Genomic DNA, 217037 nt, shown 5'->3' with positions numbered 1-217037 from the left:
TTGCCGACCAATCCATTATGCCTTGTGCAATGAGGTTTACCTCCATCCCTAGAGGTGTTTAAGTCTCAGCTTGACAAAGCCATGGCTGGGTGGATTTAGTTGGGATTGGTCCTGCCTTCGGCAGGGGGCTGGACTTGATGACCTCTTGAGGTCTCTTCCAGCTCTAAGATTCTATGACCACATAAGAAAAATAGCATAGAACACACAACATAACATACTCAGGATAAAGCAGCCAGCCATGAAGGTGATGTACCTTTGCTGTGATGCGCTAAATGGAATGGATCCTGGGATCTGTACTCACAAGATTCTCAGGTGGTCCTCCAGAGGTGGGAAGTGCTGCTTTGTCCAGTTCTCTAGTATGCACACATTGTTCTTAGCATGATGAGTCTTCTCCTTTATTCCATCTTTTATTCTTTATTCTTCTCCTTTATTGCATCACGGTCAAATTCTGCCCTCAGCCTTGAAGTCTTCAGATGCCAATGGCTTTACTGGAGTTACACAGGTACTGCTGAGGGAAGCATTGCCCTCCAAATGTCCGCTTAATATTTCAGCTGTGGGCATGTCTGTGAATCACTCCACACAGACAAACCCCACGAATGGAAACGTGAGTCAGAACAATTGTGAATAGACATGGTGACCTGCAAAACCAACAATATTATTATTTATACAGCAACAATGGGGGGAGAGCTAGGCTTACCTATTGTCCACATTTTTCAAAACTTCTATCATGCTTATGTAGCTTTGATAGGCAAGGACCAGTGATCATAAAAATTGTTAAGCATGAACATTTGGCAACAATATGCATAAGTTGACTATGGTCACTGTAGATCACTTGCACACTAACCCTATGTTGTTGTACCTCATCTGGAGTTCATGCACTACATTGACAATGATTAAAAAAATAAGTGCTGGAACAGATTATACTGCCTCTAATTTGGGAAAGTACTTTGGAATTCCAGCAGCCCCCATAAAAATGCTATGAAAAGAGGCTTGTCTGGCACTGGTGCTATCTTATGTTTTACTGCTCAGCAAAATGATTCTGGGGAGAGAAATATCAGTGCACATAATGGGAATTGAATTGCCTTCTTGCTACCCACCTTACAACTGCATGTTCAACACTCTCTCCACCCCGAAAACTTATTTGAGTTACAGACTTGAGCAATGCTGGGTAAATCGTCTAGTTTAAAATATGCTTCCCATCCCATGGGAGCATTTCATCTCCATACATATTCACAGAGAATGGGACTGAGTCGCTGTGAGGTTCCAATGGTTTCTTCCCTTCATCTGCATGTAGCATGGAAGACTCAGGGACCTGGCCATTAGGAAGCAGAGTAGCAGCAGCTCGCAGAGGACTGTGGGAGTCTTGATATCAGCGCTGCCAACTCTCCTCGTTTCCATTTGGGCTTTTAGTCAGAAAAATGTAAAGCCGCAACCCATACTTACCTATAATAAGAGAAAAATTACACTCCAGTCAATGAATCTTTTGAGAGACCTATTTCACTCCCCACTGCACACTGCCTTAAGTGCCACCATCTCACCCTCACTTTCAGTTCTGCTTCCGTCTACAGCACGGACCTTCTGTAACACTTTCAGAAGTGCTGAAATCCCACTGTCCAAAGTAACGCGGGCATTCTGATGAGCGTTAGGCATGGCGTTTGCTTTTCTCTATTGGTACAACTGTTGAGAGATACAGTAATGCCAGTACAGCCTGTAGTGTGGGTGCAGTGAGGCCAGTATAAAAGTGCCTCATAAGGGTATAGAACTACAGCTGATTCTCCTCCCTTACAGAAGTAAGCTATACTGGTATAATCTCATTGACAGCAGTAAAAACATGTTTACATTCAGGAGCAGGGAGGACACAGCACAGTTAGGCTATGCTAGATTGCGGGATTTTTTGGGATACCAGAGGTATCCCAGAAAAGCAATGCCATGTCCAAGGAAGGCATCCGCTTTTTAAAAAAAAATTAGAAAAAGCGATGTGCTCTTTCACCATCCCTGTAAACGTCGTTCTACAAAGAATAAGGGAGGTGTCAAAAGAGCACTTTTTTTTTGGCGTCGTGTAGATGCCCCACATTTCGAAAGAGCCTCTTTTGAAAGTAAATCAGGAAAGGATATGCAATTTGTGTACGGCAAATTGTGTTTCTTTTTCCAATGTAACATTGCAGTGTAGACCTAGCCTTATGGTTCAAGTATAGTTCACATGCTACAACTTCTGTGGGTAGATAAGTCTTAAACCTCACAGGCTTTCAGTGCAACTTAGACCCTTAAGACCTTACATTACTTTGGAAAATGTACTTGAGTTCCTAAAGCACTTTCAAAATTGCATGACTTGTCTATTATCACCCTTCTCCCCACTGCACATATGAACCCTCTCTGCAACACCAACATCTCACTCCCACCCTACACACATGTGCATCCCTCCTGCACTCACAGCCAAGGTACTCCATTTCTCTCTCTCTCTATGCTTCCATGTGCCAGCATTTTTCCCATGACATGTCCCATGCATAGAACACCTTCCAAATCTCTATGTATTAAACCACCACATTCATCTTATTTGAAATACATAGAGTAGCTGTCCTGAAGCCACCGGATCTAGGGTATGTCCCTACCTGCAGCCAGTTCCTTGGGAGTGGCACCTTTACTGTGCTGCACCCCAGCGCTGTGTCTAGACTACATCCCTCTGTTGGCAGAGGGATGTAAATGAGTCACTTTGAAAGTGCAAATGAAGCCGGGATTTAAATATCCCGGGCTTCATTTGTCTAGACTGCGGTTTTACTTTCAAAATGGTGCTTGTTCAAAAGAGCGTCATAACGTGATTATGCAAATGAAGTGCGGGATATTTAAATCCCCACTTCATTTGCACTTTTGAAGTGCCTCATTTATATCCCTCTGCCGACAGCGCAGAGCGCAAGACACAGCACAAGAGCTCACATTGTTCCCCAAGGGCAGGCCTGTGACTTCCAAGACTTGGAGACTGGGCTTTTGGGCAACAGCAATCCCAGGCTCTCACTGTGGCTCCCTGCAGTGAATCCAGCCAAATCAAACTCCTGCAGGAGGCTTCTGCTGTCACCCTTCAGGGTGCAATGTTCTCAGAGAGTATTTGTTGTGATGGAAGGCAACATTTTCAACCCACAATAACAATTAGTCAGTCACCCAGCATGCAGAATTCACAATTCACAGGATTAGTGAGGAGAGACAAAGTTACATCATAGTCTGTCCTCGCTAAACCAGTGCAATAAGCCAGCCAAGCTGTTATACTCTCCATTACATGTTCCATCTCCCTTCCCTTGTCCTCAGTCCCAGGAGAGAGCTGTTCAATGCCTCAAAACGTCAACCCTTATTCCAGCTGCCTGAGCTTTTCCCCACTCTATGTTCCTGCTGGGGTTTTCCACTCTTCAGTATGATTGTTCATTCACTCTCATTGGCTTTCTATGATCTCTCGTGAGAGAGGCTGATTTCATCCAAGTGTTGAACAATCCATTCATTCCACCCAGGTAGCACATTTTATGTCTACTGCACTATTCCATGAGCCATGTTAACTATCTTGCACCCACTAAGTAGCAATGCTTACCTACGTCTCTGACGGAAACTGAGGTATATAAAGCCTTCATAAAAATATTGCAGAAAAATTTCACTTTGTCACAAGAGCTTACTTCTTGGATGCTCAAAAGCAAGTAGCTTAGATTTTGGGGTTTTTTAAGTGACTCAGCAAACTATTTCCTAGAAGTGTCCCAGTGTGTCCTGGATTTATTGCATCATAGGCTCCAATATTGAAATGTTGTCCACCTAACTTAGCTAGACCTCTGCACCATGTGAAGCCTTGGAGAAGCCAACTGAGTGCTCACCAAGCAGAATCATTTCCAGGGTCAGGCCTCTTTAAGGCAGAGATTGACCTGAGAGCATTATAGTCAAAAAACAAAAAATAGCAATTTTGCATTTATTTCCATCTGCTAATAGTTTAGCCTTGTCTCTTTCAAAAACCCTCTTTTGTTACTTGGTGTTCAAGCATTTCAACATTTCTGCTGTCTGTTTCAGAAAACCCGATGAGTCATGTTGTTTGAATGCCTCTGTGTAAACAATGCGTTTCAATTGATTAACAATTTAAAGCTTTCATTTTTTAGTGCAGTTGCTAAAATTAGCAAAGAAGGGCTTAGAATCCTTAAAGAGTGTGATTATGGCTTTGAAAATACCATTACATTGTTCACTCTGAGTTAAAGCTTATGTAAACTCTTCTCTTTTTATTTGGTGGAAACTCGAATACATCAGATTACCATTAATTAGTCATTAATTTACAAGTACATGGTTCAGCAAGATATAAGATGAAAAGCATGTTTAAGAGGTCATTGTTATTGTTATTACATTTACTCAAAATTAGTAAATCCTGCATCCTATACTTAAAGACTGAATAATTTCATTAGCCATAATCCTGATTTAAAGCGTTGTGAATAAAAGCATCAATTTCGGTGTTCCTAGAGTTCCTCTCATAGAACTGGTTGAAAAATTTTGGCGATTTTATAATGAACTTTTGGGGGTATTCGGTTCAAATAGAATATTTTTTCATTCTGATTCTTTTTTAGAAAATGATTCAAAATTTTAGATTTGTGTTTATTCCCTGTCGTCACTTTTTTCTCCTTTTTGTCACCAATGCAGTAGAATGAAAGATGTCCTGGGAAGGGAGGATGTCCTCAGCTTCTGAAAAGTTCAAGGCAGTTACAATGTTTCTTATTTCTTTTTTACTCTGTTTCAAAAACTGGAGAGGCTTTTTAAAAACTTAGAATGCCAAATGAGTGTGGGGCGGGTAGAGAGAAAATTGGCACGCACAAAAATAACACCTCTTATGGATAGAATTCATTTTATTATATTCTGTTCCCTCAAAAAGCTGCCGTGGGAAAACTGAAATTAGATTTTTAATGATCAAAAGCAATACAAAACAAAAATTTCACTTAGAATATTTTGAAATTTTTGGGTCCATTTAGATAGTTCAAGAAATAAAGGCCTACTGGTAAAATAATATCTAGCATTCATAATAACACTTTCAGCAGCAATGGTAAATTAAATGAAGAATTCCTTGTGCATATTCCTACAAAGACTAACTTGCAAACCACTAACGTTATTAAGATTACACAGGTGAGAGAATCTATAGGAATGAGCCTGAAGGAATGCACAGCAAATTATCTTTGATCATAATCTTTGAAAACAGGCATATTTCTGACTCCACTAAAGCTTCCTTGATTTACAATAGTGGAGAACCTGGCCAATGTATTGTGCATGTTCATAATCAGTAATGAACCATCTTCAAATCTAGATGTTCTGGAGTCCCAATTTTAAAGTTGTTTTTTAAATTACTAAAATTTGTCTTCCTCTTGGAAAAGTCATTTTAAAATTCCTAAACATTTTATCTTTCTGAGTCTTCCAAGGTTCTAATACTTTTTTGGGGGGGAAGAGGGAGGAGTAACACTTATTCAGGTAGCTTTCAAAGTAGAGATTGAGATTAGGAGCAAATACTTTACTTCTACGCTGCTCTTAATTGTATAGCGTATTTTCTGAGATGCTTGATTAGATATTAATGTGTGTTCCCACTTCCTATAGCATTAAAATGTCTGGAGCACTGAATACCATAAATATTTCATTTATAAATACACGGCGCAATGCTATCCTATACATATTTATAGAGTATCTCAGGCACAGAAGTCTTCTCAAACAACTTTAAAGAACAAATTATGCCACAAATGTTGTGACAATAAACCTTAATACTGCTCATAAAACCAGGAGTCCTTATTGCCAGATCAAAGCCTCTGTCAAACATTTACCTCTTTCATTTCAATTATGGGAAACAAAGAGGATATTCTTTCCCTCTACTTCAAAGGCATACTGTATTTTCCGGCGTATAAGGCGACTGGGCGTATAAGACGACCCCCTAATTTTCTAGTTAAAACATAGGTTTTCATCTTATACTCGCAGTATAAGACTACCCCCCCTTAAGAGGCCAACCGGCAGCGCCCCAGCGCCCCTCCGCCTCCCCAGCTTTGCTCCCAGTGTCCCTGGTCTGCTGGAGATGGTCCCCAGCAGACCAGGGGCACCGGGAGCAAAGCCGAAGCTGCCCCACTGCCAGAGCCCCTCCACGGCTTTGCTCTGCGTCTTCCTGGTCTGCAGACCAGGGAGACGCGGAGCAGCTTTTCTTGCCCCGGAGTACACGGGCAGCGGGACCACGAGGTCCCGCAGTCCGTGTCCTCCGGGGCGAGAAAAGCCCCGTTCGTACCTGCAAGTCGGGGACTGCCTCTATGTTTATACCCGGCGTATAAGACGACCCCCGATTTTTGGTATAAAAAGTCGTCTTATACGCCGGAAAATACGGTAGTGCCATTGCTTATAAACAGGTCTGTTCCATTCCTGGGGTTGAAACCATCAAAGAGAAAAAACTTGCCTGTATATTTGTGGGTGGATGGGTGTAATCTATACATAGATAGTAATCTTACAGTCTTTTCTATTTTTTATATATATGGCATGGTCATTAAAACTGAGGGGGCCCGAATTCATTAGATTTTTTTATACGTTGCAATTCTTTTGGGAGGCATGTTCTTACTTAAAATGAACCAGTTCTTAGTAGAAATATAAACCCTTTTGCCTTTCTAGAAAATTCTATCTAACAATACCTAGGGCAGTGGTCACCAGCCAGTAGATTGGGATCTACTGGTTGATCTTGGAGCCTCTAATAGCCTCTTGGCCAAACCAGTCAGGGTCACCTATCAAGTGCCGGCACTTCAGCTGTCCTTTCCCCCCACTGCTGCACATCTCCTGCCTTGGAGCTGTCCATCCCAGGGAGCCTCCTGCTTGCTGGGCAGGGAAGGGAAAGGAGGGGGACACTGATGCCCCCTCCCACTCGTAATTCTATCTCCAAAGAACAGATGAGGGGCACAGGGCTTGGGATGGACGAAGTTTGCTGGCTGCTTTTGGCAGTGGTGCAGGGCCAGGGCAGGGGTAAGCCTGCCTTAGCACCACTGCACCACCTCCCAGGAAACACCTGAGATGAGCAGTGCCCAGTCGTAGCCCACATCCTGAAACCCTACCTCAGTTATGAACCTTCTCCCAAGTCCCTGTCCTAGCCCTGAGCCCCTCAGACCCAAATTTCTTACAGAGCCCCGGACCCTGAACCCCACTCCTACAACCCAACTCCCTGCCCCAGGTTCAGCTCAGAGCCCCTCTCGTACTCCAAATCCCTTACCCCAAGACCAGAGCCTGTGCCCCAACTCTCTGTCCCTGCCTGGTGAAAGAGAAGGAGAATGGGGGAGGGAGGGAGGGAGGAAGGATGGAGTGAGCAGGGCAGGACCTCAGAAAAGGGGCACGAAGGAAGTGGGGCAAGGGTATTTGGGTCTGAGGTAGATCCTGGATTGCACTTAAATTCAAAAAGTGACCCTGTGCTTAAAAAGGTTGGAGACCCCTGGCCTAGGGCTTGCTTTTTACTAGACTTCCAAACACTTTACAAAGAAGGATCAGTATCATTTCCCCCATTTGTAAAATGAGGGGGGCAGAGAAAATGAAGCTAGATAATTTCATGGAGGTTAGGTCCATAAAAGGCTATTAGCCAGGGGATAAAATGGTGTCCCTGGCCTCTGTTTGACAGAGGCTGGAGAGGGATGGCAGGAGACAAATCACCTGATCATTGTCTTTGGTCCACCCTCTCCGGGGCACCTGGTGCTGGCCACTGTCGGCAGACAGACTACTGGGCTAGATGGACCTTTGGTCTGACCCAGTACGGCCGTTCTTATGTTCTTATGTGACAATGCCCAAGGTATGTTCTCAACTTTTTCTATACTTGGACTTCTTTCCACACATGGGATCCCCTTTCCAATGTAGCCAAGGTGTCTCTCCCACTTAGCTATGAGATGTTTTGAATTTCTGTGCCCCCCACCCCACCTCTCTTACAGTATGTCTACACTTCAGTTAGACACCCACTGCTGGCCTGTGTCAACTGACTTCGGCTTTTAATTGTAGCATGGACTCCAGCCTGAGCCCAGAAGTCTACATGGCAATTATACAGCTCTGCAACCTGAGTCCCGCAAAACCAAGTCAGCTAAAATGGGCCAGAGGATGGTGTCTACTTACAGTACAGGCATAACCTCTGTGTCTCAGGTTGAGAATCCCTGGTTTAAAAGAATGTTACATTACAAATAGCCCTGTTACATTGTGGCATTTTCAGGGTTAATTCTTTCCTCACATAATATGTTTGTCAGAATGGTACACACTTCTGTTGTAGCAAGTCAATTACGTAAGATAATCAGGAACATCTAGACTGTGTTGAACCTTCTGAAATGATCAGATAATCTCCTTTGTAACACATTGAATAGCGATAGCTAATATTGTTCCAAGACGCCCAAAATGAAGACTGTCTCTAAATTGCTAGTGCTTGTTTTATTCATTTATTCTGTTTTAAATACTTGCTATTCATGGGAGTTCCAAGGTATTCATGAGTAGTCTGAGTTTCTTGGCACCCAAGAAAGATTGGATGGTATCTTGGTATTTAAATAATTGCCTACAATGACTGCCGTCTGTTGGACTATCCTTAGAGATGTAGAAAATGCACCCAATAAAATGAAAAACAATGGAAATATCTGCTCACAACTTGAACTTTTTTATGTTGAAAAAGTTTAGATAAGTATTTAGAGCCCTCTTCCCCTCCTTCCCCCTGCATTTTGCACCCTATTACCTTTCATGGTAATAGCTGGAAATTAGAATCAGGAAGCCAAAATAATATGAGCAAGCCTTTCTGTAACATTTTTGGCCTCACCAGCACCAGGAAGTTCTAGATATCTAGAGAACATGTTCCAGAGAAGTTTTCTGCTGGTTAGACCACTTTGAACTTCCTCAGAGCATCTAGTGTGTGAGGCACCAAGGAGTCTTATGTGTGGCTACTGTGGGTCAGCTCCCTGAAACCACCAGTCTCTGGCAACACAAAGCCTGGCTTTCCACGCCTCCCCAGACCTGACTCCTTGTGCAGGATACTGAGAAGGCAGACACCAACCACTGATTCCTCTTTGTATTCCCTGCAGTGTCCAGCCCCTTCTCCAGGAAATACACATGGAGTTACCAGGCCTGCTCTTCCCAAAGGACCAGTACACACCAACTTGTAAGATTCAACTCAGGATCACCATGTTGCAGAACACCAAAGTACTTGGACATATTTAGGGTGAAAAAAATAAGTTTATTATTACAGAATAGAGATTCAAATGGTAGTAAGGATATTGGAAACAAGTGATTAAATATAAAACAAAATAATAAAATACCTCGCTAGATACTAAATGTAACTAGCAGGTTAACCCTCTGTGTGCAGAAAATAATCTCACCCAAAGTTCTCATCAGCGTTTTCAATTTACCCTCATTGAGACCTCTCTATCACAAAGTAAAACTAACTTCATTTGTTTCTTAGGTGATGGATAACAAGGTGTTTTCTTTGCCCTCCCCCAGTATACTGGAGCAAACCTTTTATGTGCACCTCCAAAAAAGGTTCATCCACCACATCACTGCCTCCTGTTACTTTTCTGAATTTTTCCCAGTTTTTTATTCAGACTTGAGACAAAACCCATTGTGAAACATACAGTAGTTTATTTAAATCCAAACAGCCACATAAATATACATTTCTTGTCTGAGATTACCAGCAAAGTAGGTTATCTAGACAGACTTTAATAACACAGGTTTCAGGGAGGTCACCATGTTAGACCATTTCAGCAAAAGCAACAAGGAATCCAGTGGCACTTCTTAGTCTTTTAAGTGCCATTGTAATCCTTGTTTGATTTTTAGAACACCGTTATCAGTTTATACATGTAACTCTTTACACAACATCAATACATGAATTTTGTGATCATACTAGTCACCATTGTGACACTGGCTTTCATTTGAGACCTCACATGGCACTCTTTGGTGAATTGAAATATACATCATAGACCCAGAAGATCTTTGTAACCCTTCTTCACTCTCTTGCCAGTTAGCATTCAGAAGTTCTTGGTCATAACCACTAACCCATTTTTGTGAGACAGGCAATTCTGGGCTGGGTATTTTATACCAGGATAGAATTTTCTCTAAGGGTATGTCTCCACTGCATGGCTATTTCGGGATACTGGAGAAATAGCTACCCTGTGTCTGCACAAGCCGCCCATAATTTCAAAATATTTTTTTAAATAACTGGTGCGCTATTTTACTATCCCAGTAAACCTCATTGCATGAGGGATAAGGGATGGCTCGAAATAGTGTGTTATTTTGAAATCTGGCACTGTGTAAATTTGCCAAATTTCAAAATAAGCTGTTTTAAAATGGATTTGAAGTAAGATATATGCAATCTGCATAGCGCAAATTGTATATCTTATTTCGAGTTTCGGGTGCTGTGTAGACACACCCTAAAAGGCTGAAGTAGGCCGCCAAATGGAATTTGCATGAATTTTTCTCTATTACACAGTTGTCAGACAAATTCTCCTCTTTGTTATACTCCCCAAATCAGTATCAGGAAAGCTACTTCAAAGTAGCCCATAGTACAAACTGGTAGTCCATGTAATAATACATGGGTATACTGTTCTTCCAGCTTTCGTTTGTCATCGAGTCCCTCAGAAGTTAGGCATCTCAAATTCATTGTGTCAAGCTCTGGGGCTGGAAAGAGATGGTATAAATCTACTTTGTGTTTGTCCTTCTACCTTGTGCTTCCTCCTCTGAAATGTGTAGTACTCAGAGGAATAGATGTGGAGCAAGGGAATATGTCCAGGTTCATGCTTCAGAAACAGAATTGCTCAATCTTGGCAGAACTCTTTATCACACTGCAGCAGCAGCATGCAGACTGGCCTCCAAGTGTGGCTGTAACAATGCTTCGCACTAATCCTGCAGTTTTCCTTAAAAAGGTCTCTCAACCCCTTTACAGACTGAGTGCTTTTATCTCCATTTGCCAAATGGCAAAACTGAGACCCATGCTGATTTTACCCAACGTTGCTCAGTGAGCTGTAACAGAGCTGGGAATGGAGCCCAGGACTCATGAATGCAGGAATGGGAGCCTAGATTTTAAGGACAGGAGAGACCATTGTGATCATCTAGTCTGGCCTGTTTCATAACATAGGCCACACTCCATCAGGGATTGTATGCTGTATCCTAAACCCAGGGATTATATGCTGTATCCTAATCACTACACTATAGTGTGACAGGTTGGATCACAGAGTTTCCTTGGGATAGTCACCCAGTGATCTTACCACTGAGCCCACCTACCTGTCCTCTTGGGCATGCCATCACCCTGTCTTGCTGGGCCAGACACTCTGGTTTCCCCTTCGCCCAGCAAAGGCACATAGTTGAAGTAACAGCCTCCCAGCAGAGTAACACAGACACTAATAACAGCTCTGGGAGGGCTCATCTATGGGGACTTGACAGCCCTCACAAGGGACCAAAACCCCAGATAAATCCTCCTTACTCTGTATAAAAGTGTTACACAGAGAAAGCTCATAAGTTTGATCTGTTTATCAATGAAGAAGAGAGATACACAGTGGTTGATCCCCTCCAAGTAACAATTATTTATGCTGGGCTTGAAAATAAACAAAAGTGTTCTTATTAAGTATAAGAATTAGGGGCGGGAATCCTTTATTTAATTCTTTCCATCCCCAAGATGGCATGCTCTTACAGGAAAATCAAAACCACTGTTTGGGCTTATAGGAAAATCAAAACCGTTTACAGATCATTGCCTTGAACACTAGGCCATTAAGTTCCTTAAGTACTACTAATGGCTTTCACTAGAACTTCTAGTTTAATAAGTAGGTTTATACTTCATATTTCTAACATCACATACAAGAATGATACATGCACATAAAGAATATACACATTCAAGGATCACAGGATCTTGAATGACAGGTTATGCGACCTATTTTGCATAAAGCATATTTGAGTTATGCAAATTAATCTTCAAAATATATTTTCATTAAAATATGAGAGTATAGCATCTCATGGCCTCTTTCATAACACAGGCCAGACTATTTCATCCAGTAATTATATGCTGTATGCTAATCACTACGCTATGAAGCCTATGTAGTGTATACTGCAAGATGGGCACCTTACACAGGGAAAAACAATTTTTAGTGCTTACAATCAATTTGATAATCTTCTTCTCTGTCACTTGTAACTTTCCTCATTAAAATATTATTCTAGTATAAAGTTCAATTTCTTTTGCCTGAATGGTACTTTAGTTGTTTTAGCCTCCATCCCAAATCATTATGAAAAAGTCCCAAATTCATATGCTCAGTTGTGATACAACATGGTGCATAACAGACACACGTATCTTTGATGAGGGTGCAGGTTGTTGCGATGTCAGTGGTTCAGTTAAGTTCAAGGGATAGTTCAGAAATCTGTGCACTTTCCATTTCATAAGGCATGGAGGGTTAGTCATATGGTGGAGATAGCCAAGTCTATTGCCACCAGTACATTGTGTCTGAGCTTATCCATTAATCTGTTTTTCATGAGCTGAAATGAGGTCATCAGTTCAGCTGTGATAGTATAAACCAGGCAATGCAGTCAAAGTTGGGTTGTGAGTCTGCTCGTCATAGATTAATGCTAGCCAATCTCCCAACAGCAAACACAATATGCTCCTCATAGAATCACTGATGGGTCTATCAGAGCCAGCTCACAACCTCCCCCTCTTCTGATCCTTGTCAGCTCTTTCCCTTGCTTGCCAAGAAGTGAGGAGAGGACGTGAAACATTCTCCTGATCCCTCCCCCCCTACACACTCACCTATCTGTCCCCTTAAGTGGGGGAAAATCCTCACCCATATCCATCTCCATCCACAGCAAGAAGATTCCCAAGCCCATGAGCCCAAATGTTTCCTGGAGGAAGGAAAAGTATAATTTCCAGAGAGAAGAATTGACTCCACAAACACAAGTGCCTTAATCCAGCCCCACAGGACTCATAGGTGTGATCCATAGGACAGTGTGATGAATTTCATTTGCTAATATTGTTGGTGGATTAATGCTTCCGTGTAAGTTGTGCCAAAAGAGCAGCACTTGGAGCTGCTACCACTGTTCTGTATCTTAGGAAGCTACCAGCAGGACTACAGAAATCCCTCCCATGGGGCTCAGTTCTCTTCCCATTATTCTACAATGTGTCCTCAGAGGCCATAACCAAGCCTCAACTGCTAGAGAGGAGTTGGCACATGGCTAATATTTGCATTCTTTCTCTACTTCTCATATCAGAAAAAGAGAGGCTTTAGGAATTGTACGAATACAAAAATGTGAGTGGGAGGTGACTTTTTTTCCAATTCAGTTTCATTTGTTTTTGTTGTGAACAAGGTAGGTTGGCTTCCTTCTTGTCTCTGTACAAAACCACAAACTTATGCTGTGCAGAGGACAGGACCTTAAAGGCAAAGGGATACATTCCACATGTTTCTAAGCATTTCCATAGAGTGACTCGTTTCAATGTAATCAGCATCTCTCTGACTCATTGGGGAAGGGGTAGGATGGAAGGCAAAGGAGGCAGCTGCACATGCATCTAAATAAAGGGTTTTTTTTAAATATATGACAAAAATCTCCCAGCAGCAAAATAATAGCTATTTTTGCCGGGTGCTTTCTTCACTTCTTTGATATTATTTTTTGTTTTATTTTTTGTTTTGGGGGTTTGGTGTTTTTGACTGTATCAAATTTCAAACATATTTTTTCTCCCTGTTTGCTTGTGGGGGGAGCAGAGAGATTTTTTTTTCCTTAGGGTGATAGCCAGAGAAAAATTCCTCAAACTGGCAACTGGGTGGCCACCACTTCTGGTTTTTATTCATGGCTGGAACAAGTTAGTGGGTTAGAAATGGGGCCCAAAGTTCGGAGCTGGAATTAGATCTAAATCTGAAGTTTAGGCGCTCCTGCTGGAAAGTCGACAGCAGTATTCAACTGCTATTATTACATAGCATTGAGGGACATAAACACAAAGATTTAGACTGTGGCTTTTAGGCAAAGCTATGCTGTCCCACAGAGAGCGTAATGAATTATTGTGCCATAGCAGACTGTAAAATAGTCTCCCAAGGGAAAATAATTGGGAATACATCTTGAATGTGATATTTTAAAAGTATTGAACAGAACAATAGAGGATGTATTGTATTGGAGGGGAGATTCCCACATTGAGAAGATTGGGTGGGTCTAATAGATCTTTCCCGCTCTGGAGCCTATATCATTAGGTTGCATATTCAAATCTCAAATTTCTGCTCAGAATCACACAGATTTCTACTCCAAGATTCTACATGCCATGCATTATTTGAATATATGTCAGCATATATTTATGTTACAGCAATCACGGTGGTGCCTCATAGTATCAAAGAATGGGACTTGGTTCATGCCCCAAGGAATTTAACACATACTTTCACACTGGATGCAGGACGGGCATGGCAGAGGCAGAGATAATAAAAACACGGTAACAATAATGTGTGAGTTGTTTAGATGTGCTTTGCGTATACCTTGCCAATAAATTGAAATAGTCTTGGTTGGCTCATCTTTTATTGGCTTCGTGGAAGAAGTGGGACTAACCAGAGCTCAAAAGTATACTAAGCATTACTGGATGGTAGTCTTTCAATCCCTTCTGAGATATAAAGTGCTTGACTTGCCAAATTAACTTAGTGTGCCTCAAAATTGGCACCTTATCTGAAATTATTCTAATCAGTCTTAGTCAACAACAATGACAAAGAAATGTTATTAAAAATTAAGGTTATTCTCCACCAGATTGCAGTTTGGAGCATCTGAAAAGGAAAGTGTTCATCAAGCTGTTCCAATTACCGCCTTTAAGCTGTTAGCTGTAAGATTTATACCAAACAGGTTGTGTTCTCCACCATCTGGTGCTGCAAGGGTGTTCTCCATCTTCCTTCAGAACAGATGAAGTGGTCATCAAACACCCCAGGAAACTGTTACATCAAAGAACACAAATTGGCATTTCTAGAATGAATTTTTGCCTACCAGAGGGAAAGAAGAAAAAGCATCCAGCAGCAAAATACATCTTAATCAAACTTATATGGCTTTTCTGAAGACAACTCACCTGAAAGCCCATAGATAGAATTCTTCTGGTGGAGTACCGTGCAAGAGCATATCATGCACTTCAGAGCAGATAGACAAAAGACAAGTCTGAAATAAACTCTATAGCAGACCTCAAATCTCTGACTATACACAACAGTGACTGTCACAACTGATATCCATCAACTAGAGTTTCTGGTAGCTGCCAACATCTTGAAGATGACAGTAGGGTGCCCAAGATTGGATCAAGATGGAGCATAGTAAGCAGGGAGCTGTAGTCCATGTTTGCATCAGTATTAAAGAGAAAGGTTTATATCATGTTGTAGAAAAGCCTGTAGGAGTACAGTGAGGCTGGTGCCATGTTGTCTGTGTATGTATTGTGGGGTCTGTTGGTTAGCTTATTATTGGATAGACTTTGAATAAAAAGTGTGAAGGAAAAAAATGATGAAACTTGTAACTTCTGAGTTGCCGGTTGTCATTTTCATTATTTTGATTTTGCTAAAATCAAGAGCCTAAATTAGATGTCATGCAAAATCAGCACCATCTATTGAAGCTGAAAATGAGCAGCAGAGAAAGGGGAAAAAGCTTTGGAACATAGAAACAAATGCCACGCTATATCAGATGAAGCATGACTAGGCAAAATGAGATTAGTTTAGCAAATGTTGGAAGGAGGAAAAAAAGATCAAGAGGGAAACCCAAATGAATTCAAGGCTTTTGAAATAATAATGTTTAGAAGCAATATGTTTTTATGAAAAGCTAAAGTAAACAACTCACTTTCCAATGCATGACTTTTTGCCACTGTAGCATTGTTTCATATCCCATAAATGTTATTAAAATTGATCTGCATAAAGGCATTCAGCATCAGTAGCCAATTGAATAGCAATGAATTGCTGTCTGGCTTTGGGAGACCTGTGCCTTAGTTTCCCCACCTATCTCAGGTATACTGGGAGGTTTCATTTGTACATGGCTTTGAAATTAGTTTGCAAAATGCTACAAGCTGTCCCTTGCTTAACTGGGACTCTCAGGTCCAACAACATCCATGGTCTAGTTGGACCACAGATGCTCCTGGACCACAGAGCCCAGGTATAGGGAGATCTAGCCACAGAAGTGTGGCAGAGGGGTCTGGTGACTTAGGTGGGAACCCATATTGTTGGGGAGAGGGGTGGGCAGTGCAGTGGGGAGTTCTGGCCCCAGCAGCTGGGCAGTAATGCGGGGCCAGCAGCAGCTGTGGAACTCTGGCTCTGGCCATGTAGCTCTGGCCTCGATGGCAGCCAGGAAGCTCCAAATCTGTCCATGCAACATAGCTCCAGTCCTGGAGGTGGACAAGGGCGGAGCTCTGGCCCCAGCAGTAGCCAGGGAGCCCTAGCCCCGGCAGCAGTGGGGCCAGCAGCAGCTAGATAGCTTGAGAGCCACAGCTGGCCAGGCAGCAGTGGGAGTGTACTGGAGATCTAGCTAGGGGGCAGCTTTCAGCACTGGCCATGAGTGGGGGAACCTCCTCTGGTCTAGCAAATCCCCTCATTAGGAACCAGTCAGGTCCTGAGGGTACTGGACCAGGGAGATCCAACCTATAATAATTGCAGCAGTCACTTTTTCAGAAGTTCTCAGCGTTGACCCAACTCTACTGGCATTGTAACCATGTGACTTTAAAGGGAGCAGAATTAGTCCAACTCTGTGGACAATCTCCTGCTATAGATTGAAATGACCCAACTCTTAAGGGCAACCAATCAGAGCTTTTTAGGGTTGGACTCGGTTATTGTCTTGCCCCTGAGCTGTTGGATTGTGAATTCCAGTCTGGACCAGACTGATGCCAACTGCATACACTGCTAAGGAGTGCATGCAAGGAGTGCTAAGGAAAGAGTTAAATTTTCTGTCTTTCAGATGGGTGGCCAGATGGAAGTTAAAGTTCCCATGGAAACAGCTGGAAAATAGCTGTTTTATAGCCCTTTCTTCCCATGCTATGCTCTCTCCTCACATACAAGAAGTAGTATGGGAAAGCAATCTTAGTGCTAATCATTCTGGTCTCTCTTGGTCCCTTACACCTGGTGTTTCCTCACTCAACGGGTTCTTAGAGTGCTCAGGATAGGGAAAGCACAAGTGCCTCGCATGCATTTACATCATGGCCATTTCACACAGTACTACTCATTGCTCAGCTTGTAGTGCATTCCAACAGGATCTACACCAATAGTAACGGGGAGACGCGCCATTGCATTTTGCAGTTTACAGTTGGCGCGCACCTATACACCATGTAGACAAGCCCTTATTTTCCAGTGCCCTCCCTACCTCTTGTGTTCTCATTTACATCAGTATAAAATGAGTGTGGAATTATCATCAGTTTAGAATGATACTGCTTTCCACCCAGTTTTTACAGGAGTGAATGATTGCACATGGGGCAGGCAAGCAAGAGGCATTGCTCGTTGTGTCTTTTTGGGCATAGCACAGAAAATCTATCACATGTCCAATTCTTAATTTTTTCCATCTGGTACAGTTTATTCAAAAGTTCCTGTGAACTTTCACTTGTGAGCCCCATGCTGACTAATGATGACAACACGGTGTAAAATATGACCAAAGTATTTTAATATTTGATACATCATCAATAATCTATTGTTTGCTTTCTTTAAAGTCACTGCCTTTCTCTCTTCAAACATAATCTGAAATAATAATTTTTCAAGATCTGTGAAATACTACCCACACTCTCTTCAATAGCATGGATATAGTATGAGTCACTGCTTCATTTAACGCAGTCAGTGACAGCTTTGTTCACACAGTCTAAAAACACAGAGATAGAAATATTACGCAGTCACTTTTTGCTGAATTTGAGAGTACCATGGTACGCAATAGAACACCTTTTCAGAAATGACGCAGCAGCTTTCTGTCAGAGCTTTGAAAGGAAGGGAAAAGAGAAGCTGAGATGAAAGGGGAATAAGTACTCAGCTTTGACGCTAAAGAGTGTTGATTCAGTTGAGTAACTGGAGAGCCTGGAGTCTTGGGAGGAAATGCATATTGAAAGCTGTTACAGTCTTGTTGCTTCATTGTTTAAACACACTTTGATCTGAATTTTTTGCCGCTCGAATCATCTTACTTTTCTTTCTAGTCGTTGCTACCAGGCTTAAGGAGTGCTACCCTGGGGGCAGCTTTCCTGCTAAAAGTTTTGGTCATGACTCTGCTGCCCTGCTTCTGCTGAGGTCATTTACACTTGTTCACTGTGTATGTAAAATGCTAACACTCTGGACCAGTAGTGTTTTCCACTGACTTTGCACTCCCTTGCACAGGGATAATAACTCCGTAAAGTGCAGGGCAACAGAGAATCAGATCCAAAGAATTCAGAAGAGGCAGTGGAGAATCAGGCCTTAATCTATACTAACTAGATCCACCCCTTCTTTGACTAGACTTTCCTGTATAAAGACCTGCTCGGGACACGACAAAAATTCTGCATTTTTCAAGTGCACCCTCACCCACTCTGCCCCTTCATGCACTAGGTTAGGACTAAAGTCCCTTCTTGTTAATCTCTTGTTGCAAGGGAACAGTGGTTTGACCAGTCTCCTGAGAATTCCCTTAGGCCTGGTCTATACTAAAGGGGAAAGTCAACTTAAGATATGCAACTCCAACTACATTAATTACATAGCTGGGGTTGACTTATCTTAAACCATGTTTTTGAGCCGTTTGCAAAGTGGGAGGCCAATGGGAGCAAACGTTCCCATTGACTTCCCTTGCTCCTCATGAGGAGCAGGATTACCAGTGCCGATGGGGGTGCCCCATGATTTTCAATTGGCGGGTCTTCATTAGACCGCAAAAATCGAACCCTGGAAGATTGACTATGGCCGCATTGATCTTCTAAGTAGCATAGACAAGCCCTTATAGGGTAGCATAGATGGATGTAGCACCTTCATGCCACTTCCCTTCTGACACCCGGGGTAAGGGATGTGGGCAGTGGAGAGAAAACATAGTTGAAATGACATTTAACTCTAGTGATTTCTGGCTATCAGAATAGCAGCCAGCCTTAACTCAGAGCCACTCTAAAACTGGGATAGGTAGCTGTGTGTGTTGCAAAATGGATGAGGAGGGTCATAAGTACAAGCAAAAGGTGTGGTAGAGAGTAGGTAAGACATGTTTGTGTGCATGATGTATGTGTGTAGTGTGTGAGGAGAATTGGATTGAATGGGGGCAGTTTGCTGGTTTGTGCATTGGGGTGGCTCACTAAAAGAAGGTATTTCAGTTATGTGTTCCATCCTATTAACCAAAGAAGTGGTCCTTTCCCCTCCCACCTGACATGTCCCCCTTACTTGGAAAATAGGTTGAACTGACCCTGTGCCTAGGGTTTAGATCCTTTTTGTAGGCCAGCCACCAGAAGGTGTCAGCGACAAAACTCTTGAAAATAACTAATTCTATCCAGTTGTACAGAGCAAAAAAAGATGAATATGCACTCCAGATAGTACATTGCAAAGGGTGTAGTAAGGGCTAAAGATGGGTAACTACACTCTTGACCATGTCTGCAATCTTCCGCAATGTGTGCAGGTCAGTGTTTGTTAGCAGGCCTTTTTAAAACACTTGGATTTGGTGACACTCTTGTGATTTTTGTCGGCAATGCTCTCCTCAGAACTCACCATTGCTCAAAAATGAAAATTTGCCTCATTGACTTCTTGAATGAGAAGACATGTCCAAACCATAGATCTGTTGGGAAGGCTTTGTGATCACTCAGAACAGATTTACAGCTCCTCCTGCAGTCCTGCATTGCTCAGTTACAAAAGAGCGAATTGCTCAGTTACAGAAGAGTGTCGTATCCTCAGATCGGAGGACCCACTTGTGACTAGTTAGCAGCTCTTCTATTTTGTGGCAGATTTACAGTTAGTGGGACCCTGTGTGCAGCTTCATTTTCACTCCCACCCCCAGGACCTAGCCAAGGAAACATTCTCTCTTATCCACTCCTCCCCCTCTGCAATTTGTCGTTCTTTATTCTTCCTCCTCCTCCTATATTATAAGTAATAGGAAGAAAATGAAAATAAAGTGAGGTACCTTGACTGGGGAAATGGGTTGGGACGTAGGAGGAAGATTGGGGATCGGGTTTGGGGGCAGGAGTTTGGGTACTGGATGTGGGCTCTGGGATGGGGTGGGGAGTTGAGTTGAGGGAATGTGTGAGAGGAGTGGGCTCTGGGAGGAAGTTTAGGTGAAGAGTGGAGGCTCTGTGCTGAGGCTGTGGGTTGGGGTGTGGGAAGGGGACAGAAGGGTCAGCACTTACCAGGGGCAGTGACTCCGAGGTGGGACAAAACGTGGAAACAACTCCTCCTCCCGGGCTTTAGGGACATGCTGGCCACTTCTGGGGGTGGTGCGGTGCAGAGGGAGGGAGGGAAGCAGATCAAGCATGGAACTGTTTTAGCCCTGCGCTGCTGCTAGCATGTCCCTCGGGAGGAGGAGGGTAGCCAGTCTCTAGGTGCTGCCCAAAATGGGGCCAGTGCACCTGGAGCCACCTCCCCCCCGCTAGAGGTATGCAGAGATGTGTCAGCAACCAGCCACTTCCAGGAACAGTGTCACATTTTGAGGAGCCCCACTGTCATTGGGGGCCTGTGCCATTGCACAGTATGTTTAATGGTAAATCCTCTATTGTGTGATAGGCTTGTATGTATTTGGTTACATACATAAGCGGTTGGGAGTTTTTGTGCACATATTCATAGTTGTGGTACTAACACTGATTTAGACTCCTTGTGTTCGTAACATTTTAAAGGATTCTCTCAAATAAATATGTGTTCATGGGGCCAAATCCCAATGTTCATGCTCATGACCAGATTCACAACTTATAGTCACTTCCCAGCAGTGCTTCTAAAATGTGTGCCTCTTATCTACTGAGCAGCACTCACTTTACATAGGTATAAATTCAACTCTTTTTACTCAAGGTATAAGGTAGTGAAGACTCAAGTTTTTACCCAAAACTTCCATTGTCTTCGGTGACAGTGAGTAAGGGCTTCAGTATTTGGTTACTGGTTTCTAAAGGCTTTGTCTTCACCAGGAGTTTGTACCACTTCAACTACACTAATATAGTTAAAACTGTACAATCTCCCTAGTGTGGGTAGATATATAAGTATAGAGGCACTTTATGTAGGTATATATAGCAGTAAAAGGCACCTTCATACCAGTATGTGCCCATACAAGGGGTTATCATGGTACAACTATATTAATAGAATAGCCAGTCCCCTAACCAACATAGTATACCAATACCTAATCCATGTGTAGATCGGTCTGTTTTATGGTTATTGATCAATCTTGTTTGCAGTACCCTCTGAAAACCTTGGAAATATCTTTTTTCCCCCTACAAACAATTTTGAACTTTTCCACTTTGCAAATATTGTGTGTGTGTTGGATGCAGTTGAAATGATCATTGCTATTTTTATATGAAAACTTGAATCTGCGGTATGTTGCGACTTCTGCCAAAACATCTTTCTTTGTGCACCAGCATCATCAATGATGTCAGCATTGCTCTGGAAATAGTGCCTGCTTGTTAAAGTATCTACTTATTTTTAAAATCTCTTTCCCCCCACCCTCCTTGTGCTATTTATATTAAGTCCTCTGAAGTTTGTAATTCAACTGAAATGCTAGAGTTTTGGATAGATCTTGAAAGCAGGGATGACATAAAAAACATGTAACAAGTCCTTTACTTTAGCTCATGTTTGGGGTTTCAGAAATACTGCACTATATTCACTTTGTTTCCCCTGAATAGGGTGCCAGGAATTTTGGCTCACTCGGGGTACGTCTACACTACACTGCTATTTCAAAATAAGCTATTCCAAAATAGTTATTCCGCAATAGTTATTCTGAAATAGCTTATTTTGAAATAGCACATCTACACTGCAGGGAAGCCTCAAAATTAGTCCAAGGCAGGCTTCCCTAATGTGGATGCACTATCTCAGTTTAGAGCCCTATGAGGCACCAAGGAGGAATAACTTAAGGGCAGTCTAAACTATGGTTTTTTTCCGAAAGAATCTAAAAAATTAAAAAAACACGTTAACCTCCTTTTTTAAGGAAGAGTGTTTTTTTTCGAAAAAGGGTTTTTTTCCTGAAAAAACACATCCAGACTACTTTCACTTTCAAAAGATCCTCTTTCGAAAGTGAGATTGGAAAAAGATATGCAAATTCGCGTGGAATTTGCATATCCTCTTTTGAAAATAGAACGTAGTCTAGACATAGCCTTAGAATGGCTCTGTTGAGGGGCTATTTCAAAATAGCAGCAGTGGAACATCTATACACACCTTATTTCGAAATAGCTATTTTGGAATAGGTGTTATTCCTCATAGAATGACATTTACAGATTTCAGAATAAGCTGCCCCTTATGTCAAAATTATTTCAGAATAAATGGCTGTGTAGATGCTCACATTGTTATTTCTAAATAACACTAGTTATGTCAAAATAACGGTGCAGTGTAGATGCACCCTTAGTGTGGGTTGGGTTGGAGTTTTCCCTGCCATCGTTATAGAGTAGGTTTGGAGGCCAGCAGATCCCTCTAGCACCTTTTCTTTCCACCTTTGACATCACATTCCCATTGGATAACTACGCTCTAGTAGCAGCCATGGCAGGAAGCTCATGAGTGGTGGAGCTGCTTCATAATTGGTTTATGAGAGGGATAAGGCATTAGACAGTCAGCTCCAGCTCCCTGATTCTCAGGTCCAGCACTGACTCTAGTAAGAGTCAGAGCTGCTTCTAAGCATTGATGCATAGTCCTTTGTAGACCCTATACCAGTGACAGGTAAGTGCAACTCCACTTTCTCCTCTTCCTAACTCTGATGTGCCACTTTCTGGGGAGGAGCAAGCAGCAGACACAGGGCTTGGAGTTGGCACATTTGCACCAGCAGGGAGTTCTCCGTCAAGTTGTAGCCAATTTCTGTCACCTTTCCATCAGTTGAATACAGTACAAAGGGTCCAGATCTGATCACTGGATCTGTCTTTTTGGCTCTACTTCTAAATGCTTGCAAAGGCCAACAACTCTGAAAGATGAGCTTTCTTGAGAACAGTGAACAAAATTCCACCTACATTTGTGTCTGTGCAATACTTTCTGTAGACAAAGTCTCCGTAACTGTAATAGATCATTTTTGCTAATGGTTCATCATTCTGAAGCTTCCAGTATACTTTATAGCCAATGGGTCAATTCATAATGAGAGAGAGAAAGAGAGAAATGTTAAAAATCCAATATGGCCAGTTTAGCAAGGAAACATCCAAGGCAAAAAAGGTGAAGGAGGGAGAGGGGGAGAACATTGAATATAGAGCATAGAGATGTTTCAGTGATCCACTCCCCCATGCATAGTTACAACACACAGCCCTAATGAAAGTACCATGCTATTATAGTCATCTTCTGAAAAAGAAACTTGTCTACCCTCCGAGAAACTCTATGTTTTTATCTCATTAAGGAATCTTGCCACTTTATAATTAATCAGGTGTAAAAGCTGTGTGTTAATTGCAGAGGGAAAGTAACTTCAGAGGTACAGACTCAACTGGGTCACATATCCTAGGGCCACCTATATGCAGAGAAATGTCAGTGCTTAAGTGGCACATCACAGGAGGTGAATGTAGGAAAGTCACACAACTAGAGGGTTTTTTTAAATAACTCTTTAGTGTGCTAAAATGATATCGGTTACTATTGAAGCAAATGGTTTTGCCCTACCTGTAGATTTATTTCAGTGGTGTTGTGTGATCTCTCATGGATGGTACTTTGTGTATCATTTTCATTTGCTTTGATATCCTTTCGCATGAAAGGCATTTCTATAAATCCAACGTATTGCTAATTAAAAGTAGATGTGTACGCCATGCTTGCTTAATAGCTGGAGCAAGGGGATGAAGCTTCTAGAATTATACTATTGTTTCAAAAATCAGCTTGGGTCCCTTACTTACTTTTGTGGTCTTCTGTTTTTTCCTCTGTGAAAAGAGATAAATATTACCCCAATTCACAGCATGGTTATGAACTGTCCTACTTGTTTCTATAGCACTGCACCCTGAACCCCCAAACAAACTTGCACTCCATAAACCAGAACTCTCTGGTCCGGCAACATCTGGGTCCAGAAGGACCATGGATGTTCCAGGATCAGAGAGTCCCAGTATGCTGTGCGGGCTAGAGGCCCGGAAGCCTAGCACTATGCAGGTGGGCGGGAGGGAGCCACACAGCCCAGCTGGGAAGGGGGGGAATAGGAGCCAGGAACCTTGGCACATGACTCAACTGGGGTTGGAGGTGGGGACAGCGGAAGCTGGCATATGGCCAACTATGGCTGGACAGGGGCCAACATGTGGCTCAACTGGGCTGGGGGGGGAGGGAGTGAAGAAGCCCATGGGGAGGCAGCACAGAGGGGGGCGGCAGCAGGGGGGCCAGAAATGACATCCCCTGGTCTGGAAAAATCCCTCATCTGGGACTAGTGAGGTCCAGAGGGTGCCAGACTAGAGAGGTCCAACCTGTACTGTACAGTTTACAAACATACTGCCGGCTCTGCCTCAAAGAGCTAATTGATGCAATAGGGGAGCAAGGTAGGTGGGAGTGAGGACACAGGTAACAGTAAAATGACCATGTGATCCCACAGGCCTGCTATCAGCTTGGTCCAAAGCCCATTGATGCCGATGGATGCCCTGCCACCGAGTCTAGCAGGTTATAAATTAGGTCCTTGATGTTCAAATAGTTGATTTTGAACCATTTGAAATAACTTTCAATGAATAGTGATATTAATGTTGTTAGAGGATCTTTGGACTTTTTTCAGTGAAAGGAAAATGCCACTGCTCCCATTAAATTGGCTTTGGGCCCGTAACGCTGTGTTTGCAAATTATTGGTGGCCACTATGGTTTGAATGAACAAACGCATAAGGCAAGAAAGCAGTATAATGTGATGCCTCTGGCAAATGGAGAGATATTTGATTCTCTGAACCCACATGTTGAAATTTAACCAGGTGTTCAAATGTTTGTCAATGTCCCTTTGTCAGAGACAAGGTAGTATTGGGGCATGTGGTGGATTCTTCCCGACTCACAGGCAAGACTCAAAACAACAAATGGTCTGGTAGAACTTTATAAACTAACAAATCATGTAGATGGTATCATGAGCTTTTGTGGACACAGCCCACTTCTTCAGATGACCGGAGTTATGAGCAGGGGATATGAAAACTGGAAATAAATCAGAAAGGGGAAGAAGAGGGGGGAGAAAAAGAAAAAAAGGAAAAAGGAAGAGGGGAGGGGGGCGTGAGACAGGGCATCATTAAGTATCTGGAGAATGGGTACTTGAACCTAAGCAGATCAAAATAAATAGATAGATGCTATGACAGGAAGGATACCACTCACAGAGTGGTTAGCACCATCAGTGGTTGTGAAATAGATAGTGTCCTAGCCAGCCCATATCTCGATTGAGTCCATTAGCATGTGAATTGAATTTGTGGATGAAGTGAGATTCCAATGCTTCCCTATGTATTTGGCTTGTGGAGCTGGCCTCTGACAAGACTCAGTCTACTGTAGAGTTTCCTACCCACCACAGAAGGTATGCCATTCCATCCTAGTTCCAGTTGGCCAGGATTGTCAGTGTCCAGGGTTTTTTCAATACTATAAAATGCTGAAATATGACTAAACCTTAGAGGAGTTTTCTCTGTACAGTCTTCAGGGTGCAAATGGGCACTTCAGACCATGCAGTTCCTAATTTCAAGGACCTAATTTATAACCTGTTAGACTCAATGACAGGGCACCCATCAGCTTCAAAGGGCTCTGGACCCAGCTGATAGCAGGCCTGTGGAATCACGTGGTCATTTTACTGTTACCTGTGTCCTCACTCCCACCTTCCTTGCTCCTCTATTGTATTAATTAGCTCTTTGAGGCAGAGCTGCCAGTATGAATACTATGGGAGGAGGATGTTTCTGGAGTCAAGAAGTGAAACATTTTCAGACCCTTGTGCCCGTCAGTGATCTAACTTGCTTGCATATATTCCAGCTTGTTTCATAGGATTTTTTTCCACTGAATAAAACAAAACAACAACAACAAAACACAAACTCGCTCTGGCTTTTAATTGTGTATGTGCCCTTGTATAAATCTGAGCATGTCAGCAGGACTCAACTGGCACTGGGGATAAAACGCTTTTCTAGAAAGAGGTTAAAATACCCCCTGTTGCAGATGTAGAAGGCTTGGATGACATTAATTAGAATAATGAATGGCATGCCAACTCCTTGACACATGAAGTGCTTATTTCTACTACTATTCATTCATTGCCGATTCAAACCACATCCTTCCCTTTGCCGATTTCACTTCACTCTGGCACCTGACGTACACAAACAATCAGGTCTGTGCAATGTATTTTAGGCCCTCAGGTTACAGGTCAGGGGGATCATTATTCAATTTCTCCAAAAGCTGCATCACTGTCTTTAAACAGGGATTTGTTTTATGTTTAAATAGGGGGCAGTGGGCAGCAGCAGCCAATAGGCAGCATCAAGCTCACTTTGTTTGCCACCATACCTCTAATTAACGAATTGTAGGCTGTGCCTTAGAAACTGGAGCAGCATGATTGATTCCAAGTGCCTGAGTGGCAAGATTAAGAGCAGTCCTTGACACCAGTGTGTATAGGTAGGCAGCACTTCTCCCAGAGACTCAGGCTGTCGCACCCTAATGTCAGAGACATATTCTAAGGGAAGGTTTTTTTATTTTTGTTAATGAACTTCTTTGGGCTGAGATTTTCTGAAGATGGGGAATGGAGTGTGTGTGTGTGTGTCTCTCTCTCTCTCTCTCAGACACACACACACACTCTCCAGATCCCTCTGTCCTCTTGTATTTCCCCTACTCCCTTCTTGCAGTGTGTCTGTTTTTTCCTGTATGTCATCACTGTCCCCTGCTGTCTTCATGGGAGCAGTCTTGATGTAGCTGTAGTGACAGCATCAGGAATGAACAAGCCTAAGAAATTGCAAGCAGCTATTTAAAAAACTGCGCCCTTAATGCTTAGGAATAATATCGTCAAGTGACAGAGGCTATGACCTGTGCTGCTCCCAAACTCGTGCCCATATGCATACCTTTAAAAAAGTTATTAGTGGAATTGAATTCTTTCCCCCATACTCATGTACTCCACAATAGTAAAGGACATTCATACTAGGATCTTGCAAATACAGACACCTTAGTTAATGTTTCTGTTGCTGATTACTGAATATATGTATGTTCAAAGAGGATTTTACTTCTCAGCTTTGCCTGGTGCTTGATCATGTAGTATGATGTCATCATATTAAGACTATGATGTAATTATGAGGACCACTCTTTAGGCAGAACAGTCCTTAGTTTTTATCAAAAGGATTTATTATTTTTCTATTCCATTCCTCAAAAAATCTTTCCTAGAACAATATATTTCAACTGAATTAAAAGATGTGTGTTTAGTTTTCTTTCTAAGATAGCCCTGTTTATAAATTGTGATATTGGCAGGTACATGTAAACTATTTTCAGGACCATAGACAATGTCACAAAAACTAAGTGATGAGCAGTATCCAAGAGACAGAGAAGTTGTACTCAAGGAAAAAGTTCCAATGCAATCCAAAATAACTGAACTAATATTGTATCAATTCCATGGCCACATAGTACTTAGCTGTCTTTAATTTTCCATACACCAAGCTTCCCCAGAACTTCAAGGTGGCAGTGGGAAGAGTGCACAGAACCTCAGCTCCCAAAAACCACAGAACAGCTTAAAAAAGGAAACTGCTTTTTGCAGAGTGGAACCAGATTTTCACACCTAGAGCCATATTTTTAAGAGCTCAGCTCCCAGTTAGGCACTTAAATATTGATCAGAATGCTCAGCTCTGCTGAAAATCTGGCTGCTTATTTTGACATCTAAATAGGAGCTAAGCTCCTTAGAAAACCTGACCCTAATTGTGGATATAGAACTAATTTGCAAATGTGGCCCACTGGGTCTAAAGTACAATACACAACTGAGTAGTTCTCTATGCTTACATAAATCTCTCTCTCTCTCTCTCTCTCTAACCAGCTCATTTCAGACTCAAAGAAAATTCAGAAAATATTTAGCCAAGAAAGTCGCTTTGCATATGAATATTTTCCTGGAGACAATTCTTCTGGAGGCATCAGTAGGTGTGTACAAAAATGTGTTCTATAAAACTTAGCTTTATTGTATACAGAAACCCAAAATGATGCATTGCTTCTGTTGTTGGCCAAAATAAGATAGTGTCTCATGATGCTATAAGCTAAAACAGATGCACCACTGAGCAATTGTAGTTCCAGCACATTTAGGGCAAAAAAAAGACATTTTAATGGGCACAAAAATACATACAAAGTAAGTTTTCTCTCAGGTTCACAGGCCAGATCTAATATCCACATCTATGCTACTGTTGGATTACTGCTGGTACTACAGTGTTAGCTGAAAAAGTCCATCTGAAGCCCTCTGACTCTGCCAGTTTCTGTGTTACAGAGGAATATGTCTCAACAGGAAGTTGCCATGCTGGATACAGGTGCAATTTGCACTGCTCTAGGAGCAAATACATCCTTAGTATAAATAACTCCACTGATGATGATGGAATTACGCTGGGCATAAATTTGGCACTTGAGCTCTAGCAGTTTTCTATACAGCTGAGTAGTTGTGAAAAGATGAAGAAAGTCTCAAGTCCACAAAGTGAACATGCATATGTACCCTATAGAAGAGCTTTTTGAATGAAAATATGATACGCCTGATTAAAATTCAAGTTCATCCATTTAAAAATAAAATTCACATATATTTTTTAGATTTGCTTTGTTTCCTTGAGTGAATCTGATGTCTGTTACCATGGTTATTCCTGGTGAATCTAATTATAGACATTACTTTTTATGTCCTGCAACAGAAGTTGGGTATTTTTCAATGTGTTGGCTTTTTTAAGGACAGTTTCTCAGTTGCACAACCTTTCAGCAAAATTAAAAGAGTATCCGGGAAACTAGATCATTGCCAGATCATCTTCAAAGTGAGATTTATATCTCTGCAGACTTATATGAACTTTAATGCTAAGTAAATGTAAAAGAATAGTCCAAAATTATTCCATGTTCCACATTTCTATTGAATCATTAATGAGCTCGTATATATAGATATTAGAAGTTGCTGCCTGCTCTTTTTCACATTGGTCCAGCACTCAACATGGGTGTAGAGCACAGAAATAAAATGTTATAGTACTTCACCTAGATGACCAACACACCCCAGAACATAGTTACTTGCCACATGAAGCATTACATACAATCCTGCTAGCTATAGGGTATGTCTACACTACAAAGTTAATTCGAACTAACGGATTTAGTTCGAATTAACTTTGATAGGTGCTACACTAGCGCTCCGCTAGTTCGAACTTAATTCGAACTAGCGGAGTGCTTAGTTCGAACTAGATAAACCTCATTCCACGAGGACTAAGCCTAGTTCGAACTTACTAGTTCGAATTAAGGGGTGTGTAGCCCCTTAATTCAAACTAGTGGGAGGCTAGCCCTCCCCAGCTTTCCCCCCTCCCGGCCCCGGACCCCTTAAAGGGGCACGGGCTGGCTACGATGCCCGTGCCAGGTGCAAGCCTGCCAGCACCCAGCTAGCAGACCCTGCACCTGGCACGGCTCGAGCCAGCCACCTGATGCTCCCCCAGCCCTCCTCCTCTTCCCGGGACCAGGCTGGCGGCTCCCGGGACCTTGCCCAGGACCGCAAGAGGCAGGCACCCGCCTGGGCTAGTGCGGACATCGTGGACCTCATCCACGACCTCAGCACTAGGCACAGGAAAGTGGCCATCTAGGGCAGGAGAGCTGCCAGCCTAGCCACCCAGGAGCAGGTGTGCATGAAAATCAAGGTGGTCCACTGAGACCCCCGACCCTGAGCCCTGAGCTTACAATGGCCGTACTGGGTCAGACCAAAGGTCCATCTAGCCCAATAGCCTGTCTTCCGACAGCGGCCAACCCTAGGGACCCTGGAGGGGATGGACCGAAGACAGTGACCAAGCCATTTGTCTCGTGCCATCCCTCTCCAGCCTTCCACAAACTTTGGGCAGGGACACCACTCCTACCCCCTGGCTAATACCACTCCATGGACCCAACCTCCATGACTTGATCTCACTTCCCTTTAAACTCTGTTCTAGTTCTAGCCTTCACAGCCTCCTGCAGCAAGGAGTTTCACAGGTTGACTCTTTGCTTTGTGAAGAACAACTTTCTGTTACTAGTTTGAAGCCTGCTACCCATTCCTTTCCTTTGGTGTCCTCTAGTCCTTCTATTATGGGAACTAATGAAGAACTTTTCTTGATGCACCTTCTCCACTCCACTCATGCTTTTATAGACCTCTATCCTATCCCCCCTCAGTCTCCTCATTTCTAAACTGAAAAGTCCCAGTCTCTTTAGCCTCTCTTCATATGGGACCCATTCCAAACCTCTGATCATTTTAGTTGCCCTCCCCTCTCCCACCGTCTCTCTTCCCCTCTCCCACCTCCTTTTCCCAGTCTCCCCGAGTTTTTTTCAATAAAGAGAGATTCTATTTTTGACCACACGTTTTCTTTATTTTGTACATCAGGAAGGGGGGCTAGGGAAGGGTAAGTGGAAGGAGGTGAGGGAGGAAAGGGGCACGAGCCCCCGATGGGGAGGACTGGGCTGGGTCTGTGGGCTTCTGGGGGTGGAAGCTCTCCTGCAGCCCCCCAATTGCCCCCTCTTCCCAGATGGCAGCCTGCGGCAAGTGCAGCCGGTCTGATGTCCGAGTGCTGTGATGTGCCCAGTGTGGGCACTCAGGGCACTCCAAGCCAGGACTGCTTTGCAAGCGGGGCACCCCTGAGAACTGTCTGTCTGGGGTGGGAGTCGGGTCCCTTTAAGCACAGCCCTCGGCTAGCCTGAGGCAGCAGCTCCACACTTTAAGTCCTCATCTGATGCCCTGCCGGCACTGCTTCCGGCCATCCTTAACCCCGGTTCAGGGTCCACTTAATGTGGACATGCTAGTTCGAATTAGCAAAATGCTAATTCAAACTAGTTTTTTAGTCTGGATCCGTTAGTTCGAATTAGCTTAGTTCGAATTAACTAATTCGAACTAAGTTAGTTCGAATTAGCGCTGTAGTGTAGACATACCCTATGAGACTTCCCCAAACTTGTCCGCTATATTCATGTGGTAGACAGCTGGCACCATTAAATTTGCATTTATGGTCAGTATAGTTAATTCTGAACTGTTATTTTTTGACAGGAAATGATTTTCTGTTCCTCCCAGGGTGTTGGATTACATCTATAGTCTGTGTGTGGCGGGATTGTATTGCAGCATAGTAATTTATAGTTGTTGTTCAGACACTGGATACTCAGTAGGAGTGAATGTTTGTTTTCTTTCTTGTTTGGATTTTTAGTTTACTTTTAGATGATTCAATTGATGTTTATTGTTTTATGAGCCAGATTCTCTGCTGTAACCATGATCTGCCCATTGCAGTGGATGTGAGGGCCAGCAGGGAACTGATTGCCTCTCCTAAGGATGCCTCTTTCACACAAGCCTGGAATGAAACTTCATTTGATCATTTAACAAAAATCCAGTTAATTTTACATGTCTCTAATTTTGCTTGCGCCTGCCATGGCGGAAATGTTAAGTGTCAACATGCCACTAATAAATTATCCCATTAAACATGGGCCAAACAGAAAAAAACCCTACAGAATTTCACCACAGTGCCTCTCATTTCCCAGACAAGTTGTTCAGACACAGTTGTTATAGACAGCTTGGTTTAAACAGTCAATGCTTTTAGTTGATTTTGCAAAATGACCACAACCTCTTGAGACATTTGGCAAATAACTGATGCACACAAGTCAGTTGAGTTAATGCCATGTGTTAGGGACCAGGATATTCACAGGCAGGCCATGCAGTTGGAGCAGGCCTATGGGTCAGATGTACAGTCAGAGGACAAATGTCAGGGCTCAGAGTCAGAGCTGAAATCAGAGTCAAGCCAAGGATCAGAGTTGAATGCAAAGAACAAAGGGCAAGAAGAGCTAGGATAAGGCTAGCTCAAGAATCAGACAAGAAGGTTAGGTACAATGTAGCAGCTGGAGCTAGGGTTCCACTCACCCGTTAACCATTCACTCTGTCAGCAACTAAATAACTGGGATATGCAGGTTAGCTGAAGACCCACAGACCCAAGTCCAAAACCTAACGATCTTCACCCCCCTGAATGAAGAATAAGATGAAATAACTAAAAGTTTCATTTTTTTGTAATTCCCTTTTCCCTTTTTATATGGCTATTTCCCTTACTATAAGTAATTTGTTTTGCAGCAAGCAGGACGTAGTAAAAATGCCAGTGCACAGCACTTAGCTGTGTCAATGAGAGATTAGCAGAGCATCTTACAGAACGGGCTATCATGGGTGCAGACCTCCAATAATGCAGATGCCACTGAAGAAAAATAACAGCTGCATGGGCTGATATTTTCACGTCAGCTGGGAAGATGATCACTTAACTTCAGTAGGTTCAAGCTTTCATTGACTAACATTGATAAAGGCTAAGATTTCTAAAAACGCTGAGCAGTTTTGGTGTCTAAGTTGAGACACCTAAAAGGGGCCTCATTTTTAGAGAGTGGATCCTCCTGATGGATGATTGGGTCCCTTTCAAGTATCTCAGGTCAGGCACCCAAAATCTCTAACCACTTCCAAAAACCTTTGCCAACATAATTGGAGGTCATTTAAATAGGCGCTAGTAAAGCAGAATTGCAAAATCATATTTCTTAATTCCTCACACTGGCTTTGTTTGAACTCTTTTGTATTATTTCTTTACTAACATCTGATTTATATTATCATTAATAGAAGGACATGAGGTCTAAACATATAGAAATGGAAAGTTGTCATTAGATTTAATAAATGTATTTCAAAACCCTTATATAGCAAAATTACATGCACAGAGCTGCATGCAGGGAAACTATTGTTCAAAAGAATTATCGGTGAATAACACTGACTGTGAGATCGGGTGAAGGAAGTATCATATCATGAACCAAAACTCCATGAACATAGTATTTTACTTAGTTAATTCCAGCTTTGGGCGCCTATACTCTTAATGCCTTCTCTTAATTAGATTCTGCTTTTAGTAATTATTTCTCCTAAATGCAGTACTGTTCTCCCTGTGTGAGGTTTTTCTTTGATGCCCAGGGACATCTTCTGTCCTAACTAAATGTGTGCTTTAAATCTTTGAAGATTTTTTTGTTTTGTTTTTTTGAGTGGAACAAATTTCAGAATCTCCATCCCATGGAAAATTCTGATATGTCAACATTTGATTCCGTTCCACCTTAAATTGCAAGACTTTTTGTGAATCAGAAATTCTGAATATTTTGGATTTGGAAATATTTATGTGTTTCATTTCACCTTTTTCAACTGACTTAAAAATTGGGAGAGTCTCAAGTCAAACACTTCATTTCAAGTCCATTCAACTTAAAACATATTCTGAGTGTGACCCATTGTTTGGGGGGTTGTGTTTCAAAACCCAGATGTTTCCATTTTCCCTGTCTGGACTCCAGTTCTCATAATAAAGTTAGGGACACATGACTCCCATGATGCACCATACATCAAGCTTGGTCAAAGTGGATTGTCCACGTTGTATTATAGAAGATTATTTCTCTAGGGAGTCCAGGTCATAAGAGACAATGATGCCTAAGTGGTACTACAGGTTTCAGAAGGCAGTGTGATTATACAGAAATACAATTTAAACTTTTCTTGAACTGAGTCAAAAGAGCCATTTTGGTAAAAACAAATATTCCAATTTAGGTCAAACCAACCTGAAACTAAATATGTCATTTAGTTTTTACCAAAATAAAATCATTTTTAAATCAATATGATTTTGCAGAAACTGATTTTGCAGAAAATGATTTTGCAGAAAATCATTCTAACGGAAAATTCTTGACTAGCTCGAATACTTACACTTAGCATATTTAATACACTGCATGCACTGAAAACTTTGCTACTTTTAGAGGTGTTAACAGTTCCAGAGAGATTCCCTGTGCTTAAAATGGAGAACAGTGCTAGAACTTTTAATACCACCAAAGCGAGAATGAACTTTAAGTGCACCTGCTGTAAACATTACTACTTATCTTCAAAGGCAAAGAACTAAACACATGGTTTGTTTCACATTAAGGTAAACAACAAAACAAAATGAAAATAGAAAGTGCACATGAGGGAGGAAGAGCGAGAGAGAGAACACAGTGATACACTCTAATGTTTTATCAGAAACACAAAATGGCAGCTGCCCCTGCACCAGGCAGGCTGAGTCCTGTATCGTTAAAGGTGCAAAATAAAGAAAATATCAAGATAACTTCTCTTTTCAGTTACACAGCTCACTACTCAACAGTGTCACTCACCTTTATTTAGATATCATGGCAAAATACCTATCAGACTATCTCTCTTACTGCAAAGCCAGCACTAGGTGTAAGCAGACTAGACAATTGCTTAAGGTCAAGCACAGCTTAAGGAACCCCCATTTGCTTTTTTTAGTATGTGATGTGTGGGGATCCCCAAAATATTCTTGTTTAGGGACACCAAAGGAACATCACCACATCTGTCTTATTGCATATATTAGAGAGAGGAAGGATGTCAGGCTATTAGCCTAAGACTTGGATGACTTGGGGACCATTTAAGTAGATAGTATTCATTCATCTGGTTTTAGGCCATGTACAGTCCTGTTTTTAAATGGTTTGTCTCTTGCCTAGTACTGATATAAAACTGGACATGGTTTTGTCTGGTATCATACAAAGAGGACGCCATTTTGAAGAGCATGATACTCTGCCCCTGCCAGCATGACCTCATGCGCACAGTATGTGCGAGTTCTTCAAAATGGCTTCCTCCATGCAATGTGATCTCACACAGACCATATGGACTCACTCTGACAGGAGCAGTCACTATTCTGGAAGTGCTGGAACGTCTGGTATTCTGGGTGATGCATCAGTGGCTGCTCTAGATAGAAGTAGGGAAGAGAGAGCTACTATATTGAGTGGATTATTATACATGTGGATTATTTTCTATACAACATGTAGGAATTGCTAGTTTGTTTCTTTTTTTACTCTGGAGGTTTTTTTAAATTAATTTATTTATTTACTGGGTTCCAAAACAATGAGCATTGGAATGAAATAGTTAATCCGGGAAGAACAGAGGAGGGTAAACTTAAACTGCCGACAGCAATATAATTTCCTGGTAGATGGACAAGCTTGTCCTAGGTATGCTCTGACATTTTCCAGGGTTAAATTACTTCTCTGAAATGAAAGCATAGCAGTTGTGTGCTTTGTACAGAAGTTCCACCTGGAAGTAGCCGGGACCCACAATGAGTCTAATTTATTTATCAACAGTCAGTTGTTGGAGGGATGATTGCTATTCAGGATCACAAAGAAACCCCTTTCCTGTCCCAAGAATAAACTTCACTCCCAATGACATCTGGAGAGAGCATTTGTGCCTCCTTCAGATAGCACCATCATATGGTTGGTTAGCAGCTGTTAAGGGACAGGGAGGGAGAATGGAAGGTTCAAGCAGCACCTCTCGAATATCCTCCACCGCCCTTTCATCCCTGGGACTACTTCATAAACTGCCAGATCTTGGGTAGCTTCAAATGCTTTGATGTTATACTCCCTTCTGAGAAGCGAAATCTACAGAGAGTCAGAGGTCAGGTTTGGTTTGAAGAAGCATCCACAAATTCTGATACATAGCTGAACTATCCAAACATTTGAGTCTACGAAGTTGGGCTGGAAATACCACCAGATCTCTCTTGGTATTTTTAGATCTACATGGAAAATAAGTAGAAATAATAATTAAAAAGCCCTGAAAAATAAAAGGGCTGGGAGGGCTCACTCAAGCAGGAGATATTTCGGGATACTTCCACTACCCCAAAATAGCTATTCTGTGTCTTGACAGTGTGCCCATCATTTTGAAATATCTTTTGAAATCACAGGCATGCTATTCCAACGTCCCGGTAAACCTCGTTCCACAAGGATTAAGGGACATTTTGGAATAGTGCTTTATTTCAAAACGTGGCACTGTGTAGACAACACCCAATTACGAATTAAGCTATTTCAAAATACACTTACCTTACACGTAGCTTATTTCAAGCTAAAGTGCTTTGTAGATGCACCCTTAGGGTTGCTTTGATTCAAGCATCCTGATCCTGCAAAAAAACACTGCATGACTTCCAAGATATGCACTGTAAGGGGTCCCAAAAAAACACTGCATGACTTCCAAGATATGCACTGTAAGGGGTCCCAAAATTAATCAGGAGGCTGTAAGTGGAAGGGAGCTCTTTATTTGAGCCAAACTTATTCAGTTATACTATTGATAAAACATACTGTAAATATAAACAAACAGCACACAGTTATTTTATATATGTTTATTTACAGCTTTGTGCTCTTCAGGACAACAAGAGTTTAAGGCAAAATATGGAAGAAGATGCTGTATACAATTTACATATATGTATGTATGTATGTGAGATTTATGTAACACACAGTTTAATGATCTGCATATCAATCAGCATCAGACCAGGTGATTTTTACAAGAATTCATCAACATTCAAATAATAATTGATATCCCGGCAGAGCCTTTAGATTTATGAGTGTTCTTATTTGTTACACTGACATCAATGACAAAATGTGGAAAGGGGCTATTTAAAGAGATCGATATTTCAAATTGTAGTTTTTGCTTGCTGGAAAATCAAGTCTTTTCATATTCTCAGTCTGACATGTCTGGGTGCTTTAGTTCCATCAAGTTACATTACACAGCATTTAGAGGAAGCACTTTCATTACAGTTGATAGCCAAATCTCTATACAGAAAAAAAAATCAGCACTTAACTGTGTCTCTATTATTCTGGGTTTAGAGTTTCTCTCTTTAATTGTTCTCCATCTCGGTAGACAAAACCACAGAATCTTCTTTTCTCTGTTTGTACAGACCTAATGTCTACTCTTTTTCCCGAGCTGACACTCATTTGACAGATATTGCCATTTACTAAAGAGAGGATTAAGAATGAGTTACTGGAAGCTGACAAAACTGCTGCTTCTGTATAATTTATACTAGCCTCCCCCTTGGCCAAGCCACCAGGACTGAATCAGGGTCCTCCGGAGCTAAAAGCATGAGAGGCTATCAGTTGAATTGAAGTGTTCCCTAGCTGGGCCTGTAACAGACTGTCATACTCTGAGGATTGGGCATGGAGCGGGACTTCGATTCACCCGCAGATTACACTAGTTCTAGTCAGTGACTAGGGAGATGAACTTCTGGAAGATTGGGGTTCTTTTTTAATTATTCTGTCCATGTTTCAGTATCTCCCATTTTTTTCAGACTTGATCAGCAGCTCACCCAATTTAAAGCAGCTTTTCTGTAATGATCCACTTTCGTTCTGCTTACTTCAATTTCCCCAAACAAATTTTCACTGTTTACGCTGAGATCTTCCTTTTCTTCCCTCTCCCATTACTAAAGCAGGGTCAGTGCCTAACCTATGCCTCTCACTGGTGCATGTTCAGTGTCTTTTCAATTTCTCATAACTAATACTGAAGAGAGTTGCCTTTTTTTAATATAGTAATTTGAAACTGGAATGTTGTGCTACCATCCATGAATGTTGGTAAATGAAGGCCCAGTCCTGCTCACCTGTGGGTCTACTTACATGGTTAAAGCAGTTTCCCTTTCCATGTTGTCAGAACTCATAGGGTATACAAAGACCATCAGAAATAGGCTAATGAATTGTACTTGAACTCGATTGTTCTAGATCAGGGTTTCCCAACCTATGGGTCGGGACCCAAATATGGGTTGCCATTACATTTCAAAAGGGTCACCAGGTGTCTCTCCAGGTGCCTCTTAAGGAGCCATTCACCCATTTTTTGAATTGTCCTGGGTCACCAAGTCTTCCTGAACTGTCAAAATGGGTCCCCATCTGAAAAAGGTTGGGTACCACTGCTCTAGATTTCGAATTTGTATTCCAGTTGTAGCTGCCGTTTTTATACACCAGATGTTTAATGGAGATTTTCTGAATCCTTGGTCTTCTGTACCACACATGATGACCTTGGATGCCTTGGAAAATATGTTTTATCTCTAATGCCAAGTTTTGTACCTGCAGTCCTCTTTTGTGAGGTCTTACCCGATTAACAATTAGTTTACAGTGGCATACGTGAATGTATGAATGTGTAATATGCGAAGAGCAAACCAACATTACATTGTTATCCTCAGTGTACCTCAATGGTTAGATTGCAAGCATTCTCTGTGTTGACCCTGCTCCCTCTCATAACCATGGAAACATAGCTATTTTTCAGCTTTTTTGTATAATGTCTTAAGTGGCAAAGGTTAACTTTCTCTTTAAATATCTGAGCTGCAGTTTTCTCATGTAGATCTCTGTACAGAATACTGTGAGAACGCTTACTCTCATTTTGGTTCCTGTAGGTACAATTCCAGCTCTATTTGTATAAAAATAGCTTTTGTATTAAATTATGCATTCAATTCTTCCATAAATAACTCACCCATTTTTTAAAAAGATCCCTGCAGTCCATGCAGCATGTGCATCTCTGTAAATGTAGGTTATCTGTTGTGACCCATGTATAATACCTAATACATGATTTTTATGTATAATTTTTGCCATAAACATTTATTTTTCATTACTTTGGTTGACTTTTTAAATTGAATTGAATTGAATTTTAATTCAATTTTTAACAAATTATTGCTCCATTTCCTGGTGGTTTATTTTTCTGTCTTTCTCTGTAATTCGCGTGTCTTATCTTTCTGATTCTTCTCTGAGTGTGGTATCGCTCTGTATGAACATAACATCTAGGAAAATTCACATCAATCAAATGAATAGTTAATAAAAAGAAGGAAAATCTGGTCTGAGACCAATTAGTTGTAGACTCATTCATACTTGCTTAATAGTATTCTGGATTAAAAGCTATTGTGGTCATATCTCTGTTTACATATATACTCTACACTGAGACAGGTTAATGGAAATGCTGCATTATCTCTGCAATGAAACTGAAAGGCAACAAAATTTAAAACTCATAAAATGGAATTATTTTTATGCAGTGCAAAATGAATATATGAAAATAATTGCCAAAAAACATTAATCACATACTCGCTGGATAATCACAGAATCAAAGAAATGTGGGATTTAGAAGGGACCTTGAAAAGCCGTCAAGTCCAGCCCTCAATGCTGTGGCAGGACCAAGTAAACCTGTTCCATCCCTGACAGGTGTTTCTTCCAACTTGTTTTTGAAAGCTTTCAATGATGGAGATTCTACAACTCCTCTTGGAAGCCTATTCTAAAGCTTAACAACACTTTAAGGTAGAGTGTTTTCCCCTTAATAACTAAACTAAATCTCCCTTGCTCCAGATTCAGCCCATTATGTCTTGGCCTGCCTTCAGTGGACAAGGAGAATAATTGATCACAGTCTGCTTTATAGCAGCCCTTAACATACTGGAAGTCTATTACCATATCCCCTCTCTTTCTCATAGCTATTCCATGTCCATTTTCTAGACCTTTCCTCATAGGCCTGGTTTTCTAAACCGTTTCTCATTTTTGTTGCTTTCCTCTGGACGCTTTCCAATTTGTTGACATCTTTCCTAAAGTGTGGTGTCCTGAGCCGGACACTGACCTCCATTGGGGCCTCACCAGTGCCAAATAGACTGTGACAATTACCTACTCTACCTTATGTATAACACTCCTGTTAATGCACCCCTGAGTCATTTTATCTTTTTTGCAGCAGTATCATATGGACAACCCATTCAGTTTGCAACAGCACCCGGAAGCAATTGCTGACCTACTACCCTGCTTGATCTGGTTCTGGATGGCCTTAAATGTGAGCTAGCGTCCAATGAATGTGGACACTATCTTTCAAAATAGCACATCGCTTTTTCGTTGTGCTTTTGCTGTGTGGAGCTCTCTTTCAAAATAAGCTTTTCCGGAAGATCTCATCCAGAAAAGCTTATTCCGAAAGAAGCCTGCAGTCTAGAGGTAGGCAAACTGAAGTGTAATTTGGCTGATTCATGAAGCGGAACGCAGAACAGACATTAGATTGAGGAGTTTGTGACAATAAGACTACCCCTTAATTCGGCTGGCCATAAAACTGCGTTCGTTTCTTGTCAACATGAACATCTATCTTTTCACTAGCAATTCAGCAGCATGTACTGACTGAACTTCTATTTCTCTGTGAACAGTTTAAAAAAACCTGATGGAATTAAATCTGTTTCTAGATGTTTTTATTTACTTCAGCTCAGTGGACATATAATTTTTGTATCAATCTAAAAAATATGTTTTGTTATGAGAGTCACATGAAGACCATTCTATCAGTTGCTGGTTTTTCCAATTGTTTCAAATCCCTTTGCAAAGGATAGTCTTGATTCCAATTCCCAAAATCTCCAAAACAGCCCCATCCCAGTATCCTCGCATATCTCACCAAATACACACACTGGCTGTGTCTAGACTGGCAAGTTTTTCCGCAAAAGCTTTTGCGGAAAAACTTGCCAGCTGTCTACACTGGCTGCTTGACTTTCCGCAAGAACACTAACTTCCTACTGTCTGAAATCAGTGCTTCTTGCAGAAATACAATGCTGCTCCCGTTCGGGCAAAAGTCCTTTTGCGCAAAGCTTTTGTGCAAAAGGGCCAGTGTAGAGAGCTCAGATTTGTTTTGCACAAAAAAGCCACGATCGCGAAAATGGCAATCGGGGCTTTTTTGCGGAAAAGCGCATCTAGATTGGCACGGACGCTTTTCCACAAAAAGTGCTTTTGTGGAAAAGCGTCCGTGCCAATCTAGATGCTCTTTTCTGCAAATGCTTTTAACAGAAAACTTTTCCATTAAAAGCATTTGCGGAAAATCATGCCAGTCTAGACGTAGCCACTGATAACTTTTTTAATTCTGCTATTAAATAATCGTTCTGTCTCTTTAAATTCTGTTTGCTTCTTTCGCTCCCCTTTTTTCAAAAAAGCTTCATTTCTCTACTATGCATGGGGATTCTATTGACATTAGAGGTCTTGGCCCAAATGCCTATGCAGAGGTATAGTGCTAGACATGTAGAGTGTGTGGAATAATGGTTGAAATTAACAAGAGAGCTATTGAAATGAGGCAGCACCACTTTTAAGTCACAGGCCTGTGCCCTGCTCCTTCTGCATGGCAGATGTGCAATCTTCTCTCCGTTTAGTTGGCTACTCCCTGCTGGCCCCCTCTAGAGGCTACTGGGAAGGGAGGGGAGAAGGACATGGCTTTGCCCCATCAGAGCCTCAGCCGCTTTTGAACAAAAGATGGGCTAAGCTCAGGAGATCACAGAGATTGCAGTGATCACCCAGAACTCCTGGCCGAACTGTGCAATGCAAGGGAGGCTCCCCAGGGCCTCTGGGGTTAAAGGAGATTGCATAAGAGACCACTATCTCTTTGGGTATGTCTACACTACAAAGTTAATTCCAACTAACAGACGTTAGTTTGAATTAACTTTAATAGGCGCTACACAGGCAAACCGCTAGTTCGAACTTAATTCGAACTAGCGGGGCGCTTAATTCGAACTAGGTAAACCTCATTCTACGAGGACTAACGCCTAGTTCGAATTAAGTAGTTCGAATTAAGGGCTGTGTAGTCACTTAATTCAAACTAGTGGGAGGTTAGCCCTTCCCAGCTTTCCCTGGTGGCCACTCTGGGCACCACCAGGGAAACTCTTCTGCCCCCTTCCCGGCCCCGGAGCCCTTAAAGGGGCACGGGCTGGCTACAGTACCCGTGCCAGGTGCAAGCCTGCCAGCACCCAGCCAGCAGACCCTGCACCTGGCACGGCTCGAGCCAGCCACCCGCTGCCACCCAGCCCTCCGCCTCTTCCCGGGACCAGGCTGGCGGCTCCCGGGAGCCTGACCGGGGCCGCAAGAGGCGGGTGCCCGCCTGGTCTAGTGCGGAGATCATGGACCTCATCCACGACATCCACACTAGGCACAGAAAAGTGGCCGTCTAGGGCAGGATAGCTGCCAGCCTGGCCACCCAGGAGCAGGTTTGCATGAAAATCAGGGTGGTCCAGTGAGACCCCTCCAACCCTGAGCCCTGAGCTTAGAACATAAGAATGGCCATACTGGGTCAGACCAAAGGTCCATCTAGCCCAGTAGCCTGTCTGCCGAGAGCGGCCAACACTAGGTACCCTGGAGGGGATGGACCGAAGACAACGACCAAGCCATTTGTCTTGTGCCATCCATCTCCAGCCTTCCGCAAACAGAGGCCAGGGACACCATTTCTATCCCCTGGCTAATAGCACTCCATGGACCCAACCTCCATGACTTTATCTAACTTTTCTTTAAACTCTGTTATAGTTCTAGCCTTCACAGCCTCCTGCGGCAAGGAGTTCCACAGGTTGACTATTTGCTTTGTGAAGAAGAACTTTCTGTTATTAGTTTGAAGCCTGCTACCCATTCATTTCATTTGGTGTCCTCTAGTCCTTCTATTATGGGAACTAATGAAGAACTTTTCTTTATGCACCCTCTCCGCACCACTCGTGCTTTTATAGACCTCTATCATATCCTCCCTCAGTCTCCTCTTTTCTAAGCTGAAAAGTCCCAGTCTCTTTAGCCTCTTTTCATATGGGATCTGTTCCAAACCCCTGATCATCTTAGTTGCCCTTTTCCAAACCTTTTCCAAGGCCAAAATATCTTTTCTGGGGTGAGGAGATCACATCTGTATACAGTACTGAAGATATGGCGTACCATAGTTTGATACTTCCCCTCCTCCTTCTTCCCATGGCTTCCCCCTTCCAGCTCCCTCCTCCCAGGCTTCCTCCTCCCCTCTCCCACCCTCTCTCTTCCCCTCTCCCACCTCCTTTTCCCAGTCTCCCCGAGTTTTGTTCAATAAAGAGAGTTTCCATTTTTGAACACACCTGTCCTTTATTTTGTACATCAGGAAGGGGGGCTACGGAGGGGTAAGTGGAAGGAGGTGAGGGAGGAATGGGGTATGAGCCCCTGATGGGGAGCACTCTGCGGGCTCCTCGGGGTGGAAGCTCTCCTGCAGCCCCCCGATTGACACTCCCCACCCTGGATGGCAGCCTGTGGCAAGTGCAGCCGGGCTGATGGCCGAGTGCTGTGATGTGCCAAGTGTGGGCATTCAGGGCACTCCAAGCCAGAACTGCTTTGCTGTCCCTCATCGAGTTAGACAAGCGAGCGGAGAATCCTGAGAACTGTCTGTTCGGGGTTGGGGTCGGGTCCCTTTAAGCACAGCCCTCGGCTAGCCTGAGACAGCAGCTCCACGCTCTAAGTCCTAATCTGATCCCCTGCCGGCACTGCTTCCGGCCATCCTTAGCCTCGGTTCAGGGTCCACTCAATGTGGACCTGCTAGTTCGAATTAGCAAAATGCTAATTTGAACTAGTTTTTAAGTCTAGATGCACTAGTTCGAATTAGCTTAGTTTGAATTAACTAATTTGAATTAAGTTAGTTCGAATTAGTGCTGTAGTGTAGACATACCCTTTGTGAGGAACCTACGGTACGTCTCAACTACATGGCTCCGTCGATGGAGCCATGTAGATTTGTTTGCTTGGCAAAAGGAAATGAAGCCGCGATTTAAATAATCGCGGCTTCATTTAAATTTACATGGCTGCTGCGCTGAGCCGACAAACGGCTGATCATGTGTTTGTCGGCTCACGCGCTAGTCTGGACGCTCCCCTGCCAACATGAAAGCCCTTTATCGACCTCCCCGGTAAACCTCATCCTACGAGGCATAACGGGGAGGTCGATAAAGGGCTTTCAGGTCGGCGCGGGAGACGCAGACGCATCCAGACTAGCGCACTGAGTGGACAAACAGCTGATCAGCTGTTTGTCGGCTCAGCGCCGCAGCCATGTAAATTTAAATGAAGCTGTGATTATTTAAATCGTGGCTTCATTTCCCTTTGCCTACAACTCTCATCTACATGGCTCCATCGATGGATCCATGTAGTTTAGAGACAGCCCTAGAGACCAGGTAAGAGGTTTGACATGCTGCAACATTTGAATACATGCTTTATATATCCGCTCACCCATCTTGAAGGGAGAGTGGGGGAAGAGAGAGACTCATACCATTTAACTACATGTTTACGCACATTCTTGCCACCTGATGGATGAAAGCAATAGTCTGTTTTTAATTGTGCAGCTGGGGTGGGGGGAGCCTGTCTTATTTATATCGAGAGTCTTACCTTTCATCACACTTAACACTAAACATATGCAGCTAGACTATAACATTTAAGAATAATTATGCGTGTTCCGATGATGCTGTAAATAGATGACATTAATAGTAATTTTTAAGATTCCCACTCCAAGTCTTGGAATAGAACTTGAAATGCCTCTCGTTCAGTAGTAAATATTATGTGCTAGTTGGTCTCTGTTGATATTACTATGGCACATTTTTTACTAGCAATGTGAATAAACAACGCGTGGCAGAAGTCTTTTGAATGCACAATTAGTTAATCTAGTATACGCTCATTGCGGCAGTTTGTCTGGATTCATGCACATGCCATAAAGCTATGGCCTCATAAATTCTAATAAGCTAAGTCAGACTGGGCCTCGTCACTATTTAGATGGGAAACCCAATGGGATACAGGCAGTAGTGATTCAGCAGGTTGCCTTTCACTCAGAGCTGCTACTGACCCATTGACCCAGCATGTTGTTAGGGAGGCCTTTTGCTGCTGGAAGGGCTATCTATTGGATATGATTTAAAACCAAGGCCCTGATGATTTGTGATCATCAATTCATTTGCCACTTTTAAACTCCAGTTTCAAGCAATATTATGCCTATCTAAAGTTCCCCCTGCAGTCTGATTGGCTGCAGTGGGGAAGAGCTTCACCTAGGGTAGATTGGAATAGGCCCATTAACGCCCAAGGAGCCATGCTGGTTTATCACAGCTTAGGATCTGGCAAAGTGTTGTTAATAGAAATGTCCTGAGCAGTTGTGTAGTGTGGATTTGTCTCTCTAAGGTCCGGTCTAGTTGCATTAGGTCGATGTTTCTAAACAATGAATACGCTCCACCATGCTTGTTCCCTTGACTTTAAGAGCTGTTCAAGTCGAGTTTGGTACTCCTGCTTTCCTGAGGAGTAACAAGAAATTCAACCTTGCATGGTAGGCTTTGGGGTAGTGCAGATGCAGAGCTGTGAAAGTCCCATAGTCCCCCCCCTGTGACTGCTCTGGCCAAGACTTTCAATTCTGCTGCTCTCCAGATGAATAGGCAAAGCCCTGGGAAAATCTAAATTTTATTTCCTGTGTGGCCAAGGTGGCAAGCAGACCTCAGGGAAGGCAGGACACCTGGCCATGAATACGCAGGGTCACAAACAAGCACCAGCATGGAGTGTGCGGGAGATCCTGGACCTCATTGCTATGTGGGGAGGGGAATCAGTTCAGGCAGAACTACGAACCAGCAAAAAAAAACAACACTGATATGCATGCCAAGACCATGCAAAGTATGGTGGGAAAAGGATACACCAGGAATGCTCAGCAATGCCATGTGAAAAATAAGGAGCTTGGGCAAGTCTACCAGAAGACAAAGGCGGAAAATTAATGGTCTGGAAATGGAAGAAAATTAACAAACTTCCATTTCTTGAGCAGCAGCATGGGATTCTAGGGTAGGACCTGACCAGTTTCCCAAGCCAGTCCACTCCTCTGGCAGCCGTGGGCAGCAGTGTGGAGGGCAGTGTGGATGAGGAAGAGGAGAATGGTCATCAGGCAAGCGGAGCATCATTTGCTCTCACCAACAGCCAGGACCTTTTTATAACATTGTAAACAATCCTTTCCTCCTAAGTCATCTTGCAGCTGGCCCCTGATGGTAGAAAGGGCACTTCTGCTGAGTTCATGGGTTTTTTATCATGCTACAAATGAGTTAAGGGTGTCCACTCTGTCTACACAGCGGGGATTCCCAGAACAGCTTGTTAATGTGTCTGGAGATGGAGCAGGAATCTTCCCTAGACATCTCCGTGAAGCTCTCATAGAGGAACTCTTTCATCTTTCTCACAAGGTTTCTGGGGATGCCTGCCTCATTCCGTCCTCCACGGTAGGACCCCTTTCCACTCCAAACTAGTAGTAAGTGGTCTGGTGTCATTGTAGCACAAAGCATTGCAGCACATGGTCCAGACTTCTGACCACATTCACTCAGCATCTCCTCCCTATCACTCTGTGTGATTTGGTTGAAGACTGATATTGTGACAGGCAACCTCAATGAAGCAGGGGAAGCTATTAACTGATTTCTCTGCAGTAAACCTCTGTTTGCTCATCCCCAACAAAGCATTGTTTGAACTCCTGCCCTGCTGCCACGCCTGGACTCCTTCCCCCTCCTGCTCGCTGGCTCCTGTGGGAAGGGAAAGTTGCTTTCCTCTGGCAAATGGGGGGTGCTGAACACACGATCATCATGTGAGCCCCAGTCCTGCCACCTTGCCCCCACAGCCTCCACTTTGCAAACACAGCCCCCACTTTGCAAGCACTTTGCCTAGCTGCTGGAGCTACTATTTGCAAGCACTGTGTCACACACACAGTGCTCTCAAAGCAGAAGCAAAAGAGCGAGCCCGGACCTGTCGCTTACCCTGTCTGCTACCAAACCAAGTCCAGCTGCTCCCGTAGTCTCACAGATGTTATGAAGCACAGACCAGGCTGCCACAACAATGGGAATGTTAGTTGTGCTGAGGTCTAACCTAGTAAATAAACCCTCCCTTTAAATATCCAAAAGCACATTCTACCGCCATTCTTCACTTGCTCAGCCGGTAACTGAACTGCTTCTTACTGTGGTCCAGGCTGCCTGTGTATGATTTCATAAGCCATGGAAGTAAGGGATAGGCTGGGTGTCCTAGAATCACTATTGGCATTTCAATGCTTCCAGTGTATTGGGGAGGGAGTGTTCAAAGAAGGGTGTGTACATTAAGATGGGGTGTCCTTTAACATCATCTGGCAGGATTGTACGGGGCACAACAGGCTTCATTTTTCTCGAAGGGAGCTCAGTTTTCCAAAACTCTTTTAAATTATGGATTCTCAGGGCTATCTCCTATTCCTCATTCCTTGTAGGAACGAATATAGGCTGGTGGTTAGAAAATGAAATTTTCTTTTCTTTTCATTAAATTAAAGAAACATTACTTCTGGATCTCACTTTCTCTCTGCCTATGACAGATTGTTGCAGTGGCTCAAAGTGAGAAATTTTAACTTTAACTCTCCTAATTAGTCAACAGCACCATCTCTTTATTAAAACCATCTCTTCAGGTTAGCTGTAGATAGATATAAACCTAGTAATTGGCTGTCAGGCCTTCATTTTAATTAAAGGCAGAAAGGGGTCTGTGCTACCTTCATCGTCTTTACTTCCTACAATCTTGTTATACCTACAATGGAGATCTAGAAATGTCAGTCCACTTACTAGATATCCACTTGAACATGTGTATATAGTACTGCTGAGTTACATAGAGAACCAGATTTGAGTGAAACAAATATTTTTGAATTTTTTAATTTTTGTCTCATTTTAAATTATTTAAAAGAAAATCAAGCAGCTCTGTTTACTTTTAGCCAAATTTGTAACTAGCTACTGGCATGGTTGGCTCTAAGCATCGTTTGTATCTATGGGCATGTCTACACTGTAAGCTTCTTTCAGAATAAGCTATTCCGGACGATATCTTTCAGAAAAAGCTTATTTTGACACAGCTCATCCACACTCCAGGGAAGACTCAAAATTAGTCTGAGGCGGGCTCCTCTAATGTGGACGCGCTATCTCAATTTAGCACCCAGATGACACTGAGAAGGAATAACTTTAGAATGTTCCTGGTGAGGATCCATTTCAACGTAGCAGCAGCGCAGTGTCCACACACACCCTCTTCAAAAAAAGCTTTTTCAGAAGAGGTGTTATTCCTCATGGAATAAGGTTTACCAACACTGGAAAAAGCCCTCCATTGTTTCAATTTTCTTTCAAAATAACACAATTGCTGTGTGGACATTAGTATTGTTTTTCTGGAATAATGGCCATTATTCCAGAAAAACCGTACAGTGTAGAGGCACCTTATGTGCCACAAGGCAATTTGTACTCTGAAGCAAGATGGCCTTCAGCTTTTACCAGGGCCCATAGAAGAGAATGGGGACATAAATCATCCAAATTGCAGCTCCCATGAGATACAGCAATATTTTAGCTGAAAAACAGTAACACTTAAGTTTTATGTGTTAAGTTTCTTGATTTATGTCCGTTTAGGTGTAAAGTCAAATTTCTGCATGAAGAAGACACATAATGAAAAAAAATGTTGAAAACTCAGGGTGCTTTTGTGAACCAATTTTCAACTAGGCTTAGCTAGCTGCTAGATAACCTGGGATTGTGCGATGTGCACATTGTGGCTATGTCAAGACTACATCTCTCTTTCGAAAGAGGGATGTAAATGAGCCCAATCAAAAGTGCAAGTGTAGCATGGATTTAAATATCCAGCACTTCATTTGCATATTCGCATCCAATTGCTGTTTCAAAAAAGGGTATTTCTAAAGTGAAACCGCAGTCTAGATGCGGTTCTTTTGAAAAAAAAAAACCTTTCTCGAAAGAACCCGGTCACGATCTGAGTCTCCCCTCAGATCTACAGCCGTGTCATCATTGGGGCTAAAGGCATAAATCTCCCTACCCATGAGTGTTCTCCCCTTTCCGCATCCCAGTTTCTCGATTTTTAACCAGTCTCAACACTCCCAGTTGTTGGCTGTACCGGGTAACTTCTCCAGTAGGGCTTCTGCCTAAGGTACCGCCTGATGGAAGGGAGGGGGACCTGGGCCCTCCCTCACTCCAGGTCCTGATCCATGACCCTAAGGACAGGGATTCACCTCCCTGCCTGGTTGGTGGGGCAGCCGCTGTAACTCACCAACCCTCATGGCTCCAACGCTCAGTCCTGGGTCACTTCCTTCCTTCCGTCACATCTCTCCTCCAGGCCAGGCTCCAGGTGACGCTCTGGCCTTTCCTGCGGTCCATTCCTGCTCAGATCACCTGCCGCCCCTCTTCCTGCTGCTGCCCATCTCACTCTCCCTTCGCTCTCCTCTCTTCCAAGCCCCTCTGGGCTTCCCTTATACAGGCAGTCCACGGGTTACATGGATCCGACTTACATCGGATCCCTACTTACAAATGGGGTGAGGCAACACTGCACTAGCTGCTTCCCCCCAGCAGACCAGGGAGACACGAAGCTAGCATCCCCCCCCCCCCCCAGCAGACCAGGGAGACGCGGAGCGGCTTTTCTCAGCAGACACCTCAGCTTGAGAATAAAGGACTGAGGGAAGTGAGGTGTGGGAGAATAAAACTGAGCTCTGGAGAAATGTTTGGCTAGAGTTTCCCCTACAATATGTACCAGTTCCGACTTACATACAAATTCAACTTAAGAACAAACCTACAGTCCCTATCTTGTACGTAACCCGGGGACTGCCTGTACTCCGCGCCCCTCTCTGACGTGGAGCCCGCCCAGCTTCCAGCACCTCCCTTGACATCAGCGTGTGTCTCTGAGCCAACCCCGGGGGCAGTGCCGGAGCAGGCAGTGCACGGCCGCCGCGAGACCGCGCCTTCCCCACAAAAAGTCTCTTTGGGGCTCTCGAGACTCTCCGCTTGCTCTTGCTCTTCTTTTTGCCCAATCTTGCTTGAGCCCTGTTCCAGTCTTATTTTTGCTCTGCTCTAAGCTTGCTTCAGCCCTGTTACTGACCTCAGGCCTTGCCTCTGCTCCCTGGCCTTCCCTAGACCCTTAGACTCTGACTCTCTAGCTTCAACCCCTGGATTACACCCAGACTCCAGCTACAGTGCTGATTCTGGCTTATCTGCAGACTCTGATCTAAGGTCTGATACCAGCCTGTTCCTGGATCTTGATTCCAAGTGCCACCTTTGGCCCAAAACCAACCGTGCTTTTTTATTTTGATTTCAGAGTACCAGCTGAGAGGGATAAGGCAATTCATGCTCTCAGAGCTATTGTTTCATGTAGTGTCTGTGCTCTATCTGCAATATCTTCAGTCAATCTTGGTTAAGAGATGTAGTATGTTCAGAGACTTGGGCTAAAAGCTCGTTATGAGGCAAGCCAAACTGTGTGCACAAGTAAGTGTGTGTGTGTGTGTGTGTGTGTGTGTGTGTGTGAACACACACACACACACACACACACACTGCAGCTTAGAAACATATGGGATTCACTAGCTGGATACAATCACACAATATATATTTGAGCATTAAGTAGTGCTGCAGAAACTGACATCAGAATGATCAATGTTGTCTCATTCCAGATGTGCTTTGGGATCCTCTTCATGCAACCCTTCTTTGTTAGTTGTCCCATTCACTTCAAGGGGGCTGTGACAATTTGGAGGGTGTGAAATTATTAATTCTATTTCATTCTATGAAAGCCAACTTCTATTGTGGATTAGAGTGTCCATTCTGTAGCAGAGGCTTGACACCTAGTGGACAGTCTATGCCCAAGAAGCTGTGACAAAGCAATCGAAGGCCTGCAGCCTTGAACAATTCTTCCCTACTGAAACAAATGGGTTTTTATTTGCAGAACCTTTGAATTTGTAATACCTCTCTGCAGCAGTCAAAAGGGAGATGGATGAGGACAGGAGGATGGATGCTGGAATTTCCTCAGCAGAAGCACCCGGGCAAAAAAAGGGGGTGGGGACAGAAGACCATTTTAAAATCTGTGTTTCTATTAGCAAGAAAGGTTATTACATCCCCACATACAGACGTCAAGGCCAAGCAGACTAGAAAAGCATAGAGCCTACAAGCTTGGATCATACCCTAGGCTAACAGGGGTATAAAGATCGGACCAAGGGGAGTGTCTTTAGGAGTTTGGTTTTTCCCATAGATCTGAAAATGTCTAATGCTTTTTTTAAGAGGAAGTTGCTTGTGAATGAAAAATTCCTGTGCTAAGCCTATGGATCTTGCTTTACTGCCATGTTGTCCCTGCAGGATGTAACATGGAAACCAGAGCTCCTACCGTCAGGTGGGATCTTGGGGAATCTGTGTACTCAGGAGCACTGAGTCCCTTGTTCTGAGCTCTAGGTAACCTAATCATGGAATCTCAGGAGCACTTCTGATACAGTGGCACTGGAACAATTCCTGGAGTGAGAGTGCAGGACTGCACCCATCTTAGCTCAGTCTGAGCCCCTCATCTCCCTGTAGAACTCGCGTCGGTGGCTGGCAATGGAACCCCTAGTGCCAGGAGCTCAACAGGACCCTGGGTTGGCAGTGAGCCCCGGGAACAAAGTCAAACCGAGTCCCTGGAACCCCGGGTGCAGGCCTGCAGTGAAGTGAAATGCCAGACGGGCTGCGGAGTCCCAGGGCTGGTAGCCAGAAGCCCCGCATGTGGGGTGGGTGGGACCATGGGGCCAGTAGTGAAGTTCCTGGGCAGCAGTGGGCCCAGCAGCTGGGACACCAGATGCAAAACCTGAGTGTGTTGCAGCACACCTACCATGCATCTATGATCTGATATGGGGTTAGCACTGGGGGTGTGCTTGAGAGACCCAGAAATAGGAAGAATGATCAGTCACTACCCAAACTCAGGGGGCTTGGAAACAAATGGGATTCGGTGGCTGGATATAGACCCAACAGACTGTTTTCCATCCAGAGAATGGGTCAGGGACAGGTTGTGACAAGGGGATTACTTATGAGATTAAAGATCATGTAGGATCAAAGCCTAAGTGTGAAGTAGGGGCAGCGTGTTTGTTAATCGGATCCTCAATTCCACATGTGATGAGCCCAGAACTGAGGTCCTTGCTCAAGAAATGTAACTAGCTTGACCCTGTGGGTGAAGTATTTTTTGTTTTCTTTTCCTATTTGTGTTGTTAAACCTAGAAAGAAGCCTGATCTGTTGAATTAAGATGTGGACTTCACACACTCCCAAGTTTGAAATGCTCAGATTTGATGAGGGTCAGTCAACCCGTTATGAAGTTCTGAGATGAAATTCTCCACTGGCATAACTCCTATGAGGTTGATGAAGCTAGGTCAGCAAAGAATTTTGCTGCGTTTGAATCAATCTGCGTTTGAATTTTAAAATTCAAAAGTTGGGGATTTTGAATCAAGATGTTGAATTGGGCCCATCACTATTCAGAAAGTTTGGTACCCTTTGAACCTTATCTTGCAACCTTTACTTATATTGAAATCAATGGACTACTCCAGTCATAGCTTTGTCACTCTGAATTTGTTCATACTCCATGCTGGGTGTACTTTGTGTGGTTTTGAGTTTCATTACACAACATCTCATAATGAAGAAGATGCACAAAAAATACTGACTGGGATCACATGCTGATGATAGCACTAGTGGGAGGGGATGGAAGTTCACATTGTTTCATGTACCTTCATGTAAATAAAAAAGGAGTACATGGCGTAGTTTTCATGTTCCACCAACGGATGTGTAATGTTGCTTACTGATGTGGAACAAAATGAAAGTAAGTTTAGAATTAGAACAGCTGCAAGAAGCATGCCACTTTCTACTGAATGCGTAAGATGTAGAGTAGCTCCTATACCAATTAAGGCAAAACTCAATTCTGATTCATCTGCTACTACAGAGATTGATTTTCCAGAAATAGGTCATACTTTTCTTCCTCCTGAATTTATCCTAATCATATTCTCAGAAGTTGCTATGGACTCAACTGTCAGTTATTTCATAGATAGATGAAGGTTTACCAATTTAGCAGCATGAGGAACATCAGATCATTGCTCTGGGGGGAAAACCCCATTATCAGTTTGGCAAAGAGAAGACTGCAGATAGCAGCAGTGACTGGATTGGAACTTCACTACCAGTGATCTTAAGCAGAATAAAAAATACATTCCTAGCCTATATAAATATTTAATTTTCCTTTTCTAAAAAAAACCCTGGTTTATGTTGCAAGATGCTCAGCAGTTACTTTAATTTTAGCATTATTTCATTTATAAAACTAAAAAACAAGTGGACTTTTGGGTTTTGCAACAAAATAATGGGGAGCTTGCAATTTCTTCTGGCTTAACACAACAGTATCCCGAAACAGTAGATAATGGACCAGATCCTCAATGGCTATACGTTGGAGTAGTTCCCCTAATTTCAGTAGGGCCACACATCAGCGAATGATTTGGCTCAATATCACTTATGGAATAGCATTCCTTTTTTATCATTTAAAGATATAAGCATGCTGTAATTTACTGATTTTATGGGGCAAAAATCTGCCTTCAGTTCCAAGAGTGTCATCACCTAGAACTCAGTGGGGTTATATAACTGCAACTGAGGGAAGAATTTGACTTCTAAAAATGTTTCCATTTCCTTTTTTAAAACATGAGTATTGGTATGCACAGCTGTGATCCTAGAAGTTACTGTACTTAGACTGGAAAGCTCATTTAAATGCATTGCACCTAAAGCTTTCCCTCATCTTACAGAAAGACCATTGCTCATGGGGAATGAGCTAGAAAAAGGGTTATTTTAGGCCTACAATAGATACAAAAGTGAAGTATTTATTCAGTCGCGCTCTGCTTCAGGTTTTCCTTTCATTAGCTCATGTGGATTGATTGGACATTAATGATTTGTGAGACTCAGAGGCTTTTGCCACATTATAAATGATAAATGTGGAAGGGATTTGTCTGAAGATTTCAGAGAAATTGCACACAATGGCTGCAGTGAATCTTCACGAGTGTGGGGAGGGGCTGTGTGGTCTGAGCCCTTCCCAATGATCTGAAAACAGAAGTTAATTAACGAGGGAGTCTTTTCAAATGATCTAATGTACAGACGAATATTATCAGACACTGCCTGTTTGCCTGTGTGGGGTAGCTCTACATCAGAAAGAAAAAGCTGGATTTGGAAAATGGTTAGCAGTTATTGGTGGCAAATTTCAGATGTGTTGCCCTGCTCTGCCTGTTGAACAGCTATAGGCTCTGCACATAGGTCCCATGGATTCCAGGGGATCTGCCGGAATCTAGGGAAATGTATATGGGAGCTCCATCCTTATTTCCTTGCCTTACTGGAGCCATCCCTCCCCATGTCCTCCTTCATGGGTGGTGTTCTCCACCATGGAAGAGGTAGCAGGCAAGGCAATACAGCCTTTGGGTCTTCATCTCCTCAGGGCTGGTGGAGGATGACGCACTCTTTGCTGCCTCCCTATCACAAAAGTTCCCAGACTCATGGAGATAGGGCCTGAGGGAAAGGTTGGAGACATTGTATGACTCTGCCCTTTCTCCTTCCAAATGGGAAGAGAGTGATTTTCAAAGAGCTCATCTGCAGGCACCTTAACAGGACGCAGATGGGGCCATTAAATGGCAGGAGAGCTGCTCCATTACTGATGTTTCAACCCTTGCTGTTGATGCATCTTTGCTGGTCCTCAACAAGAGCTTGGAATCTGGAAAGGGCACCACAGAAGAAAGAAAGACTTCAACCTCTGCACCTATGGTGGGGAAAATCTGCATGACGGGTATGATCACAATAGTTCTGGTTATTAATTGTTAATCCTGTAGCACCAAGGAGCCCCAGTACAGGTTCAGGCCCCCGTTGTGCTAGGGGCTGTACATCATAGAACAAAGACAGTGTCTGCCCCAAAGAGCTTACAATCTAAGCTTCAGACAAGAGGCAACTGAATACAGCCAGATGGGGGAATAACTGGAAACCATGAGACAATATTGTCTAAATAGGTAAGGTAGACAAAGCATGGGGGTAGGAGTAGAATACAGAAGCAGAATGAGCAATATGATGGCAACTAACAGCACATTAGTTCCATCATATGTATTTTTTGAAGGGCAGGGTTTTACTGAGGAAGGGATCTGCTAAATTGAAAGAAAAGAGATGCGTGGGTTAGGGCATGGGTTAGAGACGAGAAGAGGAAAGGATTCCTGAGAAACTGTGCGCACACATCCTTTTTTTCACTGGCCCAGTATGAGGTTCTTCAAGATAGGGGAAGCCTGCCCAGTGACTTTTTAAACAACTTTTGGAAACTGGGCCCAAGGCTCCTTTATATGCTCTGCGTTGTGTCCGTGTGTATTCACCTCAGATCAGATGCAATCAGACAAACCAAGAGGAACAAGCCTTTGTTCTACAAAGAACATAGAACAGGATTACAGTCCGTCCAGCAGCTGCCTCCCTGCCTGCATGCTACATGCTCCCTGCTCAGTCAGTGCTGAGACCTTGCTGAGGGGCAGAGGGTACATCCTGCAAGGAACCAGGAAGTTCTCCTAACATGCTGCAGTTTGTAACCCACAACGTGTATTTCCCAGGGATGCTGTTAAAGCACACAGGACTCTGGGCTACCTCAGGCCAACCTCAAAATGCTAAAGCTAGCTCTAGAGGAGGCTTACTTGTAGGAACAAAGAAGCAATAGTGCAACATTGAGTTGTAACTAATACATTTTAAAATAGTAAGGTTTATTTCCTACACTGACATAGACTGCAGCACTGGAAGGATCTTAAGTGGAATAGTGGGAATTGAAATAGGGAAATGCCTTTAGACTGCACTGAAATGATTTGGAATGATGAGACAACTTTTTGGAGACAGAAAGTGGTGAAAGCAGGAATTGTTCCTAAGAACAAGACTGTTGACTAAGAATGGTTGGCAGCTATGTGGAATAGGCTCCGCATTGTCATTTAACATAGTAACTGATATTTTGTCAAGTTGTTCCCTAGAGCATAGCCTTTTAACAGAATAGGAGCAACAGCCCCATTACTTTGTGCTGTTTTCACTGTGTCTCTTTCATGGTCTCAAACGCAAACAGTTAACACAATTCTTATAATACAAAGTTAAGTGCTGTCAGTATAGCGCTCCTTACAAAAAAAACAACACCACCCTCATCCATAGTGCACTGCTTCCCAACTAGCAATAGCAGGGCTGCACGCTGAAACAAGAACACTTCCATCCTAATCTGAAAAAAGATGCAAGAGCTATGAAAAGAAATATCCATAACCTTCTTCATATGTAATTTAGGTTACCAGCTTACCTGGCTTCATATGGGCTAGCTTCTTAGCTGGGTGTAAATAGGCATTCTCCACTGCGATCAATTGAGCGTTGCCAATTTATACCAGCTGAGAAATCTCTGTCTTCAAATAATAACTGGAATTTTCAGGAAAACAAATTTCTCTCTCATTTTTCAGTCCTTTTCTTCCTCTGCCCCATTTTTAAGCCATACTGTTAAGTGTTTAGGAACAATTTTTCAGAACAGCTTTTAAGTTCCTGCCTTCAGAACATAGACAGGCATACAGATGAAGGATGGGATGTGACTAAAAACTATTTGACTGAACAAGGCAGTTTTGCACAAATTATTTTAGTTCCATTATTGTATCTCTTTTGGGTGAAAAGGTGATTGGGGGTTCACCCATCAATTTACATAGAACTCCTGTGAGGGGAAGGATGAAATAATAGATTTTGAAAGAATGGAAGTTTCTCAAGGCCATGGGTCAAATCCTGAGCCACTGATGTCAATAGGAAATTTACAATTGGCTTCCATGGGAAGAGAATTTCATTGTGTGATTTGAGTCATGGAGGACTCAGTCAAGGAGAGATGATTGAGATGGAGGGGATGCATGACGGAAAACCTGGAAATGAAGGCTGGAAAAAAGACATAAAGGGCATCTGAAAAGGGCAACTGGTTTAACTTTCAAACGTGATGAGCATCTTTAACTTCAGTGATATTTGTGGGTTTGTAACACTTCTGAAAACCAGGCCATAACTGATTGTCCAACAGACAAATGAGACAGCAATATTAGTCACATACAAACCATTTTTACTATTAACTATATTCATCTAATATTGGAGATGAAATTATCAAAGAAAAGTTAAAACTCTTAAATGATCATGGTTGAAAAAACAGAAATGCATCCACATTTTCCTTAAGTTCTCACTTATGTCAGTGTTCCTTTTCCAAGCAGCCTTAGAGATCAGCAATTTTGTCCATATGTCAAAAAGGCAGAACCTTTTTTAAACTAATAATTTATTTTTAGTGGCACAGACACAGGAAAAATACAACGTGGGGTATGTCACTTTACAAATGCAAGCTGCTTTGTCGACATCACAGTGTGGACACAAAGGACAGTGTAGATGCAATAATGCCTCGTAGAATGAGGTTTACATACATCGACAAAACTGCTGAGTTTTGTTGACGTTATTTCGACATAACTCAAAGGCTGTGTGGACGCAGGTATAGTTTTGTCGACAAAAGTCCACTTTTGTCAACAAAACCCTGTAGTCTAGACACACCCTATCATTCTACTTTCTAGTGAGTACACTTAAAAAAGGTCCTGCTGAAAGATTATAAAATGTGGTGGCTAATTTGGATACTATCAAATCCTCAGCAGACACTGCAAGGCAGATTAAGCAGAAGCAACCCATTTCCAAGCTTGTGAAAACTTTGGCAGTTGTATTTTTACTTGTCTGTGACCATTTTAGCGCATGATTGGCACTTAAACAGATAATACAGAGCAATAGATGCTGGATAATAAAATGGGCTTAAATCTATTGATATGTATTTTACTTTTTTGTTCTTTTAGTTATTGTCCAATTAAGTTCAGTTCCAGGAAGCAAAGGGTTAGGAGTTTTAAAATGAGCTCTGCAGGAGTTCAACTATCTTAAACCTTAGGACACTTATTTACATCCATATATTTTTAGGCAGCTAATTAGAAGACTTGGGCCTTGACCTGCTCAAATGAGATTAGGAGAGGGATTTTCAACAGTGCTCAGCATTAGTTTAACTCTTGTTTTTGAGGTCAATGGGAGTTTTGTCATTGATTTCAATGGAAACAGATTACGACTAACATTAACCCTAGACATAGGATTAGCAGTGTATATTTCAGCTGTTGGAGAAGCTATTTAAAAACTTAATCCTAAATCCTTTGATTGTAAGGAGATTAAATAACTAAAATAACTAGAGCTGAATAAGGAACGGAAACATGGATTTACAAAGGATTTTGAGATTTTAAAATTTCCCTTTATTTAGAATTAGAAGAAACCTGAACTCTTCAAAATTTTCTGCCAAGGACAATCCTGGAAATTTGATCCAAAACAGAAAATCTAAATGTTTCATTTGATGAAATCAAAACCAGATGTTTATTTTATAATACATAATATATTTTTAAAAACCACTTCCAAGAAAAAGCCATTTCAAAAATGAAAAATCAAAACATGTCACTCCAATGTTGAAATGGGATGGTTCCATTTTTCTGAGAAACAAAATTTTGGAAAACTTGACATGACTGTGTGAAGTTTTTTTCAATTTTGATAGATGACACTTTCCAACGGAAACCAGTTTAGTCTGGGGGGGATGGGTTTCAACCAGTTCTAAAAATAACCTTGCATGAACTGCTTGCAGTACAGCCTTTATTGATCATAATTCTCCATATCCTTTATTGAAGTTAAAAATAGATTTTCTACGCAAAACTCTCATTAGGTAGTCATATATATATATATAGTCTAAATTATATTATTCATCATCTAAATTGGATCATTCTCTGCAGTATCTCTTTTGAGCTAGTGGGTTTTCTGTGTGGGGTTCTTTTCAGCATAGTGCCATCTATTATTGTCTAGCAATCATTCCAGTTACAATGTATTAAGCTGTTAACAGTGCAGATTGAGGAAGAGTAAAAACACTTTTTTATACAACATGAGCATATTTCTATAGAAATCTACTATTCCACTCCTAATCCTCCACTTCGAAGTCTTTGTTCAAGTCTCCATTTTTAACAATACCATTAGCTCCATGAGTTTATAGAAATAAGGTCTTTCTACTTCTTCCTAAGGTTTCTAATTAACAAGTTAACTTTCCTGTTTATCATAAAATAAAGAGGGGGAACCAAGGGAAAAGATTTAAATGTTTATAATAGGGGGAGGGGGACCCTTTCTGAGCATGACTGTTTTGCCTGTGTGACTGTTTGCAGTAGGTGCTGGTGAGATTGGAGAAAGAGAGAGGGGCACCATTATATTTAAAATCAAACTGCACCTAAATTTGGGAGTGTTCTGCAGGCATGGTGCAGCCCCTTAGGGCAATATCTGCAGCTATTGTTCCCAGAGGTAGCCCCATTAACCTCAGTTGAGGACAGCTGGTTTACAACCACTGAGACTCTGACTCAGTAATATTCATGTATGTGAATATATAATGCTGGTGCATTCCTAGCTGTCATGGAGTGCAATAGATGTGGATCATTTTATTATATTTCTTTCTTCTCATGACTAGCAAGCCGCATCATCCAGCCACACTCACTATTGGGTGTGTACATCAGCATCTTCCTCCACTTATCCAACCCACATGTCCCACAAACACAAGTTTTTTCTCTGATCATCTTGATGATATTCAGTATCGCACCAATTATTCAGTAAATGTGGGCAATTACCTCCTCTTTAGTCATGCATGTGGTAGAGCTAGTATGCAGCCATTCGCCAGCAGAAAGCCTCTTACTGTTCCGGTTTCTTCACGGTCCTGCATATGCCAAGATGTTGAAAGCAAGAGACTGAAGCAAAACCATTTTATACTTCACAGGAATATTTTTCTTCTCCCAATGTGTCACTAGGGAAGCAATTGCAAGTCCAATTCCATGTCTGCCCTCTAAATGATAGCTAGCATCCCTTTGTAGACCTGCTACCCAGTCTTCACAATAGGAACACAACCATTGCCTAGTGTTATAATGAACCCATGTGTAAAGATACAAAAATAATTCAACTTTTTGGTGATCTACTGAAACACAAATCTAACAATTCTTTTTTCTAAACAATAACTTCTATAGTTGTTCAAAATATCCAGATAATCTATGCTCTTTTTGTTCTTTTTTACAATAAAATGCTTTTTTGTCCAAGCCCATTCCTAATCTTGTTTTACAAATAATGACACTGCATTTATTACTGTAGGATCTCAATTCTATGATATTTGAAGGGCACAGTTAATTTGGACATAAGAACATAAAAATGGCCTTATGATTCGTCTATCCCAGTATCCTGTCTTCCAACATAGGCCAGTGCTAGATGCTTCAGAGGGAATGAGCAGAACCAGGAATTTATTGAATGATCTATCTCTTGTCAGCTTGTGTCAGCTTCTAGTGATCAGAGGTTTAGGGATGCCAAAAGCATGAGACGGTGTTCCTGGCCACCTTGGCTAATAGCCATTAACAGACCTATCCTCTATGAATTTAATTCTTTTTGAATCCATTATACTTTTGTCCTTCATACTATCCCCTAGCACTGAGTTCCACAGGTTTTTTGTATATTGTGTGAAAAAGTACTTCCTTATGTTTGTTTTAACCTGCCACCTATTAATTTCATTGGGTGACCTCTGCTTCTTGTATTGTGAAGGAGTAAATCATAGCTTCTTACTCACATTCTCCACACCATCCATGATTTTATATACCTGTATCATATCCCCCCTTAGTTGTCTCTTTTTTAAACAGAATAATCCCATTCTTAGTAATCTCTCCCTTATGGAAGATTTTTGCCAATTCTGATATTTAGATGGGACGGTGAAAACTGCATATTGTTTTCATGGTGCAGGCGTCCCATGAATCTACACAGTGGCATTATATTTTCTGTCTTATTTTCTATCCCTTTTCTAATACAGTAAAACCTGTATTATCCGGCATGCTTGTGGATTAGGGTGTTCTGGTTATTTAAAAATTCCAGTTATCTGAGGGTCCCAGCTACATGGCCCAGCTCCCAGGGTGTCTGGCCAGAAGGGAGGGTTGAGGAGGGGTCTTGGAGCAGGGTGTCAGGCCAGGAGGGAGGGTACAAGAGAGGATGCTTACCTGGCTTGGCACCCTGCTGCAGCAGGGAAAGCCTCCAGGCATCACACTCTTGTTCCTTGGGTAGGTGTGGGAGAGAGGGAGCTCAGTCCCGCCCCTTCCCCCCCCCCCCCATGCAGCGGGGAACCCAGCACAGCTGCAGCACCCAGGTCAGGCTTCCTGCTGGCAGGGCATGAGGTGGGTGTAGAAACCCTGACCAAGCTCTGCCCACCAGACCAAGCTCTGCCACTTCCCCAGTAGGCTGGGGAGGGATGTGGGGAGAGAGAGCGGCAGCACACAGGGGGCAGCATAGCCCAAGCGCGCCCCGGGTGGGGGGGCCAGCAGAGCCCAAGCGAGCCCTGATGAGGGGGGCAGCAGAACCTGAGCTGAGTTCCATGCTGCAGCAGTTTAAAAATGCCGAGGTCTGAGAGCTGCTACTTGGTGCCTCCGACCCAGCCACCTCGCCCCCTCCCAGCAGCAGCGGCCACTGTAAAAGCTGTTGCCTGAACACATGGAGGAGGAGACTGCGCAGCACCAGAGGCCCCGTGGAACAGGGGTGGTGAGGGGGCTGCACCATGCGTGGTGGTGGGGCAACCATAGTAGGTGGTGGAGTGGCCAGAGCCGCACACCACCAGAAGCCTGCCCCCACTGGCAAAGCTCCAATGGGAGCTGCCTACGGGCTCTGCAGGGGGTGGGGGAGTAGAATTTTTTCACGGAACCCCAGGGTTTCCATTTGGGAAACACTGCCCTAGGAAATTTGCCAATTTCTAAAGTTTTCCGGATAATTAAGTGCCGAATAGCTCAGGTTTTAGTGTAGTTCCTAACATTCTGCTAGCTTTTTTGACTGATGCTGCATCTTGAGCACATGTTTTCAGAGGACTATCACTCCATAATCTTTCTTCAAGGATAGTCACTAATTTATGATCCAATTGAGTTGCTTATTACTGAAACAAGGCGTGTGCTTTTTCTTTCTTTACCTATAATCCAAACGCTTCCAACTATTTTAACACAAGCTCCAAGTTTCTCTGCCCCCTCTGTTCGTATCAGCCCCTCATACTGCTCCTCAAAACCTCTGAATCATACTATCTCCTTTCCCACTTCCCACGATCCACCTCTTGCCAACACAACCTTCCCTCAGCTCTTTGGTTCAAATCAGATTTTTTCATCCTCCCGCTCACTGCCTGCATGTGAGCACTGAGAACACAGGAAAGACATATCCCTGCTCTCATTTCCTGTGTCTGATGCCACAGCAGCCTGAGAAGGAACAGCAAGGCCCCATAGCCCTGGGTTTGAACACACTCTGTTTCTTTGTGGGATACAGTTCAATTGGCACATAGGAGCTGTCGAGGCAATGGTGCATGGTCAGTGCAGATGGAATCCTCAAACTATTTGACTGCCAGACTCTAACAAATCATGTCTGAGCATGTTTGAACTGAGATTTCTCATAATTTGGGTGAATTTTTACAGGGCTGGCAATGACACCATTCTGACATCCCTGCTGAAAATCAGATCTATGTTCCACAATATGGAGGTGCTAGAGCTTCTCAACGCAGCAGTTATAAGAATTTTTAACATAGTTAAAACAGCCTACTTCTTCTTAACATTATTCTTAGAAGCAGCCAAACTATTTTAGCTGAAACTTTCCCAAAACATTCACCCTGAGACAAACATCCAGGACAGAAAATTTCAACTCAAATGGTTGTCAAGCAATTGTAACCCAGAGGCACTGAGACTGCGGAGGAAGAGATTAGCGAGTCTACTCTTCAGCTGCAGCTAAGGAGCAGTTAGTGTTCAGCTCATGCAGTAACAGCTCATGCCTTTAGCTCCAAGTAGTCCAGGTTCAAGCTTACCTGCTGACAGCCTGGGTCCATTGGCCTTAAACCAGTTTTACAATTGAAAGTATTGGACAGCCTTAACTGTAGGTGGCACTGTGTGTGTGTTATAATATCTTCCCGATAAGGGATGTTATACAAGATAATGTACAGAGGTGTATAAAACTCCACTTTCAGGAAGTGCTCAGTTGAAGAGGACGGTATGTGTGCAGGAATGTTGTACAGCTTTGGTTCTGTCACTTTATACTTAGCATAGAACGAACCACTCTGCCAATATTATTGATGCTAAAGTGTTAATGCTGAGTCAGCTGTTCCATGACACCAATGTAAACTCAGACTCTTCTGAAAATGTTACCATGTGCAGGACCACTTTTGCTATCTTTGGAAATTCTTTAATGCTGTTTCCAATCTCTTTTCATTTATAGGCAAGCACAAACAGGGAGAAGTTTGATTAGAAACAAGCTCTTTGCTTCAAAACAAATGTCTTTTCCTCACCACTATATTGTCTACACAGCAGAGCTAAACTTGAAATAAGCAACACAACTTGAGCTATGTTAATTATGTAGCTTAAGTTGACATAGCTTATTTCAACTTTTGGTGCCGTCTACACAGCAGTTATTTTGAGACAGAGCATTCTTCCTCTGACTTCCCTTACTCCTTGTACATGGAGGCTGCGTCTAGACTGGCAAGTTTTTGCTTTTGCGGAAAAACTTGCCAGCTGTCTACACTGGCCGCTTGAATTTCCGCAAGAACACTGATGATCTCATGTAAGATTGTCAGCATTCTTGCGGAAATGCTATGTTGTTCCCGTTCGGGCAAAAGCCCTCTTGCGCAAATGCTTTTGCGCAAGAGGGCCAGTGTAGACAACGCGGTATTGTTTTGCACAAAAAAGCCCCGATGGCAAAAATGGCTATCGGGGCTTTCTTGCACAAAACCGTGTCTAGATTGGCACGGACGCTTTTCCACAAAAAGTGCTTTTGCGGAAAAGCGTCTGTGCCAATCTAGACGCTCTTTTCCGCAAATGCTTTTAACGGAAAAACTTTTCCGTTAAAAGCATTTGCGGAAAATCATGCCAGTCTAGACGTAGCCGGAGGGTTACAGGAGTTGGAATAAGCAGTCCTCTAGCTCAATATTATTTCAACATTATGTCGAAATAACTGCTTGTGTGCAGGCATGGACTATGTTATTTTGGAATAACATCAAATATTCTGAAATAATACTGCTGTGTAGATGTAGCCCAAGAGACTCTTCAGTGCCTTATCCAGGGCACAGACTCAGTCTCTCACCCATGAAATTAGTCATTTAGCCTTAAATATTCTCACTTAAAAACTTCACAGAGGTGAAAGCCATATAGTGACAAGAAATTGATATGTCTTAGATGCCTTTTAGTGTTTCTAAAATTGCACTTTAGTCCTCAGAAATACAACGCATTTCCTGCTCTGGTATTGCTGGAATTTGTATAAAAATGTGGCATATGTGAGACTAAATGTTATTGCTTAATCTTTCCAATTTTGCATTTTATTAAAAATGTTAGCAACAAAGCTGTGCTTTGAAGATTCACCCCAGGAGCTGTGAAGTGCTCATCTTCCCTTTGATTCAGATCTATGGTCTAAAGAACCCTCGTACCCAATTTGTGGGCATTTCTTTTCTGTACTCTCTAGAACTAGACCTTTGTATTAATTTACATAATGCAGGGTAATCATACTCAGACACATTCACATTGTTCTTGATACATGCACTAATGCAACGCTGATCATGTTAATGGTAATTTCTTACATTTCTATGACGCCTTTCATCCTAAAACATGACATGGCATTGTATAGATTTCGCTGTGTATAAAGTTTGTGAGGGAGGGGTAGCTGTGTTAGTCTGTTTCAGCAAAACCAATTAGAAGGCCTGTGGCACCTTAAAGACTAACACATTTATTTGGGCCTAAGCTTTGTGGGCTGGAACCCACTTCATTAGATGAATTGGAGTGGAAACTGTAGTTTGGCAGGTGTGTGTGTATATATATATACATGCAAAGATGATTGTGTTACATTACTATGGAGAGGACCAGTGCTCAAAAGGTCAATTCTGTCAGGGTGGATGTGGCCTGCTCTTAACAGTTGATGAGAAGGTGCAAAACTATGAGAGGCAAAATTACTTTTTCAGACTCTGAAACCAGGTGAGCTTGAACTCCAGCTCCAACGAGTACATCTATGTGGCTATTTTTAGTTCATAGCACAAGCCACATCAGTTGACCGTGGCTCTGAAAGTCATTGCCATAGGAATTTTTTTTGTAGTGTAGACACACCCCGTGCAACCATTTCTCTGCCCTGTTCTTGGAAAGGCTGGGAGCTGAAACAGCCCACGTGTAGTTTAGAACAATCCAAGAGCTACTCCAAACCGTGCCAGCTGTAGCAGTCCTTCTGCAAGCATTTTACCAGTCAGGCTTCAGTGAATCACAGTGCACTGGCCCTATTGCTCCCCCTAATTCTCCCTCTATATGGAGGAAGGAGCAGATGGCATGGAGCCATCCGTGCTGTCTTTTCATCACCTGAGGATCCCCTTGTCAGAGGAATTCCTGGCTGTGACTTTACAGCTGCTTCATGCAGCTAAGCAGCCACAGTTGGGGCTGAGAATCTGGCTTCTCATGTTTATTCATTAACATTTCTTTCTCTGCTCTAAAATCTATTCTCATATTTGCATGAGAGAATCTGCTTCATTTCCTTTCATTTAATGCCATACTGTAGCAACTCACATTTCAGACAAGAGACTGATCAGCATCTATCACACCACCAACTTCTTCAAGAATAACTGGGGGAGGAGAAGATTTGAAGATTGATTTAATGTGATCATGCTGATTTATTACACTTTGATATTTGATTTTTGATAAATCATTATGGATGAGGGAAAGGGGGGGCATTTTTGAGATTTGAGCTTTGAATCATCTTTCCTGGGCTAATTGTCAAGTAACTGATGGATCAGTCTTGGCTGGCAAGTGAGTAATTGGGAGAAGGAAGGGAGTGCAGCAGGTGTCAGTACTAATTTGGTAAAACAAAAGGAATTGAGTACCAAATGGTGCGAGAGTCACTCTCGCATTCATGACGTGACATGCTTTTAATACAAAATGTGTGCATGATTTTACAATACTTGGAGCATTAAGTATTACTCAGCCTCTTTAAAGAAGCTCATGTTTATTTTAGAAAGGAGCGGCAAATCTTTTTATATATGTTTGAGCTCCTAAAACACAGGTGCAGGCTTCAAACTGATACATATGGGTTGAAAATACTCCTGGGATGAGTTCTGTGAGGAGGAGGAAGAGGATGTCCTTTTGGAATTCTCCTGCATTGCTGTGTTGGCTAGGGAATGCACCCTCTGTGGAATGACCCAATGTGGTGCCTTCAGACTGCCTGGTGTCTAGTGGAGACTAGGGCCATCCACAGAAGGGCCCCATGTGTTTCCTCCAACATTTCCTGGCAAGATCTCTCATGCCCACAGCTGACCTGGGTCCCCTGAACAAAGAAGACCTGCATGTTGCTCTGAAGTTGTGGCAGTGACTGTCTGGTGATATCAGCAAGACAAGGTGGGTGAGGTAACATCTTTCACTGGACCAGCTTCAGTTGGAAAAAGAGTCAAGCCTTTGAACTTACACAGAGCTCTTCTTCAGGTCTGGAGCTAGGTTACTTTTATTTTTAGAGACAATGCTCCATCCCCAAATCTGACCAGTTCTTGCCTATTGGGCCCTGCTACTGGCCCACTCCAGTACTTTCCCATTCCTATCTTAGGTTTGTCTCTGAAGGGATGGTGCCAAGGAACACCTGACCCTCGTATTCTATGCAGGAAGGATGAGATCCACCCATAGATGGAGGACCCCAAGGCTCAGAAAGGCACTATATAGGCCTCTGCCTGAATCTATTAAAATACAGAATTTGAAATTTGCTTTCCTGCCAAATCCACTGTTGTGAGCTCATGTCTCCCCTCAAGCTTCGCTTCATTTCAGCCCTTACAGGAGCAACCCGTGTGCTATTTTTGTTGGCTGTAATGGCATTAACGACGATGGGGCAAAGAATTCTTGTTCGCAGGTACAAGTCTGCTCTGAAGAGGCTGTACAAAAAGCATCCAGAGCTTCAATGTCAATTGGCAATTATTTTGGTATCCAATATGCTCCATTTAGAAGTAAAAGCTCTCCCCCACCCCCTTGAGAGCCCTGAAAACTTACCTGAGGATTCAAAATAAAGCTTAAGGGTTTTTTCCTGCCCTTTACATCATCATTACAAGGAAAAAGACTCCTGCAGGTCTAGTTCTGCCCTTTCTTACACTTGTACATCCCCATTGTTTTCAAATTCCACCTTCATGTACACCTGTGGTAACCCCTGCTCCCCATGTATTCCTGGGACAGCAGGTGGCTCTGCAAAAGAACCTCAGCTAACAATCCTGTGACTGAGGCATAGTCCATCACAGAATCCAGTTCAGTTTGCCATAGTGACAGGGAGTGAAAAGGAGTCAAAATGTATCTGCATCTAAGTTCAGTAGCACCACCTCTGTATATAGCAGGGTAGCAAATCTGCCAGGAAAGAAATTGCATTCTTACTACTTTTACCGGGTACCGCTTTCCAGAGTAGAAAGACAGATTAAAAGAGACACTACCTTTGAAATAGCACTTTTCAAAGCAAGTTATTAATATTTAAGGGTCATATGCTTCCCTCCAATTGAGGAGCCTTCTCCTACGATATGGTAAGCCTATCTGTGAGGAACCGAACACACTTATGCCCTATTGATTGTAAGCCACTTGGCGCTTAAATCAGAGTGGAAAGGAGGTGAGATGCATCCCACAATAATGCCGGATGAATGAAAGCAAAAATGCCCCATAGAATCCCCTTAAAGGACATGTTATAAGCACCGCCTCATGCAGAAGGGCACAGAGGATGAAACAGCAAGTAAGTAGCTTTGTAAATGTACTGAGCCAAATCCCCGGGAGGTGTACATCGGAAAGGCAATGGACTGACACCAATGTACACACGTTGAGGATCTGATCCGCTTCCTGTGAAAATCCCCAGCACTGGCTCATCCCCCAATGGGTCCAGGGTGTGACAATACCATTCTCAGCTGTGTGGTGGGTTGTTTCCCACTGGCTCTCTGGACACCACCTTTTAGTCACTCATCTAGCATTATCACCGTGGCAACCTCCACGTGGAGGAACTGTGCCACTCAGGGATGCTTCATTTGACCTTTCAGCAGCCTCGGCCATGCTCGATTCCATGTGCCTCGCTGAAAGCAATGCTATTTTGTCTGCGCTTTCTATTCACGCAGGGAGCATGCGATACCAGGGAAGGTTTGCTCTGTGCCTGTCATGTCCCCTTGTAGCAAGTTTCCTGGTCTAAAAGCACCAGCCTGCTTTGGTTTATAATGTCCCTGTTTGATGGGCACAGGGGTGCAAGGAGGGGGCATGCAGGTTAGACTGCACATGCGGGCCCACAGCCACCGGTGGGCCCAAATCCAGAGAAGCTGGCGGGCTGGAGTGCTTGGTTGCAGCTGCTCCCAGTCAGGCTCCCAGGCCTGTCCTGCAGGCTGCCTTGCTAAGCAGCACGCAGCCAGGCAGGTGAAAGGGGCTGGCTGGGTATGTGTGTGCGCCTCATTCGGGGCTGCCCCAGTCCCTACACCCCTCCTGCACCCTTGGGGGGAGGCGGGAGAGCTGCATGTGGCCAGAACTCTGCTGCTCTTCTTCCCCTGATCATCAGGGACTGAGGGGACCATGAGTAGCATGTGCACCTTCCTCTTGCTCCCAGCTGCCCAGGGGAAGGGCAGAGAGACTTCACACAAGCGGCACTTCCCCTCTCTCCCTGGTCGTCAGAGAAAGAGGAAGGGCAGCAGCAACCCAGGATGTGTGGCTCTAGCCCCCCACCTTCCTGAAATGGATCCCTTGCCTTCCCCACGCTCATCTCTATGCCCCTAACCCCTTGCCCTGATTTCGGCCCCATCCCTTATTCCTGAACCCCTCACATCCTCCCTGCCATGACCCCCATCCCCTGTCCTTATTCCTGACCCCTCAGACCTCTGCCCAGACCCTCCCACCCCCAAACCCTGCCCTGATTTCCACACTTCCCACATCCCTCCTACCTTGGATCCCCTGCCTTTAATCCTGAACCTCTCTGACCCCCTATCTCCAGCCCCCTGCCCTGATTTCTACACCCCCCACATTCCCCCTTCTTTGAGTCTCCCACACTCCAACTCTCTGCCCTGGGCCCCCCACACTCTACTTCAGACTTACATTTCTTGTAGGTACTGTTATATTGCGTGCACCCCCCCCCCCCACACACACACACACCTCCTGCCATGAGCACCCCCGAGGGGGGTGCAATACAACAGAATTTGTAACAAACAATAAATTTGTTGTGTTTCTCCCCCTCCTCCAAGAGAAGCTAGAAGCTTTCTTCTTTTTTCTGGACCCCCCCCCCCCCCAATAGAAATAACATAAGATTTGAGCAGCTGCACTTCTTCAAACGGTGCCATGCTCCTGAATCTTCAGGCTTCCTACAAGGTAAAGCAGCTTCTCCAAACCTCGTGTGTAGTTGCGTGCGTGTGTGAGTGCATTACTTTCTTCCACTACTATGACAGCACATGCTCCAGCAAAGCCGTTCAAGGCATTAGAAATACAACTCCTCCCTCCAGTGCCCCATGTGTGTGAGCAGCTCAGGCTTTCTGCTTCAGCTCACTCCCATTTGATCACTGGGCTGACAGTCACGACTTTCTATTCTACACCTCCAGGCTTCACTCTGAGGAAAGAAGGACCAAGAAAAACACAGAAGCAGCCACACAGCTGACCTACAGAGCCATCAATAACTTACTGCCCTTGCAGCAGAATTACAGAGGGGACCGGAGGGGAAGAGAAAGAGGAAAAGGGGAGGGGGAGGAAGAGGAGAAGAAAAAGAAAATCCAGAGAATTCCAGCCTTCAAATATAGCCAAACTGAGAATGAGAGGAGTGTGTTTGCTCTGCAGGAACGGAGAAGAAAGAACAAATTAAATAAACAAAAGCAGGCAAGGACGGGAGCTCGCTTCCCAATAGCAACAATATTATTTTAGAGGCAAAATGATTCCCCCAAGCAACACTGCTGAAGTCAGTGTGGATAATGTGGAGAAAGATAATGAACTGGAGAACACAGATCAGCCCCCTTCTCCAGCATCTACCACCAGCCAAGAATCAAAGGTATTTAATCCATTTGGTGTACATTTAGCAGATTTTACTCTATGCTGGAGCATATTTTTTTAAGTTGAAATACTGAACCAGAATTTAAAGGGTGATTTATTACTGTATTATATGTTTATAATGACCAGACTTCAGAACTCTTGCTATTCATCCGGATGTATCTAGAGTTTGATTGTGGAAGGGGGAGGTTTTGAGATGTCTTTTTCTTAAGAGAGGAAAATCAATCCATTTCAATATTCCTTTATAGACATTTTAATATTTGACATGAGAATAAGTCCAAGGTTTTCACCTGTTCATGGCAGGAATGACTGAATATGTTATAGGATCAGGAAAGAGTTGGTTATTTTCTAACAGATGCTTCAGTGAACTTGGGCATTTCCTTTTAAATACATCGGTATTTTAAATAGGGCCTGGGTGGGGTCATTTTGGGGCAAGACTTCCTACCCACTCTCAATAAGAAAGGCTTTTTCTGCTTCCACCTCTTTTTAATTATCTGACTCAAGATACCTTGCTAAAAAAAAACCCAGTCACTTATCTCTAATTTCTGTGTTCTTAAATGATTTGTGGATTTATTTGCAAAAAGTTTCTGTGTTGACCTGCCCATAATTAGGAAGAGAAAAGTACATAAAACAAAACATATTTCCAAAACAATGGTGCTCTTCTGTTCCCTGGACAATCTCACTATTTATTTATTTGTTTTGTGTATGAAGGGATGCTCCACGGCCTCATTGCGCTAGGTACTGTACAAACACAAAACAAAAAGATGATCTCTGCCCCTAACTGTTTATGTCCAAATAGATATTTGGAAACCACAGGACCTAATGGAAATTGGTTTAGTTGATAAGGGACACATTGGGTCTGGATTTAAATAGCTGGTTTAGTTCACAGTATACATGTATTCTAGTATATCACAATATTCTACAGTAATGATCTGAAGTGATGTAGCAACAGGGCGGGGGCACCCATGGAGTCAGTGCCTATGGTTTGGGCCATGCTAAAAATATTCTTTGGTACCACAAAGAAAAGAATTAGAGAATTCTCTAAGTAAAGAAGCACAGTTATATCTGAAAGGAAGAAACTGTGCACCATAACTATTCTGCAGTAATAGTTACCCAATGCTATTGTAAACTGTAGTGACATCACTTGAGAACACAGAAGCATTTGTGGAAGAGGTGAAAAAGAGAGAGTTATCTACTGAGGGCACAGCTACACCAGGATCTACCTGGTGGTAAGTGTTGCACAATACTGTCACCCAGAGAATCCGTGGGTTGAAAATGCCTCACAAGGGGCATGTAGCACACCATCCCATGTACGGATGAGGCCTTCTGTGAGGTGCATGAAGGTGTGTGCTGGGCCACGGCTCTTTGGTGCTGTATGGTACTGTCTTCTGGTTAGACCAACCAAATAGTTATAATGCTTTAGGCTTATTCATCTAAACCAGACATGGTTTCTGCTGTGTGCATGAGGTGCTTCTTGGGTAAGTTATGCTGCATGCACAACAAAAATGGACCATTCCAAAAATTTAATTCCAAAAATTAAAACCATACCACTCCCAGATGGTAATGTTAGGCTCACCAGACAAGAGGACATGGTGCTGTGCAGATTTTATCAGTCAATGCAATTATTACATATAAAGACTTAGGTACGTGTAATGTGTACATTTTTGTTTTGAGTATTTTATTTTACATACGATCAGGGAGGACACCTAATTTTCCATTGCATAGAAGAAGTCACTTTAAAAATAGACAGGGAGCTCTTTAGTATTACAAAAATTTGTGGGGAATAAAGCCCCATGGGGCCATATTTCAAAAAGCAGGCTTGAAATGTGCATAAATACAAACTTTTGTATTGAAAAAGGTGACAGCCAAGCAATATTGCAGTACCCGGCTAGTATGTTTTGAGAGGCACAATTTCAGCCTACCAGAAAAGCAGCTGAAATTTGGAGGGACCTAGCAGGCAGGAAGTGAATGATTAGTGAAAATCTAACTTTGTAGCCATGCAAATTTGTGCAAGTGTGTTCAGACATTTCTAATTGGATAGCCTCTCAAAATTGAATCCCATTCCTTATAAGGAAGCATATCTTAATCAAGAGTAAACTGCAATGTCACATACAAATATTCCTCACAAATCCTTCATTGGCTGGTGAAGTACTGTGAACACCATTTTACAGATGAGGAAACTGATGCACAGAAAGGTTAAGTACCAGATTCTGATCCACTTACTCAGGGGTGGGGAATCGTTTCAGACTTGGGGGCAGTGTTCCCTCTAAGATTTTCCATCCATGAGCAGAGTTTTGTCTTGTACTCCAATAATGAGGTCATGTGCTCTTCTTTGGCTGTGTGCCACTGTAGCACCCACCAGAGGCACTGCTCCCCAAGAGACTCTCCCAGGTAGCCCCCTCACACTCCTCATAGGGAGAAAGTGAGATGTGCCCCCCACCCTGGAGAGCGCTGCTCCCTGGGCAGCCTGTGTGCAGGGGAGGGACTGCCCCAGGCTGCTCCTCATGGGGCTGGCTGTGAGGGTATGTCTACACTATAGAGTTTTGTCAGAAAAGCAGCCATTTTTCCGACAAAACTTGAGGAATGTCCACACTGCAATCGCGTTCTTCCACAAGAAAATCAAAAGAACAGAGGGGTTTTTCTGGTGTTGGTAATCCGCATTCTAAGAGGAAGAAGTCTTTTTGTGAAAGAGCTCTTTTGCAAAAAGGCATGTGTGGATGGGGAAGAGGAAGTTCTTTCAGAAGATGAGGAAAAAGCACAGGTGCCCTGGTGGCCATTCCGCCCATAGTAATCACAGCTTACATGCGAGATAGTGTCCATTCAGTCCGGACACTATCTGCTTTTTCAATGCACTTTGGCAGTGTGGACGCACTTTTGGAAGAAGTTTTTTCAGACAATCTCTTCTGAAAAAAGCTTCTTCTGAAAGAAGCCTGCAGTCTAGACGTAGCCTGAGTCCCCACTTTTGGCAGAGGGAAGCTGCTGCCAGCACCCAGGAGTTCTAGGGAGTGAGGTGCTGGTTGTGGGGCAGTGACATGAGGGGAGCAGAGGGGACAGAGGGCTGCGGAATGAGGGTTGAGAGGTGTGGGAGGGGGGACGAGAGATGCAGGGGCCCCAGCCCCAAGAGCAGCTCCACCACAACCTAGATCCAGCTTTGGGCAGCTGTCACATGGAGTAGTCTGGCAGCCACTGTGTGGCCCTGGAGCTGGCCCCTGGAGCAGCCCCGACCACCGGAGCAGCCCCTTCACCATGTAGCCCCAGCTGCTGGGAGCAGCCCCGGCTGCCCGCCACATGGCCCCACCTGGCCACTGGAGCAGCCGCCTACCGCCCACCACGCATCTCCTCTGGCCCCAGCCCCGGCTGCTGGAGCAACCACTTGCCACCTTCCAAATCCACCACGTCACTCACCTTCCAGCAGGCAAGCGAGTTCTGCTGTGTGGCTCTGCAAAGGAGGCAGGTGGGCAGAGAATTTTTTGTGTGCAACCGCACAGAGGCACAGCTTAGAGGGAACTATGGTTGGGGGCCACTGACCCACAGTAAAATCAGTTGGGGGCCACAAACAAGTGAGAAGCAAAAAAGCAAACCCCTCACTCAAGTGGGCCCCCAGCTGAGAAGGAGAAAGACACTCTCCTTATTCCCCTTGCACACCAAAGCCAAGAGGAGTGAGGGACAACCTAGTAGCTGTGGGCTCCAGCTCTGTAGGGAGATGGTGGGGGGGGAGGACTGAGTCTCAGGGTCATGATCTAGGCAAGCCGGAGGCCACATCCAGCCACTGGGACTTAGGTTCCCCACCCCTGCTTTTACTCCTACTGACTAGTTTCAATAGAACAGAGAAGGGCTATCCTGTTTATGTATGATCACCTGCCCTGTGGCAGATGGCATCTGTGTGCACCCATTGCAAGGAGCTCCTGAACCTCAGAGACCGAGTTCGGGCTTTGGAGGCCAGGGTGGCTAAACTGGAGGAGCTAAGGGAGGCAGAGAACTATGTTGATGAGACTTTCCGGGACACTGTAGTATTGTCCCACCTCCAGTCTGAGAGCCCCAGTGCTCTTAAGGAGGATGAAAGTCTCAGGGGAGCAGAGTATTCAATGGGAACAGAGGAAACCATCCCATAGTTGGGACCCTCCTTCTAGAGGATGTTGCAGTATCCTCTCGCACTAAGGATACCTCTGAGGGGGAGGGAACACCAGTTGTTAGGAAGAGGCAGGTGTTAGTAGTGGGTGATTTGATCGTTAGAAACATAGATATAGTGCCACTCCGCCACCCACACAGCCCGTTCTATCCTTTTGTGATGACCGGGAGAACCGTATGGTCACTTGCCTGACTGGTGCGAAAATTGCAGCTCTCTTGAGGCATCTAGATAGGCTTATGTGTAGTGCTGGGGAGGAGCCGGTGGTCATGGTACATGTACATGTACCAATGACATAGGAAAGGGTAGAAGAAACATCCTGGACTCCAAATTTAGGTTGCTAGGAAAGAAACTGAAATCCAGGACCTCTATGGTGGCATTCTCAGAAATGCTTCCAGTTCTACGCGCAGGTCCAGGTAGGCAGGCAAAGCTTCAGAGTCTCAATGTGTGGATGAGACGATGGTGTAGGGAAGAGGGTTTTAGATTTATTAGGAACTGGGGACACTTTTGGGAGAGGGGGAGCTTATACAGGAAGGGATGGGCTCTACCTAAACCAGGGTGGAACAAGACTGCTGGCACTGAACATTAAAAAGGCCATAGAGCAGTTTTTAAACTAGGAGATGGAGGAAAGCCGATTGGTGCGGAGAAGCACGTAAATTGGACGGAGACTCCTCTTAGAGGAGAATCCATTGATAGAGATTCTCTAGGCTGTAGTGAGAAAGAGAAGAGGGGAGAGGACAAACAAGGGGCCAGAGCAGACAAACAACCACATAAAAGGAATCTAATACATCAAGAAAGGGCAGACAAATAAATAGTGGCACATTTTTAAAGTGCTTCTACACAAATGCTAAAAGTTTGACTAATAACATGGGTGAACTATAGTACCTTGTATTAAAGGAGGAGATTGACATAATAGGCATCACAGAAACCTTGTGGAATGAGGAAAGTCTCTGGGACACAATCAGACCGGGATATAAAATATATCGGAAGGATAGAACGGGCTGTGTGGGTGGCAGAGTGGCACTATATGTGAAAGATAACGTAGAATGAAATGAAATAAAAATCTTAAATGAATCAACATGTTCAATAGAATCACTATGGATAGTAATTCCATGCTCCAATAATACGAATATAGCAGTAGGGATATATTATCGACCACCTGACCAGGACAGTGATACTGACATTGAAATGCTGAGGGAGATTAGAGAGGCTACCAAAATAAAGAACTCAATAATAGTGGGGGATTTCAATTATCCCGATATTGACTGGGTACATGTCACCTCAGGAAGAGATGCAGAAATAAAATTTCTCAATAGCTTAAATGACTGCTTCTTGGAGCAGCTGGTACAGGAACCCACAAGGGGAAAGGCAATTCTCGATTTAGTCCTGAGCGGAGCGCAGGATCAGGTCCAGAAGGTATCTATTACAGGACCGCTTGGGAATAGTGACCATAATATAATAACATTTAACATTCCAGTGGTGGGAAGAACACCTCAGCAATCCAGCACTCTGGCATTTAATTTCAAAAAGGGAAATTACACAAAAATGAGGAAGGTTAGTTAAACAGAAAATAAAAGGCACAGTGGCAAGAGCCAAATCCCTGCAAGCTGCAAGGAAACTTTTTAAAGACACTATAATAGAAGCCCAACTTAAATGTATACCCCAAATTAAAAAACATAGTAAGAGACTTAAAAAAGTGTCACCGTGGCTTAACCACCATGAAGAAGAAGCAGTGAGGGACAAAAAGGCATCTTTCAAGAAATGGAAGTCCAATCCCAGTGAGATAAATAGAAAGGAACATAAACACTGACAAATTAAGTGTAAAACTGTAATAAGAAAAGCGAAAAAAGATTTTGAGGAACAGCTAGCCAAAAACTCAAAGAATAATAGGAAAATGTTTTTTAAGTACATTAGAAGCAGGAATCTTGCTAAAAAACCAGTGGGTCCCCTAGACAATTGAGATACAAAAGGAGCAATCAAGGACGATAAAGCCATTGCAGAGAAGGTAAATGATTTCTTTGCAGCAATCTTCACGGCTGAGGATGTTGGGGAGATTCCCAAACCTGCACCGTCCTTTGTGGGAGATGAATCTGAGGAACTGTCCTGGCTTGAAGTGTCATTAGAGGAGGTTTTGGAACAAATAGAAAAACTTAGCATGAACAAATCACCGGGACCGGATGGCATTCACCCAAGGGTTCTAAAAGAACTCAAATGGGAAATTGCAGAACTGTTAACTATGGTTTGTAATCTATCCCTTAAATCAGCTTCCGTACCTACTCACTGGAAGATAGCTAATGTGACACCAATATTTAAAAAGGGCTCTAGAGGTGATGTCAGGAATTACAGACCAGTAAGTCTAACGTCGGTACCAGGCAAATTAGTCAAAACAATAGTTAAGAATAAAATTGTTAGGCGTGTAGAAGAACATAATTTGTTGGGCAAAAGTCAACATGGTTTCTGTAAAGGGAAATCATGTCTTACTAATCTATTAGAGTTCTTTAAAGGGGTTAACAAACATGTGGAAAAGGGGGATCCAGTAGATATAGCATACTTAGATTTTCAGAGTCCCTCACCAAAGGCTCTTATGTAAATTACGTTGTCATGGGATAAGAGGAAAGGTCCTTTCATGGATTGAGAACCGGTTAAAAGACAGGAAACAAAGGGTAGGAATAAATGGTAAATTTTCAGAATGGAGAGGGGTAACTAGTGGTCAGTCCTAGGACCAATCCTATTCAACTTATTCATAAATGATCTAGAGAAAGGAGCAAGCAGTGAGGTAGTAAAGTTTGTGGATGATACTAAAGTAAGATAATCAAGGCAGAAGCAGACAGTGAAGAACTTAAAAAAGATCTCACAAAACTGAGTGATTGGGCAACAAAATGGCAAATGAAGTTTAATGTGGATAAGTGTAAAGTAATGCACGTTGGAAAAAATAACCCCAACAATACATACAATATGATAGGGGTTAATTTGGCTACAACAAATCAGGAAAGAGATCTTGGAGTTATCGTGGATAGTTCTCTGAAAACGTCCACACAGTGTGCTGCGGCGGTCAAAAAGGCAAACAGAATGTTAGGAATTATTAAGAAAGGGATAGAAAATAAGACCCAGAATATCTTACTGCCCCTGTAAAAACTATGGTACGCCCACATCTTGAGTACTGTGTACAGATGTGGTCTCCTCACTTCAAAAAAGATATTGTGGCCTTGAAAGGGTTCAGAAAAGGGCAACTAAAATGATCAGGGGTTTGGAACAGGTCCCATATAAGGAAAGGCTAAAGTGACTGGGACTTTTCAGTTTGGAAAAGAGGAAAATGAGGCTTACAGGATCGGTTGGCAAAGGCTTCCCTAGCTAACTGATCCGCATCTAGACGACCGCGCTGTGCCGGATCAGCTGATCGTCGGCACAGAGCGGCGGCCATGTTAATTTTAATGAAGCGGGGATTATTTAAATCCCCACTTCTTTGCCTATGCCGGGTAGCCTAATCTACATGCCTCTGTCGCCAGAGGCATGTAGTCTAGACATACCCTAAGGCTATGTCTAGACTGCAGGCTTCTTTCGAAAGAGGCTCTTTCGAAAGCATCTTTCGAAAGAGCCTCTTTCAAAAGATCGCGTCTAGACTGCAGGCGGATCTTTCGAAAGAGAAATCCGCTTTTTCGAAAGAGAGCACCCAGCGAGTCTGGATGCTCTCTTTCGAAGACGGCCTCTTTACATTGAAGAACGCCTTCTTTCGAAAGAGGGACTTTCGAAAGAAGGTGTTCTTCCTCGTAAATTGAGGTTTACCGCCATCGAAAGAAAAGCTGCGTTCTTTCGAAATAATTTCGAAAGAACGCGGCTTGAGTCTGGACGCAGGGGAAGTTTTTTCGGGAAAAGGCTACTTTTCCCGAAAAAACCCCTGAGTCTGGACACGGCCTAAGTGATTTGCTCAAGGGGACATAGCTGGAGAGGAACTCACATGAGGTCTGGATGTGGCCTGAAAATTCAGGAGAATCTAATTCCAAGCACCACTCTCAGGCCACATTTATACTCTACAGGGACTCTACAGGCATAGCTATAGCATCGTAGATATGCCAGCATAGCCTCACAGTGCAGAAGTAGTCTACACTGATGTACAGAGCTCTTCTGTTGACATAGGACACTTATATTATCGTGAGCAGTGGTAGCTAGGTCAATGGAACTATTCTTCCATTGATTTAGCTGCCTCTGTATTGATTTAGCTGGTCATTGTATTGGAATACATAACACATACAAAGCAACAAACATGTGCATAGAGCATATGACTTTATGATAAGGAATTCCCTACTATGTTTGTTTTACTCTGTATAAACAAGTTTTCAGATTATCTGATGTTAATTTATTATATGAGCTGCCTGAGGGAACAGTTTACTATAGACATTGTTATTTCAGATGTGCATGCAAAGGACAAGAAATATAACTTGGCCTGATTGTAACAAAACATAAATTCCTTCTGTGTTCAAAAGTCTGCAGCTTGAATGGTCAGGAATACTGTGATTATAATAGTAATTTATTAGGTATTACAAGCGGTTATTTGGCCTCCGAGTACAATGGAAATGGGTGCTTTAAATCTATAAGAAGAGCAAACTTATGTGGGATCGAAATTATTAATAATTTGTACCAATTATAAATTATACTATGTACATATGTTTAGAAAGTATGGCTCCTGTGTGTTTGAACCTGCAGATCTAGTGACAAGGCAAAAGGCCAGTTTTTGTAGGGTTCTCTAATTCTGTACCGCAAAAAAAATTAAGGAATTCATTCACGTATTCTCTAAGCAATTTATTTTGCTGGAATCTTATCACTTGTAGAGTTGCTGGAACAGTTTTTATAATGCAGGTGCTGTAACCCTGTATATTGATGGAAACCACTTGAAGCCAGGGCAGGTGGCAGCACCCCCAGTTCTACATCTATGGTTATTTGTATCTTCTAGGCCTTTTTGGAGAAATACTTTAGACTATAATAGAGAAATACAAGATTTCAATTTTTGCACCCTGTTCATTAAAGAATTTCAATCCCTGGTATAATGCTTGCTAGAGTGATGAAAAAAGCCTAAGAGAAGGAAATAATTCTCCATTAAATGCTATAGTTTTTTGAGTTATTGGTATAGACTCTTATACCAATATTAAATTAAAAGGAACTTTCCTAAATGAGCCCACATCTTGACTTGTTTTGTCAGTGTTGCGTTTAAAAATCTGGGACAAATCTTGAGAGATATCAGCCCAGAATGATTTAAATACTCTATTTGCATCTTCAGGTCCTACATTTCTGAGAGTACGTCTACACTACATAAGAACATAAGAATGGCCATATTGGGTCAGACCAAAGGTCCATCTAGCCTAGTAGCCTGTCTGCTGACAGTGGCCAGTGCCAGGTGCCCTGGAGGGGGTGGACCAAAGACAATGATCAAGCGATTTGTTTCGTGCCATCCGTCTCCAGCCTCTGACAAACAGAGGGCAGGGACACCATTCCTTCCCTCTGGCTAATAGCCTTTTATGGACCTAACCTCCATGAATTTATCTAGCTTCTCTTTAAACTCTGTTATAGTTCTAGCCTTCACAGCCTCCTCTGGCAAGGAGTTCCACAGGTTGACTATGCACTGTGTGAAGAAGAACTTTCGCTTATTAGTTTTATAAGGTGCCACAGGACTCCCCGCCGCTTTTGCAGATTCAGACTAACACGGCTACCCCCTGATACTTGACACAGAAAATCAGTCATTCTTTCATAGGTATGCCCATTTCCATCCATGTTTGTAAAGTACAGGGCTATGTATGAGACTCACATACCTTTACATGTGCTCTGTCATTTAAATACTTGTATGACAAGCCAAAACTGACTTGCGTATTGAACTTCTGGTGATCTAGGAATGGAGTTCTAGGCATTTGGAATATCTAATACAACAACAAGGAGGCCAGTGGCACTCTAATGTCTTTAAAGGGCCTCCGAACACCTTGCTGTTTTTGCTGAAAGAAACTGACATGGGTAGCCCTCTGAAACCTGGAATACCAAAGAGTTTATGCTTTGAATTGCTAACCCTTTAAAATCAATTTGGCATTGGGCTAGATAGTCTGAGAAGTACGGGTGATTTACACAAGGCGAAAGTCCTGACAATTGCATAGTCAATAACTCTCTCATAGATAAATAAAGACAATCATCTCCCAGGTTAATAATAGCAAAGAAAGAGGCACAACACATTTAGAGATTGTCTATGTATCAACATAACAGACATGTAATGGGAGATAGTAAAAATGTATCTTCTGGAGAAGCATCTGGCCTTCATACCTAGTAGTCCAGAAGTTTGAACCCACTACCTACCACACTGTTAGTCACATAGACATAATAATATGATTAAATAGTGTTTCTAAACAAAGATGTCAGTAGCAAAATTCTGCACAGACTTAAATGGTGCAACTCTATTGATATGAATAGGGTTGCTCATGGTTTTAACCTTTCAGGATTTGGTCTACAGGGTTGAATGGAGATCTCCCCTGCATAAAGAGTTAATACTTTTTGAAGTTCTATGAGTGAGGGATAGATTACTGGTCAATGAATATTTTAAAAGGGCAGGTAATATAACATACGGTTATTGTTTCCCCATCCACATTACTGAATAAATATCCAATATGCAAACTGCTACTGTGATTGTCTTCAAGGGAATATTAAAAACATCTTAAAAGAAAACCTAAGAAAGGGAGGGAAAGTCATTTCCTGTTCTTTCCCACAGGTGCTTTACATGCCACTGCATAAGATGGTGAGTACATTTTGTGAAGGAATTAAAGTTGGTAGTGTTAAGGGAAAGACAATGAGCTAAAATGGATTATGCTAATCTGTTTATTTTGGGAGTGTTTAAATAAAATTATACAGTAGATGTTCTAGTTGCAAGCAAGAAAGTGGGGTTCTACCTCTATGGATAACTACCTTTTTGGTTTCCCTTTACATAGGTGTGAGGAAAATATATTTATATTGTGTGTTTGTGCGTACGCATACTATTATAGTGATATAATAATCCAGTCCCTGAATATCTGGTCAGCAGGTGACTAAGTGAAAGGTAAAAAGGAAATAAATAAATGTGTTTCTTTTGTCTTGTTCTTTTGTTTCTTATCTTTCTTCTATTCGCCTGCTGACTATGCATGGACTGGGTTATTTTCTTGTTATATGATTAGGTTTGTAACCACTTTGGGAGCATCAGGACATCAGAAGTAAAAGTGGGAATTCAATCTGTTTATTGTCCTTTCACCTACCCATTCTGCTATCCAGAATAAAGAAAAATACCGGCTGTCTCTTGACGCGCATCTGATTTATCACTGGATAGTAATAACTTGACTCTAGCCTTATGTAAAAAAAAAATCCCATACCAGCAATAAAAACAGATATGCCAAAAGAGAAGCAATATTTTACTAAACAATTTTAGCAGGTAGAAAGCTATTGAGGGTTTTTTCACATAAACACTCTGGACAAAAATTGGCTGATTTACCCAGATGTACTTCTTATGTATGTCCAGTTTTCCAGCTGTGGGTATCTGAGTTGGGCTCATTTGATTTGTGTGCGTCTGCTCCATACACAGAGCCTGCATTTGCCCACACAAAGGGGCATACACGCAAAATGAGTAATTGTTCATTTACCTAACCAGCCATTTGGGTCACCGAATTACCCATTTCATGCCTGTGCAAGTCCATTTCCACTTGGTGCATAAGTCAATTTTACAGGTGTGACAACACAGGTATCCAACTTTGAAATGACTGGAATAATCTCTGGGACTGATTTTCTTATTACACCAGTATACATCAGGAGCAACTTCACTGAGCTCAGTAGTTACACTTGTGTAAAGGGAGACCAAGGACATTTGGCTGGGTATTCAGCTCAGTAAATCTCCAGTCCATATTTGTGATGAACATAAAATAAATTTCTTGTGATGTTGACATTGATCGTTCAGAAAGCGTACACAGTTTGCAACTCTATTTAGAGAAATGAAACAATTGCATCTAAATCCACATGCAATCATTCACCCTGCTTAGGCTGCAAAGATTTTTTATTGTATAGGTCATCTCACCTGCTTGACCTGTTTTTTAACCAACTGTAATACTGTGCCAATCAAATTTAGGTTTTTGTTGTTAATCAGTCAAACCATTGCTGTTTAAGATACTATTTCATTAACCGCTTCAACACAGAGCCATTCTCATCTGAGCTTCTGACTCCCCAGTGGAATTCCTAAGTTAGTCTTGTAGATGAGTGTCAGTGACAGCTCAATAGGTTTTCTTAGTACAGGTAAGTTTTTAAATTACATTTAGAAAGGGCAGATTACTAAAACACACACACACAGATTTATTAATGAGAATCATTTTAGCAATCCGCTGTTGTCAGTAGAAAGCAAAATACAGCTGATCTTCAGAACATGCCAAGTAGATTTGGTTCAGATAGGAGTAAAATGCTACCCACTGGCACACTTATAAATTCTACGTTTAGAAAATGATCCTTTTTTCAGCTGTCAGAGTAAAACAAAGAAATGTTGGGCTACGCTGCCATGGTTCATTGGACAGAGCAAAGACCTGTAGGTGTGCGTATAGCAAATGATATTGAATAGGATGTTAAGGCAGGCCAGATTCTCATCTCAGTTACTCCAGTGAGACACCATTCACGTCAGTAGAATTACACTAGTCTATCCAAGAGAGAGAACCTTGTCTTTATCGGGAGAGACTTGGATATCTAAATTTCATCATTTGTGTTACCCCAGTTTTCAAGGGTCGTCCATACCTGGAGTAATAGAAATAAGATAAACTGTAATCGCACAAAGTACGCAATCACGCTTTTAAGGACAAACAACAAATTTTGCTATAAACTGGTGACTTACCAATTGGAAGTACCAGAGTTGGGGAAAGATCCGGGTATATTGGTTGATCACAAGATAACTGTAAGCTGCCAGTGGGAGGCAGCCATGGAAAAGGCTAACACAATCCTAAAATGCATTAGGGGAGATATTTCCAAAAAAGATAAGGATGTATAATTACCCTTGTACAAGGTGCTGGTGGGAACTCAGCTGGAACACCGCATGCAACTGCTGTCTCCCTGATCTTTTAGGCACTCACCTGGGGTGGGGAAGATCAAGACTGAAGTCCCTATTCTGCCTCAATCAGAGCAGGATCTTGAACCTGAGCAACCAGCCCCCTAACTTGGATGCTTTCACCAGCAATATAAAACGTCAGTCTCTTGCTATTGGGTACTTTGTGGTATTATTTGGCATCACAATGAAAAGAAAGTTTGAAGCCACAGAATGTTTCACAAAACACAATTGTTGTTTTCTGGCCAGTCCTAATGGAAAGTTATTCATTGATGACAAAACCAGAAAGAAATGTGACCCTATCCAGGGTGCTCGATGAATCATACAACCGTTTCATGAAATAAGGGCAGAGAGGACTCTTTGGCAGGTACATAGCAGTTAAATCTATCTTCAGTAGTTAGTCCTATTGACAAGTATATTTATTTTCCATAGGCGTTGCAGGCGTCTAGATGAACAGTCATTCACTTAGTCTCTTCCTTCCAGTTTTCATCTCTCTCCTTCCTGTTCCTCAGCTCACCCACAGAAGCAAGAGCCAGACCTTAGAATCCCATTACACACAAAATGTCCAGGGTCAAGCTTAGTCAAGTTAAAAGTTGCCTGTCATGAAAATGGATGATAATCCTTCAGTGTGGGAGGGAGCTGGTTTATAAGTGCTGCTGGAACTGCAGAGCTCAAGTCCCAGGTATAGCTGAAATAAAGCAAACTCCTGAGGCTTGACCCTCCATTGCCTCTGTAAACGAGTCACGGTTACTTTCTTTACAAGAAATACATTGCAGCTGCTCCTCTGTGGCCTACTGTGTGCTCCCTTTTAAGTGCCCAGCAATGTAAAGCATTACGAAGTGTCCACTGTACTAGGATGTAAATGTATTTTTCTCTTGCTGTAACTTCATGTAGGGTTTGGTTTTTTTTATTATTATTATCATTATACATTCTTTTCACCAGGAAAATGGAACCTTGGCAATGAGGTAACAGAAAACATTAGTTACGTTAATGAAATGGATCTCTTTCCTCATTTGGGGTGTCTTCCTGGAGCTTGGACCTGGGTATGCAGAGAGCAATGTGAGAAAGGGGGATGTTTCCCCCTTTTGAGTTTAGCTGCACTGCCTACCTGGGCATTCACAGGTATCAAAAGAACAGAATCAAACCAAAGTCTCCCTGAGGTAGTGTAGAGAGCTACAACTGCAGCATGTTAAGTAGAATTTATTTATCTGTGACCATTGTTACTGCGAAAGCTTTTCCAATTTGCAGCCCCTCATGATCAAAGTTAGTACTTATCAGAACTGGTAGAATATGGACAGTAGGGCTACGCCTACACTGGCAGCTTCTTGCACAAGAACTGTTTTGCGGAAGAGTTCTTGTGCAAAAACTCTTCTGGAAGAGAGCATCTACACTGGCATGTGCTTTTGCACAAGAGATGTGCTTTTGTGCAAGAGCATCCATGCCAGTGTAGACACTTTCTTGCAGAAGAAAGCTCTGATGGCCATTTTAACCATAGGGCTTTCTTGTGCAAGAAATTCATGTTGCCTGTCTACACTGGCTTCTTGTGCAAGAACAGTTGCGCAAAAGGGCTTATTCCTGAGTGGGAGCATCATAGTTCTTGCACAAGAAGCCCTGATTTTATACAGTAGAACATCAGTTTACTTGTGCAAGAACATATGGCTAGTGTAGACAGGCAGCAAGTTTCTGCGCAAGAGCGGCCACTTTGCCGCAAGATCGCACCAGTGTGGACACTATCTACTAGTACAAGCTTTCTGATGTGTCCCCAAGCTCGGCAGGACACCATCCAGTGGGGAGCTGGATATTACAGTTTCTGGCTGGGATTTTTTGTCCAATTTGTTGTGTCAGCGAATCCACCAGTGAATAGCCCAGGGGTGGGCAATCACGTGGTGGCAGTTCACCACGGTTAGCCCCTGGCAGGCCTCAGCCACTATATTTACCTGCACAGCTGCAGCTATCAGCAATTGCAACTCCTGTTGGCTGTAGATCATTGTTCCCAGCCAATGGGAGCAATGGAAAGCAGAGCAGATCAGGACACTGCTTCCCATTAGCCAGGAACAGCTATCCTCAACAATGGGATCTGTGATCACCAATAGCTGCAGCTGTGCAGGGATATGCAGCAGTGGAAGCCCATCAGCAGCTAACCATGGTGGGCTGGATCTGGCCCGTGGACCAATATTTGCCCACCCCGGTAGTCTATAGTTATTGCTTTTGCAGTGATTTCCGCCTGGTCTAAGTGACACGTGGCACAGACCTCTAACAAATTATTATTTAGAGATCACAAAGGGGGACCTGATGGAAACAGTGCTGTTGTAATGTAGATAAATGAAGCCTTTCCATAAATGGCTCAGCAACCGAGGGCAAGTTTTTAAAAAATGAAACAGCCATGTTCTTCTCAGGGCTGTACCTTGCAGAGAATGCAGTTTTAGAGACTCACTCTGCAGGAATTAGGTAGTCCCACAATCCATACAAGATCGTAGACATCCAGACCTCTTGGGGGAAAAAGGGATAATAAAATTAAGCTCACTCTTTCTGGAAAAGTAAGCAATTTATAACAAATATACTCCAGTAAAGGAATAACCATGGGCAACACACGATTTATTCTCCACCAACAACTGCTAAGACCCTGAAAAGATCGTCTCCCTCTCTTTCTTCCCCCCCCCCCCCCCCCCGCAAGGAATTATTCCTGCTGGTCAATAAAACAAGTAGCCTCCCCAGTCCGCAGTAGGTGAAAAGTAAGATGACAGTTAGGAAATAATTGACCCAACACAAAGTAATCAGCATTGCACTTGCTGACTCATACAATCACCATCATTTGACTCCCAAGACCATGTAGCACAGCTCTGATTATGGATCTATGCCGCTTTATGCCCGCAGAGAATTTGGCTGCCTGACCATATTGAGTTAAGCTCAGACGAGTGCCAGCTTTGTATCTGTATACACACATTTGGATGGAATGTTCATAACAAACCTGAGACACTGGCACAAGCACAGCTGAGAACCTGGATTCAGTATCGGGAGAATTTGGGCTTCATTTCACATCAACCTTTCATTTCCTTTTCGCCTTCCTTATGCCTTTCTGTTGCCTTCAGGGTGAAAGGGCTGGTAGCCTTTATCCTCACCTCCAGGCCTTTCAGAGGCCAGCAGGCCCAGGCTCCTTCCTGGTCTTGGGGATCAGCCTGATTTTTTCCAGTACGGAGTGTGCAGCCTTGTACTGTCAATGCCTGTGCTGAACTCATTCCGAGCTACTGGGGCCAAGCACTCTTGAAGATCAAGCCACTTTATTACAGTACCTAGTTATGAACACAGCAGCCTGGCTTTCGAGATCCAGTGTTGACAATCTTGCTCTAGGTACTGCTGTTTGTGACATCATTCCGATGTACCTCAGTACAGTACCACAGGCTTTTGTTTGCTATACAGAGAAAGCACTAGGGGTAGGTAGCATAACGCCACAAAGATTAAAAGAAGAGTGTGCAGAAATATTTGGAGGGTTTTTTGGTTTTGTTTTTTAAGAATTCACTAGATTCAAGAAGGGATCCTGAGGATTGGTAAATGGTTCAGTGTCATTTGAAAGACATCTAGCAGGGAGTTTGTACTTAATTCCCCTGCCGGAGATCTTTGATGATATTGCTGCCATGCTAGACAAATTAAATTTAAGTGCTGTTGTTCATTTAGATGTCCCAAAAAGATTTAAGCAGAAATAGAGATGAATAGATACAAGGGAAGCATCATGGATTATGAGCAGAGGAAAATAAGATGTTTTATAGCAGAAAAGCAGAATCCCCACTCATATCGAGTTTGTACTCTCAGCAACTTGAGGGTCAGGGCATATCTCTGCCCTTCCATGCAATACTCTAGCTTTTACTTTGGGTAGAATCCTGGCTGCATTGAAGTCAAGGGGTGTTTTACTACTGATTAATTTCTCACTCATTTATGTACCACTCACCATAACAGTCTGAGGGCGTGGTTCTCTCTTGTCTTTGGGCCCAGCAGAGTGCACAAGCCTGTGTGTAATTTTAAAGCTATTAGTGGCGGCATTGACTTCAGTGAGATAACTCACAAGCTTAAAGTCATGCATGTCCTTAACTGCTTTGCTGGGTCAGGATGCTTGTGCACCAGTCGAGCAGCCTATCCTCCTTGCCGCTCCCTCCATTTAACACACTTCTCCTGTGATACCGACCAGTACAGAGAGAGAGAGAGTAAAATGTGAACACGCAATGACATGGTGGGATGCTTGTTGTTCATGACATCTCAGTTCAGGCACTCTTTCCCTCTCCCCACACACTGCAACTAGCATATATTCAGTGTAGGCACACATGTCATAGAAATGCCCCCTTAGGAAAGCTTTGTTGCAGGCTTTTAAATGCTTTCTTGAGATGATTCTTTCCAGCCTTTTGCATATAAAGCCAACAGCCTTAGTTACCAAGAGGTCAACGTGACCTGGTAGCCTGCCCCTACTGGGTGGTTCTCCCTGTCCATGGCATAGCTCTTCAAGAGTTTGGCATTGTCTGATACACAACCCCTGAAGAGGTATGGGGAGAGAAAAGTCTTCCTGGGAAGAAGTAGCATTTAGAAGGAATTTGTTACTGTGTCTTTAAGTGGCAGAGAGGGTGAGGCAAGGCTCCCCTCTCACCCAGACTCCGAGGAAGGAGCTGGGAGAAGGAGCCAACATCAATGCTGCTGCCTCCTTCACACAAGGGTGAATCTCTGCAGTTGTAGAAAGGAATAAGGAGACTCCAGCAAGGCTGTGAAGCAGCAAGGAGAAACCAACATCCGACAAAGGCTGCCAGACTCTCCAAGCCTGAGGATTAAGTGAGGTCAGTTGAGGGAGATAAATAGTCACATTCCCTGCTCCAGTAGGATAGCTGGGAGCTGGGGAGCCTGCCATGAGGGAGTCTGATGCTACCTCTACACTGCAGCACTATTTTGGTATCCCAAAATAGACTGGAGGTATCCCAAATAACTATTCTGCATCTTTTGAGTGTGCCCGTTATTTCAGACTATAACAGGCTCACTATTCTGCAAGGAGTAAGGGATGTTTCGGACTAGAAATTTATTTCACAATAAGTGCTGTGTAGCGCCAAATTTTGAAATAAACTATTTAGAAAGAACATGGAAATAAGATACACAATTTGAGCTACGCAAATTGTGTATCTTATTTCGACCTACAGTATAGATGCTCCTTGAGAGAGAACCCAGGGGGAATTGGGAATGGAGCTGAGAGGTAAGGCTTGAGAGAAACCATGAAAACCAGAAGTACCTTTTGTTTATCTGGAACTTTTGTATTATGGGCCCTTTTGGATGGGGTTTTGTAAGAAATAAGTCCTAAGGAGTGTATTATTGAATCAAGTGTCAAGGATGCCTAAAGTGGATTTATTGCCTTCCTGGGAAGGGAAACTGAAGCAGGAGTTTATACAGTGCCGCACTAATTCAGCTTGAGATACTACAGTAAACTTCCGATAATCCGGCACCTTTAGGATCCAGGGTGTGCCAGATTATCAGATATGCCGGACTATCGGAAGGGGGGGCTATGAGAGGTCTAAGGTGAAATGTGAGGGGGGGTGCATTCCTCGGCACTGCGAGACCAACCCCCGCTGCTCTTCCCCACCAACCGAGCAGCGTCAGTGCACCGCTGCCTTTAGGGTCCTGGGTCGGGACCTGGAGTGAGGGCGGGCCCGAGTCCCCCTCCTCCCTTGCGTCAGATCACTCACAACCAGGGAGACACCGACTCAGTGGACTCCTAGGCGGGCCACGGACTTTACGTGAAACTCACAACTGACCTTAGGGAAACACGGGTGAGAGGAAGGTGCACGGGTAGGCAACCCCAATGATGACAGGGCTATAAGTGTGAGGGGGGGCCCAACCCATGACACCCTGGCTTTCCTGAGTCAGCCATTGATCAGTTTCAGCAGCGGCTGAATTGGGGAAGCCGGGCACAGAGGAGCTCCAATTGTCTGGCTGCCCAGAGCACTTCCGGGTTCCAGATAGGGCCGGACCATCAGGAGTGCCGGACTATTGGATGCCGGACCACTGGAGTTTTACTGTACTGGGCAGGCATGCTCCACAACATTCAGGCCTACTGGGATGTGAGAGAGCTAAGTCTGAGTTTCCAAGCCTGTTGGCTTGGACTCTTCTATGTACCTCACTAAGAAATTTGGAATCTCCCAACTCAGTGAAGGAAAATGCCATATTTGTAAGCTTCTGGAGCTGCATAATAATGGACAAAGAGGCTGTGAAATTTTTCCAGAAAAAGTATGTTACTAGTTTAACACTTAAGCTACATCTTCACTGGAGAAAAACGTGTGTTTTCTGAGAGGTAGCTTCCACACAGCCTGCCCAGACTCCCATGCCAGCTAACTCCACAGGCTGTCTGACACCAAATGGTGAGCTAGCTGCCACAAGCCTCTCAGAGCCTGGAGAGGCAGTTGGGAAACCTCAGTGATCTTGGCACCAAGGCAATCTGTGTGGTGGGACTGTCCCAGACTCCCAAACCAGGGAACCTGGGAATCACTAGCTCCTGCTGTCTGAAATTGAGATGGCCTTTGTCAAGCTCACCCTTGCTATTCAGGATGGGCTATATGAAACTGACAATCATATTACCGTAATTTCAGTCAGTAGCTACCAGGTCAAGAGAGATTTTTCTCTCAAACATCAGAACTTCCTAAATGAAAAACATGCAGACCTTTTGGTTCAAAGGAATTTTTCTTAAAAAAAAAAAAAAAAAAAAAAATCATTCATTCCAAATCAGAATGAAAACAAATTTTGAAATGTTTCAATTTCCCATGAGCCACTTTTGGACAACTCTCCTTACAATATTAGAATAAACTCCAGAGAGATGGATTACTGGCTGGAGGGCAAGTGAAGCAGTCAAATCTATATGATAAATGCACTCAGGGGATGAATGAATTTATCAGATATTTCTAAATATATTTACTTTGTAAGCTCCTTAGCACCATGACTATGCCTTCCTACGCATCTATAAAGTATCTTGCGTTGATATTATTATAATTATCTACCAAGTTAGACTGAAAGCCCCTAACAATGTGAGTAGAACATTAGCGATTGTCTACAGAGCCCTGTGCATACTGATGGCCCAACACATCTGAGCCAAAATACAGAGTTAGATGGAAACTCTCTTCAGTGGATATAGGTTGATGTGGGGAGCTCTAAGAGAGATTTTCAGCACTTCTCCCCTGAGCTTATGAACCATTTTGAAGTAGGAATTGAAAAGTATATCTCCAAGGGTCTGACAATGCTAAAAGTGGAGACGGGACGGACAGTGAGGAACATGCAATCATACTGGAAAGGTTTTGAATTGGTTAGGTGACCCTGCATTTCTCAATTATTTGCTAAATGGTCCATGAGTAAGGAATGAAGCTAGAGAACATGTACTAAATAAAACAATCATCTAGCTCGCTGAGTTAGATATAGAAGCTTTTGAGGAAAAATCATTCAATCCATCAGCATAAAGCTCAACAGCAGTAGAGGTAAACAGAATACAGGGTTGTATTAGCCATACAGTAGATATAAAACTAAAAAGGTGACATTTGCTATATAGAGAAGTCACTATACTCCCTTTTCCCTCTCCTTGCCCCAGTGAGCCAGGAAAGATATTACTCTTAAGAAGACTGGCAATAAGGCAGTAAATATAACATCAAGCTGGAAGAATTTAAGTTATGAAGAAAGGATAAAGGAGCAAACAAAAATCTGAGACTTGGAGATCACCTCAAATTTGTTAAAATTGTGAAAAAGATAAAATTGAGAGACTGAAAACTTTTCACATTGATAAGAGCTTAAAACAAAGCGCTGGAGAAAACCTGCAGTACTTGAATGTGTGATTTCAATTTCATGGGAAAGAATCATTGTAGGGTGGGAAATAATAGAGGCATGTGCTGAGGTCTGGTGGTTAATTCAGCCATAAACTTCAGAACCAGGCTCACTTTCCAAACTTCTGCAGAACACGGGGTTCCAAGGTTCTAGTTCAGGACTAGCTCTAGTGAAGTTTAACGTGCTGCAAGTAAAGAGGAAACCTAGATGGAATTAATACACAAAAACAAGCGACTGGGAGAGACAAAAGAAGCAGGAAGCATAGACAAAAGCAAGATATACCTATATTTGGTGCCAAAGAAACAGAGGATTTACAGAGATGGTGAAAAAAAAATAAAAAAGTTGGAATTAAGATCACCGTGATAAGCGGGAAGTACATCGAGACAGCTAAAAATCTTTTTTATGAACAATTCAAAATACTATAAGTATTTTTTTTCCAATCTAGGCTTTGGCTGTGTTTTATTTTTTTTCCTCTGTAAAGTACTTACGCGGGCATAATTCCCACTGAAGTTAGTGGGAGAAAGAAGTAAGTAAGGATCTTAGGATTTGGCCTAGTGGCAACATTGCAGAACTGAGCAGTTATATTCTTATTCTTAAGCAATTTTAGCAGGCAAGTTCCTAACCCATTAAAGAAGAATGGAAACACTGACAGCATATTAGCTGTGACAACTCCCAGAGATTTCTGGACCTTGCTTTTTTTTCCTAAGACATGCAAATGAGATATGTTGGATCTGGTGCTGATGTTATATGTATCATCTCTTATGCCAAACAACTTTGCATACGTGATTCAAAATGCACACATTTGAATGGCTATGCTTTAAAAACTCATGAGCAAAACAAAATGCATGGGAAGTGTTCAGATGTAGCTAGGCCATACTTCTTTAGCTGAAGGGTGTCATTAAACACAGGTATATATGAGACCTATGTTAGTTTATTAACTTTTAACTTACATAGAGCACCTGAAGTAGAAAGTAATGTCACACAAATCATCAGTATACAGATATGAAGTAGGGTCAAAGGCTTGGCATGTTACTCTAATAGAATCTGGACTCCAGAGGAATTACTCTGGAAAGTAAGGTGAGCAAAATGTAGTCTCTATTGGGATTGTTGTTGTTTAGTTTTGAGGACAGGGGGGAGGGAGTTATAAAACTCTCAATAGCCAGTTTCTCAGCTAGTGTAAATTGACATAGTGCAGCTGATTTCAATAGAACAGTATGGATTTACACCAGTCTTGGACCTGGCCCTTTATTCTCCAAAAAGGAAAAACTAAAACCCCATTTTGTACCAATATCTATATACTAATCATTAGTAAATAACTGTCAAGGTTTCTACCACTGACAAATCACTGCACCATTTAGAAAAGAGAAATCCAAATGGGGCAATGAAATAATGAATTCCCAGGAGAGATTCTAAAGATAACAGTTCAACTTCCATGCATATTGAGAAGCAAAAGACATACTAATCATGTGCATCACCATAATGAGGACAAACAATGGTGAAGACTGGCTGCTTAGCAACCAGATGACTGAGGTGAACCCCAAAGTACAAAACCAGAAGGTATAAACAAATACATATATTTTAAACAAAGATGCGGTAATACTTGAAAAAAATGAGAAAGTTACTTTCAACCTTCTGTTACTTAATGTGCCAATTTTCATATTAGATTTCTGGGCAAAAAACCATAAGAATCAGCTGTCCTACAGTGACATAAAATGAGTCAAAGGGTTTTTTTTAGTTTGTTCCCATATAGAGCATCTTTTACAAGCTAAACAGCAGAAGATGTGATGCGACTGTTGCCATGTGTGTGAAAAGACATGCAACAGCATAAAAAATTACAGTCTCCCACCCTGTTCCTGAAGCCAGTGGTTCGCTTCATTAGGTGATACATAAAAAGAAGCAGAAGAGGGTGGGGCATCCATGGACCCTGCTGTAAAGCAAACAACATACTTTTTGTCAAAGACATTCTGGCTGCGTCTAGATTGCATCCCTTTTTCGTAAAAGGGATGCAAATTAGACGTATCGCAATTGCTAATGACGCGAGGATTTAAATCTCCCCTGCTTCATTAGCATAAAAATGGCTGCTGCTTTTTTTCAGCACGGAGCTTTGCCGGAAAAAAGCGCCAGTCTAGACGCGGATCTTGCGGAAAATAAAGCCTTTTCCAAAAGATCTCTTATCCCTCTTGAAATAAGGGATAAGGGATCTTTCGGAAAAGGCTTTATTTTCCGCAAGATCTGCGTCTAGACTGGTGCTTTTTTCCAGCAAAGCTTCGTGCCGAAAAAAAGCGGCAGCCATTTTTATGCTAATGAAACAGAGCAAATTTAAATCCCGGCTTCATTAGCAATTGCGATACGTCTAATTTGCATCCCTTTTACAAAAAAGGGATGTAGTCTAGACGTAGCCTCTATGTTTAGCTTAACAAATTGTGACTTACACCCATTTATAAAGGAAGAAGAATTGACAGGCACTGGATAGAGCACTGAGGGCTCTGTAGATGTTATTTACCTTCAGACTTTTAATCTAACGTTTATGTTTTGTATGTATGACAGGGTCAGTCTCCCTCCTGGGATCCTGACCCCTGTTCCATCCACTCTCTCCCCTTTGAGGGCTACAGCAGGGCCATCACTTGCAAAGTTTTTAGCCCTGGGCCAGTCACCGCAGAGTAGCGAGCCCTCTTCTAGCCCCGTAGGTATAGGGAGCCATTCAACACTCCCTGCTCAAGCCCCTCACCTTCCCCTGCAGCCTTTATCTGTTCAGCCTCTCTGAGTCTCCTTACCCTCTGTGTTTTTACTACTCCTCCTCCTCCTCCTCCTCCTCCTCCTCCTCCTCTCTCTCTCTCCCTCCTTCTGCCCTAGGGTAGGCTTTTAAAGAGGCCCTGTGGCAGCCTAATTCAACTCACCTGACCCTTACTTAGTTTGCAGCTGCCCTGTCTCAGCTGCCCCTTTTTTCTTTTAACAAGCTTTTTACCCTTCCCTGTCACAGTGGTAAACTATAGAATAAAATAGATTAATTCTTTACAAGTACTATTGTGAGAAGGGCTTGTTTGCACTTAGAGCTTCACTAGTGCACTTGTAGCACTGCAGAGCTTAGTAAAGGCACTATCAACACTACTTGTGAGAGCTTCTGACAGCAGTGTAGACACTTCACCTCCCCGAGAGGCAGTTAATAGGTCAATGAGAGGAGCCCTAATGCCAAGATACCACTGTCTATACCAGGGGTTAGGCTGGCATAACTACATCATTCTGGGGTGTGGATTTTCCGCATGCTTGATGGACATAGTTATACCATCATGAATTTGTAATGTAGACCAAGCGTAACACAAACAAGGAATGAGCAAAGCGCATGCAAAAAAACCCCTAGGACTTCTCCCATGCTAATTATGAATTGACACTGTTCGTAGGTTTGAAAAGGTTTAATTAAGTGTGCTCTTTTTCCAGATAGGGCTAGCTATCTCAGGGAATCGGTAATAAAATATAAAGCCTTTTGATTTTCAATGCTTGGTTTCATTGGTAGTAAACAAAATATCAGAAGAAAAAAGCTAGATGAAAAATTTGCCATCAGAACGGTGTTTCCTTGGGAAATTGCATTTTCAATTAAGTTAATTTATTTGCAAAAATGTCTCTGCTTTTCTTTTATGTTTTTCTCCAAAAAAATAAACTTCTGAAAACTGAACAGTTTTCTAGTTTTGACCAAAATTCAAAATATCTTTATTCTGAAATGCTTCTGTGGAGCACCATAGATGTGTAGAATTTAAGGCCAGAAGGGACCATTTTGATCATCTAGTTTGGGCTCCTGCACTCTGCTGGCCTCAGAACCTCTCCAGCCCACATTAACCTCTATCTGGATGTGGGTGACAGGAGAGGGATCACATGAGGATTACCGTTGTGTTCCTTCCCTCTGGGGCATCTGGCATTGGCCACTGTCAGCAGACAAGATACTGGGCTAGATGGACTGTTGGTCTGACCCAGTATGGCCATGTTTATGTTCTTATGTTCTTTACTGAAGTCCTTAAATATGATTTCAAGACTTCATGTTACAGAGAATCCACCATGTACAATAATTTAAACCTGCAAGTGACCTATGCTGAAGGTTGTAGAGGCCCTAGGGCCTCTGCCAATCTGACCTGGGTGAAAATTCCTTCCCAACCCAAATAATCAATTAGACCCTGAGCATGTGAGCAAAACACACTGACCAAACACCTGGGAAATAATTCTCTGTAGAAACTTAGAGCTCTCCGCATTTAGTGCCCCATCACTAGCAGTTGGAAATATTTTGTTCCTAGCAGCCACAGAATGGCTACATAAAATGTAGGCAGTCTCATCATACCATCTCTTCCATAAACCGATCAAGCTCAGTTTTGAAGACTGTGGGTTTTGGTTTTGGATTTTTGGCCCTGCTGCCCCCCTGTGGAGCCTGTTCCAGGACTTCGCTGTACTGATGGTTAGAAACATTCATCTGATTTCAAGTCCAGCCTTCTTGATGTCCTGTTTATATCCATAAACAGGTTTGACCTTCCTGGTCTGGCACCATCGGGACTTGCCTGGTCCCGAATGAGAGAATTTGCGGGACCAAGGGGTGTCTCCTGCCACCCAAGCCCATCACCTGATACCTTGGCCTCCCCCATGCCCAAGCTGGCTGGGCTGCTTGCCCAGCTGCTGCTGCTCCCTATGCAGCACAGGTTCTGGCTCCTGCCATGAGGCTCCAGTCCTGCACAGCCAGGGGCAGCTGCAGGACTACGGCCTAGGCCCCACGCTCCAGTGGGCAGCCACGGGGCTCTGGTCCCAGTCGCCCACTTCAGGGGGCAGCTGCTGGGCTCCAGCACCAGCCCTGCACTCCATGCCCCTAGGGGCTGCTGAAGTGTCCTGACCCCGCTGTCCTGGGGGGCAGTGCCAGGAGACTTCAGCCCTGTGCAGCTGCAGGGCTCCAGCCTCAGCCCTGAGCTTCTGGGGGCTGCAGGAGGCTGCCACAGAGCTCCAGCCCCGGTCTTGTACTGTCCCAGGCCAGGCTGCCCAAACTTGTTGCCCAAGCTCTGGCTAGCCCTGCTGCCCTTAGGCTCCCGGGCTCTCTGGTCCAGGAGCATCCATGGTCCTGACGGATGGTGGACATTGCTGGACCAGAAAATGCCAGTTTTTGAAGATACTACTTGTAGTGTTAGTTTGGGTACCTCATGCTTCCATTCTCCTAAGGGATGGTCTCTCTAGCTGCACTTCATCTCCTGTGATGCACCACGTCCCTGTGAGTGTTAAGATGCATTGCTTTCTCTCACCAAGAGGGGAGATCATGTTGTGTCTCTTGACCAGGAAGTTAAGACTACCTGAGAATATGAGGCACCTGAGCTACAGCTTCCATGAGACCCTTCAGTGCCATTTCAAATATTTTATATTTAATTTTCCTTTGGAAAAAATGCCCATTTTCTGGCTACCTCCAATGATTAGGCCCATCAGTTGACTGTGTATATGTTGATTTTTTTTTCCTGTTCACATCACATCAACTACTACCATTGTTAGCACATTTGCCAATGTCAACAAAGGCCAAGGATTGAATGGGCATGAAGAATGGACTACCTGACAGGTAAGCGGGGAGGCACACTGGTACAGGAACATGGGGAAGCTCACACTGTTGATTTCTGTGCTGAATTTGTTTCCAGAATAGACCAAAGATTTTGGTCCCCAGGCCTATCAATCTGATCCAATCACTAAATTCTCAGGCACAAACTTCTCCCCCCCCCCCCCCGCCCCCAGATACTTATCAAGGATATGGTTTGGATATTTTAAGGTCCTGATCACATATGCACACCCTCCAAGGCTGTAGTAAATCCCTTGAGCAACCCTGGAATGGGGCTTAGCACTGCAGCTCAAATTGACTTCAGTAGGAATGTGGACTGTTCATCTTAAGATTTGCCCTATAAGTTCTGTAGGCAAACTCCACTACGACTATTTATATTACAGTAATATCCAGATCAGTTCTCCATTGTGTTTGGCACTGTGCAAAGATAAAAGAAAAGGTAAGCCCTGCTCCAAAGGCTATGTCTACATTACCAGGTTATTTCAAAATAAGTTATTTCAAAATAATAACTCACTAAATAACTATTTTGAAATAATATTTTTCCTCTTCACAAGCAAGGGCTATTATTTCAAAATAACAGGCTTGGTAGTGTGGATGCACGCCTTGTTATTTTGAAATAAGGGGACTTATTTGAGTTAATTCAAAATAAGTCCCCAGTATAGACATGCCCAAAGAGTGTACAGTGTAAATATGACACAATTCAAAAGCTGTGTGGAACTCAAAGTCAGGAAAGAGTGGGAAGCTAATGGTGACAGTAATGAGAACACAAAGCAGCATGTAATAGCAAAGGGTACAATTTGGAGGCTTCATTCTCATCTGTTCTTTGTTAAATCAGATAAGTGAACAAGGGAGGTAAATGAATTACTAACAGGCCACCTGCCTGACCATTATCATTAGGTGTGGCATGTGAGGTTTCGCCTTTGACTAGTCCAGAATAGTATCCAGGAAGGCAGTCTGATGACTTTCTTAAACAAAAATAAGTGTACTAGTTGTAATGCTGTCTGTATAATTTGCTGCAACAATACACACAACTAATCCACAGCAGATTCTATAGGAATAGTCACTCCTTTTGACTGTGATGAATTGTAAAGGTATGTTTTCCTAAGAAGGCTAAAGATACAATTTTTGAACAAATGCACTGGGCCATAGCTCAGCTGCTATAAACTGATATCAGTTGCAGTCCTTTGAGTTTTACCAATTTACATCAGCAAAGATCTGGCCTAGTTATTTACATGTATGTGTATAGTACATACATGTTGAAAATAAATCTGTTTTGCTCATAGGATTAACCCAGAATTCTTGAAACAAAAAACAGGACTATGTAGCACTTAAAAGTCTAACAAGATGGTTTATTAGGTGATGAGCTTTCGTGAGCCAGACCCACTTCCTCAGATCAAATAGTGGAAGAAAATTGGCACAACCATATATAACAAAGGATACAATCAAAAAAATGATTCATGATTTTGCCTATTAAAATCTTGATGCAATGCCTTTTTTAAAATCACATCCAGAAAAATAATGTATCCAGGCTCAAGAAATTAGTTGGTTTTTGTATGTGCCACTTGGAACAAAATAAATTATTCATTTTTTTATTGTATTCTTTGGTATATATGGTTGTGCCAATTTTCTTCCACTATTTGATCAGAGGAAGTGGGTCTAGTCCACGAAAGCTCATCACCTAATAAACCATCTTGTTAGTCTTTTAACTGCTACATAGTCCTGTTTTTTGTTTCAGTGACACCAGACTAACATGGCTACATTTCTATCACTATTCCAGAATCCATGCACATGCAAACATAAATAACATGATTTTTTAAATATCTTTTTACATTACCAATGGTATAGATTGTGTCCCATTAAACTGTCAAAAATCTGTAATATTGCTGAAAGCAGATGCAAGCTTTGAGATAGCTTTAGCCATGATTTTGCCTATTAAAATCTTGATGCAATGCCTTTTTTAAAATCACATGCAGAAACATAATTTATCCAGGCTCAAGAAATTAGTTGGTTTTTGTATGTGCCAATTGGAACAAAATAAACATTGTTGACACTTAAGTACCATAAGCACTTCACTGAAATTATGGACCAGATACCCAGCTTCTGTAAATCAACATAGCTCTGTTGGAACAAATTCACCTCAGTTAATCAGCGCCAGCTGGGAATCTGGCCCTATATGTTTTACTTTATAAACAAAGTACAAAGACTGAACAAATCTTGTTAACATTCACACTCACTAGAGTATGTTAAAATACATTCTAGAGGATGATAAAGTGACTTGAATGCTTCTTGACCCAGAGAACTGTGTACTTGGTAGAAGATCATCTGTTTGTCAACAATTATGGGACGCCCCCTTATGTGATGTGTAGTCCTCATAGTGATAAATAATGTACATGACCTGACATGCTAACTAGTGAGGCTGCATAATGCTACCTGAATGCCATGCCCTGCAGTCCTCCTCTTACAGCAATGCAAGAGTCAAATGCTTTTGAATCAGACTCTGAAAAGCTGGAGGGAAATAAATGGTTCTGTTGGGACAGGCAGGGTTGGTGTTTACTTGGCAGCAGTTAGCAGTCTGTCAATGCTGCATTTTTAGTCTCTGCATTGTGAGTGAACAGAGTTAAGCAAAACTGGTGCCTTTTTGTGAAATTTGCAGAGGAAAAAAATGTGTGAGTGATTCAGTCCAGTTCCATCAATATCTCTCATTATTTGTAACTCACACCATGGTAGCAGTAGCACTTGACTAAATAAAGGGAAAGGGAGAGGAAGCATGTTTCTTTTTCTTGCTGCTTTATTTTTGGCAGGGTAGTGAGAGAGGCGATGACTAGAGCTAGGGACTAAACTATTTGGCCTTGGAGAGTCATGCAGTGCATTCACTCACTGCTCTCTTGTAGTGACACAAGCCCCTTATGCATCCTTGCACAGGGAGGTGCAGAGCCAGCCTCCAAAACTGACAGTGTTGGGTCGACGATGAGGCTAGGCAAATGTGCTGGACAATCTCCAAATGCTGCTCCAGGTTACAAAGCAGAATCTCCAGGAGAGGGCAGTGATGGTACCTTTGCTTGTCCTTGTGACCCACCGGCCTCTTGGTGACAACTGGCAGAGCACCCAGTGGGGGACCGGGATGCCCCTAGGTCTGGTACCTGTGTACTAATTCACCAAAGAGCATCACGTAAGGTCTCTGCTGAAAGCCTGTGTCACACTGGTTATTACGCTGATTGTGAAATGTAGGTACAGATAATATGTAAGGAGTTGCCTGATGCTGAAAATCTGTGCTTAAGAGCAGTGGCTTAGGGCTGATCACAGGAAAAGGTGAGAGTCCAGCAAGAGATCTTTATCTGTCTGTCCACATGTCAGTTCAGCAGCATGTGGTTCAGACAGCATGCTTGTTTCATGAGCAGAAGATCCCAGCCACACTTGGCTGTAATATGCTGTCAAGATTTGGGGTGACATTTTCGCTCTTATATGACAGGATAGTATCTTATTCATTCAGATTAGGCTTCAGTATCTCTTGTATGGCTTTTTAAATGTAACCCATTTCTGTTTACTATCAAACAAGTCTCTGTTCTTTGTTAAATAAACTTATACTTGCTTTCTGTATAAACACAGCTAAGTGCTGTATGCTGAATAAAGCTGTGTTCTGTGGTGTTACCGATAAGATGCATTGAACGGTTCCTTTGGGAACGCGGTATCTTGGAATTCTGAGAGTGGCCGGTGGAACAGGTGCTCGGTGCTCCATGGTGACACTTGGAAGACTCCGACGTTGGCTTGTGTCTATCATTAACCTGTCGTGAGAGAGCAGACTGGACTTGTGCCAGAGGATTGTGGCTAGGAACTAACTCGCAGCAGATGCAGAGGAGGGTTCCTCACACTAAGGGTAGGTTGTAGGAATGACTCTCACAGCCCAGGAAGCATTACAGTCTCCCCTAGCGAGAACCCCCATCTGGTCCCAGAGAAAGGAGGGCAATCTGTTGTCATTGATGGTGGAGAGCAGGAGAAAAGGGGCAAGATGACTGTGAGTAAAGTAAACCCCAGGGGGAGGAGAGGGTGAATACATTTTAAAAGGCCATTGACAGGGAGCCCACGAAGCTTAAAACTGATGTGGTGGAGGCAGAGAAGCCAGGAGAGGGAGTTAGGGTGGGATTACACTGTCAGTTCAGTGAGCACAGGATATATTTTTAAGTGGACTGAACAGGGTGATGTGGGTGCTAGAGAGGTGGAGGAGGACGTGAGTTTTATACCAATCAAGATGGGTAATAAAAGCCTTGACAGGCAAAATTGTTTCCAAATTGCATGGAGCCAGATTTTAATAGGAGCTAAAATATCTAGGCTCTTCCCACTCTCCACATACATCTTAAACCAGAGACGTAACAATCAGTTGACCATTTGCACTTCTAGACAAAAGTCCGCTCTAGCATAGCCGGACACAACTCACATTAAACTCAGTGGGCATTGCCCCTGTTCCTACCAGGGCACAATTTCACCAAAGGGGTTTTTGCTACCTCCTATTCCTCTAGTGATTGAGAGAAGCCAGCTTTAGACCCTAGAGTTAGAGACGAGTATGCATACCCAAGCAGGCCCACATGCTTACAATGATGCCACTAATTCTAATGGATCACCAGTAAATCCATAGAGGCATCAGGTCACTCACTGTAATTCCACAGGAAACAAGAAACAGAGGAAACAATGTGTGGGAACTACTATAATCTATGGAGCTACCATACTCTTTGGGGTGGGAATACTCTTTGGGGTGTGACAGCAGGGGAGGAATTGCTTGTGGTATAAAACACCCAGGAAAAGATTAATCAGATTATAGAAGCCGCTATTGCAGCTATCTGTGTCCTGCCCTCAGTGTACAGTGTGTGCAGCCAGAGTTTGCTGGGATAATATAATGCTGTTAAGCTTCAGAGAGGTAGCCAAGTTAGTTTGTAACAGGAAAAACTTAAAAAACAAAGAATAGTCTAGTAGCACCTTAAAGACTAACAAAATATGTAGATTACCTACATGTTTTGTTAGTCTTTAAGGTGCTACTAAACTATTTGTTGTTTTTAAGGAAGTTTTTTTATAATGCTTTTAGCTAGGGGTTCACAAACTTTTGTGCCTAATTTCAAAGGCACAGAAACATTTCAAAGGCCTTTCAAATCAGACTGTGAACTCAAGCCTTCTAGGGTTCATACTGCATAAGACCAGGTGTTGGCAGCTTTGGAGATTTTTATTGATTTATTTTTTATTTTTTTCATTGGTTGGGGCGTCCATAAAATCCCAGTTTCTGAACTCATGAGAATCTCAGCTTATTTTTTATTTTATTTATACATGAACTTTTCTAGCTCTTATAGTTGCAGGGATGAAACGTCATCTAAAGCCTTGGGGAAAATACCCCATGTTTATTGGCTTAAAAATCATAAGATGTCTTTAAGTAATCTATGGGGTTATTTTAAAGGCCTTGATTCATTATTTTCAAAGGCATGAGGTTAGTAATACTCAAAAGTTTGGATTGCTGCTATCTTCAGATCTGGGGTTTTGTTGTGGGCTTGTGTCTAGAGCAGGGGTGGGGAATCTTTTTTGGTCAGGGGCTGCTGACCCACAGAAACATCAGTAGGGGGCTGAGAAGCAAAGAAAAAACAATATACAAAAAACAAAAAAACCCTTACTGATTGAGGAGGAAGACACTCCATACATTCCTCTTGTACACCAGAGCTTAGGGGCCCAAGCTAGTAGATTTTGTGTGCTCCAGCCCCGTGGGGGACTGGCAGGGGAGCTAGAGAGCCAGCACAGGCTCCCCAGTGCTGGGGGGAGCCCTGAGTCCCGAGGGATGGCTCCAGACAAGCCAGGGGCTGAATGCAGCCCCTGGGCCTGAGGTTCCCCTCACCTTCTTTAGGGAGAGATTAAAAAGCTTGAGAATGCACATTTTTTGCTCTGATGAGATAAAATGTACAGGGCTTGATTCTAGTTTCATACCAGCTACACATCATATTTGCTCCAATAAGTCAGTATCCTCACAGTAGCATTAAAAGAGAAAAATCCATCAAAAGAGTATACGTGGATGTTTAATAACATGTGTTTAAGAGCTCTTTCAGAGTTCAACAAAGTGAATTTGCCTAAACAGTTCCAATCATATGGCGTTTGTTTTAAAAAAATCGGTGTTGGCTTGACTGCCAGCAATAGTCATGGATGGGATTATATTTTACATCTTTTGTGATTTACATTTTCACAAAAGTCTTCAACTCTCCCCAATTAGCTGGCAGCATTCATCACTCTCCTCCTAGTAGATGAAGATAAATCAGAAGCAAAGATAAGCATTGGCATCTAATAACATACTTAAGGAGTCTCTATTGGGTTTGTGTGATTACACCATGGGAACCCTAAAACCCTTGTCCCACTCCTGCCCTGCCCCTTCACCAAGGCCCCTACCTGCTCACTCCATTCCCCCCTCTCTCTGTTGTTCACTGTCCCCCACCCTCACTCATTTTCACTGGGCTGGGGCAGGGGATTAAGGTGCAGAAGGGAGTGTGGGCTCTTGGCTGGGGCCAAGGGGTTTGGAATACAGGAGGGGGCTGCAGGCTGAGCCTGGGGCAAGAGGCTGGGGTGCAGGAGGAGGTGTGGGGCACAAGCTTTGGGAGGGAGTTTGGGTGCAGGAGTGGGCTCAGGACTGGAACATGGGAGTAGTGTGGGAGAGGGTGAGGTGTGTGGGCCCTGGGATGGAGTTTGCGTGCAGGAGGGGACGCTGACATGGAGTAGGTAGGGGGTTGGGTTGCAGGAACGGATGAGGGAAGAGGGCTCCAGCTGGGTGGCACTTAACTCAGGTGGCCCCTGCTCAGTGGGGCAGCAGGGCTAAGACAAGCCCCTTGCCTGCCCTGGCTCTGTGCAGCTCCTGGAAGCAGCTAGCATGTCCCTGAGCCCCTGGAGGGGGCAGATGATTCCATCTGCAGGCATAGGCATGGGAAGTAGGGGGTCCATGCTTTTCACCCAGCTTCCCCACACTTCCAACCCTGAGTCCTGGCCTCCGGGCAGCCTTCGCGGGGTCCTGCTGACCCCCAGGGGTCCTACTGGCCCTCAGGGTCCCTTCACCTGCTGGCCTCATGGGCTCTGCTATTCCTTGGGGTCCCATTGGCCCTGCCACTGGCTCCACAGCTCATAGGCCCCACCAGCCAAGGGTCCTGCTGCTGGCTCAGGGCTTTGCAGTTGCCCCAGCTGTCGCCTCATCCTGGGGTAGTGAGGGTTGACAATTCTCCTGGAGTCGACAGACCGGAGTCCAGTTTCAGCAATGGAGTCCGGTCAGGGAGAGCTGGCAACTTGATCTCAACAAATCTAAAGGAGAGGTGCAGCTCTGCACTCCCACCCCAAAAATAGATTCACTGCCACAGTGCACAGGAACTACTGTGGTTCCTGCCCAATGAGAGAAATGGAATCAGTGCTTGGGCTGGACCAACACGCGGAGATCCCCTGGACTCCCTGGGGCCCCAGGGTCATACCATCCACTTCTAGGAACAGCACAGACCCAGGGAAGGCCTTAGCCCCACTATGCTGGTAGACTTTTAGGGCACGTCTAGACTACATGGCTCCATTGACGGAGCCATGTAGATTTGTTTACTCAGCAAAGGGAAATGAAGCGGCGATTTAAATAATCGTTGCTTCATTTAAATTAAAATGGCCACCGCGCTGTGCTGATCGGCTGTTTGGAGGCACAGCGCTGTAGTCTGGACTCATCCCATGAGGCATATTGGGGAGGTCGACAAATGCCTTTGACGTCGACCATGGAGCGTCCAGACTACAGTGCTGTGCCACCAAACAGCTGACTGGTACAGTGCGGCAGTCATTTTAATTTAAATGAAGCGGTGATTATTTAAATCACCGCTTCATTTCCCTTTGCCTACAACCCTAATCTACATGGCTCCGTCAACGGAGCCATGTAGTCTAGACACACCCTTAGTGGTCTAAAATCTCCTGGTTTTGCTTCAATGGCCTCTAGGAGAGACGGACTTGGGGACACTGCCAGCAAAACTGGGAAGGGAGGCAATCCTAGTTCATACTGTAATTACAAATAAATAATTTGTCAGACTTTCAAAACACGGGGCCTGATTCTTCATTGCCTATAGACCTTGTCATTTATATACTGTATGTGTATAGTGGCTAAAAAAAACTCTGCTGTCTCAAGTTAAGTTGCCCAAGTGTGTAATTAATTACACAAGGTGAAAAATCGTAGTGAATCGGATCTAGCACTTCCAAATGTGTGTTCGTTAATTTGTATGTATATACACTTGGACTACAATGTTTGCACTTTTACTTGTGTATAATGTAATAGGATTTGCATGTGTACAACTCACCTATTTCATCAAGTGCAATTTCAAACGGGATCTGAATTTGCAAATTCTAGCATTTTGATAACAGTGTGCACAAGTTGCACATTCAAGTGAATTTGCATGCATAAATTTGCACACACATAAGTGGCACTCACTTTGTGCCTTTTCTGAGAACTTTGGCTCTCTCTGTCCAGGTGATAAAATACTTTCAGTGGAGATCTTGTCTGGTAAATGACACTGTATCTGAGCCTGAGCAAATAATAAACAAACCTCAGTCTGTCGAACTAGAGAGACAGGATTGTTTTTTGGTGATCTGGCTGTTGTTTTGGTTTTTGTGCTAAAATACTTTATTGTTCAGCTTAGTCTTCTACGCATGGCAGAAGCATAATAATGTTTGAGATTTAATTAACTTCATGTGGCACTGCAGAAATAGGTAGCAAATCAATAATGAATGTCATTACAGTCACCTTGTGCTGCTATAATTCTCTGTGTTTGGTTGCTCTAATGAGGTCTCGTTTCTGTGAGAAGCACTTCAATAGAAAGCAGGAGATTATTTTTTTTTTAATTGCTGATCTCATGTCTATCACTGGGGAGATGAAGTGACATCTCTGTGGAGATTCTATTATTGAGAGCCACTGGCTTGAGACCCAAGAGGGATAGGGGTGATCTAACACATTTTGCTGGCACTGTTGTACTGTGTTTCCCAGGATGAGAAATTGCAAGTATGAAGCTGCAGTTGATGTAGCTGTGGAAATGGGCAGCTACTTTGTCTTGGTGTTTGGTATGTAACCATTACAGTTTTATTTGGTGTGATTCTCCTTGAGAGTAGTGGGAGAAAGTGAATCTTTAGCCAACACTTTAGCGTTTGCTTTGGTTATAAACATCTCCTCTGGGCTCTTTCTGCAGGCCAAGAAAGAAAATGTATCTGATGACTTACTGTAGGAGTTGTCACAATCTCTCCTAGGAAGGACTTATCTACTTGGACACTCTGACATCAAAGTGCTCTCCCAAACTTTTAGTGCGTACTTGCAGAGTGAGCAACAGGATGGTGTGCTGTACTTGTACACCCAGACTTGCCACACACGAAGTCACTGGTGAGAAAAAGTTAATTACATGGAAGTGTTTAAAACAGGAGTGCTGAGTATTTTACAGTACAGCAACCTGGGTTGTGGTAACCTAGAAAGCCAAGTGGGAGCTCCTTGCATGTTCATCAGACCAATAACATTTACTGGGGATAAATATAGGAAAAGGGCCTCAGTATCCCTTGTACTAGTTCATATGAATGCCTGGTGTGAGGCAGAGGCTACCAGGAGGATACACCATTTTGTGAAGCCCTTGGCAACTTGTATCTTCTACAGGCTTCATAATGAAAAAATAGGGAGGAGCAGAGGTGGAAAGTGGTTAAAACAAAATCCCAAAGCCACCACATCAGGTCTCATGCCAGGATTACAGACCTGTAACACGCACTTTCAGTAAAGTACGTAAGCTCATTCCCTTCCATTAATTTGAATTATCACTTCCAATCACCATTGTTTCTAGTGTAAATAGTTTCTAGTCTAAACAAATGCTCCTTAGTTACCACAGACTGACTCCGTGTCATGGAAAATGTCATGCTACATTGCATTGGCCAAGAAAACAATGCCCAGCAATGCTGTAGTGGAAATAATACAGTGTGATTGGCAAAACAAACATGCTGTATGTCAGAATAAATGAATGTGAAAGGAGATGTTGCTTAGGTTTTCCCAGCATGCTTTCCTTTCCCTTGTCAGCCCTCTTTAGACTTCAGAGCCTGTCAAATCTGCCAACTTCTGTAACTCACACCATGATAGGTACCAGACCTCAACCGCTGCCCTTCAGAGCACTGTTAATTCTTTAGGGAGAGCAACAACACCGTATCGAAGCCTGCCTGAATTACAGGAAAATTACACTGTATACATTTGAGCAGATGACACAATGCGTTTATTATGATTAGATGATTTACCTGATGTTGCTTGGGTCCTTAACTCGATTTTTGTTTCTCTCTTCATTTGAATCATTGATCTGGGGTGGAGCTGAAGATGAGGGGTTCAGTATGCATGCTGCTTTGGAGAGAGAGGACAACCCTGGCCCTCTCTTGCTACAATAGTATGGGTCCATGTGAGAAGTGCACCTCCATGGCCACCCCAGAGTGGGGTGCCTCTCCCCTGGTTGGGGGACAGACAGACACATAGACAGAAAACTCTCTCAAATATATAGTAGATAGCTGTCCCTTTCTCTTTCTTGCCCCCTGCTGGCCCAATGGAGTTATAACTGTCCTGGTTCCTATCTCTGGCTCCTTGCTGCACCCTTGTGATCATTCTGCAGCATAACTTCTGCCCCCTCCCTTTCCATTTTATGAGAGATAATTGAATTTCAGGCACATCCCATTGTCCCAGCACAACCTGACTTTGCTTTAAGTTACGATAAGAGGAAGCTGCCTACCAAATTGGGTGATCCTAGTTCTTACCATTTAGGAGAGCTTCTTGAACAAATGAACTCACACAGACAGACAGACAGACAGATGCACATTTCTAAAATATATAGTAAGAATATTAGTAGGAGTCTGACAAAATGTATAGGGCTGTAAGTCTGGATCTTCACTATTTTTTCCCTTTTAAAACCAGAATTTCTAGGACAAAACTCAAAAAATACTGTATCTGTTTGCACTGAGTTGTAAATGAAGACATTTTAAAAATACATAATCTACCTCACTGAATACATTCCTCTCCCTGCATCTTTAACAGCTGTTCTTAAAATAGCTTTCTCCACTACTCACGGCCTGTACATAAGTGAATGGAACTTACATTTTTGTCAGGTTTGAACACAAGGGAGCATATATTCTTCCCAGGATGTATGAGCATAGCTCTCCATAATGAGTATGTTGTTGCACCGACCAAGAAAGCAGCAACAGAGTTAGAGAGCTACTGGAATAATGAGTTTTCTCCGTGCATGCTCTTCTCTTAAGTCTCAAGTAGCTAGTTAGATTTAGGAGTGGCTTATGTAGCTCACTGGAGTGGAGTCATCACATCGCCGTCCCATCAGTGGGATAATCCATTCACAACATACTGTAAATATAAGTGGGAATGTATATGTAAGCACAGAGTCGACAATACACCTCACAACATGGCCCTGACCTCCTGTGACAAACTCTTCTGTTATTGTGTTGCAGCTCCAGAAACTGAAAAGATCTCTGTCTTTCAAGACCAAAAGCTTACGGAGTAAAAGTGCAGACAACTTCTTCCAGAGGACTAATAGTGATATGAAATTACAAGTTGACCTGCTGCCTGAGGTGAGCACCAGTGTCTGCCAGCTCCCCAGCTCAGAGAGCCAGACGTCCACACCTATCAAACTCCAACAGCAACCAGAAAGCAACCAGGTCCATGTTTTCCAGGAGCACATCTTCAAGAAACCCACTTTCTGTGATGTCTGCAACCACATGATTGTTGGTAAGAATGATTTTGTTTGTGAGTGAGAGAAAACATTCAGTATGGCCTTTCCAGACCAACTGTGACCATAGATCAAATCTTGACAATACTATGGCAAAGGAACTTGGACTGATGATCCACACCAATTAGCCCATCAGCATGGCCATAGGCTCCTTGATCTCAGACTTTAAACTGTGTGTAGTTAATATAGGTTGCAGTTTGACCCAAATAACAAATGTCTCCCCAGGATGACAAAAGTAGATACCACAGCTCAGAAGCTATGGTGCCAAATTTTGCCTGTTGGATTTTACGGAACATTGGTTCCTGCTGGCTGTACTGCTAGAAAATATGATCAAATGTCATTCATTATAATGAATCGAATAGAATGAAAGTCCGACCTACACCGTCTCGCTGCATTCCAAAGTGTTGATTACCATTCTGATTTACGCTACAGGGATTATGTACAAATTCACCTGACTGTGGAGGTCTGCCACATCAGCTTTGTAACAGGGCCTGAGAAGAAGAGGTAGAGAGAGGGGAACAGGTGAGATGGCAGGTGAGGATGGAACCTCTGCATGTTATGGAGGAGGTTTCCATGCCAGCCATCAAAAGCCCCTCTCTCAGGCTCTTCCTTGAGAACGTTGTCTGGCACAACTCATCTCACCTGGAATGATTATCATCCCACATAAAATGATGTAAAGCAGGAGCAAATCCATTAAAATCCAAGGTGTTCTACCACTGTAAAAGCAAGTAAGTGAGAGGAGCACCAGCCCCATGTTATCCATCAGGAAAAATTAGAGCAGGGCAGTAAATACGTTCATGTAGAAAAAGCGACACCCATCCTCTGCTCAAGTATTAAATGGAAAGCTGCAGCCGCACATGTTTTTCAGCATGGGGGCAGGTTTCAAAATGCCAGAGTTGCAGCGAGGAAGTGCATTAGTTTTCTGAGTTGTTTATTGCGCCAGTGTAAACTGGTGCAAGTCCATGGAGTTCAGAGGAGCTGGTGAGGATGTAGCCCCTTGTCTGTTGTGAGGTACTCTGTCTCCCTGAACTGAAGATATGAGCGTGCTGGGTTTTTTCAGTTTGAGGTGAGGGTGGTGTCTTGTATTCGCTAATTTTTCCAGTGTTTCTAGGGCCCAAGTCCCTTCTGAAGAATTTTTAAAGGGATGGTGATTAATCAAAGACTAGATTGCCCAGAACTTCAGCTTTATTTAGTGATAGTCCTATCATGATGCTCCCCAAAAATGCGCAGGGTTATGAGGCACCTCACCACCACCTGCCCTTCGCATAAAAGAGTCGTGTCTATGCTACCTGTGGGTCAGTTCTCTAAATCCAAGAGCCTCTGGTAGCATCACCTTCCTGGCCTCTACAGGTCTTGCAGTCTTTTTACAGATAGCTATTGGCATACTCCACCTCCCTAGTCCTCAGAGCATTTCCTGCAGAGGCCAGCCCTTTCTCTAACGAACACACACTGGATTACCTAGGCCTGCTGTTCTCAAACAACAGCCCACACCAGCTTGTAAGATTCATCTCAGGCCCTTCACATTGCTTAACACCTCCACACTGAAATGTACTTATGGTGAAAATAAGAATAAGTTTATTGTTGTAGAATAGCGATTCCAGTGATAGAGAGTAAGAATATTGGAAACAAATGGCTACATACCAAACAAGATCATAATATACTTTTGAGATACTGCAGTGAACTGATTAATTTTCTGTCCAAAGAAGTTTATCTCACCCAAAGTCTACTTGTTAGCATTTTCAACCAAGCCTGGCTGTGATCTGTCTTTCACATTTGTTGTCTATTTACTTCCCTGGTAAGGGATGCACAGGCATGTCCTTGTCCTCTTGTTCCCCAAGCATCCCAAAGCCAACTTTTGAAGTGCACCTCAAGATACATTTTTCTCCAGCGATTGTCTTTCTCTTCATGTTGGTTTCTTTCTGATCTCATAATCCTTCATTTGCATTCAGTTCAGACTACTAATAGGAGACCCACTTTGACCAATTTACATGTAAACAGATGGATAAATATCTCTAGACTGACAGAACCTATTTGTCACTTTTGCTGGTGACCAGTGCCTTGATACAGACCCTACAAGGTAGGCCTTTCCTGCCACTATTTAAACAAGAAAGGCCTGAAGCAGAGCCATACTACAAAACATCAGTCTGGCCTTAGCTGCATCCTGAGCTGGATTTCCCCGAGGTTTCCCCGGAAGGGCTTTCTAGCCAACACATTAGCGCTTTTGCTACAGAAAGAAACCTTTTATCCTTGCCGAGTTGAAACTAATGTGACCTACTTTCTCTGGCTGCCTGAATGAGACAGGTGACTAGCTCAGACCTCTGCCATGTGGATGTTGGTGTATCTTCCGCTCAAAGACACAAGGAAAAGGTGTTTCAAGGTTGTTGGTTTTTAACCACATGGTGCTCTACAGTCTAGACACGCAGTAAAACAATGTAAGGAACTGCTTCTCATGGCCAAAGTGCTGCTCTGTTACAGCACAGCCCTCCGTCTCTTCTTCCCACAGCCATGTCTGATTTTATAGCATTGTATTACAGACAGCATGTGGAATTTAATAAAGCTCAGTTGTGCCAGATAAGTTGTGTAACTATGGGCCATACAACTGCTGAAACAAAACAGGCAGTTTTTCAGGAAACATTGTATTGCCTGCTTCCACATGAAAAAGCTTGTGTCAACCCACATCTGCCCTGGTCAGTTGTGATTCTGAATTTTCAGTATAATAACAAAACACTTTCATTCCTTCCATTTTATCAACTGTGATATTTAAGGGTAATGAGCGTATGGCTTAAAATTCTTTATTAATTGGAGTGAAGGGAAAGGTTGAAACAAGTTCTGAAGTCTTATAATGACCACTGTAGGCCTACATCTAGCCTACAAGCTTCTTTCGAAAGAGACCGTCTAGACTACAAGCAGATTTTTTGAAAAAGAGAGCCACTTTTTCAAAAGAGAGTCTAGACGCTCTCTTTCAAAAAAGCACAGTTTGCACTCAATAGCGCCTTTTGTCGAAAGAGTGCTTTTGAAAAATGTGTTATTCCTCATAAAATGAGGTTTACCGCAATCAAAAAAACTGCTGTGTTCTTTCAATTTACTTTCGAAAGAACGCGGATGCAGTATAGATTATGGGGAAGTTTTTTCGAAAAAAGGGCCACTTTTTTTGAAAAAACCTATAGTCTAGACACACCCTAAGTGAGAATCCAGGAAAATCTCCACTCGGCTTCAGGTGGTTTGATTTTGTTTGTTTGTTTGTTTGTCATCCAGAAGGATTCTGGGTTCCCCTTACATGGAGCACTGATCTATGAACTGAATAGCACGCTTGGATCTGGTGCTGAATGATGAGTTCTACACAGCACAATCTTCTCTCTGACCAGTGTGTCAAAATCTTACTGTAGCTTAAGAGCTAACAAGAAATTTACAACACAGACAGCAGGCTCTCTGTGCTGCTCTTTTCACTAAAGGCCAAATTAAAGCAATGGAACATGAAACATCATCATCCTACAGAAAATGTGCGCATCACAACCCTTTTTGTCATCCAGTACAATGACCCCAATTCTGCCTTTCAGTGTGGGCTCCCTTGTCTCTGTTTGTTCCATTTACAGAGGTAGAGTCAGGAGATAAAGGTCAAATGCATATAACTGGTTTTAATATACAGAACAGGAATGATACAATGCAAAGCTGCTCTAGTGCTTTTCATATAACGCATCCCAAAATGAATTACAACCCATACAAAAGCTACCCCAACGGTAAAATTCCTGTCGAAATGACCGAGACACGGAACAATAACACCTTCTAACCTTGAGTGTACAGATGGGAGGCCAAGTGTTGCTCTCAGTGTTTTGGGTGCAATTCCCCTGTGCCAGAGTTGCAACAGGAGGATTTGAAAGGCAGTTGCTGCCTGCCAGACCAAACAAGAAAAAGATTTCCACATTCAAGGGGGAACCACAGGATAAAAGCAGCTCCCATCTCATGGCAGTGTCTTGTAGTAATGGGTATTTTGGGTATGTCTACACCAGTGTTTCTCAAAGTGGGCCGTGAAACCACATTGAGAAGCATGCTATCTGACTATGCCAGTTTGTTACTTACCAGCGCTGTGGCTATGGAGCCTCGCAGCTCCCGTTGGCTCTGGTTCACCATTTGCAGCCAAGGGGAGCCACAGGAAGCAGCGTGGGTTGGGCCACCTCTTCCACTGTGCCCCTGGGCTGCAAACAGCAAACCAAAGCCAATAGAAGCCATGAGGCTCCGTGATTCTGGTGCCGATAAGTAAACAAAGTGGCACACCCAGTTAGCATGTTTCTCAAAGTGGTTTTGTAGCCCACTTTGAGAAACATGCTCTACACAGCTATAACACACCCTCAGCTGGCCCATGTCAGGTGACTTGGGCTTGCTGATCTTAGGCTGCAGAGCTATACATTTGGGCTGTGTCTAGACTGCATCCCTTTTCCGTAAAAGGGATGCAAATTAGACACATCGCAACTGCAGATGAAGCGGGGATTTAACCCCCCTCCCGCTTCATTTGCATAAACATTGCTGCCGCTTTTTTCCGGCTCGGAGCTTTGCCAGAAAAAAGCGCCAGTCTAGACGGGGACCTTTCAGAAAATAAAGCCTTTTCCGAAGATCCCTTATTCCTCTTAAAATAAGGAATAAGGGATCTTTCGGAAAAGGCTTTATTTTCTGAAAGATCCCCGTCTAGACTGGCACTTTTTTCTGGCAAAGCTCCGAGTCGGAAAAAAGTGGCAGCCATTGTTATGCTAAGGAAGCGGGGGCGGGGGGGTTAAATCCCCGCTTCATTTGCAATTGTGATGTGTCTAATTTGCATCCCTTTTACGGAAAAGGGATGCAGTCTAGACACAGCCCTGCAGTGTAGATGTTCGTGGTTGGCTGGAAGCCTGCACTCTGGGACTCTCCCCCTTCAGGGGCTCCAGCCAGTGCACAAATGTCTACAATTGCATAGCACTGTAGCCCGAGCTCAAGTCAGCCATCACAGGCCTAGCATAAGCATGTAATGGCAGTGCAGATATATCCTTAGGGTGTGTCTAGACTACATGCCTCCTTCGACGGAGGCATGTAGATTAGCCAGATCGGAAGAGGGAAATGAAGCCGCGATTAAAATAATCGCGGCTTCATTTAAATTTAAATGGCTGCCCCGATCTGCCGATCAGCTGTTTGTCGGCAGATCGGGGCAGTCTGGACGCGACGCGCCGACAAAGAAGCCTTTCTTCATCGGCACAGGTAAGCCTCGTGAAACCAGGTTTACCTGTGCCGATGAAGAAAGGCTTCTTTGTCGGCGCGTCGCGTCCAGACTGCCCCGATCTGCCGACAAACAGCTGATCGGCAGATCGGGGCAGCCATTTAAATTTAAATGAAGCCGCGATTATTTTAATCGCGGCTTCATTTCCCTCTTCCGATCTGGCTAATCTACATGCCTCCGTCGAAGGAGGCATGTAGTCTAGACACACCCTTAGAGACCAACTGAATTTAAAAAGAGAATTTCTTTCTCTCTAATGGCCACAGTGGGGAAGACTGAAAATCAAATATCTGTGCATTTGAAGAAGTTTCCAGAGCACAGAAAAATTTTGTGTGTGTGTTTGAGTGTGTTTCATTTTATTAAATTAAGCTCCACTTTATCCAGAGCTGCTGCTAAAGATTGAAATAAAAGAACAGGAAGAAAATTAGATGAATTTCTGGCCACATTAAGGATCAGTCCTACACAGAATTTCAGTGGCTTCTTCCTATTTTTTGCTTTCTTATCTAAATTTAATTTGTTCTAGGCAGGATGTAATAACTCTGATCAATATCAGATGAAGGGAAGGGAAAGAAAATGTCCATCAGCATTTAATATCTGTGCACCAGCAAATAGAGGAACTGTAAATTTAGTGCCATCTCAGAAAAAAGAAACTTACTAAGGGTGATCAAAACCACGTGTTCTCTCTTTTCTCCCTGTTTCTGATATGTCATCACGCATCACTATAGTACTTTGTACACAGAGAAAACATTATATCACTGCTTCACACTTAGAAGAAAACATTGGGCATCTAAAAAACCCAACTCCATCTGTGGCCCTCTTCTGAACATTTTATTCATTTGCAATTCATTCCCTATAATGACTCAGATGGCAAAAAAATCTTATTTTCCACACATTCCACACATAGTTACATCCCTGTCCAAAGCAAATATAAGTGGCATATCACAAAATTAAACCAACTTGGGTTTAAAAATATCTGACATGAAAATAAATCTGTATTTTCAGTGTTCCTACTCAGTAAATAGACATTAATTTTAAAACAACTTTATAACAATTATTTTCTTGAATTGTAAACACAGCACTTAACTTTCACTATCTACTTTAACTCTGGCCAGGTCTAGACTAGGGGGCAAAGTCAATCTAAGCTACGCAACTCCAGCTACATGAATAACATAACTGGAGTCAACAACCCTTAGCTCAGCTTACCGTGGTGGCCTCACTGTGGGAGGATGATAGGCAAAACTCTCCCATTGACTCCCCTTACTCCTCATGACCCAGGGTGTACCAGAGTCAATGGGAGTGTGATCAGCAATTGATTTAGAGCATCCTTATTAGACCTGCTAAATCGACCCCAGGGACATTGATCTCCACAGCATCGATCTCCTGGTAAGTGAAGACAAGGCCTCTGACCCATAACCTCCACCTATCTTATAATGATATGTATATTACAATTGCAGAAAATTTATAAATAACTAACTTTAATGAAATCATTGACTATAAATGAAAGCAATAATACTTTCTATACAGAAGCCAGTTCACCCTGGCCTTCATAAGGCCACTGTGAGGATTTAGTGGTTATTCTAGGGCCAGCAACCCATATAATAGATAATGAATTCAGATCTTGCAACAGTGGGAATTGGACAAGGCAAATGATCTCTGTCTGGATGCTGATCATCTATGATACATCCATTCATGGTTGGTTCTGTTGTAATCTTATGTAGCTCTTAGTATGCTGATATTCATCTTTGTCACTTGAGGGACATATTACTGCAATTTGCTCTCCTAGCAGGGTTATTGTAACTTTCTTTAACTTGGGAAAAAAACAGACTTTATTTTATTTTTCCTGTGGAAATTTTTTTTTAAATGAAAAAGTGAACTGGAGGGAGCTGGAGGAGGAGAAGCAGAAAAAAAAATAACATAATAAAATGCAATCCAAAATTCATGCATTTGTAATCCCATTTATCCCCTCCTCCAACAATAAAATAGTATACACTGACAAGCCAAACTCAGGTGCAGTGTAAACAGGTATAACTCAATTGTACTGAGATCAATGGAACTGTGTAAATTTTGCCAGCATAAATACTTGTGTGCACAATGCTATATCGATGGGAGAGCATCCCAACAGAGCTCCTACTACTCAGTGGGCTGGTTTTATTGTGTCCATGGGAGCATTTCTCCTACTGCCATCATGCGGCTATGTGAGTATTCTGACAGCTGTATCAGTACAGCTGCTATAAGCTTGTAAGTGTAGACATGGCCTTCTGCTCTGTCTCCACATGATCCCCCATCACAGATTCTGTCCTAGGCCAGTGGGAGATTATTGCCAAAGACATTGATAAGCTCATTTCTATACAGAAGGGGGGAGATATACATGTGATGAGTCTGTTCTGTATGGGCACAGAGGGCATGGTCAGGCCTAGTGGATCTACTTGTGTGAGTAAGGGCCTTAAGGATTGAGCCATATTCTTCAGCTCAAAGGGAATCATGGGCATTATTATTGCAAGAGGATGGAGTAATACTCATGTCCCTTTAGGGTGTATTTTCAAAAGGTCTTGAAAGAATTAAATGCTCACTCTGACAGGCGTTTGGCACTTTCTTCCATGAGACACTCTTGAACATCCAGCCTCAATGTTTACTTTAACTTCCTCTAGTCTCTTCTGCAAAGAACTAGTGTGAAAATGGATATTAAGCATTTGTAAAAGGCAACAGCAGAACTTGATATAAAACTGTAACTTTAAAATACCTGTCAGCTTGAAATTAATAGTAACAGGCTTTGATTTATTTTTAAATTGACTGTCAATAAGTACTAACCTCTACCACTTCTTCTTTTCTGTTAGGCAACAAACATTACCCAGCTGCTTGAAAAGTGTCTAACTGGAGATTAAACACATTGATTTTCTAAAATGTATTGTCAGTTAAAAGTAACACATTTAAATGTAGCACTAGTTATACTAGAGTAGACTGTGGCAACCAGCTGGGCCTTTTGCAATATAGCCATGAAAGAAAAGTAACTGTTTCCAGCCCTGCAGCTATCTCTCCTGTTGGCAGTAATAGTGCCCAGTCATATCCAGCCATAAGTGTGTAAAGAAACAGAGGCCTATACAGCACCTCTGTCTGAAATTAATATTCCTTTTTGGTAGTATTAATCTATTAAGGGACTATTGATCAGCAAATATTGAGTCTGGTTATACTTGGGGAAGCCTTGCGGCTCTGAAAGGAGGTTAGAATTTTATCTTCACATTGGAAGATCAGTGACTGTTTCAGAGAAGACAGAAAAGGGGCATGGAAGCCTACTTCAAATTCTAATTGGTCCTTGAAAGGCACCAAGCATTGTTCGCATTTATTACTTTATTATTTTAACTGACTACAAATTTTAGAAAGTCAATGTGTTTAATCTCTAGTTAGATACTCTTGAAGCAGCTGAGAAATGTTTGTTGCCTAGCAGGAAGGAAGGTGGGCAAAACCTCCAAAAGCATGTTATCAACAACTTAGAAACCAAACTACATGAGAAACCACTACTGCAGCTAAAACAATTCTCATTAAATGTGTTTTTGATGTGCCCAAGATTGCTCAGTAGCGATCACTGCTGCATCGATCAATACAATAGAAGAATGTGGGGAGAACCTGGACTTCAAATGCACACTGAGCAGGGCGGGGGAACCATTTACAAAAGTACTGGTAAGTCCTTTTCCTGAGATTAAAATGGGTGTCCAGGGCTTTCAAGAGAAAGCACATCAAGCATGATTCGCTTCAACCTGACCTTGCGCACTTTATTTTTCTACCTATAGACCTGTCTGTGTAGGCCATCTAAATATTGCAATTATATAGATGGCTGCAGCTGTTGCTGCCTTGGAAAGTGTGATGTAGAGCCACAGCAAGGAGAGTTTCACTTTCAGGACTGCAGGAACCATAAAGTAAGGCAACTAGCGGGGCTGCTTTTTCAAGAAAGTAAAATGCTGCATGCACCAAGGATGGCAAACGCATCCCTCACAGGAAGCTATAGCATAGCTTATGGCTATCTTCATCATTAACACAGCAGCATGGATGAGAGATGTGAAGACCCTGGCGGCCAACACGCAGCACTGCATGATGTTGCTACTCTTGGCCTTACCCATTAGCTACACAGGGAAGTGGGTGCCAGCAACTCCATTTTGTGCCCATTGTTTTCCTCACAATTTGTCAATAAATTGGAGTAATATAAAATCGACTGATGTCAAAGAAGGCAAAGGCTTCATTGTTTATTTATCCTGGGGCATCCCAATTTCATCCAGCCTAGGATGCATAGGAAATTGTGCTGGGTGCACTGAGCTGCTGTGGAGTGGGTGCTAGAACCATACAGCTAGCACAAAAGAAGGATAGCTTGAAGATAGCAGATATAATTGGGTCCCCACAGCGAGGTTATGGACTGAATGTAAGCGAAGATGCCAGCTGGCCTGAGTTCCAAGCGAAGGTTGAAGCCTATTCATTGGCCAGTGTAGGGAAACTTGTACTTTAGCTGCCAATATTGCATCAGTTTTATATAATACAGCAAGCTTCCATGTGTAGAACTGTGGATGCAAGTACCTTTCACCAGCATTGTCTCTCCCCTACACACCAAGGACAAAGACACACAAAAAGCTCAAAATAGATCCTGTGCTGCCCTATGCCCTATGCCCTTAAGGGCTAACACCTCTGTAACCATGCACACTGATTAGTTCTCTGGAGTTTACCAGGAAGAGAGGTTAGCAGCAATAGAGGGTGCAATTTGCACACCTGCTTATGAATCCTGAGGAGCAGTATGCGATGGGGTGTCTTAGGGTTACTGACAGGTGTCAGCAGCCATCTGAGTCTTGTTCTACATGAAAGATCATATTTTTCCTTTTCTGATCTAGCTGTAGCCATAGGCGATACCAACAACCACTGAGGGTGACACATCTGAAAGGCCACCAAAAAAAAAGAGCACAGGGAGGCTGCATTAGAATGTGCAGCAGATTTGAGCCATCCTGTGAAAAACATTTGCTGTCTGGCTCCAACAAGACTATATAGGCATGTTCTGGATCCAATAGCAAGCTCCTTCCTGTGCCCTCACCCCCACCTGGTTAACTCCCTTTGAAACACCATTGCAGCGAGTCCTCTGGGGCACATTGGGAGAGTAAATATCAAATCCCTTTATTTTCTAGGTCTGGCAATTTCAAAGGAGCCTAAAGGGGTTAACTGAAATTGAGTAGGATGTGGGTATCTAATTTCCTTATGCTCTTTTGAAATTCTCAGTCTTCGCCTCCATCATACTGAAGGAGGATGACCCCCCTGTTCTCTCTCTGAGTGGGAGCTTCTTTATGATACAACATTTGTTCATTGTTGTGGATGGATATAGCCCAAAATTCACCCATTTCTGCATCATACACCTCAATCTTTGTAAAGTTCTGAACGATTCAGATAATCGTTTTCCTAATTTCTAAAAGCCCACGCCTCAACAAGTCTATTTCTGAAATATATGCACAGGACTCTTTACATTTGAAGTTACACTCTTGGGGTACATCTACACTTGTACCCTAGTTCAAACTGGGGATGCAAATGTAGGCATTCGAAATAATCAATAAAGCAGGGATTTAAATATCATGCGCTTCATTAGCATGATCTCGCCAGCGTGTTACTCTGCTCAACAGCTGATTCGAAAGTGAAAGTACGCGTCGGGACGTGTTAGTTTGAACCAAACCCCTTGGTTCGAATTAACACATCCCAATGAGCACTTTCACTTTCGAAACAGCTGTTGAGTGGAGCAACATGCCGGCAAGATAATGCTAAGGAAGCGCGGGATATTTAAATCCCCGCTTCATTGACTATTTCGAATGCCTACATTTGCATCCCTAGTTCGAACTAGAGTGCAAATGTAGGCATGCCCTTGGGGCGTTTTTTTTTTTGGTTAGTCTCTAAGGTGCTACAGGACCACTGCTGTTTTTTTAAGTTTTCTAGGGGATTGGCTCACCTGATTGGCAGTGGATCCTAAGCAAAAACCACTAAATTACAACTTTCCCAATTTATTGCCCTGTCTCTACTATACTCAGGCCTTATCCGGGCTTGGAATTTAGCTTTCAGCCCAGAAACTGGTACATTTGCTCTCATGCAAACCCCAAATATAGAGAAGGAAAGTCAAAATTTGTACAGATTCAATTTACTACAGCTTGACTCCAGATTGAACTCAACTAGTGCAAATCATGGCTCTTGAAAGCTACACCTGGAGTTTGCAGTAGGGCAGCTCCTGAAAGCTGGATGAAGGCTTTTCCAAATATATACAAGGCTTTAAGCATCTGGCTGAACTAATGACCAAAGCAAAGCCTATGACATATAATGAAATTTGTATTTACCATTCAAATGATTATACCAAAGATCGGCCCAAAGGAAGACAAGTTGCCTTTAGAAACTGCAGAGATGGAGTGAAATCCTGTATTGATCATGTAAAAGAGCTCTTTCCAGAAAAGGAGAGCATTTGAATTTTTAAAAACAACATTATGTCCTTTGCAGCCATGCTGTAGACTTGTTTTTTAAGCTGTCACTGCTATGTTAAGTAAACTATAGGTCCAGGATCAAATTCTATTCTAAGGTTGTAACCACTTTTCCTGCTAAGATTTTCCAACAATAAGTGGAGTGAGTTTTGGCTTTTGCACCATTACTGAGGCCATGTGCACTTGTTTGGATGTTTGCCACTGTGACACCCAATTTATTCACACACCCATGTTCCTGGCCACCAGAAAAGAAACCTCCACGCCCCTGCCATGCAGCAGGTCCCATTCCCAGCCGCTGGAGCAGACCTTGATTCCTCCCCCACCCCTCTCAGCCATGAGGAATGTCCTGTTCCCAGCCACCAGAGCAGACACACACACACCCCCGCCATGCAGCAGATCCCATTCCCTGCCCCAGCTGCCAGAACAGGACCCAGCCCCGCCCCTCCCCCACCACGTGGAAACCCTGGCCAATGGAGTAGGCCTCCCCCCCAGTCATGTGGCTGTGGCAGCTCCCATCCCTCCGCCCCAGCAGTTCCCTCACCATGCTGTCTTAGCTGGCCTCACCCACCGGAACAGTTGCCTGCCACTCGAGTGTTGCTGCGCGGCTCTCCAGAAGATGTGGGAAGAGGAAGACGTTCTTGTGCACAGCCGCGCAGGCGTGCACCTTAACAGGAACATTGGTTGTAACTGATGGCAAAGTTTGGCTAATTCTGTGTCCAACACTTAATATGAGAGCTGGTCAGAAATTTTAGATGTTTTAAATGTTTTTTTCTGTTGGAAAATACTATTTCATAGCAACTGAAACTTTTTGTGAGTAAGAGTAATATTAACCAAATTTTTAGAAAAGAAAATTGGAATGAAGCATGCTGCTACTGATGCTTCCATTTTGAATGATTTTTTTTCATTTCAAAATGTATTTTATATTTTTAAAAAAGTCAAAATCAAAATAAAAACAGTTCAAAATGCTTCAGTGAACCCAAATCAAATGTTTTGAAACTTCATATAATGGTATTAGGGGGCTGCACCTGCTTCTCATGACGCTCGCTTACCCTCCTGTCTTTGGCTGCTTTCACAGCCCGAGAACATAAGAGCACAATGACATCATTCTGTCACCTGGCAGGAAAAACTTTCTTATATAGAGAGAGAGAAAATTTGCAGTGATTGTATTTCCTGTTAAATGGGTCCTTCACAGCTCTACTAAATATGATCCTTCAGGTTAGCCTCACTGAGGGCCAAATTATAGCCACCCGTTCACACCTGTGGCTCAGCACCAGTCAATTAGAGCACAATATGTGTGCATCCAAGAGCAGAATTTGGCTTCAGACTAGAAAGCTGCATGTAGCCAGATTCTGAGAGCAGACTAAGTATTAAGCATATGTATGTAGTTATCCTCTGCTGCTGATGTTTTGACAAATTAGTGTTCGTACAACAAGAGGAAACAACTAAAGTTTTAGGAAGTTTGGAACAGCAGAAGCCCAAAGGACAGTCAGCTGTTGACATATCAACATTTTTTTTTAAAGTAAACTATTTTTTGTAGTCAGATTGTCTTAATCCTTTGGCACACGGCATTCTTTCTGTGCAGACTCATTGCTAATGCAGTGCCCAAAGCAACAAAAATGTTAAACATTGTTTTTGCAGCACTGCAGTCACAATTGAGACATCAATGCCAGTTTGTTTTAACTACACTAAATCAAAAGCCAGCTTTTTTTTATCAGATGTTCATTTTTGCACGTTTGAAAAGCCAGGTGCAAATAACTTGTGCCTACAAAAATATCTGAAAAACTGGCTTTCTGACTCTAAAAATCTCTTTTTGATCTAAGATTTAAATTGTAAATCTCGATTTATTGGACTTTCTTGCAAGTTTATTTGTCCAAACAAAGCCCAGATCCTTGGCCTGTGCTTGTCCCTACTTGGGGCATTGGCCAGGTTGCTTCTTGTACTGTTCTTTTTTCTGTTATAGTCGGGCCCTTATACCACCTTCATCACCAAAATATTTGGGTGCTTTCCAGACGAGCATTGAGAGATGTAGCTCTTGCCTTTTCAGCCTTTTTTTCTACAAGAGAATCTTCTATAGGAAGATTTCTTTTAACATTTGATTATTTAACATTTGCTGTAAAATGTATGGTAGCGAGTGAAGTAAAGACTCTGAAGTGGTCAATTGGAATTGGAGCTAGCAAGGGATGTGAAAGGTAACAAGAAAGATTTCTACAGGCATGTTAGCAATATGAGGGCGATCAGCGAGAGTGTGGGATCCTTACTGGATGAGGGAGGTAACCTAGTGACAGATGATGTGGGAAAAGCTGAAATATTCAATGATTTTTTTGCCTCTGTCTTCACAGACAATGTCAGTTCCCAGACTAATGTACTGGGAAACACTATATGGGGAGGAGGTGGGTAGCCCTTGGTGGAGAAAGAACAGGTTAAGAAGTGTTTAGAAAAGTGTTTATCTTTGAACATGCATGATGACTGGGGGAGATCTCAGATGATTGGAAAAAGGCAAATATAGTGCCCGTCTTCAAAAAAGGGAAGAAGGAAAAATCCAGGGAACTACAGACTGGTCAGCCTCCCCTCAGACCCTGGAAAAATCATGGAAGGGATCTTCGAGGAATCCATTTTGAAACACTTGGAAGAGAGGAAGGTGATCAGGAATAGTTAGCATGGATTCAGCAAGGGGAGGTCATGCATGACCAACCTGATTGCCTTCTATGACAAGGTAACTGGCTCTGTGGGTATCGGGAAGATGGTGGATGTGATATTTGTTGACTTTAGCACAGCTTTTGATATGATCTCCCACAGTATTCTTGCCAGCAAGTTAAGGAAGTATGGATTGGATAAATGGATTGTAAACCGATAGAAAGCTGGCTAAGTTGTCAGGGTCAATGAGTAGTGATCAACGACTCGATGTCTGGTTGGTAGTCGGTGTCAAGCAAAGTGCCACAGGGTTCATTTCTGGGGCTAGTTTTGTTCAACATTAATGACCTGAATGGGGGATGGATTGCCCCCTCAGCAAGTTTGCAGATGACACTAAGCTAGGGGCAGAGGTAGATGTACTGGAGGATAGGGATAGGGTCCAGAGTGACCTAAACAAATTGGAAGATTGAGCCAAAAGATATCTGATGAGGTTCAACAAGGAGAAGTGCAGAGTCCTGCACCTGGGATGGAAGAATCCCAGGAACACCCTCTTCCCCATCCATACACGCCTTTTTCTGAAAGAACTCTTTTTGAAAAAGGCTTCTTCCTCATTGAACGTGGATAACCAATGTCAGAAAAACTCCTCTGTTCTTTTGATATTCTTTCAGAAGAACACAGTTGCAGTGTGGATGTAATTTAAGTTTTTTTAGAAAAACGGACGTTTTTCTGAAAAAAACTCTGTAGTGTAGACATACCCTCAGAGTAAAAAGTGTGCCTTTGTGTCCAAGAAGGCTAACAGCCTATTAGGGTGCATCAGCAGGAGCATTGCCAGCAGATCTAGAAAAGGGATAATTCACCTTTATTCGGCACTGGTGAGGCCACATCTGCAGTACTGGTACAATTCTGAATCTTCCATTACAGAAATGATGTGGATGCGTTGCAAAAAGTCAGGCAAAGGGCAACAAAAATTATTAGGGGTCTGTAGCACATGACTTATAAGGAGTGGCTGAGGGATTTGGGCTTATTTAGTCTACAGAAGAGCAGAGTGAGGGGGGATTTGATAGCAGCTTTTAATTACTTGAAGGGGGCGGGTTTCAAAGTGGATGTGGAGAAGATGTTCTAAGTAGAGACAGAGGACAGAATGAGGAACAATGGTCTTATGTTGCAGTGGGGGAGGTCTAGGTTGAATATTAGGAAAAACTATTTCACTAGGAGAGTGGTGAAGCCCTGGAATGGGTTTCCTGGGGAGATGGTAGAATCTCCATACTTAGAGGTTTTTAATTCCCAGCTTGACAAAGCCCTTTTTGGGTTGATTTAGTTGGCATTGGTTCTGCTGTGGGCAGGGCATTGGACTCAATGACCTCTTGAAGTCTCTTCCAAATCTATGATTCTATGATTCTAAGTCCATATTTAGGGTTCCAATGTTGCCTGATTTTCATGAGCAATGGAGGTGCTCAGCCTCTCTGAAAATCAGGCCACACATGGTGGTTGTGTCACTGAGGAAACCCACCTTGAAAATATTGGCTCAAATTGGGCATCTTCTCCAGTATTCCATAGTGTTTTTAAAGATGTGTTTGGGTTGGTTAGTTTATCTGAATCACTTTTCCCATTCCTTCTAAAAATACTGTGTCCTACCTATTGCTTCTGGCTGTTTAGCAAGTTCCAGCCAAGGTGATAAATCAGAATATTAATACTTGCTTCTTTAGGCAATTTTGTCTACCTTTCAAGAAAAACAGTCTTTTATATAGTTCTGTCCTATATGGCTTGCAAAGAAGTCATCTATCATGGTGATCATTGTTTTGCAGAGGAGCAGTCACTATTAAGACATCAGTGCTAGTTTGTTTAAAACACACTAAAGATTAGATTTTCTTCAATGCATTTGCTTTTAACGTTAATAATATATTTGGCTGTTAATTTATTTATCATGTTGCTCTTGCATCGTAACCAACATTTAGATAATCAGCAACAAGAGGCAATATTTCAGAAATGTGGTGGTGGATATTTCCTTCCAAGGACAGAAATAGTTAGCAAAGCTGCTGAATATTTGATAAGTGAATGCTGGGAGAAATCTGCCTTTATGTATTCACTGAGAGAAGCGGCAAATGGTTCGTCATCTTTACAACAATAAAAGATCTGGAGTGAAATTCGCCCTTGTACAGAAGGTCATCATAAACCCTTATTTCAAGGATCAATTCGTGACCTAATGACTGGTTATTGTTGTTACTGTTGTATGGACTTTACAGAGCTGAATTACAGATGGAACAAGAGTGTTTTCATCAGTGCACATACAAAAGAGAAAAATACTCTTAAAAATATCACATGTAAGTTTAAGATTTGTTTTCTGGATGAATCCCTAAAGAAACCCCTGCCTGTTCATTCATTTTGTCCCAATTCAATGTTTCTAAAGAAAGCACTGTCACTGGGAAGCCACTTCTAATTTTATGCTCTGTTCTCCAGCCTGCTTGCATACTAAGGAACTCTGTTATTTTTTCTTTCTATTTCTACATGCTAAAAAAAATCTGAAATTCTTAAGCAGCTTTGAATGGATGGGAAAATTACTTGAGCAAAAATAAATTTCCTGCCCTAAAATGCTAACATTCTGTCTTCTGCTGATTGATACGTTGCTAATATATTATGCTCAGGTAGACTTGTATACAGTTTGACATCATATTTCACAATTTTTTTACATTTTATAAATACATTAAAAGCAAGAGGAAGACCAAGGACAGGGTAGGCCCACTGCTTAGTGAGGAGGGAGAAGCAGTAACAGGAAACTTGGAAATGGCGGAGATGCTCAATGACTTCTTTGTTTCGGTCTTCACCGAGAAGTCTGGAGGTGTGCCTAACGTAGTGAATACAAGCAGAGAGAGGGTAAGTTTAGAAGATAGGATACACAAAGAACAAGTTAAAAATCACTTAGGAAAGTTAGATGTCAGCAAGTCACCAGGTCCTGATGAAATGCATCCCAGGATACTCAAGGAGCTGATAGAGGAGGTATCTGAGCCTTTAGCTATGATCTTTGAAAAATCATGGCAGACAGGGGAGATTCCAGAAGACTGGAAAAGGGCAAATATTGTGCCCATCTATAAAAAGGGGAATAAGAACAACCCAGGAAACTATAGACCGGTCAGTTTAACGTCTGTCCCACGGAAGATAATGGAGCAGGTAATTAAGGAAATCATATGCAAACACTTGGAAGGTAATAAAGTGATAGCGAATAGCCAGCATGAGTTTGTGAAGAACAAGTCATGCCAAACTAATCTGATAGCTTTCTTTGATAAGATAACGATCTTTGTGGATAAGGGAGAAGCGGTGGATGTCATATACCTAGACTTTAGTAAGGCATTTGATACGGTCTCGCATGATATTCTTATTGATAAACTAGGCAAATATAACTTAGATAGGGCCACGATAAGGTGGGTGCATAATTGGCTGGATAACCGTAGTCAGAGAGTTGTTGTTAACAGTTCTAAATCCTGCTGGAAAGGGATAACAAGTGGAGTTCCTCAAGGGTCTGTTTTGGACCCGTACTGTTCAATATCTTCATCAATGATGTAGATATTGGGATAGAGAGTACGCTTATTAAGTTTGCAGATGATACCAAACTGGGTGGGGTTGCGACTTCTTTGGAGGATAGGGACATAATTCAAAATGACCTTAGCAAGTTAGAGAAATGGTCAGAGGTAAATAGGATGAGGTTTAATAAAGAGAAATGCAAAGTGCTCCACTTAGGAAGGAACAATCAGTTCCATACATACAAGATGGGAAGTGACTGTCTAGGAAGGAGCATGGCAGAAAGGGATCTAGGGGTCATAGTGGACCACAAGTTGAATATGAGTCAACAGTGTGATGCTGTTGCAAAAAAAGCAAATATGATTCTAGGTTGTATCAACAGGTTTGTTGTAAGCAAAACTCGTGAAGTCATTCTGCCGCTCTACTCTGCACTAGTTAGGCCTCAGCTGGAGTACTGTGTCCAGTTCTGGGCGCCACATTTCAAGAAAGATGTGGAGAAATTGGAAAGGGTACAGAGAAGAGCGACAAGAATGATTAAAGGTCTAGAGAACATGACCTATGAAGCCAGGCTTCATGAACTGGGCTTGTTTAGTTTGGAAAAAAGAAGATTAAGGGGGACATGATAGCGGTTTTCAAATATCTAAAAGGGTGTCACAAGGAGGAAGGAGAAAATTTGTTCCTCTTGGTTTCTGAGGACAGGACAAGGAGTAATGGGCTTAAAGTGCAGCAGGGGAGGTTTAGATTGGACATTAGGAAAAAATTCCTAATTGTCAGGGTGGTCAAATATTGGAATAAATTGCCAAGGGAGGTGGTGGAATCTCCCTCTCTGGAGATATTTAAGAACAGGTTAGATAGACATCTGTCAGGGATTGTGTAGGTGGAGCTTGGTCCTGCCTTGAGGGCGGGGGGCTGGACTCGATGACCTCTTGAGATCCCTTCCAGTCCTATGATTCTATGATTCTATGAATTCATTGAAAAGAGTGATTTCAAAGACTCTTATGCAGCTCTCGCTCCTTAACAACCAACAAAATTGTTTTTAAAAGTGTCAGCATCACAAAACATCAAAGTCAAACCAATTCTGTCAGTTTCTTGTGGCAGATCAATCAGTTCTTTGACTTCTTTCATTATTCTGTCAGTTCTAGATTTTTAAATCCTCCACGCTATATCTCTGCTCCTCACATCTGATCAGTTTCAACAGCGGCTGAATCTGGACGCCAGTTCTGACTTACATACAGATTCAACTTAAGAACCCCAGGCTCCGCGGCTTTGCTCTGCTTTGCTCCCCGTCCCCCTGGTCTGCAGATCAGGGGGATGGGGAGCAAAGCAGCGGAACACGCGGGCAGACCAGGGAGAGGGAGGACCCCGTTCGTAACTGCGGATCCGACATAAGTCGGATCCGCATACCTCGGGGACTGCCTGTATTACGCAATAAATAATGGGAGGGGCCCATATGAAAGGATGAAGGTAGAAAGAACTATCGAGGGGCTACCCCTTTAGGAAGCATTGTCCATCCTGTAGACTGAATGTGGAATATGTGGTCCTGTAATTAAAGACTGCATTATAATATGAAATAGGCAGCTGAATTAAGGAAGTGCAAACAAATTTAAACGTAGTACTTCCTAATTTTCAAGTGCTTGACTATATAACCTTAATATGGGGTGGGCAAGCATGGCCCAAGCAGCTCTCAGGGACTCGCAGCATGCAGGGCACATGGCCCCCGCAGAGCTGTGTTGAACAGCATGCAGGGATGCTGAAATCATGGAGCCTGTCCGAGGCTCCTGCTGAGTGACGGGACAGTGGTAGCGGGCTGGATCTGGTAGTTTGGCAGGCCAAATCTGGCCCGCAGGCCGCATTTTGTCTGTCCCTCTCTTTTCCTTCTTTCTACATTCTTTTCATGTAGCTTTTTAAATGTAATAGGCCAACAAGCTGCTTAGTTGTATTATTGCTCTCTGTAGAAACCCAGAGCAATAGGTCTGTCTTTGAAGTCACCTAAAGTATTTGACATCTAATTGCAAGGGCAGTGGTTCCTATATTACTGATCATTCCTAAATGGAAATTACTGTCACGCTGCTGACTGGTAAGAACATTTTATTTAGTACTTTACAGTGATTGCTTCCAGCTGTGCTTGAAGTCTAGTTTAGTGGAACATCTGCTGGAGAGGATGACTAGTAGGCTGCAATCAGACTGTCAGCTATTTAGAGTCCAGGGCCAGCAGGAAGCCCATAGAGGGATGGCCAGACTCACATGATGTGAGCCTTTTCCACTTCTGGTGGGAGCAGCATTTTCCAGACCACTAGGTGGCCATTTCAGATATGAATTGAGAGAATAAAATTCACCTGTCCCATGCTGTTCAGAGAGCTCTTTCCTACTAGGGATGTAAATGACTGCCTCTGTATCGGCGGGAAGAACAGGTGCCAGTTCCCCCCAGCACCATTTCCACAATGCTGCCTGCCCTTCCCCCTGTCCCCCACTGCTGCCTCTACCAAAGGCAGAGGGGGGCAGGTAGGGGAGGCTGCCCCGGCAGCAGCCCCTGTTCGTGGTGGCCTGGGCTCACTATGGACCAGGGCTGCTGCTGGAGCAGCCTCTGCCCATGGCCAGCCCGGGCTGCTGCAAACAGGGGTTGCTGGACCCGGTGCGAGCTGGAACTGAGTAGTCCCAGCTCGCGCTGGTCCAGGACTACTGCAGCTCTGCCTTTTACTACATTTAAAAGGCAGAGACGCAGCAGTCGCGGAGCTGGTGTGAGGTGAGCCTGCTCGGTCCTGGCTCACACCAGCTCCGGGAGCTACCCTCACTATAGCTCTGCAGAGCGCCTCCCCTTATCGGCTAATCGTGAAGTCAATACAAATTGTATTGACTACATGATTAGCCAAATAATCTCTTCCCATATGGCAGGAGGAGGGTGTGTATGACAAGGTTGACAAGGCCCTGAGCCCAGAAAGAGCCCTAGATAAGTCCTCCAGAAGGCTAGAGAGGCTCTGGAAGAACCAATCAGGGACCAGGGAGGCTTACAAAAGTAGCTGCAAAGCTTAGCAGCAGTCAGTGCACAGCAGAACTCAAAGAGAGCAAACTGCAAGGCTGGTTGAGGAAGCTGTCTCCAGGAGAGGAAGCCCTGGAGGTACCACTCTCTCTGAGTGGAGAAAGAGACTGAGGGGAAACAAACTGAGAGTGAATCTACACTTCAGGGCGTAACTTGAAATGAGCTATGCAAATTGAGATACGTCAGTTGCGTAGCTTATTTTGAAATAGTTTATTTCAAAATAGAGCACTCTTCCTCCGACTGCCCTTATTCCTCATACAATGCGGGTTACAGGAGTCGAAGTAAAAATTCCTCCAGATTGACAGTGTATTGACACTATTTCGAAAGAACTGCCTGCTGTGTGGATGCGGACTAAGGGTATGTCTACACTACCCCGCTAGTTTGAACTAGTGGGGGTAATGTAGTCATCCGCAGTTGCAAATGAAGCCCGGGATTTGAATTTCTAATCCGAACTAGCTGTACTCCTCGTGGAAGCCTAATCCGAACTAGCTACTCCGTGCCGCGTGTGGCCGCGCAGCACGGGGTTCGAACTAGCCGGCATTTAAAAATGGCACCGGCCAGCTTCATGCAAATGAAGCCCGGGAAATTCAAATCCCAGGCTTCATTTGCAAGTGCGGATGACTACATTACCCCCGCTAGTTCGAACTAGCGGGGTAGTGTAGACATACCCTAAGTTATTTCGAAATAGTGTTGGAGTGTAGACATACTCTTAGGCCGTGTCCAGACTCAGGGGTTTTTTCAGGAAAAGTAGCCTTTTCTCGAAAAAACTTCCCCTGCGTCCAGACTCAAGCCGCGTTCTTTCGAAATTATTTCGAAAGAACGCGGCTTTTCTTTCGATGGCGGTAAACCTCGTTTCACGAGGAAGAACACCTTCCTTCGAAAGTTCCTCTTTCGAAGGAAGGCGTTCTTCAATGTAAAGAGGCTGTCTTCGAAAGAGAGCATCCAGACTCGCTGGGTGCTCTCTTTCGAAAAAGCGGATTTCTCTTTCGAAAGATCCGCCTGCAGTCTAGACGCGATCTTTTGAAAGAGGCTCTTTCGAAAGATGCTTTCGAAAGAGCCTCTTTCGAAAGACGCCTGCAGTCTAGACATAGCCCTAGAGGCAGACATGGAGACACCAGCAGAGGGCACCAGGATGGGCCCCTGTTAGGTGTGTACTCCTGGAAGGGGTTTGAGTATTTCCCAGGGTGTGACTCAACCAGAGGTCTGAGGAGCAAAAAAGACTTTTATAGAGGCAGTGCAGGCACATGCACTCAGCCAAACAGGGGTGGTTGTGTGAGGGGAGTGCCACCCCCATTTCAGGGGGTCAAATTGTGCTGTTCAGGGGACAGTCCCTTTAGGGATAGGATGGTACAATCTGGTGTCCCCTGACAAGCTGACAGAGCTTGGTAGTGACAAACCATGGCCCCACCTAGTTTACACCCACTTTGGGATGAGTTGAGTGCCTGGAGGTGTGAGGGGAGAGAGAAGACTTGTGCTCCTGCATGAGAGCAAGAGAAACCTGAACCTGGAAGTGATGTGTTAGTCACCTGCCAGAGCCCACATAGCAGGAAGGAGGGGAGTGTTTAACTATACATGGGACTCCAGTGATTTCACTCAAGCTGCAGGGACGTAGCGAAAGGCAGACATGACATGCTGAGCATTTCTTGTAATTATTCTTGCTGTAAACTACTCAGCCAACTAAAGCTCTGCGAGTTATAAAGTTGTGTGTGTGTTTGCATGCACGCACTCGTGTGCTTAAGCTTTTCCATGGCCAAGCAACTATATCCGTGCTCATTCTCCAAGGGACAAAATCATGAACCTGAGTTGTTTCTGACACATGAGCTATAGGCAGAGAGACACTGAGCCAGGAAAAATGGGTTTATACAGAATAAATACAGGACATTAAAATTATCCACATTGGGGATAAGGAGCACTTCCATCTGCCATGTATAGCATTGTACAATTGGACAGGAACATCATGGGGTGAGAGAGCAATTTATCTTTGTTTGAAGCACCAGGTTAGGCATTGCAGGAGGCAGGATGCTGACCTAGAAAGACCAAAGATCTGATAGCGGAAGGTAAATCCAATTATTAAGAGCACCCACAGAGCTGAAATCACTGTACCTGGGGAAATTTGAATTATTAAGTTTGCATTATGTTTCATATTTGCAATTTTTTTTCAACTTTTCTGTTATTGTTGGAGAGTTTATATGGATGGAGATTTATATTTTCATTAGGAAGCAAATTATTCACAATCCCAAATGGCAGCATATTTTAATTCTTGTTGGTGGTAGGAATCTCCCTCACAGCCCTGGTTACTCCCCAGGAAGCATCACAGTCTTCCCTAGTGAGAACCCCCATCTGGTCCCAGAGAAAGGATGGCAATCTACGTGTTTGGTTCAAGGCTGAATCACCCCTATGGTTTCACATCAGATTTGAATTTCATCACAGATAGAACCAATTACTATCACAAGTTTTCCTTAGTAGCTGAGTAATACCCCAAAAAGATAGGACTCTTTTGGCTTTAAATCCAATCTGGAAACATAATCAAAGGGCAGGTTCTGGTCAAGAAATTTAAAATCTGCACTTGAACGCTTCCTTCACAGCAGTGCTGCGTGGTTTGGATTCATGGTGCTGTGGACAGATCTAAATTGGTTATGTTACTTTTATTTTTCTCCAGCACAGCTTTAGCAGTGTGGCAATGCCAACTAGCAAAGAATTCACTGTCATGTAACAGTCACTCCTGACATATTGTGGTCCTAGTATTTAGCTATAAAAAATCGTGATATAAAGCAGTGAATAAAAGCTCATATCAAAGGGGGACTGACAGACTTGCCAGGCCCCTTGGCGGGGGGGGGGGAGGAGGGGAGCTCCACCCTCCTGGAAGAGATGAGGCCTTGAGCAGAAGGGGTATGTCTGGGGGCAGCCACCCTCAGAGCCACCCAAACTACACCGTGCCCCCCAGCCCTTAGCACTGCCCAGAGCACACAGTTTGAGGCTCCAACTACAATTTAAAGGGTCTGGGGCTCCAGCCACCACTGCTGCCATAGTAACAGTGGTGGCAGTTTGGAGCCCGAGGCCCTCTTTGCCCCTCCCTATGAGTGGACCTGCTTACATCACGCTCCTCATAAGTATTGTGCGGTGTATGTAGGGGTGTCATGCAAAGGTTTGTAAGTTTGCACGAAATATATGTTTAAATGATGTAACCAGGCAACTTTGATAAATAAGTTTTTCCCAAAGGAATGTTGATTTACCTATCTTCTTTGATCTCTGATGTAAAGTAAGCCCATAAGCAACACCAAGGAAGCTCCCATTGCATATTAAGTCAATGGGAAAACAGGATGAAAGCAGCATAACAGACCAAGGCTACAGGGGTTGTCTTGTCTCTGGGATCAAAAGAATATATATATATATTATTCACTTGGGGTACATCTACACTACAGCGCTAGTTCGAACTAACTTAGTTCGAATTAGTTAATTCGAACTAAGCTAGTTCGAACTAGCGCATCTAGAACTAAAAACTAGTTCGAACTAGCGTTTTGCTAGTTCGAACTAGCGCGTCCACACTGATTGGACGCAGGGGGGCATTTAAGGGCAGCTGAAACCGGTTCTGGCAGGGCATCAGGTCAGCAGTTGCTTTGTGTGGCTGCTGTCTGAGGCTATCTGAGGCTCGTGCTTAAAGGGACCCCCCCTGGACAGCCGGTTCTCAGCTTTTCCTGCTTGCTTGCCAGCCTCGCAGAGGGACAGCAAAGCGTCGGTCTCTGTGCCCGTCTGTGTCGGTGCTTCCCTTCGGGGGGGCCGCCGCAGGTGGCAACATGGAGCCACGGCTCGCCCTGCACCTTCTGGTGCACGTTCTGGACTTGCTGCTGCAAGCCTGCCAGCAATGGCTCGAGGCTGCCTGGCACCACCTGGGGAACGTCAGCCCCCTGCCTCTCCGCCTGGCCGCCCTGGGGGCCGTGGAGGAGCCGCGGCGGCGCCCCGGCACCGGCGTGCCCCGCCGCATCTGGCGTCTGGACACCAGCAGCGACTGGTGGGACCGCATCGTCCTGGAGCGCTGGGACGACCGACAGTGGACCCAGAACTTTAGGATGAGGAGGGACACCTTCCTGGAGCTCTGCGAGTGGCTCGCCCCTGCCCTGCAAAGAAGGGACACTCGCATGAGGCCCGCCATCCCCCTCCAGAAGCGGGTGGCCATCGCCCTCTGGAAGCTCTCCACGCCGGACAGCTACCGATCCGTCGGGAACCAGTTCGGCGTGGGGAGATCCACTGTCGGAGCAGTGCTCATGCAGGTACGGCGCTCGTCGGCCACCGAGCCGGGGGGGAGGGGGGCTGCGAGGAGGGGATGGGCCGCCCCAGGGACAAAGGGGGGGGGCGGGAGGAGGCGAAAGCGCCCCGCACCGGAGGGGTCGGGCTGTCCCGGCCGTACTACACGCCGCCAGGGGGGTTGCTTCCGGGAGTGGGGCGCGGGGCACTGCCAGGGCACGCACGCTCCCAGCCACCCGGGCGCCCCACTGATTGACGCTTTGCTGTGTCTCTCTCCGCAGGTGGTCAAGGCCATCAACCGGGTGCTGTTCCGCAGGGTGGTCCGCCTCGCCGACCCGGATGCCGTCATCCGGGGATTCGGCGCCCTCGGCTTCCCCAACTGCGGGGGGGCCATCGACGGGACGCACATCCCCATCCGTGCCCCGGAACACCAGGCGTCCCGGTACGTGAACCGCAAGGGGTACTTCTCCGTCATCCTGCAGGCCGTATGTGACCACCGGGGACAGTTGACGGACATAAATGTGGGCTGGTCCGGCAAAGCACACGACGCCCGGGTGTACCGGAACTCCTCCGTGTGCCAGCGGCTGCAGGACGGGACCTTCTTCCCCGACCGCCACATCAGGGTCGGGGACGTGGACATGCCCGTCTGCCTGGTGGGGGATGCCGCCTACCCACTGCAGCCCTGGCTCATGAAGCCCTACACGGGACACCTCAATCCCTCCCGCCAGGCCTTCAATAACAGGCTGAGCAGGGCCCGCATCGTGGTGGAGGGGGCCTTCGGGCGACTGAAAGCCCGCTTTCGATGCCTCCTCACCCGTCTGGACCTGGCCGAGCACAACATCCCTCCCGTGGTGGCGGCATGTTGTGTGCTCCACAATTTGTGTGAGCGGAAGGGGGAGGCTTTCTTGCCAGCCTGGATGGCTGAGGCTGACCGCATGGCTGGACACTACGGTCAGCCCCGCACCGCCGCCGTCCGGGAAGCCCAGCGGGGGGCCATCCGGATCCGGGAAGCCCTGCGGGAGAGCTTCCAGGTGGAGGAGGAGGAGGACTGACCTCTCCCTGCATGCCCCACCGGGGCCTTCTTCCACCCTACCCCCCCCTTCCCCTTTCCCCTCCCTATCTACTGTACAATAAAGACACCTGTTTTTCAAACAAAAACGTCTGTTTATTTCAGAGAACTGGGGTGGGGGAGGGAGGAATGAAGGTGGGAGAAGGGAGGGGGAAACCTGGGACGAGGGAGCTGGAAGGGGAGGGGAGGGAAGGGAGGAAGGGAAAGGAAAGCTCAGGGGTGGGAGTCTGGGTGCCTCTCCCGTCTCGCCACACTGCGGGTCCGGGGGCGTCGGTGGGGAATGGTTGTGGAGGGGGGGGCAGAGAGGACAGGGGGTGTGGAGGAAGCAGGAGCGGAAGCAGGAGGAGCAGGGGGAGCAGGGGGAGCAAGAGGGGGAGCAAGAGGGGGAGCAGGGGGAGCAAGAGGGGGAGCAAGAGGGGGAGCAGGGGGAGGAGGAAATGGAAAGCGGTCTAGCAGGCTCTGGAGGTGGCCTCGCAGGGCACGGCCCTGCTCCTCCAGGGCCTCCAGACTCCTCTGGCGCAGCCTGAGGTCCTCCTGGACCCAGTGGTCCTGGAGACGGAGCTGTCGGTCCAGGAACCGGAGATGCCACCTCTGGTAGTCCTCCTGGTTCCTGGCTGTCCTGCTTGCCCGGGCGCGGGCGGCTGCTGCAGGCGGTGTGGTGCGCCCTGCAGTCCCCGGTGCTGCAGCTGTGGTGCAAGAAGACCAGCGGTCAATTACCCCAGGGGCCCAGGTGTGTGAAACCCAGCTCCCCTCTGCAAGGCCAGGGCCCCTGCAGGATCCCCAGCTGCTGCTCCGTAGTGGGCAAGGCCCAGGCGCACGGTCCCGGGGCTCCCTCTCGCCCCAGCCCCCCGTACACATAAGGGGAACACGAGGGTACTCACAGGTGGATGCCTCCCCGGCCTCTGATGATGCAGGCGAGCGGCTCTGTGGGGTGCCTCGGGGGTCCCGGGTCCTGGGAAGGCTGGCAGCAGGCTCCTGGCTCTCAGAGCCCTCTTCCTCCTCCTCGGTGTCCAGGAGCGGTCCCTCTGCCCCGGGGTCAATCACGTCCCGGGGGGCAGGGACGGCATGAGGCCCCAGGATGCGGTCCAGGGCATGGAAGTGGGGGCAGGCCTCCGGGTCAGCCCCTGGCAGGCAGGCCCGGGAGTAGGACTGCCGCAAGTCTTTAATCTTGCAGCGCACCTGCTCCCGGCTGCGCTGGTGGCCCCTGGCGGCCAGGCTGGCAGCCATGCGTCCATAGACGGCCGCGTTCCGGTGGCTAGTGCGGAGATCGTGGACATTTGAGGCTTCCCCCCAAACCTCGATGAGGTCCACGATCTCCGCACTTGACCAGGCGGGCGCCCGCCTTTTGCGCCCCCGGGCAGGCTCCCGGGAGCCGCCAGGCTGGTCGTGGGGAGCAGTGGAGGGCTGGGAGCCCTCGGATGGCTGGCTCATCCTGTGGCAGGTGCAGGCTGTGCAGGCACGGGTGCTGGCAGCCTTGCAACTGGCACAAAGTGAGTAGCCAGCCCGTGGCCCTTTAAGGGCTCCGGGGCCGGGAGGGGGGCAATAGAGTTTCCCTGGTGTTGGCCAGAGTGGCCACCAGGGAAACCTGGGAAGCCTTAGCCTCCCACTAGTTCGAACTAAAGGGCTACACAGCCCTTAGTTCGAACTAGCTAGTTCGAACTAGGCGTTAGTCCTCGTAAAATGAGGTTTACCTAGTTCGAACTAAGCGCTCCGTTAGTTCGAATTAAGTTCGAACTAACGGAGCGCTAGTGTAGCGCATAGGAAAGTTAGTTCGAACTAACGTCCGTTAGTTCGAACTAACTTTCTAGTGTAGACATACCCTTGCTGAGGAGACCTCTGGTAGTGCATGGGGGAATCATGAAAATCTTCATCCGGATTTGACAGAAAATCAATAAGTTCTACAGAAAAACATTAAAGAGTAAGAGAACCACTTTTGCCAAACAATTGTAGGTTGCTAAAGTTTTGTTTCATCTGTTAGAAGCATTTCATACATAAAGGATGTGATGCAGTCTCTCTCTCTCTCTTTTTGCATCTGTGAATCATACTTTTGTTGTTTTTGTAATCATTTCTGTTTCCACTATCCTTACCCTGTGTCACTTAATTTTCTCTGTGTTAATACACTTCTCTTTTTTTTTACCATAAGGCTGCATTTATCAGACTGTGAGTCATGACCCCCCGGGGGTCGAGAGCAACTTAGAGGGGGGTTGCAAGCAACTTAGAGGGGGGTTGCAGTATCACAAAGTTTGAGAACCCCTGCCGTAAGGAGATCTCAGGGCTATAATATTAATCAATCTGAATTCTTGGCTGAATTGAACATGCTGGTGTGTACAATTTCTCTTTGTAGGAGTGAAGTTGGTCATTTCTGTGAGTGTCCATTGGAGGAGCTAGAAATCCCAGAGAAACACTCTTCCAGCAGGCTCCAGAACTGGGGTGCATCAAGTGTTCCCTAAAAGGCAAACTAAGGACTGACAAAGTCCAGAGAAGTTTGGGATAGCTACTAGAGAGGTGACCCTTTCACCCAGTTTAACATCACCAAATCTCACTGAGGCAGTGGAGTTACACAGTGAATTAATGTTTTGGTGCTCCAAGAAAGAATCACAGGAGTAATTGTCTTGAAAAGGATGTGATGCAGTATCTCTCTCTCTCTCTCTCTTTCTCTCTCTCTTTGCATCTGTGAATTAGGCCAACCAAATTTGCACTTGCAGTTTTCACCTTGAAAATTGAATTACAAATCTGAGTCCTTGCATGTCTAATTAGCTGTTTTGCAACTGCCATAGAACTGCATTGTGAAAAGGTAAGAGCCAGTTTTCAGGGTGCAAACTGTGCCCAGGAAATCTGCAAAATATAATCTTGTCAAGATAAAAAAAAATTCTCCAAAAATATTTGAAAGACCAAAAAAATAAGTCAAAAGGTTGCACGCAAGCCTCTCACATCAAAAAAACTGGGTACAATGTCTGATTCAGGTCACATTGCAGCTGAACATGAGCTTAGTTGTCTGGTCCTTGTCTCAAGCAACCACTAGGACACATCATAAAAATACATCAGAATCTGGAATTGTTTGATACCATGAACAAGGACTCTGGAAGGACCCAAAGCTGAATTCACATTGGTGTACAGGTTGGAGGTGCCCAATGACACAGACATATGGAAATGCTTATCCAGAGCCTGACCACAGTGAGCCAGATTCTTATCTTGTCAAACACGGAAGCCTAGCCAAGAGAAGACCAATGTCATTGAAGGGAAAAATCATCTCCAGGAACCAAACTGGTTGCTAGTAGTAATTTGTTTATTGCAGCCCCCAAAAGATTTTAGAAAAATCTCCAAAGGCAACTAGCGTATGCGTTCTTTGTATTTCCTTAAGAGTCGGTTCCATATCGTCCTCCTCTTTCCATTGGTTCAGCAGAGTTAAAATACACAAAGCAGAGTCCTCAGTGCAGAAACTGCTTCAAGCGTACAAACACTTTCTAGTTCACTGTCATTAGCTGCCTTCTTGCACTAGAAGTAAAGAGGCTTCTGGTGAGACTGATCCACAGTCTCCTCTCTGGGTGTGTCTAGACTACAGAGTTTTGTCGACAAAAGTGGACTTTTGTCGACAAAACTATACCTGCGTCTACACTACCGCTGAGTTCTGTCGACATAACGTGTTATTGCATGTAGGATTGTGTCTAGACTACAGGGTTTTGTTGACAAAGCAGCTTGCTTTGTCGACAGAACTGAATGTAGTCTAGACGCTCTATGTCGACAGAAGTTTTGTCGACAGTATCTGTCGACAAAACTTCTGTCGACAAAACCCTGTAGTCTAGACGTACCCTCAATGTCCAGAGGATATAGATTAAACACAGCACTTATAATCTACGATATTTCTTTAGATACCATATGGATACACAGGTGTCAGAGTAACTCCACTGAAGTGAATGGACTTACTCCAAAGTTACATAGTGTAGCTAACATCAAAATTTGGTCCAGATCCTTTTTCTTTTACATTACAGTTTACCAAAGAATGTTCCAAAATCTCACCTGCCACTTTACACTCTTTTAACACCAAAGTCAATTGGGATTTCACAAGTATAAGAGTCAAATTTGATCTAAAGATCCAAATTCTGCTCTCACTTGCACCTGTATAAAATTTAGTGTGATTCTGTTGATCTAACTGGAAAGTGGTTATTCAATGCCTTTGAAAAGAAAGCTACTTACTTGGGTGTCTATATATGGACTTAACTTTGGGCATACACGTGTGAATATTTTGGCCAGGGTTTCAAGACATTGGATTTGGAAAGTGGCGCATTAGAAACCAGAGTAGAAGGCATTTTTTTCTGAATCAAATGTATGATACAATAATGCCATTTTCAAAAGATTGAGCTATGTTAATGAAATGTCAATTAGACATAAAAGTAAACTTTCTTCCCTAACACCACTGGTTATTCCACAAAAAGCTATGCATTGTAGACACATGCAAAATTGTTTCCAGGCTGCTTTGTTCACACAATAAAGTGTTTAGTTAGAAAAGATAGCAAAGTAGAAATTGTAAGTTTTGTGTAGCTAAAGGAAATTCCATTTTAATTTACAGATTCTCTTTAGATGCCAGTGTGCACCTGAAATAACTTTTGGTGACAAATAACACTCATTAATACAAATATAATATGCTTGCCCTTCTCTAATTTATTCTGTGGAGTTGATTGCAGACCATGCTCACAGATGTGTATGCGAGAAGAGAAAATGCTTCTGATTTTGACAAGAGTGTATGTTTATACAGTGCTTTTGTTCGGTGCATTTTTGGGTATATAATTATATACAAGATAAATAGATGTTTAAGAACACATATTTCATTAAGAGGTTTTTATCGTCAAGAAAACATTTAAAAACTTAATTCAAATAAGCATTAATATTAAAATGACTGGAACAACAAAGCAGTCTGAATGAAAAATAAAGGTTAGGGAGCTGATTCTACTGTGACATTGGCAAAAATCAGAACTAAGGGAAACACGGGCATAAAGCCTTAATAAGTGAAAGGAGAATCAGAACCAATCCAGTTGTCATTCAGGGCATGTCTACATAGCCAAGCAAAAGTCAAATTAAGCTACACAGTATGGCTGAAGTTGAAATAGCTTAATTCGGAAGAACACTCTTCCTTCGACTTCCCTTACCCCTCGTAAAATGAGGATTACAGAAGTCAAAGAAAGAAGTCCTTCAGCTCACCATTGTTTCAAAATAATGGCTTGCTGTGTAGATGCACTCTTTGTTATTTCGGAATAACATTAGTTATTCCAAAATAATGCTGCTGTGTACACATAGCTTTAATGTGCATTGTAGTTATTCCTCCCAAGTGCAAGTAGCTTGTCATTCTGAGAGTTTTTAATGGCACCCAATAAATCTAATAAATAGTGAAGACAAAGTCCTAATTTCCTCTTGATTACTCCAGTCATTCATTTCTAGTAAAAAGGTGAGTCCCCATTCTGTCTCAGTAACACTAGCTAGAAATCAAAATTGGTTTGTATGTGTGTAATTCAAATTGGTCTCATGTGTAAATTAAAAAATGCTTAAGATCTGTGGATTTTATCATAGTTTTAATAAAAACAATAACTTCAGGATGGGGAAATACCTTGCAGTTTATAACCACCTGGATTAACTGCAGCAGTCAGCTTGTCTAGCCAGATTCCAAATGCCAGAAAATGCCATCCTTGTCCAATATTATTACTGGCATTGGAGTACATTCTAACCTGAACCACAACCTGTAGAATCCGATTCACTTCAGCCATATTCAACTCCAAAGGAGATACACTACGACGTAATCCAGGGAAGAATGGGGTCCACAACATTAAGAAGTGACCAATATTGAAAAGGCTGACCTGAGCTCTCAGCTCCATAAAATTCCCAAACCTGAGTGGGTTATATTTGGGACCCAGGATCACCTCTTGAAATCTATCACTTCAGAAAGGGCTGAGCCTGAATGCAACTCTTAGACTAATATTTTATTATCTATTAAATGAAATCCTTTCCTGAAGTACTCCCTTCATCAGCAGTACATCATTGGGTTAAATTGTTTAACTAACAGAAATGACTATCACCCAGGTGTTATTACAGCAGTTTGTACACCAGGTTAGCTAGCCCAATAACCTATCACAACATCCATATGTTCAAATGCAGAACGTTTCCTAACCTACAGTACTAATCTCACCAGATAAATACGTCAAATTATGGTATTTGGAAAGGCTTTGAGATCATGGATTTTAATTTTTATGAGCCTGATCATACTATCCTATAGTTCATCCCACTGCTGTTATAATTGGGAGATTAAAGCCCTAATGACAGTTTATGGGAAAGTCCTTTATCTAAAATGCCTATGCTCAATTTCTCATTAATATCTTTAAACTTCTTTATTCTTTTCAAAGCACAAGAACCTGCTAACTCATATAAACTCCTTGTAAATAATTCTGGTTCTGAGCCAATGCTTCCCTGGCAGAAATATGCCCACATGTGAATTTATGTTTCATTTAGGGAGTGGAAATGTCTGAAACACCTCAGAGAGTTAGGTAACCAACTTCCATTGACTTGTAAGTTAGCAATTCAGTTCCCTTATGTCTTTTTGAAAAAGCCAATCCAAATATCAATCATTTTTCTTTGTTGCTGCTTTATGCAGTTCTTCCCCTGTTCTATGTGACGATTTCAGTGCTCTTGTGCTTTGCTTGGGCTGCAAGTGAATCCAAATCTTGCACACAACAGTCTATTTATTGGAGTACATAATAATGAACAGAAGTTCAATTTATTCATTCCATTTTAAAAAAATATCTGCGTGGGCCCAGAAAAGCAAAGTTTCAGCCCAGAGCAAATTTTCTGCAGCTCTTCTGTGCTTTCCTAAAAAAATAAACAGTTTATGCAAATTAAATTTTCAAGTAAGGAGATGCGTGGATACATAAGCAAGAGCAATGGTTCCTGCCCTGCAGTTAGTGGACTCAATAGTGTCATTAGGTGCTACTCTATGTTTCAGACTGTACAGAGCTCAACTCAGCATTGTGTCAGGAAGGCAAAATTTCCCCCTGAAGTTACCCTACATGCAAGCACAGTGTGCCTGCTACCTTGTTCCTTCAGGTGTACTGCATTCTCACCACAGTATGTCCAAAAAGCATGGCTGCCCAGTGCACAGGAGGACCTCATCACCTTCCCATCTCTTTGGGGAGACTGGCACCTCAAAAGGCACATGGAGAGAAAAATCTCTGCATGCCTCAGGAGACCAGTGGCAGCAAATGTACACAACGACTGCACAAAGACACAGAGAGGTAGGGTCTTGCCTCAGGGTGGGGGCCTCGCAGCTTGCAATGGGATCTGACCGGAACAGACCATAGGATTCATCCCTTCGTAGATCGTTTAAACAACCTGCCATCCACTTCTTTGGTGGCACATTTGGGACACAAAGCCTTCTTTCAATCACAAGACTAAAACAACCTCTGTGGAGTGTCTCCCATAGCCTGGGATTCAGAGTCTCTTGCCGCTATTAGGTCTGGGCACTAAGTCCCTAGATTTGGCCAGGGTGGCAGCATGATGGGGTTACGAGCTTAACAACAGTAAGCATGGTAAACTAAAGAATAATCCAGTTCAACCTCTGCCATACCAAGGTCAGAATTAGCCTGGAAAATAAGGAGAAGCCTGACAGAGAGAATCCTAAACAGAAGAAACCTAGAAAAGCCAAAGAGCATTTGTACATAAATAAGGATGGTGGGGGAAGTTATTACTAATTAGCCAATTAGCCCGTCATAAGACGGGATTTTCAGGTCTCTCCTCCATGTCGGTCTTCTCTCCTGAGCCTCCGGTCTCTCTCTCTCTCTTTCTCTCTCTCCTCCTCCTATTGCCTCCCCCTCTCTTTCTTTCAGCTCTCCTCCGCCTCCTGCCTTTCTCTCTGTCTCTCTCTTTCTCTTCTCCTCCCGCTCCTGCCTCTCATTCGGGAAACCACGGAGCCCAAACAGTTGTTTGGGCTCCTCACTCCCCATGCTGTATGGGAAGCACGGAGCCAAACGGTCACTTGCACCACTTGCTCCCACGCGACAGCCCAGCTGTGTGGTGCAGAAGTCAGCCGAGCGCCACGGTGGGAGGCGAAGGGGGGGGCGGGGCGGTGACATTCACGGCCAGGGGGCGGGGCCTGGAGCCGCTGTCACGCCGTACATCACCGCCTCGCCCCCCTTCACCTCCCACTGTGGCACTCAGCTGACTTCTGCACCACGCAGCCGGGCTGCCGCAGGGGAGCAAGTGGAGCAAGCGGCTGTTTGGGCCCCGCACTCCCCATGCAGCACGGGCCGCCCAGAGGGAACAGCCAGCATTTCAGCAACAGTGCCACCCAGAGGGAACAGCCAGCATTTCAGCGTTACAGACTCACAGACACTGGGCTACTATATATATATGATACCTACAAAAGTGAAACTGACTTTCTCTGTGATGCATTTAGGTCACTTGTTAAATGCATGGAAACTATTGATTTTGTTTAACTAAATTATCTCTGTGCATTCAACAGGGACAAATGCTAAACATGGACTGCGCTGTAAGGCTTGTAAGATGAGCATCCACCACAAGTGCACTGACAGTATTGGACAACAGCGTTGCATGGGCAAACTGGTAAGCAAATTAAACAGAACACTCCACAGCTCACATTGGATCCATTAGCCCTCTAAACGCTGCCCTAATAGCTGTTGCCTCCTGAATGTAACTGATCGGCATGTTAGCTACATCTGGAATCAAGTCCCTTTCAGTTGGACAATGGCACTTACAACTCCACGGGCTGAGGAAAACCATACAGTTTCTGTCCTTTTGTACATATGTGGGTGTATGGTTACATATGGGTCAAATTGATCTAAATGTTAGTTATTTTTTAATTAAACATGGTATGTATCACTGCCCATAAATAAAACTGTTGCATTAGGTTTGGTTTAATTAGTTGAAAATCTGATCATAAAATTCCTCCGCATTTCATTTGACTACTCTCAAACTTTGTGAAAATAATCATTTAGCGGCAAAAACTAAAAACACTTTACAGGGATAGTGAATACCATGCTTCAGAGCTAAAGGTAAACATTGACTATTAGGCTATGTCTACACTACAGAGTTTTTTTCAGAAAAACGACTGTTTTTCTGAAAAAACTCTCAGAGCATCCACACCTCAAGCGCGTTTTTGCACACAAAAAATCAAAAGAACAGAGGGGATTTTCCCGCATAGGTATTCCTCATTCTATGAGGAAGAACGTCTTTTTGCAAAAGAGCTCTTTCACAAAAAGGTGTGTGTAGACGGGGAAGAGGGGTTTTTTTGCGCAAAAAGAGGATAGAGGAAAAAGCAGATGTGCCCTGGTGGCCGTTCTGTGCATAGCAATCAGAGCTTACTTTTGAGAGCGCATCCATGCCGTCTGGACACTCTGTTTTGCAAAAGTGCATTGCTTTTTCGATGCGCTTTTGCAGTGTGGACACACTCCTGTGCAAGAAGTTTTTGCGGAAGATCTCTTCCAATAAAAACTTCTTACTCAAGAAGCCTGCCATCTAGATGTAGCCTAAGAGATCAGGATAAGACCTAATAAGGGGGGCGGTTAGGCCTCATCTTCTTATTGCAGGAATCTTTCTCCTTCCTCTGAAGTATCTTCTACAGGAGACTGTAGGAAAAAGGAAATACTAGACTACAGGCAGTCCCCGAGTTACGCGGATCCGACTTATGTCGGATCCGCAGTTACGAACGGGGCCGTTCCTCTCCCTGGTCTCCAGCAGACCAGGGAGAGGAAGCAAAGCAGCGGAACACGTGGGCAGCGGACAGGGCTGTCCGCTGCCCACGCGCTCCGAGGCTTGGCTCTGCTTTGCTCTGCTTTGCCCTCCCCCCGTCCCCCTGGTCTGCAGACCAGGGGGACGCGGGGGGGGGGGGGGGCAAAGCAGAGCCAAGCCGCGGAGTGCCCGGCCAGCTGGGCTGTCCGCTGCCCGCGTGTTCCGCCGCTTTGCTCCCCATCCCCCTGGTCTGCAGACCAGGGGGACGGGGAGCAAAGCAGAGCAAAGCCACGGAGCCCGAGGGCAGCAGGATAGCCACGGAGCGTCTGGGCTGTCCCGCTGCCCCCGTGCTCCGTGGCTTTGCTCCGGACACCTGTGGTACAGCAGCGCTACTGGACCAACCGGGCAGCACCCCAGCAGTTCTGCCCCAGGCGTCCTGATTCAGCCACTGCTGGTCAGATTCAGCAGCAGCTGAATCAGGACGCCTGGGGCAGAGCAGTTTGGGTGCTGCTGGGTTGGTCCAGTAGCGCAGAGGAGTGGCGGCACTACTGGACCAACCCAGCAGCACCCCAGCTGCTCTGCCCCAGGCGTCCCCAAGTCAGCTGCTGCTGAAACTGACCAGTGGCTGACTACAGGAAGCCCCTGCCCCGGGCTTCCTGGAATCAGCCGCTGATCAGTTTCAGCAGCAGCTGACTTGGGGATGCCTGGGGTTCTTAAGTTGAATCTGTATGTAAGTCAGAACTGGCGTCCAGATTCAGCCGTTGTTGAAACTGATCAGTTTCAGCAGCGGCTGAATCTGGACGCCAGTTCCAACTTACATACAGATTCAACTTAAGAACAAACCTACAGTCCCTATCTTGTACGTAACCCGGGGACTGCCTGTAGTTGGACCTGGGTCTGATCCAGTCTGGTATTAACAATGTTCTTATGTTCCTGTGTTTCATGCTTTCTTAATGAAAACAAGAAGGCCCATGATATGGTGAGAATCAGACCAATTATGAATTTGCAACTGAATGTGCAAACGCTCACATTTCAAACATTTTGAGTTTTGTTGCAAATATTTCACACACATTAGTTTTGAAGGATAAAGAAGAAAATCAAGCTTTAGCACAGACTCAGATTAGGAACAAATAGGTTGAAGCCCCTTCTGAAGTCAATGGAAGTGTTGTCAATTATTGGAAAGGCTCGAAAATCCATCCATAGTCTTACAGGGGCTGCTTTCTCCACGTTTAAACAGTAGTCCTGGAAAATGAGGTAAAACATAACCAGAATTGTGTAGTTGCAGCCAGCGGCTTTCTGGTACAGAAAGCTGAGCTCTTAAACAAAGATGGGTACTAAAGACTTTACTTGCTAGTCCAAAATAAGCTGAATATTTAGTTCATATTGTTTCAGACTTGAGGACAGGGAGCATGTCATTATAGGCAGTGCCAGCTAACACTCCATTGATGGTGGTTTAGTTTTTATACAGGAGCAAATGAAAAAAGGCCAAATTCAGAACTGTTAGAAGACAGCACAACTCTCATGGGTGCTCAGAATTTGGCCTATAGATGGGAAAGTAAGGGTATAAATCAGAGTCATCAGTTCTCCACACACATCACAACTGTCAACCTCATCATTCCTTATCCGTTTGTGTCTTTATATGGAAGCACAATAGCAGCAAGATTAATGCCCTGTAACTTAGTGTAGCTAAACACAGCCTCCCTAAATAGTTCTGCACTGGCGATTTGGGAAATGCCACTAATAAATGGAGTCACCCAATCATGAGGCTCCACGCTTCATAGGTTACTGAAGAAATACAAAGTAGCCTAATGCAGGTAGTACTGATTAGTTATGAGCTATAACTAATGATAACAATAAACATGGTAACAACCATATTGCAGCCTAGTGAATTCCTGAGCCTTTAGCCTTGGGCTGAAAATGTCTTATCTCAAAATATGGTAAATACACAGGGCTGGCCTTACCATGAGGTGAACTGAGGCTACTGCCTCAAGTGCCAGACTGTGGTGGTGGGGGGCACCACTAGGACTCAGAGTGTAAAAAATTGTGCCTGCTGCTGGTGCATATGTAGATAGCAGAGCAGTACTATGAGAGGAGTAGAACAGGAAGAAAGCAGAATTGAGACCTTTTAGGCCCAAAACAAGGCATGGGGGTGTCATTTGAGCTCCCTGCTTCAGGTGCCAAAATGTTGTGGACTAGCCCTGTAAATACATAGTTAACAAAGTATTTCATTCATTATGAACTGCACTAAGAAAGCAGGATGACTCTGGTGGTTATAACCTATAACCTAGAACAGGGCTGGGCAAATATGGCTGGATTCGGCCTGCCAAGCCACCGGATCCAGCCTGCAGACCACCGTGCCAGGAGCCTGCATGCAGCTGCTGTGGTTTAAAGCACAGTCATGCAGCTCTCTGCTCTGCTGGCAGGGGGAGGCTTTGTGGGATCTCCCCACCCACCCCTCAGCTCCTATTGGCTGGAAACAACCAGCCATCAGGTGCTGAGTGATTGGCTAGGGGATGGGGGGCAATGCAAGCCTCTTTCCCCTCCCAGAGCTGAGAGCCAGGTGGAGGGAACAGCCTGCAGTTTCAAGAGGTCTGGGACTACAGCAGGCAGGGAGTCCAGCCTGCCTTGTGGGTGCTGCAGGGTTGCTGGCCAGAAGACACTTAGGTAAGTGCCTCCCAACCAGAGCCTGCCTCTGGCACCCCTGGCACCCCTGCCACTCCTGCACCCCAACTCCCACCTCCCCACACACAGGTCACCATCTAAACCCTCTGCACCCCCTTACCCCAGATCACAACTCCCTCCCAGACCCTGCACCCCATTCCCCTGACTCAGGTCATGACCCCCTCCTTCATCCAAATTCCCTCTCAGACCTCACACCATCTCCTGCAGACCAGTCCCTTTCCCTGTGCACCCTTCTGCACCCAACCTCCATCTTAGACCCCGCATTTCCTCCACTGATAAGTGTGGCCCTTGACCACTTTCCAAAATCTTAAAGTGGCCTCCAACCAAAAATTATTGCTCACCCCTTTGTAGAAAGAATATTTGAGGGCTGTACTGTTGTTTTGGCTGAAATCTTTTGCTACATAGACCCAAATCCTGCTCCTTCAGCCTGTAAATTCATAGGATCCAGAGGGAGTGGTCAGGCCTGGGCAGACTATCCCCTTTGTGCATTGAGGACTGTGCTCTAATAGGTTCTGTACATGGCAGCATAGGGATTTGATGTTAGGGCAAGCCAAGATAGAGGCATTTCCTATAGATCCATCACTATATACTGGTCGAATGCTCCTGCATGGTAGAGGAAGGACTGAGGAAGAGTATAGGCTGTGGAGCAGCTCTGCATCCTGTAGGATGATTCCTGGAGAAAACTGCTGAGCTAGGCCCATTTACTCTGAATTTGTACAGGGAAAGATGATGCACTTTTAAAGCCACCGTTATGGATATGTTTCTACCTGCCAAGGCTCTGAAGTGGGTCACACCAATATGGAATAAAGACACAAACTGAGCACCATAGGAAAACCTGCAATTCCTGAAACTTTAAATAGTATGGCTTAAATAGCTTCCTTCACATAGAGTATTGTGAAACCTCTCTCTATGATTCAGCATTTTTGCTGCGATTTATTTTAACGTATTAACACTAATTTTTTTTAAGGCTGAAGGTAAAATAGGATTTTTAAATGAGGACCTTCATTCCAGAAAATACTAGGAAACACAAATGAGATGTTTCCAGTTTAGGCAAAACCATAAACCTGGCATCCTGAAGTAAAAGTGGAAAATTGCTGATCAGTAACAGATAGAATGTTAATTTTTAGTGAGAAAATTTAGGGTTATGCCACCAGCTGAACAGCTGAGATTATATCTGATGCTCTATGATACTATTTCAGTCATGTCAGTGACAGGTGTCACATTTTCTCTCACTAGCCAAAGGGGTTTCGGAGGTACTACAGTTCCCCGCTACTCATTCATGAACAGTTTGGCTGCATCAAAGAAGTGATGCCAATTGGTGAGTTTTAATTGCTTCATCTTTCAATCTCTCTTGTACAACACTGAGTTTTGCTCTCAGAAGTGATGTTTGTTCCCAGCGACCCTTCAGCTCCGTACTCTGTGAGGGGCCAGCTATTCTTCCACTGTCTCCAAGAAGTAGTCCTTAAAAAATACAGAGCTGTAACTGAAAGAAATGTATTTGTTTTCCTTTTCAATAGTATATGATTCAAAGCCCCAATACAAATAGCATACTACATTCTTCGCCCTTCATCAAACCAATGCCTGTGTTCAAAATGGGAGGAGCCTGTGCATTGCTGCTAGGCAGGCCTGACTTGGAAAGAAGCACCACCAGCTCTATCAGTTAAAGTAACAATGAAGAATGCAGAACGCTGGTCTGATCATGATCTTGACTTGATTGTTCCTTTCTATCCTGGTCACGTTCCTTTGTTGTCTCTTTTGATTTTACTGAGTTAGTTAGCATTTCTTCAGATATTTGAGCCAGTTTTTGTTCCCCATTACCTCAGATTTTGAAAACAAAAATTTTGAACTTAAAAAAAAATAGTTTTGGAACACTTCCTCTGGGTAATTAATTAAATTGACCATTCAAACTTGACACTGCAAAAACATAAAATCAACTAAATTAACTAACATGAAATGACTTGTCAATAGGCTAGTTCTTGTCAAAACTTTTTTTAAAATTTAATGGCTGGGCATAAATTTCCATTTACAAAAGGAGACCCTTCTAAAATTAGAATTATTTCTGTTCAAAGGATTCTGAGCAGCACTTCTGTAAAAGCAAGGTTTCTCTTGCTCTCTGTGACATGAAAGATCCCAGGATCTTTCACTTTCCCATTACGTTGTTCTGTAGGTTTGCTGTTTATCACCTTCCACTGCAGTGGAGGCTGCATTTCATGTTGCTGTGCTTTGTTTAGAGCTTGAATCTGGTTACAATCACACCACAGTAAATTTGTAGACTTTGGCTGAATTACATTAATTTACACCAATGTAAGGGTGTGTCTAGACTACAGGGTTTTGTCGACAAAAGTGGACTTTTGTCGACAAAACTATACCTGCGTCCACACTACCGCTGAGTTCTGTCGACATAATGTCGACAGAACTCTGCAGTTTTGTCGACGCTGGTAAACCTCATTTTACGAGGCATAACGCCTTCTGTCGACAGAGTTTCTGTCGACAGAAGGTGTTATTGCATGTAAACTGTCCTTTGCGTCCACACTACCATGTCGACAAAGCAGCTTGCTTTGTTGACAGAACTCAATGTAGTCTAGACGCTCTTTGTCGACAGAAGTTTTGTTGGCAGTATCTGTCGACAAAACTTCTGTCGACAGAAGCCTGTAGTCTAGACGTACCCTAAGTGAATGCATAAATTCAGAGATTCCAAGACCAGAATGAACTATTGTGACTGTCTAGACTGACCTCCTTGATAGCACTGACTACAGAACTTTTCTCAAATAATTCCTGTTTGAACTAGATCATACCTTTCAGAAAAAAAAAACATCGAGTCTTGATTTTTAAAATTACCAATGATAGAAAATCAGGTCCATAATTCTTAGACACACTTTGGGAAGAACGGTGCTATGTGAGTGTAAGGCCCTGATCCCACATTCAGAACTGTGTGGACAGACCCAGTGCCGAACCGAGCCATAGTTGCGTCTCGTGCAGCGGGCGCACACCGCAGGCGCCCCTCATAGGTTGGTGCCCCAAGCAGCTGCCAGGCTAGGCACCCCCCCCCCCTTAATCCAGCCCTGGACAGACCTGATTAACTTAACTGAGGCTCAGCTTAAGGACAGGGGTCATCTCCTGTGGTTCTCAGTTTAAGATTGGAGTCACATTTGTATTAGCTATGCATAGTTTTTCTCTTTACTAAACTGAAACTTTTGCTGTTTTGAGATTCAGAAGTGCTCAGTTCTCATGAAACGATGGCTATGTAGGGCTGAAGGGGACTTCAGGAGCAAGATTCGCTCTCAGCTGCATAGTAGCACAGCCTCACAGCTGCTTAATGAGCAGCTCAGGGCTGCCCCATTGCCTGGAGCTGGGGGAGGGGCTGCCTGGCTGGGGGAGAGGCACTTCTTCAGCTACAGCAGCAGCTCCCTGCTGAGGACAGAGCAGATTCAGCTACACCATACTAACAGGGCTACATTTCTATCACTATCCCAGCTGATAGTGAGGGTCCTCTTTGTACTTGTCGCGAGAATCACAGGTCCGATAATGAATACCCAAGGGGGGAAGGACAGAGCCAGGTGAACAGTTTTATCAAATAAAAAATATTTATTTATGACAGTGGTGAATTTATAGTATTTATTCTAAGATTTTTAATAGACCGTGTTAATAATGAATTTACAGTATTTATTATATTTATTCTATGGTTTCTAGTAAAACGTGTCAGAGATATAGGGATGGGAATGGCAAGGGGAATAGTCTCTAATCTAAAAATATCCAGCTACAGTAATAAAATAACAGTGATAACTACAAACTCTTATGTACTACCCACAAACAACTACAGGCAGTCCCCGACTTACGCGGATCCGACTTATGTCGGATCCGCACTTACGAACGGGGCTTTTCTCGCCCCGGAGCTCACGGGCGGCGGGTCGCCACCCGTGTCCTCCGGGGCGAGAAAAGCTTCTCCCGGTCTCCCTGGTCTGCTGGGGGGGGTCCACCAAAGCCGCTGGACCCCCCCAGCACACCAGGGACACCCGAGCAAAGCCGCCGCCTGGGCGGCTTTACTCCCGGGCAAACGAGCGAAGCCGCCCAGGCGGCGGCTTTGCTCTGGTGTCCCTGGTCTGCTGGGGGGGTCCAGCGGCTTTCCTGGACCCCCCCAGCAGACCAGAGGGACAGGAGCAAAGCCTTGGAGCACGCCCGCAGCGGGACAGCCCGGGCGCGCTTGGGCTGTCCCGCTGCGGACGTACTCCAAGGCTTTGCTCCTGTCCCCCTGGTCTGCTGGGGGGGGGTGCAGCTAGTGCCCCCCCCCCCCAGCAGACCAGGCTTTTCTTGCCTACCCCTGGGGTAGAGCAGCTGGGGGCTGCCGGGTTGGTCCCGCAGCGCCGCTCCAGACCAACCCGGCAGCACCCCAGCTGCTCTGCCCCAGGCGTCCTGATTCAGCCGCTGCTGGTCAGTTTCAGCAGCAGCTGAATCAGGACGCCTGGGGCAGAGCAGCTGGGGTGCTGCTGGGTTGCTCCAGTAGCGCCGAGGAGCCGCTACTGGAGCAACCCAGCAGCACCCCAGCTGCTCTGCCCCAGGCGTCCCCAAGTCAGCCGCTGCTGAAACTGACCAGCGGCTGACTACAGGAAGCCCAAGGCAGAGTTGCTCTGCCCCAGGCTTCCTGGAATCAGCCGCTGATCAGTTTCGGCAGCAGCTGACTTGGGGACGCCTGGGTTTCTTAAGTTGAATCTGTATGCAAGGCAGAACTGGCTGTATGCAAGTCAGAACTGATCAGTTTCAGCAGCGGCTGACGCCAGTTCCGACTTACATACAGATTCAACTTAAGAACAAACCTACAGTCCCTATCTTGTACGTAACCCGGGGACTGCCTGTACAACACTAAGCTTATACAACAAGAAAAAATCAAATCATGCATACCAACTTACACAGCACATGGAACATTTCACAGATATCGGTTCGGTTGCGAAGGCCTTGGTTACGCCCGAGAGTCAGGGGAGGTGGCTGGTCAGTTGATCAGGCCGGCAGCGCTTTGAAGTATACGAGAAGGCACACGCACGGTGGTACATGTGTTGCGAAGACCTCCTAGAGTGAACTGTGCCATGGGTATTTATCCCCAAATCTGCACATCGCTTTCCCGCGTTTGCATATTACCATATATGGCCCAATGGTCACCAAGTGGGGGGTCTGTGTCCCAGGGGTTGGGCCGAAACGGTACAGGTTTCATGCGACCAGGTAAGCCCCGCAGTTCTCACGCCAAGGTGACGGGTGGGAGAGTCTGAGTCTATTTTCCCCTTTTCACACCTTTCCTTTTTCTAAAGGCAATGGTATGCAGGAAGGGTGCAGCCGGTTTCTCTCAAGGAGTACTGCAGAACAAGAGCGGCCTGGCCAAACTTTTTTACTGGGGGGGGGGGGGCAGTTTCTTTTCTCTAACAGTACTGTCTAGTAATAGAAATGTAGCCGTGTTAGTCTGGTGTAGCTGAAGCAAAATGCAGGACTATGTAGCACTTTAAAGACTAACAAGATGGTTTATTAGATGATGAGCTTTCGTGGGCCAGACCCACTTCCTCAGATCAAATAGTGGAAGAAAATAGTCACAACCATATATACCAAAGGATACAATTTAAAAAAAATGAACACATATGAAAAGGACAAATCACATTTCAGAACAGAAGGGGGATGCGGGGGGGGGGGGGAGGGAGGGGGGGAGAAGGGTCTGTTACCAAAGAGACAAAGTAGAGCTAAGCTCTTATGAGATGATCAATTTCAGTTCATGAACTGCTAATGATCTTGTATGTATTCTTTAAACATTATAAATATTTGCACTTGAAAACAAAGGTCACAGTTTGCTTGATGATGAGATAAGGCCCATCTCTCTCTTGCAAGGAAAATAAGACTCACTTGTAGAGTTTGTGGCTGGGAGGGACATGAAAAGCAGAGAAAAGGTGTCTACTAGCAAGATCAATGGCATAAGTGTATGTCTAGACACAATTGATGCAATTGCAGCACATATAGGCATATACAAGCCAGACTGCAAAAAATAGAAGGAAAGCTGCAGCAGTAAAGGCAGTGGCACAGACTAAGCACCCAAATACAGTTCCCCCTGGGACCTCAGATACAAATTTGAGCATATAGTCCAGGCCATTATCAATGTTCTCTCTAATTTTTTCCATCCCAGTGTGGAATAAATGTTATCATGTGCACCAAAGCATCTGCAGATGTGCACCACCAGGAGAAACATATGCTGATCAGCTGAGTGACACTAAACCTCTGCTATGTGGCTGCCCAAGCACTCAGTTTACAGGGCACACTGACCACAACGCCTATACTGTAACTTATAGCAAGCTGACTCAATCACAGATAATTTGGGTTTGCCTACACATGCTATCCCAATTGCAGCACAGGCATATCCTAAGTGGGAAAAGGGAGAGGCTGAGACCTGACAGACCAGGACCAGATCATGCAATTTTACCCAGATTGGGTGATTTTAGTTGCAACAGGAGATGATTTTCAGAGGTGTCAGTCAATAAGAATGTTGGGAACAAGGAATGAGTGGAAGTACTTTTGTGCTAGGCATGGAGGGGGACAGATTGGGGATCACAGGAAAGAATGGTGTCGTTGGAAGAGAGAGATAATGGGGGAGGATCAAAATGTCTGCATATGGGACCTTGATAAGGACAGATGAAGGAGAAGCAAACAGCAAAAGCCACTTCCATTATAATCCCTTGATCCTGCATAGCAGTCCCTCTGGATGGATCCCTGCATGCTCACTGAGCACTTTGCATGACCAGTGCCTACCCTGTTTGTTTGTGTCCCAACAAGACGGGATGGGCAGTGAAGTCTCTAAGGGTATGTCTACACTTGCAGCCTATTTCGGAATAGGGCTGCAAATGTAGGCATTCGGAATTGCAAATCAAGCCGGGAATTTAAATATCCCATGCTTGATTTGCATCTTCCCAGCCGGGCGCCATTTTTTGAAATTTACAAGCCCGGAATAACTGCCCGCGTCTACACATGGCAGTGAAATGAGCGTTCGAAATAAAGCGCTATTTCGAACTACCTGTTAAACCTCATTGCAGGAGGCATAACAGGTAGTTCGAAATAGCGCTTTATTTCGAACACCCGTTTCACTACCGCGTGTCGACACGGGCAGTTATTCCGGGCTGTAAATTTCAAAAATGGTGCCTGGCCGGGAAGATGCAAATCAAGTGCGGGATATTTAAATCCCGGGCTTGATTTGCAATTCCGAATGCCTACATTTGCAGCCCTATTCCGAAATAGGCTGCATGTGTAGACATACCCTAAGTGAAGGAAATATGATGATGGGTACTTTCTTTCACACATTTATCTGTGTTTTGCCTTTTTCTGTTGCAGCCTGTGGCAACAAAGTCGACCCTGTCTATGAAACCCTCCGCTTTGGCACCTCCTTGGCACAGAAGACCAAGAAGGGCAGCTCTGGAAGTGGATCTGACTCACCCAAACGGAACTCTGTAATTCTTCCATTTTATCTTCCCTTTCCCTTGTGCAGGATCCCAGCGCATCCACCCACCCTATCGGAGTTTCCATCAGCAAGCACAAATTTTGGCAATTAGAAAAATACATTCCAGACTAGGGGGTGGGGGGAAGAGAAAAAAAGCCTGTAAACCCTTCTTTGTAAACTCAGCTTGTAAACAAATCTTTTAAAATAATTCTTAAAATGAAAGAAAAATAGACATTGAACAGGTGATCCCTCTTGTATTATTTTGATTTGACATTGTTGAAAGTCCACAAACCACATAGGCCAGCATCATTTGGAGGTGGGAAGTACCAACATAAATAAACCAAAATGTTTAAATTTGAAAATTTGTGCACATGCACAGCACCCTCTTTATAAAACATTCTGGTCTCTTGCGATTAACTGGGAGTATCAGGCAGTGAGTGCACAGTCACACTGTTTTCGGGGAAGGCCAGGTACTGAATTCTGTCTCCACCCATTCCTTGCCCAGCTTCACAGGAGCAGGCATTGCAGCCCAATGGCGTGGGATCCAGGGTTAAGGTTGCACTGTACATCCCCTCATTCTTATTCCTGGGTATGTTGGCCATCCATGACTGAATGCTGACTGCCCACAACTCTACCAGAATTCAGAGGAAATTGCAGGTGATTGGCGTCTCTGAAAATCAGACCTATATAGTAGTAGCAGTCTAGGAGTAGCTGGCTGCAGGACTTAAATTCTCAGGCTGTTTCCCAGAGGCCCACTCCCTCCATTTGGGGCTCCAGCTGCAGGGAAGCGCCCAGGCTCAGAACTTCATCCAGTGCAAAGGAACCTACGCTCCTACCGGCTTGACAGTATTTACTAGTGCTCTGCCCCAAATGACTCCAGCTGAACTTGAGCCCTGCCTGATCATGTGGTGCTAGCTTACCCCATTGTTTCATTAAAAATGGCTGGAAACAACCCACTATATGGAAACATGGGGTGATATGAATGAGACAAGAAGTGGTAAGCAGACAATCTCTCTGTAAAGATGTTGTCCGTGCTTGGAAACGGGGTCTCCTGCCTTAGGCTATGTCTACACTAGGAAGGTTTGGTGACATAAATGCTGTCAATATGCAAAAGTTGGCAAAAGTGAAAATCAGTCAAACTGGTTTTTCTGCCACCCATTGTCGACATTTCATTGCCACAGTGTTAGCTCCCCTGTCAACAGATAGAGCAAAGCAATGTGGATAAGCATCCCACAGTGCAGTGTTGTGGGAAGGCAGAGCGGATCTCTGCACTTCCTGGGATTCTCTCCAAGTTTTTCCACAGCATTCTCAGAAACATTATGAGGAGCTCTGTGAGCTCTTTGAGATGAGGACTGTCAAAGCAGCAGAGCAGTCTCTCTAGCCTTCCCTCTGCAGCAGCAATCTGCCTGCTGCTGTGTTCCTAGAAGAGCAGAACGGGAGCATTCCAATGATTTGTTCTTTTTGTTTGTTCCCCAAAAAGAGCAGCTAACTCAGCTATCAGATACTTCCCAGTCTTGAAAGGGGAGGGGTGCATGCCTGCAGGGCAGCAGAGATCACAAAACTCTGAGCACATCCATCAGGACAGGCATTGTAGGATATGGGCAGAAGCCAGATCTCTTGCTTTTTGTCAACAATAAAGGGAGGGGAAAAGACAAAAGTCTCTTGCAGAGGTGGAAGCTTTTTATCACGGAAACTGGGGATTTCCCTTCCCCCGCCCTGCAAAAAGAAGTTGCTTTGTAGTGTGTAAGTGCTCCATTTTGTTAACAAAGGGCAGTTTTTGGCATCAAAACAAGCCAGTGTAGACAAAGACTTAGAGCAGGGCTATTCAACTTTGGAAGTCCTGGGGGCCACAAGGATACTCACAGCACATGCTGAGGGCCTCAACTTAAGTGCGGTTGCCTGTACATGCAAATACATGCAAATAGCATCTTTCACACTGACAGGCATGAATACAAAGATTAAGGCAAGACTACACAACATGCAGTTCTGATGATATTAATAAAATGCAATATTTACACAATTTCCACCCATATGACAACACTTTTAATGAGAAATGACAGTCCAGGAATTTAACTGCTAAAACGCATATCAACAGAAGACCATTATATTGACTCACCATTATGGAGTGTGTTCCCAGTGGAGGCCATGTTCAAAGGATCCCACCCACGGGCAGCATGTTGAGCCCTGCATAAACCCAAACTGTACCGCAGGCCGCAAACAAACAGGCCACGGGCCACATATTGAGTAGCCCTGACTTAGAGTGAAATTCATTATGCAGAAAAGAGTTCACAGGACTTAGGCCCCAATTCCACACACAGCAATTAAATATATGCTTAATTTTAAACTAGTGCTTCAATCCATCCTTATTCAGCAAAAGCACTTAAGCCATTATTTCTGTAAACAAGCACTTAATTGCTGTGTTGAATCAAGGCCTTAAATGGTACAGATGACCTTTTAAACAGATCTTAATTTATCTCAGAAAGGAAAATACAGAAATTCAAACCAGAGGTTTACAATTCCCAAGTGAAAACTGAACCGGAATTAGTAAAAGACATGCCCTTCATCTAGTGTTTTCTCTTTTAAATGAAACTTAATAATTTTCACCTTTTTTTAAAATCCAAAATCAATTCTGACATCTTTCACGCTTTGTGACTACAGTTCTTTCCTTATCTTATTTAATTTATATACTGGAACAGGAGTTCTACAAATGTAATTAGTACCTGTTAAATCAATAAAGCATTATGTTAAATTATGAATGATTACTCAGGCAAAAAAAACACAAATGCATGTCAGCTTGCCTTGGACTTTGGATCATAACAAGCCAGGGAGTGGGTGTAAAGTACAGAATGCCAGTTTGTCCTGGACTGTTCTTCCAGGGAATCAGATTGTGGCTAAATGTAGCACAAGTCAGTGCTTAGGTAACTTAGAAAAGCATAAGACAGAGACACAGATATGGGAAACCCTAACGTGTCACAGTTAAATTCTGAGCCAGCAATGGGTGAACAGTTAGGCTACGTCTACACTGGCATAATTTTCCGAAAATGCTTTTAATGGAAAACTTTTCCGTTAAAAGCATTTCCGGAAAAGCGCGTCTAGATTGGCAGGATGCTTTTCCGCAAAAGCACTTTTTGCGGAAAAGCATCCATGGCCAATCTAGACGCGCTTTTCCGCAAAAAAGCCCCGATCGCCATTTTCGCGATCGGGGCTTTTTTGCGGAATACAGTACTGTGCTGTCTACACTGGCCCTTTTGCGCAAAAGTCTTTCGGAAAAAGACTTTTGACCAAACGGGAGCAGCATAGTATTTCCGGAAAAGCACTGACGATCTTACATGAGATCGTCAGTGCTTTTCCGGAAATTCAAGCAGCCAGTGTAGACAGCTGGCAAGTTTTTCCGGAAAAGCGGCTGATTTTCTGGAAAAACTTGCCAGTCTAGACACAGCCTTACAGAGCGACAGAAACTAAACTTTTTCACTGTTGATCTTCCCATCCCACATGGATGCTGTGTTGTTCCTCCGAGAGGCTTTTGTTTCATTACAATCACAGTGGAGGTTGTGAATGATATACCTGGTTTTCCCAATGTATCAGCTGCAGTGAAGCAGGTAGTAGAAGCAAAGCAGGAGCACCCCTTTTATGACCTTATTGAGACAAATGTCATAATAACATCTAGAACCATCATGTCCCTCTATGTGATTTTAGCCTGGTTTCTTGAATTTCCAAAAAGAAAAGTAGCCATGTTCTCCAAAATGAGCACCTACCACTTCACTGCTTCCCTCAAAATATAGCCATTTTTTGCATGAGAAAAGTCTCTGAGGTAATGTAAACATAGCACCAGTTTTTACAGGGGGGGTTAATGGATCCATTTTTTCCAAGTGAGGCACTGTATTTGAAAAGTGAGAGTATTTGTCCTAAGGAGCATGATCCAAAGCTCATTTTAGTCATTGGAAAGATACAAGCTAACTTTCGTGGGCTCTGGATCATGCTCACAATGCAGAGATTGTTATGATACTGACAGAATATTCAGGAAAACATGTCATTATAGCAGGCTAGCCTCACCCTTTGACTGTGTTGTAACCAAGAGATGTAGCCAAAGGCTTTTTACTTTACAATCATTACAGAGGTGTAGGTGCCTGGCACTGAAGGAGTCAAAACAAAGTGTTACCTTTACTGGAAGTTTTAAGACTTGACGCTAGTTGGTGGGACACCTCAGGACCCTGCCTTTGCAAACTGTTGAAAAATAGAGGTTCTTTCAACAAAGTCTGTTTTCCACCTAAGAGTTAGGTTCCATGTTCAGCCTGTTCTATTTTCCATCATTTGCCCTGTTTTATACATTATTATTATCACTTAACATTTATATTGCAATAGAACCTAAAGGTCTCAACCAGGTTGGAACCCCATCGTGCAAAACATGGTACAAATATATAATAAATGACAGCTCCTGCTCAGAATTGCTTACCATCTAAAAGACCAGGCATAACAGGTGCAAGGGACAACCAGGAGGCCAGGGTGGTGGTCAAGATAACAGAATGAATTTGCGTCCCATCAGCTCTCTGTTCACTTCCATATCCCTTCAATATCCTTGGGGAAGAGGGAAATTGGCACAATAGGAGCAGTGATATTTACCCTCAGGCAAAATCTGAAAATGTCCTGGATTTGACAGGTTCAGTGCTGTAAGTAGAGAAGTAAGCAATATTATTCTTAGTTATAACTTAGAAAACTGAAGACCAAAAAGGCTAAGGCTTAACTTTTCAAATATGAATGCCTTACTTTTACTATAAAGTTCTGCTAAAACAAATTAGAGACGTGTTTTTAAAAGACCATGATCCTAAAAATGATTTGTCAGATCTTAGTCCTATACTGAAATATTTCTCACAACACTACTAACTTTTAAAAAGGAAGAAATGTATTTAAAATCCAGTACTGAACTACTTGGGCAACCTCCAACCTCTACCTCCATATCTTCACACACAACTAACACCAGTTTAATTGTGAGCTTTGCTGGTATGAGGAGTGCAGGATTGGATCCTTATATAGCACCAGTCATCCCAGAGGAGTCTTTTGCAAACTATGGGCCCATCGTGCACACATCATACACACAAAACTTCCATTGGCTTTTTACAAAGTTCACTGGCCTCAGAGGGAGATTTGTCTGAGCAATAAATTGCAGGCTCTGGCCCAAAAATGCAAAGAAATTATTTCCACTACTTCACAGGTTGACCATGACAGCCAGTTATGTCCCTGAGTCCATCCTTATTCATATAAGCACATGCAGAACTTTAACCATAGGCTAAATTCCCATATATTTCAGTGAGACTTAACCATGTGCTGAATAAGACCTTGTCTACACTACCAAGATTTGTTCCCAAAAACTGCCCAGTGGTGACAAAACAGTGAGGCTACGTCTAGACTGGCATGATTTTTCTGGAAATGCTTTTAACGGAAAAGTTTTCCGTTAAAAGCATTTTCAGAAAAGCACATCTAGATTGGCACGGACGCTTTTCCGCAAAAGCACCTTTTGCGGAAAAGCGTCTGTGGCCAATCTAGATGCGCTTTTGCGCAAAAAAGCCCCGATCGCCATTTTCGTGATCGGGGCTTTTTTGCGCAAAACTAAAATCCTGTGGTCTGGAAAGAAAATCTCTGCTTCAAGTTTTCTCTGCAGGCCAGTGTGTCTGAAGATGTGTGCAGTGCTCGATGATCCATGAGCTCCTGCAACCCCATGGAGAAGTATCCCTTCCTTTTGATGTACTCTATTCCAGCATGGTCTGGTGCTAACACTGGAATATGTGTGCCATCTATCACCCTGCCACAGTAAGGAAATCCCATCGCTGCAAAGTCATCCACTGTTTCATGCACGTTTCCCAGAGACATAGTCCTCCAGAGCAGGATGCAATTTATTGTCCTATATACTTATGTGAATACCGCTCCAATGGACGACTTCCCCACTCCAAATTGATTTGCAGCTGACCAGTAGGAATCTGATATCGCCAGCTTCCAGAGAGCTATTGCCACACACTTCTCTAGCAAGAGGGCTGCTCTCTTCCTTGTGTCCTTGCACCACAGGTGTGGAGCTAGTTCAGCACCCAGCTCTAGGGAGGGTTCTTTACGCATGCGAAAATTTGGTAGCCACTACTCTTCATCTCACACGTGCATGACGATGTGATCCCCCCCAATCAGTGCTGGTTTCCCAACTCCAAAAGCCATGGTTTTCCCTGTGCAGCTGCTCTATAAATTCCAAATGCAATGACAAGTTGCTGTTGTCCATATCACACACAATGTTGGCCAGGTACAAGTCTTCCTCTGTTAATAACTTTACTATTAACTGCACTGCTATCAGTGATATCCTCACAACACTTAACAGTGCTGAGGAGAGAAGTGTGGGTTCCATCACTTCTCACTGCAGAAGCTGGACTGCACAGCAAAGAATTACAGTCAGGAAAATGGTGCAAGAGGAAACCAGAAACAAATGGAGACTAAGACAGAAAGCAGTGCATGATGGGACATTTATCAAAGTCCAAAGATATGCTGCACTCCCTTCTGCCTTCCTATAACACCTAGTACCAGAAGGTGTCACCAAAACCCACAGTGCATTGCACATACTAACCATGATGGTGCCAATGGACACAATGTGGACATAATCTGGCAACAGAATGAGCAAGTATGAACTCTCTTTGGCAATTTTTGTTTTGTCAGTTTTTCCATGTTGACATGAGTTTCATAGACAAAACATTGTAATTTAGAAATGTCCTAAGGCTGTGTTCCTGAGCAGGGCACTGACAGAGCAAAGCAGCCTGACACAACACTTCCAGAAAAGAAGTGACAAAGAAACTACATCCAACTGAATATGTTGAGAGATTTAGTAAAACAGAATGGAATTAACCACATTGACTAGGCCATTGTAGCTAACCTATTCTTATAGGTTTTGTTATTAAAGAGGCACTATAAAAGTCAATGAATTTATTTTGGGTATGTCTACATTTGCTCCCCAGTTCGAGCTAGGGATGCAAATGTAGGCAACCGAAATTGCTAATGAAGCAGGGATTTAAATATCCAGCTGTTCATTAGCATGATCTCGCTGGCGCGTTACTCCGTTCAACAGCTGATTCGAACCAGAAAATGTGCTCCTGGATGCGTTAGTTTGAACCAAACCCCAAAAAATGAGGAGTAACGTTAGTTCGAACCAAGGTTTGGTTTGAACTAACGCATCCAGGAGCACACTTCCTGGTTCGAATCAGCTGTTGAGCGGAGTAACACGCTGGTGAGATCATATTAATGAAGCGCGGGATATTTAAATCCCCATTTCATTAGCAATTTTGGTCGCCTACATTTGCATCCCTAGCTCGAACTGGGGAGCAATTGTAGACTTACACTTTCTGATTTATTTTATTCAGTATATTTGTAAAGTCCATATAACTATTTTTAATGGTTTGTATGTAGTCTAATGCTATTGGTTTGTTTGGGCTTTGTCCCAACAGATCAGTGCCAACTGCCCTACATTAATAGGCATCTCTGTGTGAATAACAACCAATATTTGTATAAATGTGGACTATATTTACAGGGAAACAAATATCATTTTTCCTCTTTCAAGCATTTAAATATTTAGCATTTTCATTCATAGCATTGATACAAAAAGTGAGAGTGTACTCATAACATTTGAAGATGACACAAAGTTAGGAGGACGTGCCAATAAGAAGGAGAACCTGAGTATTGTACCAAGAGCAGGATGATCTTGAAAACTGGAGTAAGAGAAATGGGATAAAATATAATAGTATAAAATTCAAGGTCATGGACTTAAGGACTAAAGAATTTTTGCTGTAAACTGGGGATGCATCAGTTGGAAGTGACAGAGGAGGAGAAAGACCTCACAAGATGACTGTGAGCCACTGAGGTGATGCAGCCCTGAAAAAAGCTAATGATATCTTAGGATGCATCTGGCAAGGTATTTCTGACAGAGACAAAAAAGCGTTATTGATATTAAATAAAGCACTGGTGAGACCTCATTTGGAGTAGTGTGGGCGAGTCTGGTCTCATATGTTTAAGAAAGATGCACTCAAACTGGAACAGGTACAGAAAAAGGGTACTGGGAATGAAAAAACTACTTTATGACAGTAGAGTCAAGGAGCTTTACTTGTTTAGGCTACTCCAATGAAGGGTGAGAGAATTGTTCTCTATAAATAGATCAGAAGTATAAATTCCAAGGAGGGAAAGGAGTTATTTGAATTAAGGGTCCAGTGTTGACATGAGAACAAATGGATAGTGACCATCAACAAGTTTAGTCTTGAGCTTGGATGATTTCTAATCATTAGAGGAATGAAATTCTGGAACAGCCTGCGTAAGTGAGCAGTAGGTGCAAAGAAACCTAAGTTCTGGTCTACACTAGGGCTACGTCTACATTGGCAAGATTTTGTGCAAAAGCAGTTGCTTTTGCGCAAAAACTTTCCGCCTGTCTACACTGGCCGCAAGTTCTTGCGCAAGAACACTGACGTTCTAATGTAAGAAATCAGTGCTTCTTGCACAAGAACTATGACGCTCCCACTCAGGAAAAAGCCCTCTTGTGCAAGTGTTCTTGTGCAAGAGGCCAGTGTAGACAGGCAACATGAATTTCTTGCGCAAGAAAGCCTGATGGCTAAAATGGCCATCCAAGCTTTCTTGCGCAAGAGAGCGTCTACACTGGCACGGATGCTTTTGCAAAAGCACATCTCTTGCGCAAAAGCACATGCCAGTGTAGACGCTCTCTTGCACAAATATTTTAACCCAAAAACTCTTGCGTTAAAAGTATTTGCGCAAAATCTTGCCAATGTGGGCGTAGCCTAGGGCTTTATTTTGGAATAACACCACAAGGTCGAATTTATAAGCAGTGTCCACACTATCAAGTCTGTTATTTCAAAATAATGGGCCATGGAATTTGTAATCTGTACTCCTGCTTTTCATCAGGAATAATGCTAATTCTGAAATAGTTATTTCAAAATAACAGTAGTGTGAACGTGCCAGTGCCTCTATTTCTAAATAAGTACTCCCCAGAGTAATTCAAACTAATTACTCCCCAATTATTCCTGGGGCTTTAAATCTGAGATAGTTCATCCACATTAACACAGCCTGCCTCGGACTAATTTCGAGGCCTCTGTGTAGTGTGGACACACTAGTTCGATTTTGCTAAATTGGGAGCTAAGTAGAATTTACTAATTTTGAAATAGTTTCCTAGACATGGCCTAAGAATGAACTTGATACATTAATGGAGGATTAATAGAAAAGGGACACTAGAGAGAAGGGCTCTGAGTTACAACAAAAAACTCTTTTCCAGGTGTCTGGCTGGTGGGTCTTGCCCATAAGATCAGGGGCTAATTGATTGGAATAAGGAAGAAATTTTTCTCCAGGTCAGATTGGCAATGACTCTGTGGGCTTTTTGCCTTCCTCTGCAGCATGGGGCATGGGTCTGGTTTGAACTAGAGTAGATGATGGATTCTCCAAAACTTGAAGTCTTTAAACCGTGATTTGAGATCTTCAGTAACTCAGCCAGCAGTTATGGTTCTATTACAGGAGAGGGGTGAATGAGAGTCTGTGGCCTACAATGTACAGGCGGTCAGACACTGGATGATCACAACAGTGCCTTCTGGTTTTAAAGTCTCTGGGTCTATGAGTAAGCGGCTTTGCTATAAACATGTGACAGAAAACAGTATTTAGAAAATTGTGAAAGAATGCCTCATCATTTATGGTGACCTTTAAACATAGCTGGAGTACACTTTTGTTTTGTCTTTCCTTCTGCTGATGAAAGCGTAGGCCTGCAAAGTAGTGGGTTTACTTGTATGTACAGTATAATTACATGGTATCATGAAGAAATTAAATGGTAGGATGAAATCCTCAAAGGCATCTTTAAAAGATTTTTAACGAGAAACAAACAATTGTTAGGAATATACAAAAAGAAATAGGGTTTTCAGACTAGAAAATGCCTAAGACTCCTGAGTTTATAGGGATTTAAAAAAAAATCCCCAAGGTAGAGGAGCATGTTGAATTCAGAATCTGAAGCTTCATAGGGTCAGATTCTGATACTCTTATTCCACATAACTCCTTACTCCAATGGAACTAGTCTTATAGAAAGGTGCATCTACACTGTACCCGTAGCTCAAAATAAGCTACATAATTGCAGTTACACAAATTCCATAGCTTATTTCGAGTGTATTTCAAAATAGCTTATTTCAAAATTTGGCACAAAATAGAGCGCTATTCCGAAACATCCCTTAATCCTCATGGAATGAGGTTTACAGGGACATCAGAATAGTGTGCCCATTCTTTCAAAAGCTATTTTGAGATAACGGGCTTGTTTAAAAGACGTGGAATAGCTATTTTGGGATACCGGAAGTATCCCGAAGTACCACCATAGTGTAGACGTACCTGAAGGTTGCTACTCAACACAAGTAACAGAATCAGACTTTGGCCCTTAGCCTATGTACTTCTGGGATGTGGATCTATGTGGTCCTCTGTATAGCATCTAGCATAGGGGTGGACAATAATTTTTTACAGAGGGCCACTTGAGAAATTTTTTAAGTGGCCCCAGGCTGCACCAGAAGGGGCGGGCCTCAGGCAGAAGGTGTGGGGCCAGGATACTTTCCTGCTTCCCCACCCATAGACCATAATTGGTCTGGTGGTGGGGGAGCATGTGAAATCTTTGCCTCCCCGCCCCAGAGGTTTCCCTTAGGCGCCCATGCCCCAGTGGTAGAAGGAGCGTTCGCGCACTACCCCTTCTGTCCCCAGGCCAATCAGGGTTTGGGGGCAGGAGACCACATGAAGTCTCCTCCTGCCCTGCCTGGAGAGCATGACAGCAGGGCCTTCATTGGCCAGATCAACCCTCTTGGTGGGCCAAATTCGTCCCGTGGAGGCCCTTTTGCCCATCCCTGATCTAGTACCATGGGAGTATTATTCCTGAGTGGAGCTTCTAGGCACTACTGCAGTACAACTAATACACAAAATAAGCCTAACAAAGGCATTTCACTTTCAGGGTTTTTTTTATTATCCTGGAGATAATAAATTAGTCCAGCGGTTATATAATTAATTTCAGCAGTCTTTCACACTCCTGAGCTTTCTTCCACAGCAAATAGGAGAAATTAAGGTCAAACTTTATGTTAAGGATATGTTTATAAGTGTTTGTACAATGTTAATGCATGAATCATATATGTTTTATAAATGGTCAATTAATTGTTATAGAGCGTTATGAAGTATAACTGCAAATAAACATTTTCAAGCACCAAAAAACAGCTACTCTGTGATCTGCTTAGGTTTAAGTACCCATTCTTCAGATACTTAATGATGCCTTGTCTCACACCCTCTTCCTTTTTCCTTTTTTTCTTTCTTTCTTTTTCTCCCCCCTCTCCTTTCCCTCACCTATTTATTTCGAGTTTTCATATCCCCTACACATACTCCGGTCATCTGAAGAAGTGGGCTGTGCCCACGAAAGCTCATGATATCATCTACATATTTTGTTAGTCTATAAAGTGCTACTAGACCATTTGATGTTTTTTTCTGTAACAGAATAGCTCACCTACCCTGAAGCTCCTAAACAATTTTTTATTAACTCCTAAATCCCAACTTCATCTGCTGTCTAGAAACCTATTGTGCACTGGAAATCACATTTCATTTGGATTTCCTGATGCTTCCTATTGAGAATTTGAACTGCCCCTTTGGATGGCATGTTATCAGCAAATCTCTTCATGTTGACTCTCTCTACGCTCACACTCCCAAGTTGCTGCTTTCATTTAATGCCCTTGTATGACTTTATTTCACCTCATTATTCACTTTCTTCCTTATCCAGTCCCATTCACCCTCTCTTCTCTTGCAGACTTCAGACCTCGCAGAAGTTCCTGAGGAAGTGGATGGTTCAGGAAGCATGTTTGATATTAACAGGAAACGCAGCAACAGTGGTAAGTTCTGAACCATCTGCTATTTTTACATGCACAATAATCTTCTTCTAAATGGAGTGGTGTCATTACTCCACTACCTTGACCCACACAAGAGGAATCCATGAGGGATGAATTTGGCCCAATGTGCACTTTTCTTAAGTCCTCAAGGAGATGTATTAGTTTATTGAGTTGGGGGAGTGTTTTGGGAAAGGGGTTCAGAACAAGAGCTTAGAGAGGTCTATTAACCAGTTGTGCATATTTACTTGCCTGCTAATGGTCTATGGGGACTATTTTTTTCATAACCACTATGACCAGATTTATGTGATTATCGACATCTGGGTTCAGTCCCTTGCTCTGCCACAGACTTCCTGTGTGTTTGTGTGACTGTAGGCCAGTTATTTCATGTCTGTGCACCTCAATTCCCCATTTGTAAAATGAGTATGATAATAATTCCTTTCCTCCCACCCTTTTGTCTGTCTTTTCTAATTAAAATATAAGCTCATCGGGGCAGAGCCTATTCCACGTGTTCATACCGCGCCCAGCACAGTAAGTCAAGTTGTGGACTTTTGGGGCTACTGTACAAATCATAAATAACACGCAGGCTATGTCTAGTCTGCAGGCGTCTTTCAGAAGAAGCTTTTCCGGAAGAGATCTTCCAAAAAAACTTCTTCCAAAAGAGAGCATCCACACTGCAAAAGTGCATTGAAAAAGTGACCTGCTTTATCGAAAGATAGCGTCCACATTGAATGGATGCTATCTCGCATGTAAGCTGTGATTGCTATGGGCGGAATGGCCACCAGGCCCCTGTGCTTTTTCCTCTTTCCTCTTCTTTCGAAAGAACTCCCTCTTCCCCATCCAATTAAACCTTTTTCAAAAAGAGCTCTTTTGGAAAAAGGCTTCTTCCTCGTAGAAAGAGGTTTACCAATGTCGGGAAGAAAACCCTGAGTTCTTTCAATTTTCTTTTGAAAGAGCATGACTGCAGTATGCACGTAACTGGAGGTTTTGGGGGTTTTTTTTTGAAAAACGTTCATTTTTCTGGAAAAAAAACTCTGCAGTGTAGACATAGTGTAAGAGTCCAAACTCTTTGTCCTCTTTTCTGAGTGCAGTGATGGAGTCTTAGCCAGGAGCTTGGAATGCTGGGGAGTGAAATTGCAGTGTCCATTGGGACTCCATTTCAGTCCTGGCAATAGAAGGGTTGTGTGTATAAAGTTGTTAGTGGCACCCAATAAATCTCCAGGCCTGGTGTGAAGTTGCTGATGGTACTGAGGTTCACCAGTACCACTAAGAAGTAGTTCCAGACTGCAGGCACACAAACACAAGCCCCCCTTCTTTGAACCCAAAGTCCACTTCCTCCATAATGAAGATTCCTCATGTGTTCTTGGCAATTGTCTGATAATTTTTATAGTGGTCAGATGTCAACTGTAGATATTTCCCACCCGCTCCCATTTTACCTCCTTCCAAGACTCCTCCCTCCTCTTCATTCTGACTCTTTCATTTCACATCTCTGTCATCAGTCCTTTTCCTTCCTCTCAGCACATGGCCCACTCATCAGTGGCCCCTACCTCCTCCTGATGGCTTCTTGAGCTTTTCCACCTCACATGAACACTTGGTACTGTCTGGCCAATAATAAAGAATCCAGTCTATCCAAGTTTCATGTTGCCCCAGAGGTTATCAGAAAGCTTTTTTTCACCACTTGCCTCCTTTATTTTTGAGCCTTTAAGAAACTTTCCTATAGGCACTGCATAACTTAGAGGCATCAAGAAACTTGCTCAAAGGAATCAGTTTAAAGAAGTCAGCATGTGCCAAACCTCCAAATAACTTCCACAGCACATTAACGATTCCTTTGATCGGCATCAGCTGTCTTTTTACAATCCATCCTTCAGCAACCCAGTGTATAAATTATGTAGCAATTGCTCCAAATATTTCCTCCTGGTACATTTTAATAAATTGCCTGTGTGGTTTGCATGAATCCTGGAAAAGCTAAGATCCTTTTCATGCTGTTAGAATTCTCACATGGTTTTCCTGCGGCTACAAGAGCAAACAGATGGATTCCTGGTTTATGTAGAGATGGACCACATATTTGCTATGATCTTCACTTTTAAATGTCTCCCAGTAATATTCAGAAAGCATGAGCTAAACAGAGATTAAAAGTTTAATGAACTCATTTAAAAATATTCTTTTAGGGGTGTTATTCACCATTGTATTGCTCCAGCTTTGCACTGAGACAACTCCAGTGATTCTAAATGGTGGTACAACTCCATAAAGCTAAAGTAACACAGAAATGAATCAGGCCTCTCGTGGAGTGGGGTTTTTTGTTTTTGGTGTTTTTTGGCAGAGAAATCAAGGAATGTTTTAGAAAAATGCAGATTTGTGTATGTTTATGCATTAGGGAAACAGCAAGAGGCACACAGTATGGAGAAGTCAAGGAGGCACAGGAAACATGGGCTGATTTATTCATTTCTACAGATTACTGCAATAATTTCAATGAAAAGTTAATTCTCTACAGGGCTAAAGCGCACACACTATGAAATGTGCTTAGTTTACAAATTAAAAGATGGATTTTTCTAGCTGCTGGCTCATTAACTTCATCCTGGTCTCCGCCAGTCAAGTGAGATCATTACTTTGCATGCATTATTACCAGTAATAAAAGTTCTTCAGGTCAAATTATTCTCTAAAAGACATCTGTGCAGTCTGGTTGCCATCAATGAGTTTGATTCAGAAGTAGGAAACACTCTGCAGGAAGGACCACAATTAGTATACAGTTCTGTTAATACAAAAGGAATAGAACCTAGTTCACACACTCTTAGCTCAGTTGTTTCTGCATTGCTAACCAAAGTAAAAATTACTAGTAAGATTTTATTTTTGTCAATGGAGAAATCACCCTGAATACACAGAGATAACTGATCTGATGAACAAGAAGGCTTTATTTAGATAGGCTGCTTTTCAGGTCAGAAATGCACTCTAAAATTTGGCAAAGAGTTTTCACATTATGCCTGTTAAAGCAACGAGAAGTCCTGTAGCACCTTTTAGACTAATAGATTTATTGGAGCATAAGCTTTTGTGGGCAAAGACCCACTTCATCAGGTGCATGTAGTGGAAATTCCAGAGGCAGGTATAAATATACAGACATAAGAAAAGAGTTCTAGTCAAGAGTAAGATTAGAGATAACGAGGTCAATTTAGTGAGGGAGGATGAAGCCCACTTCTAGCAGTTGATGTGGAGATGTGAACACCAAGAGAGGAGAAACTGCTTTTGTAGTTGGCTAGCCATTCAAAGTCTTTGTTTAATACTAAATTGATAGTGTTGAATTTGCAGATGAATTGTAGCTCTGCAGTTTCTCTTTGAAGTCTGTTTTTAAAGTTTTTTTGTTGCAGGATGGCTTCTTTTAAATCTGCTACTGTGTGTCCAGGGAGATTGAAGTGTTCTCCTACAGGTTTTTGTATATTACCATTCCTGATATCTGAAATGTGTCCATTTATTCTTTTACGTAGGGACTGTCCAGTTTGGCCGATGTATATGGCAGAGGGGCATTGCTGGCACATGATGGCATATAGTACATTGGTAGATATGCATGTGAATGAGCCCATGATGGTGTGGCTGATGTGGTTAGGTCCTGTGATTGTGTTGCTGGTGTAGATATGTGGGCAGAGTTGGCACCGAGGTTTGTTGCAGAGATTGGTTCCTGAGTTAGAATTACTGTTGTGTACTGTAGTGTGATGATTATGCCTGTTGTAAGTCTAAATAGACTAGGTGGGTGAGTGAGCTATTACCTGTTACTGGGTCAACTTCTGTTGGGAAGAGAGACAAGTTTTAGAACTTACGCAGAGCTCTTCTCCCGAACATGGAAGCTACTTCCAGGAGCCTTGCGGAGACAGGGCGGGTAGGAAGACTGCCTTTAACCCCAGGCCTCCACTGCACCACCAACTGGATTTTTAATGGCCTGGTTGGTAGTGCTGACTAGAGCCGCCAGGATCCTTTTTCAACTGTGCATTCCCGTCCAAAACTGGATGTCTGGCAACCCAATTGTGGAACCTTTCCCTTAAGTGCCAAGACTCTCACCTGGCTTTCATTTTACATTATGAAACACTCCTGGAGAGGCAGAGAGAGTGATTCAGCAGGAGTGCACTGGCTTCCTGGCTTCTATTATCCTAGAAGTATGGAACAAAATCACTAGAGAAGGGAGATAACAATACCCAGAGCAATCACCAATAACTAGCTAGGGTTGGTATGAGAGGCTTCTGGCCTGGCTAACATTTATTGTTAGAAAAATAAGACATACAACACTGGGTCTAAACTCTACTAAAATCACTTACGCCCAGAACAGTTGATGGCTTCCATCTTCTAAAATCATGGCCGAGCTTTGCCCAAAGGTACGGGACACCATTCTCTACACATTGGGAAACTATTCTTAGCGAGTGAAGAAGAAACGCAGTCAGTGGAAGCAATGGTATATAAATCAGCTAATGAAACAATTACAATAGATTAAGCTGAATTCTGATACTCTTATTAACCTTGAGTGGGATCCTACTCCTTCAGTAGACCCATTGAGTTCAGTGGAGTTACCCGCAAAACAAGGTGCTACTCAGTATGAGTAAGGCTGCCTGAATCTAATTGGCCTAGGAGTCAAGAAAACTTGGCTCTATTCCCAGCTCTGCCACTAACCTGCTGCATGATGTTGGGCATTTCACTGGTTTCCCTTCCCTCCTGTTACTTTTATCTATTTTGATTGTAAATTCTTCAAGCAGGGACTGACTATCTTGTAATACTTGTTTGTACAACACCTGGAACAAAGGGGCCTCTGACTTGGCTGGAATCTGAAAGTGCTACTGCAATATAAATGACTGATCAATAAAAGAAGGACATTATTGAAAGAGATAGTGAAAAAAATTAAAAAGGGAGGATGGGTTGGGGAGAGAAAGAGAGACAGAGAAGATGGGCCTCGTGAGGTGAATAGCCTTCCCCTGTCCCTAAAATGTCATGTGTTTTGTTTTATTTTAGTGTTTACCTACTCAGAAAATGGAACAGAAGACTTTGGAGAAGAATCTAAGAGGATAAACCCCCTGGTATGGGCAAAAATTTACTGAAAGTATAGTGAAAATGTTAATTGATTTAAGAAGCTCGTTTTTTATAGAATTGCACTTGTGTGAGTACCATAAATTGGCATGATGAATACAAACATTGTGACACATGAGCCCGAGCAGTATGAATGTGATTACAATGTAACAGTTTTACAGCTGTGACAGTGTAAAAATGACACTGCACAATCCAGAGTCTGATATAATTTGAAAAGGATCTTTGTCTTTCTGCAATTTCTTTTGGCCAGATTATCCCTGGCCCTTGTGTTAGAGCATGCACACCCAGAGAGGGTATGCAAGGATCAGTCTCCCTCATTGAGCATGCTATGCAAACATTGCTGAACAGGGAAAGTGCCCAATCCCTCGCTTAGCTCTGGCATTCACAGTTATGCACCACCCTGACTCCGCTCTGTGCATAATCAGCACAAGCGAGCTTTTTGTAATTTACACCTGTCATATAAACAAGATGACTTTAACAGAGGGCTAGATGTTGGTGGGGAGGATGGAACCTGTGGAAAATTGCAATAGAGTCGATACTCAAATGCAAGAAGTATGGGAAATAAACAAAAAGAACAGAAAGTATTAGGCCATAAGCTAAATCACAACTTAAGGAAGTACTGACAGGAGAGAAAGGAAGCAAGTGTTGCATTATGCATCAAGAATAAATACATTTGTTCTAAATTCCAAAAGGAGGTGAAAGACAGATCACTTAAAGGTCTCTTGATAAAAGGGCAAAAAAAAAGGTTAAAAAACTAGGAGCGACAATAGGAGTAGTAGAGGTCTACTATAGACCACTAAATCAGAACAAGGAGTTGCATGCAGCAATTCTAGAACAAATAACAGAAATATCCAAAACACAAGACTTGGTGGTATTAGGAGAACTTTATCCAGACATTTGTTAGAAGAGTAATATGGCAAAATACAGTATTTCCAATAAGTGCTTCAAATGTATTAGGGACAACTTTTTTTTCCCAAAAAGCAGAAGAAGGAACCAGGGGAACAAATCAATTTAGATTTTATACTGACCAGCAGGGAGGAATGGATAAAAATGAATCTGAAGCTAGAAGGCAATTTGAGTGAGGAACACCACAAAGTTATAAATTTCATAATTCTAATGAAAGGAAGAAATGGGAACAACAGAATAAGCACAACAGAGTTTTATTTAAAAAAGCAGATGTTAACAAACTCGGAAAACTGATAGATTTTCTTCCCATAGCATCTTATCTAAGGGGAAAAGGAATTCAGGAGACCTGGCATATTTTCAGAGATAGCATTCAAGGCACGATTGTACTGATGCAAGGGAAAGATATGAAGAATAGTAAGAGGCCAATATGGCTCGAAAAGGAATATTACAAAAAGTGGAAACAAGGACGAATTGCTATGGAAGAGTACAAAAGAACAGTACATATAAATCAGAGTGACAGGTGTGTCTACACAGCACCCTAAACTCAAAATAAGATACGCAATTTGCGCTATGATAGTTTATTTCTAAACTATTTCAAAGTAACTTATTTTGAAATTTGGCTCCAAATTTCAAAATAACTTACTATTTTGAACCATCCCTTATCCCTCGTGAAATGAGGTTTACTGAGATGGCGAAATAGCATGCCTGTTATTTCAAAAAATCTTCCAAAATAACGGGCGGCTTGTGTAGATGCAAGGTAGCTATTTTGGGATACTGGAGGTATCCCAAAATAGCCGTGCAGTGTAAACATACCCTAAGGTACAAAATGAGTTACACCTATGAACATAAAAGGGAATGAGACATTATTAAAATATATTAGGATCAAGAGAGACACAAAGAAAAGCACACATACTACACTTAGCATAGAAAGAGTGCTAATACCTGATTATATTGAAAAAGCTGTGGTGTTTAATGCCTATTTTTCTTCAATCTTCACTAAAAAGGCTAATGGCGACCAGATACTAAACATAAAGAGGCAGGAAGGAACACAAGTTAAAATAAAGAAATGTTAAGGAACATTTTGATAAGTTAGCTGTAATCAAGTCAGCAAAGTCTGATAAAATTCACCATAGGCGTGTAAGTAGCTAGCTGAAGTAACCTCAGAACCATTATCAAGTATAAACATGGAGGACAAGTGACATCCTAGAGCAGGGGAGGCCAACCCACAGCTCACAAGCCGCATGCGGCTCTCCTCCCTCCTCCCCCCCCCGAAAGTGCAGCTCGCGAAGCTGCCCCTGCGCCCCTGAAAACACCTCCTGGCTCCCTATGCTCACCGGGGTAGGGGAACCATCCGACACAGCCATGCAAAATGGTGTCTTCAAGATGGCAGTGGCTGGCAGGAGCCTGATGTGGCCAAAAAGCCTTTAAACGTGTTTCTTAAAGGGACAGTGTTGTTGTTTTTTTTCAACAACTCGGGGGGGGGAGGAGGGAGGCTTCTTTTTTTTGCCTCAGCTCTTTGCACTGTATCAACTGCTATTTTGGTTCTTTGTCCAGAACGGGTTCACCACCCCCGTCCTAGAGGACTAGGTAATGGCAAAGATAGTACTTACATTTATAAATGGGAACAAAGACGACAGCATAAATTATAGACCAGTCAGCCTAACTTCAATGCCTGAAGAGATACTGGAATGAACTAGTAACCAAGCAATTTGTAAGTACATATAGGACAATGGGGTTATAACCAACAAGTAACCAACACAGATTTGTCAAGAACAAATCAGGCCAAACGATGTAACTTCCTTCTTTGACAGGGTGACTGGCCTAATGGATAGAAGTAAAGCAATAGATGTGATGTATCTTGATTTTAGTTGACACAGTCCCACATAATATTCTCCTAAGCAAACTTGGGAAATGCAGTCTGGATGAATTTATAATAGGGTGAGTGCACAACTAGTTAAAAATGGCACTCAGTTATTATCAGTGGTTCACTGTCACACTGGAAGAGTGTATCTAGTGGAGTCCCACAGGGTGAGTCCTGGTTCTGGTACTATTCAATATTTTCATGAATAACTTGGATAGTGGATGGGGATAATTTGCTTATAAGATTTGTAAATTACACCAGTCGCAAAGAGTTTCAAGCACTTAGGAGGGCAGGATTAAAATTTGAACAGACTAACAAATTGTAGAATTAGTCTGAATTCCACAAGATAAAATGTGATAAATATAAGTGTATAGTATTTCATTTAAGAAGGAAGATTGTTTTTTACAATCTTGGGGTTACAGTGGATCACAAATTGAACACGAATTTACAACTAGGTGAGGCAATTGTGAAATTAACTAATATTTTTGGAGTGTATTAACAGGAGCTCTGCATATAAGAAACGGTAGATAATGGTTCTTCTCTTTTCAGCTCTGATAAAGCCAGAACTGAATATAGTGTCCGATTCTGGGCACAGCACTTTAAGAAAGATGTGGACAAACTGGAGAGAATTCAGATTCATAGTAACAAGTACAGAGAACCTGTCCTATGAGAAAAGATTAAAAAACTGGAGTGTTTAGTCAGAGAAAAGAAAATTGACGGGGGCCTTGCTAGTAGTTTTCAAACATGTTAAGAGCGGTTATAAAGAAGACTCTGATCAGTTGTTCTCTGTGTCTACTGAAGGAAAGACAAGCAGTAATAAGCTTAATCTGCAGTGTGGGAGCTTTAGATTTACTATTTGGAAAAGCTTCCTATTCTTTCAAGGGGAGATGTAGAATCCCCATAATTGGAGGTTTCTGAGAACAGGTTAGACAAACAGGACAGAAATGGGTCTAGGTTTATTCGGTCCTGCCTCAGTGTAGTGGGGCACATGAGCTGTCTTCCCAGGGTCCCTTCCAGGCCTACATTTCTGTGGCTACGTCTAGACTACAGGGTCTTTCCGGGATACCGGAAGTATCCTGGGAAAACTCTGCCGCATCCAGGGAATGTGTCCGCTGTTCCGCTTTTTTTTTTTTTTTTTGCGAAAGAGCACACGCACTCTTTCAAAAGCCTTGTCTTCCTCCTTCCATGAAGAAGGGGGGCTCTTGTGAAAGAGGAGGATTTTCCGAAATTTGACCCAGTGTAGATGGGCAAAATTTTGGAAAAGCCTCTTCCAAAAAAAACTATCGGAAAAAGGTACACAAAGTGTGGAGCACATTTTTTGTACCTTTTTCCAATAGATCATTGTAGTCTAGACATAGCCAAAGACAGGGCCAGCTTTAACAAGCGCGGGGCCCGATTTGCGGGGGCGGGGCCACGCATGCGCGAATCGGACCTGAGAGTGCGCCTCTTAGGCGCGGGGCCCCCCTCTTGGGTGCAGGGCCCAATTCCGGGGAATCGGCCGAGTCGGCCTAAAGCCAGCCCTGGCCAAGGATTCTATAAAATGGCAGTAATAAACTGCTGAGCACACAACACACAGCCCTCAATGTACAGAGGAGATAACGGTTTGTTTGTTTCTTTTAAGATCTCACCCAAAAGACGCTCAAATAGTAACTGGCACAAACCTTTCTTAATCTGCTTCTGGAGGATAAAAAGCTCAGTTAGCTCCACCAGCACTGGGACTGGAGTCTCTAAAGGGCCTAATTTTAGCAAACTTCTGAAGTCACGTTTATCCCTTAATACTCTACTAAAATATAAATAGTTATTTGATTTAGCAATACCTATGTATCTTGTCCCCACATCTGTAACGAGATGAACCAAAATCCTGGATTGAAGGGCCCCAAATATTAATAAAATTTAATCTGTAGCCAAATAGTGCATTTCAGCCCCATCTCTCTGCAGGGCACTTCTGGCAGCCAGAAGCTTATAGTTTCTTTTATCTGTTTTTCTCCCCTTAAAGGGACCTCTTTATAAAGACACATTACAAATGAATACCTACGTTGCCTTGTACAAATTTGTACCACAAGAGAATGAAGACTTGGAGATGAGGTAAAGTACTACCATATTTACTTATTCATTCGACCTTTAAAAACTGAGAATAGTGCAGACTTAAATTATTATTATACTTAAAATTCAAAATTTTTGCTATTTATAGCTGCATAATATTTTAATATAGTCATGGTCTAACAGCTACTTAATCATGAATCCCTTCCCTCGTTTCATTCATGAAAGTGATAAAGTTGGGGAAAAACTTGTTTACAAAGACAGTAATAGATAAAAATTTCAAGTCACTTAGGAGCTTTTGACAATTATGCCACATGTCCCAGTCAATGACTTTCAATGAGGTTTACACTCCTAGATGACAAAAAAAAAAAATTGTGATGGTTGGAATGTTTCTGTGAAAAATTTTTGACAAAAATTTGGATTTTTGACTAAATAAATCTCTTGCAGAAACTGAGAAATTTTGTTTTGTTTTACCAAAAAAATACCATTTTCAGCAACCAAAGAAACTGGGGGAAAAAATCAGGTTTTAAATGTTTGGGGCTTGTACAAAAAAAATTCCACAGGAAAAAAGAATTCCATTTTCTGACCAGATCTGGTGACAATGTTAGAAGTTTGCTTAATGTTATTTAACTGATTGCACCATCCTCTGGTTTCCGCCAAGAGATTGTGTCTCAGAAAGGAGAAAAGAAGAAGATTTCAAGAAGGTGAAAGGCTGTGAGTGTTTTTTTTCATTTATAGTACAGGCAGTCCCCGGGTTACGTACAAGATAGGGACTGTAGGTTTGTACTTAAGTCGAATTTGTACTTAAGTCGGAACTGGTATCGAGATTCAGCCGCTGCTGAAACTGACCAGCGGCTGACTACAGGAAGCCCGAGGCAGAGTTTCTCTGCTCCGGGCTTCCTGGAATCAGCTGCTGATCAGTTTCAACAGCAGCTGAATCTGGATGCCTGGGACAGAGCAGCTGGAGCGCTGCTGGGTAGGTCTCCCCAGCGCCACACCTCAGCACTGTGGGGACCAACCCGGCAGCACCCCAGGTGCTCTACCCCAGGTGTCCCCAAGTCAGCTGCTGCTGAAACTGATCAGCGGCTGATTTCAGGAAGCCCGGGGCAGAGAAACTCTGCCTCGGGCTTCCTGTAGTCAGCTGCTGGTCAGTTTCAGCAGCGACTGACTTGGGGACGCCTGGGGCAGAGCATCTGGGGTGCTGCTGAGTTGGTCCACTAGCGACGCTCCTCAGCGCTACTGGACCAACCCGGCAGCACCTCAGCTGCTCTGCCCCAGGCGTCCTGATTCAGCCGCTGCTGAAACTGATCAGCAGCGGCTGAATCAGGTCTCCTGGGGCAGAGCAGTTGGGGTGCTGCCGGGTTGGTCCAGTAGCGCCAAGGAGCGGTGCTGCGGGACCAACCGGCAGCGCCCCAGCTGCTCTGCCCCAGGAGTCCCGAGAAAAGCCTGGTCTGCTGCTCGGTCCCCCCCCCCCCACCCACCCAGCAGACCATGGAGACACGGGCGGCAGGACCGAGATGCACCGCGGTCCCGCTGCCCGGGTCCTCCGCGGCTTTGCTCCGCGTCTCCCTGGTCCGCAGACCAGGGAGACGCGGAGCAAAGCCGTGGAGGACCCGGGCAGGACCGCGGCACATCTGGGCACTCCAGCTGCCTGGGTCCTCCGCGGCTTTGCTCCGCATCTCCCTGGTCTGCTGCCCCCCCCCCCCCCCCAGCAGACCAGGGAGATGCGGAGCAGCTTTTATCGCCCCGGAGGATGAGGGTGGCGGGACCTCGGCGTGTCTGGGCGGTCCCGCCGCCCACATCCTCCGGGGCGAGAAAAGCCCAGTTCGTAAGTGCGGATCCGACATAAGTTGGATCCGCGTAACTCGGGGACTGCCTGTATATGGAAGGTTGGTCAGAATTACAAATTCTTCTAGTTCAAATATCTTTTGTTTAGTGCTAGTGCTGCCTTGTCCAGTCTCACCGCACCTGTTCTACAGCTCTACTGAAGTATAAGGGAAACTTCCATTGACTACATTGGGTTTGTCACAGGCTCGCAGAGAGTAGTTTGTTTCAGAGAGTTTAATAGGCTCTATGAGTGCTGTCTGCTTTGGGCGTAGTTCGTAAAACAAATCATCTCTGTTCATGATTTACCCACAGTCAAAACAGTAGGGTGCTGACTCAAATAAATAAAATATACTTAGAAAGTTGCTGAAGAAAAGTCCCTATTCAGCTTCTCTGTATTTCCTAGTTTTCAGCTGTGCCCTCTCCTTGCTCAAGATAAAGTTATCGTTTTGCCTAGCTGTCATTTTTCCAAGACTGCTTTGTTTCATGTGTGATAGCTAGATGGAAAGTAGTCACATGCAGGATGCCATTTGGTAGAAATCCTGAGCCCCTGTGTTTAAATGCTCTGCACATTGGACTCTCATTTTGCATTATTGATTTATTTTGGTTGATGCACTCACTCATTTGATTAAAAGGGGGCACCATCTTAAAATGTAATGTAACCACCCTCCCCAACCATGTCCAATGACCTAGCAGCTGAACCTCATACTGAAGATAAAACAGTTACTTACCTCTGTAACTGTTGTTCTTCAAGATGTATTGCTCATGTCCATTCCATGTAGATGTGCGCGTACTGCCTGCATGCGTCATCAGAAGCACCCATTGGGCCAGCAGGGGAGCCCCCTGGAGTGGCACTGCTATATTGGTTCATATATACCTGCTGGCCCTCCATCCCCTTGGTTCCTTCTTACTGGACCACTCCAAAGAAGGGGAGGCGGGCGGGATTTGAATATGAGCAACACATCTTGAAGAACAACAGTTACAGATGTAAGTAACCGTTCTTTCTTCTTCGAGTGATCACTCATGTCCATTCCATGTAGGTGACTCCAAAGCAGAAACCCCAGGAGGCAGGGTCGGAGTTCTAACCTTCAACTGAGTGGAGGATAGCCCTACCCAGGGCTGTGTACTCCCTAGCCCGGTGGGCCAGTGTGTAATGATTGGCAAAGCAAAGCAAGAGCAGAGCACATTCCAACGACCGTTACAGGCGGTAAGAAGGAACCGAGGGGGTAGAGGGCCAGCAGGGATCTATATTAGCCAATAGAGCAGCAGCACTCCAGGGGACTCCCCTGCTGGTCCAACAGGTTCTGCAAAGGGAAACATCTTCCAATGACGCATGCACACAGCAGGCGCACACCTACATGGAATGGACATGAGCAAACACTCAAAGAAGAACTTACCATCCCCTGCCAGAGTCCTTCTACACCCTTACATTAAGGTGTAGAAATATGTCATGGAGGTTGATAAACAAGAGTTGCTTTGTACTGATTTGCCTTCTCTGTTGAGATGCCAGCTGTATGTTTGATTAGTGCTACTTGTTACGGTGGTGGGTTTTGTTATGTGGCCAAAAGCCATCATGACTAAGGCCATCAAAAAGTCACTAGACAGTAATGCTATTTGATCATGACTGACCTGGGTGGGATTCACACTGGTCACTACAGGTTTGATTTTCATTTAAACTAATGGGAGTAAGACGGTTAGGGTATGTCTAGACTGCATCCCTCTGTCGGCAGAGGGATGCAGATTAGGCAGGTTAACATTGCAAAAGAAGCGGGGATTTAAATATCCCACGCTTAATTTGCATAACAATGGCTGCCGTTTTTGCCAACTCAGCACTTTGTCGGCAAAAAGAGGCAGTCTAGAGAGGGATCTGTCAAGAATGAAAGGCTTTTTTGACAGATCCTTTTGACTCCTTGCAGAAGGCATATGGGATCTGTCAAAAAAGGCTTTCTTTCTCAACAGATCCCCCTCTAGACTGTCTGTTTTTGCCAACAAAGTACTGAATCAGCAAAAATGGTGGCCATTTTTATGCAAATTAAGCATGGGATATTTAAATCCCTGCTTCATTTGCAATGTCGACCTGCCTAATCTGCATCCCTCTGCTGACAGAGGGATGCAGTCTAGACATACCTGTAGATGCTTCTGAAAATTCCTTTGGGCAGCTGTGTGTACCATGAGGTGCATAAATACCTTTTAAAAGCTGGCTCAAAGCACTTTAAAAATGTTGGCCAGAATTATTGTCCCCATTTGGTAAAGAGGAAAAATGGAGACAAACAAATTAACAACTCAGTCCCTTGATTTTAATGGGAGATGGTCTGGCATAGCCAGGAATCAAACCCAGGTCTGATGCTCCATCACTGGAGCTCACTGTCTAATCAGTTACCAGTGTGTTCCAGGAAGCCTGGAGGTTTTGTGGTTCTGTATAGTCATAACACTCATTCAATGAGTTCAAGATTGAATGTGGGGAAAGATGGAGAAACTAGGGTTCAGTTCTTGCCCATTAATTTCAGTACATTCAAAACCCTCATTCCCCCACCCACCCATCCAGGGAAAGGTTCAGACCCAACAGGACGGAGGTTTTTTTTGTAACTGTTCACAATGGGAAGTGGGCAGAACTTACTTCCAACAGCACAGTGTGTGATGTTTATGTAACAGCTTGATTCAGCATCAAAGTGGGTCCTCAGATATCTGCTGAACTAAAGATGAAATATTAGGGATGGACCCAGCAGACTCTAATATGACCCATTGGAGCAGGTTAATATTTCTAGCCAAATTATTCTCCCAGCCCAAGGCTGGAACTAGTCAGCTGGCTTATAATACTCAGCAATTACAGCATGACTCCACACATTATAAAGGTAAATATGTCCCATTTGAATCAAAAAGACATTTCTGGGCAGAATTACATCCCTGCTGATTAATTATATTTGTCTGTTAAATAAAACTGTTTTCCTGCTGCCTTCCTTTAGCAATAACAGCATGAGAACCTGGCTGGTAATATTTTGTGTCCCAACAATATATAATGCCTTCATGTAACATGATGATCCCTGTTACAAATAGGTTATACACATTTCTAAGCAGTTTCAGACTAAATAGGAAGCAAAACACATCACTCAGGAATTGTTGCTTTATTGCAAAGATCTTTCTGTCAAGACAAGGGGAGGGGATTGTACATTCTGAACTGGGATGTGAGGTTCTAATTGCTGAGGTATAGTGAAATTTGGTTACATATATCACCACCACTTTCACAGCCTTTTACTGCTCCTGTTGAAGGGTACGTTTAGACTGCAGGCTTCTTTTGACAGAAGCTTTTTCAGTTCAAAGCTCTTTCAAAAAAACTTCTTTTGAAAGAGAGCATCCACACCTCAAAACCGGATCAAAAAAGCGAACTGCTTTTTCGAAAGAGAGAGTCCAGACTGCATGGATGCTCTCTCGAAAGAAAGCCATGATTGCTATTCACAGAATGGCCACGAGGGCACCTGTGCTTTTCTTGATTGCCTCTTCTTTTGAAAAATGTCCCTGTTCTGCGTCCACCTATGCCTTTTTTCGAAATAGCTCTTTCGAAAAAGGAGTTTTTCCTCATAATATGAGGTTTACCAATGTCGAAAAAAACCCTGCATTCTTTCGATTTAATTTCGAAAGAACACAATTGCAGTGTGGACGTAGGTAAAGTGTTTTTGAAAAAAGGGCAGTTTAAAAAAAAATGTAGTCTAGACATACCTGAAGTCAGCAGCAAAACTGAATGGGAGTGAGATTCAGACTCCAGACTTGTGTTGATCAAACTTTTAGGGCCGTACTGTGTCTGGCCCTATAATGGATGAAGTTGGGGGCGAATCTGCCAAGTGCCTGCATTACACTTGTTAGGGATGGTTTACATAAAAAATTGCTCTGCTGTGATTGCAGGGGACGGGACCAGATGACCTCTCAAGGTCCCTTACAGTCGTAAGAGTCTGTGATTAGCCAGTTGCAATGATAATCCTTCTACTCTAGAAAACACAGGAATTCCTCTATTTTAGCCCTATCGGTGCAAATCACGTCGAAGGAGATGGGGAAAATGGAAACCAAGGCCATATGCCCCATCCCCCAGCTTCCACCTAATGCAGCCTTCACCAATCCATGGCTCACTGGCCAGAAAAAAAGACAGGAGAAAATGCTCACATTCTATAGAATGGGGTCACATGCACTCTTGAGACAGAATCCCTCAGGGTATGTTTACACTAGCTCGTTAATTCGAGCTGGGTAGGCAAATCAGGCAACCGGAGTTGCAAATGAAGCCCAGGATTTAAATATCCCGGGCTTTATTTGCATGTTCCTGTCCGGCTGCCATTTTTAAATCCCCCTTAGTTCGAACTGCCCTGCCCGCAGCTACATTCAGCAGTTTAAAGTTAATCCGAACTAAGGACTTAGTTCGGATTAAGTGTTACTCCTCGTGGAATGAGGTGTAACAGTTAATCCGAACTAAGTTCTCAGTTCGGATTAACTTTAAACTGCCGCGTGTAGCCACAGGCAGTTCGAACTAAGGAGGATTTAAAAATGGCGGCCGGACGGGAACATGCAAATAAAGCCCAGGATATTTAAATCCCAGGCTTCATTTGCAACTCCGGTTGCCTAATTTGCCTACCTAGCTCGAATTAATGAGCTAGTGTAGACATACTCTCAGAGTATTCCTCCTGGTATTGTGAACTGTCACACTGCCTCAAATATGAGCCAGTGCAAAAAACAAGGGCCAAATCCTCAGCTGGTATTCATTGACACAGTGCCATAGACTTCATTATGCTCCTACTCAGCTGCAGATTTAAAAAGTTGCAGCTTGTGGGTGTAACAGCAGAGACATTCAGGACCTGATTGCTTTGCCTTGGCACCAAAATGCACAGGAGGATTCAATGGGACACATTTTCCACCCAGTTACAATGGGACAACCAAGTTAGCGTCCCTGTGCGGAGTTTGACCTTTTCTCGCCTGGAAGATGGAACCTTTGTTTCTGTGCTCATATCTGACTTGGGAAGTTCTCATTGCTTCATGGATCCACAGGTAGTGATTAATCAGGTATAATTACCAAAGATGGTTACCCTTTTAGTAGAATTTTACTATGAACGTGGATATGCTGTTTCAAGTAAGACATTTTAATCAAAATTTCCTACATCTGTTTTTTCTAATTCTAGGCCAGGTGATATGATCACACTGCTAGAGGATTCTAATGAAGACTGGTGGAAGGTACAAGCCAAACACTCTATATCCTTTAACAAAATAGATGAATGGTATTTATAATGAGTATGAAGGTCATTCCTTTGTTGATGTGCTTGCTCCACAGGGGAGAATTGAGGACAGAATAGGATTTTTTCCTGCTAATTTTGTTCAGAGAGTGCAACAAGATGAAAAGATTTTCAAGTGCATCAGAACATTTATCGGATGCAAGGAGCAAGGACAGATTACTCTGAAAGAGAACCAAGTAAGTGAAATACATGATTTACTATACATTAAGGACACAGCTTTGCATTCCTTGTGCACCCTGTAATCTGCTGGATTTCATCAGAAATTTTGGGTAAGCAAAGAAATCATGAGCTGATACTTTTGCAGCACATGTATTTTTTTTCAGTATTACCTATATTGTGGTAACACCCTAGTAACCGTTCAGGATCATGGCCTCATTGTATGGACATTAGAATTATGTGGGAAACTGTTTTTTTCCTCTCTTGATAGTTTTCAAGATTTTAAAATTTCTTCATATGCCAACTTGGGCTGAACACAAAATCTCAAAAAATGTCATACACATATCTGGAAAAAAATTCTGATCAGGCTATTCTAAATGTTTCCTTTCAATAATTTTGACACATACCATTTATATTGGCCTTTTTAAACCTCTGCTTAATATAAACTTACTCTGACTTCAAAACAAAGTCATTATAAACCAGAAAATGGAACATTTTATTTTGAAAATATAAAAAAACCAAGATATTTCAATAGTTGCTGTTTTTAAAAAACAAAATCAAGAGTTTCATGAAAAACAACCCTTTCCCACAAACAATTTCAGTTTTGAAAAAACAATATTTTCCAATGAAAACATGTTTTGTCCGAAAATTCTGACCAGCTCTCTAACAAACACTGGGAAGACAGACAGTGCATCTGTTCATGGTCTAAATCAGTAGTTCCCAACCTTTTCCATATGGGGACCCATTCCGACAATTCAGGAAGACTTGGTGACCCAAGGCAATTCGAAAATGGGGGGAGGGGAGCAGAGCTACCTGGGGAGACACTTGGAGACCCTTTTGAAATATAATGGCGACCCATATTTGGGTCCCAACTCATAGGTTGGGAATCTCTGGTCTAAATGCTCAATACCACAGAGATGGTTAATTTTACATATTGTGAATTATACTAGTGAGTTTGATGTGACACAACAAAAAATGCATAACGTTATGCCCATATGTAAGTTTTTTGCAGAACTGGGGCTTAATTTAAGACAAAAATCAACAAATGTGTCTAACAGACAACAACAAGGAAGGGGAGGTTGAGAGTAACAGTGATGGGAATGCCATATGTGGGGCAATATGTGAACCAATAGAGCAGGGGAGGGGAACCTCAGGCCCAGAGTCCTGGCTTGCCTGGATCCAGCCCCCAAGACTCAGGGGCACCCCCCACAGCACTGGGGAGCTGGTGCTCCAACCCCCCTGTTGCTCCACCACAGGGCTGGACATGCAAAATCTACTAGGCTACTCCCCCTCCTCCCAGGCTGTGATGTGCAAGGGAAATGTGGGAAGTGGCTTTCTCCTTCTCAATCAGGGGCCACATCAGTGAAGGTGGTGGGGAGGTGGTTTGTTTTTTGCTTCTTACTTATGTGCAGCCCCCAAATGATTTTTTTCTGTGGATCAGTGGCCTCCACCCCTGAACTAGAGGTTTCCACACCATTCAAGATGGAATTTTCAAAATTGCTTTGCATTGGGCCTTATCTTGCTCCCAATGGCTTGATTTCAAAGGGAGCAGAGGTAAGATCCTCTGGAGCATCCTTTAATTATATTTTTAAATGCTTTTCCATTCCATAGCTCCTTGTGCCTCCCTTTCGCCCTCATTCCTACACATAAGCTATGTCTACACTACAGAGTTTTTTGAGGAAAACAGCCTCAGAAAAAAGTTTCTGGAAAAACTTCAATTATGTCCACACTGCAATCGCATTCTTTTGAAAGAAAATCCTGCCCCCAGAGGGTTTTTTCCTACATTCTTCCTCTTTCTATGAGGAAGACACCTTTTTCCGAAAGAGCTCTTTCGGAAACAGGCATGTGTGGACCGGGAGGAGGGAGTTCTTTTGAAAGAAGAGGAAAAAGCACAAATGACCTGATGGCTATTCCACCCATAGTAATCACAGCTGAAATGCGAGATAGCGTCCATTCAGTGTGGATGCTATCTGTTGAAAAAGCAGACTGCTATTTTGATGTGCTTTGGCAGTGTAGCTGCTCTCCTTCGGAAGAAGTGTTTTCAGATCTCTTCTGGAAAAGCTTCTTCCGAAAGAAGCCTGCAGTCTAGCCATAGACCATAGATTGGAAAAAATACCCCTTTGGCATTTTCTCGCCGTGTATCAGCTTGGACTTTCACCATCTGAAGGTTTTTTATCAACTCCTCCTCTTTGATATTTTTAAATGTACACACAAAATAATGGACATTGCATTCATCTGGAGATATGCCTTTTGTGTGTTCTTATTTTAAATTTGATTGTATCACTAACTTGCCTGAACACTGAATGGATCCTGCTGAATTCAATGAAGGGCTTTTATGGGATTGCACTGGTGTAAATGAACATGGAATTTGTCCCAAATTCTACATTAAAAGAATATTGACACTAACAAAAGCACAGTAGCATAACTAAGGAAACAAACAACTAAGAGAAAATATATTCTCTCATACAAAGGGACATCAGCTTGAAATCTTTCTCAGTGCAGCCTGTTAGAGATAATTAATTTCCCCTCTTTATGGGGCTTTTTCTTTCCTTCGGAGATTTGATTCACATCTCATGGTCTTAAGAATCAAATTCACAGGTTGACTTGCACTCTTTGAAGTGCCACTGACCTGAATGTAGTTTGTGTCAGCACAGAATTTGACCCCTAATGTTTCTTTAATGTAGCATTTACTTATGACATTTGTTAGCACCTCAGTTCAATGGTAGGTTAGGACATTTCACCCCTTTGATGCAGAAGAATGTTGTTGCTAACATTCTGTGGCAACATCAGCACTGTAAATAAGATATTGGAAGAGTGGTACTCGGATTATATAGTTTGACTTCCCTCCTGCAGCAAGTACATTAAGCAGCACTGACGCTGTTAAAGTGAGATAAGCTGAGTGAAGTTTTTTAACATCACGGTAAATTAATGGAAATGTCTTCACTCTGGGCCTGATTTTCCACTGCTCTGCACCTTGTGTGACTATTTTCATCTGTGCAAAAGGATGGAAAAACATTATCCATTCAGGATACCAGGGGTTTATACCACTTTGCATTGGTGTAAATGACTAAGTAAGGTGGACAGGAGTGGAGAATCTAGCCCTGTGAACTTGACGTGTCAACACAAAGGTATTTTTGACAGATGATTTATTTGATCAAATCAGATTATAACGTCAAGCACATGATATCCCATCAATTAACATGACAACTCCTATAAATGCTAGAGATCAGTTGTCTTGTATCAATTCCCATAAAACTATAATTTCCAAAAGGTCCAACATAAAGTCTGGCACTAGTCTCTAAACAATATTTCAGAATAGAATTGTATCAAAACTATGGCTCCTTTTTTCAGTTCAATATATGAATGAAATAGAGGTGGACTAATTCATCCTGTCAACCCCTTTTGGTAGGGATGAGCAAACTTGTCTTGCTTAATTGTCACCTGTGCAGACACAGAAGTTCAACTTGAATGCTGTGGCATTTTCTTTCTGCTTAGGATGGGCTGGGGGAAATGGAGTGAAGGAGAAGAAAACATGTTCAATGAAAAATGGAGTACAGAGATCAGGCAGAGTGAACAAGTAAATGCAGAGGAATGTGAGGAAAAGATGCAAAGACTGACAACAAAATCTTATGAAGGAATAATTGTAGGGGGTCAGATTATGACCAGCCACCTCAGGGAGATGAAGAAGGGGTGTTGTAAGCAACCATCAAGCCACCTTGCACAATGTCCACAAAGGTGATCCAGTCACAATTCCTTCATGAATCCTTCTCTTCATCCTGGAACTACCCCAGAGGTGGTCTGGCCTCCACATAGGGCTATACTGAACTGGCCCTTAATGATTCAGATCCAGCCCAGTTGGTTGTTATTACCATTTGAACATTCACTGGTAACTTGTATGAAATGCATTGGTGCTCTCAGTCCTAATGCAAGGGAGTCACGTGGGCCCCAAAACATCACCCCAGTTGGCATCCTGGCTGGCAGTTTCAATCGAGAAGCAAAATAATGAACAGGCATAGTGATTGTACCAACCTCCCTTGGTCCATAAGGCGGGTACTTTCAGGCCACCGAAATGAATTGGCGAGACAAAGCAGGGATGCTTTCACAGCTGCTCCAGTTTTACAGATAAATAGAGGGCATCAGCCTCCACCACTGTCAATCTGATACCTTTCTAAAGGTCTACATCCCAACAGTGAGCTTGTATCCAAATTACTATTTGATGGGAACCAAGGCATGGCATGGCAACAAGCAATGGTATTTTAAGACATGCAGGGACCAGGGAGACATTTTAGGAGTGAAAATAAGAGGCAGCAGTAAAACTCAGGGAAAGTTCAGAGTTGTTGTTTGACAAAAGGGCAGTTTCCACTTGTGTCCTCTATGGGAAGGGCAAAGTAAAGGACTCTTGTGAGCTGGAGACAGTTAATAACTGTGCAGTGTAATAAATCATTTGCTAATTATTCATCTTGTCCATCTGTTAAGGGGGAAAGGATGGACAAGAATTCTTCAGCATCAAAACATGTTGCCAAGTTCAGGGAACAGTCAGGATCCCAGCAAACTTCTTTTTAAAATAGAATGGAAACAAAGAATTGAGGAAGTGAGTTTCTAATTTTAGATCATGTTTTCTGCCTCCAGTTCTTTCCTGAGACCACCCGCTACCTCAGAAATAGCACAAGAAATGGTCACTTACACCATTTCTAACCTCAGGAACCAGAGGCAGTTTTTTTCAGAGCCTGTTTGCGGTGCTAGTTCGTCCGGGAGTTGCTTCCCAGCTGCTCACTTGCTTTGGCACTACGGCAGCCTCCCATGCCTGAACATGACCGCATGAGTAGGAGCCATTTTAAGCAGATTCCAATTTGCAATACGTAGTAAGCAATGAATGCCCAACAGCAGCAGTCTCTCCCCCTCCCCCTTCCCCCCATAGCCCCAACATTGTTTTGCATTTATCAACAGTGCTAGTTCTGTGTAACAGCTGAGGCACTATGCAGGGTTCCAATCTAACATGGCAGCTATTAGCAAAAAGGGTCTTCAGTCGCCATTAATTTAGATGCCCTTTACAGTTCTTGCATGTCACTGACTTCCTTGAAGTTATCTTGCTCAGGGGTAAATCAGGAACAAGAATCAGGTCCAAAGATTACAGGTTGCAGCCAGTGTTTCTGGTCAAGCTCTGTTGATTCAGGACCCACGAGAGATGAAGGAAAAAATAGCTTAATGACACCTTTGCATGCTCCCAGACCCTAAGGTTGCTAGGGGCTGCTCTGGCCCACTGCACAGCTTGTAAAACCTTGTGGGCTCATCTAAGTTCTGGCAGCTGCTACTGCCTCCTAAGATGGATTGCTGAGGTGCAGTGCACTGTGGCCAGGTTCATTTCTCCCCTGATACATCTGTTCACTGGAAAAGGGCAGCATAGTGCCAGTTGGCGGTCCCCACAAGCAAGGACTAGAATAGTACAAGTTTGCAAGATAAATTAATTTGGACAGGCAATCACTTGAAGGAATATTTTTATTCACAGCACAACAGGCCGGCTGTAGTCGGTCTTTGGGTTTTCGCTTTCCTCAGAAGCATCCAGGATTGACAGCACCTGGAGACAGGACCCTGGGCAGGCTGGTGTGGTGTTCTGAGGTGCTGAGTTAGAGGCCTAGCTAGTATATCTTGCTCATGGGCTGTGGATCCCAGTGATCACCAGATGTAGGATTGGAAAGGAATTGTTTTGCCTGTCAGATTTTCAGGGACCTTGGGGTTTGTTTTGCCTGTCAGATTTTCAGGGACCTTTTTTTTCTTCACCTTTGTGGCATGGAACATGGCTTCCCTGCTAGTTTCATTTGAGTATATCCTATCTACTCCCTTCTCTGCCCTTGCAGTGGGCATGGGCACTGGTGACCTCTCAGTGTGGCACAAAACTTTTTAATCTGAGGACTAAACTGATTTAGTCTAATCCCAGGAATTGGGTTCAACACAGGGGTAACAGGATTAAATTTAAAGGTCTGTATAGACAGGAAGCTAGATGCGCCCTTCTAGCTTTCACCTCTTTCACCTCTATATCCTCTCATCTAATTAAGACTCAAATCTGCCACCATTTCATACAGGGTATTGACAGCAGTGGGAGCTCTAAAGGGGATCTCATCAGCTGGATCAAAAACCTTTGAAAAGCCCAGCCTGTTGTTCAGTTATCATAGAGGTGGATGTGAAGAGTGAAACAAGATTTTTGTTAGTCTGTGAATAAATGATTTTATTTTACCCATGAAGAATTCTGCCCATTAGGAGGTAGACATCTGAATACTTTGGAGGATCTGGGCCTATACGTATGTACAGCACCTACCAGAATTGGGCCTTAATCTAAGAGGTGGCATTTAGGTATCACAATAATATAAATCATCGTCCTGTTGAAAATTATGCTGTTATGCATGTCCTCTGAGTAACTGTAACTAAATATTGCACATACTAGCAGCATATTCCCTCCTGTACAAAGACAGTACCATGCAGTGATAGTTCAGCTGGCACGGCATCAAGAATTCAAGAGACCCCGGGAGAGAGCTTTCAGTTCTTCTTCGAGTACTGTCCCTGTGGGTGCTCCACTGTAGGTGAAGGGTTGCCCTGAGCCGCAGATCGGAGCTTTGTATAGCAGTTTCCCCTGTTGAGCCACGCATGCCCAGGAGGCGTCTCGAGCCCTTCCCGCCTCCTGAGGAGCGTGACTCAACCCCCTCCCTTTCAGTTCCTCTTCAACCGCCCTCGTCAGCGGACGGAGCAGTTAGGAGCTCCCTGTCAGATTATCTGACTGCTTTCCTTTTACTAATTTAGGCATAGTTTAGCTTCCCCTGTTATCCTAGTTACTCTTTCCCTGTTTCTTTATTTAAAAAAAAAAAAACTAGAAATAGGAAAAATAGATTAGTTAAATCCCCCCCTCAGGGGGGGCCTTGAACTTACCTCAGACCGAGACTCTGCTGAACCGGCTTTCTCCCGCCTGTCAAACAAGAAACACATAAAGACTTTAAAAAAAAAAAAGAAGAAAGAAAAAGGACAAGAAGTAAACCACATAAACTATAACAATATAGTAATTTCAACAGCGAGAGAGCCTGCAATGTCCGGCTCCTCAGGGTTTAAAAAGTGCGCTCAATGCCGGGACCCAATGCCGGCTTCAGACGGCCACTCAGACTGCATACGATGTTTGGGGGAGACTCACTCTCCCCACAACTGTACCCACTGCAATTCCCTGACGGCGAGAGCCAGAAAAGATCGTGAGCTCCGCCTCAGGATGATTTTATTTGAAAAAGCGCTACAGCCTGCGGGAGAACAATCTGCACCACAGCAAGAGCCTCCGCCGCCTTCCAAAAATACCCCGAGACCCAGGGCATCCCGCTCTCTCCCAGCCTCTTCCTCTCCCAAACATAAAGGAGAGGCACACCAGCATGGGAAGTCCCCTGCCACTAAGGCTTCGGGGCGATCCTCCCACTCCGCGCCGGTATCGGGGCGCTCAACAGCTGAGCGGCCCCAGGAGCGCTCCAAACAGCCGGCACGGCATGAAAAGCCGTCGCCGCTTCAAACCGCGGTGCCGCTTGCAAGCACGGCACCGCTTTCAGTCCCGGCACCGCTTCTAGCCTCTGCGGCACCCTGGGACCGTCCTCAGCAGCCGGCACGGCATGAAAAGCCGGCGCCGATTCAAACCGCGGTGCCGCTTCATAGCCCGGCACCGCTTCCAGCCCCGGCGCTGCTCCAAGCCTCCGCAGCGCCGAAACCTACATCGCAGCTTAAAGCTGCAGTGCCTCTTAAAGCCACGGCTCCGGAGCAAAACGATGGGCAGCCTACGAACCCTCTGGCAACAGCAGATGTTCCACTGGTCCTCCCACAGCCTGACAAGCACCCAGATAAGACTCCTAGGGATCAGCCCCAACAAAAGACTGATCCATTCAGTGGACATCATGATCTCTGCCTGCCCTCTACTTCCTACTCTCCTGAGGGGTCTCCGTCAGGGCGATCCCCTCCCAGATCGATGTCACCGTCGTCTCTCCACGACGCTCCCCTTCCTGATGATGACCACCACACGGTCTATTCCTCACGACATCCATCACCTGGGAAGGCTCGCTCTCACCATTATAGGGCTCCGCCACAACATGGCCCTTGGCACCCATACTGGCCTTACCCACCTCCACCTTATCCACCACAGTGGGGACCGTGGGAACACTGGGAGCCATATGGACACCGCTCCCCACCTCGTTCCATTGCATCCCGGAGAAGTTTGTCTCGGCCACAACCCCTAACTCCAGCAAGTTTTTCGGAGGATGAGGTGGAACGAATCTCAAACAACGACTCAGATACTCAGTCAGTAAACATCACACACTCTGATGCCCTTGATGCACAACCAGAGGACGCCGTAGTACCATCAGACACTGGAACGATTGACGATCTGAAACAGTTCCAAGAACTATTCAAGAGAGTAGCGACAAGCCAGAATGTCTCCCTGCAAGAGGTGCAGAAGAAACAATATCAATTGTTAAAGAATCTACATCCGACACTACAGGGCAAGATTGCCCTACCTATAGACGAGGCAATCATGGAGACTTCAGAAGATCTCTGGAAGACCCCTGCATCTATCCAACCAACTAACAGGAAAATTGACAGAAAGTACTTTGTCCCCTCAAAAGACAACGATTTTCTCTTCACTCACCCACAACCTAATTCACTGGTCGTGGACTCAGTACAACAACGAGCGAAGTTTCCACAGTATAAGACGGGCAATGCAGACAAGGACCACAAAAAGTTTGACTCCTTTGGCAAGAAAGTATACTCCTCTTCAACCCTACAACTCAGAATATCAAATTACTCTGCTCTTCTAGCAAATCACAACTTTGACAACTACTCAAAACTGGGAGAACTAATGCCGCATCTCCCCGACTCCAAAAGACCCATCTTAAAATCAATAGTTCATGAGGGCTATATGATCGCCCGCACCGCTCTCCAAATGGCAATGGATGTAGCTGACACTGCAGCCCGAGTTACAGCTACAGCGGTGGTGATGCGTAGAGCCTCTTGGCTCCAGTCATCTGGAGTCCCACGCGAACTCCAGCCCAAAGTGGAGGACTTGCCATTTGACAAACAAAAGCTATTTGCAGCTAGTACGGACGAAATGCTCCATAACAGCAAAAATTCTAAGTCCACACTTCGCACGCTAGACATGGGCACGCCACCATATAAACGCAGACGATACACTCCATATAATTCATATAATCGATACCGATATGGACAATACAATCGACCACAGAGGCCTTATGAGGACAACAGACCAAGACAGCGAGGCCCCAGAAGGCGACCCAACCAAGCCCGCCCGCCAGCCAACCATCTAAGCAGCAAATTTGAACATTTGGTTGAGGGTCTGCAAGACCTCCCACTCGATCTCGCACCTCAACATGGCCATCTATTCAACCACCGTTTGCTTGCCTTCCTCCCACAGTGGGAATCCATAACATCGGACCGCTGGGTCCTAGAGATAATTCGAGTGGGCTATACCATCCCTTTTATTTCTATTCTCCCTACCCTCCCCCCTACCCCATCCCTTTTCAGGGGCCACTCTCACGAGGACCTTCTAAAACAAGAAGTCAATCGGCTCCTTGCCATTGGGGCTATAGAAAGGGTACCTCGAGAGTTCCACGGGAGGGGGTTTTACTCGAATTATTTCCTGACCGAAAAAAGAACGGGGGGCTGGAGACCTATATCGGATCTCCGCAAACTGAACAAATTTCTCAAGAGACAGCGTTTCAAGATGGTCACTCTTTCCGCAATCATTCCTGCGCTAGATCGAGGGGACTGGTTCGCAGCCCTCGCCCTCCAAGATGCCTATTTCCATGTAACCATCCACCCCGCCCACAGACGCTACCTACGCTTCACGTTGGGACTGGACCATTTCCAGTACAAGGTTCTTCCCTTCGGCCTCTCATCAACCCTCCCTACCTCCCCTCTGCTTGGAGTCAAAATTCTCGGGCGGAGACGAGGAACTGAAAGGGAGGGGGTTGAGTCACGCTCCTCAGGAGGCGGGAAGGGCTCAAGACGCCTCCTGGGCATGCGTGGCTCAACAGGGGAAACTGCTATACAAAGCTCTGATCTGCGGCTCAGGGCAACCCTTCACCTACAGTGGAGCACCCACGGGGACACACATCTCGAAGAACACTCGTTACTGCACGAGGTGAGTAACTCCCTTTTCCCCAAATCATTGCTGTAGATGCATCTGCTTTCTGCCTAATATTTGAATGCTGATTGATTTCAATAACTTGTTTGCTGGAAGTGTACGGATTCTTAGCGCCACATTGTACCCTGAAGCAAAATGCAGGACAATGTAGCACTTTAAAGACTAACAAGATGGTTTATTAGGTGATGAGCTTTCGTGGGCCAGACCCACTTCCTCAGATCAAATAGTGGAAGAAAGTAGTCACAACCATTTATACCAAAGGATACAATTAAAAAAATGAACAAATATGAAAAGGACAAATCACATTGCAGAACAGAAGGGGTATGCGGGGGGGGAGGGGGTGGAAGGAAGGTAAGTGTCTGTGAATTGATGATATTAAAGGTAGGGAGAGTGGGATGTTTGTGAGTTAATGGTATTACAGGTGGTAATTGGGGAAACTGTCTTGGTAATGGGTGAGATAGTTCAAATTCTTGTTAAGTCCTTGTTGGCAAGTGTCGAATTTTAACATGAATGACAGTACAATGTTGAGAGTGATTTGGGGTGCTTTGTTTGTTCCTTACCAAACTGATATATTTCAGAGGGACTAATTTGTAGAAAGCAGCTCCTCTGTAATGTGTAAAAAGCAAGCCTCTTAAAATTGTCCCAAGCTGGGCCCTCTAAACCTATACTACCTAAAATCACTAGTCACTTCAGAGAATACATTATTTATCCCTAGTATTGTAGTACAGTCTTGATGCTTCACTTATGATTGTGTGTGTTTGTTTAGTGGCTATGACAATGGGAGCCAAAGTGACAGTCCCTGCTTCAAAATCCTTGCTCAAAGATACTTACTACTGACGTCAGGAAAAACTGCATGTGTACATTGGCACTTCTAAAGGAAATCCTTGATCACTTTGTATATGGAGATGGAGTTTCTTACGTTCAGAGTTGAAATATAAAGAGGACAGCTAAATTTACAGGCTTTATAAGCACAAAGTCTCACCCACACAGCAAGCACTCACTCTTGGAATAGAGTGGCTGGTTTATCTGACTATTTCTCCCCCTCTTTAACTTCAGATCTGCGTGACTTCTGAAAAGGAACACAATGGCTTTATCAAAGTTTACTGCGGGAAGAAGAAAGGCTTTGTCCCCCTAGATGTCTTAGAAATCATCTGATTTCAATAATGCACTCGCTGCAGTAGGAAAGCTTTGCTGGCAATGCCTGTCTGCCTCATCTCACACTGTGTCAACCCAGCTGGGCTGTCTTGCAGATGATCAGGGACTAGTGAGATGACCGCAGCACCAAAAAAAGACACTTAGACTGTTACAGCAACAAGAAATAAAAAGATAAGAGGATTGATTAAAAGAATATATATCAGGAATCCTCCAGGGGGAAAGGGACCAAAGAAAGTAAAAGGAATAAGGTAAGAAAAGTCTGGATTTGCTCATTTCCAGCACAAGTTGGCTATTAATTACCCCGCTGGAGACAGACAGACAGACAGACAGGCAGCTGTTCTGAAGGACTAACCTCACACCCTGCTCATGTGTCTTAAAAAAAACCTGTTGGAATGTGTTTTTGTTTGAAGTGTTATTGGGGGAGGGGGGGAAAGGTTCAAGCTGTCCTTGTAGTACAGTCTGATCTTGTAGTAAAAGTGTGACTATGATTCTAGAGTTTTGTCCACCGTATTAGCCAATCAGCATAGCGTTTAATCCTGATGTCAAGTCTCATAACAAAGCAGTTTGGAGGCACTGTGTAAATGTCAGTCTGAGAAGTGCACCGTTGTATTGACGTCAACGGCTTTCTCTTTATGCTGAAGAGCGGCCAACTTCTACATCCCCTTGCTTTGTCTGTATACAAACAAAACTCTTGGCACATGTTGGATGTAACAGCTGCTCTGGTAGCTGACACACTTAGAGTCCCTCCTGTTCAGAAGGCCAGGCTAGAAGTATTCCTGTGTGATCCTTGCTCCTTTATCTGGTGGCAGAATAAGTATCAGAAGTACAGAGCTGAGTGAGAGCTCCATGATTGAAAACTTTTCTATTTTTCCATGGATACTAAGTTGAAAGAGATTTTGTACATTGATCCTGTTGATAAGTAGTAGATGATCAATCAAGCCTCTCCAGAGTAAAACACTAGAAAAGAACTTAAGGAATTGATGGTGAAGTCAGGAATCCTCCCATTCCAAAATCAGTGAGAGAGAGAAAGGAACTAGGCTATCATTTAATTATATTAACACAAAGTCTCTTGCTTCAGTCACTAGATGGGAGTATTTAAGAAATTAGTGTAAGATAAATTCTGCCTTCACACACACACATGCAAACGTTACTAATGACAGTGAGGCTGAAAGAGGCGTCTGTTAAGGCAATACTTGGCCTAGTGTCTGCAGTCTGCTTCATGTAGGTCCCAGTCTTGTAATCTGTTCTGTGCCTATGACCCCTGAACACATGCAGAGTTCCTTTATCTTCAACGGTCTCTGGGTAGGCATCAGAGTCTGCCAGTGCAAATCAGATTGCAGCATCAGGACCTTACCAGTGCAAATCAGATTGCAGCATCAGGACCTTGGTCTATAGGTCTCATAATAACTGTCACTTAATAACGCTACCCCATTACCAGGAGTGCTAGAAAAATGTTTACAGTGTGAGTGCTGAGAGCCCTTGAACGAAATGCCAAACCCTGTATATAATGAATAGTCTACTATAGCAGCACCTTAAAGACTAACAAAATATGTAGATGGTATCATGAGCTTTCATGGGTACAACCCACTTCTTCAGACAAATGGAGTTATTAAAAATCCAGATCCAAAAATAAATAGGAGATGGGAAGGGGAAAGGAAGGGGGGGAAATAGTGAATGAGAGTGTTCAAGTTACAAGAAGCTGATAGAGGAGTGCAAATTGTTCTAAAGTACCTATTGTTTAGTTGGTTAAATCATTAGGATGTGGAAAGTAGTGTGCTAGCCAGGTAATGTCTTCATTCATACCTTTTTGATGGCTCCCAAACTTGTAAACGAAGCTAAATTCAAAATGGAATCCACTTTAAGCCAGGGGATATGACAGCACCCCAGCATCCCAAGTTCCAGCACCTATGGTTACTACTATGGTTGCATCTGATGAAGTGGGTCTTTGCCCACGAAAGCTTATGCTCCTACACTTCAGTTAGTCTATAAGGTGCCACAGGACTCCTCGCCGCTTTTGCAGATTCAGACTAACATGGCTACCCCTCTGATACTAGAAATAGACCCAAATCAAAATCCTAAATCCACACAAAGGGGAAGTGTCAGATCTGCATCTGAACTTCACATGTGTCCACACTCTCTAAAATGGGCTGAACCATACACTCCCACAATCAAACACTACAGAATTGTGAGTCTGTATCTCTGGATCCTGGTCCTGCAATCAGATTGGCCTAGATGAACAGTCCATATAGAGCCTTCCTAAGGACAGCAGGGACTCATTCAGCCTCCGAGGTCCAACCTCTGATCTGCAAGATCAGAGCCATATATCATAGCTCTCTTCTGCCTCTCATTATTGTGGTAGTGTCAGCTGCTGAATCTGTTTTTTTTCATAGCTGATGTAAGCTAAACAAATCATATCATGGTTTTACCTAAGCCATGTTCATTTCAGATATTGTTCTGTGGGGAAGATATAGAAATGTCCTTTTTCAGTATGAACAATGGACTACTTTCACTCATCTTATTTTCCAATTTAATCAAAAAACTTCAGGAAGGGGGCAGGATTGAAGATGCTGATATGGCTTAGAGACCAAGATGAAAAACAGCTGAAATGTTACTATTCCATCCTGCTTTATAACAATATTTTATTTGATATTTACCAAATTTTTTAAAATCTCAATGCCTGTTACAACTGAAATTATTGCTTACTTTGGTCTAGCCTGTTACGCATAGACTAGGGAAATCTGTTTAATCTATACATATGTGCTCTTGTTTACATGATTGCATCATACTGTGATTCCCTCCTATGTCACTCTCCTCCTATTTTAATTTTTCCCTAAAAAATGCATCATACTATTCATAGAATAATATGAACATTAACTACAATTCACAATGGCCTTTAAGCAATGTCTGTTGATTTCTTTTGATACGAAGCAATAAATAATAAAGTGACTGAAAAGCCCCTATGTGGATTACATCATGGTGGATCAAGCATTGCTTTCTAAATAAAAGCTTTCATGGTTATTCTTACTTTTTCCTTTTCTGTCATTGTTTGATGTATATTTTGTCCCTGATTCAGCGAGTTGTTTATGCATGCACAGTGCTTTAAGCAAAAAAGCAGCCAATGGATCATATGCTTAAAGCCAAAAACTTCTTTATAACTTTACTCATCAATTTTGGATGCCTTACTCTGATTCCAGACTAGCATTCCATAGGGATTTTTTCTACTATGTGCAGTTAACCATAGATATTTGCATTAATAAACAGGATGGGACAGATGCAGTGATGGACTGAACTTTATCTAACACTCGCTGATATTGAATCTTAGGCAATAAGAGTTGTTGACATCTAATATTATATTTTGCTTAATAAAAAACATGCAATGGCTGTCTGGAAGTAGAATGAAAAACATGTGTTCCAACCTCTTCATTGCACTGGGGCTGCATCTAGACTGGCAAGTTTTTCCACAAAAGCAGTTGCTTTTGTGGAAAAACTTGCCAGCTATCTACACTGGCCACTTGAATTTCCGCAAGAACACTGACGATCTCATGTAAGATTGTCAGTGTTATTGCAAAAATACTATGCTGCTCCCGTTCGGGCAAAAGCCCTCTTGCGCAAATGCTTTTGCGCAAGAGGGCCAGTGTAGACAACGCGGTATTGTTTTGCTCAAAAAAGCCTAGATCGCGAAAATGGCGATCGGGGCTTTCTTGCACAAAACCACGTCTAGATTGGCACGGACGCTTTTCCGCAAAAAGTGCTTTTGCAGAAAAGCGTCCGTGCCAATCTAGACGCTCTTTTCCGCAAATGCTTTTCATGTAAAAACTTTTCCGTTAAAAGCATTTGCGGAAAATCATGCCAGTCTAGACGTAGCCTGGGTGTTTTACCACTACAGTGACATTATCGGTGCACTTATTGCAGGCATCGACAACAGGAGCTGTTCAGGATTTCATCAGTAGTCACTGAAAAGACTAATCAAAGTTACTGCTCTTTCAGACTTCTGTTTTACAACCCACACCAGTGTGCCCTCCAAACTGAGTGCGTGGGCAGCCACCCACGACAAATTCAATGCCGCCCAGCTGATTAGCAGAGTGTCCACAGCCAGAAACAGCTCACAGCATGCATTTCTATTGATGGTGCACATCCACAATGTACATAACAAAATGTATTCTGCACATGAATAGAAAAAAAATTAGAGGGAACATTGGCCCCACACCAATCACACCTATGTCTGACTACAGCAGGATTTCTTACAACACTTTTTGAAGCAGCTGGTCCTGGCCATTATCAGACACAGAATACCAGACTGGCTGGACCACAGGTTTGACACACTGTGGTTCTTCTCTATATACTTATTCACACATGCAAGCAGAAAGACGTATGATTTTCCACATCCACCGCATGCTTAAATAAGTGTCTCATACAATTGTGAAAGACTGAAAAATATTAAAATACAGTCAGTTCTCACGTGATCTGGAATAGCTGGTGGGATGAAAGATATTACCGTGTATATTAGCCTAACTTCCACTAATTTATTCATAGTCATCAACCAACCAAACCAGTTCATTTTATACGTTTCATATGCAGTCACAAATCACCATAAAGGGGTGTGCAATAAGTTTTATGGCACACATGGTGCCTGGATCTTAAACATGTTCTATTGGGACTATATGTCAACAAATTCCTCGTATTTAATTTTTTCCATGGCAGAAAATAAGATCATCTAAGTTATGAGGTATGCAGGAGCTATTTTTAAAGCCGTTATTTATATCGAAATTGGTAATGTGCTTGGGGAACAAGTCTTTGGCAGACTCTGCTCACAAGAGGCCCAGAGCTAGAATAGCAGGGTTATAACAAGTCAGCATGCAATTTAATGTGCTTTATACTATTAGGTCCTTATATTCACAAGCATCAAATGGATGGCAAGCCCACAGCCCCTTTTTCACCATCCTTATTGGTTGTCTTTCTTTTTTTAGTGTGTTTTGCAGCTAGATATGCTGTTAAGTGGCACCCTGAGATGGCAAGATAAATAGAGAGCAGGCACTATCTACATTAGACAAAGTGTGTAGCACGCAAATGTACATCTACACTGTGAACACACAATACTGTAGGCATATTCATAACAAAACATTCTCCATTTCCAAAATGCACGGCCCTAGTGAAGGACAATTAGCTTATTTTATCCTATAAAAAATTGCTGTACCATGACCCTAGAACCACATTCAGATTGAGCTGCGTCAATGGGGCCATGGGCGGCGAGTTATACGGGCTTGTGGTGCCCATGCTCCAGCAATATCCAGAGCCGGAGGCTCTGCTCCAGCAATATTTGGAGCTGGGTCTCTCCAGCCCTGCTTGGAGCGGGCCCCGGCTCCCCTCCCACGCGTCCTCCCACACCGGCCCTAGAGCGTCTCTCCCCCATACCGGCCCTGCTGTACACAACTTTCACTCAGCTCCCCCTTGCCGGCTACTGCTGCCATGCGTGGCATGCTCAAACGGCATGCTCAAGCAGTTGGGTGGGGAGATGCTGGGCATGACATGATGTGACGGCCTGCGAATTTAAAACTGCTCGCAGCTGAGTTGCGGGTTCGGAGTTCGGGGACTTCTAGGGCGGAGCCCAGACTCCGGCCCCACAAAGTAGAAGGCAGAAGGTAGGGGAGGGAGAGGGGAAGTGAGAAAACTAGGGGAAGGGCTGGGAGAGGAAGAGGCATGTACGGAGGGGGAGAGGAGAGGGGGAAGAAAGGGAAAGGCATCAAAGGGACATGGTAGAGGAGAGACAAATGCCAAGGGGCCAAGTGCAGACAATGAGGAAAAGGGCAGGAGGGGAGGTGTCAGTGGGAGAGGGGCAGGGTGATGCAGGGAGGGGAGAGGGTAAGGGCATTGGAGGCTGGAGGGGGCAGTGCTGGGAGAAGGCTTGAAAGAAGGGGTGGACATGAGGAAGGCAGGGATGGAGCAAATCATGTGTGAGGGCACAGAGGAGCTTGAGGGGAATGGGGGCGGAGGGTGGTGAGGGGGTGGGCATCAGGGCAAAGGAGGCAAGGGCAGCGAGGGAAGGGGGAGGTACTAGGAGGGTGCAGGTGTAAGGGAAGGTGCAGGTGCCAGGGGATTCTGGGTAGACACCTGCAGGGGAGGGACTAGCACCAGAGGAGAAAGGCAGGGCAGGTTTGTAGAGGGAGGTGTTAGAAGAGGGAATGAGGAGGGGTAGGTCACGTGATCAGAGTGGGGCTACTGGAGGAGTGGACACAAGGGGGAGAGAAGGGCTGGTGGAGGGGGGCAAGTTGTAGGAGGGCTGAGGGCAGTGAGAAGGGCAGGAGTCAGGAGGGTGAGGAGTTGGGGGGCAGCAGGAAAGCTCCAATGGCCATTGCGCAAGAAATCCCTGCCGAGCATCCACACTGCCCTCTTGTGCAAGAGAGCTTACACATGTTAGAAAAGAGCACAGCTCTTGCACAAGACGCCCTGCCCTCGCTTACCTTGCCACACTGTAAATTTCCTTGCTCAAGAGCAGGCGGGCAGTGTGGATGCTCTGTGGGTTCTTGTGCAAGAATGGCTGTACTTGTGCAAGAAGCCATGAGTGAAGACATAGCCTTAGAGGGAACACTTCCCCCAGCCTCTCTGCCCCTGAGTTAATGTCACACACATTGGGTTAATGCAACTGCAGGATAGCTGCATGAGGGGGGTTTGGTGGGGGCCAAACTAATCCCTGTTGGTAGGAGGATGGTGGGAAAAGCCCTTCTAGAGGGGTGACAGGACACCTTTTACTTCTGGTCATGTGTCCAACTTGCCCTGAGCGTGTTACCTCCAGGGGCGTGGCTAATGGGGGAGCATGGCTAACGGGGACCATGGGGTGTGGCTAATGGGGCACCACCAAAAATTATACAAAACTGCCGCCCATGAATGGGGCTAGGAGGCTTAAAAAGAAAAGTGTCCAATACACCAATGCTATGGCAACAGCACAATCTGAACAATCTACATACACGAGCTAGCAACAGACCACTGGTCTTTTAATTAAGTATCCTGCCAGGCCACTGATAGCTGATGAGCAAAGGAAAGGGACAAATAATAAGCAAAGGTTATTTTAGCATTGAAACAAGCCACAATCAAAGGGTCATAAAGACTGTAGAGCGTGTGTGTGTGTGTGTGTGTGTGTGTGTGTGTGTGTGCCCGCACAAGTAATCAATCCGTTGTCAACATAAAATTAAACAAGGCCCCAAAATTCTCCCACGTAACACTGTTGATGAAGTGACACACCCCCTCGCACAGTGTGTTAATGTACACCCCTCCCCCCAGATGTAGCAACAAGTCTTTGGAGCTCACACTTCCCCTAGTCACGCCCCATCATGGTAGTAATTTCCCACCCACTCACTGCTATGTTGGTGTGCTGAAGCCAGCGCAGTGCTGTGCTTTAGGCTGGACAGGCAGTGCATATTGCTGGATTGCTCCCTCAAATCCTGTCCACCTTGACCCCCCCAACTGCTGTGAAGGCATGGCCGTTCTGCTGCTGAGGTCTGCATCTGTTGGAGAAAGAGCTAGATTTGTGACCTCCCTCCCCCACCAGTGAAGAACAGTCAAACGGATGACACTAAAAATGACAAGAGGCTTCTCTACAATGTCACAGTCTGTCCCACTTAATGAGGCAACACAGAGCCATATGCCAAAAGCGCCAGTTCTTGTCTCTCTGCCATGGTCAGTTTTTAACTTGTCATGATTAATATTAAACATTGGGACCTGCCCTGACTCACCATTAGCTCACCAGTCCTTCGTGTTTTGGTTGCATTGGTTCGCACACCTCTCCCTTGGTGGCTCTTTCTTGCACTTACATAAGCCTGCCTCAGCCTTGGCCCTAATCCAAACCGATCTTCAACTTCACTGAAGCATAGATTTTGCATGCCTTTCCCAAAGTTGCTTCTGGTCAGAAAGCTGAGTAAGAGCATGGGGGAGGGGAGTGGATCTGAGAAGTGGGGGAGGGCCAGGCATCAAAATTGCAAAAAATGTCTGAGCAAAAAGATATGATTCGTTACACTTTGGAAACAGACCACCTTTCCCAGCCTGAACATTCTTCTTGCCACTTTGCCAGGGGCTATGCTCATTGTGGATAGTAGCTAGGTCACTGCAAGGAATTCCTCTTTATAGGGGGAGGGGAGGTTCAGCTCATGATGTTGCAGCTCCTTTGGCAATTTCTGGGTCACTTGGAATGTCCCCAGTGAAGGTCCCTGAGAATGTTCTTTGCCCTACTCTTGCAGCACAATGCAAGATGACAAGAAATACCCAGATGGGTGGTGCCTCAAGAGATTGCAGTGTGAAGTGACTAAACTCCAGCACAACAGCAATGAGCATCCGTCAATGCTCATGTTCACATAGGCAGTCCTGGAGACTGGGGGTAGGGGGGAGGGGGAAGGTATGATGCCACATACTAGCATTCACTGCTTTACAGTCGTTGGGAAGCCTTGCATGGGAGGTGGTGTGTTTGGTTTTTAATCTCATCGTATGATAAGGTTAATCAGCCCTGACTGGACCACATGGAGACCAAGGAAGTAGAATTCTTTGACCTGAATGGCTGGTGTGCAAAATTAGATATGAGCAGGCTGTTATTTACATATACGGTCATTATATGACACCCCTTGATGCTTCCAACAGCCATATGGTATGTCATTTTGTACAGGGGTGGGGGAGGCTAAGGTGACACTAAAAAGAGAAATATTACACATAGAATAGATCTTATAACAGCTACCCAAACTACTGTCATGCTAACTGGACTAGCCACTTACGCCTCATACCTGCCAGGTGCTGAGCGCCAGTTGCAGCTCATAGAATCACAGAATTATAGAACCAAAAAGGCCCTCACAAGGACACGTAGTCCAGTCCATGGCACTCATGACAGAACTAAGTATTATCTAGGCCATGCCTGACCCTTACCACATAAGACTGCACATCACTAGCTGGCGATGAGTACTGCAGGTGGTTTGCCTCAGTTTCTCCTACTGTTTTCACCCGCTCCAATGATCTCTGATGTTCAGCCCTCCACCCGGATAACCATAAAAATTCATTCCCTAGTGGAGACCAGAATTTCAGTCCAAAACACACACTATAAAGGAGACCTTGTCCCAGCAGGGCTTATTTGTCCATGTGCTCGCTGGATTTCTCTCTCCATTCCCCTTCGGTCTTGTCAGGTGACATATTCTCTGCTGTTGCCTGGCTTATGACCATCAGCAGGTCCATTCAAGTAGCAGGCCTGCTGACAGCAATTCCTGGCCCCTGGGCAAAACAGTCCACAGGCTGTCATGCATACACATGCAGGCATAGCCCATCTGACATTTGGGCGGTACTGCAACTGTGCTGGCTGATGCCCATTGATTTGCCAGCTGCACAGCTGGATGTGCTCATCTGACACACCCAGAGCATTCACGTGCCCACTCAGTAGGGTTTCCAGCCGTCTAATCACACAAACCCAAAGACCTTTGCCCTACCCCTTGCCGCATCCCCCCGGGGCCATGACCCTGTCCCAGTCCTTAATACGTAGCAGGTTTAAGACAAACAAAAGGAAGTTTTTCTTCATGCAGTGCACGGTCAACCTGTTGAGCTCCTTGCCAGAAGATGTTGTGAAGACCAGGACTTAGCCATTAATGGACCTAACCTCCGTGAATGTATCTAGTTTATCTATTAGCCAGATTGAATAGGAATGGTGTCCCTAGCCTCTGTTTGTCAGGGGCTGGAAATAGGTAACAGGGGAGGGATCACTTGATGATTACCTGTTCTGTTCACTCCCTCTGGGGCATTTGGATTTGGCCACTGTTAGCAGACAGGCTACTGAGCTAGATGGACCTTTGGTCTGACCCAGTACGGCCGTTCTTATGTTCTCCTCCAAGCCCCCATCTCCTCTTATTCCATCCCTCCTCCCTGCATCACTTGCTCTGCCCCTCACTTTCACCAGGATGGGGCAGAGGTGGGGTATAGGGTATAGCTCTGGGAAGAGGTGTGGGGTGCTGGGCTGGGACAAGAGGTTGGGTGTAGGAGGTGGTGAGAGCTGTGGACTCTACGAGGGAATTTAGGTGCAAGCTTTAGGCTAAGCCATGGTATTGGGGTAAAGGAGAGAGTGAGGGGATGGTGCTTACCTCAGGCAGCTCCCAAAAGCAACCAGCACACCCCTCTGACAGTGGCTCCTAGACAGGTGGCCTGACGGCCTCCATGCACTGCTGCTCACAGGCACAATGGGAGCTGCAGACTAGGTGCTCAGGGCAGGGTCAGTACACAGAGATCTTCCAACCAGGGGCACAGAGACAGTGCCAGCTGCTTCTGGCAGCAGCATGGAATGAGGGCAGGAAACTTCCTTTAGCCCCACTGCACTGCCACCAAGTGTCCTGGGCAATTGCCCCACCCCGCTCCCATTAGCAGGCCTGTCAGGTCCTATCCTTCCCTTCCAGGGAGGCTTGATCAGGCAACAGACCTACAGTCTCTGGATTCCCTCCCAGTTTCTCTCTCCACATTGCTGTTCCTTCTGACCACCACAGGGGAATCAGGCAGGGCCGAGTAGGCTCACAGTAGTACCTTAACCCTGCCCAGGTCTGTACTGGGTTCACAAAGCCTATCACACTGAAGTACAAATGATAAACAATAATAAATGGCATAGTTGCCCGAGCACCATCTAAAAATCCATCTCCCTTCTGCTTTTAGCAAAGATGAGGAAGCTGCACTCCCACAGCTACCCCTTACTTTACACCTTGCAGACAGGCACTTCAGTGAAGAGTTGGACAGCCAATGGGAATGGCCCTTCATTCAGCTTCATGCAGCTCAGGAGTAAACAATAGGAGTGTCTTGGCGCACAGGAAGAGGGGGAGAATTCCGCTCAAATTTCTGAGGAACCCCAAGGAGAGCTCCTGCTACCGCACTGCCTTGTGAACATGCCTGGCCTGTCTCTTTAGCAAGCGCCAGAGCAGGGGAAGGCTCTTCTCCCTGACTTGTGGGAAACTGCAAGGGCACACAGATGAGCCACCCCTGACACTCCACTCAAAACAGGGCCTGTAACTGGGACAGGCTGGTGTGCTGCCATGCAAACCAGGGAAGATCTGTGCACACTCCAGGGTCCCATCACCTTAGGCCCCAGTGTCAGAGAGGGTCCAAGTCTGGCCTGTAAATGAGCACCTGTTCCACCACAGCACGTTCCAGAGCTGACCGGGAATGCATACCATTAAAAATACCAAAGCAGCCTTTGCTATCCAATAGTATCTGACTTTTCTGCAAGATTTCCTGGGTTCAGGATAGCAGATAATCTAAAAAAAACCAGCAAAGTCAAACACTAACATGTAGTATGGTCTGCTTTTAAAATGGCATCTACTAATGTTCAGCAATAAATCCACATTGACTGCCCTGTTCCCAGTCAGAGCTAGCTACAAGCAAATCCATGCTGTACAGCACTGATACACTGTCTCAGCTCTCAGTGGGCTGGTCTATATAAGCTTGATTCACATTAGAGGGTATTTCCTCACATGATCGGTGCCACTGACATCAGAAAGGGTTGCACCCTAGTCCACTGGGTTTATTCTTCCTCAAAAAACTGTCTGCCTCACCACCTCTGCTGTATAACACTACCAGCATGCTCACAGATGAATGTAACGCATCAGCTGTCAGACCAGATGCCAGAGCAGATGCCCAGGTCTTAGCCAGCCAATTCTGCAGTTATTGAACCATTGCAATCCATTCACTAGAGGGAAATGTTATACAATGATTGCAAATTGGAGATCAACAAATCCATGTCTTGAGCTTACATAACTATGGAAGATGGCACCATTTCCCTGATTTTCATTTTTATGCAGCTATCCAGGCAGTCCTCAGCAGCTGAATGTGTCGAGGTAGCCTACTGTAGTAACATATTTTCTTTAAACTCAATCTTGCTTTGTGCCAGAGCATTGCTCAGTGAGAGTGGCAGAGAGAAAGGGAGTTCCCCGATCTTACAACCCAATTCCTAGGTCTGTTGTCAGCTGATTTGGCTTACAGTGTAACCTAGAGCAACCTCAGGACCCACAGAGCATTATGCCAGACAAGTATTACTCTACTTCAAAGTGCTCTGTCCATGTGTGTTCAAACACACTGCTTATGCCACTAGAGCCAGAAGAGACTATATAGATCCAGCTTTGTCTGCTTGATACTCACCCATATGGGGAGCTGCCCTTTGAGAGCAGGACTATGACCACATTTTTAACAGAAAATGCAAAGTCACAGTAAAGGCTATAGATTATATTTCCAGACCACAGGCAATACTTTGACTCTGGAACAATCAGAATTCGGAAAGCATTAGATAGACAAAGACATGTCCCATTCAAAAGGAGTTTTCCCAGGACATTATATTTGTCCCTGTTGGGCTTTTCTGTAGCATCCATCAATCTTCATTGCACTGGCTCTGGTGGAATTGCTTGGTTGAAGAGGAGGGCCTTGCAGTCTAAGAGGAGCCGGACTCTGGACCAGTCTGATCTCTTCTGGAAGCTTATTCCACATCTGAACCCCTTGACTGAGAGTGCTCTGTCCTCAACTCAAAAGCATGTCATTCGGAGCTTTGGACATGTTTTGAGAGGAACTCTGACAGGGTAGGCAAGTTGTGGCTGGAGAGGTGGTAACTGATGTAGCTAGGTCCTGACCCGCTGACAGCTAAGCAGATCAGGACCAAGCTTGACTTCACTATAAAGGAGCCTTAAAATGGATGTCAGGGAACTCTTGCTTTCAGGTCCATTTGCAGTACCTGGGTGGTGTAATAGAGTTGTTGTGTGTAAATGTGAATAAGGCCAATTATGTCCAGAACCTGACCAGGAGTGTAGGGGTAGAGCTCCCTAGTAAGCTGTAAATGAGAGGGGAGAAACCCAGCTGATTCTTCAAACTTTTTTCTTTCCACCCACTGTCCCCTTCATTGTGCCCTGTTCTGATCAGCCCTAGACAGATTAACAACAATTGTATCCTTTGGTATATATGGTTGTGACTATTTTCTTCCACTATTTGATCTGAGGAAGTGGGTCTGGCCCACGAAAGCTCATCATCTAATAAACCATCTTGTTAGTCTTTAAAGTGCTACATTGTCCTGCATTTTGCTTTAACAACAATGAGAATGCCTGATTGAGTGGCTAGATAACTTCCGGGGTATGCCATGGAGAAGGAGCCACAATCCAAATTACTACAGTGTAGCCACAGCTAAAATATGCACCTTCCCCTCCTGTGGGGAGAGGGAAAAGGAGAAGCATCAGTGTCCTGAGGTGCAAAGTGAATTATACAATTTCGGTTTGAGAGTGAGAATAAGGGGAGGCAGATAGTGCTTCCTGCATGGTTCACTGTTTTATTACAGACACAGTGCTGACCATCTTACATGACACCTTTAGCCATGCTAGACATAGTCAGATACAGAAAGAACCATGAAGGTATTTAATCAAGTTACCATAGACAGTACTGTAGGACCATACAGGCATGCAAAAACCCTGAGAGTCTTACTCAGGCTGTTTTATTCTCTGTATCATGTAGCCAAGATAGGTTATTTGTAAAGACATACCAAGCAATAAATGTATGGATTAGATGCAAATACAATAAACGTGGAATTTGTCTAGTGGATTATTGATCAATTTCATACACTGTCAAATGACTATTGCAATTAAAAGAAAACAGATTTGGTTTACAGTGGTCTCTGGACCATACATCTGTTAACTCTCTGCATTGCAGGTCTTGAAGTCAGCTAAGAAAATACAAGGGCTATAAAAATGCACACTACTTCAATATTCATAAGCCAAAACATTGTAGCAGATTTTGTAACTAACCGGTAAATATTCAAGGAAGGAACCCAATTTTACATAGACCAGGAAGAAGAATGAGGGCTTCCTGCAGGTCTCCAGAATGAGTTGAACTAAAAGACCCTGGGCCTGGGGGTTGTAATGAGAAGGAAGGCACAGTTTACATTTACCTGATCAAACAAACAGTGATGAATGGATGTGGCTCCAATTGCGGTGGAAAATGTCTGAGGCAACCTGGGACACATAAAAGGCAAAGTGATGTGTCAAATCATAGTCAAGTGTGAGCAATAAAGTCTGACAGATCATTACTCAAGAAGGGAAGACAAGAGGAATGTGGAATCCCGATTTTGTCCCAAAGAGGAGGAATAGGAGGAGGAGGAGGAGGAGGAAGAAGAACATGTGAACCAATGACATTGCATATGGATAAGGCAGAATGTCATAATCACTGTCTTTTACTGCAGTGTAGAATCAGACTCATACAAGCCACTGAGTGCTGGGAGTGGATGAATGAGGGTAATAAAATTCATTATTGTATGTAAAGGCTAAATTCATTATGTCTATAAAGTGCTTTAAGACTCTCAGATGTAAGACCTCATAGAAGCAAAACTTATTATTGTAAGCACTGACATGTTGCAGTGATTAACAGCCTATAGAATACCATAGATTAGATTTAATCCACTGTCACACATCTATAGGCAATGCTCACACCATTGCAGTGATGGGATCAGATTAAAGTCAGGAAAATGCCAGACATTAAAAAAAAGAAGAGAATGTTCAGCAGTCACTAAGGCTATGTCTACACTTCAAGGTGCAAAAACCGGCGGAGAATCCACACCTCAAGTGTATTTTTTGCACAAAAAAATCGACAGAACAGAGGGCTTTTGCCGGTAGAGTTATTACTCTCCCCACAAGTAATAAGTTCTTTTTTTCACTACAGCTCTTGCGCAAAAAGGCAGGTGTGGATGGATGCTCCTGAAGGGTTTTTGCGCAAGAAACCCCTATCGGAAAAAGCACAGGTGCTCTGATGGCCATTCTGTGAATAGCCATTAGAGCTTTCTTGCGCAAGAGTGTCTATGCAGTGTGGATGCTCTCTTGTGCAAAAGCTCATTGCTTTTGTGATGCGCTTTGAGGTCTGGACACGCTTTTACGCAAGAACCCTGCAGTGTAGACTAAGCCTAAAGGAATCATGTCTTGCCACCAGCTTGCCTCACAACAAATCTCTTACTACTATTTGTTCATTTAAATTAAATATTTCATGTAATTAACACTGGTCACCAACATGGCTGGTGTTCCTTGAAGAACAATGAAAAATCCATTACTCTTCTCTTTCTTCTTGAAATGATTGAGATGTAAGAAAAGTTAGAAGGCAAATCTGTGTTGGATAGTTTTATTTTTCTTTTGTCTGTCGTGTTGGCTGAAGGAGCAGACAGTCATTAATCACCTCTCAAAACAGCAGATTGAAATTGCCTTGGGGTTAGCAAGGATTAGAAAGGATCATGAAAGCATGCCAATTAATTGAACGGGGTAAAAGAGTGTCAGAATCCTCATTCAACACTAAGTAGCAGGTGACAGCTAACAGATCTTGGCTAATATTAAGAAAAATTGAGGGAGAAATTGCAGTTGGCTAGAAGAAGAAAAGTAGCAAATGAGTTACAAGATAAAATGGAAGAATTGATGAGAAGAGGAGGGTTTATATTAATAATCCCATCTTCTTTATTGTGTTACAACATTTAGTCAGAAACCTCCGACTATGTATTCTTTCCTCAACACATTATTTATATCAGTACTATGCAAACAGAGGTGTTATAAACAAACACCTGTCGTCCTCAAGGTTTCTTGAGAAGAATGCTGGTGACCACTACCAGATCTGTCACTCAGAACTCCATGCAAGTATGTGGACAGGCTTCTCTACCCCAGCTAAACTTTGACCCTGGCAAGTCTGAGGCTGTAAATAAACAGCCTCAAAAAGTATAAAGGCTTTTCCAAAGATTCATTGGCTGTCACTAAGCTCTGTTGCTTTTATGCATCCCCTCTCACCAAACTAAAATATACCAAAAAACAACAAATGGTCTGGTAGCTCTTTAAAGACTAACAAAACATGTAGATGGTAGCATGAGCTTTCGTGGGCACAGCCTCTCTTCATATTTCCACCTCCCCATATGGAATCCCAGTCTTCCCATCATGCCATTCATTCTGGTTGGACCTTTTCTATGTTGATTCTATCCTTTTGGGCTGTGTCTACACTGGCACCCTTTTCCGTAAAAGGGATGTTAATGAGACACTTCGGAATTGCAAATGCCGCGGGGGATTTAAATATCCCCCGCGGCATTTGCATGAACATGGCTGCCGCTTTTTTCCGGCTCAGGGTTTTGTTGGAGAAAAGCACCAGTCTAGACGGGATCTTGCGGAAAATAAGCTCTTTTCCGGAAGATCCCGGATTCCTACTTTCAAGTAATGATCTTTCAAGTAGGAATAAGGGATCTTCCGGAAAAGGGCTTATTTTCCGCAAGATCCCGTCTAGACTGGTGCTTTTCTCTGGCAAAACCCCGAGCCGGAAAAAAGCGGCAGCCATGTTCATGCAAATGCCGCGGGGGATATTTAAATCCCCCGCGGCATTTGCAATTCCAAAGTGTCTCATTAGCATCCCTTTTACGGAAAAGGGTGCCAGTGCAGACACAGCCTTGGAGTATAAACAACCAAAATGCAATGCAGAATTTGAGCAGTGGGTGTATCATTAATGCATGATAGAGAATAATGACGGGCAATGTTATCTCTTAAATGTGTTTTGAAAGTACTGTGCATGTGCCGTTGTGATGTTATCTGATTGAAATAGTCATTTGATTAAAATGTGGCACATGGCCAGAAAGTGTTAATCGGCTCATAGACTCACAAGGTCCACCTTTAAAGATCTGCTAGGAAAATGTGTAAATGATAGTTGGGCTATTACACTGTACTTTGTGGCATTGTTAGAGTGTTAGAATGGGAGGTGTGTTCTCAGGATTTGTGATATGAACAAACAATCCTTGTCTCTTATTATAGCTTTGATTCAAGATCAAAAGGGAATATTAATATGTATGATGAAATTTGGCTGAAGCAGAATTATTGTCTATATTTCTCTTTGAAGGTTGTGGTAAACTGTATATGAACTGTTTAATGAATAAATTACCTTGTGGTAATTGCCACAATGTTTGGGAGGCAGGCAGAAGGTTATGTCAAAAGACTGTTGTGTTATCCCAGACTAAGGGTACATCTAGACTACCGCATTTTGTCGACGGAAGTTTTGTCGACAGTATCTGTCGACAAAACTTCTGTCGACAAAGAGCGTCCAGACACATTGAGTTCTGTCGACAAAGCAAGCTACTTTGTCGACAGAACCCTGTAGTCTAGACGCAACCCTACAGGCAATAACACCTTCTGTCGACAGAACTCTGTCGACAGAAGGTGTTATGCCTCGTAAAATTAGGTATACCAGCGTCGACAAAACTGCTGAGTTCTGTCGACGTTATGTCGACAGAACTCAGCGGTAGTGTAGACGCTGGTATAGTTTTGTCAACAAAAGTCCACTTTTGTTGACAAAACTCAGTAGTCTAGACACACCCTAAGAGGCTGCTGCAAAGGTATAAAGTGCCTTTGGCCTGGATTCTTTTTCATCTCAAGTCTACTTGGATGCTCCTGGGGAAAACTACAAGCCATAAAGGATGAGATCCCAGACATCCTGGTACCCCTACAAGGGACAATAAACTGATCTAAAAAGATCTATCTGCAACTAAAAAACTCAACAATTCTATGTATCTGAGCCTCAAGAATTGAACTCATGTCTGTATGCACTCTGATCTTTTAACCAATATGCTATCTTTTCTTTTTCAATAAATTTTAGTTTAGTTAATAAGAAATTAACAATATTGTTGCCAGCAAATTAAGGAAGTATGGATTGGATAAATGGACTGTAAGGTGGATAGAAAGCTGGCCCAATGGATTGTGATCAACAGCTCGATGTCAGGTGGCAGTCAGTTTCAAGTGGAGTGCCCCAAGGGTGGGTTCTAGGGCCAGTTTTGTTCAACTTCTTTATTAATGACCCGAATGGGGGATGGATTGCGCCCTCAGCAAGTTTGCAGATGACACTAAGCTAGGGGGAGAGGTAGATATGCTGGAGGGCAGGGATAGGGTCCAGAGTGACCTAGACAGATTAGAGGATTGGGGCCAAAAGAAATCTGATGAGGTTCAACAAGGACAAGCGCAGAGTCCTGCACTTGGGACAGAAGAATCCCAAGCATTGTTACAGGCTGGGGACCAACTGTGTAAGTAGCAGTTTGGCAGAAAAGGACCTGGGGATTACAGTGGATGAGAAGCTGGATATGAGTCAACAGTGTGCCCTTGAAGCCAAGAAGATGAATGGAATATTAGGTTGCATTAGGAGGAGCATTGCCAGCAGATCTAGAGAAGTGATTATTCCACTTTATTCGGCACTGGTGAGGCCATATCTGGAGTATTGCCTCCAGTTCTGGGCTCCCCACTACAGAAAGGATGTGGATGCATTAGAGAGGGTCCAGCAAAGGGCAACCAAAAAGGTTAGGGGGCTGGAGCACATGACCTATGAGGAGAGGCGGAGGGATTTGGGCTTAATTAGATCTGCAGAAGAGAAGAGTGAGGGGGGATTTGATAGCAGTCTTCAACTTAAGGGAGATTTCAAAGAGGATGGAGAGACACTGTTCTAAGTGGTGACAGATGGCAGAACAAGGAGCAATGGTTTCAAGTTACAGTGGGGGAGGTCTAGGTTGGATATTAGGAAAAACTATTTCACTAGGGCTGTGTCTACACTGGCATGAATTTCCAGAAATGCTTAAAACGGAATACTATTCTGTTTTCAGTTATTCCGGAAAAGGAGCATCTACATTGGCCCCGGAGCTATCGTCATAACGATGCGCTTTTCCGGAAAAGCGCGTCTACATTGGCAGCGCACTTTTCCGGAAAAGTAGAAGCCCGGAGCCATTTTGAAGAGGGCAAAGGCCACCAGACCTTTCTGTGGGCAGGGCCAGAGCGCCGTTCAGACACGTGGTTAAAGGGGTCTCGCCGGACAGCCGTTGGGTCTCCTCCTCCCATGCCTTGGGGCCTCTGCCAGGGACTGACACCTTCGCAGGGTCGGTGGTTGCCCTCTGAGTTTTGGGGACACCACCCTTTGGCCCCCAACTGCTTTTCCGTGAGTTTTGCTTTTTCTGCCCTGCTCTGTCTGCTATGGAGCCGTGGGTGGCCATGTGCCTGCTCGGGCCCCTGTTGGGGCTGTACAGGTGCCTGTGGCTCGTGCTGCAGGCCAGTGCCATGGTGTTAATGGACCAGGAGGCAGAGATCGCCTTGGACTCCCTCACCAGGGAGGCCGTGGCAACCGTGTGGCATCAGCACCCGACGGTAGACAGGCCCGTCTGGAGTTTGGAGAGCAGCACTGACTGGTGGGACCGGGTGGTTCTCGGACTATGGGACGACCACCAGTGGATCCGGAATTTCTGGATGAGACAGCGGATCTTCCTGCAGCTGTGCACCTGGCTCACCCCCGCGCTGCAGAAAGCCACCACCCGGCTGCGGGCACCCATCCCCGTGAAGAAGAGGGTCGCCATCGCGCTCTGGAAGCTGGCCACACCGGACAGCTACCGCTCGGTGGCCCAGCAGTTCGGGATGGGAAGATCAACTGTCGGAGTGATCGTCATGGAGGTAAGTCCCAGGGGGAGTGGGATGGGGGAGGGTGCTGCACTCCAGGCCCAGGGACAGCCAAGACTCCCGGCTGGATCGCCCAGGGGTTTGGGCCGTCCCTCCCTTGCACAGCTTTGGGCTAATCACTGGTGTTTGACAGGGAGTGAGATGCATCCCCACGTAGTGCCTGGGAGCACATCTGGCAGAGGAGGTCTGGGTTCTCAGATCCCCTCGCGTGGGATATCTCCTGGACGGAACCAGAAGAGTGACTGGGTGGGGGGATGTCCCATCCTTTCATCAAAACTCAGGGGCCCTTCTCCCTCCCACAAGCCCGGTAGCTCAGGGACATGTGTGGCCACAGTGGGGACTTCCCTCGGGGAGGCAGCCAAGGCACCAGGAGCAGGCGAGGGGCTTGGTGGGGGGTCCACGGTCACAGGACCGTGACGCTGCAGTGTACCCAATAGCAGCTGGCTGTGCCTCACAGCGAGGCATGGAACAGTGTGCTGTTCTCCGTACTGCACCCTTGGCGGAGCTGCGGGCTCTAGGCTGAGTCTCTGGGACCCTGGCCGGTTCCAGCCGGCATCCACCCTTTCCCCTGGTCCCGCCAAATGTGTGTGAGCAGCACGGTCCCAGGTGTGCCCTGCAGCTGCCTGCTGCGGCCACGTGCCGCTTGGTCACCAGGCTGCACGTGGTTGCATGTGCTGCTTGCTGCCTCATGCTACGCAGCGTGCAGCTCACGTGGCCTGAGTGACATGCTCTCCCCCTCCTCCCTCCGGGTACCTGGCTCCCCCCCACCGCCCTCCACCCACCGCCCTTTGGGAGTGCAAACTGCACAAACTCACCAGTGGGTTCCTCCCCGGCCTCGGCCTCGGAGGAGCTGCTGGAGGGAGCCTGCTGGCCGGTGGCTATGCTGGCCTCCTCACCGCCGGACGCACTGGTACTGTCCTCTCCCTCTCCTGGCTCGGTGGGACGGATGATGGGGGGGCGCTGGCAGGTGTCCACGGGGACAGCTGGGGCTTGCGGGGCTGGCTGGCCCAGAAAGGAATGCAGCCGGTCATAATAGGGGCAGGCATCGGGTCCTGCCCCCTACCCTCAGTGGCCTGCACGTACCCCAGCCGCAGTTCTTTGATCTTCGAGCGCACCTGCTCGCAGTTGCGGCCGGGGTGTCCCTGCTGCGCCAGGTTCTGTGCCAGCCGCCTGTAAACGTCCACATTGCGGCGGCGGGACTGCAGGTCGTGGAGACCCTCCTCCTCCTGCCACAGGTCCAGGAGGGTCTCCAGCTCCCTGGGGGTCCAGGATGGGGCCCGGCGTTTCCGGCCCCTGGGGGCTTCCTCCCCTGCGGGTGCAGGTGGCTCTCCACCCGGAGCTGCCATGCTGGGCTGAGAGGTGGCTGTTGGGCAGCACAGTGCCACGTGGCAGAGCTGAAGCAGCACGCTCTCCGGCAGTCTCCTGCCACAGGCGCCCAGCAGCCTCCGAGCTCTTTAAGAGCTCGGGTTACCAGGAAGTCCGGGGCTCCTACGGGGTCTCCTGGCGTCCAAACCGCTTTTTTCCGTTTCTTCTGCTTTTCCGGAAAAGCTGTCTACACTGGCCCTTTTCCGGAAAAGCTTTTCCGGAATAAGGACTTATGCCCGAGCGGGAGCAGCGTAGCTTTTCCAGAATAGCGGCTGATTTTGTACTGTAGAGCGTCGTTGATTTTCCGGAAATTCAAGAGGCCAGTGTAGACAGCTCACAGCTTATTCCGGAAAAGCGGCTGATTTTCTGGAATAAGTGGCCCAGTGTAGACACAGCCTAGGAGATGGTAAAGAACTGGAATGGGTTACCTAGGGAATCTCCATCCCTAGAGGTTTTTAAATCTCAGCTTGACAAAGCTCTGGCTGGGATGATTTAGTTGGGATTGGTGCTGCTTTGGGCAGGGGGCTGGACTCGATGATCTCTTGAGGACTCTTCCAGTCCTATGATTCTATGATTCTAATTGGCTATACACGTGTATTTTGGGTATGATCTACATTAGATATTGACCTGGGGTTTCTTTGGGGCCTTTGGAATCAGAAGAACCTTTTCCTTTATATCAGTGTTTCTCAAAGTGGCCCACAACCCCACTCTAAGAAAACTGCTAATGGGCTGCTCCTGATTTGGTTACTTTCCAGCTCCACAACCATGGAGCCCCGTAGCTCCCATTGTCTGCAGTTTGCTGTTTGCAGCCAAGGAGAACTGCGGGAAGCTTTTTATGATGAAATATGATGACAATTTCTGAAAATCTTATTTGACGTGGGTATCTGGACGGAGGCCTGAGGCTTGGTACTTGAAAGAAACTGCGTTGTTAGGACTTCTGCGTAACCAGTGAGGTAGCACAGGAACTGTTTTGTGCTGGCTTGGTAAATGTGACTATTGCAATGTCCACCAGCTTTGGGAGTTTATCTGCCCCATTCTGATTGCAGTTCACCCTAATTGAGTGACCTCAGCTATGTGCCACAAGCACTATGGTCACAGCAGTCAATATTGGTCTTGCAGTTAATGGATAAGACTGGGAGTTAGGAGGTATGGAGCACTATTCTTCAGCCACAGAATATAAGGAACTGACTGGGAATACCTCAGAACCTGCCATGGGGAGAATTAGTCTGGAAAATTCTATTCCTAGCTATAGACTTGCTCCTATCTTAGGCAAGCAATTTTCTTTTTGATTCAGATTCTTCATCTGTACAATGAATCTAGCAATTTTAGTGCTGGCTTGGAATTTTTTTTTTAATCCACTTGTAAAATTTCAACAAAAATGGCTTTTCATAGATAGAAATTTTTCTCTATTATGTTCATAATCAAAATATGAACAAAATATTTGAAAGCTGAACATTTTCAACAATTAAAACCTTCCATGAAATTTTCTATTTCCTTGAAAAGCTATTTTCCAACTTTTTAAATGGTCCATGGGAAGTTTTCAATGAGCTCTAAACAGAGCTTTCCCAATTCTTGAAAGAATGCTTGAAGCTATATTTAAATAATAGCACACAAAAATCCACATTGAGAAGCGGTAAAGCCGCACAAATGATGTACATGACACAAACCTACCAAAGTGAAAAAATGGAAAAGTAAGTCACCTAAACACTTCCAGTCCCATCCATCTGCCAATCCTTAGCATTACCACAACTACTATATGATACATACTGTAGCCTTAACTTCCTTCTCATTCAATAAGCCTTTCTCCACACACTCCTTTTAACAAACTACTTCCTCCCAATAATTTCCATTGACTTCCTTGGGCTTCAGATCAGGCCCTAAGCAGACAACATTATTATAAAAGAGGCAGCAGACACTAGTATACATTGCAATAACAGCATCAGTCTCTACCATCTCCTGTCAATCAGAC

The 217037-nt window shown here is 44.0% G+C and overlaps 1 protein-coding gene across 1 annotated transcript; it reads left to right on the top strand.

The window, feature by feature from the left end:
• Positions 1 to 68941: 68941 nt before the first annotated feature.
• Positions 68942 to 197358, top strand: STAC (SH3 and cysteine rich domain). The gene is made up of 11 exons (XM_006124009.4): positions 68942 to 69493; positions 107560 to 107836; positions 142548 to 142648; positions 147692 to 147773; positions 153806 to 153921; positions 165736 to 165817; positions 170795 to 170859; positions 175633 to 175721; positions 182657 to 182708; positions 182806 to 182943; positions 194151 to 197358. The coding sequence occupies exons 1-11, from the start codon at positions 69377 to 69379 to the stop codon at positions 194247 to 194249; spliced, it is 1218 nt and encodes a 405-aa protein (XP_006124071.2). The 5' UTR covers positions 68942 to 69376; the 3' UTR covers positions 194250 to 197358.
• Positions 197359 to 217037: the final 19679 nt, after the last annotated feature.

The sequence above is a fragment of the Pelodiscus sinensis genome, chromosome 2 (genome assembly GCF_049634645.1).
Source record: "Pelodiscus sinensis isolate JC-2024 chromosome 2, ASM4963464v1, whole genome shotgun sequence".
Classification (NCBI taxonomy): Eukaryota; Metazoa; Chordata; order Testudines; family Trionychidae; genus Pelodiscus; species Pelodiscus sinensis.
The sequence above is the reverse complement of the archived record's forward strand: the minus strand, read 5'-3'. Positions and strand labels throughout refer to the sequence as shown.

Coding starts and splice junctions, on each gene's coding strand:
- STAC (XM_006124009.4), top strand. CDS start 69,377: ATGATTCCCCCAAGCAACACTGCTGAAGTCAGTGTGGATAATGTGGAG. Junction 170,860..175,632: donor CTAAGAGGATAAACCCCCTG/GTATGGGCAAAA, acceptor CTCCCCTTAAAG/GGACCTCTTTATAAAGACAC. Junction 182,709..182,805: donor CTAATGAAGACTGGTGGAAG/GTACAAGCCAAA, acceptor CTTGCTCCACAG/GGGAGAATTGAGGACAGAAT.